Genomic DNA, 253848 nt, shown 5'->3' with positions numbered 1-253848 from the left:
TCTTCTTTAGAAATAGATTAGTTTCCTCAGGAGTCTATTATCATCTTTCAAACTCAATCCTCCTCTGCCTTCATAGGCCTGGATGGGTGCTGATAGCTCCTGCAGCCACTGGTGAGGAAGAATCCAATTGCTTCTATCTGCTACCTGACTGCGTTCTGCTGGTGTGTTGCTGGCAGGTTGTCTGTGCAGAAAAAAGGAAAATGATTTGTTTCACATATGCCATGCATGTCTGGTCAGTGGCTGAGAGAGAAAAGTACTCACTGGCACAGTAGATTGGTTCTTTGGCTCACTGGTGCTGGGGAAGTACTTGTAGAGCTAAAAATTTGATTCTGTAGAATCTAAAATGTTACTCTTTATAGCCAAATTTCAATATTCATATGCAGTATATATACATACATACCACAGAAATAAATAATCAAAGCATTAAAGCTGCTACTGTAAATAGATCATATTGTAAAAATTAGACACTGAGACACTGAGACTAACCCTTTTTTTCCTTTACAAGTTCAAGTGTACAGAAAGAGTTCTACCCCCTCATACTGTAATAGAAGTAAAAAATTGTAGTGATGTAAAGATTATTGCCAAGATGATGTGGTATTAATTTATTAAATAATATTGCGATTAATTTATACTTAGAAATGTTTGTATGACCAGTGACCATTTAGTATCCTGCTCATCTTATTGTGGAACTGAGCATTGCAAAGTGCAAATTAAGTTTTATCTTCAACTTCACTTTAAATTCTTGACTTTTTTTTTTTCTTTTTTTTTTTTTTAATCATCTGCAGCTTTTTATTTTCCAGGCAAAGGTACAGTCTCCTCCGGTACTCTGTTTGATCAGATAAGATCATATTTTAAAAGCCTGCGACCTTCCTCACACTGCAGTTGTCCTAAAGCATGCATAGTAATTGTTGTCATTAGTCATTTTCACAGTTAAAATACCAGGTTAGACTTTTATCATGATATAGTCAAGGCTGTTTGAGCGTCTAAACCACTTGAGTAGCTCGGAGCTTTTTCAACTACATCTCAAGGTTTAGAAATGATAACTTTAAGACTAATAACACTCATCATTTCTTACTGTCTTTTCAATTTAATGGCTTGTATATGGGGCTTTTGTCGAGTCACAACTGCCGCCCTAAACCAATTATATCACAAGGTCAGAGTCATTGTCATTTGAACAACTGTATTATTAAAGAATAGTGTTCGGCCTCTAACTAGATAACAGGCAGCACTGCAGCAGGCACAGAGACAAAGGTGCCTTGAGGTTAAATATAGATGTCCAGTTATACAGTTCTCCTGTACTTAAAGGAAAAGGTTCAGTTTGATGTCTTTTGTGATTATTGTAGTTACATATTGAGACAGTTGAGACAGAGGAGGGAGCAAAAGGACCGGATGCTGATGCCAGTGTCAAAGAAACTGCACCCTCATCCAGACAGGTGTCATCCTGCAGGCACTGTCAGAACCTTTTTTTTTTCTTTTCTTTTTTTTAAACAATGATCTTTAAAGGAAAACTGCTTTTATTACAACTTGGGTTGTCTGTTGAATCTGTTTTAAAATTGTACTCACTGAAGTAATTGCTGAGATCGTGGGACACAATGGAATTATTAAAAAAATAGGTCCAATAGACACAAGCAGTCAAACGATCAGACAGGTTTCAAACAAACCACCAGGATAATATCAAAATTATAATATCACGATCCAAATTGTCCATCACAGACACTGATCACAGTAAACAGACTAAGTTCCAGGTTCAACTTTGACCTAACCTACTTGCTGGAGTTGAACACATGAACTGTTCGCCTTTCTAATGCTTATTAGCAAAGTTAGTCTGCTTCTGTTTTTGTTTGACCTGTTTTGTTTTTTTTTGCCAATTTCACTGAGATCTCAGCAGTTATATAAATGACTATCATAACTGATAGAAGCAAACTATGAAAAAAAACACTGTTTTCCTTTAACTACAACAAATGTTTGTATTAGTTCATTCTTGAGGCTCTGCTTATTGTAGTCATACAAGTCTATGAAGTAACTCAGCTTGTAGCCTTTTTTCCAGCAGTGTCCTGAGGCTTTGGGGAGTTGTCCATCCTTTTTGTCTTGCTTGCTTCTGGTTAAGCTTACAGTAGCTTCAAGTGGCAAGCAGAGCAGACTAACCGTCCTTTTATTGGATAGCACCCACTTGGCTGGCCTGCTGGGACATGTAATCCAGGGTTTCATGTTTTCTTGTGGCTTTAAAATAATTTCTGCCCCAGTATAAATCACTGCTTTTCCTCAGAAACTGCAAGTTCTCGCTATAACTTAAATTTGATTTTAAAGCACAAAACTTCGGTGAATTAATCCGAAAATGATGTAAATATCTTTTTCTGCCAGTTCTTCAATATATATTAGATGACGTTAATACTTTTTTAAAGAAAAATAAAGCTTTTACAACAGTTCTTGATAATGTTTAGCCAGTTTTTTGTTTTTAGTTCTGACTTGAGGTAGTGAATGTGTGCATGGAAGAACGTGGTATGGAAGAAGAGTCTGACACATGAAGCCATTTTGGTCAGGATTTTGTCCACCTGTTGTTCTGGTGGTTTGAACAGCACCATCTGAGAGCCGCTCACTCTGCCGCACTGTGCCTTCATCTCATCACCTTGTGTCCATGATCTCACCCTTTGTTCAGTCATGCCCACAGGTGAGAGTTGGAACAAGGACTGAGTGTTAAATTGAGATCTTTGATTTGCAGCCCAGCTCTGTCTTCACCGTGAATTTTCAGCCAGTGCCTGTGTCTTGAAGTTGGTCTGATGATCCTTTATATAGGTGAATAAGACTGCAACATACTTCCTTCACTCTGGGTAGCTGCACTGCTCTCAGCTGGCCTGAGGTCTGCCATTTAGAGCTCAGACTCTTCTAGCTCTACCTTCTTTCCATAAGATGTAATTGTCAAACACGCTTTATCTACCACTCCAAGTGAGGAGATGTTTTCATGGAAACTTTATGTAGTCACTGCCTCATTACTGTAGAGATGCTGCCTGAATGATTTCAGTAACTACATGTTTGTCATCTACATGTTTCTAAACAGCCCACTAGTCACCACAGAAGGCCAGCATGCAGTGCAAGAAGTCAGGTGTTACACGTGCATGAATGTCAATTTTGGCTCTGGCTGGAAAATGTTTGCTTTCTCAGAATAGTACATACAATATGAACAGTGCACAAACCACACATATTGTTTGTGCAGTATTTAATTTACTAAAAGCATCTAAAAGCTATTTTTTAAAGGCCAACTAATTACGCACCGGATAATATCATGTGACATGTTGAAATATTTTTCAAGGGATTGAAGTCAAACTACATCAACAAATCAAAAATGATTGATGATTTAATGTTTCATTTTGGATAGGCATTCAAAGTGCAGCTAGTCTTTGTAGAAACTCTTTGCCTTTGGCATTTTTCATTGGTGGTAATTGGGAGTTGAGAAACCTGGACTGCAATAGGACAGCGAATACTTCCCACATAGAGACCAAGAAATGGTTTTATTAATGAATTCCTGCATTTTAAAAGAAGTGAAGACCAGTGTTTTGAATAGATTTCATTGCAATATTTTTTCTGTGCCTTAGTGAGTCCAATTACGATACACTTTGGTGTCTTCAGAATTACTCAGAGGTAAAGCCTCAGATGTGAACCGTTGTCTTTGGAGTCTTTTATCTCTGCATACTGAAGAAGGGCTCCTGGGACCTTCTAAGGAGAATAGTGCTGAGCACTGCTTAAACGTATACAGAGATTAATTTCATATTCCCATCAAGGTTTCTGTTTCACTCAAAATTATTACTGTGACCTTGACAATGGCTAACATTTAGCCTCAGCTGAGGCAGGAACTTTAATCATCACGGTGCAGACGCAGACAAGGCTTTGTATCATTCTAAAAGTCTAAAACTCCTGAGCGCAGGACATGCCTTTGAATGAGTCACAGAGATAAATTGTTGTGAAATATAAGTGATGTATAAGACATATTGCTACTGTAGCATTGCATTTTCTGAACTAGTTGTACTGGTCTGACATCTAAATGGAGTTAACAGCAAATTTTTATAAATTTAGACTGATTTAATGTGCTTTATCTTTTTTTTCCCCTTTGGCTTCCCACATTTTCCCACTCCCCATCCAGTCTGTAGGTCTGTTGGTCCAGACTGAAATACTGTATCTCAATAACTATTAGATGGATTGCCATAAAATTTGGTACAGACATTCATGGTCCCCAGATGATGTATCTTACTGACTTAAGTGATCCCCTGACTTTTCCTTTAGTGCCTCCGTTACATTAATATTTGTGGTTTTGAGTGAAATATCTTGACAGTGTTAGTGAGCTCTTAACTTTCCACCTAGAGTCATTGTCAGATAAAAACAGTATTTGTCTCGTACTGGTTTATGACAAAACCTGCAAAACTAATGGCATTCCCCTCTTCCTCAGCTCAGTTGTTTATTTTACAATGTCTCAAAAGCATTAACAGCAAGTATATTTACATGAATTTCATGTGTTTCATTGCTTTTTTTCCAGCATAACTTGTTGTGTTTCCTAATTTTTTAAAGGAGGATGTGCTTCACAGAAGTGCAGGTTTGAACCCCAATCATTGCTCTGTTTTAGGAAAGTTCATCCCAGTGTTTAGCTTAGTCACAGGTCTTAGGTCGGTGTAACATTAGTTAAATCCCTTCTACTCAAACCTAACACACACCATGCTTAGGCAAACACATATACAAATACAATTACTGTTACAAACTGAAGTAGGGAACAGTAGTACTGTTGCCAGCAGGTGGAGTTCAGGTCAAGTGCTGCTGTTGACCCGTACAGTGTAAAAATACAGACACATTATGGATAATCACAGGTGTATTTTACTGAACATTCACTGCTTGGATCTAACAGCAAGGTTAAGAACCTGCATTTATTCATGACAGAGCTGTATCATTTCTATTATTCATTTATTTCATTTTTCATTTTCAGACAGAAAGAGAACAGTCAGAGTTAACGTGCACCAATCTCAGCCACCCTGCTGTCCCATATTCTTGATGTGTGTTTCCAGACATTAATGGTAAGCTGAAGGCATGGCCCAGTGACACACACACACACACCTCTCCCACCTCCTAGAGACAGCAGTCTTCTCCCTTGTTGTCTGTGTTTCTGAGAATGGGGTAAACAGTACCATCAGTGTAGTGTTTTCTTGCTGTCTACCTAACCACTGCTTCCAGATTATCAGACAGGACCACAGCACAGGTTTCACAATAAATCCTTTGATCCCTTTCCTGGCTTTCCTCTTCACTCATCTTCTTTCTTCATCTTTCTGACACTCCTCCTCACTCTTTTGCAACTTACTCTCCCACTAAGGTAAAGTTTAGCCTCAGAATTCAATATTTTACTATTTCAGAAATAATTATTAATCTTTCCTCCTCACACACGTAAATGAAACCCTTAAAGAGGTGCACATTATCAAAATATGGAAATAATTATTTAAAAAAAAGCTAAAATAAATAATATATATTCCTGTGCCTTATTTTCATATCAGATAAATTCATCTTTACTGACATGGTATCAGTCATATGTGTCTGCGACCTGAAATTTAAAATTGCTGGGATGTGAGCCATGAGCACTGGGTTTATTCTCCGTGAGCCTGAGAACTGGGATCAGGTGTGAAGGTAAGTGACCATAACAAAGCTTGAAATATGTGTGCAGCCTAACATTTATGAAAATGTTATTTGATGTACTGCTGTGGTGTCAATTGAACCTGATGTGTGGTAGAAAAAAAAATCTAGGGCAGCTAAAGAGGAGCTGTGAAACACCAGCAGATGACATAAAAAGGCAAAATTGAAGAGTAAAAAAAATATATTAAATTAATATTAGATATCACATGGTGACAAGACTGGTAACACTCTGGAAACACTACAAATAGAACTGAATAGCACAATATATCAGTTTGAGATTTTTCATTGAACTAAATAAATATTTACCATCCAATGCAAATGTAAAAAAACAAATATTTTCACCTTTTATTGTTTTCAGAGCCGCAAGGTTGTGACAAATCAGCATTAGAAATGAGCTGATTCTTTCCGGATGTGCTTGGAGAGGAGAATGTTATCTTTATCGTCTTCCTCTTCATGTCTGCTCTTGTAAGATCAGTTGGTATTTGGCAGTATTGCAGAGTGTGTGCCACACAACTGAGGGCTAATTTGGCACACAGTGAGATAGGAAGACATACTATCACTAATCTTTAAAATGTGCAGTAAAGGCTAGCTGGTTTCGGAGGGAGGAAAAAATTTAATTAATCTTCCCCTTGTTTACACTTTACAGTTGAAAACACAAAATTAGTTAATTAATATAATTGATATATTAAAAACAATACACATGACTGCATTTACTAGGTGTTTCTGTACTGCTTTGTAATTGAGAATTATAATCTTACATTTTTATCCATTCAGCAGCTTCAGCATTACCATCATCACTTTCAATGATGTTTTTCGGAGAAGAGTTCCCTTTTATTTACTGACCTACTTATCGCAGCTCACATAGCTGCCATTACTTGGACCATCCCCATGGCCACTGACCCATTTGCCAGACAAGCCAACCTTCAAAATTTTAAATTTTCAGCTCACATAAGTCATGCTTAAATCTCCTCCCTAATATTTCTCCTCTGCTGCACATCATCACCTAATTTCCCCCTCTTGCAGTTCCCACACATTTTCTTTTCCCATAGTTCTCTGGTGCAAGGTGGGTGTCCTGCTTAAACATTAGTTCCTGACTGAGGTCTGACACATCCTCTCTCTGCATCCAGGGTGGACGTACTGCCAGTTCCATTTACGACACAAGCTGCTGCATTATTCATGCTTCTTAATTAGGCAGTGAAGCAGCAGCTTATACGAATGAGACACTTACTAGATCAGGGTTTTGGATGCCACTTTGAACACGACTTTGCCACAGCACACAAAAGCAAGCATGATAAGAAATGGCATTGTGACAGAGGTTGGGGAGGATGTAGTATTTTTAGCTACAAGTAATGATATTATTATGATAATTTTAAGAAAGGTACAAACGAGTACAGAGTGCTCATGAAACATCAATGCACACAGTGAAGCTCACACAGAAGATCAGGGACATTATACAGGGCATTAAATACGCACAAAACACCTGAAGACAAACAGAGTACATTATCTGTCTCAATGTTTGCTCTTCATGCTGCCAAATCAGGAAATTGAAATGGTTTAAAACAAGAACGCATAATTTGTTTTTGTAACAGCAGAATGTAGGTTTTTCTGTTTGAAATTATACTGTTGATATATTTTTGTTTTTTATTTTTATCATGGACTACTGCCTGAGAAGACTCAAATCCAAAAGAGGAAACGGCAGCAAACACATCCAGTCTTGGATGTTTTTTTTTTTGTTTGTTTGGTTTTTTTCCCATCACAAACTTTACGTTTTACTGATCTGGATAAAACTTGGATAGAAATATACATATCAGCAGATAAACTTTTCATAAAATGCCTAATATTTTTTTTGCCGAATAATCGAATAATCAGTCATTTCCGCTCTGAATGTAATATTGTCATGTCATGTCATCATCTGCCGTTTGTCTGGGGCTGGGCCCAGGTCGTGGGGGCGACTGCCGCCCAGTCAACAATGCACCAAAGTCCTATGACACCTCCCATGGGTGGGCCCATGGGAGGTGCTGAGCATGAGCATGTCACTGTGTTCTCTTTTGTATGCTGATCAGTTTCTCCCTCTTCATCTGGTCTGCTTTCCATTGAACTACATGAAAAATACACAACTACATGAAAAATACACGTTTCCTATTCCCAGTAGTTGATATCATGTACATCAATCTGTTCTGAATAACATGATCAACATGACTGTAAAGTTTGATCCATATTGGATGAAGTATGTGGGAGATACAGGCACAAATACATCCATTTCCTGTGTATTGGCGAAGGGTCAATTTCATGGCGGCGCCACGACCAGACCATGTAACCCAGACCAAAGCTTTTCACAACGTTTAGTCATGAAGGCCTTAAGAGCTAACAGAGCAATTTTCAGCATGATCAGATCATTCTCTTAGGACAAGTTTGTTAAAGTACAAGCTGTGCGAAATGCAGAATGGCAGCATTTTTAAAAAATGGCGGACTTCCTGAACATCGTAGAACTTTCCTCCAAGAAACTTTTTTTCTTGTATGGATGTGATGAATTTCTGTACTGAATTTCAAGTCCATGGGTCTTACTTGGAATATTTTCACACTCTAGGGGGCGCTACAGAGTCGTTTGGCCACGCTCGGTCGCACGGAAAGTGTCAAACAAGAACTTTCATCGGGGGAAAATTTTGGGCAAAGTTTGGTAAGTTTTTGAGCACGTCTAGGGGGTCAAATTAGCCGACAAAGTAGTGGGAGAAAAATAAAAGAGGAGAGTAATAATAATCCCTTCAGTTGCAATAGGGCTTCACACGAATTTTTGGCATCAAAATATGCCAAAAAAAGTCATATTTTAGTAAGACCTCAAAATGTCATAAAAAATGTCATACGGCCGTAAGGCATCAAAATATGCCAAAAAAAAGTCATATTTTAGTAAGACCTCAAAATGTCATAAAAAACTTAATAGTATAGTAAGGCTTCAAAATATGCCAAAAAAAGTCATATTTTAGTAGGACCTCAAAATGTCACAAAAAACGTCATACGGCCGTAAGGCATCAAAATGTCATAAAAAATGGCATACGGCCATAAGGCATCAAAATATGCCAAAGAAAGTCATATTTTAGTAAGACCTCAAAATGTCATAAAAAACGTCATAGTATAGCAAGGCTTCAAAATATGCCAAAAAAAGTCATATTTTAGTAAGACCTCGAAATGTCATAAAAAACTTAATAGTATAGTAAGGCTTCAAAATATGCCAAAAAAAGTCATATTTTAGTAGGACCTCAAAATGTCACAAAAAATGTCATACGGCCGTAAGGCATCAAAATGTCATAAAAAACGTCATAGTATAGTAAGGCTTCAAAATATGCCAAAAAAAGTCATATTTTAGTAAGACCTCAAAATGTCATAAAAAATGGCATACGGCCGTAAGGCTTCAAAATATGCCAAAAAAAGTCATATTTTAGTAAGACCTCAAAATGTCATAAAAAACGTCATAGTATAGCAAGGCTTCAAAATATGCCAAAAAAAGTCATATTTTAGTAAGACCTCAAAATGTCATAAAAAACATCATAGTATAGTAAGGCATCAAAATATGCCAAAAAAAGTCATATTTTAGTAAGACCTCAAAATGTATTAAAAAATGTCATACGGCCGTAAGGCTTCAAAATATGCCAAAAAAAATATGCGAATATCGTGCTTGGGCCGTAATTAATAGCAGATGAGAATGGATGTTTTTCCATTTAAGCTTTGGTATAATCAGTTATGGAAGTCTGTGTTTTAACATTATTTCTTTATTCATGAACATCTCCAACAAAAGGTTAAACACTGGCTGCAAATGTTGTATTCTCAGAGCCAACAAATCCAAGCTGCTTTGGGAGCTAAGCCTTTTTAGTTTTCTCTTGTCATTTGAAAAAAGGACAGCATGTTGAACCTGTTGCCACTGGAGCCATATGTCTCTGACCTGGCAGTATGCATGAGTACGGATCAGCATGGTGACAGGCGTAACATCCACTGCATGGGCTCAGTAGATTCTCTTTCTCAAGTTAAGTGGTGGGTCAAAAAGGATAAAACCATTCTCTTTCTGTTCTCTGATGCATGCTAATACGTAGTCTGTCAGTACTGAGGTGGCAAGGCCCTCAGGGAGGGTTTTGCACTGAACTATTTCTTGTCTGTAGAAAGATCAGGGAGGGTAATCTCTGTCTCTGCTATCCAGGACTTTTCTGCTGTGTAATTCTGTCTTCATCCTAAATCCGGAGAGAGAAAGACAGCAGAGAAAGACAGAGGGAGAATCTATTTGAAAAGCTCTTATGTACGAAACATGAAAGAAAAAAGATGCATGTTTGCACAAGTGACATGATTGCAAAGAGCATTGGGTACTGACGAGGGGATACTTTTTCACTGCCGACCAAGGTCATATCAATATCACAGGAACCAGGTGGGTGTGCTGGTGTATTGAACCTGCCATGTTGGTTTTGAGGTGAAGCAGAAGCACACAGAGAGAGGGTGGAGAATATGTAGCATCTGGTCTTACTTGTTGAAGCATTAAGTACTTTTTTTCCTCACAAAAGGCAACTTTTTAATGAAGCCTCTCCAAAAAAAATATGATTCTTCAGATTCACTTTGAAACTTATTTATGTCTTATTATATAGCACTGGGTTAAATCAATTTAATTGCTCAATTCTTGTGGGAGTGAAAATTGAAAACCAAGGTTTAATTTCATAGGTCTCTATTTTCAGGGGATTTTTCACTGTCTCTAAAGCCCTCACACTATTACTTGTCACGTAAAAAGCAATTACAATCAGTGCCTGGATGAAATGTGTCATCAGAGAATCCATTAACAATGTCCTCAGACCTTAATATTTACAGTCATCACCCTACTTTCAGAGGCAACACTGAGTTTTATGAGTTGTGAAGGGCAATTAAAAGGCACTGGTCTCATTGTCAGATCTGTTGTGTTAGGAAGTCTATTTGAGGCAATTATGGCTTCACAAAGGTATTTATTGTAGTGCTGTTGTATTACATTCAGTTATACATGTGTTCCTGTTGTGTCCAAGCCTTGCATTTGACACTTTGAAAAGCTCTTTTTCTCATTCATTACAGTTATTTAATTACAGTCACAGAGGTTTAACTAGTGCTACTGTAATTGTGTGGGCACAATAAAAAAAGGTCTTTAAAAATTAGTGAAAGGAAAACAACTTTAGATTGTAGCTAATTGGTTTCTCATCTAAGAAGAAATTAAATTCAATATGCTCAGCCTAATAAAGTAAACTCTGTCTTAAAGGAATAGGTCTTCATTTTGGGAGACACATTTTGAGAGTTGAATAAAAATATTAACGCTCTCCTGTCTGCATGCCAAATATGAAGGTACAGTCAGTGGCCAATTGGCTTAGTTTAACAGAAATACTGCAAACAATGAGCTTGGCTCTGTCAGAGCATAAATATCTACCATCTAGCTTCTCAAAAGGTTGTATGGCAACCTCATGGTGATGACAAGACTCGAGGAAATTTCTCTGTTTCATGTTTTTTTTTTTCTTAAGGGGGGCGGGGGTATAGTGAATATCCTATAACAGACAGCTCAAATTTATTTACACAAGTAAAAGCTAACATTAACTACTCAGCATGTCCAGATGTTTGACTGGTACCGTATGTTTTATCTTGTTTTTCGTGCTGTGAGTGCTAAAATTCTGTGAATAAGTGCTGCAGTGCTATAATGACTTTGCTAATCTTGCTCTAAGTAGACCAGGTCTACAACTTTACACCCGCAAATCCTGAGTAACACCAGACGAATTAATAAAATTAGACAAATGACAATTACAAAATTGTCATTAAGCACAATAACAATTGTGTTTACCTTCTTCGTGTATTTGGTCCTCCAACATTGTTCTTCTTCTTCTGCCATCTACAGTATACAGTCATTCAGTATAATAGGTCTGGCCAGGGGCAGGCTGGCCATCAGGAGGTTCGGGAGGTTTCCCGAAAGGCCAGTCTGCTCCCGGCCAGTGGTCGGAATGTTTTTTTTTACCCTATAAAATGCAGTATTAGTGTACCGCAGCAGCGTGTCCTCGCAGCCGCAGGTGGCGAAGAGTGGAACGTAACCAAGGCAAGAGTTGTAGGTTTCAGCAGTGAGGATCACTTCCACTTTCACGTTTCTTGGCTGCCGCTGGGGGCTGGCTCCAGAAGTGAGCAATTATCCATTTACCCCCATGACAAAATAGCCGACATTATAGCCTAAAAAAACATATAATTTACATGCTGTTACATTTCTGTGTTTTTGGGATCTATTGATCAGGGGCAGACTGTTTATTTTAGTAAGACCTCAAAATGTCACGAAACACTTCATAGTATACTAAAGCATAAAAATATACCAAAAAAAGTCATTTTTCAGAACGGCCTCAAAATGTCATAAAAATGGTCATAGTATAGTAAGGCGTCAAAATCGGCCAAAAAAAGTCAAATTTTTTTTTGGCCTCAAAATGTCATAAAAATGGTCATAGTATAGTAAGGCGTCAAAATCGGCCAAAAAAAGTCAAAATTTTTTTTGACCTTAAAATGTCATAAAAAACGTCATAGTATAGTATGGCATTTTTTTCGGGCAAAAAAAGTCAAAAAATTTTTTCGACCTCAAAATGTCGTTAGAAACGTCATAGTATAGTAAGGCGTCAAAATCGGACAAATAAATTCAAAATTTTTTTCGACCTCAAAATATCTTAAAAAACGTCATAGTATAGTAAGGCGTCAAAATCGGCCAAAAAAAGTCAAAATTTTTTTCGACCTCAAAATTTCATAAAAAACGTCATAGTATAGTATGGCGTTTTTTTTCGGGCAAAAAAAGTCAAAAATTTTTTCGACCTCAAAATGTCATAAAAAACGTCATAGTATAGTATGGCGTTTTTTTCGGGCAAAAAAAGTCAAAATTTTTTTCGACCTCAAAATGTCATAAAAAACGTCATAGTATAGTATGGCGTTTTTTTCGGGCAAAAAAAGTCAAAAAATTTTTCGACCTCAAAATGTCATAAAAAACGTCATAGTATAGTATGGCTTTTTTTCGGGGAAAAAAAGTCAAAATTTTTTTCGACCTCAAAATGTCATAAAAAACGTCATAGTATAATAAGGCGTCAAGATCGGCCAAAAAAAGTCAAAATTTTTTTCGACCTCAAAATTTCATAAAAAACGTCATAGTATAGTATGGCGTTTTTTTCGGGCAAAAAAAGTCAAAAAATTTTTCGACCTCAAAATGTCATAAAAAACGTCATAGTATAGTATGGCGTTTTTTTCGGGCAAAAAAAGTCAAAATTTTTTCGACCTCAAAATGTCATAAAAAACGTCATAGTATAGTATGGCGTTTTTTTCGGGCAAAAAAAGTCAAAAAATTTTTCGACCTCAAAATGTCATAAAAAACGTCATAGTATAGTATGGCGTTTTTTTCGGGCAAAAAAAGTCAAAAAATTTTTCGACCTCAAAATGTCATAAAAAACGTCATAGTATAGTATGGCGTTTTTTTCGGGCAAAAAAAGTCAAAAAATTTTTCGACCTCAAAATGTCATAAAAAACGTCATAGTATAGTATGGCTTTTTTTCGGGCAAAAAAAGTCAAATTTTTTTCGACCTCAAAATGTCATAAAAAACGTCATAGTATAATAAGGCATCAAGATCGGCCAAAAAAAGTCAAAATTTTTTTCGACCTCAAAATGTCATAAAAAACGTCATAGTATAGTATGGCTTTTTTTCGGGCAAAAAAAGTCAAATTTTTTTCGACCTCAAAATGTCATAAAAAACGTCATAGTATAATAAGGCGTCAAGATCGGCCAAAAAAAGTCAAAATTTTTTTCGACCTCAAAATTTCATAAAAAACGTCATAGTATAGTATGGCGTTTTTTTTGGGCAAAAAATGGCAAAAATTTTTTCGACCTCAAAATGTCATAAAAAACGTCATAGTATAGTGTGGCGTTTTTTTCCGGCAAAAAAAGTCAAAATTTTTTTCGACCTCAAAATGTCATAAAGAACGTCATAGTATAATAAGGCGTCAAAATCGGCCAAAAAAAGTTAAAATTTTTTTCGACCTCAAAATGTCATAAAAAACGTCATAGTATAGTATGGCGTTTTTTTCGGGCAAAAAAAGTCAACATTTTTTTCGACCTCAAAATTTCATAAAAAACGTCATAGTATAGTATGGCGTTTTTTTCGGGCAAAAAAAGTCAAAATTTTTTTCGACCTCAAAATGTCATAAAAAACGTCATAGTATAGTATGGCGTTTTTTTCGGGCAAAAAAAGTCAAAATTTTTTCGACCTCAAAATGTCATAAAAAACGTCATAGTATAGTATGGCGTTTTTTTCGGGCAAAAAAAGTCAAAAAATTTTTCGACCTCAAAATGTCATAAAAAACGTCATAGTATAGTATGGCGTTTTTTTCGGGCAAAAAAAGTCAAAATTTTTTTCGACCTCAAAATGTCATAAAAAACGTCATAGTATAATAAGGCGTCAAGATCGGCCAAAAAAAGTCAAAATTTTTTTCGACCTCAAAATGTCATAAAAAACGTCATAGTAAAATAATGCGTCAAAATCGGCCAAAAAAAGTCAAAATTTTTTTCCACCTCAAAATTTCATAAAAAACGTCATAGTATAGTATGGCGTTTTTTTCGGGCAAAAAAAGTCAAAAAATTTTTCGACCTCAAAATGTCATAAAAAACGTCATAGTATAGTATGGTGTTTTTTTCCGGCAAAAAAAGTCAAAAAATTTTTCGACCTCAAAATGTCATAAAAAACGTCATAGTATAGTATGGCGTTTTTTTCGGGCAAAAAAAGTCAAAATTTTTTCGACCTCAAAATGTCATAAAAAACGTCATAGTATAGTATGGCGTTTTTTTCGGGCAAAAAAAGTCAAAAAATTTTTCGACCTCAAAATGTCATAAAAAACGTCATAGTATAGTATGGCGTTTTTTTCGGGCAAAAAAAGTCAAAAAATTTTTCGACCTCAAAATGTCATAAAAAACGTCATAGTATAGTATGGCGTTTTTTTCGGGCAAAAAAAGTCAAAAAATTTTTCGACCTCAAAATGTCATAAAAAACGTCATAGTATAGTATGGCTTTTTTTCGGGCAAAAAAAGTCAAATTTTTTTCGACCTCAAAATGTCATAAAAAACGTCATAGTATAATAAGGCATCAAGATCGGCCAAAAAAAGTCAAAATTTTTTTCGACCTCAAAATGTCATAAAAAACGTCATAGTATAGTATGGCTTTTTTTCGGGCAAAAAAAGTCAAATTTTTTTCGACCTCAAAATGTCATAAAAAACGTCATAGTATAATAAGGCGTCAAGATCGGCCAAAAAAAGTCAAAATTTTTTTCGACCTCAAAATTTCATAAAAAACGTCATAGTATAGTATGGCGTTTTTTTTGGGCAAAAAATGGCAAAAATTTTTTCGACCTCAAAATGTCATAAAAAACGTCATAGTATAGTGTGGCGTTTTTTTCCGGCAAAAAAAGTCAAAATTTTTTTCGACCTCAAAATGTCATAAAGAACGTCATAGTATAATAAGGCGTCAAAATCGGCCAAAAAAAGTTAAAATTTTTTTCGACCTCAAAATGTCATAAAAAACGTCATAGTATAGTATGGCGTTTTTTTCGGGCAAAAAAAGTCAACATTTTTTTCGACCTCAAAATTTCATAAAAAACGTCATAGTATAGTATGGCGTTTTTTTCGGGCAAAAAAAGTCAAAATTTTTTTCGACCTCAAAATGTCATAAAAAACGTCATAGTATAGTATGGCGTTTTTTTCGGGCAAAAAAAGTCAAAATTTTTTCGACCTCAAAATGTCATAAAAAACGTCATAGTATAGTATGGCGTTTTTTTCGGGCAAAAAAAGTCAAAAAATTTTTCGACCTCAAAATGTCATAAAAAACGTCATAGTATAGTATGGCTTTTTTTTCGGGCAAAAAAAGTCAAAATTTTTTTCGACCTCAAAATGTCATAAAAAACGTCATAGTATAATAAGGCGTCAAGATCGGCCAAAAAAAGTCAAAATTTTTTTCGACCTCAAAATGTCATAAAAAACGTCATAGTAAAATAATGCGTCAAAATCGGCCAAAAAAAGTCAAAATTTTTTTCCACCTCAAAATTTCATAAAAAACGTCATAGTATAGTATGGCGTTTTTTTCGGGCAAAAAAAGTCAAAAAATTTTTCGACCTCAAAATGTCATAAAAAACGTCATAGTATAGTATGGTGTTTTTTTCCGGCAAAAAAAGTCAAAATTTTTTTCGACCTCAAAATGTCATAAAAAACATCATAGTATAGTATGGCGTTTTTTTCGGGCAAAAAAAGTCAAAAATTTTTTCGACCTCAAAATGTCATAAAAAACGTCATAGTATAGTAAGGCGTCAAAATCGACCAAAAAAAGTCAAAATTTTTTTCCACCTCAAAATTTCATAAAAAACGTCATAGTGTAGTATGGTGTTTTTTTCGGGCAAAAAAAGTCAAAAAATTTTTCGACCTCAAAATGTCATAAAAAACGTCATAGTATAGTATGGCTTTTTTTCGGGCAAAAAAAGTCAAAATTTTTTTCGACCTCAAAATGTCATAAAAAACGTCATAGTATAATAAGGCGTCAAGATCGGCCAAAAAAAGTCAAAATTTTTTTCGACCTCAAAATTTCATAAAAAACGTCATAGTGTAGTATGGCGTTTTTTTCGGGCAAAAAAAGTCAAAAATTTTTTCGACCTCAAAATGTCATAAAAAACGTCATAGTATAGTATGGCGTTTTTTTCGGGCAAAAAAAGTCAAAAAATTTTTCGACCTCAAAATGTCATAAAAAACGTCATAGTATAGTATGGCTTTTTTTCGGGCAAAAAAAGTCAAAATTTTTTTCGACCTCAAAATTTCATAAAAAACGTCATAGTATAGTATGGCGTTTTTTTCGGGCAAAAAATGGCAAAATTTTTTTCGACCTCAAAATGTCATAAAAAACGTCATAGTATAGTATGACGTTTTTTTCCGGCAAAAAAAGTCAAAATTTTTTTCAACCTCAAAATGTCATAAAGAACGTCATAGTATAATAAGGCGTTAAAATCGGCCAAAAAAAGTTAAAATTTTTTTCGACCTCAAAATTTCATAAAAAACGTCATAGTGTAGTATGGCGTTTTTTTCGGGCAAAAAAAGTCAAAAATTTTTTCGACCTCAAAATGTCATAAAAAACGTCATAGTATAGTATGGCGTTTTTTTCGGGCAAAAAAAGTCAAAAAATTTTTCGACCTCAAAATGTCATAAAAAACGTCATAGTATAGTATGGCTTTTTTTCGGGCAAAAAAAGTCAAAATTTTTTTCGACCTCAAAATTTCATAAAAAACGTCATAGTATAGTATGGCGTTTTTTTGGGGCAAAAAATGGCAAAAGTTTTTTCGACCTCAAAATGTCATAAAAAACGTCATAGTATAGTATGACGTTTTTTTCCGGCAAAAAAAGTCAAAATTTTTTTCAACCTCAAAATGTCATAAAGAACGTCATAGTATAATAAGGCGTTAAAATCGGCCAAAAAAAGTTAAAATTTTTTTCGACCTCAAAATGTCATAAAAAACGTCATAGTATAGTATGGCGTTTTTTTCGGGCAAAAATAGTCAAAATTTTTTTCGACCTCAAAATTTCATAAAAAACGTCATAGTATAGTATGGCGTTTTTTTCGGGCAAAAAAAGTCAAAAAAATTTTCGACCTCAAAATGTCATAAAAAACGTCATAGTATAGTATGGCTTTTTTTCGGGCAAAAAAAGTCAAAATTTTTTTTGACCTCAAAATGTCATAAAAAACGTCATAGTATAATAAGGCGTCAAGATCGGCCAAAAAAAGTCAAAATTTTTTTCGACCTCAAAATTTCATAAAAAACGTCATAGTATAGTAAGGCGTCAAAATCGGCCAAAAAAAGTCAAAATTTTTTTCGACCTCAAAATTTCATAAAAAACGTCATAGTATAGTATGGCGTTTTTTTTCGGGCAAAAAAAGTCAAAAATTTTTTCGACCTCAAAATGTCATAAAAAACGTCATAGTATAGTATGGCGTTTTTTTCGGGCAAAAAAAGTCAAAATTTTTTTCGACCTCAAAATTTCATAAAAAACGTCATAGTATAGTATGGCGTTTTTTTCGGGCAAAAAAAGTCAAAATTTTTTTCGACCTCAAAATGTCATAAAAAACGTCATAGTATAGTATGGCGTTTTTTTCCGGCAAAAAAAGTCAAAATTTTTTTCGACCTCAAAATGTCATAAAAAACGTCATAGTATAGTATGGCGTTTTTTTCGGGCAAAAAAAGTCAAACTTTTTTTCGACCTCAAAATGTCATAAAAAACGTCAAAGTATAATAAGGCGTCAAAATCGGCCAAAAAAAGTCAAAATTTTTTTCGACCTCAAAATTTCATAAAAAACGTCATAGTATAGTATGGCGTTTTTTTCCGGCAAAAAAAGTCAAAATTTTTTTCGACCTCAAAATGTCATAAAAAACGTCATAGTATAATAAGGCATCAAGATCGGCCAAAAAAAGTCAAAATTTTTTTCGACCTCAAAATTTCATAAAAAACGTCATAGTATAGTATGGCGTTTTTTTCCGGCAAAAAAAGTCAAAAATTTTTTCGACCTCAAAATGTCATAAAAAACGTCATAGTATAGTATGCCGTTTTTTTCGGGCAAAAAAAGTCAAAATTTTTTTCGACCTCAAAATGTCATAAAAAACGTCATAGTATAGTATGGCTTTTTTTCGGGCAAAAAAAGTCAAAAAAATTTTTGACCTCAAAATGTCATAAAAAACATCATAGTATAGTATGGCTTTTTTTCAGGCAAAAAAAGTCAAAATTTTTTTCGACCTCAAAATGTCATAAAAAACGTCATAGTATAATAAGGCGTCAAGATCGGCCAAAAAAAGTCAAAATTTTTTTCGACCTCAAAATGTCATAAAAAACGTCATAGTATAGTATGGCGTTTTTTTCGGGTAAAAAAAGTCAAAAAAATTTTCGACCTCAAAATGTCATAAAAAACGTCATAGTAAAATAATGCGTCAAAATCGGCCAAAAAAAGTCAAAATTTTTTTCCACCTCAAAATTTCATAAAAAACGTCATAGTATAGTATGGCGTTTTTTCCCGGCAAAAAAAGTCAAAATTTTTTTCGACCTCAAAATGTCATAAAAAACGTCATAGTATAATAAGGCATCAAGATCGGCCAAAAAAAGTCAAAATTTTTTTCGACCTCAAAATTTCATAAAAAACGTCATAGTATAGTATGGCGTTTTTTTCCGGCAAAAAAAGTCAAAAATTTTTTCGACCTCAAAATGTCATAAAAAACGTCATAGTATAGTATGCCGTTTTTTTCGGGCAAAAAAAGTCAAAATTTTTTTCGACCTCAAAATGTCATAAAAAACGTCATAGTATAGTATGGCTTTTTTTCGGGCAAAAAAAGTCAAAAAAATTTTTGACCTCAAAATGTCATAAAAAACATCATAGTATAGTATGGCTTTTTTTCAGGCAAAAAAAGTCAAAATTTTTTTCGACCTCAAAATGTCATAAAAAACGTCATAGTATAATAAGGCGTCAAGATCGGCCAAAAAAAGTCAAAATTTTTTTCGACCTCAAAATGTCATAAAAAACGTCATAGTATAGTATGGCGTTTTTTTCAGGTAAAAAAAGTCAAAAAAATTTTCGACCTCAAAATGTCATAAAAAACGTCATAGTAAAATAATGCGTCAAAATCGGCCAAAAAAAGTCAAAATTTTTTTCCACCTCAAAATTTCATAAAAAACGTCATAGTATAGTATGGCGTTTTTTCCCGGCAAAAAAAGTCAAAATTTTTTTCGACCTCAAAATGTCATAAAAAACATCATAGTATAGTATGGCGTTTTTTTCACGCAAAAAAAGTCAAAATTTTTTTCGACCTCAAATTTTCATAAAAAACGTCATAGTATAGTATGCCGTTTTTTTCAGGCAAAAAAAGTCAACATTTTTTTCGACCTCAAAATGTCATAAAAAACGTCATAGTATAGTATGGCGTTTTTTTCGGGTAAAAAAAGTCAAAAAAATTTTCGACCTCAAAATGTCATAAAAAACGTCATAGTAAAATAATGCGTCAAAATCGGCCAAAAAAAGTCAAAATTTTTTTCCACCTCAAAATGTCATAAAAAACGTCATAGTATAGTACGGCTTTTTTTCGGGCAAAAAAAGTCAAATTTTTTTTCGACCTCAAAATGTCATAAAAAACGTCATAGTAAAATAATGCGTCAAAATTGGCCAAAAAAGTCAACATTTTTTTCGACCTCAAAATTTCATAAAAAACGTCATAGTATAGTATGGCTTTTTTTCGGGCAAAAAAAGTCAAAATTTTTTTCAACCTCAAAATGTCATAAAAAACGTCACAGTATAGTAAGGCGTCAAAATCGGCCAAAAAAAGTCAAACATTGTTTCGACCTCAAAATGTCATAAAAAACGTCATAGTATAGTAAGGCGTCAAAATCGGCCAAAAAAGTCAAAATTTTTTTCGACCTCAAAATGTCATAAAAAACGTCATAGTATAGTAAGGCGTCAAAATCGACCAAAAAAAGTCAAAAATTTTTTCGACCTCAAAATGTCATAAAAAACGTCATAGTATAGTATGGCGTCTTTTTCGGGCAAAAAAAGTCAAAATTTTTTTCAACCTCAAAATGTCATAAAAAACGTCATAGTATAGTATGGCGTCTTTTTCGGGCAAAAAAAGTCAAAAATTTTTTCGACCTCAAAATGTCATAAAAAACGTCATAGTATGGTATGGCGTCTATTTCGGGCAAAAAAAGTCAAAATTTTTTTCGACCTCAAAATTTCATAAAAAACGTCATAGATAGTAAGGCGTCAAAATCGGACAAAAAAAGTCAACATTTTTTTCAACCTCAAAATGTCATAAAAAACGTCATAGTATAGTATGGCGTTTTTTTTCCGGCAAAAAAAGTCAAAATTTTTTTCAACCTCAAAATGTCATAAAAAACGTCATAGTATAGTATGGCGTTTTTTTCTGGCAAAAAAAGTCAAAAATTTTTTCGACCTCAAAATGTCATAAAAAACGTCATAGTATAGTATGGAGTTTTTTTCGGGAAAAAAAAGTCAAAAATTTTTTCAACCTCAAAATGTCATAAAAAACGTCATAGTATAGTAAGGCGTCAAAATCGGCCAAAAAAAGTCAAAATTTTTTTCGACCTCAAAATGTCATAAAAAACGTCATAGTATAGTAAGGCGTCAAAATCGGCCAAGAAAAGTCAACATTTTTTTCGACCTCAAAATTTCATAAAAAACATCATAGTATAGTATGGCGTTTTTTTCGGGCAAAAAAAGTCAAAATTTTTTTCGACCTCAAAATTTCATAAAAAACGTCATAGTATAGTATGGCTTTTTTTCGGGCAAAAAAAGTCAAAATTTTTTCGACCTCAAAATGTCATAAAAAACGTCATAGTATAGTAAGGCGTCAAAATCGGCCAAAAAAAGTCAAACATTGTTTCGACCTCAAAATGTCATAAAAAACGTCATAGTATAGTAAGGCGTCAAAATCGGCCAAAAAAAGTCAAAATTTTTTTCGACCTCAAAATGTCATAAAAAACGTCATAGTATAGTAAGGCGTCAAAATCGACCAAAAAAAGTCAAAAATTTTTTCGACCTCAAAATGTCATAAAAAACGTCATAGTATAGTATGGCGTCTTTTTCGGGCAAAAAAGTCAAAATTTTTTTCGACCTCAAAATGTCATAAAAAACGTCATAGTATAGTAAGGCGTCAAAATCGGCCGAAAAAAGTCAAAAATTTTTTCGACCTCAAAATGTCATAAAAAACGTCATAGTATAATAATGCGTCAAAATTGGCCAAAAAAAGTCACAATTTTTTTCGACCTCAAAATTTCATAAAAAACGTCATAGTATAGTACGGCTTTTTTTCGGGCAAAAAAAGTCAAATTTTTTTCGACCTCAAAATGTCATAAAAAACGTCATAGTATAGTATGGCTTTTTTTCGGGCAAAAAAAGTCAAAAATTTTTTCGACCTCAAAATGTCATGAAAAACGTCATAGTATAATAAGGCATCAAGATCGGCCAAAAAAAGTCAAAATTTTTTTCGACCTCAAAATTTCATAAAAAACGTCATAGTGTAGTATGGCGTTTTTTTCGGGCAAAAAAAGTCAAAAAATTTTTCGACCTCAAAATGTCATAAAAAACATCATAGTGTAGTATGCTGTTTTTTTCGGGCAAAAAAAGTCAAAAAATTTTTCGACCTCAAAATGTCATAAAAAACGTCATAGTATAGTACGGCTTTTTTTCGGGCAAAAAAAGTCAAATTTTTTTTCGACCTCAAAATGTCATAAAAAACGTCATAGTAAAATAATGCGTCAAAATCGGCCAAAAAAAGTCAAAATTTTTTTCGACCTCAAAATTTCATAAAAAACGTCATAGTATAGTATGGCGTTTTTTTCGGGCAAAAAAAGTCAAAAATTTTTTCGACCTCAAAATGTCATAAAAAACGTCATAGTATAGTAAGGCGTCAAAATCGGCCGAAAAAAGTCAAAATTTTTTTCGACCTCAAAATGTCATAAAAAACTTCATAGTATAGTAAGGCGTCAAAATCGACCAAAAAAGTCAACATTTTTTTCGACCTCAAAATTTCATAAAAAACGTCATAGTATAGTATGCCGTTTTTTTTGGCAAAAAAAGTCAAAAATTTTTTCGACCTCAAAATGTCATAAAAAATGTCATAGTATAGTAAGGCGTCAAAATCGGCCAAAAAAAGTCAAAAATTTTTTCGACCTCAAAATGTCATAAAAAACGTCATAGTATAGTAAGGCGTCAAAATCGGCCAAAAAAAGTCAAAAATTTTTTCGACCTCAAAATGTCATAAAAAACGTCATAGTATAGTAAGGCGTCAAAATCGGCCGAAAAAAGTCTAAATTTTTTTCGACCTCAAAATGTCATAAAAAACGTCATAGTATAGTAAGGCGTCAAAATCGGCCAAAAAAGTCAACATTTTTTTCGACCTCAAAATTTCATAAAAAACATCATAGTATAGTATGGCGTTTTTTTCAGGCAAAAAAAGTCAAAAGATTTTTCGACCTCAAAATGTCATAAAAAACGTCATAGTATAGTATGGCGTTTTTTTCAGCCAAAAAAAGTCAAAAATTTTTTCGACCTCAAAATGTCATAAAAAACGTCATAGTATAGTATGGCGTTTTTTTCAGCCAAAAAAAGTCAAAAATTTTTTCGACCTCAAAATGTCATAAAAAACGTCATAGTATAGTAAGGCGTCAAAATCGGCCAAAAAAAGTCAAAAATTTTTTCGACCTCAAAATGTCATAAAAAACATCATAGTATAGTAAGGCGTCAAAATCGGCCAAAAAAAGTCAACATTTTTTTCGACCTCAAAATTTCATAAAAAACATCATAGTATAGTATGGCGTTTTTTTCAGGCAAAAAAAGTCAAAAGATTTTTCGACCTCAAAATGTCATAAAAAACGTCATATAGTATGGCGTTTTTTTCAGCCAAAAAAAGTCAAAATATTTTTCGACCTCAAAATTTCATAAAAAACGTCATAGTATAGTATGGCGTTTTTTTCCGGCAAAAAAAGTCAAAAATGTTTTCGACCTCAAAATGTCATAAAAAACGTCATAGTATAGTATGGCGTTTTTTTCAGGCAAAAAAAGTCAAAAAATTTTTCGACCTCAAAATGTCATAAAAAACGTCATAGTATAGTATGGCGCTTTTTTTCCGGAAAAAAAAGTCAAAAATTTTTTCGACCTCAAAATGTCATAAAAAACGTCATAGTATAGTATGGCGTTTTTTTCGGATAAAAGAAGTCAAAAATTTTTTCGACCTCAAAATGTCATAAAAAACGTCATAGTATAGTATGGCTTTTTTTCGGGCAAAAAAAGTCAAAATTTTTTCGACCTCAAAATGTCATAAAAAACGTCATAGTATAGTAAGGCGTCAAAATCGGCCAAAAAAAGTCAAACATTGTTTCGACCTCAAAATGTCATAAAAAACGTCATAGTATAGTAAGGCGTCAAAATCGGCCAAAAAAGTCAAAATTTTTTTCGACCTCAAAATGTCATAAAAAACGTCATAGTATAGTAAGGCGTCAAAATCGACCAAAAAAAGTCAAAAATTTTTTCGACCTCAAAATGTCATAAAAAACGTCATAGTATAGTATGGCGTCTTTTTCGGGCAAAAAAAGTCAAAATTTTTTTCAACCTCAAAATGTCATAAAAAACGTCATAGTATAGTATGGCGTCTTTTTCGGGCAAAAAAAGTCAAAAATTTTTTCGACCTCAAAATGTCATAAAAAACGTCATAGTATAGTATGGCGTCTATTTCGGGCAAAAAAAGTCAAAATTTTTTTCGACCTCAAAATTTCATAAAAAACGTCATAGATAGTAAGGCGTCAAAATCGGACAAAAAAAGTCAACATTTTTTTCAACCTCAAAATGTCATAAAAAACGTCATAGTATAGTATGGCGTTTTTTTTCCGGCAAAAAAAGTCAAAATTTTTTTCAACCTCAAAATGTCATAAAAAACGTCATAGTATAGTATGGCGTTTTTTTCTGGCAAAAAAAGTCAAAAATTTTTTCGACCTCAAAATGTCATAAAAAACGTCGTAGTATAGTATGGCGTTTTTTTCGGGAAAAAAAAGTCAAAAATTTTTTCAACCTCAAAATGTCATAAAAAACGTCATAGTATAGTAAGGCGTCAAAATCGGCCAAAAAAAGTCAAAATTTTTTTCGACCTCAAAATGTCATAAAAAACGTCATAGTATAGTAAGGCGTCAAAATCGGCCAAAAAAAGTCAACATTTTTTTCGACCTCAAAATTTCATAAAAAACATCATAGTATAGTATGGCGTTTTTTTCGGGCAAAAAAAGTCAAAATTTTTTTCGACCTCAAAATTTCATAAAAAACGTCATAGTATAGTATGGCTTTTTTTCGGGCAAAAAAAGTCAAAATTTTTTCGACCTCAAAATGTCATAAAAAACGTCATAGTATAGTAAGGCGTCAAAATCGGCCAAAAAAAGTCAAACATTGTTTCGACCTCAAAATGTCATAAAAAACGTCATAGTATAGTAAGGCGTCAAAATCGGCCAAAAAAAGTCAAAATTTTTTTCGACCTCAAAATGTCATAAAAAACGTCATAGTATAGTAAGGCGTCAAAATCGACCAAAAAAAGTCAAAAATTTTTTCGACCTCAAAATGTCATAAAAAACGTCATAGTATAGTATGGCGTCTTTTTCGGGCAAAAAAGTCAAAATTTTTTTCGACCTCAAAATGTCATAAAAAACGTCATAATATAGTATGGCGTCTTTTTCGGGCAAAAAAAGTCAAAAATTTTTTCGACCTCAAAATGTCATAAAAAACGTCATAGTATAGTATGGCGTCTATTTCGGGCAAAAAAAGTCAAAATTTTTTTCGACCTCAAAATTTCATAAAAAACGTCATAGATAGTAAGGCGTCAAAATCGGACAAAAAAAGTCAACATTTTTTTCAACCTCAAAATGTCATAAAAAACGTCATAGTATAGTATGGCGTTTTTTTTCCGGCAAAAAAAGTCAAAATTTTTTTCAACCTCAAAATGTCATAAAAAACGTCATAGTATAGTATGGCGTTTTTTTCTGGCAAAAAAAGTCAAAAATTTTTTCGACCTCAAAATGTCATAAAAAACGTCATAGTATAGTATGGCGTTTTTTTCGGGAAAAAAAAGTCAAAAATTTTTTCAACCTCAAAATGTCATAAAAAACGTCATAGTATAGTAAGGCGTCAAAATCGGCCAAAAAAAGTCAAAATTTTTTTCGACCTCAAAATGTCATAAAAAACGTCATAGTATAGTATGGCGTCTTTTTCGGGCAAAAAAAGTCAAAATTTTTTTCGACCTCAAAATTTCATAAAAAACATCATAGTATAGTATGGCGTTTTTTTCGGGCAAAAAAAGTCAAAAATTTTTTCGACCTCAAAATGTCATAAAAAACGTCATAGTATAGTATGGCGTTTTTTTTTCCGGCAAAAAAAGTCAAAATTTTTTTCGACCTCAAAATGTCATAAAAAACGTCATAGTATAGTATGGCGGTTTTTTCCAGCAAAAAAAGTCAACAATTTTTTCGACCTCAAAATTTCATAAAAAACGTCATAGTATAGTATGGCATTTTTTTCGGGCAAAAAAAGTCAAAAATTTTTTCGACCTCAAAATGTCATAAAAAACGTCATAGTATAGTAAGGCGTCAAAATCGGCCAAAAAAAGTCAACATTTTTTTCGACCTCAAAATGTCATAAAAAACGTCATAGTATAGTAAGGCGTCAAAATCGGCCAAAAAAAGTCAAAATTTTTTTCGACCTCAAAATGTCATAAAAAACGTCATAGTATAGTAAGGCGTCAAAATCGACCAAAAAAAGTCAAAAAATTTTTTGACCTCAAAATGTCATAAAAAACGTCATAGTATAGTATGGCGTCTTTTTCGGGCAAAAAAAGTCAAAATTTTTTTCGACCTCAAAATGTCATAAAAAACGTCATAGTATAGTATGGCGTTTTTTTCGGGCAAAAAAAGTCAAAAATTTTTTTGACCTCAAAATGTCATAAAAAACGTCATAGTATAATAAGGCGTCAAGATCGGCCAAAAAAAGTCAAAAATTTTTTCGACCTCAAAATGTCTTTAAAAACGTCATAGTATAGTATGACGTTTTTTTCGGGCAAAAAAAGTCAAAAATTTTTTCGACCTCAAAATGTCATAAAAAACGTCATAGTATAGTATGGCGTTTTTTTTCCGGCAAAAAAAGTCAAAATTTTTTTCAACCTCAAAACGTCATAGTATAGTATGGCGTTTTTTTCGGGAAAAAAAAGTCAAAAATTTTTTCGACCTCAAAATGTCATAAAAAACGTCATAGTATAGTAAGGCGTCAAAATCGGACAAAAAAAGTCAAAATTTTTTTCGACCTCAAAATGTCATAAAAAACGTCATAATATAGTATGGCGTCTTTTTCGGGCAAAAAAAGTCAAAATTTTTTTCGACCTCAAAATGTCATAAAAAACGTCATAGTATAGTATGGCGTTTTTTTCTGGCAAAAAAAGTCAAAAATTTTTTCGACCTCAAAATGTCATAAAAAACGTCATAGTATAGTATGGCGTTTTTTTCGGGAAAAAAAAGTCAAAAATTTTTTCAACCTCAAAATGTCATAAAAAACGTCATAGTATAGTAAGGCGTCAAAATCGGCCAAAAAAAGTCAAAATTTTTTTCGACCTCAAAATGTCATAAAAAACGTCATAGTATAGTAAGGCGTCAAAATCGGCCAAGAAAAGTCAACATTTTTTTCGACCTCAAAATTTCATAAAAAACATCATAGTATAGTATGGCGTTTTTTTCGGGCAAAAAAAGTCAAAATTTTTTTCGACCTCAAAATTTCATAAAAAACGTCATAGTATAGTATGGCTTTTTTTCGGGCAAAAAAAGTCAAAATTTTTTCGACCTCAAAATGTCATAAAAAACGTCATAGTATAGTAAGGCGTCAAAATCGGCCAAAAAAAGTCAAACATTGTTTCGACCTCAAAATGTCATAAAAAACGTCATAGTATAGTAAGGCGTCAAAATCGGCCAAAAAAAGTCAAAATTTTTTTCGACCTCAAAATGTCATAAAAAACGTCATAGTATAGTAAGGCGTCAAAATCGACCAAAAAAAGTCAAAAATTTTTTCGACCTCAAAATGTCATAAAAAACGTCATAGTATAGTATGGCGTCTTTTACGGGCAAAAAAGTCAAAATTTTTTTCGACCTCAAAATGTCATAAAAAACGTCATAGTATAATAAGGCATCAAGATCGGCCAAAAAAAGTCAAAATTTTTTTCGACCTCAAAATTTCATAAAAAACGTCATAGTATAGTATGGCGTTTTTTTCGGGCAAAAAAAGTCAAAAAATTTTTCGACCTCAAAATGTCATAAAAAACATCATAGTGTAGTATGCTGTTTTTTTCGGGCAAAAAAAGTCAAAAAATTTTTCGACCTCAAAATGTCATAAAAAACGTCATAGTATAGTACGGCTTTTTTTCGGGCAAAAAAAGTCAAATTTTTTTTCGACCTCAAAATGTCATAAAAAACGTCATAGTAAAATAATGCGTCAAAATCGGCCAAAAAAAGTCAAAATTTTTTTCGACCTCAAAATTTCATAAAAAACGTCATAGTATAGTATGGCGTTTTTTTCGGGCAAAAAAAGTCAAAAATTTTTTCGACCTCAAAATGTCATAAAAAACGTCATAGTATAGTAAGGCGTCAAAATCGGCCGAAAAAAGTCAAAATTTTTTTCGACCTCAAAATGTCATAAAAAACTTCATAGTATAGTAAGGCGTCAAAATCGACCAAAAAAGTCAACATTTTTTTCGACCTCAAAATTTCATAAAAAACGTCATAGTATAGTATGCCGTTTTTTTTGGGAAAAAAAAGTCAAAAATTTTTTCGACCTCAAAATGTCATAAAAAATGTCATAGTATAGTAAGGCGTCAAAATCGGCCAAAAAAAGTCAAAAATTTTTTCGACCTCAAAATGTCATAAAAAACGTCATAGTATAGTAAGGCGTCAAAATCGGCCAAAAAAAGTCAAAAATTTTTTCGACCTCAAAATGTCATAAAAAACGTCATAGTATAGTAAGGCGTCAAAATCGGCCGAAAAAAGTCTACATTTTTTTCGACCTCAAAATGTCATAAAAAACGTCATAGTATAGTAAGGCGTCAAAATCGGCCAAAAAAGTCAACATTTTTTTCGACCTCAAAATTTCATAAAAAACATCATAGTATAGTATGGCGTTTTTTTCAGGCAAAAAAAGTCAAAAGATTTTTCGACCTCAAAATGTCATAAAAAACGTCATAGTATAGTATGGCGTTTTTTTCGGGAAAAAAAAGTCAAAAATTTTTTCAACCTCAAAATGTCATAAAAAACGTCATAGTATAGTAAGGCGTCAAAATCGGCCAAAAAAAGTCAAAATTTTTTTCGACCTCAAAATGTCATAAAAAACGTCATAGTATAGTAAGGCGTCAAAATCGGCCAAGAAAAGTCAACATTTTTTTCGACCTCAAAATTTCATAAAAAACATCATAGTATAGTATGGCGTTTTTTTCGGGCAAAAAAAGTCAAAATTTTTTTCGACCTCAAAATTTCATAAAAAACGTCATAGTATAGTATGGCTTTTTTTCGGGCAAAAAAAGTCAAAATTTTTTCGACCTCAAAATGTCATAAAAAACGTCATAGTATAGTAAGGCGTCAAAATCGGCCAAAAAAAGTCAAACATTGTTTCGACCTCAAAATGTCATAAAAAACGTCATAGTATAGTAAGGCGTCAAAATCGGCCAAAAAAAGTCAAAAATTTTTTCGACCTCAAAATGTCATAAAAAACGTCATAGTATAGTATGGCGTCTTTTACGGGCAAAAAAGTCAAAATTTTTTTCGACCTCAAAATGTCATAAAAAACGTCATAGTATAATAAGGCATCAAGATCGGCCAAAAAAAGTCAAAATTTTTTTCGACCTCAAAATTTCATAAAAAACGTCATAGTATAGTATGGCGTTTTTTTCGGGCAAAAAAAGTCAAAAAATTTTTCGACCTCAAAATGTCATAAAAAACATCATAGTGTAGTATGCTGTTTTTTTCGGGCAAAAAAAGTCAAAAAATTTTTCGACCTCAAAATGTCATAAAAAACGTCATAGTATAGTACGGCTTTTTTTCGGGCAAAAAAAGTCAAATTTTTTTTCGACCTCAAAATGTCATAAAAAACGTCATAGTAAAATAATGCGTCAAAATCGGCCAAAAAAAGTCAAAATTTTTTTCGACCTCAAAATTTCATAAAAAACGTCATAGTATAGTATGGCGTTTTTTTCGGGCAAAAAAAGTCAAAAATTTTTTCGACCTCAAAATGTCATAAAAAACGTCATAGTATAGTAAGGCGTCAAAATCGGCCGAAAAAAGTCAAAATTTTTTTCGACCTCAAAATGTCATAAAAAACTTCATAGTATAGTAAGGCGTCAAAATCGACCAAAAAAGTCAACATTTTTTTCGACCTCAAAATTTCATAAAAAACGTCATAGTATAGTATGCCGTTTTTTTTGGGAAAAAAAAGTCAAAAATTTTTTCGACCTCAAAATGTCATAAAAAATGTCATAGTATAGTAAGGCGTCAAAATCGGCCAAAAAAAGTCAAAAATTTTTTCGACCTCAAAATGTCATAAAAAACGTCATAGTATAGTAAGGCGTCAAAATCGGCCAAAAAAAGTCAAAAATTTTTTCGACCTCAAAATGTCATAAAAAACGTCATAGTATAGTAAGGCGTCAAAATCGGCCGAAAAAAGTCTACATTTTTTTCGACCTCAAAATGTCATAAAAAACGTCATAGTATAGTATGGCGTTTTTTTCAGCCAAAAAAAGTCAAAAATTTTTTCGACCTCAAAATGTCATAAAAAACGTCATAGTATAGTATGGCGTTTTTTTCAGCCAAAAAAAGTCAAAAATTTTTTCGACCTCAAAATTTCATAAAAAACGTCATAGTATAGTAAGGCGTCAAAATCGGCCAAAAAAAGTCAAAAATTTTTTCGACCTCAAAATGTCATAAAAAACATCATAGTATAGTAAGGCGTCAAAATCGGCCAAAAAAAGTCAACATTTTTTTCGACCTCAAAATTTCATAAAAAACATCATAGTATAGTATGGCGTTTTTTTCAGGCAAAAAAAGTCAAAAGATTTTTCGACCTCAAAATGTCATAAAAAACGTCATATAGTATGGCGTTTTTTTCAGCCAAAAAAAGTCAAAATATTTTTCGACCTCAAAATTTCATAAAAAACGTCATAGTATAGTATGGCGTTTTTTTCGGGCAAAAAAAGTCAAAAATGTTTTCGACCTCAAAATGTCATAAAAAACGTCATAGTATAGTATGGCGTTTTTTTCAGGCAAAAAAAGTCAAAAAATTTTTCGACCTCAAAATGTCATAAAAAACGTCATAGTATAGTATGGCGCTTTTTTTCCGGAAAAAAAAGTCAAAAATTTTTTCGACCTCAAAATGTCATAAAAAACGTCATAGTATAGTATGGCGTTTTTTTCGGATAAAAGAAGTCAAAAATTTTTTCGACCTCAAAATGTCATAAAAAACGTCATAGTATAGTATGGCTTTTTTTCGGGCAAAAAAAGTCAAAATTTTTTCGACCTCAAAATGTCATAAAAAACGTCATAGTATAGTAAGGCGTCAAAATCGGCCAAAAAAAGTCAAACATTGTTTCGACCTCAAAATGTCATAAAAAACGTCATAGTATAGTAAGGCGTCAAAATCGGCCAAAAAAGTCAAAATTTTTTTCGACCTCAAAATGTCATAAAAAACGTCATAGTATAGTAAGGCGTCAAAATCGACCAAAAAAAGTCAAAAATTTTTTCGACCTCAAAATGTCATAAAAAACGTCATAGTATAGTATGGCGTCTTTTTCGGGCAAAAAAAGTCAAAATTTTTTTCAACCTCAAAATGTCATAAAAAACGTCATAGTATAGTATGGCGTCTTTTTCGGGCAAAAAAAGTCAAAAATTTTTTCGACCTCAAAATGTCATAAAAAACGTCATAGTATAGTATGGCGTCTATTTCGGGCAAAAAAAGTCAAAATTTTTTTCGACCTCAAAATTTCATAAAAAACGTCATAGATAGTAAGGCGTCAAAATCGGACAAAAAAAGTCAACATTTTTTTCAACCTCAAAATGTCATAAAAAACGTCATAGTATAGTATGGCGTTTTTTTTCCGGCAAAAAAAGTCAAAATTTTTTTCAACCTCAAAATGTCATAAAAAACGTCATAGTATAGTATGGCGTTTTTTTCTGGCAAAAAAAGTCAAAAATTTTTTCGACCTCAAAATGTCATAAAAAACGTCATAGTATAGTATGGCGTTTTTTTCGGGAAAAAAAAGTCAAAAATTTTTTCAACCTCAAAATGTCATAAAAAACGTCATAGTATAGTAAGGCGTCAAAATCGGCCAAAAAAAGTCAAAATTTTTTTCGACCTCAAAATGTCATAAAAAACGTCATAGTATAGTAAGGCGTCAAAATCGGCCAAAAAAAGTCAACATTTTTTTCGACCTCAAAATTTCATAAAAAACATCATAGTATAGTATGGCGTTTTTTTCGGGCAAAAAAAGTCAAAATTTTTTTCGACCTCAAAATTTCATAAAAAACGTCATAGTATAGTATGGCTTTTTTTCGGGCAAAAAAAGTCAAAATTTTTTCGACCTCAAAATGTCATAAAAAACGTCATAGTATAGTAAGGCGTCAAAATCGGCCAAAAAAAGTCAAACATTGTTTCGACCTCAAAATGTCATAAAAAACGTCATAGTATAGTAAGGCGTCAAAATCGGCCAAAAAAAGTCAAAATTTTTTTCGACCTCAAAATGTCATAAAAAACGTCATAGTATAGTAAGGCGTCAAAATCGACCAAAAAAAGTCAAAAATTTTTTCGACCTCAAAATGTCATAAAAAACGTCATAGATAGTAAGGCGTCAAAATCGGACAAAAAAAGTCAACATTTTTTTCAACCTCAAAATGTCATAAAAAACGTCATAGTATAGTATGGCGTTTTTTTTTCCGGCAAAAAAAGTCAAAATTTTTTTCAACCTCAAAATGTCATAAAAAACGTCATAGTATAGTATGGCGTTTTTTTCGGGAAAAAAAAGTCAAAAATTTTTTCAACCTCAAAATGTCATAAAAAACGTCATAGTATAGTAAGGCGTCAAAATCGGCCAAAAAAAGTCAAAATTTTTTTCGACCTCAAAATGTCATAAAAAACATCATAGTATAGTATGGCGTCTTTTTCGGGCAAAAAAAGTCAAAATTTTTTTCGACCTCAAAATTTCATAAAAAACATCATAGTATAGTATGGCGTTTTTTTCGGGCAAAAAAAGTCAAAAAATTTTTCGACCTCAAAATGTCATAAAAAACGTCATAGTATAGTATGGCGTTTTTTTTCCGGCAAAAAAAGTCAAAATTTTTTTCGACCTCAAAATGTCATAAAAAACGTCATAGTATAGTATGGCGGTTTTTTCCAGCAAAAAAAGTCAACAATTTTTTCGACCTCAAAATTTCATAAAAAACGTCATAGTATAGTATGGCGTTTTTTTCGGGCAAAAAAAGTCAAAAATTTTTTCGACCTCAAAATGTCATAAAAAACGTCATAGTATAGTAAGGCGTCAAAATCGGCCAAAAAAAGTCAACATTTTTTTCGACCTCAAAATGTCATAAAAAACGTCATAGTATAGTAAGGCGTCAAAATCGGCCAAAAAAAGTCAAAATTTTTTTCGACCTCAAAATGTCATAAAAAACATCATAGTATAGTAAGGCGTCAAAATCGACCAAAAAAAGTCAAAAAATTTTTTGACCTCAAAATGTCATAAAAAACGTCATAGTATAGTATGGCGTCTTTTTCGGGCAAAAAAAGTCAAAATTTTTTTCGACCTCAAAATGTCATAAAAAACGTCATAGTATAGTATGGCGTTTTTTTCGGGCAAAAAAAGTCAAAAATTTTTTTGACCTCAAAATGTCATAAAAAACGTCATAGTATAATAAGGCGTCAAGATCGGCCAAAAAAAGTCAAAATTTTTTTCGACCTCAAAATTTCATAAAAAACGTCATAGTATAGTATGCCGTTTTTTTTGGCAAAAAAAGTCAAAATTTTTTTCGACCTCAAAATGTCATAAAAAACGTCATAGTATAGTATGGCTTTTTTTCGGCCAAAAAAAGTCAAAATTTTTTTCGACCTCAAAATGTCATAAAAAACGTCATAGTATAGTATGGCGTTTTTTTCGGGCAAAAAAAGTCAAAAAATTTTTCGACCTCAAAATGTCATAAAAAATGTCATAGTATAGTATGGCGTTTTTTTTCCGGCAAAAAAAGTCAAAATTTTTTTCGACCTCAAAATGTCATAAAAAACGTCATAGTATAGTAAGGCGTCAAAATCGGCCAAAAAAAGTCAAAATTTTTTTCGACCTCAAAATGTCATAAAAAACGTCATAGTATAGTATGGCGTCTTTTTCGGGCAAAAAAAGTCAAATTTTTTTTCGACCTCAAAATGTCATAAAAAACGTCATAGTATAGTATGGCGTCTTTTTCGGGCAAAAAAAGTCAAAAATTTTTTCGACCTCAAAATGTCATAAAAAACGTCATAGTATAGTATGGCGTTTTTTTCGGGCAAAAAAAGTCAAAATTTTTTTCAACCTCAAAATTTCATAAAAAACGTCATAGTATAGTATGCCGTTTTTTTTGGCAAAAAAAGTCAAAATTTTTTTCGACCTCAAAATGTCATAAAAAACGTCATAGTATAGTATGGCTTTTTTTCGGGCAAAAAAAGTCAAAATTTTTTTCAACCTCAAAATGTCATAAAAAACGTCATAGTATAGTATGGCGTTTTTTTCGGGAAAAAAAAGTCAAAAATTTTTTCGACCTCAAAATGTCATAAAAAACGTCATAGTATAGTAAGGCGTCAAAATCGGACAAAAAAAGTCAAAATTTTTTTCGACCTCAAAATGTCATAAAAAACGTCATAGTATAGTATGGCGTCTTTTTCGGGCAAAAAAAGTCAAAATTTTTTTCGACCTCAAAATGTCATAAAAAACGTCATAGTATAGTATGGCGTTTTTTTCGGGCAAAAAAAGTCAAAATTTTTTTCGACCTCAAAATGTCATAAAAAACGTCATAGTATAGTAAGGCGTTTTTTTCGGGCAAAAAAAGTCAAAATATTTTCGACCTCAAAATGTCATAAAAAACGTCATAGTATAGTATGGCGTTTTTTTCGGGAAAAAAAAGTCAAAAATTTTTTCAACCTCAAAATGTCATAAAAAACGTCATAGTATAGTAAGGCGTCAAAATCGGACAAAAAAAGTCAAAAATTTTTTCGACCTCAAAATGTCATAAAAAACGTCATAGTATAGTAAGGCGTCAAAATCGGCCAAAAAAAGTCAAAATTTTTTTCGACCTCAAAATGTCATAAAAAACGTCATAGTATAGTATGGCGTCTTTTTCGGGCAAAAAAAGTCAAATTTTTTTTCGACCTCAAAATGTCATAAAAAACGTCATAGTATAGTATGGCGTCTTTTTCGGGCAAAAAAAGTCAAAAATTTTTTCGACCTCAAAATGTCATAAAAAACGTCATAGTATAGTATGGCGTCAAAATCGACCAAAAAAAGTCAAAAATTTTTTCGACCTCAAAATTTCATAAAAAACGTCATAGTATAGTAAGGCGTCAAAATCGGACAAAAAAAGTCAACATTTTTTTCAACCTCAAAATGTCATAAAAAACGTCATAGTATAGTAAGGCGTCAAAATCGGCCAAAAAAAGTCAACATTTTTTTCGACCTCAAAATTTCATAAAAAACATCATAGTATAGTATGGCGTTTTTTTCGGGCAAAAAAAGTCAAAAATTTTTTCGACCTCAAAATGTCTTTAAAAACGTCATAGTATAGTATGACGTTTTTTTCGGGCAAAAAAAGTCAAAAATTTTTTCGACCTCAAAATGTCATAAAAAACGTCATAGTATAGTATGGCGTTTTTTTTCCGGCAAAAAAAGTCAAAATTTTTTTCAACCTCAAAATGTCATAAAAAACGTCATAGTATAGTATGGCGTTTTTTTCGGGAAAAAAAAGTCAAAAATTTTTTCGACCTCAAAATGTCATAAAAAACGTCATAGTATAGTATGGCGTTTTTTTCGGGCAAAAAAAGTCAAAATTTTTTTCGACCTCAAAATGTCATAAAAAACGTCATAGTATAGTAAAAATCGACCAAAAAAAGTCAAAAATTTTTTCGACCTCAAAATGTCATAAAAAACGTCATAGTATAGTATGGCGTCTTTTTCGGGCAAAAAAAGTCAAAATTTTTTTCGACCTCAAAATGTCATAAAAAACGTCATAGTATAGTATGGCGTTTTTTTCGGGCAAAAAAAGTCAAAAATTTTTTCGACCTCAAAATGTCATAAAAAACGTCATAGTATAGTATGGCGTTTTTTTCGGGAAAAAAAAGTCAAAAATTTTTTCAACCTCAAAATGTCATAAAAAACGTCATAGTATAGTAAGGCGTCAAAATCGGGCAAAAAAAGTCAACATTTTTTTCGACCTCAAAATTTCATAAAAAACATCATAGTATAGTATGGCGTTTTTTTCGGGCAAAAAAAGTCAAAATTTTTTTCGACCTCAAAATGTCATAAAAAACGTCATAGTATAGTAAGGCGTCAAAATCGGCCAAAAAATGTCAAAATTTTTTTCGACCTCAAAATGTCATAAAAAACGTCATAGTATAGTATGGCGTTTTTTTCAGCCAAAAAAAGTCAAAAATTTTTTCGACCTCAAAATGTCATAAAAAACGTCATAGTATAGTATGGCGTTTTTTTCCGGCAAAAAAAGTCAAAATTTTTTTCGACCTCAAAATGTCATAAAAAACGTCATAGTATAGTAAGGCGTCAAAATCGGCCAAAAAAGTCAAAATTTTTTTCGACCTCAAAATGTCATAAAAAACGTCATAGTATAGTAAGGCGTCAAAATCGACCAAAAAAAGTCAAAAATTTTTTCGACCTCAAAATGTCATAAAAAACGTCATAGTATAGTATGGCGTCTTTTTCGGGAAAAAAAAGTCAAAATTTTTTTCAACCTCAAAATGTCATAAAAAACGTCATAGTATAGTATGGCGTCTTTTTCGGGCAAAAAAAGTCAAAAATTTTTTCGACCTCAAAATGTCATAAAAAACGTCATAGTATAGTATGGCGTCTATTTCGGGCAAAAAAAGTCAAAATTTTTTTCGACCTCAAAATTTCATAAAAAACGTCATAGATAGTAAGGCGTCAAAATCGGACAAAAAAAGTCAACATTTTTTTCAACCTCAAAATGTCATAAAAAACGTCATAGTATAGTATGGCGTTTTTTTTTCCGGCAAAAAAAGTCAAAATTTTTTTCAACCTCAAAATGTCATAAAAAACGTCATAGTATAGTATGGCGTTTTTTTCTGGCAAAAAAAGTCAAAAATTTTTTCGACCTCAAAATGTCATAAAAAATGTCATAGTATAGTATGGCGTTTTTTTCGGGAAAAAAAAGTCAAAAATTTTTTCAACCTCAAAATGTCATAAAAAACGTCATAGTATAGTAAGGCGTCAAAATCGGCCAAAAAAAGTCAAAATTTTTTTCGACCTCAAAATGTCATAAAAAACGTCATAGTATAGTAAGGCGTCAAAATCGGCCAAAAAAAGTCAACATTTTTTTCGACCTCAAAATTTCATAAAAAACATCATAGTATAGTATGGCGTTTTTTTCGGGCAAAAAAAGTCAAAATTTTTTTCGACCTCAAAATTTCATAAAAAACGTCATAGTATAGTATGGCTTTTTTTCGGGCAAAAAAAGTCAAAATTTTTTCGACCTCAAAATGTCATAAAAAATGTCATAGTATAGTAAGGCGTCAAAATCGGCCAAAAAAAGTCAAACATTGTTTCGACCTCAAAATGTCATAAAAAACGTCATAGTATAGTAAGGCGTCAAAATCGGCCAAAAAAAGTCAAAATTTTTTTCGACCTCAAAATGTCATAAAAAACGTCATAGTATAGTAAGGCGTCAAAATCGACCAAAAAAAGTCAAAAATTTTTTCGACCTCAAAATGTCATAAAAAACGTCATAGTATAGTATGGCGTCTTTTTCGGGCAAAAAAGTCAAAATTTTTTTCGACCTCAAAATGTCATAAAAAACGTCATAGTATAGTATGGCGTCTATTTCGGGCAAAAAAAGTCAAAATTTTTTTCGACCTCAAAATTTCATAAAAAACGTCATAGATAGTAAGGCGTCAAAATCGGACAAAAAAAGTCAACATTTTTTTCAACCTCAAAATGTCATAAAAAACGTCATAGTATAGTAAGGCGTCAAAATCGGCCAAAAAAAGTCAACATTTTTTTCGACCTCAAAATTTCATAAAAAACATCATAGTATAGTATGGCGTTTTTTTCGGGCAAAAAAAGTCAAAAATTTTTTCGACCTCAAAATGTCTTTAAAAACGTCATAGTATAGTATGCCGTTTTTTTTGGCAAAAAAAGTCAAAATTTTTTTCGACCTCAAAATGTCATAAAAAACGTCATAGTATAGTAAGGCGTCAAAATCGACCAAAAAAAGTCAAAAAATTTTTTGACCTCAAAATGTCATAAAAAACGTCATAGTATAGTATGGCGTCTTTTTCGGGCAAAAAAAGTCAAAATTTTTTTCGACCTCAAAATGTCATAAAAAACGTCATAGTATAGTATGGCGTTTTTTTCGGGCAAAAAAAGTCAAAAATTTTTTTGACCTCAAAATGTCATAAAAAACGTCATAGTATAATAAGGCGTCAAGATCGGCCAAAAAAAGTCAAAATTTTTTTCGACCTCAAAATTTCATAAAAAACGTCATAGTATAGTATGCCGTTTTTTTTGGCAAAAAAAGTCAAAATTTTTTTCGACCTCAAAATGTCATAAAAAACGTCATAGTATAGTATGGCTTTTTTTCGGCCAAAAAAAGTCAAAATTTTTTTCGACCTCAAAATGTCATAAAAAACGTCATAGTATAGTATGGCGTTTTTTTCGGGCAAAAAAAGTCAAAAAATTTTTCGACCTCAAAATGTCATAAAAAATGTCATAGTATAGTATGGCGTTTTTTTTTCCGGCAAAAAAAGTCAAAATTTTTTTCGACCTCAAAATGTCATAAAAAACGTCATAGTATAGTAAGGCGTCAAAATCGGCCAAAAAAAGTCAAAATTTTTTTCGACCTCAAAATGTCATAAAAAACGTCATAGTATAGTATGGCGTCTTTTTCGGGCAAAAAAAGTCAAATTTTTTTTCGACCTCAAAATGTCATAAAAAACGTCATAGTATAGTATGGCGTCTTTTTCGGGCAAAAAAAGTCAAAAATTTTTTCGACCTCAAAATGTCATAAAAAACGTCATAGTATAGTATGGCGTTTTTTTCGGGCAAAAAAAGTCAAAATTTTTTTCAACCTCAAAATTTCATAAAAAACGTCATAGTATAGTATGCCGTTTTTTTTGGCAAAAAAAGTCAAAATTTTTTTCGACCTCAAAATGTCATAAAAAACGTCATAGTATAGTATGGCTTTTTTTCGGGCAAAAAAAGTCAAAATTTTTTTCAACCTCAAAATGTCATAAAAAACGTCATAGTATAGTATGGCGTTTTTTTCGGGAAAAAAAAGTCAAAAATTTTTTCGACCTCAAAATGTCATAAAAAACGTCATAGTATAGTATGGCGTCTTTTTCGGGCAAAAAAAGTCAAAATTTTTTTCGACCTCAAAATGTCATAAAAAACGTCATAGTATAGTATGGCGTTTTTTTCGGGCAAAAAAAGTCAAAATTTTTTTCGACCTCAAAATGTCATAAAAAACGTCATAGTATAGTATGGCGTTTTTTTCGGGCAAAAAAAGTCAAAATATTTTCGACCTCAAAATGTCATAAAAAACGTCATAGTATAGTATGGCGTTTTTTTCGGGAAAAAAAAGTCAAAAATTTTTTCAACCTCAAAATGTCATAAAAAACGTCATAGTATAGTAAGGCGTCAAAATCGGACAAAAAAAGTCAAAAATTTTTTCGACCTCAAAATGTCATAAAAAACGTCATAGTATAGTATGGCGTTTTTTTCGGAGAAAAAAAGTCAAAATATTTTTCGACCTCAAAATTTCATAAAAAACGTCATAGTATAGTATGCCGTTTTTTTCAGCCAAAAAAAGTCAACATTTTTTTCGACCTCAAAATTTCATAAAAAACATCATAGTATAGTATGGCGTTTTTTTCGGGCAAAAAAAGTCAAAAATTTTTTCGACCTCAAAATGTCATTTAAAACGTCATAGTATAGTATGGCGTTTTTTTCGGGCAAAAAAAGTCAAAATTTTTTTCGACCTCAAAATGTCTTTAAAAACGTCATAGTATAGTATGACGTTTTTTTCGGGCAAAAAAAGTCAAAATTTTTTTCGACCTCAAAATTTCATAAAAAACATCATAGTATAGTATGGCGTTTTTTTCGGGCAAAAAAAGTCAAAAATTTTTTCGACCTCAAAATGTCATTTAAAACGTCATAGTATAGTATGGCGTTTTTTTCGGGCAAAAAAAGTCAAAATTTTTTTCGACCTCAAAATGTCATAAAAAACGTCATAGTATAGTAAAAATCGACCAAAAAAAGTCAAAAAAATTTTCGACCTCAAAATGTCATAAAAAACGTCATAGTATAGTATGGCGTTTTTTTCGGGCAAAAAAAGTCAAAAATTTTTTCGACCTCAAAATGTCATAAAAAACGTCATAGTATAGTATGGCGTTTTTTTCGGGAAAAAAAAGTCAAAAATTTTTTCAACCTCAAAATGTCATAAAAAACGTCATAGTATAGTAAGGCGTCAAAATCGGACAAAAAAAGTCAACATTTTTTTCGACCTCAAAATTTCATAAAAAACATCATAGTATAGTATGGCGTTTTTTTCGGGCAAAAAAAGTCAAAAATTTTTTCGACCTCAAAATGTCATTTAAAACGTCATAGTATAGTATGGCGTTTTTTTCGGGCAAAAAAAGTCAAAATTTTTTTCGACCTCAAAATGTCTTTAAAAACGTCATAGTATAGTATGACGTTTTTTTCGGGCAAAAAAAGTCAACATTTTTTTCGACCTCAAAATGTCATAAAAAACGTCATAGTATAGTATGGCGTTTTTTTCGGGCAAAAAAAGTCAAAATTTTTTTCGACCTCAAAATGTCATAAAAAACGTCATAGTATAGTAAGGCGTCAAAATCGGCCAAAAAATGTCAAAATTTTTTTCGACCTCAAAATGTCATAAAAAACGTCATAGTATAGTATGGCGTTTTTTTCAGCCAAAAAAAGTCAAAAATTTTTTCGACCTCAAAATGTCATAAAAAACGTCATAGTATAGTATGGCGTTTTTTTCTGGCAAAAAAAGTCAAAATTTTTTTCGACCTCAAAATGTCATAAAAAACGTCATAGTATAGTAAGGCGTCAAAATCGGCCAAAAAATGTCAAAATTTTTTTCGACCTCAAAATGTCATAAAAAACGTCATAGTATACTAAGGCGTCAAAATCGACCAAAAAAAGTCAAAATTTTTTTTGACCTCAAAATGTCATAAAAAAAGTCATAGTATAGTATGGCGTTTTTTTCGGGCAAAAAAAGTCAACATTTTTTTCGACCTCAAAATGTCATAAAAAACGTCATAGTATAGTATGGCGTCTTTTTCGGACAAAAAAAGTCAAAATTTTTTTCGACCTCAAAATGTCATAAAAACGTCATAGTATAGTATGGCGTTTTTTTCGGGCAAAAAAAGTCAAAATTTTTTTCGACCTCAAAATGTCATAAAAAATGTCATAGTATAGTAAGGTGTCAAAATCGGCCAAAAAAAGTCAAAAATTTTTTCGAGCTCAAAATGTCATAAAAAACGTCATAGTATAGTAAGGCATCAAAATCGGCCAAAAAAAGTCAAAATTTTTTTCGACCTTAAAATGTCATAAAAAACGCCATAGTATAGTAAGGCGTCAAAATCGGCCAAAAAAAGTCAAAATTTTTTTCGACCTCAAAATGTCATAAAAAACGTCATAGTATAGTAAGGTCTCAAAATCGGCCAGAAAAAGTCATTTTTCAGAACGGCCTCAAAATGTCATAAAAATGGTCATAGTATAGTAAGGCGTCAAAATCGGCCAAAAAAGTCATACTTTTTTTTTACCTCAAAATGTCATAAAAATGGTCATAGTATAGTAAGGCGTCAAAATTGGTCAAAAAAAGTCATACTTTTTTTGGCCTCAAAATGTCATAATAATGTCACACACACTTAATTGCTTTTGTTTGAGCAAAACCACATGCAAGCAATACACAAAGCATGTTGTTTTCCATGTTTTCATGCTACCAAATAAAGCAGAAATTGAACAGAATTTTGCCACTTTTTTCCTCTGTTCTCCGCGTGCACACACAGACACACATACACACTAGTTTTAATTTTTAAATAAACATAGTGTTTGAGTATGCATAGTATGTGTGAGCATATGTAGCTTACTTTTGTACATTCTACTTATTGTATATCATGTATATCATTAAATTGTTTTTATATTGCAAATAAAGTATTCATGTTAAAATCACAGTTCCACTTACATCCGTTGTGCGATCGGGTAAAAGGCCTCTCCAAACCAAGCTCCCGGACTGAATTTCAACCCCAGCCCACCCCTGGGTCTGGCTCTCTCCATCCTTGCTTTTTTTTTTTTTCTTAAAAATCACAAATTTCACATCTGGGGAACCCAAGACAAAGTTAGCATGAAAAAAGGCATATGTGGTGTGAGACTGTGAGATCTGTTTCAGTTCACAGTCTCAGACAAAATGGACAGCTGGTTAAGAATAAGCAACATAATAACATCTGAAAAAAATATGAAGCCAGTGTTCTGTGTGGCTGCTGTCATTTTAACTGTCTGGGGAGCCCTCAGATTTTATGTAGAATCACCTTGGGAAGGCTCCAAATCACCTGTGATGCCTAGTGGTAACATTATGTCCAGCGTTCCTTAGCAGCCATTTGTTGAAGGAGCAACAGAAAATACTAATCACTAAAATTAATAGAATTCTAAAACTGTCCAGTTGTGCGATAGTTACTCAGATATCCTCAATGCAAAGATAAAGTGTGTAACAAATGGTTTCACTTAATTAAAAAAAAATACTATGCCAGCAGACAGTGCAGCTGCTGTTATAGGACTCATACTGTACGGTATTTCTCCAGCCCTACAGTGAAGCAGAATTAATTCCTTTTACAGTCACAGAGCTTTTGCCAAAAGCAATCCAAAATCATCAAGTGGATCCAACAGAAGAACTCAGCTCTGTCTTTGAAATCCATAAAGTTTTTGTATTTCGTTTGGAGTTTGGCCCTTTCACATTGCTTTATCCATAATTGAAGCACATAAATAATTGTACTGACAGAAAGAGAGATTACAATGAATAATTCTGGTTCAGATGTGAAGCGGTTTCGTGTTGTCCCCATTGATGTTGTCATGTGAAAATGAATAAATGGATGTTTGGGGGAACTGCTAAGATGTACTGAATAAGGCAATGCAGTAAGCTTTTTTTTGTCTGTCTTTTCTGTCTGCCAGATGTTTTGCTGCCTCCCCTGACAAAACATGATGCCAAGACAATTTTGACGACTCAGAGATTACAGGTAGCAGTTAACACATTAATTTCAACTGTGTCCAACAGAGCTTGACATTACCTGTTTCTTGCCTGTGTCTCTTTCACTTGATCTTTTGGTGGAAGAGGATATCTTCATTTTTTTGTGCACTGAACATGTGGATTTCATCAGATTTGTAGAATACAGGTTCTGTAATCTGCTGATAATATTGTAACATACATGTTAAAGGAAAATATAATGATGGAAAAATCGATGCTAGAAATGTAATTAGCTACAAGTGTGAGTGTTGACAACAAGATTTATATTTTTGGACAGTATATTTGAATATATCATGAAATTCTAAGAATAAAGGGATCAAAGTAACCCAAATGTAGCAATACATTAAGGTGAGTATATGACAGAATACATTATTTTTGTCAGTGATGACACACACATGCAGTATATTATTAGTTTTCATTCAGTTTGAATGTCATACTCCCAGTGCCACATTAAGTCTGAGGATATATCACCAATGATGTTTTTTTTGCCACATTTTTAAAGTTCAAAGTAATTTGTGAGAGAATATCATTCTGTCTGGAATAGGTGAGAACAAAAGACAGAAAGACAAGACGTAAAAACAAAAAGAGTTTTTTTTAGGGTTGATTTGAGCTTGTTAGTTTTCATGCAGTGATCTATTAAAAAAAAAAAAAAAAGAATTCATTTCATAAGCAGTGGTCTGTCATTTAGCTCTGCCTCTCATCACACTCTCCAAAACGCATTAGCATTTGAAACAGGACCTTCACTGTGATCTGCTGATTTAATGGAGAAAGTGAGTTTGAAATTTGGCGTCTTACATTATTTCTTATTTTGCATAATCTTTTATGTTGGGTAATATTTTCACACAAATCTCACACAGTTCTCAGCCAGTTTAAGTACTTGATCAGTAAATTTGAATAAACATGAAAATATGGTAATCTGGCCATTATTAAAATTCATATATCTTAAACAGAAATAATATTGACTGTTTTAATTCCCTGTTCCCCATAACATAAAAAGGTAAACTAAAATGACTTTTCTTTTTTCCTGAATATTTGAATACAATAGCTGGAAAATGAAATTCTTCAGAGGGTTTGATAAAATGTGATAAAACATTTGAAGCTTGTGTTTCCAAAACACAACCTTCTGACCAATTAGACCAGTGATTCTAGAGAAAGAAGTGAACTAGACAAAGACTTGACTTGCTGCTGAGTGATTATGAATGTCAAACATGCAATGAACTCTTATTAGACTTATTTTAGGGCCACTTTACATGACCTTGAAAACAGACATTGTGACATGTCACACTAGGAAAAGTGAAAGTGTAAATAATAAAATGAACAATGGCTGCATTCCATTTAGCTCCTTCAGTTTCAGGGTCCTGGTATTGTTCATGCTGGCTCACTGTCACACTGTCATAGCTGCTTGCTGGGGCACTTTAATAGAACAGAACCATCGTTAATGTTATTAGTAACACCTGTGCTTTTCTTACTGTGACAAGTCAAAATGTCTGCTACAAGTTTATTCAGACATAAATTTGAAAGATCTCTATCTACAAACTTTGTAGCTTGGGGCAGAGTTCTTAGCTTTAAGCAAACAGATAAATGTCAGTTCAGCAACTGACATTTATCACAGAGATGGCATGTCTGGGAAAAAGTATATGAAGTTTAACTTTGGAGTAATGTAATCTGTGTAAAACTTTGAACTGAACTAGGTGTTTGTGAACACACACAAACACACATCTATATATATTTAAAGCTATGTTTCCATACATCAATTTGTCATCTTCATATTCTTTCTCAGGCCCTCTTTAAAGATTTGTAAAAATAAGAGATCTGAACAGTGTTATTTTTCTTGGTTCCTTAACAATGAAAAAACATTTTCTCAGTTTTCTCAGGACAGCAAACAAAATGGAGACACAATAGAGAAAACTTCAGTAAGCAAGTTATTTTCTAATAAAATGTTTATTACCTTTGTATTATTTTCTGTATACAAGAATGTGTAACAAAAGCCAAATAAGCAATCCATTTTAGTCTTTTAAAAAATGGTAAGGCATGTCTGCTTGTATAACCATCAACTTCAGTTCCCCCCCCAAACACTTTAAACTGCGTGCACTGACAGCTCCAAAAATCTTAATGTGCTCCTTAGTTATCTGATTTTGCAAATCACAACAGTACCACACTCACAGCATATGTTCTAGCAAAAGTGCAGCAAACGATTAACATCAAAATGGAGAAGACCTTGCATAACACATTTTGTTCTAAACATTCTGTAAAAAACCTCTGCCAGCCGCAAAACTCTTTTTTTTTCATAGTTTTTCAAATGCCAGAGAATGAATGAGACATAAAAAGAAGGCTCACAGACAAATTAAGTTAAGCACTGAAGCATCTCAGACAGTGAACTGCATGTTTGACCAGGGTAACATAGCTTGTTAGGAGAGAGAGGAATACACAAGGCAGTGGGATATGGCAAACGTACCTCTTGTTGTAATGAGAGAAGACTGTTGTTTGTAACGATACAAGCTCTTTGGAAAAATTGGACCTTCTTTTGAAATGGTCTTTTCTTAATTCACTTTCTTTACTGTTTTTCAGGAATATCAGTGAAGACCTGCCTCATCCTCGCTCATCCAAAACTCTTGCTGCAATCACAGATCTCGTAGAGACCTTTGTGTGCCTGCAGATGCTTACTAAGTTTTCACACTTTCACAAATGTAGTCATTAAGCTTCACTGAGGAGGCAGCAGTAACAAAGCTTAAACAATGCCTGTATCTGAAGCCACACGGCTAACTTCCTGCCTTATTATCGAACACACTCTGTGCTGACTGTTCTGCCTCACTTCCGACCCTGACTCAGAAATATCTGCCTCTGCAATGTTTTTTAATACTTGAAAACTGAATTTATATGGCTGTTTGACTTCAGCGATATATAACCCACTTACTTGAACTTCTAATCGACTCATTTCACTTCCTGCTGGATACTGTATACTTATTTCATTTACCAATTATAGAATCACCAAAGCACATAGATCATCTGAATGCAACTCTGTTACTGCACAACTGAGTCTAGTTTTGAGAAACAATATGACACTGCACTTAACATCAAAACAAAAGTGCTGACAAAACACCTATTTGCGTTTAATTCTAAAAGTCAGAACATTCTGTATCAAGTGAGAAATGTAAACGTCTGAAGCTAAAGAGAAGAATTATCAGTCAGAGCTTCATGAGCTTCAATGGCCCCATGTAAAAGACAATGATTTTTACATGAAACCTCCTCCGTTGCAATTATCTGCTATACAGGACTACTCCTGGGTGGGTAAATCCTAAGGAAAACTGCTGATGAACAGCAGCCCTGACAGATAGTTACTTTAATAATAATTTATTCAATATTCAGCACATTATAAATTGTTACTGCTGGATGTCCATCCTAATAGTCTAACTACCTCTCCCATCTGTCTCATCTGTCTGACTCACTGAAAGAGTGGACCAGTTTGGGTGGTGGGCTCTCTGTGCTCATATAAAGCTACCATGATTACGGCAGATTGCATATGAGCAGTCCAAAATATCCAAGACAAAAGTGCGATAGAGTGTAACTCATGTAACTACCACATAAACAGCTGAGTAAACACTATTTTAGATATTGAGAGGTGGGTAAACCAGTTTTTATGTATGTTTAGTTTCCACTGCACCCCTGATTCTGTCATACAGGCACTGACCTAGAAAAGGCTCAACAGGCTTCCTCAGTCACCCCTGCAGTTTGTGCTGAAATTTGCACATACTTTTTTGGCCAATCAGAATGCATTCACCAACCCACATCTTAAAAATGTTCATTGCATTCTAATATAGCATCCACTTTCCAACAGTGAAAGAAACAGCAACAGGAATGATGAGATAAATTCGATGATGGCTTCCTCTTTCCCCGTGCTCCAGTATCACTGTGGTGATCCCATGTATGCATGGTTCAGGGCCTGCACCACTCCATCTATTCTTTTTAGCTCTTTCCTGCCCTCGACTAATGACACTGACCTAGAGGTGGAAAGAGAGGAGGTCTCCCAGTCTTCCACTGGTGACCCTTTCTTTGTGGATTATATTCTTGGTGGTCATCACTAAACGCTGCTGTCTGGCTTTAACGATGAGTATGTGTTTTCTTTGTTCCTTCCTAAGGTCTTCTTGGCTTTTTCCTCGCTACCGTGTGTTGTTTGGATGATTTCTTTATCATTTTATTACTGCTGACCTGGTGTCTGTAGTCCTCCTCACCAGCAACAGAGCGGCAGCTCTGATGCTCACTGATATTTTGATAGTGATGTTTGTCAGGTTTTGTTTCTACTAGCCCTTCTCTAGTCAAGTTTTCATCCAAACACAGTGCAAATTTTAACTTAATTTCCACACAATCAAAAGCAAAAGAAAATGCAAATTACTTCACGTTTCCACCTGCAACATTAGAAGCACAATGAGATAATGAAATTAAAAGAGTGACAGTGGAAAACGATCTAGAAAATGTTAATGAAATATAGCATCATCATCTTAGATTTAGTCTGCTGCCTTTTTCTTCTATACACCAACTTTTCACCTCTGCTAGTGTTTTTTGTGGTTTTCCAACATTTCCACTTATGTTTTTTATGTGCTTGTTTTTCATATTCAAATTGAACATACGCCAAAAAAACAGGTGGATGGAACCAACTCGTCTGTCTGTCCCTGCACTGTTTTACTAACTGGACAGTTTGATGTTGGTCCATGTTATATGGTTCCGTTGCACTCCGCAATTAAGGTTTACCCATCAGTGATTTAATTTTATCATGCTGGTTTGGTGGGAGGCTGCTGTTCAGTCACCTTCTCCTTAAGCGGTTTCCACAGGGAGTGAGGTGACAGAAGTCAGTTGTTCTGCAGTGGGATTCCTGTGGTGCTTGGGGTCTCTGGTGTGAGCCATATGCGCCCACTGAAAGAGAGATTTCCCTTGTGATGCTGTCTGTGAAGACAACCCTGATGCAGCCACAAACTTTGGTAATGCAGATATAAGTTAACGCTAGTTGTTTGCTTATTTGAGGAGACTACAGAAGCACCATAGTTCACCTGTACCTGTCATTTGTGCCATCAGATATTTTTTCAGGTATTGGAGAGAGGGTGCTTTTTTTTATATGCCAGTGACAGAGAGAGCGGAAAGTTGTGTCCTATGCTAAGATTCTCACATCAGCTGGTAATTTGTTATTTCAATGGGCTGTGGTTAAGGTCCCTGTTGACACAAGAGATTTGCTTATTGGCTATGTGAAAGTATTTCAGGAGCATTTCAGGTCCTTATGAGCTGATAGGTTTGGATGCTCCACACACACTCCAGCATGGGGGTGGCTGCCTCAAAGGCCCTCTTTCATGTAACAGTGAACATTTGCCCCTTTGGTTTGTTTCAGCAGTATGCCTGCAACATTTCTGGAACCTGCCTTTTCTGTGTGACCAAAGGTCATTGCCATTGTGTTGTGTTGGTGGAGTGCAAACTATTGGCTTTGCTCCCTAAGCCTCTAGAGCCTGTTAGAGGTCAAAACCTGTAGGAGATAAAATGAAGGTTATGAATAGCAAGACTAGTTCGAAGAGCACAGTCGGAGCCCTCTAACCTTGGCACCCTGCTTCTTTTCCAGTTGCTCATTTTGTCCCGTAAGAACACATGACCACTTATACAACCTGTAGCCTGTAGGGTCTGTTCTCACTGGCCAAACAAGAACATGCAAATTTCAGTATGGTGCTTGACAAGGTGCGAGTAGAGAAAACCTGCAGAGCCTGTCAGAGGGCTGAAAGTGACCTCACAGGACCAGGGTTACCTCCCATAAATGGAATAAAAACAAGGAATGAAAAACTTAGAAAATAAATCATAATCTTAAATAATTAAAGCAGGACAGCCAAGAAAATGAATGAAAATTTCATTAGCATATACTTTATATTACTAATATACTCTGAGTCCTCTGAGAAATAAAAGGGAATTGTTTAGGTGCATCTTAAATACCCAAGCAGAAGAGTGGTCAGGTAACTGAACATTGTTAGCAGGCATTTGTAGCATAATGGCTTACTGTTGTTGCTAAAACTTTTTTTTTTCATTTTACGGAGATAAAATAACTCGTAAAAACAAATAATAATACATTTATAAAAATGTAGCTATTAACTAAACCAGTAAGATTACATTACAGTACATTCTAGCGAAATACATACTGTAACTGTTTTTAAGTACAATACACTTAGTTAAATGATCTGAAAATATAGATCTTCTTTCTCTATGGGGTGAATGTTTCCTGTAGCTTTATAAACTTATGAAGCCAACAAAAATAATCTGTGCAAAGTAGTTCTCTTAGTGCAGCACATTAGCACTTTCTTAGAGATAATCAAATGTGCGACTATAAAGTGGCTATAAGAACTGCTGCTTCCTGAAGCTGCACTGATATGACCAAACGGGAAACCAGGTGAACTGCTAGCACTGTACGATCCTGTACCTACCAATCCAAAACTGTGTAGCCTGCGTAAAAAAACAAAAAAACAAAAACAAAACAAAAACAAAAAATGTTTTTGTCAGTTAACATCATTTCCACGCATGCACACAGTAAGACTTTCTCTTTTTGTCTGAGGGGGAGAAGACTAATAGGATAAAACGGGTGTCTCATTTTCACAACTTCATCATACAAAGAAAAAGAAAAATTGATTCCCCTTTATCTGAAAAATCATTGACAGAGCCATCTCAAGATGGTGTCACTTTCTAAAAGAGAAGCATGTTTTCAAAATCCACTTTAGAATAACGAGAAAACACCACATTTTCTTTTTTTCAGAGATGTGAAAGCTGGTTCAGTGATGGCACCGAGCATTCTTTGGGGGACGAGCAGGATGCAGCACTGCACTCACTTCCTACCATACAGTAAGCCATTCTCGACAGGTTTCCAGGAGGTTCTACATGTCCAGTGAGGGAACAGCAGTAGAACTTGCTGTTAAACATACTGTATGTAACAGTATAAAAGTCAGTGATCCGGCCGCACTCATGTATTATCTCCATTGAGTCTGCATTGCCCAAAGTGGGAGTGTGAGGGCAGCCATCACCAGCAGTAGGGAGGGTCCACGGGAAAGTGACTTGCCTGCGGCTGCTGCTGCAGCGCGTTCATCACTCCTGTCAGCTCCAATTACAGGAGCCTCTGTTCCAACAAAAACAAACTCTGTTGTGCAGCCGTCTGTGCAGCCGCTGCCACTGCCAGAACTACTGCCCTCATCACCTGCAGCAAAAAAAATCACATAAATTAAAATTTACATAAAAATATTGTTTGGTCTATGGCAATGGAGGGGTAAGAACATAGAATCAGGCCCTGGCCTCTCCAAAGTGGTGCAGCAAAGGTTACCCATTCATTCTGGTGATACAGGTGATGGTAGAATTTGGTAACTCACTCTGCTGATTTGAAGCTTTTTATTAAGTTCAATTCAAAGATTCACAGTCACTGACTATCTAAATACATTTAAGTGCATACATGAGAAAGAGATCACATCCCCTTGATAACGTTGTTAGGTTTGGTGCTGATTCCAACTGTCTTCAGTTCAGTAGTAGGTTTAGTCTGTTGCTGGTTCAGCCTGTTCGATTCAGTTTTGTACAAATCTAGGTCAAACACTGTTTGTAAGGTTAATAACTCATCAGCAAACAATTTGCAACAGAGTAATCACATCATTATTGTTTCTGTGGCTTTTGTGTTCTTTTAATAAACTTTTAACAAGGAAGGAGGCAGCAATCTTTTCTCTGTGCAGGAGTCAGAGTAAGATTGCTGTCTACCTTTGTCCAGGGTATAGTGCAGACCTAAAAACAGAGAGGGAAATAATGTTTTATGATGGTCCAAAACCTTGTAGTGAAATCTTCACTCTCTTTTGAAAGGTATGTTGAGAAACTATGCTGAGAGTACAGACTTTCTGGATTGTACATGCACCAAGCATCTCCCTAGTCGCACAGCTACTGTACTTAGTGAACAACTGTTGCTGGTGAGCTAACTGCTGACACGCTTGCCAGCTGAGAACATGCAAACACCAGTCAGAACTATAGCTCTAATAACACTAGTTTTTTGTCAGTTAGCAAGCAAGCTACCTTAGTCACTAATGGGATAATAAGTCTTTTCTGGAGAAGTTTATAAATCGACAGAGAAAGATAGCAGTGTTTTCAAAAGGCTCATCTACCATCTAACAAGGATGTTCCGCTAACAGAGAGCATGACTGTGTGAACCTGCAGCAATCCTATGCACCAATTTCAGTAGCTTCAGCACTGAGTATCTGATGTTTAACCACTCCTAACAGGAAAACAAATGTGACAGCAACTAACATGGAGCTGAGGTACAAAATTTAGTGGCAGTAGTCATGCAGCCACACACTTTATTTGTTGCTCAGAGAGTCTCCCATCTTGTCAGCTCAAGAGGATCCAGAAACCCAGACAGGAAGAATGGTTTCTGTCATAGCATCATTTGAGATGTACATCATTGTTTGTCACCATACCTACAGCTATTTATTCTCCTAATAATGTCAGTCTTGCCTCAGTGCAACACTGATGCATTCTGTGAAGCTGCATGATGAGTTACTACATGAATGACACCTGAGATCTTATTTTGGTAGTAGCAGTTTATATTTCTGCTGCTTAAATATTCTTCTTTCTTGTGTGTGTGGTCCAAAACAAACACAGAAATCAACAGAGAACCTTTTCTCTTTGTCCTTTATATTTACTATCATCTTTTCTCTCCCCAAGGTTCCAAAGACCAGAGAAACTGGAGAACTTACTGGAGTCCTGGAAATAGATGTCATTTCCATTGTAGGCGTTCTTTAGCTTGTTGGTCATGACACGAAGAGCCATGATCTGCTGCCGAATCAGTGTGTCAGGTCTGGTGATATCCACATCCACCTCTGGGTTGTTTACTTGATTGGTTAAGCCCTCCTTCACCACCTCAGGGAAATATCTGGAAAGATCACAGACCAAAAACCTTAACTTAACTCCTGGTTGACAAAGCTGTGGTATCTTCTGTTTCAAGGATATGTTCACATGTTTACCAGTATGTCTTTAAACAGTACTCACATACCCATATAAATGTTGAGATAGTGGCTGTAATTTTTTCTCTATACTGGCCATAAAGAGATCCTTTTTAGATAGTGGACAAAATTTACAGGTGTCAATCTGTGAAAAAATGTATTGTTAAGTTCATCCAAAGCTAATATGTTGAAGCTGATGTGAGACTTCAACAGTCTAGCCAAATCAAATGGGAACCTGTCATACTACTAAAGTATTCCATAGTTTAAATGAGAACATGAAAAAAAATGTTTTTTTTTTTCAAGTCTGTATATGATTTCTCTATAGCTTACCTTTCAATAACTGTGAAATAAAAGTAGTGCAGTCTCTTATGTGCTACAGAACCTTTAAATTAAGCTATCAAGTGACACTGAATCAGAGGCAATCTACTGTATGGAGGCTGACAGAGCTAAACATATTGCAAACAGGAAAAAGAAGCAAATGAAGAAACATTTTCATTAGTCTGACAACACACACTGCATTTTTGACAAAAATACCTGCAAATTAATAAAACATGTTTTTTATGCTGCATATCAGGGAAAAACTGGTGAATATGTCCCTCCATTTGCTTGTGTTTTATCTATTTGTAGTGTTTCTTTTAAAAAGCAGCATTTATGTTGTCGAAGTAGTGAAGAAGTTCCCTTCATTTATTTGTGTGGTGTCTACTTGGATTTGTTATCTTAAATTGCTGTGTGTTGAGATCTCTCTGCCAAACCAAAGCAATCTAATCAAATTACAAACTTTACAGAGCTGATACAGTTGTTGTTATTTGACAGTGCAGTTGCAGTGTCAGCCATTGTGTCCACCTCATGCAGCCATTGTGTCCACCTCATTCAAGTGTGTTTGACCAGGATTTGCATCCCTGCTTTCTCCACAGCACCACACATAGATAATCTCTTAAAAATGTGGAACATGTGAGAATATCTCATCATCTTCTGTGACAAGCTGACAACTCAAAAATAGACCAACTGAAATTATACAGAATTATAAGTGCTAATCTTTCTAATGACGGCTGCTTAAATCTGACAAAACAGGTGTGTAATCAGGCTTAATAGTCTATTTCATGTTTGGAATATTTAATTACTGTTGTAATTGCTGTCTTGTTTATATTTATACACTTGCGTATGTGTGTTATGTCACTATTTAACCATTAAGCATGTATTTAATTCACTTAGTTTTATACAAAACAAAGTGTGCATAGTTTGTGTTTAAGTAACAGGAGAATCCAGAGATTTTACAACCCACTCTTACCAGGGTCTGACTGTTACTGACGTTTTATTATCTCTGGGCAATCAATTTACCTACCAGATTTAGAGTGATGCTTAAAAATGGTACTGGCACAAAAAAGAGAATTAACATGTCTTTTATTGCACCATCTGGTGATTTTGTTACTTGGAGAGGACCAAAGTGATGGGGTGATATATTTTCTTGGCCAGCATCTCTGGTTTACTGTCAGAGAAAACAACTTACTGTCCAATCTACTGTACGGCTCGGCGATACTCTACACGCTGCAGTGGTGATAAGAGGTGCTGGAAACTCCACAGTCCTCTGGGTATTAGAGCCTCAGGGCTTATATAGAAGTTCTCCATATAAGCACTAACCATTGTACTTACAGAGAGAGTGTTAATCTGGGAACACAGCGCGGTTATTTTAATCCCTGGCAGGCAAAATGTGATAACTGTAGAGCAGGGTGACTTTGCTGTGGTAATAAAGAGTTGCAGAAGTCCTCACCTGCCCTTAGTGTGGCTGTTCCAGCACTGCTCCTCATCAGACTCTGTGAGCTTGCCCCTGGCACAGATGTCATCCGGCAGCTTGGACCAGAACCTCCTGGACTCCTTCAGCTTCTCTTTGATGTCAATCACCTGCCATAGGCCAAAACAGAGGACAGAAATATATTGAGCATTTTGCATTTTAATGGCCGAGAAGTGAATCGACTGTCAAGGTACACACAACAAACGTAATTCTCAGAAAGGATATTAAATTGATTCCAAAAAATGTAATATATAGACTGGAAAAATACAATCAATGAAAAAAAATTGAGACAGTTTTAATATTGGTTATAATTAGAAAGAAAGAAATATGCTAGTTTACATTAAAAAAGGAAAAATCTCTGTGATACATGCTCTAGAAACTTTAAAAAAGATAAAACAAACATGACTAAAAGAGATTCCAATTGTTACATCTCTAAAAAGGAGTGTGATACAATGTGATTTCAAACACTCATGTGGCAACAACAGTTTGAGCAGTTGCACAACCCCTTCTGTGCATGTATTCCATCAGGAGGGGTGGACTGGTGGAGTTCTTTTTCTTTCCATTTTGCTTCTTGTCCACTTCCACCCATATTGTGTTCATCTCTAATTCATACAAGACAGACTTTGGCTTTCGAAATTGATAGTTGGCAGAAGCGGTCACCCCCGACTGACTCCATCTGGACTCAGCAAGAAGTTTGACCGGGTGACTAGCAAACAGGCGGAAAAAAATAAGGAATGGAGGTTTGAGTGAGACTGTCTACCTCCCTCCTCTTGGTCCATCTCTCTCTCTCTCTCTCTCTCTCTCTCCAAACCGGGAAAACTAGTTTTGTTGTATACATGTTAAAACATAGTCAGTAACAAATGAAATGCATAATTAAAAATTAACTTGAAGTCACCTGTCAATAAGTACAGGCACTTATATGCATTCCCAAGTGAATTTCACACAGCAGCGACATGAGTCAATCGCACCAGCAAAACACTGGATAAAAGGGTAAAATTTTCATTTTGGTAAAAGCTTCCACATTCACCTTGGATAACATACACTATACAGCATGGATACCAATTCACCTAGAAGGCTGTCAGATAATGTTCATGATTTTTAAACTTAAAGGAATAGTTTAACATTTTGGAAATTTTGCTTATTTTCTTCCTCTCTTGCTAAGAGTTAGTTAGAAATTCAATACTATTATCCTAGCTTTTTACATGTGAAGCTAAAGAAAGAAACCAGTTATTTTTGCATTAAGACTGGTACTGGCAGATTTCTTTTTTTTTATCTTAGAACAGAGTCAAGCTAGCTGTTCCCCCTTCTTTCTTTGTGCTAGGATAAGCGAACTGGCTGTAGCTACAGGTTTACTGTGTAGACGTAAGAGCATAAGATCTTCTTGTCTACCAAGAAAGTATTTCCTAAAATGTTGGAGAAAAAAAATCTGCCAAGCCAAAGCAATTTTTGCTTTCTCTTTCTTAGATAAACTCAGCATGGAAGATTAGTACAGCTACACTAAAAAGTTTACAGAGAGTGAGAATAAGAACACAGGTGATCTTATGCTTAAAGGATCATAACAAATAGATCCAGAGATATTATATCTTGCATCGATGAAACAGAATTAAGCCACAAACTAAGCCCTGTATTAGACAGGTGGTGTACTCATTGTGAGAATGTGTGTGTTGAAATATATTTTGGCACAAAAGAACATTGTTTATGGGTCATGACCTTCTCTGTGAAATTCTATTGCTTTCAACGGCGTCGCAATTTTTTCTGTAAATTGTTTTGGAATGGAACCAATTTCAGCTGCTGAATTCTTCAAGGCTCTGAAAAGCATAGACTGCAAAATATCTGTCTCATACAATTTATACCCATATATTTCAAAAACAACATCTGATTGAATGCAAAGCCCAACGCCTCTATTCTTAATCTTTGTAATATTTCAGCTGAGTTGCCAAAGTACACAAATATGTACGTATTTTAGTTTAACTTCAGAGGTTAAGCCCTATGATATTTATACTGATTGCTCCATTTGGAAGCTACCTGCCTTGGCTAAAGTTTTTGAGCCACACTGTTGAAGCTAAGTTTTTTTTATGGGGTGCATTCAAAATTTAGATCTAGGCACAGTTCTGTGGTAGTCACTCAGCTGCAACAAAATGAAATCTCCAGAAATATCAAGCAAACACACAATTACACTTGTCTCATTCCTCCTTATTGCAACCCAGTTAATTAACTAGCAAAAAGTCACTGTCATGAATTACCCCAGGCCTCTATTGGTTGAAAGGATTTTTCTTGATGTACACAAGAGAAAATGTAGCTGACACTGTATCTGTATGATTTTCGAACCTGCCTTTGTGGCTATGTTTTTTTTTTTTTTTTTTTTTTTAAATAAGTACTTTCGTCAATAACATTATGAAGTATAAAAAAGATCTCAGACTGCTGCAGAGTTTTGCATCAGACTGCAACAAATTCTCACAGTCGACTTGACATCTACGAATAGATGTGTTTAACGCCTGCTCCACCTTTCTACTTTATAACACACAGCCAGGTACCTTTCCAGCAGTGATTTAGTCTGTCACATTAATAAGCTATTTACACATTCTCCTGCTATGTTTTGTTTGTATATTTTGCAAGATGTACTGCGCATTTCAAACAGTATGGGGATTAACAAATGTAATCATCTACACACCCTGTTAGCAATCAGGTTTAATATATTTTTCACCTGGTTAATGTTCTGGACATAGCTTTACACATGCAACCTATTAACAGATTTGCACATTTTGTCTACGCTGAAAATCAAGTGAGGCTTCTTCGAGATAACGGTGTTCCCCAAGGTTGCATTTAAGCACCTGTTTTATAAATCATTTTCATCAGTAATTTGGAATAGAATATCTAGAGCGAGGGTCACTCAAATGTATTGAAAAGACATACTTAGTTGTGCTGTTAGAGTATGTCTATTTTAATTGTGACATTTAGTTGATTGCAGCTGACCCCTCTGATTTCACACAGAGGAAAACAAAAGCAGTCTCTCATTTCTGACTGAAATCCGTGATTTTATCCACTGAAAAGGTGGATGTTGCTAATAAAATTTTTGCAGCTGTGGTTAGCTAGCTTGCTAATTTGTGACCAGGGTCAGAACACAACCCAGTAGCCTAAACCCTATCCTACCTGCCAGTCATCCTGGACTCTGAATCATGTGACAAACTGCTTCTGAAACTGTTTCACTGGATTTACATATTTTATTGGATTCATCCATCTGTACCCATTTCTTGGATTTAGTTTATTGGACTTCTTATCCTGGATTTGCTACATTAGTAATGTATCCGTTATAATCCTATAGTAGAATTATAATCCCATTGCTGTACGTTGTATTTTTTCTCACAGTTTCAACTTTATGTTCATATTTTGCATTTGCCAGTTTTCCCATCTACAGCTCCCAATGAGACACTTTAAATTTCTCTTTCAAAGGTTTTTTTTTTTCCTTATTTCCTAAGGTGGATTTTTTTTTATCCTGCTTTAATAGCAATGTTATGCTGGGTTGGGAACTGTTGTGAGCCTGGAAAGCAGATTGTCGATGTGATATTGGGCTAAACAAACAAACTTGACTACAAATATATTGAGGTTATTCTATCTTTAATGGATTAAAACCATACAGTATGTAGCTCCAAGTCATCTTTAGCTCTACTGGAACTGTCTACTGTAAAGCCATTGCCACTCGTGGACAACCTGCTCTCCCTCCTGAGCCACAGCCACTCAGTTAAAGTTCACCCTCCAGTTAAATCTGAAGCCCTCGTTACTCATTTAAAGTGCATGTGGACACCAGTAATGGCCAAAAAAAGAACACACATTTATAAGAGGACAAGCAAACACACATGTACACACACATATACACAACCCTCATCATGTCCTAGTTGCACTGGGGATTTTGGAGAGTGCATACAGTGAAGCCTCGGGTCTTAACAGGACATGAAAGGGCTTGTACCAACAGGATGCCACTGCAGGAGACTGCCCTCACATTTGATGTGGTAATCCTGTCATGGAGACACCAAAGCTGGTTAGGTTTAACACATGCTGGTGTAGCTTTGATTCATGATGGCCCACAGCACCCTGGCACTGACAACAAAATATGGGTCAGATCAGAACATGGTTGGTTATTTTACTTGAACTTTAAAATTTAACCACAGTAATATGAAATTGATGGTTCATTCTGACAACCGAGTGTGTGCAAGGAGGAATGTTTCAGGTGAACTGGAGGCAGGAAGGACAGATAACTCATATATAAACATGTAAGTAAATAAATCCATTTATGAATCATTTGGGAATCAATACTTGTCTACATGAAAGTACAATGCAGTGTCTTCCATCTGTATAACATATGTATGGTCCACATATACAATGTCAAGAGTTCAGAATGAGCATAGCCCATTCTACTACACAACTATAGCGGTAAACACTTGTTCATAAATAAATGCAAACACACTCATAAACACACGTAAGCACACACACGCACTGTGCTAAGGATGAAATTGTGAAGACAAAAATCTAACCATGAGTCTTTACATGAGCGCCCAAGGCAGTGTAGCTGACTCCAGTTCGAACAGTTACTGCTTTCACCACATCTCTGCTGCTGCAGCCGCAGGATTAGCTGCAGCTGAACCTTCAGTGTCTCTCATCGTCTCACTGCTAGCCCAGAGTGCATTGCCGTACTGCTTTACAGAAACCTCTAAATAACTGATAGTATCAAGTACAGGTTCACCGGTAGAAGACACTGAGAACAGTGATAGTTTTTTCTCAGTTGGACACATTATATATCTGTTTATTTTCAGATGTAACATTATATATTGCAATAATTGCATAAAGTGACAGCCTTCTATTCTCAAAATAAATAATCAACGCCAAAGCTAAAAACGATAAATTTACGTAAACTCTCAGGTCTCTACAGTTATGAGAAGTAAATGAGATGATGTTTGAACTACAACAAAGATGACAGAACAACCAGAGTGACATTTATGAGGCTGTGTCATCTGCTACAATGACTAATGACTAATCTGCAAAATAGATTTGATGTAAAAGGCTTACTGTTTTTACAGGCAATGTATTTATGGCAGGACTGCAACGTGTGTTGCGGAATCTTATACAGTGTTGTTTGTTGTCAGATTTGGTGGCTACCCAGCCAACATTATCCAAACACAATTTTTACACTCACAAATAACAAGCAAGTTTATTGCAAGATAAGGTAATTTATCTAAAAAGCTAGCTGCAGATTTTATGATTAGCCACCGGGCAAAAGTTTCCATGCCTACACTCACCTTTCAAGTCTAGAAAGTTTAGAGCACTGTTCGTCACTGTGCTGTATGTTGTTGCTCTACAAAGCAGCATAGAGAGGAGGGAGGATAATACTGACCTGTAATTCTTTCAGCCCACATGTGAGTGAGTGTTGTATTCAGATAATCTTAAAAATTCTGAGGATATCCTTTAAGAGTTTTCACTGGTAACAGTTTTCTGTTGAAGATATTTACTGAAAATGTGATTTGAGTGTTGATGCACCCATCTGAGCTAAAACTAAACTCAAAATCTCCTCAAAACCTGCAGGTTCAATAGCCAAACAAACAAACAAACAAACAAACAAACAACCAAATAACACAACAAAAACAAAAAAAAAACAACCCCCTCCTGCAGACTGCAGTTCTAATCTGTACCCTCCTTTCCTTTGTGTACTATCTGAATTTAAGATTTTATTCAAACAAATCTTTATCCCAAGCTGCCTCCTCCTGGGTTTGGTGAGTCTTGGAAGTGGTGTCAAGCGGTTGTTTATTTATCAGAGCATGTAGGGCACCCTCCAGCAATGCATGTTAATGTAGGTCCAGTCATTTTAATTAGGACTTTCACAGGTCATATCCACCTGCTTCATTTCTAACTAACAGCCACACAGTTGACTCTACATAACACTGATTGAACCTTATTAAACATGGAGACCGTTTTGCAAATTGGAAAGAACTGACTTTCCTAAATCCGGCTTCTCATTATAATCTCTTTTTTGATTGTTTAGTTAAGCTTTTGTCTTGGCATATCACAAGCGTTAACATATGAATGCTGATCAGTGCTATAACTATGTTCTCATGCATTCTGTCTTTCTTCAAACTGCTTTGTTGTCACTGTGAAGAGATGTCTACAGAGAGGAGCTAGAGCTCACTGAAGCAAGGATTAAACATTGTGATTGGCCCCTGCTTACGTCTCTGTTAACAGTAATTCTCTGCCCAAGAACACACATGGACCATTAACAAAGCCTATCTTAATCGATTTCACAAAAACGATGTGATCCACGATGACTCACTATGTTTGAGAGGAAAGCATTAATCGCAAAACCACAGCATGCACCAGCAGCTTGTCAGTCCTGTCAAATGACTCATACAACAAGTGCTCTCGGGAAGAATAAAAAATAATAAAAAAATTATAAAAAAAAAGAAAATGGCAACATTTCTTAAAACAAGCAAAAATAAAAACAGCAGATGGCCAAGTGGTGAAATAAAAACATTTACATTTTCGGTGAAACAAAAAACTAAAAACTACCTTTACTCCAAAGTCTATGGGCCCTAAAAGATAAAGCCCAGTGCCCTCTGATCTAAGTCTAGGCAGTGGAACAGAACAGGCCTTTCAAGATAATCTCCAGGTGTGTTCAGGCTCAGGTTGATTTAAAAGCCCAGAATGGTTTAAATACTAACAACAGAATTAAAATCAATACAGATTTTGAGAGGAAGCCAGCGTCAAAAGGCCAAAATGAAGATAATATATTATTTGTTTTTTTTTTTTCAAGAGAAAGAGAACACCGGGACATTTTTATCTGAGAAGGAATATGGATTTTATCTACTGGGATATAATGTTTCTATTCGTGGAATCACTGATAATCAGAGCTGATGGCCATTATGAGGTAGATGCTTTGGTGCTAACCACAGTGCTCAGGGGCTAAGTTTTCTAACTGGCTCATGCTATGACATGTCATAGACCGTCAAAGCGCATAGCTCCAGAGTGCAACCAAAAGACCTGTGTCTGTATGTATGTGTAGTGTTATTTTTATTTTTTTTACTCTGCCACTGATTGGCTCTGACCCTGATAGTGTTCTTTGCTGAATGTGGGTGTGGGTGTGGGTGTGTGTCTGTGTGTGTTGGGGGGGGGGGGGGGCACGTAAGATGAGAGACATCCCAACCTCAAAACACACCAGTAATTCAAAATGAGGAGAGCTACTGATTGTTGCTGTGGTGCCCGTTACACCTGTCCCTGGCTCCTGAAAGGCCCAGCCCAGAACCCAGACTCAAGTCAGACCCAGAGCCTACAACAACTACAAAATGGCCAAAATATATGCCTTTCACATAGAATGGCTTGTCCAATATCCTTGGCTCAGATATCCAACATTATGCATTGCATTTATTGCATAGCTGGGGACAGTGCTTTTGCTGTTAGAGCATCAACGTTCCAAACTGAAATGTTAAAAAAAGCACAATGTCTCCAAGAAAAACGTCCTGGGCAGTGACAGATGTGTGGCTGGGAAAGCAGCTCCACTCCCCACAGCGTTTCAGCACCAAGCAGCAGGAAACCGAAGCAGTGAGGAGTCAGAAATTATAACACCGTTTATAACACAAAATTTTGGGTGCACCTAAATGAAAATGTTAGGCACAGTGGTGCAACCAATGTTTAAAATTAAGTCAGAGTTCCTGACACAGTCAGATATCTAAGCACTCAGGAGTCTGCAACTCTCATCATTACATTGAGAATATTAAATATGTTTTGCAGTTAGATTTTCAGAGGTGAAGGCGAAGGAGAGGAGAGTCCAGCCCTAATGCTGTAATGTTGTGGAAGGACCAAGAGTGTCCAAGAGCTTCAATATTGGCTCTTTTTGTTTCACACAGATGAGATCAGTTATCACTACCAGATGTCGAGTTGTGCGGAGGAATGACTGACATGGGAAATAAAAATCTCCAGCCAATGAGTTCTTTTAAGGAGGCTGGGTTTCTGGCAGGATAAGAAGGTATCAGAGGAACAGTTACACAGTCTTCTTCAACTGCTGCCTCAATTTTTAATGCCACATCAAACCAAAGTGATGTAGCATTATAGGTGGTATAAGACAGTATTATTTTAACTGATGCCCATCCAAGGATTGAGATGAAATTTGTCTCCATTAAATGTATAAGCATTTCAGTGGCTGTTAAGTCAAGGTAGGCAGTGGCCATTTTCACAAGACAAGTTCAAGACAGCTTAACTCTCAAAACAGGCAAACAGGTTAATGCAATACTTTACTCCTTTTCCTGATCATGTCTACAGCTAATTACAAAATTAGTGGAGGTTCTGTAATCATAATAATAATGTCCCACACATCTGTTAATTCCAGCAGCAGGCAGTAGGTATAGTTAGTATGCAATTCACAAACTGTCCCCATGACAACAGCTTTGCCCAATAACCTTTATGATTTTTACAGCACAGTGTGTGTCTATGGGTGCGTGAGTTTACTTGTTATCCCTGTAATTGTATTACCAATATAGTCATAAACGGATTTGCACATAATACACCGTATTTTCTGTAGAACCTGGCCATAGGATCCTTAGACGCAGATCTTCACACATGCCGCTTCAGTGGTAGTACGGAAATAAAAAAAGTGATGAACCCATATCTTTGGAAAACAGGGGATCATCAGGGGATCTAATCATCACAGTCATTTTAGATGGGTATTTTTTACAAACTACAAATACAAAGACTCACTTGTCCATTCTCCAAATCTAGGACAAATCTAGGTGAGAGTTTATTTCAAATTTGCAATTTAGTGCTGGCCTGTGCCTGATCCAGCGTGTAAAAGGTCAGCAGTTATCAGCTGTAATCAGGCCTATGCACATGAATAGATTAGAAACATAAAACCCTCTAAAATGTGAGCAGAGAAAGACAGAAGAATAGAGCTGCCAGTATGGAAGAACTCCCACATCCATTTAGAGACACCAATAAGAGCCTGAGCACCTGCCTGTCAGACCTTTTAAAGGAAAATAGTGCCCTTTTACATAACCAACTGCATCTGTCAGCCTTGTCATTATCTCTCCTGTTCTGGCTGAACAGACAGTTCAGTTCAAACCCATATCCTCTTCAATTTCTCATCAATATCAATGAATATGTACACATACACAGCACCAGGGAACTACTGAGAGGATTTCTGATTTGAAATGTTCCTATTCACCTTTGCTCCTTTCCTTCAATTGCATAAACCTGTCCTGTCCTGTAAATAATATAATATAAATACACTGTGAAACATTACAAATTTTATGTTGTAAAACTGTAGGCGACTAAAATAGAACTCTTTTCAGTAATGTTGAAGAAGTAGTTTATTATTGATTAAATATAAAACCAATGACTCAGTATCTAAAAATAAAGTTTATACAGTCATAAACTTTACACCGCAAAGGAAAAAATCAATTCGAACAACATGTTGCTCCCATAAAGTATCATATTTTTTCCTTAAAACAGTTAAGTGATGCTGTGAGTGGGCTGAAGTGTTCACACTTGTTTCCAGTGAAGTTTTACTGAAGAATTTTCTGGCAACAAATGTAATGAGACAGACCTCTCATTTAATAACACAACAATATAACCTGATTCCAAAAATCCTGAGCTGGTTACTTTACATTGGAAACAAAAAATGTGTGAAAATATACCAATGCACTGGCAAACTTTTCATTTATTTTTATGAGTTGGACAGATTTTAAACATTTTAAATTGTCACATGGATTTTTTTTTGTGAAAGGCATTACATTTAATTCATTGTGATTCTTTGTGTGAAATTCATGCATGGATGAGATAAATTTGCACAGTGTTTGCAATGTTTTTTTAAATGTCCTGACAAAATATTTTACATTTTCCTGTATGCTAATATCAGCTAGAAGCTAAATCTTTGAGATGCCTGCTTCTATATTCCACTATATTTTGTTCTTGCTTAAAAATAAGCAATTAGTTAGCAATAGTTTGTTTATCTGAATGGATCTGTATTTGATCTATTTACCCCTTATGATGCAAAAACCATGCAATGAAAAAGCTGTTTGGAAAGTTTGGAAAAAAAGCACCTGCCCCTTTAAGCATCTGCTCGTTTAGAAGTCTTTGCACAGGCTCAAAGGATGTTGGTGGTGAGGGACTCCAAATCTGTAAATCATTTATTATTCAGGCAGAAAATCAAAGATGGATAACATAAGGGTCAACACTGTGATAACAACTTGATTAGGTCCCAGGATGAAATACACCCAAACGAAATACTCAGCATCATTTCTAGCACTTCATTACCAACACTCACCGTTTTAATGAATTACACACACACACACACACACACACACACACACACACACACACACACACACACACACACACACACACACACTTACCCTACAACCAATATTTATAACACTTTTATGAGGTCATTCCACTGTTGAGACAAAAAAACTTGTTCTGTTGTTCAGGGTATCTCTTCACTGATCCAATAGAAAACAACAGCTATAATTTACACGCAGAATGACAACATATCAGAAACAAATCTGACAAAGAGAAAATTGAACTTGGATCACCACACTTGTGAGAATATACTGCTTGTATATATATCTTCTTGATGAATGTGATTAAAAGTGAGAGCAATGTGCAAATCTTCCAAAAACAAACATGGTTGTTCTTCATTATATCTCCACAGAAGATGCTAGCGAAACCAAATACTCCTTTATCTTGGTCTGAAAGATTATTGCTACTTTCTTGTTGGGCAGAACTGATTTCATGTTAATATAAAACAGTAAAATTGGACCTTAAATGATAGGGATACTGAATAGTTTTAGTGCAGCACATCCATGTTAAACAAACCATGACCTGACTAATGTAAGCACAGATGGAAGTTTCATACACAGCTGGTTTTGTGTCCCATCCCAAGGGTAAACACACCATTTGGGGGGAAAAAAAACCTTTACAAACAGATGCTTCTCTGTAAGGTAGCATTACTAAAGCAGCTTTATAAATAAATTGGTTATAGTTTTGATAAATACAGCAAAGCATCAAAATTAATGCATGCACTAACATCTGGACACAGAAGTGATACAAAAATTAAAAACCTTAGAATTATTCAGCAGTGTTCAGCATAGGACACTGGAATCTATCCAAAAGTATACACCAATACTGAACCCTAAAGCCTTACATGCTAAAAAAAAAAAAAAAAAAAAATCTGTTCCACTCTTCTATAATTCATGGAATAAATGAGTTGAAATTATTTGAATGCTGGTTTCCCTTTGATTTTTCATTGAACTCTGGAGTCAGTAGTCGAATATGAGTTTTTGTGTTAGGCCATAAAATGACAGGTGAAATGTCCAGTGCATGGAACAAATTCAAATCCCTTCATCAGCACAAGAGTAATAAGACAGAATGGAAATGAAATGAATAATTTACCATGGATATGGCATGAGTATTGATTGACCTTGGGCTATTTATCAGCACAAAAACAACAGAAGTGAGCATAATTTGTTCATCTGGATTTCTTCTTTACTCTAGTGCCCAGCCCAACCATCACAGAGTGACACCACATGAGAAACAAGAATCCAGAATCCATACAGAATCCAAATGCACAACAGTGAGACAGAGTAGACCCATGCCATAAAAAGGCCATGAACCTGTTCTAGCATCAGTTTTGAAGCGGTCTGAGCACATTCAACAAAGTAAGCTTCAGTTATCTTGGCCCAAAACTTTATGGACCAAAACAGAAACATCACATAAATGGAGCAGATACTGTAGCACTGCTGGAGAGAATGGCTGTATTCACCAATCTTAACCAAAAATTAAAGTTAGCTAACCTTGATAAATATGCAAGGATAGACTGCAGGATCACTAAAAGTCCCCCAGTTTTTAGGTTACAGGGATACCAGCAGGAACTACTTAATGGTATCATGGATTGAACCAGTCTCTCTCTCTGCACTGGGAGATTTAAATAAAGCGTGGCTGAGGCATATTTTGAAAAAGCAGGAAATCTCCAAAGGGAAGCAGCACAAAATGGTCAGTTCCTTGTTATGCTCATTGCGGCTGGGTTTGCTTACTTTAGACACAATGGCCCAGCATTTTGTGATTTAGTGCTTTGAATAATGCGCTGAATAGGATTTCCTTGGACATACTGTGGTTTATTTCAGCTTGCCTGCCAAGCCATATAGATGAGTTTCGCTCACAAGGCTCTGCTGTGTCAAAGCAAGGTAAACACCTTCTACCTCCAGGCAGATGTACTAACCACACTGTGTCATGGGAAACGGTAGAAGGCTAAACAACCTGGTGATGAGCAGTGAGGCAGATTCCAGGGCATGCTGAGGCTTCCTGGCAGGGACTACTGAAAACCTGATCAGAGCGTAAAGCAGCCAGACTTGGTGGACCAGTTTGGGCCCCAAATTTAACTGGGAAATTACACAAAAACTTAAGATAATGTGATGCTCAGACTGTGTACAGGAGTCTGTAAGAATTGGTGTGAGTCAGGTAGAGTTGAACTTTCTTGAATTATTGTGGGGATTAAGTGAATGAATTATCTATGACAGAAGGTGTGTCCTTGTGTATCTCATGGACATAGCTGCAGGTTCAGTTTTTCTTTGAGGTCACTAGTTATGAATAATCTCAACAGGTTTATTGTTCATCATTAAATTTATGTGGAAACACAAAATCAGTTCATTCAAAGTGTAAACTACAGCAACCTGCTAACACCAACAGTTGAAATAGCCCCTGTTGCATTATCACATCTAGGTAGTGAGTTATGTTAAACAGTGTTGCACAGGTAGATGCACACTTCACAAGTTCAGGCTTATTTGTCTCAGATTTCTGAAATATGATGCAAAGGTCTAATGTTTGAGATGTTAAGGTGTGAAAGGTTGACATCACTGATACTCATAACACTTGAGAGGGTGAAACTGGATATCTGATAGAAAGTTTTTCTGGACCATCTCAGTCAGAAGCCTTTGAACAGTTTAGTTTGTCAATGTAAAATCATACAGCACTCTTGTAGTGTAGGATTTGTTCCCAAAAGAGTAAGCAGCAAAAGCCCAGAAGAACTTGCAAAGAAACCAGGCAGACAAGCTTGAAACTACCAAACAACAAAACATCACCATGGTTTTGTAATTTACAAACACATTTCACTGCAGTGTGAACCCATATCCCAAAGCAGCTGTCCACAGACTGAAAAGAATATTTAATCTGGAAAGTACAGACATTTTTAGGCAATAGCGTTCAAAAGAGGAGACTATGAAGCCAAAGAGGCACGACATAAAAGTCTAACTTCACAAGATGTAAAAGAGCAAACTACCACAAATTAACAGTGAGAAAATAAAACAGGTGGGGGAAGGTATGAATGTCATGATGAGGAAAGTGATGAAGCTGCCTTTAAACACTGAGGAGTTACAAGGTGGACACATCGATCTGTTGTGTCTGTCCAGGTATTAATCCTAATTCATTTTCAGAGACAGGACTCTGTTGAGCGAGCAAGGCTGATTACACATCAGTCTCTGTCAGATTCCCATCTCTTTTGACAGCCAAAATTACCTCTGGATGGACAGACTCATCGCCCTCTATTAAGCCATGGAGGTGAATATTGAGACAGTTCACACCATCCCACAGTGATATGCATCAAATGAAGATTTAGAACAGATCATAGGTTTTCCAGCTCAACTATTAATTGAACATACACTGGACATTGCATGAATAAATCCTGAACAGCAGGTTCACGCCCTTCCGTCGCCACCAAAACAACACTGTAAAACCAACTCGTTCACAGGAAATTCCTGTCTGGTTTCTGACAGTATGGTTGTGTGGTTGCTTCCCTTACATACACAGTACTACAGCAATGAAGCTGAACTGGGTCACAACATCAATCTCTGGCTCTAACTTCTCTCAGTCCAAAGCCAGGAACTTCACACTTCCATCTGAAACCATTGGGGACGTCTTGATCTATAATAATAATAATAGTCAAAGTACACCCACAGCAGTTACTGTGCAGACAAAAATAGTATATAGAGCATGAAAAAATAGTTGAAATTGATTGATTTAGTGGAAGGTATAGTGATACAAACTGTAACAACATAGCCTGTCTTAACCACAGGTATCATACAAGTTCTCTACTCGCACAGCCTGTACTCCTGTACTCATCCATTGTCCAGCAGCCATGGTCATTTTATTTAAAAATGTAGTCAAGTTCTGACACCACTAAGTATCTTTGTCAGCTCAATGTAGTATAGAGTTTAGAAACCTCAACAGCACTTACATGCTGTGGTTGCTACTGCTGCTAAAACATTAGCTCAGCATGCCCAGTATACTGAATTAGCATGCCAGTGCCATTACCATTGGTCTGGTCTTAACATTGGTTCTTTTTTTGCCTGCTGATCTGCACAGAAATTGAAGCCATTAAAGAGAAAAAAAAAACTGTAGAGAACAGATTTGCAGTACATGCCAGAATTTCATTAGAGCTGTAACTGGATCCATTTTATAGCATGACTCATGGATTTAACAAATTTGGCTGTGTTACCATTGGTCATAATTGGCAATTGTGTCTGCAAGTGCACTGGGCGGAGTGATTTCTCAGTGACTGATTACTCTGGCAGGAAGAAACTTTCATATGGGAATAGTGATTTCTGCTCTAATTCAGAATCTGAAGGATGCTCATCCCTGCATTTCTGTTCATACATTCAAATTCAATGTTTCCTTAAATCTCAACAAAAACCTTTAGTCCTCTCAGTACAGTGAGGCTAACAAATGCACACTAAAGTATACATATGTGGTGCCTATCAACAGCGGATTACTGTGATTGATTGAAGAAATAAAGCACACTTTTTCCTTCCTGAGAAAAATGGTTGTTGCCAGATCGTTTCCTGGCCCTGGCACTCTGCTAAAACAACGTGAAATGGAGCGTGGAGAAAGGCCTGGCCACTGCTAATGACTGATTTACTTTCTTTCCAACTGCATCCCCATTTCAACTGTGCTCAACAACAAACAACCCATTAGAGAGGCTCAAAATATTTAGAAATTGGTCAAATAAATCAATAATGGAATCCCCTGGGGACATCCATCACATTTTTTTTCTGCAAGCATTTGTGTGATAGAGAAAATGACAGTAACATCCTGTCAGCCATGTTAGTTTAAGCTAACAGAGAACAAAGTCAGTTCTGTCAGAATTGTGTCATGAGACATCTGCTCATCACTAGCACAATAAATGAAGAGCACAATTGTTGTTGTACCCCAAGATATGGACTTCTTCTCATCTCTCCCAGAATATAAATGTGACTGCTGAACACATGGTGGAGAATATGCTCAAATACTATACTGTATACTCAACATTGTTCGTTGTTGGTGCCAGCAACTTATTACGACCCAGTTATGTTTTATTGGCGACATGTAGCAGTTGTGTGACACAGGATCAGTCTTTTGAGCAAAAGCCCCAAAATGACATGTTTACATTTGTGACAAAGCCCTCCAGTGGCTGTGGTAATTATTAAGGGAGCAAAGGAGGAAGTCAGGTCATATTGTTACAGAGTAACAAAGTCCTCCTCTTTGGGAGGAGGTCAGGGTAGATGTATAGGCCAACAAAACTTTTGTGGTATTTCTGTTTTGGGTGATAGAAAATTGTAACTCAGCACTGTCTGAGAAAATGGATAACACTGGCCTTTGTGCAGTCATCCGCTACCTCGGTCTCAAGGGCTTATCAACCAAGGAGGTCCTTTGCCGGATTTGACCTCATTTGGCACCCTCATACTAGTACGTCTTCCCCAAGATGAAGAAGGACCTCAGTGTTTGCTATTTTGACAGTGATGATAACGTTACTGCTGCTGTGGACCACTTTCTTGAGGTCCAAGAGGGCAACTTCTACAAAGAAGGGATCCATGTGCTCCATGACTGCTGGAATAAGTGTGAAAATGTAGGAGGGGACAGTGCTGAAAAATAAATGTGATAGATTTTCTAAAACTGACCCCTTCTACCTTAGGTAACAAACTTCAATCCCTCATACTTCAGGAGGCACTTCTATTGGTTGTATAAGAGGATAGTGACAAGTATATGCTTAACATCTTACTTTATAGTGTTAGCATGTAAGAGCATAAAAATGCTCTTACATAGGTCAGCTACAGGACTCTTTACAATAAACCCACCAAGACAGACCTCATTCAGCTTTAACTGGTTAAGCAGTGAGCTGGAAAAGGAAGTGGATTTAACAGTATGTAAACACTTATCTAATTCAGTTCTGATCTGAGATGCAGATGACAGACTGCTGATACATCAGCACAAATCATCCGAAAACAGAACAAGACTCAGGCATGCTACAGATGGATTTAAGAGGAAAACACTGTTGATTGAATGTATAAAGAGTAATGATGACTTGGAGCTTTACAGTCATTCATAAGCCTCAATGCCCAGTGGTAATCTCAGTCATATTTACCAGACCTTGGTCATTTTTTATCTAAGCCTCAAGCCATTCAATGCTTGTTATCAAACTATCTGATCTGAGACAAATCCCACTACTGAACTGCACCTTTTGACCTTTTCTTCTCTCACAGACTGTGTGTGGAAGTGGGCCCCAGTCACTGATTATGCAATTATCTGCTGCCTTAGTGAATCACACCCTAATCATATGCATGAGTGTGAGAGTAAATTGAACAAAAGACACAGATTTTGCTCTGTAATTTTGCATGCATAAATCTCGGCTTCTTTGTTCAAAGTTTAAAGAACCAAATAAGTATTATTATTACACCATATGCATGTAGTACAGTCACAGTAGGAGCACCCTACTGTACCAAGCATTTCACTACATGTGTCCATAAAAGTGTACATGTATACAACTGTGTATGTATGTAATAAATAAATATGCTGAACAGACAGTGATCATCTTGTTACTTATTCTGATAGGTTGTAAACAGTGTTTTGCAATTTGTGTTATTATAGTATTAAACAATTTATGCTGCAGTTATGCCAAAAGTGACTGCTGATGGCTGCAGAAGACTGAATCATAATTAAATTTCCAGACATTGTCAAGATGTCATCAAAAATGATAAAAAGATGATTAAAATTGTCAGAAACTCCGATCAACGAAATCCTTCATTTTCTCAGTTTGAATAATTGTCAGTGGATAGGTTGAGAGAATTTGTGTTAGCCTTCTTACAAATGTGGAAGGAATCCAAAACATTCAAACACATCAAGACAGCATGCTCTGGCCACAGCTGGTGCACAAAATAATCTTAGCAAGAACTGGGAAAAAGGCAAGGAAACACACTGTGTTTTTTGTCAACACAGGGTCAACACGCTAACATATACCACTCACACCTATGGGCAAATTATTGAAAGTCTTCAGTTAAAATGAGCTAATGAGCTACATGTCTTTGAATGGTGGGAAAAAAAACTGAAGGAAACCCAAAGAGAAACTACAAAATTCAAACAGGAGGAACAATGGCAGAGGCTTAAACTCACAACCTTCTTGTTTTAAGGCAAACAGTTCCAACCACTGAACCATCACGCTGTCAATCTAATTTTTTTTTTTTTTAGATAAAATAAGAAACTGAAAAAGTTATAAATATCGACCCCAGCGGCTTATAGTTCAGTTGGAGGCCAGAGAGAAATCCAGATAATTCAGCCAAAGTAAATAAACAGCAATGCCACAAACAAGCAATCAATATCAACTCTGAATAATGTAAAGAAGTGAAGCTTTATGGGCAGGTTGATTAAAACACCACAAGACAGATGACATGATGAAAGTAAGAGGAGGCATGGAAGGCTTACACTGTGTTGCATTGTCCTCCAGACAACCCTCTGGGAGAAGCAGAGAAATGAAGAAGAAAGAGATTTAATTGGACATCGGAGAAATAGCGAGACTGAGAGAGAACAGGAGCAAAAGAATGTCGTTAGTAGTTAGTGAAGCAAAAAGTTAAATGATAAATGATGCTGCTGAAATATTCCATCCACCAGCTTCATCTCACTGTAAGATTTCGAACTTCAAACCACTTTATTCACAATGAATTCTGTAATGTGAAATCGGTTTAAAATCTGCTGCTTTCAAATTTGATCAATGCAAAGATCAGGACCTGCATACAAACAGTAGCGTTACAGGGAGAATTAGTTTGGAGTGCTCTAATAACAGTCATTATTTTAGTCAATGCAGTAAACTCAGCTTGGCAAAATATAAATAATCACTTAATACTTTTCTGTCTATCACAGATATATTTCAGTGTGAACCTAACCTCCTTCATAAATTTACACAAGGGAATGCAGATGCAGAATAAGAAGAGCGAGATGTGATCAAGTAAGAAATCGTACCCTGTGCGACCCAACTCACTTTTCTTAGAAAAATTTTTCTCATCTTTTACGAGAAGTTGCCCCTAGAGCATGTAAAGATGAATTATTAGAGATACTCAAACCTGTGGAGTTTCTCTTTTGCCTCATAGTAATTTTTTCCTTTCGCATCCTTTTTGATGTGTATGTTATGAAGCAAAGAGGAAGGTTTGGTTTGATTTTTCAAACAAGGCCTGTATGTAAAGACATGTTGAATTCAAGAATAGCATTTTAAAGGATCTGGCTTTGCATTACACTGAATGTGTTTATTTCTTACAATTACAGCCAGAATTTTGGGAGTACAGACTACTTATAACGACAGACACGGTATACTCTGCAGCCTTTAATCTACTTCTCTGCTCCTGCATATTTTCCATTTTAATCCTGTCAAACAACTTATACAGCAGAGGATTATCCACTGTACCTTTTATTTAAAAGGACAAGATTTTATTTATTAAATGGATTTCCCAATTGTCCAAGGATTACATAAAGACGCATTTGTTAAATGTATTGGCCAATGGACAAATTGACAACATAAAGAAAAATATGTCCATACTGTTGCCATTCCACTGAAATGTCTTTCAGTGTAATCTATTCAAAACATTAATGTCCTCCAACATAACATATTCATTAAAGGGAAATACTCTATAAAGACAACACTGTGTATTTTTATTAGGAATAATTAACAGTGCAAACTGTAACACTACATGTCATGGTGTATGTAACTCACTATCCCTGCTTATTCACAGACGTTTGCTTTCATTTCCAATCCTTCTTTTAACAAACTCAAACCTATAATAAAAACTACTTCTACCACTACTACTACTACTACCACTACTACTACTAATAATAATAATAATAATAATATTAACAATAATAATTGAGCACAACTGGAGACATCACAGCAGCATGCATTTTAAAGCAAAGGGGGGAAAGTTGAAGGCTCGAGGGGCCTGGTATAACCTCTTGTCAATTTGAGGGCTCCTGTATTGCTCTGTGCTGGAGCCTGACTTATACAACGTGTTTCAGTGACATGGGGTGGCGCAATACCTCTTTTTATAGCCACAATTAATGTCTTAGGATTTTTCATCATCCTCAGGTTCAGTGGGTGAATGCTGAATTAGTTTTACACTCTTCAAGACAGTCTCTCAACAAAATACAAGTTGTGGAACAGATCATTTTCTAAGAATACACTCTGTTCTAATGGTTTCCAAGTAATAATACACACTACATCCCAAATAATATGTTTGAGGAGGTTTTATGTTTTTTAACTCTGGGTACTGCAGTGGTGGAAGACACACAACACCTGAGCTCTATATGGACTACATAAGCTTGGATTTACCATGACATTTTTCCTGGAATCTTTGAGGGCCTCATTTTTTTTCTGGCCTTTGGACTTGAGCCCTGGTAAGTCGACCTTAAGCTCAGCATGCAGCCACCAGGTCGGCCTCCACCAATCATATTAAAAAAATTCTCAGTGCACTTCTCTATAGAATATCAGCTGAGTTGTTGTAAGCATGGAGTAAGAAAGGAAGAATGTTCAGCATAATGTGCTGGTAGAATTCAGACAAATAATAATCACGCATTGGCTGCTTCAGCCTTAATTTTTCTTTAAAGTGAAAGCCCACTAATTAGAGAGTTATATTAGGAATGCACTGGTTGTCTTATACAAATACTTTTCTATTTTAAAATATGATTTTAAATATGATTACTATTTCAGTATTTACCATTAAACACTATAACAGCAAATGAAAACGGCCTCTAAGGTTTGAATAAAATTATTGTTTTTTATTTTATTTAACCTTTTATTTGCATATTTTTCCATCACAGTTAACAATATTGGTCCTCTGATCTTGTCTTATCTCTGTACGTACCAGTCTATCCAGGCTTGTTCCAGCGGCTGTGGTTGGTCTCTCCTCAGGGGTGTAGGGTCTGAAGCGAGCATTGAACACATCTGAGATGCCACGTGCAGACCTGCCTATTCCTGATGGCTTCGGTTGGCCACACCCTTGAAAGACCTAAAATGAAAAGAGGAAGATACAATTACCACTGTGAGGGGTGACACAAGGAAAGAGTGAAAGAAGATGAAAACTGGTCACTATAGTAATAGTGTTTAGCAATTACGCTGTTTTGAAGAAACTGTCCAGTTCTGCAACACAATCACAATAAATATTACTGTTATGAGATGTGAGCTTCTCATTGCAGTCCTCAGTAGTTAGAGACCAGGTTATCAGCAGTCCAAAGCTGCATGAATTCTGCACTGAGCCAGGGTTCAGTCTTTTCTTTGCAGAATACACATCCATTTTGATCACCCAAAGGCTGTAGTTTGCCTACACCACTGACATTTCCCTTGAAATGCCTCTGTCAATTTGCTCACAGCACCATTTGTGGTCTTCAAGATAGAAAACTATATAGAGCCAGTGTGGAACCAATGCTCTCTATCACTGCCCAAGTCTCCTTCTACAAGAAGTGTCACATTGGTGACAAAAAAGAAAAAAAACGAATTAACCCTTGGAATGTTGTTTTGCTCTCTTGAAAGCCATTGTTACAATTTGACATAGGACCTTCAAAATGAAATGCATTTGACCGACATTTCAGGATTTTGGCACAAACTACAACTAATTTAGCACAAAAATATAATATAACTGAGCTTTTAGTTTGTGTATAAAAGTAACTGTGTATGAAACAAATGAATGTATTTGTTTTTAATGTGGCCACTAAGGTATTTTCTCACATTTTCCCCATATAATTCTGAACTGCATTCATGACAACTTTTGCTAAGAAAATAGAAATATAGAATTTCGTTTAGTTTATTTAGTATTAGACTGCTCAGTGATTCTCAGAAAATAACTGCACATCAGAGAACATTGTATTCTCAGAAAAACACAGAATTTTACAAAGAGAGTTATTAAACTTTCCTGAAATACAAACGAGAGTTTTGTTGTTATAGTGAGACAAAATTAGAAACGCAGATCTATTATTATTTGAACCTTACATTAATCACTGTGTAGTTCACAGAGGTTCATTGTGAGAATAGATTGTTTTCAGATGGCTTGGTCTCTACAGGCTCTTAGGGCCCAAACAACAGACCTCCAAACAGCATAGCTCATTAGCATTCCTCTCTGGCCTGTATGCTGGCCCCTGGCTCAGTATGTGATGGAGCACTCTAATGTGCTACATGGCTGTCATGACAAGAGGCTGTCTTTTCTCTAATATTTATCACTTCTTCACCACAATTACAATTCCACTATCCCGTACATCACACAAGCCAACCGATTTTCAACAGGTCCTTGCCGCAGGAATGAAAGAACAATGGCCTGACACATTCTGCGAAGCATGGTGACCGAGGAAGGTCTACATATGGTTAAAATGGGAATGTGACGCCCAAGATTGTAATCTCAGAGCAATCTGTCAGCCAAGCACAACCTTGGTGCATCAAATGCATAGACAACGGGTAAAGTTGTAAATTGTAGTCCTCTAGATATGGAAAAGAATGTGACATCTAATTCACAGTGACCTTTGTAACCACGGCATGAAGATAGGCCAGAATACACCAAAGGATCAGAATTAAACAGCTGAACTGAAAAACCTGCCTTTTGACAAGAAAAACTTTTCTGTCTGATGATATTGTGAATGTACTGCTTCAAATTTAAAATTATTCCAAGGAGTCATTAGTAATTTGAAGTCTAAAGAGGCTAAAGAGGAAATTAGGTTACTTCCCCTGCATGTTAACAGCCTCCTAAAAACACCTTTATACAGTATTACATGGTGGACAAATCCTGTGTCAGGCTTCAAGACAATGAATGAATATTATAGGGAAACAAGTGGAGCATATTGTTCCATACTTTGTGACAGATACATTCATGCAAGACTTCCTCTTTGTATTGATAAAAAAATATTAGTGTGATGTGTGGTATTATGTTTCTCTCAAAACCATTGCTTCTGTAAATTAGTAGTATATAAACATGATTTTTAGGAGACACGGTTGTGTATTGAAGCCTGTCACGATGTTCTACGAGTAGATGGATACAAAAGTTGTTGGAATAGTTCTTGTTTTCCATATAAAGATATATATAACTTTTAGAAACAAACTGCATCAAAGCAAAGTGAAGTGAAAATAGCCAGTTCAGGATACAGTACCTTCGCTGACACTTGCATGCTGTTGTCCTGCATGGTCATGATAGCCTCAGAGATCTTGATGTCAATTGGCTCTATAACTGCTTCAATGTTGAAGGGTCCCTCCAGTCTGTCTGCCACCAGTAACATAGCATCTGTCATAACACAGAGGACAGATGTCAAAGCAGAGATATTACACACATGCACACAGAAATTTTACTACACAGACACAGACAATATGTTTGCATAATCTTTGGGCATTAACATTACCCATTGCAAAACCCTCAGGGTGCTGGGATCTATAGTGTGTCTCTCACCTAAGTCCATCCATAAAAGAATTCAAAGAATGTCATTGTCTCCAAATGTGTTCACTGCCAATAATTACAAACACAAAAGGAACCTGCCAGTACGTTCATCTAAACACAGAAACCCAAACACGCAAACATACACAGTGTAAGAACGAGATCGGGAAATAGAGGAACTGCTTGTAAGAGCAAGTAGAAATTAAATTTCTGTGTTGTTTACAAATAGCTTATTCATAAAACAAATCATTGCTTTGCATATGCTACTCGCTCCAGATAAGAGAATGATAAGACTTTTGATTTATTCATATACTTGCATTAGTATTTCTAAATTGTGAAAGTATATCAATAAATTCATAAATTAACGTCAACATCTCCTGCAAGTAATCACTTTTTAATTACATCTCAGACACCTATTTATTTCTGTCAAACATGAATTTTATAAGACACCTAAGTAGCTTTACCATTATGCATGACTTAAAAACATCTGATGCCAAGTGATGAAATCAGGCACATACTCTATTGTATTTGTCGTCTGTTTATTTACCAAATACCCAAACTTCTCACATCACATCTAATCATGTCTTTAGAAAACAGCAACAATTTTCTTCTCTGTACTTAATAAACAGGTACAATTAACAACAGTCAGAAAAAAAACCCCAAAACACAGGGACCATGACCTTATTAATCTGGATGAGTCTCAGCGTGAATCGATACCTAAAACAGATTACCCACCCAACTGCCACTTTTCATTTTCATTAAAACAATGTGATATTAATATGTTCATACAGAGGGACGGTAGTATTGATCGTGTCAGACTGTGAGAAGTCAGCGGTGAAAATAATGTGTTTGACATTTTCATTATACTCTATCCTGTCTCTTAAAAAAGTAATTAAAAGTCCACCATGTCTTGTTTGAGGGGTTAGCACTGGTTAAGTGGGAGGGCATCAAGAAGGTGATATCAAGAAGACTTCTGTCTCTATGCACTGGCATTTGGGGATGTGAGCCAATCAAGAAAAGCCAATTGCTTACATTGGGGGGGGCTGCTCCCTAGAAACACCATTACACATCCAATGAGTCTTTAGCTATAGTATAAAGGCAGTGTCATTAGATTAGAAGTCAGAAGTGATCATAACTACAGTTTTGATGTGGAGTGATCGTTTGCCTCTAGTGCAGTTCTTAGGCTTACTCTCATTTAAAAAAAGGCTAAATAAATTAAAACAGCTGGGCTCTGTAGTTTATAGAAAATGTTACTCAACCTCAGCTGCAGATTTGTTGTAATAAGTGTTTACAGCTACAGGGCAACTAAAACAATGGATGTCTATGGCACAGAGGCTACACAGGCAATACCTGTAAACAGGATCAATTCATTGTTGGGTTGGGTCTTTTGGAGGACTTCACTGACAGCATAAAAACTGTAATAAAACATCACCAGCTAAATTATCCATTGTCGTCTTATTACTGTTAAAGTTTTATTGTTTCAGCACACACACACACACACACACACACACACACACACACACACACACACACACACACACACACACACACACACACACACACTTCAACTTCAAAACATCACCAGTGAGCTGGGAGAAAATGTGGCAGCATGACTGAGCACTTCAACAAAATCAGGGCATGAAGTCCTCATACATAACTGACAAAACAGGCCATTTGTCAGTGCTTTCCATAGCCACATGACTCCTGAGTGTTTTCTGATCTGCCACCCTGTGGTGCTGGTGTGATTATTTTTAGGCAACTAGATGGCGACTACTTGGTTATGGCTGGAAGACTGCTATAGTGGTTAAAGGAAACCAATACTGACTGACTGTTGGTAAGGGATGGAACATGAACCTTTATCTTAACTGTCAAAGATGCACACTTTGCACTGCAGTGACTGCTGTACACAACTTTTACTGAGCCTGTTTCACAGTAATATTGTGTATTGTAGCCTTGTGTGGAAACTTTAAATTGGTCAGTATGAAAAAACAAGAGCCTTGTAAAATTGACAAATAAGATCATTGGGGTAAGCGAGGTATAGTTCTCACAATTACAGTGTAACAAGCCGGCACTGAGGAAAGCCAATACCATTCAAGACTGTCCTGACCATTGCCTTGCAGAATGAGTTTGAGTTCCTGCCCTCAGGCCGGCATTTCAGAATGCCCATCATGAGACCTAAGGAACATAAAGTCTCCCTCCTCTCAGTGGCTATTGACAGGGCAGGATATTAAGCTTACCCGCTTGACTGAAAGGAGTGATTTAGAGGACAAGCGAGTGCAGAAGAGAGAGCACTAGCCTGGGCAAGGAGAGGTGAATTAAAAGCATGAAAGATTAATACGCAAACATGGTATTGCCAATTAACATTGAATTAAGTTGTAATAATGTCCAGGGGCCCTGTTTTAGCCTGGCAGAATTGTGAAACAGATAAACTGTATATTTAAATATTTATATGCAGTACTTATTAAGTGAACATACAATGAACACAGACACCGTAGCCATCAAAATTGGATTTTTGTTTGTTGACAAGATTTTAGAAGAGAGTTCATAACAGATTTCAGAACAAATTGTTGGAGAGAACAAACTCTTATGTTAAAAGTAAAGTTCACTTTACTTTTGTAACTCAGTGTGTATCTTTGACATCTACCAAACCTGAGTGCTCTTAAATCGTGCATTGTTTACACCCATTTTTGCTTGCTGTCTCCTTCTTCATCTTTTACAGATGCATTGTCCTGACTATTCCCCTTCCTGTGTTACTGCTGCCAAATTTGAAACCAAATTTATTTATTTTTATTTCACACATATATTTATTTTTCTGCTAACCCAATCACTTTGTACCAACTCATCAAAAAAAATTTCCAGGAATCTTGCAGTTGACACTTAAAGCATTTGAACAGACTCAAGTATAATTTTAGAAAAAAATCCTTATTTTATCTGAACCATGTAACATGATTAAACCAACATCAGCATCAGCATTTCAATTCATAATCAGTGAATTGAAATTTGCCCAGGCCCTACCCCACCTCAAAATCTGGCAGTCTGTTAACATCATTTTCTAATGTACTGTATTATTTTTCCATATTTGGCCTTCTTCCATATAAACATGTCCATGTTTTAGGTTATATATGTTTTAAGCCAGACCTGTGCTGTTACAGTGTGCTGAGTGAATAGACTCCCCTCTTCTGTCTGCTAGTGGCTGTGCCTTTGAAGAGCACTCCTGTTTGTTTACTCTGGAGCCTCAAATTGGGCGTGATGCTTGGTTAGATTTCCATCAGGAGCTGGCTGGAGGTCATTGCAGGGGGCCAACCTGAGTCCTGTGAAGTCTTCAGTTGCCTATGTTTAGCGGAGCACTGCTCTAATGCTACAGCAGAATAAGCCTCACTGATAAAATTCAGTGAGAGTAGAGGGGAAATTGACTGCATTTCTGTTATTCATTCCATAAAGGACTCAAAGACCTAAATGATATCCTCAGCTGAGTTCTGGCAACCTATTTTTCATATAGCTTAATGAATATTTGATGGATTGTGAGTATGAGTCAACCATATGAACTGCTGCAAGAATGGGCTACTTCTACATGCTTAAATAACTTCTGAAATTACGTCACATACAGGAACACTTTTTAAAAATTATGGGCTGTTGATGAACAACATCTTAAAGTTTAATCTGTTCTAACTATAAATCATTAGAGGGTGGAAAGAAAATGACATATTACAGTGCACAGGCTATGCTGTTTCAACCGTGCACCAGATTTAACTCTGTGCTACCACCTTTTCTAGTTATTTCTAGAATCTAGTTATCTGGTATCTAGTTGAATCCACACTAAATAATGACAAACTTCTTGTGACTTTTTGATAGTTGTCCAAAGTTAACTTGAGCTAACTTTCAGAAGAGACCAGGGTCAAGACTTTATTCAAAAGGATTCAAGTAACAATTTCAAGTATTTCATTTTCAGGCTTGCAGACAATAAAGGCAGTGTTTGTGTTTGTTTCTGACTTTTATCTATTCAGATGTGACTCAGGGGAAGCTTGTATATCCGTCTGTTTACTGACCACCAGGTCTGGATTATCAGCAAACATTTCAATAGAGTTTAAAAATATGTGATTTACATAAAGATGTTTTTGGTACTTGCAGCAGTGCCCACTGGTTGACTTCAAAATGCCTTTCAATACAGGGGTTCTATTGGTATACACACACAGAGGATGGTATTTTTATATTTATTTATTTTTATTTCCACTTTTTCTTTCTTTCTTGCAGATTTTCTAAATAATAAGCTTGTCAGATTTACATGTTGATGCTATCAACATTACTCTTAACTATGACTACTGCTCTTTTAACTAGGACCACTAACCTGGCTTGTTTTTCTGTTTCTTTCTTTAGCTGACATTAACAGTGACTGATATATATTTGTTTTGGCATCAGTTTCAAGTAATGATGATATTACTTATTTTCCTTGTATACTGACAAATGAAACTGACAAAACGAATTGTTCAACCATTCATCTATCCATCTATCCACTGACAGACACGGTGGGTTGTATTGACACGATTGTTTACAACTGGCTGCATGGTACAAACTTTAAAAAAAAAATGTTTTTTTGTCTTTTGGCCTCAGGTTATTTTCTAATAGAATCCCCCCGCCCCCTCACCCACAGGGATTTGGAGAGAATCCAACATACTACATATACAACATATACTGCAGAGTCCCTTGGGAGACACAGCAGTTATTCATGTGTGAATCTGTGAAAAATCAACAACTTATATGTGAAGATTCTGAGAAACAATTACAGGGTATTTCTAATTATCAAGAGAATTTTTTTTTTTAAATTTCATGACTGTTTTATGAGTTTCTGTTTCCCGTGTTATGTCAAATTAACTGCTTTTACTTTTGGTCATTGCACAGTCAATACAATTTTGATGTGGTCAGTGGCGCTGGAGTGTTCAATAAATACACCCGCTGCCAGATCAATTTCTGTCATATAATACCAGATTCATCCCGAGCAGGTACCTATAAAATCCATTATAATATATGTGCTCTCTGGTTCGTTGCCCGTTGCAGAGAAACTACATAGATTAAAATACTGACAAGAATAACACTGATAAAAAGTGAGTCTATGACCTATTTCACTTCATTTACATTACATCTACATAATGTTACTGATATGCACTGATCCAGGTACACTGCTGATTCCCTTGAAATATGATTTTGTAAACAAAGCATAAGCTAGACTGGCCCAGGTGACATGAAACATAAGAAAAAAAATCTGACTTGGCTCTGCATGACTACTCTGAAGACAATGGGAGGACCAGAGTGTCAAGTCTTACGTAAATTCAGAGTATAAACATGGCCCAGTAAGACTCAGAGAGTGTCCAGAATCATCTAGTGTGACCCAGTCTTAAGGATTTAAAGGCATCATTCTTCCAGTTATGGGAAATGATAACTCCTATGTCCCTTATGGTTAGTTAATCTTTTCAATGAGAAAAGGGCTAGAGAACTGACCAAGATACTGAATTGTTTATTTTCAAGGTGAATTAAAGCAGTAATTCTCTTATTATCAAATATATTTTGAAATAATTTAAACTTGCCCTGGCTATATGTGAGCAAAATCAACGGTACATTATTGCAGTAACTGTACTTCCAGTGTTGATGTGGATTAATGAGGGTGGGGTAATTCTGTTGTATTGGAAATGGTGAACATAACGCAAAGAGTGCTGTGCCCACAAATACAAGTCTGCCCAATGATTCAGAGTTGCAGTGATGAAAATGGAAAGAATAACTTTCACCATCTGCCAGTGCAAACTGGAGAAAATGTCTGCATGCAAACACTATGAATCCAACAATAGAAGTTGATGACACCCTGCATAAATTGCCAGTGACAACTGATTACTCCATTGCCAATGGTGGTGCTTCTCCACATGCTAGAAATTGCACTCATCGTGACAAATGTTTTATGGAATCAGTGTATGAATTGGATAATTTTCTCTAAACTCTTCATACAATTGGCTATGATAAACTGTACATACACTATGTTCAAAAGTTTTAGAACGCCTCCATTTTCCAGCATTTCACATAATTCAATGTGTCCAAGGAATCATGGAATTCTTTTGTTGAACTAAATTCATACACCAAGCAGCTGAGAACACTGTTATTTCTACAATGAAAATCAAAAATTGCTCAGAAACTTGCACTTGAAGGTTGGTTTACTTTCACCTTTGGTCCAGTTTTTCCCAGACCAACTCCATGTAGTGTAAGTCAGGAGACTGTACTGGTCTTACATTATGTGAAGCCACCACATAGTTCCTTTCTTCTAATGTTTTGGGTCATTATCTTGCTGTAGGGTGAACCACACACCAACCAGTCTTTCTTCCTTTGTTACTTGCCTTTTTCTCACCATTCTGATGGCAATCTGCAGAACTACTTCCTGTTCTACAATACTGTTCTAGTAATGAATCAAAGGGTGTAGTAACACAGTTTGTTCCAACACTGCTTTTGTACAGACAGAGGGTTTGGAAGTAACCAAAAAAAGCTGGGGACCTATAGGAATAATTTGGATTAACTTTCAAGCTGTTAGTTAACCAGTTTCTTAATGCCTAAAAGAAGCCTGATTTCTATAAAATGTATATCATTTTTTGATTCTTGGGGACCTGACTTTATATTATTTATTTATTTATTTTCACATTGTGCAATGTCATGGAGACACTGGAATCTGTGCATAGAAGCAGAAAAAAAATTTAAACTGAAAGGAAATTCTTTATTACCTTATATTTTACTTGTAATTGTGACAGCACAAAAATAATAAAGAGCAGGTTTATGAGATAACACTTTTGACATTTTACTGTACCAAAATTGACAAAATCCCTTAGAAGGTCATTTTTTTCTCTTGTCTAACAAGTGTTTTGTGCACACAAACCACACTGTTGTTCTGGATGACAAAATAAACATGAAGGAACAAAAACAACTCTGCAACTGCTTCATCGATCTGGAGAGTAGCTCCATGTCAGCAAGACATCACTGCGTCACTGCACATGCATCAGGGACACAGTTGCTTGTTTACATGCTCGCAAGTTTGACAAGCTGCGAGAAAAACGACACTGGCTTTGTTCAATGAGCAAATGTGTCACTTAAATACAACAGTATGGCTCTCTGATCTGTTGTCTGTTTCCGCTGTCGCTTTTCCATTTATTTTTTGACTAGCACAGCATTTAATTGTTAATCATGGAATGCCTCTTGGAGATGATGCCACTTCAGAATACAGTATGAACTCTGAAACAGGAAAGAAAAATCCTGATGATACTGGTGAAACAGAAACATGAAAATGATAGTAGCAGGAAGTATTAATATTTAAATTTTTCAAAATTCTGTGTGCATTTATTATTTTGTTTTGTTGTATTTTGTTTTTGTTTTTGGCTTTGACAAAGAAGAAGAATGGGAAAAAGAATAAAAAAAAACAAGCAAAAAAACACAATATATTTGGTTCTGCTGCATCAATTTTTGATCTACTTTTTGATACAGTCCATCCTATGTTCAACAATGTTATAGAAGTGGAAAAATTCGTGGAGTACTCCTTTAACAATAATTACAGCAAGAATTGGGAGACCTGTAGATGGTTTTTAAAACAATCCATGTCCTAAAAGTGCCCTACAGAGACTAACTGGGGTAAAGCCGTGGATTAATTTTTGTCCCAACAGACCTCTGAGCTCTCTGACCTTTCTTTGAAGGGCTCAGTCTCAGCAGATGAAAATACAGACATGCAATAAAAGATTATAAACACATTATGTCTCTGCAAATGTGTCCTACAGTACAGTGATGCATTTGCGTTTTAGTTTAAGCACCAGATTATAAAATGACATGCACATGTTTCATATTGTTTATAAATGAAATAGACAGAAAGGGAATGAAGTAAGAAAACTCCAGCTTGTTCCCATCAAGTACTGCCCCACCAGGTTTGATATAGTATCAGTATCATTCACAAGACACAACTTGCATTCTTCACCTGTGTTAAATGTACTTTTTAAACACATCCACAGTAATGCTCGTGTTCATGCTGAAGAAGTTCACTGTTTGAGTGAAAAGTGTGAAACAAACTTCAACCTTCAGTCTTAGTTTAAACACTGCTGTCCAAACACAAAGACTGCCAAAACTATTTGTCTAAACAACGTCAGAGTCAGTTTCCTGTAACAGCTCTTTCCAGTTTGCAGCTGCAAGAGGTGAATCAATTGCAAAAGACTCACTAATTTGCCAACATATCTGTCTTTGGGGAGTCTCCACAGGCATTCTCTCAGGCACTTACAGCTGGACTGAAGCTCAATAACAGCACTAACAAATACTTCTTGATAGGACTTTTTTCAGTTTTATTGGCTTTAGGCCACGTCTGATTTACTTTAGTTCATCCTAAGTCTCCAATACCATGTCTGTTATTTCTCACATATGAACTCTCAGGTCTTTTTACATTAACATTTTTCTTTACTGCTACAGTTGCAAGACAGTAATGTCACTGCTGCCTAACTCTTTATTTTCATGTACTGCCATTCAGCTCTTTGTTTTATTATTTACATTTTACACAACTTTGGAAAATGTTTACCAGTAAGGTTAATGGAATAGTTCGACATTTGGGGGAAAAGGCTTATTTGCAACATGATGAATATACAACATGATAGTAACTATATTTACATTTAGTTACTATCATGTTGTAGCTTTGTTCCTTGTGGGTGACGATGTGGAAGAGGGAGAGTAACCGGCAGCAGCAGAAGAGGAGGCAGAGGTCTAAGCGCAGCTGGTTTCAGTAGCCTGTCCTGTGCATGAGCACAAACTCCCCCTGTTGCCAGTTGGGGCCTGTCTGAACAATTGCCGTCCAGTTGCCATGACCCTGATAGTGAATGAAGTGGTACATCACAGCCAGCCTCCCCACATCACAGGATCTATTCCAATTTTTCTACCACCCCAACTGATCTACGGAGAATGCCACCCCCACCCCCCCCCCCCCCCCCCCACTCAGCAACACTCCCCCCTAACATTCTCACAACCTTTTACAGAGGTTCAGTGGAGAGTGTGCTGACATACTGCATCACCACTTGGTATTCGAGGTGCAATAACAGTTATACTAAATCCCTGCAGAGGGTTGTCAGGGGAGCTGAGAAGATCATCATAGTCACCCTGCCTTCTATTCAGAAGCTTCACCACAACAGATGCCTACTAAGTTTCCCTCTGGGGATCAATAAAGTATTATCTTATCTTATCCTCACAAGGCACTGAGCATTGTAAGGGACCTCTCACACCCACCTCACAAACTCTTCAATCCTCTGCCATCAGGCAGGAGGTTCCATAGTAGGAGATCAAGAACCACAAGCCTTGTTAAACAGCTTCCTCCCACAGGCTATCAGGCTGCTTAATAGCCAATCCATCTCACTGTGACTAGCTGTAGCATAACTTCATAAAAAGACTCTTAACTCGCATATTTTATTTTGGATACCTGTCCTGAGCACTTTATTTCATTTTTATACAGTCTTCAATATATCTGGGATACTCATAATTATTCCCTATCTATTTATTTTATTATTGTTTTAACTGTTTTATAGTTTTGCACCTTGGTCCCCCAAAATGAAAATAAAGATGATTTGATTTGATTCAGTGTGCATATGTGTGGAGGCAATAAAATTACTAAATAAAACATAGCTGGTCATCAGCTGTGGGAACTCATAGTATTGCAAAAAGGATATGTTGCTCATATTTAAAGTGTAGCTGCGTAAGCATTCCTGCCACATATACAGAAAAGAAGCATACTGCCGATTCTGCACAGCCAGTAGCAATTAGAAAGAAAAGATACTGGTTCTTGATGATGCTGAGGATATGGAGATCACTTCCACTAGGCTAAGTGAGTCATCCAGCCTTCAGCACTGTGACAGGCAGAAATGCACTAGCTAGCTTGTTTGTTCCTGTCATGTCTGTTACTGAGACCATTGTGCTTCATACTCAGTCAGTTTGAGTGCCTGTGTGTCTGTGTATGTGTGTTTGTGTTTGCTAAGTGTCTCAGGTTTAACTCAAAGATGCAGTATTTATATGTCATACTTGAGGAAGTATGACATTTAAATCCTCTGAATAACTCTTCAATTAAAAAATGTGGCTGTTGAGTGACACTGTAGGATTTTTACAGTATGAAAGGTAAAGGATTTACACATCGTGAAGGCTACACAGTGCTGCAAAGCAGGCTGCGAGCTTAGTTTCAGCCAAGCAATCTATATCATTTAAAGTTAAGCTCTGGCAGGGTGTTCATCTTCATAATCTCCACAGAAAGTCCTTCTTGGAGGACAGAAAAAATATTGGCTTGAATTCTCATGAACTGGTGGGTTGTGGGGAGGTCCGGTTACACTGGGACACAATCCATGCAATTAAAAAGAAATGAGCAAATAAAATCAATGAGGATTGCTTACACTGTGGTGTCAAAGGACTCAACAGAGGACAACTCAAGCCTATATCACAATTAGGAGAAATAATGTGTATGCAATGCAATAAGGGAATAGCCTACAATGGATTTGCAAATCTCCTGTCATTTAAATGGTCAACATCCTGAAAATGGGTTTCATTTGTGTTTTTATGAAGAATTGTAAAATAAAAACTGTGAAAATATGAAGTTGCTTACAATTGCCATTCCTTTAGCTTCCTCATACCAATATGGGCCCCCAAACAATATAACCAAGTTAGTTAATGATATGTAATGATTGGAATTCACTTATTACTGTACATAGTAATCTAAGTAGTGGTCTCACAACACCCCATGCTCATTGCTTTAACATATGGAGAAATCCCAGCCTGCCGTGCATAGTTACAGTTGTTTAGGAAGGGGTTTATCAATCACCCATCCATTAGCTTATTTCACTTATCCTTTTCAGGGTCAAGTGGAGACTGGAGCCAATCCAAGCTGACACTGGGCTAGAGGTGGGGTAAACCCTGGAGAGGTCGCCAGTCGATCACAGGCATGACATATAGAAACAAACAACTGTTCACGCTCACATTCACACCTACAGGCAATTTCAGTGTGAATGTGACCTGCATGTGTTTGGACCGTGGGAGAAGCCAGAGTACCCGGAGGAAGCCAACGCAAGCACGGGAAGAACATGCACACTCCACAAAGAAAGACAGTCTGTCATTGGTGACAGTGGTTAACACCACTAACAACAGTCAATTAAACTCTGCCATTAATTTTGGCCATGTATGACTGAAATAATCATGTTACACTGATGTTACTTGCCACTCAAAAATGGCCTTGATCATGGCATAAGCCTGAAAAACAGCAGTGTATGAATTACAGTACAAGTCCTCTCTCTCTCTCTCTCTCTCTCTCTCTCTCTCTCTCCTTCTTTCTCTCAGAGGGTATTTTAACAAGGTGCTGACAAGAAAAATGATAATGATGTGTCTGTCATGACGCAGAGCTGGGTAAATTTGTCATGATGGCAGGTGACTGATGGTGTGGTATCATCCATTGGCCAAACCATGAATTCCTTCCCTGAACATCTGAACACACACATACACACACTTAAAAGTCAGGATGCCAAAAAATCACTCAGCACAGGTATGAGAAGGTAAATCACATCCTTTCTCAGGTTTATGCTCATTGTTCACTGACAGTCTGTCTTCCATTCACTGCCTGGAAGGCATGAAGTCATTACAGTAACCTTTACAAACTGTAAACTACTGTACTGTGACTGTAACTTTGAAATGTACGGCATGGACGCTGTGACCATTCTTCTTTTTCCTCTGCATAGTGATATGTAGGTTACATCAAAGTATTCACCAAGGTCATTATTGTCTCAATGTTACACAGATTTCAGGAATAAACACAGCAGTAGCACATTTGTTCTACTCTCCCCTCTAATGCCTGGAAAAGCTGCAGTGTGATACTGACATCTTAATATCCAAACTGCTTGTGTTTGTATTAAAATCACCAGTGGCTATTAATTTGTTGGACTGCCTAGAATTTACTTTCATTCTCAAGCTTGTTCTGGATTTGTTTGGTGATACACTGAGTCTCATAAATTCTTCTGGCTCTCTGTTGTTAAGGCTCAATGTTAAGTGACATTTTAATGGCTCTGTGCAGCATTTAGAGTTCTTGAAAAAAAGGCCTTCACTGGTTTACAACTGAAATCATGTTCTGTTGTTAATGTTTTTGTAACAACAGAACCTGAGGATGCTTATTATTTCATCCTCTGCTGTTATTCATTAATTGTCAATTGTCAACTATGTAATATGGAAAGGGACATCTATTCTTATCTAGTATTAACAAGGCAAAAAAAAAGAAAAAAAAAAACAAGTACTTAGGATGAGATGAGACAAAAAATATGCAGTATGGAGCACATTATAGAAATACACAATCCTTAAATGTTTTGTTAAATTGTTCATTCTGTATAATCACTCAAACAGTGATTATGCAGAAAGTTTGAACTTAATACCTTTTGTGGTATTTCTATTTTGGGTCATTGAAAATTGCAACTCAGCGCTGTCTGAGAAAATGGACAACATTGGCCTTCATGCAGTCATCCCCCAATTCGGTCTCAAGGGCTTATCACCTAAGGAGGTCCTTGGCCTGATTTGACCTGATTTGGCTCCCTCAGACTACTGCCTCTTCCTCAGGATGAAGAAGGAACTCACTGGTCGCCATTGTGACAGTGATGATGATGTCATCGCTGCTGTGGACGACTTTCTGTGGGACCAAGATTCCAACTTCTACGAAGAAGGGATCCATGTGCTCATCAGCTGCTGGACTAAACAAATGTGTTAAGTTTCTAAAATTGACTCCTTCTACCTTAGGTCACAAACTTATCAAACACCCCTCGTATATGAATGCGCACAGTACGGAATATTGTTGATTAAAGATCTTGTTCTATTTTGGAAGGGGATTCCAACAATGATATCAGTGTATTATTATGTGTGTTTACTTCATAGATTTACTTTATGCACAGATAAAGGGATCTGTTACAATAAGACCACCAAGACATATAGTGCATTTTGTGTCAGCATTACTAAAATAAATAATAAATTTAAAGAAACCCTGTAGACCTTCTCAGCTGTTGCAACAAGAGTTCCCTGTTTCATATTTTCAGCAGAGGCAAGAGAATGTGTCTTTTGCTGCATTTCATCAGAAGATGTTTCCTGTGACAAAATGACAGGTAAGTCCTGATCATCATTTTCCCAACAAAAAAGAATATCAGCATGCGACTTTCATGTGTTGAAAGAGCAAGTGAGAGAGAGATAATAAGGCATGTTCCATTTATTGTTCTACACTCGCCAAAAATTATTGTCTACAGACACGTCAGCGGAGGCAGCTGATGTGTTTTAGGAAAGAGGGAACACGCAAAAATCATTCTATATATTTTTAAGAGGAAGCAGGAAAACAACACTAAGTTCATACAGTGCTATAGTTGTGCTCCAGTTATTGAAACTGGCTTCTCTGGTAGTCCCAAAAGATGTTTGCAGTTTCCTGTAGTACTATAAAGCCATAGCCATAACTTGTTTATTTAGACTCTGTATGTATGTTATGCTTCTACTTTGTCTAAGAGACATAGCTTGATAGCATGATGATGATAATGACTGATTTTAGGAAAAGTCCTTCTGTGAAGCCATTTCATTACTTACAAATTACAAGATATTATTTGTAACTATATTTCTCAGGTCGACCGTTTTACTGTATTGAGCTGAAAATGAGCCAAGGGCTTAATACACAAACACACGCACGCGCACCCGTGCACACACACACACACACACACACACACAGACGGCCTGGAAGGGCTTCAAGACTAAATCTATCAGAAAGGCTTACCTCATCGGACACATTGTGTCACTGCCAATCTTTATCTGGCAATTCAACTCTAAGTGAAGAAAAATGTTTATGTTTTCCCTGTGTCCATTTTCTGTTTTCAGAACTGTAAACACTGCTCACATGCAGAGTATTAAATAAGAAATGTTTTTCACAGCAGCCATTTTGGCTCATAATAGCAGGGGAAACACAGGTGTAACTAATAACATTAATGATATCTTTTTCAGCATGTCAGTGAACCAGAATGAACAGTGGCAGGGCTCTGGAACCAGCTCACCTGACTTGAATGCAGCCAGCATTAATGTTATTAATTACACCTGAACCTTTTTCCACACCGTGAAAATGCTAAATGCTTTCTAAATAACCATAGATGTGTATATACAGCACCTTGTAACAGAATGGAGCTCTGGTATTTTTATGTTAGCCTGTTACTTTAGGAGGGTGTTGTATTAGAAGAAGTAATATTGCTATGCTAGTGACTATCTCCAAATCAGAGTTAGTCCATTTTAACTAACTACTTATTTTGCAGAAATGGACAGACTAATTTGTCAACAGACCAGCAAATACAGTGTCAGATTTTTATGGTGGAAGATACTGAGCTCAGTGTCAGTCAGGTTTAACCCTATATACCATCACTTCCACCGGTTTGTGAGCATGCGACAAAAAACAGTGTGAATGAATCACATTATTCACAAGAAATGTTTGGAAATCTACTGCATTTTAATTACCAGTAATAAAGAGACAATGTTTTGTTTTCATTGATTTACTACACTTTACCTAAATATAACAATACACAATTTAGCCTCGTAAACCTTGTGCCTTCTGCTTTGTGTTGTTCTTTTCAAAGATTTATATCTAGAAACAGATGTCGCACTACCCTTTTCAACTTTGATTTGTTCCAATAATGTAAGAATGAGGTAAGCAACTAAGTACATTAAGGAGGAGAAGAAAAATCATTATCTGGTTTTAGTTTTCACTTCTTATGGAACACAGCCGACTTGGAATTCTTTTCTTCTTTTTCTGCATGCTTTCAATAAAAGGAAGGAGCAATTTTTTTTATTTATTACATAAATGTCCCTGATTGAGCTGGATTTTAGAAAGATTATGGACCATTTTCAGACCTCATCGCTCTTTTCTCTCTTGCTGTGGAAGTTTAAAACTAAATAAAAAGCCTTGAGTCTCCTTTCTCCTGCTGTCATACCAATCAATGCTGTCAATAATGACATTTAAACATGGACAAAGTCCACAGGTAAATGTCACTGAGGGTTCTTAAAAAAATTGAAGGTTGTGTCTCTAATCTAACCTTCTCTAATAAATGATTATTTGAAGGGATGACAATGACAGACCATGTACAGGCTCAATCCATAAATTTCTATAATGCAAAGATGTGCTCCAGTGGTGAGAACTGACCTGTGATACATTTATAAGTTGTCTCTGAAAGGCAAATCAATATTTCTTTCGAGCTGCATAGTAAGCAAATCGAAGTTCTTTAGCAAGAGATAATGAATACAAAATGTCACTAGACATCAAAAAATGAGTCTTTCATGTGAAAATAAACATCCCTTGGGTTCTACATTTCTAATTATAATACCCTCAATAACACTGTCTTTACAAAACAAAAAAAAGAAAAGAAAACAAATGCACAAAAACTGTTTCAAAATTAAAAATCCACTTTTCCTACACCTCAAGGGTGTTTTTGTCTAACCAGATTCATCATTCTGTTGCAACAACAGCTTTTCCCATTACTGTCAAGCACAGCGTCCCTTTGCGGCAATAGATTTGCCTCTTCACAACCAAACAAGACACTAACTTTTTAACACATGTCATAAAGCTGTGAGACATTTCATTCAGTGCATGGGGGCCTGTGTTGATCTGAGACTTCAGACGTGCCATCGGAGGGAACAAGCGGTACGTCATCTGATGGTTTCTCGAACGACAGGCCTGTCACAAAACAGCCAAAAGCTTAGAAGTGCAGTTCACTTGACACACAGTCTTCAGGGATGTCTTTAAAAAAAAAAAAAAAAGAAACAAAAAAAAAAGAAAAACCGTCGCCCCATTTCTGTTAGTGTGGGTGGGAGGATGGGATTGGGGTACATAACAAATAAACCGTTGGCCTACAAAAGATCCAGAGGGAACACTCTATGTGCCTTCTTGGTATCCATTTAACGGGAGGGCTTACAGCAGCCAGCTACTTACGGTCTAACTGAAGTGCTATATTACTCACCGAGCTCAGCTGGAAACACTATAGAAAATGTGTTTGCCTAGGATCTGCTCTCCTTTATCAATCCCAAACAGCAGGGACCAAAGCTTTAAGCACTATGCCAGGGTTCCAGCAATAGCAAACAACATTTCAGACAGGAAAAAAAAGGAATGGTTGCACAAATAAGATTTCAGTTTTGTCTCTGTAAATCCTTTAAAGCTGAATCTAACACAGCACATCCTACTGAATTCCCACAGAGACTATTCAAAGACACTGCCTTGGAAAAGTAACATGCAGACTTCGAAGTACAAGCTCAAGTGTGCACACAGACAGACAGTCAGACAGACAGACACACAGACACACACACACCCCTACAAAAATTTCAAAGAAAAAATGAGAAATAGGAGCAAGAGTGTTCGATTTGAATCAAATCTTTTTTTTTCTTACCGATGAAGAGGTTCCATTCAGGATCTAGGTCTGCCTGGTTCGCAAGACAGCCCCTCATAACATTGTGACAGTAGTTGTGACAGGGTTTCAGCCCCGGCATGCCACGACAGTATGGGCAGTAGAGCATCCTGGTCAAGGCTCTGACACATGCTGGAACTACATTCACCTATGAAGCAAAGAAACATTCTTCAGTGTCAAATCTTTTCAAGCTCATTAAACCTTTGTATTTTTTTATGGAATGCTGTGTGGTTCCTGAAATGGAGAGAGAAGTTTTGATAAAAAACAGACTGATGTTGCACACCACAAGTGATATTTTCATATTTTCACAAACATCCACCCCCCCAATTGAAATTTCAGAGGGAAAACATCTCTACACTACATCACATCGTCTAACGCTTGACATGTGAAAACCCATCAGACACAACTGCATGAAAAGACAAGGTTTACAACTCTGTCCATCTCGATTCCCTCTGAAGGCTGTGCCTTTTGTCGTTGGGCCATGTCATTGTACCAGCTTGAGTGAAAGCGACAGGATTCTCACTTCTGCTTCCCTTCAGAGGTGGGGATGCAGAACGAAGAGTACATCTGATAATTGGCCTGTCAGCCTCTGTATTCATGCTTGACTTTAGATTTTGTCCAGCCCACACTCTTGAGACTCCAGGCGTGTGTGTCAGTGTGTGTGTGTCCTGGGAAGGTTGGCAGAATGGTCAGCAGTGGTCATAAGAAGGACCAGCCAATGGAAGACCATTTTCAACCAATCTACCCATCACAGAAAAAATATCTGAAGTGGTGTTTAAAAAAAAAAAAAGTCTAAATCTAGAGCAATCAGAGCTAAATCATCAGAGAAAAACAATGATTGATTTGTTTTTTCTAACACTGTGGTCTAGTCAAGTCAGCTTTAATCGTGTAGCCCAAAATTACATATTTGCCTTAAAGGGGTTGACAATCTGTACAGCATCCATAGCCTTCTACCCTTCACTCCTCGCCCCTCCAAAAAAACAAAAATAAAAAACCCCACAAAGAAACCTTGAGAAGAGAAACAGGAGGAATCTATTTTCCAGGACGAACTGACATGCAATAAAAGCATGGTTGATGAAATCTTTTACTTTTTCTTTGATTTTAATTTCCGATTTCTTCTTATTTCTCTGAGAAGTGGTATGAAATATTTATAACTGGCTTTTTTGCCTGAGAGATACTTAATGCTGTTGGTATTCAGAAAAAAAAGAAACATGTAGAGACAGCACAAAGCTCAATGATATAAATGCTGGGAAAGCTAAAGTAGGAGGAAACTGAAAAGAGAAACAAAAAGAGAACCAACATCACTGCACTTTTTTAGCTCCATGGCAACATCTGAGGCTGTGCAATGACACTACATCCAGCTTCAGTCTGCTTTTAACATTGCAGGTTGTCTTTGATTTTACTGGCACAATGACCAGACCACCTGTGCGTGCATATGTGAGAGTGTGTGTGTGTGTGTGTGTGTGTGTGTGTGTGAGAGAGAGAGAGAGAAAGAGAGAAAAAAAAAGATGAGACAGATAAATAAGGGAGAGGAAGCTAAAGGGAGACAGAGAGGGGGAAGACGGAAATGTACGCTATTAGTGCATTTGCTTCCACTGCTGCTTGGCAGCCGGCAACAAGGATCAAATGAACCATCTCTGACATTTGCAATCTGCCACTGACATCACGCGATGTCTTGTAAGAGGGCCATTAAACTAGGCTGCTAGCTGTCAATTCCATCGCTGCGCGTCATCTTCTGGTATGTGTTCTTGTAAATTGTTTACATCACTCTGGGAGTGTGGTTAACATATGGGAATTTTTCACAAACAAGGTTCATTTGATTGGACACATTTCACAGTTGACATGCATGGAAACCATGTACGTGTCAGGTTACTGTGGCATTATGTTGGACACAGGTGGGAAAAAAAAAGGATATTTTGTAGTGTACAGTATTTGTCATCAATTATAACTTCTCCTGGGAAGACACTGTTTATATTAAATTATATTATTGATTCATGCAATTATAGTTGCTGACAGAAACATTAATAAACACTAACATCTGTTTATATCTTCTTTCTAGTGTGTTAGAAAACATTTCTTAAATGTTTATATGCTGCTAATGAATGCTACACACCTTGACTTAAAGTATTGCCAATATATGTATTTATAAATGATTTTTATATTTATTTTTGCACTATTATTTATTTCTGCACTTTTAATCTTAGTATTAATTAAGCCTGCTTTCAGCCTGATGGACCCTTCACTGTCATTAGATATTCTGTAGTACACTAACAAGCATTTAATTTCTACATTTTCTCATTGACAAGCAGTGCTGGAGTGAATGCAAAAAAAGAAAGAAAATGAAGAGCAAACAGAGAAAGAACAGGCTGTAGACGTTGTCAATGACGCAGGGAAACAAACACCAAGGAAACAGAGAGACAGATACAGATGAAACAGACGGAGAGAGAAAACCGGACAAGACACTAGCAGACAAACAGAGGGAACAGGCAGGTGCTATCGCCACATTTGGACTGAGAAACAGAACCAAATACATGCCAATCACAGGGTTTGCTTTGGAAGGAACAGCCGCATATTCCCCAAAGATTTTTTTTCTTGCATTTACAAAAGTCTGAGATCACTATATCTGTAATGTTTTGTTCGTAGATGACTTACAGAGCTCATATAGTACTTCACAATCTCCAGAGTCAGCCCACATGGAGCTATAACCTTTAGATCTCAGCCTAGCAGTCTAGTCACTCTTTGTCTTCACTTTCTGCATTGAAAAAATCTGTATCACACATATAAATTTGTAAGTCGCATCTGACTGCTACGTGCAATTCATCAGTTTACTGTAACTGAGACAGGGATGAGACAGTTTTTAGATTACACTTCCACTTTCTCCCACATCCATGCATCTCCAGCAACCTCTCTCCCTCATCAATGACTCAAACCCCACAGATTAAATATAACATTTTCCTATCAAGCTATTTGAATCATTTCATTTCACCAGCTAATTTGCATATAAATATATTTGTAAAGTGACAGAGGAAAGAGAGCGAGAGAGCTTGTCCCTTTTGTTTTCTCTGTTGGCTCAGGCCAGTCTAGTCACTATACCTAGGCAAAGACATTAAATCCAGTTTAAACTACAATCATAAAACAAAAACTAGTTGACAGGATGACTTTGGAATATACTCGCTTAATAAATTCACTGTTGCACTGCTATGGTATAAATGATGGCAGCATTACAGAGGATTCTTATGAAAATAAATTATACTGTATCATGTACTCAACATCAGCAAAACATGGCAAATATCACTCTGCACAATTTTATACCATCATACTTTTTCTTCCAACTTGTACAATAAAGTACAGTATTTATTCATCAGAATATTAAATAATTTTTTAAAAATTCTGGGATTAATCTGCTTCTGTCAATTCAATTAAACATGGCCCAGTTTCTAGACAGCCTATTTAAGAGACATGAAGAAAACACTGGGAGAATTTTCTTAACTATAGACCTGATCCAACTACCCTCTTTAGATCCAGTGTGGCTTTTTAGCGGCAACCAAAGAAATATATTTCATACTGCAAATAGGAAAAGTGATTTAAGCTGCCCTTGAGCTTTGTGAGCCTTTGGAAAATTTGCAATAAAATGGTGTCTCCTAACACAATTATCTTACAGGGATTTTTACATCATTGCAGTGACTGTGCCCAGCAGTTGCCGGTTGCCCTAGATGAAGGGTAATCTGATAATCTTGTTAGCACTTATTTACAGTTGAGTGGATGGAATATTTCACAGCAGGCAGAGGGTGGGACTGGGGAACGAGATGCCACAGATCCAGATTAAAACACTAACCTACTCATCTGATGTTTAAGAGCCACGCTGCATGGAGAGCATGTGTTTGTGTGTGGGTCCACATGTGAATTTTGCAGCCATGGAGGAAGAATTCAGACCCTCTATTTAAGTAAAAGTAGCAATACTGCAATATAAAAATACTCCATTACAAGGAGAAGTCCAGTGTTGAAAAATGTCTTTTATGTAAAAGTACTTAAGTATCATAACTTAAAGTGTCAAAAGTGAAAGCACTAATAAGGCAGAAAAATTAACTACAGTATATTATATTGGATTTTTTTATTATTACATTTAATTATTATTATTGTTATCAGTGTGTAAGAAGCTTTTTACTGCTATAGTTGGTGGAGGTGGACCTAATTTAAAAAATTTTTTTTTTTGGTGATTTCAGCCTGTATTGATAGGACAATGTAGAGACAGAGACATGCAGCAAAGGGCCTGGGCTGGATTCAAACCCGGGCCACTGCGGTATGGGCTTTAATGGTACGCGCTCCACCAGGTGAGCCAGGTGACAATATTGAAAGTGCAATATTTTCCTCTGCAGTGTAATGGTGCAAAAGTATAAAACAGGATGAAAACGAAAATAACCAAATTAATCACAAGTACCTCAGATCTGTACTTCAAGTGGCAAAGGGGCCATTCCGCATAATAATACTAATACTGCTACCAACAATAGCAGAATTTTTTTCTTTTGTTTATATAGCACTTTTGAAAACACAGTTCCAAAACGTGTTACAATTTAAACAGAACACATTTAAAAACCAAAGAGAATAAAATAAACTAAGTACCAATAAAATCTAATCACTTTATAAAACACAATTAGAATAAAATGAACTGAAATGCTGTGAAGTTAAATCATTGAAAAGCAATTTCCAACAAGTGGGTTTTTAACAGTGATTTAAAAGATGAGGCAGAGTTTGCTGCCCTGATCTCCTCAGGCAAGTCATTCCAAATTCTCAGAGCCCTGACTGCAAAGGCTCTATCCACTTTGTATCCCCTTTGTTTATCAATCCAGACCTTGGAACAACCATACTGACTATTTTCACATTTGACACATACGTAAACTTACTGTAATGCTAAACTTGCTGTAATCATGCTGTACTGATGTACTTTTAGTGAAGTAAAATTTTGAATGTCAGACTTTTATTTGTAATGAAGTATTTTCTTCAAGAAACGAGAGTGGGATAAGGCATAAAAAGTGGCCTACTCATTAGACTACTGGTGTGAGCATTAACTTCATTGTGGATTAAAAATTAAGATTATAAGTGCAATAAACCTGAGCAATAATAAAGCAAGCCATTTCTAAATCCCATAAAGGCCACAGTCAGGAGCCATTACACTCACCTTTCAGTACCAGCAAGAAGGCATATCCAAGATAACTAAATCATTATAATAAAAAGACAAGGCTCACTATTATAGTGAGCGATAACTCTAAAAGATGCTCTCAGAAGGCATCACCTTGTCTATCAGACAGGGTGTTGTCATGCACATATGGCGTGAACTCCCTTTAGGGGTAACTGACAAGAGCACAGACGATGGAAATTGCTTTGTGCCACCAAGTAATGAAGTTGTGAGAAATGACAATGACTTTGCAAGTTACCAAGGCCAATCAAGGGGAACACTTGTGGGACAGTGACGCTGTCGCCAAAAAATTGTCTCAATAGTTCTGTCATAATTATTGTGACAGGTTGCATTGCTTTGCACTGATTGGACATGGATGTAAAACTGCATTGCTGCCCCAGTGTCCCCACTCAATTCCACAGCCATTAGTGTCAATGGCAATATGAGTGATCTGTCACTGTGTAAATCAGACTACCATCTGCTACCAAGAGAAACGTGCCTGGTTGCAAAACTTCACTTAAGGTCTACTTTCCTCCAAAAACTACAGCAGTTAGGGATGTTGCAACAAAAATCTGAAATTCTTACGTTAGAGAAAATTACTAGTATAAAAGACTTAGGACATATTTTCCAGGAAAACCCAAATGCTTGTAGCAAGTTTACTATGGTTCACTTAACGTCCACTGGTGTCATTAATATCAAGGGTTTTCTGAGTGATACATACAGTACCTTTAAATGGTTTAAATTTCTGAGGAGCAAAAACAGATTAAGTGTCCTAAGTGAACAGTTAACTACTTGTAGCATTAAGAAAAATAAATCAAGAGTCAACATATATCAAATATTTTGTGCCACTGTTGAATGGTTATTCTCTTACTAGACTTCTCCAAGTCACACTGACTTTAATGAGTTCATGAAAGCATATAATTTGGCAAACATTAGATGATAAAACACTTTAATCATGCTTCTGCACATCCAGGCAACAAAAGGGGGTTCGGGAACATGGGAACAATTTTTGTGATGAACGAGCTCTATTGTAATGCCTTAAAAAATTGTCCTCTCCAGAAAAGTATTGCTTTCCTTTAACCATGAAGGTGATCTGACCATTTAGTTGCCTAAACATAGCCACATCTTAATCACAAGGGTGCCAGAGCAGAAAATGCTCATAGAGGTCCTCGTGAAAGGTGCTGACAAATGCCCTATTTTGTTGTTTGAGTGTGTACATTTGTTGGACTCTGACACCATTGTTCAATTCCAAATATATATATGGTCTATAAATGTTTAAAGTACTTTACTATGTCATGTGTACCTAAAAAAAAGCACCGTATTCTCTGGTTTAAATTATGAATTGTTGATTGAGTAGTGTGAACCAGGTTATATTTCAAAAGTAAATACAACAGACAGCTCTTCAGATATTTGGAAAACAGCAGTATCTGTTCATCCAGCTAAACAGCATTTGAGTGTTTCTTGGCAACACACAGTTTGCTAGAACAGCATCTCAAAGATCCACACAAATAGATGGAGATTCACAAATATATCTGTAGTTGTAAATCACAAAGATGCCAATTCACAAACACATTTAGAGACTAAGAGTGTTTAAAATAAACAGTCTGGTAAACTTGAGATGAATATTAATCCTTTAGTACAGCCACAGACAGAGCCTCACATAAGGCATCGTGAGTGTATGCACGAAAGTTGTCATTGATAATAAAACACGGTCTATAGGACTTTGTACTTTGGCTAATCACGTCTCCTTTCCATGCTACTCTGTGAACTTCAGAGTCTCCCTCCACTCAGCATGTTATATGTAAGATGGAGCCAAAGACAATTCCATAGAGGCTGCACTAAAATCAGCTGCTGTCAAATCAATGAATGTCTGAGACTGACAGAATAATCCACATGTGAGCAGCTGTGCCTCCATGAAACAACACCGTGGTACTTGGCAGGCCCCTGCGACCCACACAAGTCAGCTCAAGTGTCTGTCTTTGGTGGTGCACGAGATCGCCCGTTGATCTACCCTGACATATACCATGTTATGTGGCATGTCTGGAGCAGCAGTTGGGACTGTTTCTTTAATTTACCAAGACAAGTGCAAACACATTAAAAGCCAAGCCCACGCTGCTCAGTGACTAGGGACAGTGTACCATGAGCCATTCACCATCTCTAGTGGGAACAAAAGCTGCATACACTATATTGTTATCCATCTGCTGTGCTGCCTCCTGGATTAAAGTGCAGCACTAACCCTGTGTCCATCTGACTCTGAAGGTCTGCAGCCCAGCCTGAATGTCAGTGGCAAACAGGTTTATTGTGGCTGCCAAGAAACCTCTGGACAAATGTCACAACATCGGAGCTGACAACCTTCTCTAAGTGCTTGTTAAATAAAAATGTGGTGCCATCCACTTTAAATCAAGGTGCAAAAAAGTAGTCAGAGGATATGATCTGGGTTGGTACAGTCAGATGACATGACATATTTGCTGTAGTTCTTTGATAAGACAGATGGGTAAAGGTTTTTTATTAAAAATTTGATGGGTATTTTCCTCTTAGTTTGTTAATTTTCCATCCTTTCCAGTCCTTTCATATTTCATTCTCTGTCCTCCCACTCAGTATCAGGCTGACTGAGTCTGTATCTTTTTTCAGTATAAAATGGAGAGGAGCATATACTGTAGAAAGGAGTATACAGTATATTTCTTTATTATCCTTTCATATCATGTCCTTGTATTTCAGACCACATGCTGTCTCTCATTTTTTCCAACATTCTGCAGTTCACCACAGATCAAAATCTTTTAATTAAAAGGGACATCTTTGGTGCAGCACATTTCCCGATGACGTGCCAACCTTTTTGAGCCAGTTGCCATCTGCTGTCACAGCACTGTAGCTGAGGCCTTATCCCCAGCAAGCTGTGTGAGCTGTGAGCCAGCAAGAGAGAAGGAGACAGTCAGAGAGAGAGGAAGAGAGAGAGACAAGTTTGTCCAGTGCATCTGTAGAAGTGGACCTCGGCTGAGAAACATGGATGGACCATACTCTGACATGGAAGAGGTCACTTAATCTGCCCTGAGCAGCATTTGCCGTTAAATTGTTCTAACCCCCATGTGGTTGTGAAACATACCCATCACAAATACAGATACTGAACTACACATGAGTCTTCTAGATAACACGAAGGATACAATAATACATTCTTACTTCCTTGATTGAATAGATGCATTTTGTCTGTCTCTCTTCAGCTAGAAGTGGTGTCTCTTAAATAAGTAATTGCAGCTCTAAAATAAATTTCCTAAGAATCCAGTGGAACAAAAAATCTTGTTAATGTCCTTGACTCTACTTATATGTCATTTAATATTATTCAAAACACATCTGAAATGCTTAGTGAATCCAGTTTTGGTTTTGTTTGTTGCTGTGAGATCCCTATTTCAACAGCGCAAAAAAGGTGAATCCAAACATTCAGTGACAGTGGTGGTGTATCGTGGCATACTTTCTTTCATTTAAGTGCAGTGTCTTATGAAAAACAGGTAGCTACAGTGGCCGAGAAAGGCCACGCAAATGCAAACGTAGCAAAACAAACTCAAAAGCCACAACACAAATACAAAAGCCGCAACACAAATACAAAAGCCTCACAACGGAAGTAAGTCACAATGGAAATTGTTACCTTCTGTATACGAAGTGGAAGAGGAGGAGAAGTGAAACCTTCTTCAGATACTTATACTTAAGCTAACTTAAGTACACAACACAAATATTAAAATATGAAGGTAATTATTAGGATTGTTCATTTGTGACAATCACATAATGACAGCAATAATTGTAAGTTTCTGAAGAAGGTCTCAATTACTTCTCCTCCTCTTCCACCTCGTAGAAGTGTTGCAGCTTTTGTATTTGTGTTGCGACGTTTGCATTTGCGTGGCCTTTCTCGGCCACTGTAGTTAGTGTACTCAAAAAAGTCAGTACACATACAAAAAAAAAGCTTGTTTATTGATGGACGCTATTGTCCCACAATGCACTGCATAAATGAAACAGAGGAGCTGCTCAAAGCTGCAATAAAATTAATAGGTTTGGCAGCACACAAGTCATCTATACATGTTTCCATCACTTTACTCCCATTTACTTTTGATAAATTCAAAGTACTGGCTCAGAATGGCACATTTGTCTGAGCTTGTACTGTTGAGTATTGAAAGCACTTAACTGTTCTGCCTTGACAGCAAGTGGGCTACACTGATAGTGACTGCATAAAGTAGAAAAGTAAAAAGACACCCAGGAAAAAACTATGGAAACCACATGGAACTGATGCTGGTATTTCTCACATGTCAGCAAAGGCTCAGTAATCTGGCAGAGCATTAATCTAAGGTAAATGTTGTGTAAAGATTAGAAACTGCCTAAGAGCTTAATGTTAAATTATCTGACAGTTCGTGGTAGGAAATGAGTGTATAATGAGATCAACATGACAGTATAAGCCATCAGGAAAAACAAATCCCTCAGCACAAAATACCCTACTTCCTTCCATCATCATGACTAAATATGCACCATGGACTAGGCCAGCTTCCCATGAGCATGCAGAGCGAGTGGTAAGTGCTCTAAATGCCTGAACTTTAAACCCCATGAAAAGGTCCAAATCCCTGCAATCTTCTCTGAGCAGGTCTTACTGTGGTTGGACTGTGTTTTAAGTACCCCCAGGATAAAACTCTTAATGGTCATCATAAACTGTAATCCAGAGAGATTCTACTCTTAATCCAGGATCGACGTCCAGGAAACTGTTCAGTGCAAGTCGAGTCCAATCCCATTTTATAGGGTGATATCTCTCCTGTTCTGACTTTGCTGCATACAGAACTGTCTGTTAGCAGTAATTATGCATGGCTCATCATTGTCAGTGTGTCATCTTGTGTTAAAGAAACATGGAAAATTAAGCACACTGACGTTGGAAAGCATACATATTGTCACTTTACTCTTTAATTGTCACTTTATTCTTTTATATTCTTTTATACACTTAGTAATTTTAACTCTTTTATTTTCATTTCTTTTTATATTCTGTGAATATTTGTATTTTGGATAATTTATGTGTCCACCCCGCTGTGAGCCAAGGTACCGAAATTTCGTTTAATATGTACACCGACGGTGTGTTTGTTGAATGACAATAAAAACAAGTCTAAGTCTATATAAATAGGCACATTTTGTCATTTTAAAAGCTCAGGTTTTATGAATTTCATGATTGATTTTGATTGGATTTTGAATTACAGCCTTAATGGTGGCTAGTTAGAACAACTCAACATGGGCCAATGCAACAATTCACATATAAACTGCACTAAAAACCTGTGGCAGAGACAAGATGATATATTCTGCGAATTTTTATGTCTTTCACTGATCAGTGGGTATTTTCTCATTTTAACTCCCCCATAAACATTTTTTTTTTTTTATTATTGATTAATTTACTGATTATTTTCTCAATAATTGGATTAATTCCTTGGTTGGTAAAATGTCAGAATTTCAAAATTTCCCAAAGATATTTACTTTGAAATGATTTAAAACAGAAAAGCAGGAAAAGCAGCAAACAACCTGAGGCCAGAGAAAGATTTGGGTTTTTGCTTGAAAACTGCTTTAAAAGTTAAAATTTTATCAAAATAGTGGCAAATTAATTTTCTATTGATCAAATAACTGTTTAACACACTGTTGCAGCTATACATTGAAGACATGCATTCTGCACAATGAGTAAATTTACTTTTGACATAAGTACAGGATATAAGGTAAAGTATGCATTATTCCACTCTCTTGGCAGATGGTTTATGGAACAACACTTTACAGGAAGGTGTGTTTGTCACTGCAGTCCAGCTATGAGATGTGTTTGACCACCATTTGCTCGTGATTGATCAGCTAAAATAACAGAAACTGCTGAATGACCAGACAAAGCAAAACACTGATTTCTGAAGCTATAGAAATTGCAACAATAACACCACATAAGTGTAGCATTCTACCATAAAGCACATCAATTCTTGTCACTTATGGATATGAAATTGAACAGAAAGTGCCTTCTACATTGTGCTGTGCTTACACCTAAAAAGTAAAAAATTTGGCTTTTACTCCAAGACTGTGTTGTAAGGAGATGCAAGTGGCTTTTTGTCGCTGAAAGCAGCAAGTACCGGGGGTGATTCTTAGGTCAAGGTGATTTGTCATGTCAAGCAACTTTTCACCTCGAGTTCTGTGGTCGTTCACCAGCCTGACAGCCTTCAGCAATGCCACAGTTTCCTGGCTCCACTTCATAATTGATGAGGAAGCAGGGAATATGGGATTTGATCCAGAGTGACGGTGCCTTTTAAGCCTTGGACAGATGTATGGAGGCGCTCATTTTAACTCTTCGTCTGAAAAGGCTGTGCCACTGAGGACTGGTGGAAAGCTAGCTCAGTGGCAAGTTAAAAGATAATAATAAACAATTTAAGATGACTGACTCTTCAGAGATGATATATGGCAGCAGGGGTAAAGTGGGGATAATATAGCACTGTAATATGGTGCATACTATCATGATGCGAATTCCCACAATCCCCCTTAATTATGTGAGTACAGTTGGTACAGGAGGAGGATGAAAATAAATCAAACTGATAGTTCAGTTTCAGACTCGATAGTAATAACAGTTGGCAGTGGTTTAGCACTGGTCTAATGCAGAGGAATCATTAAATTAGATTATGAAGTTGAATGTAGTCTTTTCATGTATGTAATGATAATATGGATAGTTAAGTTTGGTTGTTACTGACTTTAACCACACGCATTATCATACACTAATTACATAACATACATATGAAAAAAAAGTTTTTCTAAAAACATTCAATATTTTCTAAAAACATTCAATATTTAAATCCAGTAGCCTTACGAATCTAAACTAAATTGATTAATCAAGACAATAATCTGATTTTCAGATTAATTAATAATGAAAATGATCACTATTTATAGCCCCAGCTGACCGCTGAAGCGTCTTTTTGAAGCGTGTTTTTTTATCTGTGGTCATATGCCTAAGTTCTTATATAACATAATGCATTTAGTTAAGTTCACAATCTACCCAGTTCTATGATCTGTCTCTGTCTCTGTGAGGCCACTGCTTATCAGAGGGAGTCGGTTAAGCCTCCAACATAAGAATGATTAAAATTCTTTCTCAAAATGAGCACATCTCATTTATTTTTTCTCCTCTCACTCATGCTCCTTTTTTCTTTCTTCTTTCCTCTTCAGACAATATGTGTCCCCTATTGAACTAAGGGGGGCAGCGAGTTTCAAGCTAAAAAGCAGATAAAAAGGAATCAGATTGTGGCCAAACTCTGAAGACAACTGATGTCTGAACTTGTGAAAAACTACAGTTTTGTATTATTTCAGTCTAATTGCAGGTGAAGGATACTGATTTTGGTAGGGTCATCAACTTGCCCAACAGAAACTGTCATTATGATTTATCGGTAATTGAATGAAATTGGTAGAGAAATAAGCACTGCAAAATACCTAACTACAGTTTTCTATTTTCAAAGACAAATCCATGACTATAAAAGATCTACATGTTTTTAAAAAGTGCTTAAGAAAGAATGGAGCAAGGAGTATTTTCTTTCATGCCATTCTATCATATTTATTCCCTGTTCATAAATAATAGCTGAAATAGTAATAATAGGTTTTCAACTGTGTTCTGTAAACTCCTAACAATATAACAACAGACTCAAATGTTTTAAATGTTGATGATGGATTTAACTGAGGGAAGAAACCGACTCTGTGTTAAAGCTAAATGAAAATTAAATGCTGAAATTTGAATGTAAACAACTCTTGCTACTAGTTTTATCATTTGTGACAGTTTTTGCATCTGTTTTGTAAAGCAGTTCTGAGCAGTGTTCCACCAACAGCAAACAGCTTTGGTTATATAATTTTTCCAGTTTTAGTTCTGTGTTTAACATGAAATCAGAAAACATTTCCACTAAGCCTTTAAAAACACATTTTAATCTCCTGTGTTTGATAATGCTCTAAAAACATATTTATTTTTCAGAAACTAATCGACCAATTTCTCAATCCAATCCACAAACAACGACGACAGAAAAGAAAAACAACATTGTTCATATTGTCAAATGAACTGTCAGTGTGGAAAATGTCACTAATTTTCCTGATACATATTGCTGAAAATTTTTAAAAATGAGAACAGCAAAGAGGGGCTGCAAACAAAACCACATCAGAAATCTCGGGAGGAATGAGCTTTAATCTTTCCTCTTTGGCAAAGCTTTGCTCTCTGCGGGTGATTGGTGAGCACACAGTGCACTGCGCACTCCACCAGTTGTATGAAAAAACGCATCACACTGGCCACCACACTAGGAGATGAAGTGCATAAAAAAAATTAAAAATCTTCATATGGATCAGCTTTTTTTCTGAGCTTTTAATAAGTAAATCAGATGCAATCTAATTCTGAAAGAGTGTGTTGTCCACAGAAGAGGTTGCAAAGTATTCAGAATGTATTGGCACTGGGTGCATACTCTGAGTACAGTGTGTACAGCAAAAAACAGAATAGATATGAATGACTGAATATTTTCTTGAACCCATGTTTCTCTTGTGTGTTAGTAACATCCAGCAGAACAATCCCACAGTATCGACTCAAATAATTCATGGCTTCATGAAAACTACCCAGTGTCACAGAAGAGACATTCATTTGCAGTCAGTTAAAATCTTACAGGATATTTGAGATCCTTGCTAGTTTTATCATTAAGCAAAATACAACAGCGCTCAGCTGCACAGGCTCACTTAAGAGCCAAGCAGCACAACAAGAGCCAAAACAGCTATGAGAAGAAAATTAAACTCACCTTGGCTACCCTGTTGGCAACCTCCCGACCCACCATTAGTCCCTGGACAAACGTCCGTGCAGCAATGAAGGCCCTGGTGACCTGGGCCTTGAGTTTCCTGGGCACATCCCCAAAGGGCTTTAGCTGATCTGTGTATTTACTGACACACTCCAGGTAGTCGTCAGTGAAGTGGTACTGGGAGTTGAGCAACTGGAACATGCGCTCTAGCAGCCTGGACCAGAAGTCATTCAGCATTTCTTCCAGGTTGACGTTGCCCCCTGTGTAGTAGCGCTTTAGCTCAGTGAACAGGTCCTGGAACACCTCTGAGTTCTGCATATACAGCTTCCCGTATGTCCGTGTGAACATACTGTTGAGAGACTTCTCAGAATTGTCCAGCAGCTCCAAGAAAAACTCTAGATGGATGGATGGTTTGGGGAGAGGAGGGAGGGACAGAGAGGACATGCAGCCTTGGTCATTATGCAGACATTTACGGCGTCTGATGTCTTTTCCAACACAATTAACTAGACATAAGACTTCAAAATCACAAGAACCAGAGGTTAATCTGCTCTGAGTACTGTTGTTGTATACACTTTAATTTAATGTCTTATTTTATGCACATACAGGAGCAATGTATGGCAGCCAACAATAGGTACTTGATTATGTGAAGAAAGTCAGTCCAAAGCATTAATAATTTAAAAGCAGAAATAATGGGCCACAAGGACCATGAATGATTAATGTAAGGGTTCTGATTGCATACTGAAACAAAATATTCATAAGTTTTAGACACAGACACTAGTATACATTATCATCCTGAGCACCCACCATTATTCTCAGACGCATTAGTTTCTCACTGAAACAATTTATTTGTCCACAGAGGCAGCTGGCCTGTGAGCCTATAATTGGATATTGTGTTACAGTATATTGAAAGAAGCTTCATTCACTTTGAATTATCTGAAGAGTACATTAAACATAAGGTAGAAAATTTCACCATGGGACAAGGACGTCTGTTCCATTTCTATTATTATATTTGCCATTGATTCAGTGCACACACCTTACACTGTGCGACACTGTCATTCACTTAATAGTAACAAATGTCTTTTAACATCCCTTGAAGCTGAGCTGAAATCTGAATTGTTCTCACATTTCAGGACAAATAAACTATAATGACTCAGCAATTATTATGCAGAATATTTCTGTTTTTGTTTATTTTCAAAAGAAGATGAACCCCATCTTAAAATTCTCATTGTGGTTAAGAGTCTAAGCTTCAAGCCTCTGGGTGGGCTTTTTCCCATGGTAATAGTTGACAGACATTTGAGCGCTGGATTACTAGGAAATGTGCTGCCAACTTCTTTGGTGCTGTATCACTGACTGTGTGGAACATCAGACTATTTAGCTTAAAAACTATGTTACAAGTCATTTCTTCCCCTTTATGAACGAGCCCACTTAGTGTTGGTTATGTACCGTTAGCCTTTTAAGACGTGTGTTCATTTACAATTTTCAACATTTTTTGGGGGGTGGAGTTCATTCTGTGAAGTTCCACTAATTAGCAGGCTAAACTAATGACTTTATACTATTGGAAGCTAGCCTAGCCTAGTTTGCTAACATTTACAACTATTCCTACTGGATGTTATTTTCCATTCATGTTGGGTCGGTCCCAGTACCCACACTCGTGGTATTTGCAATTTGTGAAGTGCCTACTTGTGTGACAGTGTCCAAGAGTCCGTTAAGCCCACAAGCATGTGGGAGTTTACTGAGACACGGTTGATTAATAAGGACATCCCGTCACTCATCCAGATACAAATGCTGTACATGGCTGAATCAAGTTTAGATGATTTGTTGGGAAACCATACAGTAATACAGTGACAGTCAGATGACAATGAAAACATAATCAGGAGCTTAGAGGAGTAATGCAATTAATAGAACAATTAAATCGAGCTATCCAGAAGCACCTACGCCTACTGTAAATAAAACAGACATGCTACTATAAATGGTTTCTGTCTTATAAAATTAAGGATAAAACGTTTTTCTCAAAATCTTTGAGCTTTTAAGATTTACGTTGACAGATATATTATTCTTATCACTCCTATCAAAAACAACAGATAGTTAATATTACATGACAACCAGCTGTGGAGATTCGGCCATAACTTTGTAATGTTTGGTCATGAATAATAATCCAACATGTCAAAAACTTTTTTTACACCTTGATTAATATCAGTTCTGAAATCAGCTTAGAAATTAATTACTGCCGGTGACTAGATTGGTGTGGGAACAGCATACATTTCACCACAGGGTATCAACGTGGTATTAGGAAAAAAGAACATTAGGCACGTTAGGTTAAGTGTTTGCTTACTTCCTGCTGTCACATGAATGCACACTCAAGGCTGCATGTGACAGACCTGTTATTTCAACACCTGCTCACCGATCAGCTGCTCCAGCACACACTGGGTTGTGTTTGTTCTGTCTAACTAGCGTTAACAGTCTTTCTTGTCTACAGATGTGGTGATGGCAAATAGCCAGATTCTGAAGACTCACAGCAACAAGTAGTCCTGTGAGTTCAGAAGTCCATACATTGTCTGTGGGAACCCAAAATTCACCCATCCTGGAGAACACTAAGGTGTGGGTTGCTAACACTACAAATAAATGAAACATGAATTTCTTCTTTTTTGTTGTTGCCACCAGTCAAAAGATACATCATGGGTAAAAATGCTAATTTCTTAGCAAAAAATGAAATTTAACTTTAGTTCAACTTTAATTAAGAGCTGTTTTGCATTGTGTATTACTTCAAACATAGACATCAAAATGCACAAGTGCAACAATATAATTCAAATTTAACATCCACTGCAATTATATTATTGCTTCTTTGTCATCTGCCCAAGATGCTTTCTTCCATGTGTGCACCTGATCTCTTGAGCATTAACTCAGCCAACAAAGAGAAAATCAGAGAGGAAAAAAGCAGCATTAGCTAGGGAGTCTCACTGAAGCCTAGCTAATAGGATCCCATGTTCCTGAGTGCACAGACGTAAATGTTGGGAAGATCATAACACACCTCTCCATGCACAAATGTCAAATATTCCTCCACCCTTCTTTGTAAACAAACACGCTGCAGACATTTCACGTGCCATGGTTTCTAATAAAACATTCGGGGGCTCTTCCCCTGGTTGAGTATTCTAGCTGGATGACATTTCTTTGCATTGTTAATGATAGCAGTCACACCCTTACATGGTGGGCATGTCTTGTTCTAATAATACTTTTCCCTGCTGTGATAATATGACTAAACCATAAGGCACAATGAATCAGTTCACATGTAGCCTATTTGGTATAGCAGCTCTGTACTGTGTGCAACCAAGAAAAACAACTATCTAAAAAATGTCAAATTCAAAACTTGAAACATAAAAATGCAAACAGTAGGATCTCAGATCATAAGAATTTTAAGATTAACATTTTAAGACGTTTTTTTCATATTTTATTTGGATTCAGTTGGAGTTGAGGTAATTTAAAAGGCTAAATCTTTTGGGCTACTGAAGTACATTTAGAATACGGTGCAAGATGCCAGTTATAAGAAGAAAATAAAGTAGTTAAATTATTTTCCATTTTATTTTAACATCCTTTCATCCTCTCACACTGCAGTTGGGTCAGAGAGTCAACTTTGAATAGTTTGACATCGCTGGAAATCCTGGACCCTAGCAGGATAATCCACTGTTCTGCAAATTGTGCAAGAGAGTGCCTGAGAAACTTACTGTATTATAGTATATCTGCATATCCTCTGGCACTATATGCTAATGTTACCAGAGGTTTGCTTGCCCACCACTTCTAAGATTGTTGGGAGTTAGACTGTGCTCTGGGATTCCTGCTTTGTATTCCTCACCTTTCTTGCAAGTTGTTTAGCCAAACCTCTTTTCTCTCTATTGAAATTGCACAGCATGTCCACACCTAAAAAATGTAGGAGACCAATCCCAGGTTGCTCATTCTAGTTTCTTTGCAGCTGAATGACCTGCCATTACACCAACATTTGTTTAAATATTAAGTGCCTGTAGGGTCTTTTTCATTCCCTTTTTTTCAATTAGACCTGAATTCAGGACACGTAAGCCCCTGTGTATTGTGCATGCAGTATTGTATCTGTGTTGGCATTTAAAGTGCTCTCAAGATGGGTAATATATATGGCAATATAGGCAAGAGTGTAAACAACATAATTTATATTAGAAATATGTAAAATTACTTATATTTAAATTTAAAAAAACATTCCTGAACATTTGGCAAGGGCTGAGACAGATTTGTTCTCTTCTACACTTTGTTCCAAAAGTTTTATTTGAGAACACAAATCATGTTCTTTTTGTTGGCCACGTCATTTTTTGTGTTACTTGACACTGCAGTATCCTAAGAAGGCTTTGTCCACACAGCAGTACTTTAGCAGATGAAGTAAACAAGCCCAAAGAAATTCAGTAATCCATCTAAATCATCGTCACATGACAAGCTTTCCCATTTCAAAATTCCAATTCCAAAAAACACTGAAAATAATACACTTACAGTCCTTTGTGGAGCACTGAAAATAAACAGATGTATATATTTTTTACTAAGGCACATATTCCCACTGAAAAGATGAAATTTCCCCTCTGTAAGTCTGTCAAATAGGTTAAAAAAAAGAATGGAACAATTTCCCATGTCTGCGAATGAAAAACGATGAAGTCCATTACAATTATTCCCATGAAAGAAATTAACTACTAAAGCAAGACAGACTGGGATTGTGCTGAAAAGAGAAAATTCTGAAGTCACAAAATGAATTAAGTTTTACACAGGCTAATGGAGTTCCAAGCAATGACACAAGTGGTCATTATGACCACATCACACACTATTTTGTTCAGCAGTGTGAAGTTAAGTGAAGATACTGTACTGATTACCTCTAATAGATAGTAATTAGATGATATAACCAGACAAAATAACTTGCCTGGACAACATGAATGGCTTTGATAATGTTTTACTTGCAGGTATAAACAAGTGCTGACTGACACCAGAGAACGTCATTTGGGGTTTCTATGATTATACTGCATCCATACAGCATCAAGATAGACCTCTGCAACAGTGTCTGAGCTGACACGTTTCTTTGGAGAATGTCTTCCTTAGCCCTACCACTTCTGCGGACAAGTCTAAGTTTATACCAAGGACAAATAAGTTGAAGCAACTGACCAGTGTTTTATAATCCAAACCCAAGAGTTCTTGAACTAATGAGCACGTACCACCCTTGTCTTGCATAACTGTTGGGTTTTTTTGTGATTTCAAGGCCTGTTACCTGGAAAACAGAGTGTACTGCAGGTTTCAGATAGCAGCTATAGCTTGCCAACTGATGAAGAGTGAATTGCTCTCTGCTGGCCAAAAATACATATTTGGCCAGGGAATTATCATTGAGAGTTATTGACCTTGGATAACTTTCAGCTATCGAGCTTTTAGGGTCTTAATACTTGGAAACATAGCAATACATGGATGTATGCTTACTGACACAATTCATTACAAATCATCCCACATCCAAAGCTCTTGTGTAATGAAGGTTATACAAATCCAAATAAGTTGGAAAAGACTATATGTATGTTGCAAGAAAATGGAAAAAAAAACAAGCCAACAAACTTTGGAGGACTTCAGTTTCAGAACTAAACTTAAAATTTCTCAAAAGTTTCACTGACTCCTTAATGAGCTATATTTTACATTTTTTTTTACAGTATCAACAAACTCATCTTTAAGTGCCAAAAAATAAATCTGTGCATTAAAAAAGTAATCTTTCACCAAACTATTGTGTTTTTTGGCATAAATTAAATTAAATTAAATTAAATTAAATTAAATTAAATTATTTGAAAGGCTAAAGTTTTTCTCTTTTGTTCACTTCAATTTGTAGAGGTAAGAGAGGGAAGGCTTGCATTTGTGAATCCGGCAGCTGCAATTAGAGTTTTCTTAAAATCAATATATATATATATATATATATATATATATATATATATATAAACTTTTCTTTTTGTTGCGCTGATTAATTTTTACATATATTATGTAACAGTATTTTCAAATTCAGTAAAGTGTTAAAAAGGGTTAGCTGCATATAAATGTATAAACATCCCTTATGGTCATTATTTTTTAATCATTTTACCACCCTTAGGTTTTTTCCTGGCATAAAGCACAACAAATAAAAAGCTCAAAAATCAATACAAAAACTGTGGTAAAGAGAACTACATTAGTGACAGTCATAATTGAGGTTAGACTTTGTAATTTTCACACTGCATACGAAATATACAATGTCTTATTACCCTTGAAGTGTGAAGAATCAATTTTCTCTTAGAGCAGCACAAAGTGCTCCTTTGATATCTGGCCTAATTACTGTAAATAATTATTATGATTAATAAAGGTGACCTTTCTGTTGTACTGATAATAACACTTTATCCACATAAAAGTCACCCATTCATTTTACTTCACAATATTTGAAGATTTAGTTTCTCATTTTTTATACTGTCTCAAACAATGGAATCCCTGATTCTTATTATGATTAATTAAGACCAAATTTCAATTAATGGTCCAACAGTATTGAATGACCAGAGGGTAGCATTGTACAAAGCTTGGATATCATTACATTTTATATATTTTACCTTGGTAATGTAATGTATTCCGAATTTGAACAGAGTCAGAGAGAGACAGCACTGTCTGTCTAAGGGCTAGAGGATGTTCAGTAATTTCCCTTTCCCTATATACAAAAGAAAGAACAGTGATCATAAAATGAATAACGCTCAGATTAATATTTATGTTTGCCCACATAATTCTGAATCTGGTTCATAAATACCACTTCAGCTGTAAGTTAACAATGCTGCTCTCACCACTGGACTACTTGGGGACTTTGGGAAAAGTTGTTTTCAAATTGCAATAACTGCTGAGTTAACACTGGTTTCCTGTGGTGATTCTCTCAATCCACTATACACACACACACACACACACATAGCAGAGTAGCATTGAAATACTTATTTTCCCTTCTCAGCTCCACATAGCTGGTCAATCATGGCGCAACATGGGTGTGAATGTCAGATTATCATGTTTTGTCAGAAAGGTATGCGGCGAAGGGGTTTCTGAAGCTATTTAATGATCAGTCACTTTAGTCTCGTTTAATTAAATTATTTAAACATTGCTATTATCTAATGTTGAAAAATAATTTACTCTGCACTCTCTCTTTATACAACATCTCATCAGATTTAATCAGCAACACTGATACTGAGAACTTACTGGTCACCTTCAAGGCTGGACTAGCGCCTGACCACATCTCTGACCTTGTCAGCCCCTATGATCGAGATCCTCTTACAGACATAGTTAGTGTGCCATATTCCAGGTGTAAGACAAAGGTGTCACATTTCATGCACTGTTATGTTCAATGTGTTACTGTACCTGAGCTGAACATGAGCAGTGTTAAAGCTATTTTAAGCTTGGTCAATTTGACATCCTCTAAAATACTGTATTTTAAATATGGTTTGTTTAACTTATAGTATTTGCTTGTCCTTTCTGTGTAGGGGGAGAGAGCACTATAGTGGTAGTGGCACCTGTCATTGAGATAACACAGCATGTCATGCGACTGTATTGCAGATGGAGAAATTGGTCATCTACAAAAAGCTCTTTCCCTTTGATTGAAAGGGACTGACACCAACACCTGATGTTTACCTTTTGTGTTTGATGTCTGAGACCCACACACAACCCCATATGGACAAGGGTGTGTATAGCATGTGTGCAACATAGCTATTTCACATTATGCCTCAGATGTTCAGATCGTAATGTTTTTTCATCCTGTCCTTATCTATATCACCTTTGCTCTGGCGAACCCATCAATCATTTTTTCTTTTTCTTCTGTGTCTCTGCATTTGTGATGAAATCGCAATGGAAGCTAAAAGACAAAGATATACTGTGCACCATGTGGAACAAAAAAGAAACAATTTAAATTAACCATTAATCTTTAATAATGTATTTATTATACCGTTAAATATCAAACAACAGCTTTTCTATTTTTTTCATTTTTTTAAATAGTGAGCTCTGCACTAATTTTGTATTTCATAGTGACTCCAATGATGGCATCCATATACAACATGTTTAAAGCAGGTGTGTTTTATTATGTGTTTCCTTCATCGATAACCTCCAGTACATGTCAGCACTATGTGCACTGTGCACATATGGTGAGCAATCAAAACCCCCATAATTTCCATCTCATTGTTATTTACATTTTAAAGCCAGCACTTCTCTACATCATAACAGTACATTTGAAATGACTGCATGGTTTGTTTTGTTTAGTTCTCTCCAATATTCATTACCTGCACAGGATACAACAGAAGATACAACAGAAAGTGTGTGTGTGTGTGTGTGTGTGTGTGTGTGTGTGTGTGTGTGTGTGTGTGTGTGTGTGGGTGTGTGTGTGTGTGTGTGTGTGTGTGTGTGTGTGTGTCTTCAGCCAATTATGATAATATTGTTTTCTAATCTATTTGTTACCCTGCGAACAGACTGCAAGAGTGGACAAACAATCCTTAAACATGTTTTGGTTCTGTGTTTCTCCTCTATTTGTGGATAATTAGTTCGGCATTAGGGGCAAATCAAAAAATGATCAACATTACCAATACTGTATATGAGACAATAAGTGATCTGTTTTAATGTTATCCAGGCAAAGACTGCATGAGAACTTTTGGTTCTGACATTTTCTCCCTCATCGGACACGACCTGTCTATGATGATTTGCACTGAAGAATATGTGTTTGTCGGACTGGACAGTAAATGGTGTTACGGTATTTGGAATTTCTGAAAAAAACTCAAATTACAAATTCCTCTAGGGTTACATTCTCTGGTGGTTTTATGGGATTAAAAACTATTAAAACACAAGTAAAAAACAACAGCAGTATTGCTAAAAGGAAAAAAAGCCTCATAATGTAAAATGACTTTTAAATGGGAAGAATTGCTGCAAGACAGTACAAAACAAAATGATTATAAATATTTCCTACTTCACTGCATACACTTTACTCCTAACTGCACATTACAAATTGTAATTTTCCGACGCACGAACTGTACTCTCTAAACTAAAACCACAGTGTCAGAATATTCCATTCATATCACTGTGTTTGCTTATAATTTTCTGAACACGAGAACACCCCGACTAAACACTTGTGTCTGATTCATTAAACATTCAGAAACATCTGTTTTCAATCACATCCATGTTGATGTTGATGAATCCCAATTATTCATTAACGGAAACCATGATAATAAGACCTTAATTATCATGAATTAACATATCCTAATGACACCGGATGAGAAATGTCATATTAGTCAGTGGAGAGGAGTGGATTTATAATAAAGGACCATCATGGCGCTGATGAAACTAACAAATAAGAGCTTCCACAAATTTAAGGCAACAGAATTTAAGACAGCAGTAGGTGCCTAATGTTCAACTAGTTTGAGCAGCTGCAGAGGCACACAGAGCTGAAATGAAACCGGATCTTCCGATCTCTAAAGGTAGAGATTTCAACTAGAAAGTTGAAAAAAATGACTTGTCAAGCTGTCACTTGTAGTTTCTTCATGTGGGTTCTTTTTTTTTCTGTGCTCACAAAGTCAATGTTGTTAACCTTTGTTAAAATCCCAAAAGCTTACATTTCTTATGGAAACAACTGTAGCAGATGGAAATTTGTCTAAGAATATGGACAGTAAATAATCCACAAGATCTTGCTTCAGTTTTTCATGACCGATGACAGAAATGCTAAATGAGAGATTGCACTGAGTTACTGGAGCTAGTGGAACAGGAGATAACCTGGACATAATGTCACGTCACGACTGCCTCACAAAAGAACAACCTGTGACAGGAGATCACAGAGGTGGTAAATTCACACTATATCCTCTCAAACCAAGCAAAAAGTTATCTTGACTTTCGAATAAAGTGTAAAACACCAATGCAGAGTTAAAGGCCACAGGAGAAGAGACCAGTGTGCTCTCAAAAGCTGATACCGGGCATGTTTCAGTCTTTGGCCTTGCTCCAGGTAGGAACAGTGACCGTTTACCGGCTGATGGACTCGAGGGAGCAAACCAGGTCACACTGTTTGATGAGAGGAAGGAAGGTGAGTTTTCCCATACCCTCTAAACCCAGATCTCTTGGAACTTCAGTTTTTAATATTTAAAAAGTCCCAAATTACAGATTAAGTGCAGAACTGCAACGGTATGTACGATACCGTAAATTCTTACTTTTTTCAAATACTTTGTACTAATTTTAGAAAAAAAGTAGGCATAAGACACTGTTTTCTGTGCAATGTCAAATTTCAATAAAGTGCTACATATTCTGTTAAATTAATATGCATTTTACATATGCTCTCAGTTAGGTGCAAGTTACAATCAGACATCTCAATTTTACTGGACCACATTAGAAGCTGATGACTACATGGCACTAACATGGACATTTTAGCTCATTTCTCCCTGTAATGTCTGCTTGCATTTGAAACTAGCTGCCCAAGGTAAACGCATAGGAATGGGAGCATATTTTAACATCCACCTCACAAGGTCAGCAGTAACCAGAGTTGTTTAATTCATGTGTTATTACATTAAAGTAAAAAAGACTTTTCATTATAGCAGCACAGCAGTACCAGTCACAGATTTTCCCAAATCGTTCATACTGTGATGGCAATCCCTTTGGTAAATTTTATTTTATTAGGCAATTGTGGTAAACACGTAAACGAGAATGAATGTTTTACAACAACAATGAATCTATTTGTGTATCAATGTGATTAAGTCCGTTGATTTTAGATTTTATTAAATTTAGTGAATTAGCCACAAACAGATAATCCCACCTTTTTAACTGATCTAAAAACAGTTTCTAAACAGAGTTAGGGTTAGGGAAAGAAAATTTACTGCATCACTCTGGCCAGTGTTAATACCACATATCTGTTTAGAAATCTGATGAATTTTTTCTTTTTGTTTTGTTTTAATTTATATTAAGAGTACTGATGGTACTGTTAGATCACTGATGGGCCACAATGTGTGTTACTCTGATTATAATAGAGATGTTTAATCATGTTTGTTTTCAAGTTGCAAAATGTTATTCCACAAATATCTATTATGATTAAAACTTTTACTACATCAACCCACGCATCACTTGCAACCTCCACCTACAGATGACCACAGATGAAAATTAGCATTTTGCTAGATGTATTGTGCATTTTCTCTGTTCAATAAACAATAACATCACAAATTCTCTGGATGGTGTGATATAAAAATAACAATACACAGTCACTTATGATTTTATGCATATCCCTATCTCTAATAAGAACTGGTAAATCTTTTCTCACATTGTGACCTCCAGTGCAATATAGATGGACTGAAGCTCACTGTTACACTGCATGTATGTCAGGCTGCAATGAATTACCTAATCTTCCATAAGCATTACCAATATAATATCCCAAAAATAATTCACTCTTGAGAATTGAGATGCTTTTATTTGGAAAAATAAATTATTCCGGCAGGGCATGACCAGATTTAAACCTTGTGCACTTGAATTATCTCTCTAAACACACTTTTTACTTTATCCAGGCACTGCCTTTATTGGCATTTCACAACTATTAAAGTTAAAGGATAAAAAGATACTCAACCCTGACACTTGAATGCTATCCCAATTTGCTTTCCTGCTGCTTCAATATTTCTTTCTCAGGCTGCACAGGGAGTTTAGAATTAATTGTTTGCAATGAAAAATAGACATACATGGAGAAGATATTGATTAAATGGTAGGTCAGTCCATGCATGATTGTTCATCAATCATAATCAAATTCAGTTTAAGCTATGAGTGAGAGTAAACAGATGAGTGAATACATGAATACCAAAGGCCCCGATCCCCAGGCAATATCACTCCACTTTGATGACAATGCATTTTCAACTGATGACATTGTGTGCAATGATACTGCACGGAGCTGGTGACCAGGTGGTAAAATCCATTCTCCACACATGCATGATGCATATCACACTGGAGCTGACAGCATCAATACAAGGTTGTAATTAAAGCCCTCCGTTGTAGGATATAGAGGAACGGGAGGCAAGTTTCTCACAGCCCATCAATCACACAGTGGCAGCTCATTTAAAACATCTTTAAAATTAAAGTTGCACCAGCCTCCGCCTTTTACAAAGAGCAATTGTTTTCTGACAGCTAAGTGAATCTCTGCTGAAATCTCTGGGAGAAAGGTTGAGTGTAAAGGACTTTTATGCAGAGAGCTGACAGACTGAATTGAAAAGGAGCCTGTTCTCTGTTCTCAAAGAAATAACGTTGGCTGTACTTGATGCTCTCTGATAGCAGCAGAGAGGGGGGTCACATATTTGCCTTGGATAATGGGCTTTTAGACATAATGGCACATAGCCAGCTAGCCAAAACACAGAAATTTCGCAATTCAGCATCTGTTGTATTAAAAGATGCTTGATGGTGTCCAAACATACCATCTGGCTGTGTAAATAAAGGATGAGTGGATATCGATGCCAGTTTCTTCTGTAGACTTGTAATTTGTTTGAGAGATAATTTGTGTCCAATAAATTGTAATGAAGGAAAGTTATCACATGCTCATTATTGACAAATGCGTCAGTAAAAATGAATAAAGAAGAAAATATTTTTAATTGAGGTGAACAAAAGCACCATTACCTGCTACTGTGACTCAGGGTATGTATGGTTGTGACATTACTGCAATCATACATCATGTAGTAAAACAAAAACAAAAAAATAAATAAAAGGGCAGAATCCATAGGTTTGAACTCACAGGTTCAAGGTTGTGGTATTAAAAGGTTCTGAAGAATGAATTCAATGCAAAACAAGTTGTGCTACATTAGGTAAGTAATCTCGTCTGCTTTAAAAAATTCAGGACTAACAATTCATTATTCCTCTTTGAAGATGCTCTTTAAACATTAAATTGGTTCATATATTCCCAAGAGCAGCACACATAAAGACTCACACTCTGGTATAATCACTGTAGAGCCACACACACACACAATGTCATTTCTCACATGAAGAACTGCAGTCATTACAGCCTGATGCCTTGTACTGTGAATTTATATCACACCATGCGACTGTAACACCCGCATAGTGGAGGAAGAAATACTGTATGTCTCAGTGACAGAACAAATCACTGAAATGCATTTATAAGACGCTGTTTGCATTATTGTGTCTCTATGCTGTTGTGGGAGATGCAGAGAAGCCATATGATAAAAATAACTGGTACTGTATGTTAAACAAGCTTCCCGCAGGTAAGCAGGCAATGATTGGTAATTCCAGTGACATTACCAACACACATGCAGGATTTGCTCAGCTGTATATCCTGCTCCTTGCTGAGGTTTACTGAATTTAAGACCTATTTCTAAACAAGTCAAATATTCAAGACTAGTCACACAAAGCACTACTGATAAATTCTCCTTTGATAGACTCCATCTGGGGTTAATTACCATTTCATAATAGCTATAATTATAGGGATGAACGCCATACTCAGTCAGCAGCATTGGTCATCAGCACAATAAATGTGCCTGGTGGACTGGTGGTGGTCCGATCCAATTGACATGGTTTAGATTTGATTAGTTACAATTCTATTTTTGCTTATTGACTTCAGTTTTTTTGACATTACAGATTCATTTTCTTTATTTGAGAAAAAACTGATCATGGGGTATATTGTGATTTTTGAGCTTGATCTATGTTTTGCTAATATTAGCTGACTCTGTAGTGGTGTGATGACAACTAGGGACAAACAATAGACAACACTGGAATTTTACAGTATACCATAGCGTAGTAGATCTTTTGTTCTTTTGACAACCTTTCTTCTTAACATGGAATGATTTTTACTCAGTTGTAACATTTTGATGTTGCACCTGTTTTTTTTAGATGGAAGTCAGTGGTGCACATTTACATAAATACTGTACTTAAGAGTTGCTTATCTGTGCACTTTGAGTATTTCTAATTTATGTTGCTGTATACTTTTATTCCACTACATTTCAGAAGGAAATAGATATTTATTTAGAAAATATAATTATAATGATTTGCAAATCATTTTTTATTTTTGTTATAGATTTTAAAAACCTGTGATAAGAATATAAAATGCATATTGTTACGCAGTAAAATGAACCACCCAACAGTATATAAAAGGAATAAAATTTGTTTTATTGCCACAGGCTACAACATTAAAATGCCAACTACATGTAACTGCATCAATAATAATAATAATAATAATCCAATATATTATAACGTAACACTGACAGAGCCCATTCTGGCTTCCTAGGGAGCACTTTTATTTATTTATTTTTTTTAACGAAAGAGTTTGAATGCAAGACTTTTACTTGTAAAGGAGTATTTTATACAGCAATATAGGCATTTTTGCTTACCGACTGTCAGAACTTCACCTTCAACTGAATCAAAAACCTTTTAAATTAGGAACTGCTTCTAATTCAGAACCAGTGCTCTGCACCCAAATCTATGGTGTGATGCTGGCACCAGCATAAAAAGCAGCAGGCAGCATGATAAAAGAACGGCTAAATCATTTAAAGAGAGCAGTGATTTGTGATTGCCTCCAGTGTGGATAAGACAAGGCAATGATAGTTTAAGACTTGCTGAATGATGGCATGAACCAGGAGGGAGTTGCCTTTTAAATAAAGGATGGTGGTAAATTATGAGAGGACTGAAGGCAAAAGGCATGGCTCAGGCATAATAATGAAATAAGAAGGAGAGGACAGAGAAGGAACTAGTCTTCCTGACTGATCTTTCATTAAGCTCCAATGAATGCTGACAATCTTCTCTCCTACTCATTACCACCATCACATGCAGTAGTTATCCAGTGCTACCAAATACGGCCAAAACAATATTTATTATTGTTTGTGTGTGAGGCAAGATGACATATTAACCCTTACATAGCCAGCTAGCTTGATGTGAAATCTTATCCTGAATACGTTTTTAATGAGGAACTCTTGTCAGTTAGATTAAACTTTGTAACTTCTAATGCTGCCATCGTGTTTTAATGACTTGTGTTTCCTCCTTTGCACTGTGTGACTGCAGCATCGCTGAAGCTCTGGTAATAAACTGTCTACTCAAATCGAACTGCCAGGACGTCAACGTTGTCTGACAACCTCATCAAAGAGGATACCAGTAAACCAACAAGCAGTAAAAATATTGCCCAGAAAATGAGCATTATTAACAAGCACGCACAGAGAAGAACCAACACACAGAATGATGATTGTAAGTGGTCTGGATGGCTGTGACCAGGCTAGCCTACATAGTTTGCTAGTTTGGATCTTTTTTCTCTGATCTGTGTCAAAAGCAACAAGTCTCAGCTCTTTTAGCCACATTTATCACACCTGCCACCCATCAGCAGCCTGTGTGACAATGGTGGAAGCAGAAGAGTGTGTTTTATGGACCCTTCATTTTAAACCACAGGAGATGTACTGTTTCTCGACCCCAGAACATTAAGTCCAGGTGGTAGTGTCATGGGTTTCTGTCCTCACTTGCACTGAAAAGATCAAATAATACTATATTATTTAGCGTCTTTATTAAAATGCTTTAAAATTTCAGGTTTCTAAGTAAGCGTTTTACTAAAACCCTATATAAAAAAACTAATTTCAGCATGCTGTTCTGCCACCAATATTGTTAATGTTTGTTTTAGGCAACAAAACTACTTTGTTAAGATTAGGGAAACATCAGCTTCATGAGAAAAGGAAGCCAATGTTGGTTGTCAGACCAACCTTCCATCCTGACCTCCTTACCATCTGTTAGGCAAATGTAAATTTATCATTTCGAGTGTTGTTTTTCTTGTGAGGACAGTCTCTTCTTTTCTTCTTTGGTGATCCAGTGTCTAACAAACTAAAACTTTGTTTGTGCACATGTGTTGGTGCATACCTTTACACAGGGAAAAAAGATGACAGGAATTTCATCTTCAGAAGTTAAAATGGAATATTGCTTGCCCTTGGAGGCAAATTTAAGGTGCCGTATGTTTGCGTCTTGCAACTCTGAGACAAGGACACTGGTTTTCTCTTGGGAGAATCCAGTCTTCACTCTACTCTCCATTGTAAAACTGATGGCACCATGTAAGAGAGAGTTCTGCTTTTATAGAGTTCCTCTCTTTTTATACAGGAAAGAGAGGAACTGATCTGATACACTGATGCTAGACCTTAACACACCCACTGATAATGTATTCCTCCTAACCCCAACCCACTCCCACCTGCACTGCAGGTGAGATGAGTGCCTTTGTTCTCAAAAATAACAACCATAATCACCCTGTCTTGTGTCACTGTTTGTCATTCACTGTGCTTCGCATTATGTGCACCTGATTTATCACAAAAGACAAGGCCGTACCAGCTGTTTCACAACACTCACTCTTAAAAATAAATGGACATTTGAAGACAAAGTGAGGTATTTCAATCAAATCTACATGGGACATACAAATACTAATCAAGCATTCAACACAACCCACCTTTAAAGAGGTATATGAAGACTTTTATATTATGAAAAGTAGGTCTACTGTCTCCATGCACTGTATTTCTTAACTGTGTCAATATATACAGTAACTATGTTAATTGCTCTTTCCACAGTTCAATATTTCCTATTCTACACTGCGAATATAGTCAGTTCTCTCAAATAAATATAAGGTGCATGGGGAATTAACTTTGTTGCCTGAGATACAGACTCTATATAAAGCCTTTGGGGATAATTTTCCTTCAGAACCACCTACAGTATCTACCAAGATTGAACTTTGAGGCGTTCCTGTCATTATCTGAAAGCACTAAAATAATTGTCCTTGAGGAAATTAATTACCTTTGTGCACTGTTGCACTGTGTGTGGAAAGTGATTCAGAGTTAATGAAAGCTGAAGTACTGTCATCTCCTCCGCTGTCCCTCATTTTTCAGGCTAATAAAGTCAGCTGAATTGGGTGGGTCACTTGGGAACATAGCATGTTTGTGCACATGAGAATTTAACAGAGTCTTTCTTTTGTGTATTTTCTTTAGGAAACTTAAAAAACAATAACAAAGGAACCATAAAGATAATTCTGCTACAGCAATCCTGTAAAATTGGAGTATAAAATCATCTCAGTCATGCACACATTTTGCTTCATATTTGCAAAACAAGCAGCAGCCTCCACCCCAATGAAAATTAGTAATGTGAGGAGATTAATCAGTGACGGCTAATTGCATTACATTTCAAAGATGAAGATAAGATTGTGAAGAATGTGACAATTCATACTGTTATCAGAGGTAACTGTCAAAGCAATTAAAAAATTCTACCATTATTGTATCCCAAAGCTTTTGTTGAACTCTGAGATTCAGTGTCAGCATATAAACATCTGAGGAAAGTTTAGGCCAGTTTGATGATGGAATTAGGAGGGGATGGTTTCTGCCTGATAAGCTTCAGTCCCTTCAAACTGCTACATAACTGCACCAGCTCCCATTAACACAATAAAGAACGCACCCTCACATAATCGCACGTCCATCACTGAAACAGTTAAGCACATCAGGATACTTCAGATACAAAAAGAGGTGAAAAGAATGGGATGCTATTTTTAACAGCACTCTAAATTGCCCAACCAAATTGGACTACTTGAAGAAATTTTACCCAACTTGGGAGAAAACAGGCTTATAGACACTGTCCTTTTTGCCTTCATAATGTACTGAGTGACTGGACTGCACCCATACTCACTGCAGTCTGATCCTCTTATTTGTTGTGAATAGGGCCCAGCAGCCTGGGGCTCAAGAATGGTGGGGTGAAATCCTCCACTTTCAATGACTGTTCTGTGTCTGGCATCTGAGGGGAAATGGAGGTGAGGTATAGCCAAGGTGGCTGCAGGCAAGGAACGACTGCCAGGCATAAACTAATTAGCATGGACTGTGTTGAATGGGAGAACATTAGTGGAGTTGAAGTTAGTAGCAGCTACAGTAGCAAGTTAGAAACTAGCAGGGTAGGAGTTTTTATAAAGAGTTGTGTTTGGCAGAAAATGTGGCCACTGTCTGTGAACAGGAGCCTGATTTCCACTGTGAATGGGAGGGATATACTGTATGTCTGCAATTTCCAAAATGCCATGTTTGTCCCAGAATATTTTTACAGTTTCAGTCTGGTTTACTCTCTCAAATCGCTCTAAATTGATATCTCTGTCCCACCACCATATCCAGGTGAGAGACAAAATGTTGATACACTCATCGGAACTGGCTTCACTTACTACCATGCTGTCACAGTAATAAGCTATTTGGCAGCAGCAAGGGATTGGCAAGTTTTTTTGCCCTGGGTTTTGCCTCACGGGCAACATAGATGTTGCCCCGTATTATTGCTGGAGGCTGTGGCGGCCACATATCATTAATGTAATCAGAGAGCTGTGCTGCCAGTGACCCCTGCTGCCCCAGTTTTCCCCAGTGGCAAACCACAGTACTGCATCAAAAAAATCCCACTGCCCAAAAGGCATTTTCTCTTTAGCCTACCTTTGGAGACATCTTTAAAACTGTTGACAGGACATCTAGAAAAGGTCAGTTATTATTCAATGTATTACAAAAAAACTTTCCTGCACTAATGTGTATGTGCAGTGGGCTGCATAAACCTGTTTTATTTACAGGAAATATTATCATAAAACTAGCAAGAACTGCACATAAACCAAAGATAAGGCAGTAAAGCACAATGCTATTTGCAATAAAGATGCAAGCACATTATTTATTATCAGGTCTCAAAAGGAGACATGATTTTAAGCAAGGTTAGTGCATTAATAATGCCGCAATTCACACTTATTTTTTGTAATACATTATTATGAAAAGCACACTGAAAAATTTCATCATAATTTCATTAATGCTATTTGCTAGATTTTTTATTTTTTTATTAACTTTTATTGTAATCGTACATAAATACAGAAATATCATCCTTTAATGGCATTCTTTTTCTGTCCTGACCCCCAGTCTCCACCACCCCCACCCCTCATACTAGCATCCTTGTATTTAGACCATCATTGCCCTGAGCAGGTCATGAAATTGAGTGCAGAAAATGAAGCAGAAGCCCATTTGGTGAATGACAGTGGGCAGCATAATCCCATGTATGAACATTTAATTAAACAGTCATTTCAGCATCTCTCAGTCAGTTGCCTAGCTGCAAGAACTCAGCTTCCTTAAGTCACACCTCTGATATTGTGTATTAGTTAATAAGACATAAAACATAACCTGTTGGAGAACTCATAAAGAATGAAATGATTTGCATTTTAACTTGTGTTACCAATGTTTTCTAGAAATGTGCATGGATATCTATAGTTTATCTTTCCTCACTGTGTTCCATTATGTAATTCAAATTCCATAAATTAATTTCAAATAACTTGCTTTCTGTTGCATAAAAGTGCAATGTATTTTAAAGTCCAGGTTTTATTTCAAAACAGATCTTGATCAACATTCTCACACAGACTGTGCTGCATTTTCACCCATATTAAAGCCACAGTGCTGGCACAAACTTTGATGTGATGAAAGAATCCAAAAGGCCAAATCATGTCTAAGTGGCATTTTGATGACATTTCTTTGGCCTGTTTAACCTTTGGTGAGCTTCATTTTTCTTTTGCATTACATCTTATCCATGCAGACCAATTTCTCATTCTCTACACCACCAAATACTATTTTTATGACTTCTCACAAATCTCTCTGTAGAAGCCTGAACCAGGAATGCATCACAAATGCATCAATAAAGCTGCAAAGCAGAGAAAAGTAGAATGTGGATTCATTTGAAATGTTGATTTAGGGACGGAAATAAAAGGGAGAGTGGACTGTTTTGAAACTGTATGCATGTTGGTATCACACACGATGGAAGTAAGCAAAGGATCTTTATTTTCTCTGCTTATACAAGTGTACAGGCTGTAAACATGATGATGATAAGCCTGCTAACTCCATGGAGGTAAGAGGGATAAGCCTTCTGGCAAAGAGCACTGTTGGTTTGGTTCAGATCAAGCATTGTTAGCCAGCTCTCTAAGGTTCATCGCTGTCTGTTCTGGACATTTAAGTATGCATTATTTTTTGCTTTGGGGTAAGGGGAAATGTTTTTAGTAGCTAAAAGACAAATGCGGTGATGTCTGGCGAGTGGTAGGTTTGATGAGATTGATGTGTGTATGTGTGTACAAGAACCTGAGAGCAGCACTTTTGAGAAGCTGAGTCATTGTCACCGGCCAAGTAAGAAGTGCTGATTTCAAGAGTTAAGGTAAATAACTACTGCAAAAGCCTTAAGTATAGAATGTGAGGGCAGTTTCTACTTGTGGTGAAGCTCTTGGAGTGGCGAGATCATCCTGTCAGTCAGTTGGTCCATCTCTTTGGTCCACACTGAAGTATCTCAACAACCTTTGGATGGATTACTATGAAATTCTGTACAGACATTCATGGTAATTAGGGGAAGAATCTGGATAACTTTTGTGATCTCTGGGTTTTTTAAAGAACATCCACAAGTATGTATGGGCACAAATGTTTGTACAGATATTTGAGATACAGACATAGTTTAAAGATGGTGTATCTTAATGACTTCAGTGATGTCCTGACTTTTCATTAGTTGCTGCTGTGGTCAGTTTTACAGCAAAACCAGAAAAAAAAATCCATCCACCTATGGGATGAATTGTCGTGGATCACTTTAGTGATCCCTTAACTTTTAATTAAGATAAAAAATTGTATTTGGCTAATACCACAAAATGCCTGAAAACTAATCACATTCTAATCAGCCTCAGCTGCAATTTGTGTTTTAGAAAGCTAACATACTTAACTAAGATGGTGGACATGGTGAGCATTATACCTGCTAAACACTGTCATTGTGAGAATTTTAGTATGCTGACATTAGCATTTAGCTGTGCCTAAGCACAGCCTCACAGAGCTGTCTTGTAAACAAGCTGTCTTGTTTATGCGGAATCAAGATTAAAATGACCTTAAAAAAAAACTTTCTATTTTTATCATTATTTGAAAAAGTGAAAATCTCTGGCTCAGATCTAACAACACACACATCAAATACTTTCCCTGCCTACACTGTAGCGAACTATAAACCTTACCACTTAGCACATGAGACGCCGCATAAAACATGAAACTTTTCATTATCGTCTGCCTCAGTGAATGCCTGCTCCAGCGGGGACTCTGTCTCCCTCCGCGAGGTACAGAGCCTTTTCTTGGCTCAAGCAAATGCTACAAACCATTCACAGCAGCTAGTTGGCTTGTTTTCATAGTTAATGAGGCTTGAAGAGTTTCAGGAATGAGAAAAGTAGAGCACATTCTCACACCTTACTTTTGAAGCGAGAAATGGACAATATTCTGCTTCTGCAGAAGGCCATACTTTGCCTCAGATTTAATGAGACACTGTGCATTTTTTGGGGGTATTGAAATAAATGCTATAAGGCAGAAACATGAAGCCAAGAGAAATTTAAGATCTAGATTTAATATTAATAAAGGGTGCTCCCCACCTCTTGCTCAGTGCATGCTGAAATAGTCTCCAGTCTGCAGAACCCTCAACAACAAAAGCTGATACAGAAAATGAACTGAGATGGATAGAAAAGTAAAATAACCAGACACAGTAGGATGGTGACGTATCCCCATTTTCCACTTTGTGAATTTGTTCTATTCTTTTAAAAAGCCATTAGCATTTACTGATTGCTTCAGTTCATGCTTTCAGCTGTACACATAGTCCACATTCTTATGTAAAGAACACTGCTGAAGTACTAGCCATAATGTACACAACATATAGTCTAGCACAACAGAAGAAAGTGGACACAAAAACACTCACAACATTCAATGAATTTCAGTACAACAATGTTGAATATTTGTACTGAAACTGTGCCGAACAGGTGCTGATTCATTTCTGTGTCTGCTGTTATTGAACTGCATTATTTAGAAAGGTGTTCTTGCTATTATCTTGTTCATGGTGGACAAAACAGTAACTATAACGGTAAACAGTGACCCCAGTAACCTATCACAGCAAGCTACTTTCTCCAGACCATTATTCAACCCTACACTTCTTCTTTTCCTACTCGGTCAGCAGTCGACAGATTCTCTCTCCATTTCCCGACACAGGTTGAAACTCTGTCTCTTTAAACTGCACCCTGCCTCCTGACCTCTACCCAATCTCCCACAAGGACCAGGGCTCATATCCAACCACTGCTTGTTTCTCTTATGTTACTTGTCTTGTTCACTGTGCACTGATTTGGCTACTTGCCCTGTTAATGCTTGAATAATGCCCTCCTTGTTGCAGTTACACCCAGTGCCTACACTGCACAAAAGCAACAAAAAATTAAAACAAACAAAACAAAACAAAGAACAGAAGATAATGCTGGCATACTGTACGACAAAGCTCACATACTTAAAGGTACAAAAGACAGGATCAAGAGAAAGTTTGTTAAAGCCTGTGACAGAGTTAAAATCACTAAGAGGAGTGTGTGTTTCCAGAGACACACATGCCACATAAGGAGAGGCCCAGGCTCAGAGAGAAACCAAAAGAGAAATATTCAGAGGATGATGGACTGACACACCTACAGTGTTATGGGTTATGATCTTATGTTCCTCTGGTGAATACATAGAGGAATCTATGTACTGAGTGACATCCCAGAGCTGAGAGCAAGTTGTCAGTGTCAAGAAATAACACAAAACTGGTTGTTTGCAAGTAAAAACCTGGAATTATTGGTACTTCATCAAGAAACAGACGCATACAGCAGCCACAAGTCAGCAGATGCATCAACTTGTCAATCAAGTTATAAATGTGGTAATTAAAGACTTTAAAATTAAAATTTTGTTTCAGATTTCATTTTAGTAGAAAGTTTAGGTAATGTTATGTTTCTTTTTTGATTTGTTTTTTATATTGATCCCATTTGTTCATAATATAATCTTACCACTCCTAAATTTACAGACATCCAGGTGTCATCCCTCAAAATATAACTACGTAAATTCCCACAAGAGCCACTGAAATATTGAGGATGTTACAAGACTTCCAACTTCCAAGACAACAAAGCCCTGCCAGTGTCTTCCACCCAGTGACTAGAGAATACTGTCTACCAGTGTTTGAAGAGTAATCTTACCGGCTTGTTAGACTTCAGTCTGTGTTAGCATTACAAGCAATGCTATTATTGCACAACTTCAACTGTAATTATATAATATTACAAGATGATTTGATTACAGTGATGGTTATGCTTTTGCAAATGGAACATTCAAAATATGCAGAAGAACTATATGTAAACTGGAATTGTTAAATATGATATTTCTTAATCTGCCTGTTCATTTAAACTAGTTTACTCTCCTGCAACGATGTCACATCTCCGGGCTTTTTTCTAACCGTCAGTGCTGATTTAAGACTGAAGCCATAATTTAGTGTGTATGTGTTGAGTTTACTCACATGAAACAAAGTAGCATAAAGACATAAACGTCCATTATTAATACTACTCACAACAATACATGATAAAACTCTTAAGTCATGACGCAAAGTGTTGGCTTTACTGTCTGAAAATGTGCTGGTTGTGAGCCTCACTAATTTTCAGTAAAGATGGAAATACTTCATCTTAGAAATGAAAATAAATTTGTTTTAAATTGAACTACTGTTAGACAAGGGGCAAATGTCTCTATAATTTATTTATTTAATGACACTACAGGGGGCACAAGGAAAAAGTGAGCGTGAAAGATTCACAAAGTCTGTGCAACAAGGCTCAGTTCTACCATACTGATGCCATCAGATTCAGTACATTAAAGATCCCAGATAAAAAGTACTGTTGAGTTGTGCCCATCACTAAGTAACCCCTAGACCGTTCTGCTACATTGATTTTGACATTTTTTGTTTAAACTATCCATTGTGAATTCGACAATATTAATGGAGAGCAATACTAAATCAGTGGAATACTGTTTTAAGATTAAAGGACAACTTTGGGCCATTATATCGCTGCCAGACTCCACTGACAAAAATAGTAGCTTTACCTCACAGAACACAGGAAATTCAGGTCAACCACTGTCTCAATCTGTTAATTTGTGTTATTGTGTGACTTTCAATGTTGGAAGAAGTATTCAGATCCTTTACTTAAGTAAAAGACTAACCAATCAAAGCAGCGACAGACCAATAACTTCCATGTTCTGTGAAGTAAAATTATCCCGAAGTTATCCTTTAATAAGTCAAATACTAGGTTTCATTAAAATGTAATAATTTCTTCTGAAGTCAGCAGAGGCACTCCTTAGTTCAGATGAGACACGGCATCTTCATCGTAAAATACTCCATGAGACCCTGGTATGTCTCATACAACACTTTATAAAATTCTGCAGTATCTTTTTTCTAATGAAGAACACAGTAATGTAATTAATGCTATGTAATAATTAAATACCATACTATGACACCTCGCCAGGAGTGTTGCCAAGAGCAAAATGTATTGGTCTTGCAATCCAATGACACTTAACCATTCTCCTAGGAAAGCAGTGATGCAATTAATTCTGAGTTGTACAATATAAAGTAGTTACCAACTTAACCACTTTCAGTTTGGCTCCAAACCAAAACTTAGCGGCCAAGCTCCAGTTCCTCCTCGCTGTTCACTTAATTATATTGACAAAAGCCACCTTTGCTGAGGGCATCTCCGTGTCTTCCAAGATCTGACAGTTCAGTGTTGAGAGGTACTGGGCAAGTCAATTAGCAAGGCTAAGAAAATCAAAGTGATTTCCTCCCATGGATGATATTCACACCTGTTGAATAGCAAGGAGCAAATTGGCTGCACACACCATTACATTACTGTGACCCCATGGATAAGCAGCTTTGTCTCAACCTGGCTGTTGGAGTGCCTCTCCCCATGAAAGCCTCCATGCAGAGCTTTGTCAGACTAATCCATCCTCCACAGTGTTTCCTGTGTCTGTGTTTGGAGATTGAAGTTCTTTTTTTGTTGTTCTTTTTTTTGTTATTGTTATTGTGTCATTCCTATGTGAAGATTAGTTTTTGCCTAGGGAGGAGAAGGACTACAGCCATGGTCTGACACTGCACAGCTGTGGTTACTCGTTCACTCACTCAGGGATGTTAGGTGGATGTTTTATGAGAATATTGCAGCTTCAACCTGCTTTACATTTTTTCTATATAATATGACTGACTACAATTCTTCCAAGGCATTTAGGGCAACCATATTTTTTTTTTGTTTAAAACTGGTTAATAACATCAAAGAAAAGAATCTTGTCTTGAAAAATTGAATGTCTTTTATCTAAGGCTAATCAGTGTAAATTATTGTTTTGATTTGCAAAAAAAAACAAACAAAAAAAACATTGAGGGCTACAAAAAGAGATATTTTTTTAGCTTTATTTCTCAGCTGTACCATTTTGCTGTACTGAGCTTGAAATGAGCCACAAGCTTTACATGCACAGTCACACACATGTACACACAGATTTGGTACTTGTCATCCTGTACCAACAAAAATTACTTTATGTCCCTAGAAAATGTCTTAACCTATAACTACATTATTTTCTAACACTACGTACAGGGATTTTAGCTTTTCCTCACAATAATTACCTTGTACAATAACTAACTTCTAAAAATATATGGTTGCCAAATCACAGTTTGATCTACATTTGAAGTGTTAACCCATAAGCACTTGATTAAGCACACAAATAAAGCCAAATTTCAACCCTTCTTTTATTTCAACTTAATCCATTTTCTTTCAACATCAGTTTTAATAGACATGCCCTGCATTATTTTCACTATTTTAGTTGAGGAAGTCGAAACCATTCTAACAAGGTCCAGCTGAATTGTAAATTCTTCACCTGCTGTAGTTACACAAAACAGGACATGCCAAGAACAATTTGCTCATGTGAGATATGCATGTATTTCAAAACTTGGATGCACCAAGACTGTGCAGCTCTGCATCCACAAGGTCACACATACATTATGCCCCACAATGGCTCACAATCGAATCACTTTCCTATTGTTTCATAAAAATGTAAAAATGTTCCTATAGACGGTGTACACTCTCTCTCTCTCTCTCTCTCTCTCTCTCTCTCTCTCTCTCTCTCTCTCTCTCTATATATATATATATATATATATATATATATATATATATATATATATATATATATATATCTCTCTCAGCTGGAGCTATATATCTCCCTTATATATAGGAGATTCTTTGACCAATACCATAACCTGGTTTTAAAATCCACATATTCATTACAAGGAACAACTATGCAGAATCCACTGTAAAATTCATAACAAATCTAACAGACTGATAATACACTAGCAGAATAGATAATGCAGCAAAAAACACTTCAAGCAGAGAAAAGAGCAGTTTAATCAGCAATGCAAGAACAATCACTGCCTTTCCTTTTAGCACTCTTGATGTCAAATCTCTCCTGCTGCATTTTATATGTAAGGCATAACATGCCAATTGCTCACTGTCACATCTCAAGTGAATGCTAAACTACGAATTATGCCAACCTCACGGTCACCACATTCAGTCAATTTTAAATGATGCATGGGAATCAAAAGGAGATGGAACAGTGGGGATCCATGAGGGAAGCATATCAGCACCTTTGCAGGAGGGGGGTAACATTTTTCATCTGTTTCAATAGGCGGCTCGATCTCAGCTGTAGCCTGGGCAAACTCAATATCCCAAGGATAGGATTTTTTTGTAAGTGAGTTTCCACAGTGTATGTGTTTCAATATCTGACACAAAGTTTAAATTTAATAAATATATTGAAAAGAAAAATCACATTGCACCAAGCCCATAGATTCCCTCCTCATTTTTGCTACAGCTGCTTGTGAAAAGGTATGCCTCTTATAGCCTCTCCTTGAAGCTCACCACTGGGACAGAGTTAACAGTGTCCAGGCCATACAGAGCCATCCATCCTGAAGTACAAAAGTGACATCAGGCTGCAGCCTGTGCCAGAGGATGAAGGCTGCCACCAACTCTCAGCTAAAGCACTGCTGGACAGACCCCATTCCCTCAGTCCTCTGAGAATTACAGCCTTCCTGACATTCACTTAGGATAACATAGGGACACCAAAACAGAGGTTATTTATTTATGAACACTTCCAGGAACTGCGCGTCCACATGGTTTTAGATTTCATTAGAAATGGACATGCAACTGTCACAGAGGTTTCAGCTTCACGACTGGACTGTTGGGGTTAGATCAGTGCATGCCCTGTCCTCAGCAGTGTCCTGCCCTGGTTGTAATTTAGTGTCATCTCCTGTGTAATGAAGGTCTTGCACCATCAGATGGCTACCAAGTCCTGTGGTGTCCTTTGTGTCCCCAACATTTGTTTTTATGTCCTGTATAATGTGTCCTGTACTAGGTGGTCTATGGTTCAGTGTCATGGTTTCTTCCATTTTGTTCCCCATTAAAAGTTTTTTTTTGCCATAATATAAATTGGGGATCTAAGGATAGCAGCTGCAACATCAAACTTCATTTGACATGTATGTTTTCAGGAAAAAAATCTGTTCTTTTTACACTAAAAAAAAGAAAGCAGGTTTATAAAAAATTGTAGCGCAGTCTGTGGGGTAGCTTTAAAGTAAAATAATATTTGCAATCTGATGTGACAAAAATTTTCAACACTGGACAGTTTAAAACCTGTAACCTGTATTTTATGTAACATTCTGCAAGACGATCGCCTGTGATACATGATGAATTGAGAAGAGGAAAACACCTTGCCAGAATAATTATTTAAAAACTAGAAAACACGTTGACAACAAGACACTGATAATTATTAAGTAAGACATAATAATTATGTGTAACTTTACTGTTGCTATTTCAGCCTGTACGTACAACAAAGCACAACATGACATGTCTGTCCATCCTGGAAGAGAGATGTGTTGCTCTTCCTGAGGTTTCTTCTTTTTTTCTATCTACCAGTATTTTGAGTTTTTCCTCATCCAAACTGAGAGTCTAAGGGTATAGAGTGACACATGCTATATAGATTGTTAAGCCCTTTGAGGCAAGTTTGTGACTTTGAGCTACATAAATAAAACTGATTTGACTTGACTAGACATGCCACAGAGGAAAATTACTCATTACTTTGGTGCTGCCCTGACATTTCATCTGGGAACACCAGTCAGTGCAAAATGTCCGTTTGTACACATGACATAGTCTTATGGGAAGTGTGCCATGAAATGTTTTGACCACATTCCCAGACGACAAACATTTTTCATTGTAGACACACCATCAACTTGTCATCAAAGTGTATTGAGGTTCCCCTGAGATTAAAACCTTTTGACGATGATGACCCCTTTCTTTCCCTTTCTTCATTACAAACTTTACATTTCTTAGCTCTGTTAACCGGACTAGACTAATTTACATGGTAATGACTAAGGGCAGCTCGATGAGCTTTACATTTGTATCCATGTTTGTCTTAAGAGCACTATTACTTTATACAAAGAGATTTTCTACATTGCTGTTTAATAAGTGCCAGGGCCCCACAGCACTTAATGAACAGTTACAAATAACTGCCTGTAATTTAGCAGGTTTACCTCTGCCAAAACAGTGTTACTGGCCGTAGCAGCCAAACTTTCAACCAGTGTAGATGGGGCCAAAACTCATCAGAATCTTGTGCTGTGTATCAAGGGTAACCTCCTTATTCAATTTATTCATAGTATAAATTAATAATGTTGGCTATTATATTATGCACAAAGGATAATGGGAATTACAAATCAGTCCACAAACTCAACTACTCCGTCTGAAACAGTGAAGCCTGCGCATGGTGTAATTAAATGTGTTAAACCCATCATTCAAGTTTGCGGAGGCAAAACAGACATAATTTGTTAGACTGACGATATTACGGATGATCTGTCAAAATTTTAAGCGGACAAATTTTTTACTTTCTTAAAAGGATTACAATACTCATTACGACAAAACTGGTTATTATAATTCTAGTTCACAACTTCAGAGCTGAACTGGGATGAATATAGTGTAATGAGGACCTCTGAGATCCTGTTTTGATGTAACTATTTGATGTCAGCTATGAATTGTGGGCATTTTTCAAATTTTTACTTGGTAAGTACTTCAGTGAATGTCAAACATGAATAATAAATGTAAAGACTCTGAGTTTGTGATGTCTGGAGAAAGTTAGTAGATTACCAGACCTTTTATGTATCCATATAAGAACAGAGCTGGCTCTGGAACTACTGACTTTTAATTCAATATTTTTGAAGTCAGAACTATTTATTATGTTGTGTTTATTCCCTGTCAGCCAGTTGAAACTATAGGCTTGAATCTGACAAGCCTCAGGAAGAAAAACTGTCTTGCTGTTAGCATTCGCATTAAATAAATCTAGATTGTCACATTCCTTAAAGAAAATCCAATAGCACTGAGGCAACAGCATCATAGTCTCTCTCTCTGAAGCAGAATGAAAGGTTTTCTTTAGCAGAGAAACACAAAGAGATGCTATGAAGAAGAAAAGGAACAATCCATCATTGTGCAGTGTGACTCAATCTTTTGTAACCAAACTTCCAAGCTTAGAACATAGTGGGAAATGAGCAAAACATATTTTCCTGGTCAGTCTAACACAAAAGCGATCAATTCTTTGACGTTATTGGTAAAATATCTTGTTTGAAGGCTATGGAATATTAACACATAGGTGCACAGTTACAAGACTGTCCCTGTAAAAAACAAGCCAGTAGGTCGTCTTTGTCAGAAGCACATTACAACCCAGGGTTGCATTGTTTTTTTTTTTTTTTTTTTTTTTTTTTTGTTTATTAGGCGACATCTAGCAGCAGTAATAATTATGACAGGAACACAGGAGGAAGTCAGGCGACGTAGTAGTGACAAAGTTTGAGTTAGGAGCAGGTTGTGGTGGATGGATGGGTTGACAAAATACAGAACTGAAGATGAAGTTTCTGTACACCTGCTGCCGTAGCAGAGGGTGGGGACAAACAACCTATATGATTGTGTAGGACTCATCATACTTTACGGTTACAGTTAGATTTAGGCCCTCTGAAAACAATGGTTTTGTTTTATGAATGGTTATAAAATAATGTCTCGTCATCTCTTACAGATGCCCAGTTTAAGGTAGAGCTCTCTAGATCTCATAATTAGAAGCTTTACTCTATTTTACATTATTTGACTATGATGCAATTTATTTTAAAACTTATTTGAAGGGCTCTTTGCTTAGGGTAAACATGCTTTGTATTGCCTTGTCCAATGCAATCCAATCAGCAGAGCTCACAAAGCTGAAGCTGCAAGAGTTGGCTGATTGTATATGAAAGATCAAAAGCATTCAATGATTCACCAACTACATAAAAAATTAAAAGGCAGGCTACAATTATTCTGTTTTTTTTTTCTTTATGAGGAGAAAATGTGTTTAAATTGAGGGCAAATTAATGTCCATTAGTCCATCAGACATTACTGTTGAGATGAGTTACAACATGTTGGTTCTTAGATCCTCATCTTTCCCTCCATTGTTTCTAATGGGGTTCACGCTGAAGTGCACTGTTGACTGTGACTCATTAATCTCTGATTTCGCATCAAAGCTTTGTTTTTTCCTGCTTCTGTTTAAAAGAGGCCACAGTATCATGCACAGGATCAGTGTGTTGATGGTAAAGAGTGAAATATTTTAGGTCCCATTTACTGCTATTTCATGCATAAAACGTACTTGGTGCTTATTCGTCAAATTCTTGACTTAGTCTCCTGTGGTGCACAAACAACTTCAATGCACTAAACAATTAACGTAAAAACTATCCAAATATAATTTAAGAATGAGCCCTGAAAAAAGCTGTGTCTTTATTTGACAGAGGAAAGATGGATTATTTTATTTTCCTTTAAAACCTAATAAGACAACATTTCCCATTTTTGAGGCACTTCACCTTGAAATAAAATGTTACAGATGAGGAATGAAACTGTGAAATGCTGTAACTCGGGTAGTGTTTTTGCCCTGTGTGGTTGCCGGCTTACACAGTCCACTAGGAGCTTGTGAATTTGTAGAGACCACAGATTAGAGAGAATGGGGTGTTGTGTTCGAGTCAGTCTTGGTTTAAGTCGGGTGTGAATAAGGGATTGTTGAAGTGAATGAGGGGCACTGCAGCTCTCAACGTCGAGCAGAGAAGCTCTACTGGGGCAGGATCAAAGAACTCAGTCAACCATGGCTGCTGCTCAATCCAGACTTTAGTCAACCAACCATACACACTAATCTCTTGCTGAGGTCTCGTGAGAGGACAGAAAGGCATCAACCAAACTGAATCTAATGAGCATCTACCATACAACAAGATCAAATGACAAATAGAAAGGCTAATACTGGAGATATAAGTGAGTGAAACTCCACTCCAATTCTGTCTATTAACCTCTTAAACTCCCACAGAGCTACTGGTTCAAAAAAGACTAAAGACACTGCTGAATTGCACTGGTTTATAAAATGCTGAACAAGACATTTCAAATGATGTAAAACAAGGGCATATTTTGTTATTTCACTCAATGTAAGTTTAAATATTGTATGTTTGAACAAAGTAAGGTTGAAAATGATTTAAACCTTAATATGTCATGAAGTGGAGAACTTTTCTTTCTGCACCTTAAAACTATTTAAGGGGAAATGTAAGCTGAAAGTATTATTTCAGAGGGTTAAGTTAGTATTTCAGATAATTCACACAAATTAAACTTTAAATGAACTTTATCATATGAATAGATAACCTCCATGAATGGGAGCCATTTGGAATTTACTTGCATATTACAAAATGCCAATAATACATATTTAAACACATGCCACAATTTTAGTTTTCCAAGTACATAAACTTGTTATGTCCCTGTGATACTAGAATTTAAAACTGAATCATTATGGAGCAATAACAGTTAATTTAAATGTTAGCACCACTATGACCCAGATTTGTCATTATTAGTCAAGCAAATCTGGGAATGCAACATGGGTGAAATCTGACATGCAAATTCTTGTTATTGACCAAAAGCAAACTGTCTTGACAGTGCTGACCTCTGAAGGAATGGGGAGCTGGAAAGTCCAAAACAAAAGAAGCTATCAGAGCTTGCAGTATTAGCTTTGTTCCACCATCTACTTTCATAAAGCCCAGCTCCTGCCAGAAAATAAACTGGCTTAATTCAGTGCCCAGTTAGTGATTAACCTACAGTAGCAAGCGAGTTACCCTGGGGAGCTCCTTTGAATGATGAGCGTTAGAATGTTTTCTGTTGGCTAGTGTGTTAGACGTTTGTTCGCCAACTACAGCACTTTGCTAACTAAGCCTGGTCCCTGGTCTAGCATCAACAATTTCACAAGCTTTGTTGTTCCACTTTTGAGTTTGACCAGGCCTTTCAAATGTTTTCTTTTCCCCTGGTCACAACTAACTATGAATAAACATGGCAGCATCACAAATGAATCCAGATCTCTTTTTCTGCATCATAAAACCACTTTAATTTTATAGTCAGCATTTCCAAGTAAGTAAACCGTTCATGGGGGCAACTGATTCAACATATAATACTACTGTTGAGATTGATAAGACTGACTGATTTTTTTATTTATTTATTCATTTTATTTTTGTTAATTATGTCTAAAATGTCAATTCCACTATCATTGTGACATTTGAAATGTAAGATACAAGGAAATCAAAGAGATTCAACAAATAAATCAAAAGACAGCATCAGTGGCCACAGATCACCCTGCATAGTGGTTTCAATCTCAAATCACTTGACTGAGCATGAGACACCTTTTATTATGGTTCATACACTGCAATTAATCTTTAACAGATGCAACTCTCTCTCTCTCTCTCTCTCTCTCTCTCTCTCTCTCTACCAGAGGACACTAATGCTTTCAGAGACTAACAAAAAAAAAATACAGTTGGAAGTGTAACCATACTGAGCCAAAGAAATCCAGAGTTGCAAAGTTGGTTGTGAGTTTCTTTCCCCATACTGTGAATCAGTAGGACTGGAATATGACCGGACTCCAAGTCTCTCTGGGAGAATGGAAGACGCACTCAGAGATGGGATGGGGGTGGGGGAGAAGATTCCTCAGCCAGATGATTGGACATTCAGAACACCCAAACCTTAATTCTAGTGTGCAACAGTCATTTATGGCTTCAGGATTGCTCAATAATGCATCAAAACCCACAGGCCTCCAGGGGAAGCAGTCAGTAATCAAAAAGTAAGTTAAGGTTTTCATAATAGGGCCCTATAAATAACTGGGGACAGAAATGAGGGCATGTAAAATTGATGAGGGATGATTCAAACCCCACGAGGTGGAAGGAACTTAACGCAAGGAGAAGGGATGTGATGTTGAGTGGCCTTAGTGATATAGGCATGTGTAGAAGATGGAATTGCATAAGTGATTTGTGTTGCCAGTGTTACAATATAACTGTACAGATATATAGACATTGTTCTGGAAGCATCATCTGTGAAATGGTGCTATTAATGCAGAATTACACTCTAGCCTTTAAAGTGTTTTACTGTACATTTCAAACAATCTGGCAACGCTTGTATAACCTATGGCTATCAATTAAAAGTTTTACTGAGAAAGGGCTGAACCTTTTCTATGCTGTAATTATTGGTTCTTTCTACTATTACATTGGTTTCTCAGAAAAGCTTTAAAACTTGGTGTTTCTTGAGTTTCTTGTACATCTCAAGGTCACATCTTTATTATTTTTTCATGGACTCAATACCAGGATCTAAGGTTCATAAAGTCTAAACATTTTCAAAAATTCTCTGGTATCGGTATGGTAACAAAGCTTGTGAATCACACTTTCAACAGAAATTAGAAAATGAATAGTTGCCTAAAATGCAGCGCTAGAAAAGATTGGGATTTAATTGCCTTTATCTTAGCAGCTACGATCCATTAAAAAAAAAAACACCCAGATCAGCCCCAACACTGATCCTTAGGACTGGATTTCTATTGACCTTTCAATCCACAACAGTGAGACCAAAGAATGGTCATGTTGATCTACATATCTCTAATTTAATACATCAGGCAATATAAAGGTATTTTAAAACTGCTTCTGACGTGTGTAGATCATAATTCACTTTATAAGTCATTCATGAAAGTCAAAACTGTTTGTGCTGTTTGTGATTCAGATTGGTAATTCTCACAAGCATGGAAATGTAGGTACTGTATTTCCATGGGATAGGATACATAGTATTATCTAGATTCAGCCTTTCGGACTATGTTTAAAAATTATGCTGATAAACTAATCCTGCCAATTAAAACAAGAACAATTGGATCCCTGCTCTACCGTAGTTCCAGGGACAGGCAGGTATTGTTCTCAGCTCACTGCCAACCTGACAGATGAACCATTTAATACACTGCAGTGACAAATTTGAAAGAAACTGTTTCTGATTATTTTTGGCCAGGGGAAACATCTATATCTCTCATTCCAGCTACCCTCCAGCGCACTGTTTTCGGTTTGTATGACACTTGATATCACATAAAAAGGGGGGAAAAAAAGGTTTTTAAACATGTGGTTTGCCAAGGAACATAGAAAATGTCCTTATTCAAGATTCATTAGTGTCTCTTTTTTGTACTGAAAAGCCTGCATTCCGTCTCCCACCTGCACACAGATATTACTTGTGCAGAACCACAGAAGTCTGAGCAAAAAGGCTTATAAATTTTTCAGTTACTGTACACAGGGTCACAGCTGCAATCCACTGATCTTTTTTTAAACAGCATGTACCACAAATTTGGTATTTACTGTCAAAGAAAACGATTTGTTGATCAAAACCAGACACTTTGAAGCTACTCATTGAAGTTGATATGAACCTGACAAGAGTTCTTGTTTACATATAAAATAGAATTTTAAACTAGGCAACTGATTTTCTATGAGGAGACAGCCATAGGCAATACACTGACAGTATATGTGGCATGAAGACACTAAAGCACCTTGATCTCCTACTGTGTACCACGTGAGATCTCCTGACAGTGATGCAGTGCACTGACTTTAGCTTTACAGACCGTCAGATTCGTATTCAGGCATAGAGAATGACACTAACATTTTTCACCACAATGCCACATTAGCGCCGTCTTGTTCTGTCAGAAAGTGACTAAATTCACGGAGGTTCCTTAAGGACACCAAGCACAAAGTACCAACACACCGAGTGTTGTCCATCAGTCAATTAGAAAAGCATATTGTGTGTTTTTGTGTGTGTGGAAGAGCATAAATAATTGCTACTTAGTCTTGTGGATAAAGAAAACTACTGAATTGAAGAAGAATAATCAAAACCAATCTGCCCATATCTTATTAATGACAGTCATAGCAATAATTAATCACAGCATCAGTAGTCTGTGTTTACAAGTTTGACAGCGCTTGTCTACAGTACATTCACTTGGTGGTGGTGTCTGACATAGCAGTTCACATGTATCACAATCTCTGCATGTTAAGTAGATAAAACAAACCCATCTACTGTAGCTTACCATCAAACTTTTTATGCCTCGAGACAAATGTCGTCCTCATATTGTGGCTGCTCTCCTCGACCAAGTTCTCGAACTCCAGTTTGCTCTGCTGGTTGAGTTTGTCCTCCATCTCGGACGTGCAGCAGGTGTATCCCTGAGGACAGACACGCAGGTGCTCACCTGAGGGAGACAGAGACACAGAGAGCCGTTTTTACACACAGCTGCCACAGGATTTGGTTTTTCAAAAGGCTGAGCCGAGTCTTTGATCAAAACTCTCCTGTGATTTTTGGGACTCTTCATCACTGAAGCTATCAAAGAGGGACAGAGCGTAACAAATGGAGAAGGATAATATTTGTCAGTAACCTGCTATCATGTGAAACAGAGAGAGGCTTTGATACAGTACAGCAGTGCATACACCCCATGCAGGATTTCTTTTATATCACAGTCCAAAGCACTGCAACAACAGCAACAAAGCTACATAAGTATGACATACATCAAATAGACCAGTTTATAGAAAGTGCTAAGGCCATGCCAAGTAGTAGACAGAATAATATCCTTAAATCTGAATTTATTATTGTTACTTTTCTGTTTGTTGTGGTAACTTCGGATCTGCACAACGAGCTGTAAACAAAACACTGACTTATTATCACCTTTTAAGTAAATGTGTCGGCAAATAAAAGCTTATCGACACATGCACCAGGCACCAGCGAACATTAGTTTCCATTTGGAGTCGTGTTTCTCTCCACCTGATGAGTACAAGTCCAATTTTCACTCTCCTTTTAGTTCTTTTTTCACTTGTATAATAACAGCAATTTCAGTTTAAAGATTTATTTCACTGAGAAAATGTTGTTTTTTGCCTTGTGCTAGTTGCATCTGACCATGCAGATAGTTGTGATTTTGATTTTAAATTCCAGCTGCCACCCAGTACAAATGAATTCAGCAGTAACAGCATCACTTTTTGGACACAATGTCCCAGTTAATCTGGACAATCCACAAACCCTTGCCTTGCTTACCTCAATAGAACAGTAGTTAGCAGTCAGTATTATCTCCACTAACCAGAACACAGTTTCTGGAACAGGCAAGCTGCTGCTGATTTTTTTTTATGTAATTTTTTTGCACACTGCAAATGAAATTCCATCTAATGTACCAGAGTAAGGGCAGAAAGATCTGTGGTGGAGATCTCAAAACCTCAGCATAAATAAAACCAATATTATCTGCATGGACAGGTACCAGCAGCAGTGAGTGGAGAAATACTCATTAATCAGATAAATAGTCCCTTTAAGCAACTGAAAAATTATCAGTATGTTATCCTGACAATGTGATGTTTTACAGATCCTTGGACTCTTGACTCTCTGTGCAGGGTGTGTTGCTGAAGACTCTAGTCAAAGGAAAAAAGAAAACAAAAAAAGTGTGAAATGTTTCTGGTGTGAAGTGTTTATGTTTGGAGAGAAGGTGAGTTGAGTGTTTCAAAATCTCTTTGAATATTTCTGAAATGTCGCTACAAGTTGAACGGTTGAGAACAAATAAAATTGACTAGACTTAGAGGAGTCTGCATTATTTATAAACAGAAGTACTGGATCTGGGGAAGGGTATTAAATTATTTGTCAAATTTGGAGAATTTACCAGAGTAAAGAAGACATTATTTAGAAACCGAGAAAAAGCAATGTTGGCTCCATCATTGGGGGAGGGGTTACTCTCACATCTGTGGATTATTCTCTGTGTGTAAAAAGTGTAAGTGTGTAAAAGGCATGAATCACATAAAGGAACAGGGAAAAAAGATTCTGAAGCCTGATGAAATGAAAATTTTACTCTACAGTCATAATGCACAGCACTATCTGACAGAAACCAGGTTTAACCCATCATGCATTTCACACAACCTCTATCTCAGAGCACGGCGATGGCAGCATTAACAGGCAGGTGTACAGGGACTGAGAGACATGAGATTAGGGCGAACACAGATCTGAGCCAGATACATACAGATTTCTGCAGCAAACCTATTGAGAGTACTGAAGACCTTTGGTTGAGACAAGTACGTCCAGACACCAGGATAGCTTTTAGACAACAGTGAAAGGGTCTGTGAATGACCCAACCTACGCATGTAAAGATTTAAATCAAAGAGAGAATCTGATTTGTGACTTGCACTGTGCAACCTCACAGACAACACCCACACAACCTGACCAAGCTTGACTAAAACTGCAAGGATGCATGAGATAAACTGTCTAAATCCAGAGGTGCCATGTTTAAATAAATACAGGTTGTTGTTTTTTTGTGGTATTTTGTGCTAGTATTAAAAAGGATTTTTAAATATATAAATGATCAGATCAATAATAATAAAAGGATACACCCACCAGTACACAAAATTGTTTTTAAGTATTCCTTTTCATGTAAACTTTAACATCATTGATGTCTGATTGTAAACACAACAAAGCAGCATACAAACCCGCACTAACTGGTTTTGTGGTTAACTTTCAGTGATTAATTCTTTTACCAAACAATAACTGAATTCACCAATAAAGGAATATTTAAAGCTTAGAAAATTACCAAAATATATGCATCAGAAAACTGCACTGTCAATTGACTATTAATAACTGCCAGAGATATAAGAAAATGAAAGTGAGAAAGCTTGAAATGAATCAAAGTCAGAAAACCCTATTGGCAAAAATATAATAAGACATGTTTTCCTTCTAGTGATGAGATTAAAAATACTTTGCATTACAGGGGCCATTTTACTGCTATTTCTGATAAAAGGCACTTCATTGTAAAGCTGAGCAGCAGTAGCTTATGAGAAGGACTTGAGGGCTTCAACATGAATTAGCTGTCAGTGAGAAGATGAGATCCATAAACAAAAAACAAACAAGCAAACAAAGATTAAAACAAAAGACTGAGACCGAAGTTGCTGTAAAATAATTGAAAGTACACTGCTCATAATGTGCACTTTTAACTGTTCCTGGGCAGCAACATCTGCGGAACCAGTAAAGTAGTTGCATAAGAAGGCAGAAGTCGTGCAAATTCTTTGGGAAATAATTACAAGTTGTCAACTTGTTTCGGATACGTACAAGTATAGCAGTTTTAGATGTGCCCAATTTTTGCATACTTGCTGTATTATCTCTCCTCTCCTGTTCTATGTCTACGTCTGAGAGCATCAGACATCATTATCAGAGCTTAAAAAAAAAAAAGTCTGGCCAGCAGTAGCATGAAAGATTTGAGTTTTGTGAGGCTTTTTTTTTTTTTCAGTTCTACCTATTAACATTTGAGAAAGGGAAAGATTAAATGGCTGTTGCTGTACTAGTGGGGGATAGGTGCAGAATAGTGGGACTTTTTTTGGATGGATCCTACTACACTACACAGCAGGCACACTGGTGTTCTGTATGCATATACAGTAAGCTATAGATGAGGGAGCTGTGCATGGATAATGAAACAAGGAGGATGCAGTATGTACGTGCTGGCACTCTCAAATGTGCTTAATCCTTAATCAGTCCTTAGAGAGGCACCAAGCTACAGTAATGAGGTGCACCATCAACAGTTCAACACAAGCCCATTGTCTCCAGAGTAATGTTCAAGCCTCCTGGCCACAGAGACCAAACTCTCTAAAACAACAAAATAAGCTGAAATGCAGCAGTTGATTTCTATTTGGAGATTCTTTAAGGCTCTTTTGTTTCTCTACTAAACAACAATGTTGTAATCTTTTAGCAATGCAACAGTATTCCTCAACTGTCACACACTATTTCGACAGTGTGGAGACGCAACACTTTGTGGAAATCTTTATTCTAAGCTGTGATCAGTGTAACGCATGCCTGCAGAGAAAACCATACTGTGCAGGGCACAGAGTTTGAGGCAAGTGTAGCATACTGATACAGTTTCAATAACTTATTTTTTCAACATTAAATTTCCAGGTTTTCTTTACCGAAAACTCTGCTGTTTATTTTTTTCAGTCAGTGTTCCTGTCAGTGTTTGTCTTGTATCAGTTTTGCTTACATGTGAGCTCCTATTCACTGAGACAGAGTATCATCAAAGTATCAGTCTCATTCTGTTTTTGGAGGAAGATGTTTACATTGATTATTAAGGCTGATTTGGGGTCAGTTTTTACTGGCATGCATCAGCTGGTTGGCAAATATCACCACAAGAGAACATTTCATTTCAGCCTTGTGGACCATGTTTCCCAAGATCTAAAATTGCAATATTTGAAACAATGCCCAAGCAAGACTTTGGCACACGGGTAAATGGTTTATTGTCATAATGATGGATAACGTAAGAAAAAAAGACATTTTCTCGCTGCTTTAGGAATCCCTGCAACTCTGAACTAAGTCAAAAGTTTCTGTCGATGCAATAAATTGACTTAACTTGTCACAGTAGGTAGAATACCACTGTTTGCCGCTAAAGGTTGGCAAAAAAAGAAAAAAAAATCAATAAAAGGCACAAGTGTCAAAAGTGTCCTTAAGTGTGAATGACAGCTGAAAGGACACCCTGGTGCTTTTAGCTTTCATAGGTTGTGCACCACTCTTTTCATCTTTCAGTTTTGTTTTTTTATAAACATAATTTGGCATACCCAACTACTTTCACCATTTTGAAAACTGTTACATAAATCATACTTTGTGAGCAGCAGGCAGCTCTGTGAGCTGCATGTTACTGATGTGACTTTATATTAGTCATGAGTGATTCTTTCTTTGCTTTTCTGACTTGTCTATTCTTCTGGCTGCTTTCCATAAAATAAATACCGAAAATAAACAGCAGAATATAAATAACAGTAATCCCAAAATAATACAAAACTATTTGACATTTTTTTTTACACAAAACTTTCCCCCACATTTTAACGCTGTCTTTATTCGCTGTGAGCTCAGTTTCACAAGAACAAAACAAACATAAATGCCTACCTTAGTGAACTTTGGGACTAATCGTCCCCAAATCTAAATTAGATTTTGGTTCACTAGACCATATCTGTTTGGTTCTAGTTGGTTGCTTTGCACCCAAGATGGAATTTGAAACCAAGCTGTCAATACACTGCACGCTTCCGAGATCACAGTTGTGTTCAGACTCTGTAGGGCTGACTTCAGCTTGTAAGACTCAATACCAACAGTGCCAAAAAAAATGGAGACATGGGGGTGGACACAATATAAAGCCACAAATGTCTGTTTAGGTAGAAAGCGCATGTCCTATTACTAGTGAAAATACATTTACAAAGATGAATGAAATCAAATGTGAGAGCATTTATGATTAGTCAACAGCGTAAACAATTGTCATATTTTAAACAATTAAAAAGTCCAAATTAAATACGAAATAAATGGAATCAATGCACCTGCATTTTAACAAGACCCAATTCATACTTTCTCAAAGCAGAATATGTGATTTTATATGGTACAGTTGCATTTTAACTCTATATCCTATATCCCCTAGATGGAGCACTTGTTGAAAATTGTAAAAAAAAAAAAAAAAAAAAAACGTGAAGGATGCACAAGGATTCACACTAAAATACTCTCCTTCCTATTTAAGATTATTCAATTTGCAGTAATTCACATCCAAACAATCCACCTGAACAAGCCTTGCTGGCACTGTAAGCTTACATAAACAGGAGAATCAGTAATGAATTGCAACAAAGTGGAGCTGTTAGCAAGTGAAGCAATAAGGTGGGGAAACCCAGCTTATTGAAGAGGGGGCAAGTGGGTAAGTTGAGAGCAGTCCCAGAGCACGTCTATGGCATCTGTTAAAATGGCCTGCCAAATCAGCACTGCAGACGAATCTTTAACTGAAACTGAAATTTTTGCATATTTATTAAAAGCCTATTAAAAGTGGGTCTACACTTATGAGTTATACCCACTGTGGTAATGTGGTCTTGTCTGACAGATTATATTTTTGACAAAACAATATACGAAGGATGAAAGGGAGAGTGTAACGTTTGATTTGAGTGGGCCGCAGAGAAACACGTACCGTATGTAAGCCCTGGGTGACAACACTGACAGAAGCACTAATATACTAAAAAAGACACGTGTGTCACATCAGGCTTTTTTATACCCAGAGAAGCCTGCTTCCATTTAGATGTAAAACAACACAGCTGCATCTTAAGCTTTGGGTCTGGCACATCCACCCACATTCATGATTCATTACACTCATAACCTGATCACACATTCATGGATCAGCACACGCAAAGACAGGCAAGCATCCACACATACATAATAAATTATTTACTCACAGCTTTATGACTTATGAGCAAATAGTTATGTAATCGCTGTTAACAAAAAAAAGAAAAAAAATCACAGATAGAGGCCTTCTCTGTTTTTTTTTTTTGACCCAGTCCAGCTTGTTAATGTACCACTCTGTCCTTGCAGCTGCCTCGAGCACAGATGTCAGAAGACGCTGCTGCACATCTTGCAGAATGAGCTGATCAGAGATTTAAATGTATGTAATTACAGAAGGCGAGATAATTAAGGACAAATGCTAATCTTCTTTGGGGATTTTACAGTGAAATGTTCTGGCATAAGCTCAAATGTTTCCCAATCAAAAGGAAGTGAGGCATAAGATATATTGTTTGGCTTACAAATGCAATCACATATCAGTTGTTTTGTTCAGTTTCTATGATGCACAGATGTGTTTGGCTCCTCTGGATCACTATCTTCCTTAGCTGCAAAACACGATTGAAGCGTAGCATTGTAATTAGGTGAAATTGCTGACTACAGTTTCAGAGAATGCTCACATAGGCCGGCTCGATGCTGATAAATGGCTGGAGGAAAGTTGGTGAGACAATGCCCATCTGACACAAGCAATAAGCCGCACAGACACACAAAATTCAAAGTTACATTAAAATGATTACGTGTAATGTGTATGTTTAACAAACGAGACGTTCTGGTCTTCTACATTACATAGTCAGGAATATAGGTCATTTGGAGGAAGTGGATGAACCTGGAGGTAAGATCATGTGGAGATTAAAGAAGGACTAACATCATATGGTATGCTTTATTCCACAGATGCCTTGTATTTGGCCTCAGTACCCTTTGGCTTTGCATCCCTTGATGTTAAAAAAGCATGTACTGTACGGATGTTTGAGGTTTCATCAAGCCTACGCTACAATCATGTCTAAAAGGAAGGCTTAACGGATGGCACAATTCTTATCCTTCCTTTCTAATAGTCATTCATTAAAATTGGCAGCAGAAGCTACAGTTTGTTAGGAAGCTATGTGATGTTAAAGCTCAACAATTGAAGCAGATACCCCCAATGATATGCAACAGATTTGCAGTTTAGAAGTGCCTCAGATGCACTAAAGCACTGCTACTGAGGTTCTCTGACTGTATTTTTTCCCATTGTATATTCTTTTGCTTTCCTGATTCTTAATGAGCAAGACAAAGAAACCATTTCCCACAGCAACTAGATTATTCTTCACAGTACAATAGTGGCCATTGTCGGAAAATCATTTTGTCTTTTTTTTTTTTGCAAATTTTGCTGACATTTTAAATTATGTGGTACCCAAGTAATTTCAGAATATTTAGACAGAAAACTACTTTCCTCTGTACACATAGATATTTCCAAAGTCTGCAACAATGGCTTAACCATCTATAACCTCAGCTTAAACAGAAGTGCTTCGTTTGTGGGGCCTGAGGACTTCATGCACCAAGGCTGCAGTCAGGGACGGTTTAGGTTAAAAATGGCCTTATCAGTGATCATCACCAGAATCGACAACATCAGACTTCTGTGCAAAAATCAGTTATGTACTGGCTCACAAAACTGCCAAAAGGACCGAGCCATTTTCTGACGGGGAATTTATTACAGAATGCCTGGTGGTCCAGAGAAGACAGAGTCTTTTCGACATCTGTCCCTCTTGAAGTAAACAGTTAAAAGGCCAGTTGGGGACATTGTGGGAAATCTGGAGTTACAGCTGAAATCCAAGGCAATTTCAACTTCTTCTTCCTGGATAAGAGCTGTGATGTGCGTGACACTGCCCAAAAGCTACGATTACAGTGGGTTACAGCTGAAGGTGTTACAACTGAAGGGTGTCATTACTTAAATGGGAAAAATGTTGGTCTTCTGAAGAGGATGTGGAATAAAGTGACTAAGGTTAACCCAAAACATACACTTTTTTTTGTTTATTTGGTAATGTACTATTCATCAAGAGGTGCTATGCAAGTCGGTGCTGAAAATAAACCATGTGGTTGATCTTGTTACAAAAGTTGCAAACTTCATTAGGGCAAGAGCATTAAATCATAGGTAATTTGTTGCGCTGCTGGAGAAGCATGAGACTGAACAAGCTGATCTGGGCTACCACACAGCTGTCACGTGGCTCGGCCTGGAGAAAGTGCTTCAAAGAGTGTGGGACCTGAAATCAGAGATTCAGGAGTTTTGTCAGATGAAAAGAAAGAACATCCCTGAACTAACCGGTGCAGGCTGGTTGGCTGATTTGGCATTTGTTGTTGATATAACTGACGAACTGAATTCAAAATTGCAAGGAGATGGTCTCTTTTCCCATGCAATACTTGGCCCAGTTAAGGCCTTCATGAAGAACCGCTTCTCTCTAGACAAGCGGAGAACAACACACTTACACACTTTCCCACACTGAAAGAAGACTTCATCTGCTGATCAACTCAACAGATATGCAGCCATGTTGAAGGCTCTGCATGGTTAGTTTTCCAGGCGATTTGAAGACATCAAAGCAATGGAACCTGAAATGCTCACAATCTTCTCTCCTCTTCCATGTGATGTGAAAAGTGCCCCCAGTGCTGTACAACTTGAACTCATAGACTTGCAGTCTGATGCACTGCTGGCACAGCACTTCAAATCAGAGCCATTACTGACATTTTACTCATCTCTCAAAGAGGAGAACTTCCCACACATGCAGAGTCTAGCTCTGAGCATGCTGCTTCTCTGGATCAACATACATATGTGAACAGACATTCTCAGTAATGAAATCCAACAAGTCAAGATACAGATCAGATCCTTTTTCAGTGATGATCATCTATTTGCTGTGCTGTGCATAGCAACACCAGGAATTACACCTGACTTTGACTCACTAGTTCGAGCCCATCAGAGACTTGATTCCGCCCACTGAGTAAGTTGGCAAAACTACCCATGGATTGTAATATGTATCACAGAGATATTACTGCTATAGTCTAAAAGACTGTCATAATGACTGAATATTGGTAACAGTTCTAAGTGCACAGTATGTTTTCTGTAATCTAACGTGGTGATGAAATTAAGAGGTCGCAGCATGACAAAATTAGTTTGGCCCCCAGTAACAATTTGAGTTTCTCATATGGCTGCACAGGAAAAATAGCCGCCCACCCCTGATGTAGACAGACTGAGGGGGTGGGTGGTGAGTCCATAATGGAGAATTTAAAGTTCAGAAAAGTACTTGAAACAGACTTTTTTAAAATGTGTGTTTTTTTGTTTTTTTTTTGTTTTTTGTTTTTTTGCTTTACTGAGAAAAAATTGTTCTGTCAAAGAAAAATCTCATGCATTATAATGTATTGTAAAGTAGCTAGGGTTGGGAGGACTGAATGGCATGTTTACCAAACGTTTGCCAAAATGCTGAATTGTGTTGCTACTTCTATTATAGGGAGAAAGAAAGCAGAGGCAACAAATAACAAAAACGGGGAGACACTGAAAAAAAAAAAGTTATTTCAAGGACTCGAAATGCTCAATTACAACATACACTTTTAAATCTTCACGTACAGTAGATAATGGACATTTGAACACATGGTCATGTGATCCTAATGTGTTTACTAAATAACGGTTCTGCTTGGTCATTTGTGTACAGGTGGGTCTGTATATCTGTTGTTGTGGGATCTCAACAGTCACAGAGCACTGAATCAAACTCCCGATTGGACTCAGTCACTTTGCCAACTCATGATAAGGCTTCAAAGGAAAAGCAGAGGATAAGGCTTCAAAGATGGGGTTTAGGAGGTCCTGAGGCTTCCTCTTCAACATGGTATATCGGGTTAAGTGAAGATTTAATGCAGTAATCAAAATCAAAAATAAAGGGTGTAAATCCATCTCCCTCACCCCACTTCTTCATTGTGACAGTTTAAGCTTTTCTTTGAGAGTTGAAAAATGTTATGTTTTATTAACCTATTTTGTACCGTATGTTAGCCTATACAATATGTATATGGTTTCATTCAAGAGAATAACAACCATCATCAGGTCACAGGTGAAATAGTGCAGGAGTCCCTGGTGGTGAGACAGCTGTGGACTACACTACAGAAGATTAAAACCGCAATCTTTCTTTCTAAAACGTGATTTTAGAAAGAAAATACCATTGACAGTGCACAAGATGAATGATTTTCCAAAAGAAAAAAAATCTATTAAATGTTGATGAAATGCAGGCACTTACTTATTGCTAAAAATGTTCACAAATATTCATAGGGCCAATCTGGGATTGTGAGAGGAAGAAGACAAGCTGCCCTTACTCTGGTGGTACTTGTAAATTGAAATCTGTCCAACAGATCAGCTTAAACCAGTTATACAGTGAAAACCTAGTCATCAAATTCCATTAAAATAAAGTCTGTAATCTACAAACCTTAAACTACTACACTGAAACTTGAACTAAACTGAGAAAAATGGAAAGCAACAACCACGAGCCTCTGCTCTGTGAAAGCAATTTTTCTTTCATAAATCTCCATTAAATCCTCATGTTTTGATCGCATCCTGAGTGGCATGCTGACAGAAGACCAACCACGAACCAATATAAACTGAGCGATCTGCCTGCACAGAGCCTATGGTGAACTGACAACTCATATATCTCTTGCTAGGTCACTACTAAGTTTCCTAACTGAAATTCCACTTTTACACTATCACTCGTTTCATTTTCTTTTAATGAAATGATGCATATTTTCAAATTACAGCGAGATTATTGCACTGTAATTATTTCAATTAGTTACTCCAAACAGCACTTTCATATCCAGATTATGGAGGTTGGACAGAGGAGGTGCATCAATGTCATTTTGTCTTGAAGCCTGAGTCCCAAAACATCTATGCTTCCTGTGTCAGTGTAAATCTGTTCATGTTTATTGTGCCAGTGCAGTAATGGCACTAGAGCTGAGAGCACAACACGTTCACCAGCTGTTGGATTCTTTAATAGATATGCACCTAAAGATATACGTAAACAGAATTCCTAATAACTTATAAATCAGCATAATCAATAAATGGTATAGTTAATAATAAGTTTCCAATAACAGCACCATCGCTCCCATCAAGAACTGACTTAAAAATGCCCATCAACTACAGATGCTTTGGTGATTTTTTTTTTTTTTTTTTTCAATTTTATCACCATAACTATAAACATATGTTGCAGGGAAAAGTGAAAGCTCCAGAATATGTGAGGGAGGCTGTGGGAAAAGAGTGGGTTCTATGCCCATTGAGGGTCTGATGCCAGACAGTGTGATTAACTCCCAAAAGGATTCATTAGTCTACCTGGCCAAAGGGCAAACTGCATATGGGCCATGCCATCTGGTATATCCCTTGACCACTCTTGCCAGCGTTTATAAAGTGAGGACATTCTTGCCAGAGCCTGCTGCCAAACAAGCCAACAGATCATGAAGTCAAGAGAGAAAAATGTATTATTCACCCATGCTGAAAATTCATAAAAAGGTGTAGCGATGCAGTAAATTAAATTAATTTCTGCACATTGTGGCAGCATCTATTGTACTCTGAGCCAGAGAGTTTTACTCCAAGTTTCTTCCCCTGAAAACAATTTACTAAAAAGAGCCTAAAAGAGCAAAGTATAGTGTATACAGTAGGTATTATGCAAGTAACCTACATTTAGATTGAAATCGGGATTTGTTTTTATCTGGTTCCAGGATGTCTAAGACTGCTGCCTGTTAGTGGGGTTTTCACACCACAGCAGAGAGCCAAGTTCAATAACAGGGAAGCACCATCTTGAATGAATCACATTTATTATCATTGATTTACCACCAGATTCCAGCTCCAGTCTTATTCTGAGCTGCCTCTGGAATATTGCCTCCTCTCTGCTCTTATAGTCCTGCTGCCACAGAGCACCAGTGTGCATAGACTCATTGCCTTCAAATGAGGGCAGAGGTCTGTAGGAACAGTTCCGTGCTCTTGACATTTCTATTCAACAGCTGGGTTCACTTGACACAGGTCTCCTACAATACCCATCATTCAATTTATTTTCAACTTGGTTTCCCAGTTTTTAGCATTGATTCGGTTCAAAATCCATCGCATGATTTTGCTCATTTTGTTAGTTCAGTCAGGAGATAACAGAAGCTGTAAAAATTCCCCCGTTATTCTACTTCAGAGGTGTCCAAACTGTTCGACAAAGGGCCGTGTGGTTGCAGGTTTTTGTTCCAACCAATCAAGAGCACACAGTTTGACCAATCAACTGTCTGAAGACTGAGATCAGTTGGTTAAATGAGTCAAGTCAGGTGTGCTGCTGCTTGGTTGGAACAAGAACCTGCAGCCACACGGCCCTTTGTCGAACAGTTTGGACACCTCTGTTCTACTTGTAATCACTATTGTGAATTTCACATCCCATAATTTCATGGCCATAGCACTTTATACCCTGATAGCTGTTGTTTTAATATCTCTGGGTGTGTTGCTGTCATGGGCAAAAATGCGCAATGAGCAGAACTTTAAGTAAATACTGTATTTTAGTACAGTTTTATTAATCAATGTGATGACATACATTGATCTAATTAATTGGATTAGGCAAAAATAGACATTCCTGTCTGCTTATTTTAATCACCTAAAATTTCTGTTGATTTTTTAGAAAACGTATAAATGTATATGATTACATATAAACATTCGTAAAATAAAATGACATATATAATGAGAGACTTTTAAAATAATGTTTAATGAGTTAAACAGTGATGTTTTTTTTTTTTTTTTGTGCCACTGCTGTGTTTTTCTTACATTATCTTTACTAATTAAGGGAATACATTTCATGATACCAGTAAGATACTATTTATATCATGTATTTGGTTAGATTCAAGTTTCACAGAAGCCTGACATGATTCTCTTATTATCACAGTCATCAGTATTTATGTAAATTAATTTGTATTCATTGTATTAAATCATTGTTGAGGCAGGTAAAAGTTGCTTTTTGGGTTTGCTCTCTGTGAACTATAGGTCATTTAAACCATTGAAAAAATGAGTACAATTAGCTGGCGACAAAAACTTAGCTTATCTAGCCAGGTGAGGAGGGAAAATGTCGATGTCAAATTTCTCTAAATGACAGTCCCTGACAGTGCTGGTCTTTGTCTTTTTACTTTTTCTTCTTTTTCCCCCTCTCTACTCTCTTTGGACTAAATGGTTCAGTCAAGTTCAGCACATTGGACAGTAAAAGCTAAAAGGCTGGCTGAGACTCAGCTCCCTGTGAAAGGTTGACACCTCTATCTGTGAGATCTATTGACTCAGGTATGGCTAAGGCACCTCACACATCTGGGCCATGACTGTCCTTTCTTTATTCGGGCTGTGGCATATTTAAAGGGCCCTTTATTCAGCTGACACGACCTAGATTAGAGGGCAAAAGGGAGCTCAATCACACCCACAAATAGAATTAAAGCTTGTTGAATGATGAAGAGTGCATGAAGACTCTCTTATGTTATATGCAAGGGAAAAATAGCTTTGAGAAAAATAAGGTAAAATCAGCAGGTACTGCTGTCAGCTTAATGCTGAACATGATATGTTCTGCTTAAAGGTTAACTTTTAAAATCAGCATAATGAAGGATTCCTGCAATCAAAGGCTTTCTGAATGTAATGGGACATCTTCTGCCTCTAAAGACATCTAAGCTGTATTCAAAATGCAAAACAAAACTAGGCTATCAACTGTCAGATGATTCTCTGGGTACTTTTCCCTGCTTATTATAAAGTACGTCATATCTTTTATCACTTCTTACAATCCGTTCTACTCAAAAAATATGGTTCAGATGATAAATGCTGACCATTACAAAGTGATGCTTAACCTCACAAAAATAGCTGCATGTTGCTCATTTAGAAATGACCAGAGGTAATGTTGTTGATCAAAGCATGGCACTCGCAGAAACTAGATTTTAGCATATTCATTGATGAACCTCAAGAAATGCGTTTGAAGAACGTGTAGCTTTGTGGGTAAAATATAAACTTTCAATAAAAGCAGTGCAGAGCAGTGCTTTGTATATAGTTAGAAAACAGTTACCAGGATGTTCCCAGCAACCTCTGAAAACTGTCGTGAAATTGCCACCAGGTTTCAAGAGCAGCGTGATTGACCTGCCTATATTTTAGAGTTGAAACAATATATTTTCTAACCACATAAATTAATCAGCAACTAGTTTGATAATCAGTTAACTGATCTGGTCATTTCCAAAGCAAAGGTTCCAAACATTTGGAAGTTCTCAAATATGAAGGTTATACTGCCTTTGTCATAGCTGTTTGCAAACGTAATATGTATTTAAAGATTTCACCTTGCGTTCTAGGAGATCATAAACAACATTTTCACTACTACAACTACTTAGTGCCACTTTATGTCGATAATGAATAAATGAATAAAAAAATAAATTAAAATAAAATCATGGAAATAATCACCTGAGCTTGACATGAATAAGGATTCTAGAGAACACTGTTGCCTGATTCAAATCACAACTGGCACGTCTGTAACACTGAGTCAAAACCAGAACAGCCTTCTATAGCCTATTAAACCTGAGAACATGATAACGATAACTGCTTTTTATGATGAAACAACTCATGAAATAATGACTGCTTAAGAGTTTTTACAAGCAAGTTTGCACATGCTTTCTAAGGTGTTATTACAAGTCAAGAGAAATCCACAAACTGGAAGCAAACCCAATTACTGTGTTAAATCACATCTGTCTGCATGTTGAAGTGGGAAAAATGCATCAAGCTCGATTGATCTTACTGCTGCTCTGCCATCTGGATCTCCTCTCCATCACCCAAATCACCCACTTTCAACTATTTCCACTGGGGCATGAGACCCAAATTGAATATGTCCAAACAAGATGACACAGATAATTCCCACAATCGCTCCAACCATATGTTACCAAAATTTAAAGATGGCTAAAAGATTTTATAACTTTCAAATAACTTCTAGAGTTGGACAATTGCGTGACAGTGATGGATAGATAAATATATGGTTCACTAAATGCTGTGAATTAAAATCAGACGCTTCTTCAAGTTCATAATTTTATGGCACGCTTGCCAACCTTATATACACTCTGCCCTCCTTTTTAGCCTGCTGAACAGCCTGCACGCTTGAAACATGACAGCGGTGCAGGTGTTCATAAACACACTTTGCATATATGAGACAATGTGTTCACTTTTTTGTTTACAATTATCAACTCCTGCTTCCATCAACACTGACAGAACGGCAGATAACATAATAAGAGGAGGGATTATTTTAAGTGTTAATCGCATTTACATTACGTTCAGTGTATCTTTAATTCAAGAGGTATTTTCAGTGTGCCTACATACTGTATTGTTACAGAGGGTACACAATACAGGTGATTTTGTTTGGGTTGGAATCCCATAGGGCAAAAATAGTTGTTTTTCTACCTTTTTTTTCTATTTTCCTTCCAAACATCTTTTGCTGAATTTTCCCCAAAGATGATAAGTGCTGGAGGCATTCCATTTTGCACAATGACAAAATTGCACCAGCCAGGGTCTGTGCTGAAAAACCAGTTGGGCTAAATGAGAAGCTATTACCGAGTTGAAAATATGAAAAGGCAATATCTCACATTGTAGGCAATGGGCATGAACCTTAGACCTTTGACAATTCAAAGATGTGAGAAAAGGAAATCTTATTCTATATCATGGGAATTCCACAGTATTGACATGCACAATGAATAAAAAGTTGATATTTTAAGCTACTAGTCTCTTTATTAAAGTTACACATATCTGAAGAGGTAGGAGACGTGCAGGCAGTCACTCAGGCAAGTCTTCTGTCTTTTTCACATCAAAATAAAAGTAATTTCTAGGAGCGGACTGTTACAGTGACTCCAATATGACATGAATGTGGCATTCACTGTTATGTGTTGAGTTAAACAACATTGTTGGCAATATTGTTAAACAAAACAATGGTTGCTGAATTTAAATAAACACAAACTGTTAAACAGACCAAATCTATAATGAATGCAGAATGCAGAATGCATCCTAAATACACAGTATATCCCAAAAAGTTCTTTTGAGCCATGTTTTTCGAGTCTAAATTACATCCAAAGCAGTGAATATCAAGTTTTCCATTAATTGTAGTCAGGCACCTTCAAATGTGCTTTGAAATCTGATCAGCACAAGACCTGCTGCACTCCTCACCTCTGATGTACAGGTTGGAGCGCTCGTGTTGAGCTTTTTATAAACCACAGTCTTCCTCCCACCAAACACCTCAGTTCTGCACCTTGAATAACTTTAACTCCATTTCTTATGCATTAATGCTTTAATGAGCACCTCTGTTGTTCCTTGACTGTGCACCTTATATGTGAAACCAATATGCATGCTGCCAGGTTGGAGACTCTTGTGGTAAATGCCAAAGGTAAGCCATCGTACAAGTCGAGCATTTGAGTGGAGCTTATGGCCACTAGCTTCAGTCATGCATGCAGTCTATTAAAGCAGACCTACAATATACTGTATAGCTTCATGCCTCTGTTATGGGTAAAGTCTGTGACCAATTGTCCAAACAGAATTTACACCAGAGTCTGGGGTGAACCCTGTGTGAGGAAATAAGAACATAATAGCATATGAATTTCCAAATCACCCATGGGAAGAGGCCTTACACACAGCCTCATAAGGTGTTTCTGAATTATAGGAATTGATGGCTGGTTAAAGCTTATTTTCTATCCTCTCTTTAGCCTGAACATTTTTTTATTTTACTTATATTTTTAAAGCATAAGCATCAAAGTCATATCAAACTGTCAAATTTGGGGGGGGGCATCTATATTTTGTGAATACCCAGCCAGCTGGACTGAAGCACATGTCCTAAAAAAAAAAAAAGAAAAAGTTCAATTCATGATTATTTTACTATACTATGAAATCTGTTGTTACTCCTTCCTGAGGTATTTAATCAATAACTTAACATGCTTTTCCTCAATTAGAGCTTAATAATAAGTAAATGAGGTATTAGAAACATATATTGAATAAAAATGAAAACATTTTTAAAATAACTGTGTTGCACAAGCCATTTGAGAAACAAAAAAATTAACACACAAATCTTTTTCACTGATGCTTTTTCAAGTTTCATATGTACCGGGTCCAAACCGTACTGCTTCCAGGGACTCAGCTTTAATATGCTCACAGCCAGGCGCCCCGATAGCTCACCTGGCAGTGAACATACCACATATTAAAGCTGAGTCCTGCCTGCAGTGGCCCGGATTCAAATCCAGCCTGGGCTCTTCACTGTATGTTATCCACCTGCTCTGCCCTGCCTTTCCTGTCCTTCTCTACCATCTCTATCAAATAAAGCAGAAACACCAAAAAAATAGTCTTTAAAAAAAGAGAAAAAGAAAGCCTGACACTGACAAAGCTGCCACCTTCTAGCACACACTTAGCTTTCGGAAGCATGTACAACCTTAAACAGTAATCAGATACTTGGTTTAAAAATTGTCTCTAAATCATTTCCTATTTTTTCTGGAAAAATATTACACAATCAGCACAGATGTGATAGCAAGAAAAGTAAAACACTCACTGTTTCCATAGGTTATCAGCTTTATGTACCCTGGAATATAATATTTTTGAAGGATAATGAAGTGTAAAGTGTTTTACTCTCACTCAGTACCATCACATCCTGTTAACGAGCCCTGCAGTCGTGTGGCCACTGAAAACCACTCAAGCTGTGCCTGCATCACAGGCTGAGATCATGCGAATGTCCGGCAGCTGAAAACACCCGCACTGAGGGAACCAGTGCCCCGGGATTCACAATTTCTGTCATTCCAACTGTGCACATATGTTCTTCATCAGTCAAATATTTGATGGTGATTAATCATTAACATCTCTAAAATGAAAAATTCAAAAACAGATCTTCGAAATGTTTGGTAAACACTATTGTTTGAACGCATTTTGCCTCAATTTTTTAGCGTATCTTATCACATTTGCTCAATATTACAGGCAGGGTGGGGAGAGGAAGAAACATACGGTGAGGTTAAAGCCTTGCACTCATGCTCTGGATTCACCATGCTAACTGGTGCATGACTCAGTCCTAAACACAACAGCTGGTGGTCTGAAAAGCCCGAGGTAGAGCCCCAGGGTGTGAGATGACCAGCCCACTCATTTACCGGCAGCTTACACAGGGGACAGGAAACAGCGGGGTTCTGGGAGCAGGAGATGAGGCTGGCTCCTTTTCAGATGCAAGCTCCCTCCAGGAGCCAAAGAACAAGGATGTGCCAAGAAGCATCACAATGGCAGATGTTTTGTTTGACAAATCAAGAAATTCAAGTGTCCAAAAGATCTAAACACTGGATGTAGGCCCGTTAACCTATTAATCTCTATAAGCCGCAAACTGCTTGCACCTCCTTTCCAACAGGCTTTGAATTAATGAAACTGAAACTATGAAGGCTGGAGATATTTTATCTCAAGCCTCATCAACATTCTCAAAGCGACAAGACTTCAAACTGGTCCTCTCCTGACATTAAGGTTATATGAGCTTGTCACATTTGTCATGACGGCAGGACTCCCTGGAGAGGCACTATGTGGCCCCATTCAGATCAGTGCTGTGAGCCTAGTGAGCCTAGTGAGCCTAGATTTCTTTTACTGCAAGACTGCTCTACACTCTCATCAGCCACAAGGACAGGTGATTTAAATGAACTGTTGGTTCACCCCCGCTGTACTTCTTTAGTTCCAGTTGAATTCTGATGTCGTTCTGTGGCGCTGCGGAAGTCACACGTCCAACATGCTTCATTAGCGGCCAATTTTATAAAAAAAAAAAAAATACAATATGCGGCACCATCATACATGCAAAGTACATCCAGTTATACAGAAATATTATAAGCCACTGTAACAAAATTGTGCACACATTTTTTAAGCAAACTGAACTTTCAGCAGTAGCTAAAGAAAGCATGTGTAATAGCTTTTAATGTCTCCTTTCAAAAAACTCTTTTGCAGGAATTATCCATCACAACATCCATTAACATCAGTATAATTTTGGCTCTCACAGATCACTGAGTGAAAGGAACACTCTGCCTAAACCGGAGTAAAAAGGAAATGAGGCAACACAGGGTGAAAGAACATAGGGCAGACCTCTGACACATGCCGGAGTGTCATTATATCCCCCAAGGCATTTCCCTGCAAAGCCTATTATTTAATGTTATAATTAAGGCCCAGAAATGTGACCCGAGGTTAAGATCAGCCCTCTACATTTTTGCATTAACATAAAAATAATAACGATCTCCAATTAGTCTCTCCACCTCAAAGCTGCAAACGAGATCACACTAAACTGGGTCATGAACTCATGTAATCAGTATAAATTTCCTAATTTATAGCTGGAACAACATACTTTCTTTGTGTGTCTTGTCCTCGGCAACAAATACTGCTCTTTGAAAATACAATTTAACACACATTTTTAGGTTTGTTGCAAGGCTGGCACTGTGGTTTCCTAATCTCTTGTTACTCGGTGAGTTATCGTCATCTGTTCGCTTGAGAGATGCATTCATGCAGCTGGAACTCTGTTGTTAAGCCTACTACAGTGCTGCTGACATGAAATGACCAAACCTGAAAACTACTGTCGTTTCCTGATTCCACAATTCAGCTAAACGTTGCAATATGCTGCCACACAATATTAGGGTGAAGCATCTTTCCTGCTGTCCTGTTTGCAAATGCTATGGCTAACGTGCATATGACTTACAGCTCATTTATAAGAAATGAGAGAAGTGGGAGCAACTCACAACTTTACACAGGCAGCTTACTGCGAGCACAAAGCCTTTCTTTTCTGTCACTGAATCTCCTGAACTGAACCTGCGCTGAACCTTGCAAAAGATAGCACAAAAGCACCTGAACCAAAAATCTCTCTATCTAGGCACCGAGAATGTTATATACATACTGAATTCCAATTAAAATCCTCATTACAGTTATGAAAATACTCCAGTAACGCTGTACACTGCGCAAAAGTTGTGTAAATAATTATCCACTTCTTATTCCCTTTCACAGTATACATCATTAACACAAGCTTTAGACCCTTTTCATATCTGCAGTCCATGTATTCAAATCTAGAGCCCCAGTCACATACAGAACTGTAAAACGGTGTGTAAAGTGGTAACCAGATTTCTATCTGGCAGTCAAGAACAATGAAGCACAAGTCTCCACTCAGCCATTCCTTGATTTCACTTTCTAGGTGATGTGCTTCCCAGATTAGAGCAAGTGTGACATTGCCTCATACGTCAGGTCGTGGAGTACAAGGCAACGTCACAGATTTTTCTTTGGTCTGGAGGACAGAATTAATTGATTTTCTTTGGAAAAAGAACTGTTGTTGCAATGAAACTATATATGTGTGTGTATGTGTGTGTGTGTGAAAATTTTACTTAAAAGGTTGATCTATGCTAAAGGACATACTGCAGTATATTTTTAAACAACACATCCCATGAAAATACCCCAATTAAAAATGAACTGATGCCAGTAACAAATATTGTCTGTGTAACCAAAGCCTTGGCTTACTCCTCTGTGCCATAGACATCTTTTAAAAAGGCATCAATGTGAATTCTTCTTATGCCTGAGAGCTAGTCACATCCTGAGGAATTCAGAAAATATTGAGAGAGAAACTAACACATAGTTGGTTTTGGTCTTTGCATGGGATTTGTTGAAAATGGTAAAATGATACAATATCAAGTCTTATTCTTTACTACTTTTTGTAGACACTCCACCATGACCTTAAAGAAAGTTTTTCAATCCTCGCCTTTTTTTTTTTTTTTTTTTTAATTCAAACTGCTTCAATGGTTCAGTAACAAAGACATCACTATATTTAGAGTCTTGAATGATGTTCACAGGCCGTAAAGTTAGCCACTGATGTACTGCTGTGGCTTTGCTTGTACTAAAAGATGTCTGCATGTTGGAGCACCTGCACTATTGATTTTGATACATCAAAATCCCCCCCCCGCGGTTTCACTACAGTGAAACCATCACAGCGGCCTTTCAGGGGTAGAAACTGTCTGTGTTTCTTCAGCACAACAACAGTGTCATCATGAAGTCTGTAACGCCAATTTCACCATTGTTGTCTGCATTTGCTGACAGCATCTGATGTTTCCATGACAATTTTGGCACACAATGTTTATCTGTGCTTAATGCTTGTTTACTTCCAAGTCTCTGAGGGGCAGCTTATTTAGCAAATCACCTCAGCCATGTGTACTTGTCTGTGTCTGAAAAACAAAAATAAAAAGTCCCAAGTGTGAAATTTATTTGCATCCTTGACACCTCGATATGATATACCCATGTGGGCATTCCTCCAGCACAGTGTGGCTCGCTTCTCTCTGAGCCTTATCATTGGTGTCAGGCTTGGGACTTCTATTCAGAGACTAGCCTCCAGAGGCAAAAAGGAGCTGTGGGCAAAAAGAAAGACCATAAACACAACAGAACGCCTTGGTTTTCCACCATATATAATGAATAATGTCAGGAAAACTGCAAACACCCATTTGGCTAGAGGGTGAAAATAGAAGAAGTGATTAGTGTTGTTTGTGAAGTAAACAGTATGTTTTATATGGCTTCAGGTTTATCCTAAGGGTCTCCACTACACAGACATAAGTAGGAAGGCTGCCCTATAACACTGACTACCCACCCACTATCCCCCCATGTCAACAATTAAGTGACAGGGTGACCCCCCACCTCCCTCAACAACATAACATTCCCACGCCACCCTCATCCACAGACAGAGAAATACAAGGGTGGAACGCTTTTCCCAGTGGACAAATACCACATGTGAATTTTCCTTCTGTTACCTCCTGTGGCAGTCTTTCTTTCACTAATGTATTAATGAGAGAGGCTAAGTTGAATGCTACTTTCTTCTTTCTAGAAACAAACATAAAGGGCGGCATGTAGCAATGCTTCTGTGCAACACAAACAGTGAGTCAGATCGCTAATCCCCCAAGTTCAGATGGATTACATCCTACCTGACTCCCTCCTCGTATCCCAGAGCTCCTCTCTCACCTCACATGGTCATGATTTCAACACGTGGTTAGTCAAGGATGCGCTCCATGCTGATATGCTCTCTTTTACTGAGAAAATTTGTTTATTTTTCCTGATTATTTTTCCTGTAGTCTCTCTTTACTCTCCAAGCTAATCCCTAAACATATAATCACATCCATCCTTTAACTTCTTGCTGTTATTTTCTAGTCCCTCTCGAGGCTTGAGAGGGTAGAGATCCTTAATCCCCCCTCCATTACTGATTTAGGCCAGCAGTTGATTGAAAACTGGAAAAAGTGCTATAGCAGTCTCCTACGCTAGCCGGAGGCTTTTCACACTACTCAGAAAACACCATACATGGTGCTGAGGAAAGCTTCCAGGAATCTTGCAGACCATATGCATTTCAGGCATGGGTGCCTGCTGAGGGCTGACACATTCTTCAGGTCAGGACAACTGTCAGACATTCTCATTCACCAAATCTGACAAAAGGTGGAAAATTATCACTGGAAGATTGACAGTCACACTCATTTGGATGTTCCATGCACACAATCTGTCTCGGCAAATGAAAAACAAATCACTTTAGTCATTTTCTACAACAATAGAGATGCAAAGGAAAAGAAAGACCCAGAAAGTGAGGCTAAACTGCTACAAACACACATCCACACACACACACACACGCAGCCTAATCTCCCTCACATCTCATTAACTGTTCTCTCTGAAGATGTATACAGGCTGGCAAGAGACTTATTTCCAATTTGGCAGCACCAAGAGCATCTTAATGGGCTTTGGAAAAAAATGCCCCACAGAATTTTTATATGGATATTTCCTGGGCTAGGCTTTTTAGAGTGGTATTCCCACACTTTCACTAAAGGTCTCATGTCATTCCATTATTTAGTGATTAGGCATCTGGCTGCGAACGCATCTAAAATTATCTTCAAATTTATTTTGCATAGCTGCCCAACATGATAACTAAATTAAAAATAGATCAGATCGAAGAAATGTGACGCCAAACAATGAACTATGATTGGAATGTCTCCATTTTTTTGTGCCTCGTGTCATTTAAAATTCCTGACAGAAATAATGAGACACCATGATGGTACAGTAAACTGATGAATAGCTTCAAATCTGAAATGCTGATTCTTGCAATGGAATCTTAAGGAAACAATACATTTATCAAATGTTTTTACACCTTCAATTTTGAATACATTTGTATAATTTCCTTGAATCGTTAACAATTTTAAAAAATGAAATCTGAAGTCCTAAAACATGCATCTGATGTGGAACAATGTGGGTCTTAAAGAATATATATAAATACAAAGATTTTGTTGTTTACAGTTCTGATAAACTGTGTCTTATGCAGCCTCAAAAGAATCTTACACTTAGATGTTAATCAGTGTTGTAAGATGGTTTGTTCTAAGGGCTACAGTGATGTGTGGAAAAAGCTCTAATGTTGACAGTAATTGTGCTGCATACTGAAGGTTCACAAGGGTCCTAACATTCATTCAAGTACAAACGGCAAAGATCTCTGATATCTGAGTTGTGTTTAAGGGAACTGGGGAACTGCACGCATCCCACAACCTGCAAGGAGCCAAGTACAGATCACAGCGATAAACATAGAGAGTCGTAGCATCAGGAATCCACATGAGGAAAAATGATGCTGTATTGAATAACAGATAATAACTATTCTGTTAAGTGAAATCAAATAATATTCTTTAAAGTTGCTACAGATGAACCCCAAAGGTAATTGTTATGCTTGAGAAAGGAAATATAAGACTCGGGCACTGCATTAATAGAAACTGCAGCACATCAAGTGATTTTGTTTCAAAGCCGTAGCAAAGAGCCGAGTCCACCCATGAGAATCCCAACTGCTCTGTGTAAGTAGATGTTGATATTAACAGCAAAGCCTTGGAGCAGGAGCTCCATGGCAGGGCCTGACTGAAGCATTCAGGAGCAGTTGTGTATGAACAAAGGGATGACAATCAAGCAGCATTGTGTGCGTGACACTATAACTAACGTCTGACACATGCACACAGGGGTGATCCTCACAAGCAAGCTGAATTGTTGGCTGACTGCTGCATAAACACACCAGGCAGGCAACAGTACATTGACAACACGGACACGAAAGCGGAGGAATCACAAGCTCAGCCTGGTCGAGTTTAATGAAGCTGTCCACCAGCCACTTTTAGACATTTTTCAGATTTACTCCACATACAGTAGAGTATTTCAGCTCAACCTCTCTATCCTACCCACCTGCTCTTTGCAAAGGATCCTGGCACTCTTCCAAGAGACCTCTTACTGTATGAAAACTAATCTAAAGCCAGTAAGATTTTCCTCACTGACCTCCACCTCCCACCACTCCTGTACTGTAAGCAAGCTGGGGCACTTAAGAGTCCTTAGGCAAAAAGATAAAGTAGCACTCTTTAATCAATGAAGTGGGTAGTATGGTTGACCTCTACCCAAGTCCACTAACTCCGCCAATTACCTTATGTCTGCATCAGAGCCAAACACCTATTTGAATCCCAGAATAAAACTATGTATGATAACAATTTCCCAAGCACACCAGAAGTGTCATACTGCTGAGCATGCATTGCATCTCTTCATGGCAAAACCACACACGTAAATCTGACTGTCTCGGAGGCTCATAGGGAGATTGTACACCAAATGTTTCTGCTTTCCGCCCGCATAACATTTGTAATTGTGAAGGGAAGGGTTACTACTACTATGGCAAGCACAGACACAATAACTTCCCACAACAACTTTACAGATTTAGATAAAAAGATAGCAAAAGCCACAAAGAAATGACTTATCCTCCTGGTGTAATCCTTGAAACATCAGTTTGGGGTTTCCGCTCTGATGGTTTACCAGGTTCTTTATGTTCTGGATAGGTTTTATGACTCTAGAGCCCATGAGGCCCATTCAGACACTGCTGTAATACTTCAGTAATGGATGGCCTGCAGAATTTAGATAGCAGCTGCGTAAATGTGCTTATGCAAAATGATCTGACAAAAATGGGAGGAATTTCTATTCAGAATTCCACCAACAAACACATGTAAATAAAAAGGTTTATTTTTTTCTTATTTTTAAATTTGATTGATACAAATTGCATTAGCTTGATTAATTAAAGTGCAGATTCTATAATTATCCTCCTGTATTTTAATATGCAAAACCTAACATCTGGATAAGCATATCTGTGTTTGTCACCTCTTAAATAATGTAGCTCAGCTTGTCAGTGACAGAGTTGTCAAGGTAATTAGCTAATGCAAATGGAAGCTCACAACCTGAGGTAGCCACCTCTACAGATGTATTAAACCTGTGTGTTTTGTATCTAGAGGCATAGCAGTAGCATGACACAGCAAATGGTGGAGGGATGAGCGCTAACACTGCTCATACAGCTTACCACACGTTTGTATTAGCATAGCTAATTAGGCATAATTGAGTGCTTTCTACAATCCCATCTCCTGAGGCCTATATCTAACCTCTGTTGTATTTATGCAAAGGTTATTTGGAGACAACAAAATCCAATTACACATAGTGTATGGGCTGTACATGAATTGTAATTAGGGTCTGATCACAGCCCCAAAAACATCTTGATCTGTAATGTGGCCAACAGATCGGTCTTTAACTTGCTGGAACTCAAAGTAGATGATGACTGTTACAAGAGGTGGTATAATAAACACAGAAAACTCAACATAATCAAATAAAAGTATGTCCAAGTACTTCCAAATAATTTCTAAAACATTATCTGACATGCTCTGAATCCTTGCTGTGGTAAGTGGAACCTGTCCAGTACTCCAGGGAGGTAGAAACCAAGAAGCACTCTGTGGTCAAATACTGGACTACATGATTTACGCTCCTTTAAGACCTGTCAAACAAAATAAAAAAACACCTGCAAGTCCAAGATTCTATCTCAGAATACCCAAAGATAATCAAATAATACTGAGTAAATAATCCAAATATAAACCAGATGTCAAAAAGTGTGAAATGAACCATGTTCACATTTCAGCACCAAATATTTTGTGCAAATTCCTGTCTGACTGAATCAGCAGGCTCTAAGTTACAATTCTTTCCACAGAAGAATTCATACAATTGACTAACAATAAAAAAAGAAATACTTAGGACTATCTTACATCTTTGGATTCACTGTACAAAGCTGCGTTCAATCACAAACCATCACTTTGCAGCACTGATGCCAAAGAGGAAAGGGGGGGCAACACCAGAAGTCACCTTGCATGTCTAACTCCCTGTCATATCAGAGACAAATAATGAAGTAAAAATAATAAAGCAGTAGCATTGGATCACTGCTTTTAAATGTGTATCCTCTAAGTGTTGTAGAAAAAGGACTAATTATTCTAACCACAGTGTCTGATGTTTTTATTTGAGTAGTCCGCTGAAGACTACTCAAATAGAGACTGAAGACGTCTTTTGAACTGTTGATAAATTGAATGTGTGTTTCTACTGGAGCAGAATCAGTACAGACAAAGCTTTGCTTTTTTGCTTTTCTCAGACTTCACTACAGCTCCTGATGCAGACTTCTGTATTTTCTGAAGATATAAGCCATCTTATTTTGTCATTATTTGAAGTATCTGAATGGTCAAAAGGGGCACTAACAATCAAATTTTGACTAAATTTGAGTTCTAACTATATGAAATTGGAATGAGGTGTATTTGTAATACGTGGAATCCCTCACACACAGTCAACAAACACTTACACACGCACATTAAATCAGTAACAAAACTATCAAATTCGCATCTAGCCAAAACCATGTTAAAACCAAATAAGGCGGCTCTATGATCATTATTGCCCGACACTGCCAATTACCAATACAGTATCTCTATTTTGTCTGTAAGAGGCAATAGAGGGATTAACTTCAGGCCTCTCTGCTTCCCCTCTTCCCTCTCATGAAGCAGACTATGTTTACTGACTAATCTCCTTTCCTGCTTTGACCACAAATGTGATTACCACCACACAAGAGATAATAAAACCATATCTCTGCTGTACCAAAGACCATGAATTAAAACCTAAGCTGTAGCCTTGAGGAATATCGAAAAGAGAGAGAGAGAGAGAAAAAGAAAAAAAAACACAGCAAAAGGAGTATTTCGTGCTGAGTGCATACAGCCCCCTACTGGTAAACAGTATTCTCTATTAAGCCAAATACAACACAACAAGCTCCATGATCTTCTGTTGAATATGAGCAACAGGTATGCAGCCAATTTCAAAACCTATCCTCTGGTTCCACTGTTACAAAGTCAGTCTTTCACTACCTCTACTTAAGCAACACTATTTATGAAGGATATCAAATTTGGTAGACTGCCATTAAATTACATACTGAGGTGTCACATGTGATACTTGGAGCTGTTCGGTCTGGTGTTAAATGGGTTAACCATTTATCAATTTCTAACCTGCGGGGGAAGTCACCTCTTTGAAGAGAGCCTCACTTCTCTTTGGGGGAAAGAAATGGCAAAAACAGGTAAAAGGTAACAAGTGTGTTTGGCCTGTTTTAGTGTGAAAAAGATTTACATGCTGTTGATAAAGTAGATTTGGTCACTAAAATGCAAAATCTAAAACAACTGAAACAAATACATTAACTACATGGAACTGATTGGCTGTGTGTTTTTCACTGATAATCAAAAACGACTGTTGGCATTCTGGGTATGGCATTCTGGGTATTAAATCCAGTGTTTGGTGTCAAATTCATACAAGGTAATGAATTAAGAGGTAGCTTGCTGTGATTCATCATTAAGCAGTGTGGAAATGGAGGGGATTATAATGACCTTTACACAGCCAAAAGAAAAAAAGAAAAAAAAAGCTCAACGAACATACAAGGTGCATATAGTTTGAATTCAGGCAAAGGCTTTGACAAAGTATATCTTATGAAACGTGGCATGTTGAAGGGGGAAAAAAAAGCAGAGCCACACTTTTCATAATGCCCAGGCTGATTCCGTTTGGATCCTCAAATAAAACAAGGTGACGGGATGTTAGTTACACGGGGAGAATTAAATGCTCAAAGGTTTTGAGGAAGATCACATAGTTCAGGCTGTGTGTGGCGATCACCACCGTCAAATTGTTTAATCTGAGAGGGGAAACGAGGCATGGCACGTGGTGAGAGGGGCGAAACGCAGTGATGATATGTCAATTTCGCCTACCTGATATTTCCTGATGTGGTACATTGACGAGGCTGAACCCTTTCGCGTTATAAGCTTGTCTAACCTCGCTACAGCTCCGCGCTTTGCTTTCACCACCAGATGACAGGGACAGCAACGACAGAGTACATAAGGCGACTTGCAGTCTCCACATCGCATACATCAGTGAAATCCTTGATAATGTTTCACGGGGAAATACGAGCTCCGTCACAATAAAAGAAATCCAGGGGGGAGGGCTAATTGAAAGATTTCTCCACTGAGCGCGATGTCAGATGTTCATTAAAACAAACACAAAAACAAAAGAAAAAAATCACTCCTCACTTTAAATACTGGTATACGTCCACCTCATCGCAAAAAAACCTTCGTATCTTCCCCTCAAAAAGAAAAGAGGAACCCGCTGAGTCCGATTGCTCCCGGCTTTTAACGAATCCGTTTGAAGCAGACAGTTGCTACCTGGTGCTCTCTGTGCCAACAACTTCTCCCGCACACACAGAAGCGCTGCGTTCGTGTCAGTGAGAGGAAAGCGAAATGCAGCGGAGAGACAAGCTGCACAGCGAGCAGAACGCACAAGGGCAGGGCAAAACACGGAGTGGAGTGGCTGCGACTTCAGCAGCTCGCATCCAGGGGCGCGTACTGTCCTCCGCCTTTATGCATCCTTGGTAATGCGCACCAGTGGCACATTAGTGTGTAGACACGCGTTGGAAGCGCGGGGACTTGGAGGTCGTGTCAGCGGAGCAAAATGACACACGGACCGAACGCGTAAGGTTATCTCCCCTGGATTTTAATCAATCCGTGTTTAGTCCACAAACTCACAGACGCCCCGCTGACCGTTCAGAGTCTTTTTACGATTTTAACCTATGAAAGTGTTTTAAATATGTAAATGGCTGTCAGATGACCCAGGGCAGTATATATTATCTTAGCAGATGTCAACGTTTTTTTTTTCTACTCAGAGGCCCTTTGGCACAAAAAACACATAGAACTGTGCTATTTCACCTTTTTTTTTTTTTAACTTAATACCTACATTTCTTTTCATCAGTGCACATTCGATAAGACAGAGGGGTTTTTAGGTCTTATATTTATGAATATGATTTACCTATCTTATCTATCTAATGCATACCCACAGTATGGCAGTACAGAACTGACTGCTCCCGCTGTAACATCAGAGTGTCGTTATTTGAATGCATTTCTCTTAACATGAGACAACTGTTAGAAAAAGAAGGAAAAGTTTTCTTGTTATAATGAAGAAAATCAAACAAGAAAAGTATCTCGTTATACTGTGAGAGAGTTTCTCTTGAGAGCATAAAAGTAGACTGCATCTCATAATATCCCATGCAATCCCGCAGTGTGTTTGTGTGGTTTTGGGAGCTACAGCTGGCTTGTTAAAATCAACTTTAAAAAGAAACTGTAAAAGTGCAATTAGCTACAATTCAGAGCTGTGAAATGTAAAGAGGAAATCAGAAAAGCAGTGTTGCCGGTGCAAAACTAAAGACGTGGATAAGCGTGAAAATTTAACGGAAATTATCACATCCTAATTCCTTTAGGGCTAATATAGTATGAATATTGCTCTTGCTGAGCAAAATGGAGTTCTCATCAGTTCAGTTTGTGGACACTAGTGAATGATGATGTTTACTCTGCAGCTCTATTTGAGAAAGCATTTGACAGAGTAATTCTCATTTAAATCTCATTTGAAATATTTTCAAATTTGCCTTTAACAGAAAGTGTAAGAGATGTGGACAGAAAGAAAGAGAGAAAAAGAGGGTGTGACATGCAACAAATGCCTTGGTCTGAACTGGAGGATGTTGAAATTACATGGTTAGTGTCTTGGACCCCTAAGTCCCCTGGAGATCACAGTATCTCACTTTGGACATAAAATTTTGTATATTGGAGAAAGTTCAAACCTTCCTTGTTATTTTGATATTGCTCATGTTGAAGGAATGTAACTTTTAATGTCAGATTTCAAGTCAGATCTATCAATTCTTAAGAAGTCAAACCCTACAGATGCAACACCCAGGAAGTTCAGGTAAACAGAGCACCCACAAAATGTTGTCTTCTTCACCTAAAGTGTGTGAATTCAATTTATATGACCTCAGTTTCACACAATCCGTTGATCCAAATTATTTAGGACTGAGTCCTTTGCTCACTCCTGGCAGAATGAGTCAACTGCTCAATAAAATAATTTACAAAAATAAATCATGCAAATAGCTCAGGTCAGTCAATCAATATCAAAATAATCAGTAATATAATCCAGAGAAAGCCTTCTTCCCACTAATTAAATAGCTTTGTTTGATTATTGGCAGCACTTTCACAAAGGTACGGTGCCATTGATCTCCAGTCCAATGAAACTGACCTGCATGCTCCCAAAAAAGCCAGTGATGTCACAGTCCCTGATATGGGTAATGAATAAATATGGATCAGATGAATGACAATCTGTAAACAGTGTATGCGATGCTTTGGCTTGTAGTCTGATAGTGTGATATTGGGCAAAATAAGGAGATGCAAGATTGCCAGAATAATGATCTCTCCATTTCCAAACATAGTCAACTGTTTTTTCTGCTGACTGTGCAAACTTGCAGGGTAAAGGTGAACAAAGAGGTCAGGAGAGCAAGCCAAAACAGACACAAACACATGCATGGATTTGTCAGTTGTACAGACATTCATTTAAGTGAATGGAAGACAAAGAAAATATGTGCAGGACAGATGCATAACATGACTGTACCTTTAGCACTCAGTTCAGTTACAGTGAAGTCAGCAGCAGGGAATGAACAGCCTGGGCGTCTGGCTGTGTGGGAGGACTGAGATTCTCAATAGAGGGATGGGCTGGGCCTCCTCCTACAGGTGTATGTGTGTCATCTTGCTTTGAATCTCCATGGGTCAGCTAGAATAACCGGTCCTGGGTAAATTAATGCCTAAAACTGAACACAGCTGTTGCCTAAAGCACCAGATTGCCTCTGTTAAAAGATAAGCCTAATGCTTTGTTAGAAAAACAATTTTGGCGAGTCATTATGGAAAATCAGCTCCTTAAAAACAACAAAATACTCAAAAACTTGAGTGCTGAAGTTCAGTCTTTAAAATGTATTTTGAAACTACTATTTCTGATATAAAGAACTTTCGCACTCAGTGTTAAGGTAATGAGGTGTGGGGTAATGTACCAGTAATCTGGCTTGCCAGACATCAATAAATTCAGAGGTGGAGCAGAAGTCTTTGAGCATATTTTGGAGAGAAAGCCATTGTCCAAACTAAGTCAGATACCAAAATGGACACTTATGATAAAGAGGTTTCTTGGCAGTTGTGTAATATGATGATGATTTAGTGAGGATGCACTGAATGCATCACCACTGTCGCTCCAGCCTTGTTTCCTAGAAATTCTGTTTACATACAACTAATTTGCAACAGCAAATACATTTTAGAGGAAACATTAATTGTGACTGGATTACACCTAATCATAGGCAATGCTGTGGATGCAAACCACAGTCTTTGAAGGAAGGAAGACTATGAGACATCACCATATCTATAATACCAAACAATAAATCTACGAAATATCAGTTAGATTTCTTCCAGACTCTGAAAATTACAAATGCCAGTGGAAGATAAGCGCAGCTGTCAGGTCAGAGTTGTGTTTCTTATGTGAAAATAATAATCTTTGGGCCAGTGTTGAGGATTTAGGTACAGAGAATTTAGAGCTGTTATATAATACAGTTTATGCACATTCCCATAATCTGCTGCCATATTTTTGTCACTGTCTTTAATTGATTTTAATTGTGATTTTACAATAACTTTTCCTGTAAAATACAGTATGAAGTTGTAATTTCTATCTGTTTCTCCTGCTGCTGCTGCTCTGCCTCTCTCCCTGTGTTGCTGTTACTTTCTTGTGGCTGAATGTTTTACATCTTACTACTCCTGCAGTTTTTAGTTTGAGCTGTCCTTGAGAGTTCATGCGGTGCTGTTGGTGGCAGTGTTGGCACCACTTGGTTGTTTTTCAATTAACATAGCAGAACCTGTTATTTATAAGTGTTTGAAATATTTTTCTAAGTTTATTGAATCAAAAATAAATTCAGTTGAAATCTACATGGCGTTTTTAATGGGAGCTGTTTATATAAAATTTGCACTTGGTATACTACTCCAAAAAAAAAAAAAAAAAGGACTATATAACAAATAGATTTTTATTATAAAATCAAAATTAAATAAAAATATACAGGACATACAGAGCAAGCTAAATCTTAGGGCAAATCACATGTAAAAATCACCTCTGTTTGGAAAATGACACGAGATATAGTCCAAGAACAGAGGATGGGTGTGGGCCTGAATCAGACAGGGGATATTAGTTCTCATATCTAGACATTATCTTGGTGCTGCTGAGGAAGACAGACTCAGTCGTTTATGTGATCTAAATGAAATGGAAAATGAAATTAATCTAGCTTCATATTATTCTTTTTATACAAGGTCTTTGTTTAACAAGATTAAGAGGGAAATCAGTTTTTGTCTATAGGGAAGAGTAGCGGCGACTGAAAATGAAACACTTGGCCATTATTTAGAGATGGCTCAGGAACTTATTTTTCTCTTTTGAACAACAGTGACTAAATTCATTTTTCTATTTTCTCAATTTGGGAAGTTACTGTCTATATTGTTTAACTTTCCTCTTTGTTAAATAGTTTTCATGTAACTAACATTGACTAATTAATTGTTTTAATGAAATACGACAGAATGAATTAAGAATAAGAAATTGTAAATTGACAGTTTTCCCTAACAATTCAATAAAACAGCACATGTCATGTTACAACAATATATAAATTCAGGTGAAAAAAAAATCAAGAATAAAGTGTAAAGAAAACCTTTTTCTACAATGCACACATTCACAACCCCAACCTCTTTTTACAAAAAGTGATGCTCGGGCTTTGTGGGTTGTAAACAATTAGCTCTCATTCTGGCAAAATGGTATCATTAAAAGGTAACTGGGCACTGAGGGTTTTTAACTACCAACTGTTTCCATGAGCTGTGTGTCACAGTCATTGCAGCTGCAACAGCTAATCATGTTGACAAGCGGTCCAAGTCAGCGGGCCAAACTACAGTAACTAACTTCCAGCTGACCTCACAGTAGACCTCTGGTCTATATCAAACTGCTTCAGTTTCAGTTTTGAAGGAGTTGGAGTATTTAGGTCTCTCATTTACATGATCAACAAGTCACCAAAATCCAGTATAATAACAGTAAGTGTTTATATATGTTTGTTTGTTTTTTTTAATCAGTAGCCCAAATTACCCCACATTGATTTTCTTTCATCGCATCCAAAGTGTCTCTCTATTTTTGGGCTCTATTCAGTTGTCTAGTTTATTCTATTTAGGGAGGCAAGGCCAGTCAGGCATGGAGGGCCAAGATTAAATGTGTTTTCCCCATTCACCACTGGTTTCATGTGGACAGCACTGTAGTAGCTCTGCTCAGCTAATAAGCCCTTGCTAATGAGGCCTGGAGATGATGTGAAGGTGATCCTGGTAGTGGATCGATAGCTCACCACAAGGAGTCAGCACAGGGTTCATCGTGACTCATACTCAGTGCACCACAGGGAAAACTAAGCTTTCACTTTCCAGGCCTGCTGTTTCACAAAACAGTGTTAATTGTCAGACGTTTGATTTCATCTCTTCATGGATATTAATGTCCCAAAGTTTTATCTTAACTACAACAGACTGAACAAGAGATAGACCTAAAGATAGATCAACTAGTCGATCAAAATCAATAGACCGAGGATCTACACACAAGCCACCAAGAAGACAAACAGCTGACTGACGCCATCACCTTATACTGTAGATGGATGGATGAACAAGTGGATGGATAAGGACATCCCATGGATGGATCTCCATGGATCTCACAGGACAAGAACCATTTTAATCATGTCCTTGAAACAATTAAAAGCCAGAGATTAAAGGAGGAAGAATAAAGAGGAACACAACTGTTATTATTTTCCCTCCTTTAAGATAGTCTGTGGCCAGTTCTTACTTAACTGTTAGCTTACTTGTGAAACACCCAGGTTGAATTAAAATAAAAAGCACATCTCACTGTGTTTAAGGAAACAAGCAGCACACTTGTATACCAGTGTTTGCTATAATGGTGCTTATAATTAAGTTTTACTTTACAGTTTTAAGTCATTGCATGGTTTAAACAGTGTGCCGTGCAATGTCGTAGCCTGTGTGTGAGATAAACTGTAAGCAGATGAAGAATAAGGTCACTTTGTACACATTAGCACAGCAAGCAAGGAGATGAATAATTAATCATATATTTATAATTCATGGATGTTTAAGACAAATATGTGCAATTACTGTAAAGAGGTAAAACTCTTTTCTCAGATAGAAGACCCTGGCTTTTTGATGTCTGTACTGAAAGCAAAAACATCCAAGCAAATAAAGCAAGGGAGAGCTGAGAATACACATAGGAGAGGTTAAAAATTTGTAGTGTCACTTATATGTTCATGTGTGGGTGATTGTGCATTTTTGCACTTCTGTGTCATAACCATGAAGAAAATTGTGTGTTAGGACAAAAATAACCATCTATTTTAACCAAGAACATGTCATGGTAGCAGCAGACTGAACAGCGTAGCGTCCTTTTCAGCGTAGCGCCCTTTTCCCCTGCCATGTCCTCGAGCTTCTCCTAGGTAATATCACCATTCCCAGATCCTGAAATCCCAGATATAATATACCTCTGGTGTGTCCCAGGGCCTCCTTCCTGTTCAATATGCCTGGAATTATCTTCACATGGAGGAGACACTGAGACATCCAAATCATGTGCCCAAATCATCTTAACAGACTCTTTTGAAACCGATTGAGCAGCAGCTCAGGCTCTTCATAATGAAACCAAACACCCTGCCAAAAGAATCTTATCTTTCCAGCCATTAACCAAAGTTAAAAAGGCACACTGACAGAAAACCACAGAAAAAACAGGTTTGTAAACCTTTACATTCATTTAATGGGCCTAGCATTTTTTTTTTTTTCAATTTATTCAAAAATAGCATTTACAATGTTGCTTCAGCCAGGGTACATGGGGTGATAAGTTTGTGACCTAAGGTAGAAGGAGATGATTATGTTACTTGTATGTGAAGTTCAACTCCTTGAGTGATTATGCAGAGAGTTTAATAATATTCGCAGTATTCCTGTTTTGGGTAATTGAAAATTGCTTAGCACTATCCAAGAAAATGGACAATATCAGCCTGCCAACTTGGTCTCAAGGGCTTATCACCCAAGGAGGGCCTCCTTGGCCTGATTTAACCTGGTTTAGTGCCCTCAGACTACTACCTCTTCCCCAAGATGAAGAAGGAGCTCAGTGGTCGCCATTTTGACAATGATGATTGACATCCTCGCTGCTGTGGACCACTTTCTGGAGGTCTAAGAGGCCGACTTCTACAAAGAAGGGATCTGTATGCTGCACAACCTCAGGACTAAGTATGTAAATGCAGGAGGGGTCTATGTTGAAAAATAAAATGTGCTTTAAAATTGACTCGTTCTGCCTTAGCCCACAAACTTATCAATCACCCCTTTTTATTTGACTTCATTTTATGCCCTAATCCAATTTGTTTTATGGATGTGGGCTTTCACATTGCGAATTTAAATTTCTGACACTGTCAGAATATTACATTTAAATAGGCTTGTCCAATTAAACAGTTAATATGAATTTTATATATGTTAGCAATAACTGTACCAAAGCAGTGCAGACTCGAGGAGTGATCTAAAGAGAATCAAATATATTCCAAGAAGTCTGCTCTAGCTAATGACTTCAGATGTGAAGACACACAATCAATAAACTGCACGCTGGCTCAAATGTTAAATCACAGTATGCCCAGTCCTTAATCATTTTCACACATCATGGAAAAGGTCGTGTCAGAGCAGCATCAATCCATTGTTGACAGGCATTATTTATATTAAACAAGCAGACCTGTATCACCTATTATTTCTACAAATTTCTTAGTTTTCAGATTAGGCCTTGGCCAAGAGTACCAGACCAATAAATTTCACCACAATCAATATTGTCTGGAGCATCAGAAAATTAAAGTATTCACGAAACACTAGCCAATAAGACTGTTCTCCAACACAAAGTGTTTTTTTTTCCCTGCATAAATGCTGTATTTACATTGGTATTCAAATTGAATGTGCCAGGTTAACATGCCGTGATGTAAGTTCAAGTTTGTTTCCTCTGATTCTTAACAGAACACTTCTCTGATATCCATTTAAGTCTTGGTAATTTATTCAAATTATTGCAGCGTGAGCCATTTTTATGTGTCATACATAATTCAAAATAGTTTCAGGTGGTTGTTTTCCTGGGATGAAAACTGTTTTGAGCTAATTAATGATGTCCTAAGGCTTAGTAATTAGGGATCTGAATCTTATTGTAAATAGGGTCTGACAACTTAACAGGGAATGTGGCTCAGGATGAAAAGTAATCATCATAACATCAAAATTAGTTTCTTATGAGCTAATGATCTGTTGTCCAAGATTTTACACAGGAACCGTTGATCACAGGTGGAGCAAGTTTTACACTGCACTGTTCCTCCATGGCAGTAAAACAAGTTATAAGAGCCGTCAGAAACTCCAGGAGGATAAACTGGGCTTCTTGAGCACTTTTAGGGCTGACTAACTCTAAAAGGCTCACTACTTACACTACAACAATAAGATTACAAATGACCATAATGCAACACTTTGTGAAGGACACAGATGATCAGATTATTGGATATCTGATGTTGTGAATAATACATAATTGTCTAGTACTTGAATGGAAGTCATTGTGTTCAAACCCCGACTTTCTCAATGTAATATTCAGAAAAAAATCTTGTCTGATACTGATACAGTATCAGTTTTCTGGTAGTATTGTAGGAAAGGGATCCAGTTTTTTGGAGACTCCTAGAGAGTCAAGATATCTTGGTCTCTGCTACATAATACTTCACATAATATAATACATACAAAATAATATATATATTTTTTTACAATTTTTTTAGATTTTCTTCCACAAGTTGCACAAACTTTTTTGAAGAACAATAGTATATGACTGGATAGCCCTTTGAAGAGGAACTCCACACTATTTATTTTTTTTTCTTTCACATAAAATCATAGATCTTGTTGGCATACTATGTGAATACAAATGATTTTTGCAACAATACACATTGTGTGTGGCAAAATTAGGTTCTGCATAGCTGCTTAGATTTGATAATTCAGTTCAGCCACAAAAGCCTAACCATTACATAACAGGCAAAAGTCTAAGGTATGTTTTGATTGACCCCCCACCGACTGTAGCAGCTGGCATGCCAAGTATAAATAGCAGAACATTGGCTGACTGAACCCCCAGGTTGTGCTCCTCACACATCTGCTGGAAGTGTTAGCAAGCTTGATAAGCACCAACAGAGGCACGTCAACATCAACAAACAAGATTTATTCCTTTTCTGTGGCAGTAAACATAACACACGGCCTCTACTTAATGTGATATTTGGGGGTGACAAACCTTAAGTGGCTGCCTCATGAGATGTCAGTAGAGATGTGATTGGATCATTAATGGCAGATCCAAGGGTAGCTGAACGAGCCCATAGATGATCCTACCATAGTTCCGTTTTATCGTTAGAGGACCTCCAGCAGCCACAGTAATTATAATAAGCCCAAAGGAGAAAGTCAGGTGACGTAGTATAAAGAGCGACAAAGTCCGCCTTTTGTTTGCCATGTGAAACCGTGAGATATGTCTTGTTTCTTTTATTCATTCCAAAACCTTGAACATGTGTTTATTATTATGATAGTGAAAGTCCAACATGCCTGCTTATGGTAAGCGCCTATGGGTGGTATCAAGTGCAAGAGACAAACGCCCTATATGGTAGTTCAGGCTGGAAGATTTGTTTGATGAATAATCATTCTGGGTCCTAATTCACTCTATAGCATTTCACTATGTTTCAACTATGGCATATTGAAATGATTGTACATTTTGGAGGTTTTTTTGGACCCACCCCCACATCAAAATGTTCACAAGACAAGAGATGTTCAGGCATACAACCAGGGCTATCCCAGACAGAAGGGCATTTCTGAATCCATAATACAGGACCTCATCATTCCATGCAGCCTGCCTGTCTTTGATTGACAAGCCTTGCTTCAAGATTTCATGTCAGTGGTAGAAGAGAGATACTGCCCTGCACCACAACCAGACATCTAAGTGAGCTACTAGCAGAAAAAGAAAACCTTCACAGATTGTTTCCCTTTAGCTACAACTGAGAGTGAAGATGGTAAAGATGGCCCCAAAAACAGACTAGTGGGAGGGAAATAAGTGAGGATTACCAGAATGATGTGCAATCCACACAGAGCAGCTGCTGGCAACAGTGTCTACGGTGTTTTGCACATCCATTGCAGTTTGTTGACTGAAGGATGTAAAAATTCTGAACAGTGCAATGGCAAACGCAACAAAATTCTGCAGTTTACTTTACTTCCACTTGTGGGCTGAAGGAAGCAGAGTATTTGAGGCAGAGTATGGAGCCAATCACATCATCCCCTCTGCTGCATCAACACGATGGAACACCCTTCCTTGTCGAGGCAATCACTGACCTGGTTCCCCAAAGCCTAAATACTCTCCTGGAAGCTCAAGGACATAAAGGCCTGTGCTTATCAGCCAGAGAATGGTGTCAGCTGAAAGAGATTGTGGAAAATTTGGCCCCATTTCTTCAAACAACACACCTAACACAAGGGGCGAAAGAAAGTGCAGGATTTCTGGAAAAGGCATGCAAAGGTCTTCCCAAGGCTCTATCTTGTGGCTATAAGAGTGTTTATAATGCGCCCTCACTGAGCCAGGCTTAGTGCAACAACACTGTCAAGCTTGATCTTTTTGAAATGCAACCATTCTGTTGCACTAAACTTTTCTAAGTCCTCAGCCACTGGGGGGCGTCAAATTCAGAGTTTTTTTCCTTGTTCCACACAAAATGCTAATGCAACATGCACAAATGTAGTTCAGCTACGTCAGCAGAATCATTAAGAGAGACGTCAGCAATCTAAGTTAACAAAATGAAGTGGATTTTATTTACCCTGGCAGACCTGTGTAGGTTTGTTGTCTGTGTTTTTTCCCGGACACAAATCTACATGAAACTACCAGAAAGTATCCCACTGGCATGGCTTAGCAAGGAAACACCATCCAGAGAAACAGTGAAGTTGCTCTGAACTGTCCTGAATGTGTTCTTTAACAATCACTGCTTTATTCGAAGAAGTCCATTCGGCTGTATTGTTCTGCTCCAGTACCGTAAATAAAAAGTCAGTTTTGGCCTGATGCATAGCAATAATTTCAAATTTGTGCACCACTTTCAAGGGCTGCCAAAGCTGATTGATGCAATAACTTTACCAAACACTTGATTACAGTCTTGATATGGTAAAAGTTTGTAATTTTGTCTTCACAGAGACGAGTCTTTATAGCTTAGGCCCACAGCTTGTGCTGTGGATAAAAAGTGGTGACCTGGCTTTTAGTGCAGTCAAGTGTAGTAAAGTCAAAGCAAAAACAACTACATGCTAAACGTGTGGGAAAAGCAAAGGTGAATACTAGAACTGCTATGTTATTGCAGATTGCATGTGAAGTTGTCAGCACAGACAATTTACTTGCTTCTCAAACGCCTAATATGAGTTTTATAGATGCCTGCTACCTCTGGATAGATGCTGTTTCAAAGACGACAGCTCATCAAGATGAGTGACAAGTGTTGGGGTAGGAATTTAACCAACTGAGGTGGAGACGTGCAGGACTAACAACACATTTCGTGCCTCAAGGCAAAAAGTAGCATTCTGTAGATTTCAATCTCAGATAGCAGTGCTTTTATCTTGATCCAGGGGTTTGGGTGTGCAATTAAAAAGAAACAACAACAAAAAACAACAACAAAAAAAAAAAAAGATCTTATTCAGTTGTGACAGTTTTCTCATTTTCACAAAATCAGTCAAGTCAGCAAATTAATCACACACACACACACACACACACAGACACAAATTTGTAGCCTGCTTCTATCTTTGTGAGGACACTTACTGGCAGAAAAAGAAAGTGAGGACCGGTCAGAATGTCCCCACATTCCCAAAATATAACTGGTCCTAACAAAGATAGAAGTGCAAGAACACACATGCATACACACAGGGTAGCACTCGACAGGACCCCTACATAAGACTGTGACCTTTACCTCTAAAGTACAGCATTAAAATTCATAGGCTATGCAACAGAGTCTCTACTGTTTATTTTTGTGACACAAAGACAGTGGCCTATTTGTCTCACGATTTAGACACCTTGTTTCATAGCTGATTACTGGTCATAAACACAGTATTCCTAAAAAGAATTTGTTAATCTTACATTGGGCAAGAATATTAAGTGGCTATAATCAATATTCAGACCAGTCTCGACAGATTAGTCTGTATTGTTTTTACCTTGCCAGTGTGTGTGTGTCATCATGGCAGACGTGATCCTGGAGACACCTTCTGTAGCGGAAACCACCAAAGAGGTGGTTTTGAGTACTTTGGCAGGTGTTTATATGTCTGTCTGCTTGTGGACGGAGAAAGTACCACAACTGTGCAAGATGCAGTCACAAAAGTTTATAGTGTAGCATGAAAAAAGTACTACATATAATTGTATTTTATCATTCTAGTTTCATTTTATAGCATAAGTAGTTCAACTGCAGCAATTTGTGGTATTAGCCATCGATTTTTAGCTGTGTATGTACAAACAACACATAAACTTGAATTAAGCCATTTTTTTTCCTGTTAACCTATCACAGATTAATGAATCTGCAATTAAATGGCAGGTTTTATGGACTCACCTAGGGTATATTCTTATGCAGTGTAAATGTACATAATTGCTACAGAGCATAACTGTAGTTATTCATCATAAAATGATTTTCTGTCTGTACATTTATTTATGTGTTTTAATAATGGATAAAGGAAATGTGTGGTGAGTGAGGTTGAGGTATGGTCCTATGTGCCAAATCTTTAAGCTGCGGATTACACACTTTGGGCTTTATTGAGGTCATGAGTTAAGTCAGTGAAGACTACTAAAGCTAATTTTTTTTTTGTGCACAACCGACACTGTCCTGGAGTTGCAGGACAAGATGCATGACAGCCTGCAAGATTTAATTCACATTCATCACTTCAAGACTTGAGGTGGTGAATATGATGACTCTTTTTTACGTCCATGAGACTCCACTCATTAATGACACGCTTGGGGGTGACACTGATCAAAGTTACAATCTCAGAATTAGATGATAGCTTGGTAAACTGCAAGATCTCCATGGAAATGAATGAATGAGGTGTGGAAGTGTCTTTTGGGACACTCTGCATAACCAGGTTTGAAGGTGCCTGAGGGTGGTGAAACTTCTCTTAGAAGAAGCCACATGGTGGGCAAAAGCTTGCTCTTGTTAAATTCTACATATTTTCGAATAGAACTCTAGTGTGAGGATACAGTTTGGGAAGGTGTGAGGCAACCTCTGGTAATATCTTGCTTGAGGAATCCTGTCTTTTTAATACATCTCCCAACACTGATGTACTTGGTCTATACAAGATTCTTTGTAACATGGGAAGAAGGTGTCAGATTCAGTTGATGCTTTGGCATTGGTTTGTCTCCTGGAATGCCTCAACTCCCACTCCACCCCAGTCAAATCTCCTGGGTATTTTAGAATGAACCAAATCCACACCTTCATCTCTATACCGCTTTCCATCTCACTTTACCTGTTTACTTGTTTGTCTGTGCTTACCGCCTTACCTGCTTTTTTCTATCAATTTTCTATCTTTCCTGCGTGGCACACAATTTCACTTGGTACAGTTTACAACATCTTTCACATTTTTGTCTACATTTATGTAAACAGATCTGATTTTGTGTGTTGTAAGTCCCGAGGTAAACACTACCACTAAAGCTAGAATCATGGCTCTCAGCCTGTCAGTTGGTCAGTCCACCACTTTGGTCCAGACTGAAATATCTCACCCATTGGTCTGTTGGTCAGTCCCTCCAGAGGATGCAGTGGCGGTTCTACATTGAATTACTCCCTGGGCGAGACTAATGCTGTAGTCATTTTTTTTCAGTACAGTAAATGAAATACTGACAATGACAACTGTGAAATGTTACACCTGTCATTATCATGACAGGTTCAGCTCTTTTTTTTTTAACTTTACCTTATCTTTTCTTCTTCCAGTGAGACTTCGTTGTCCTTTCCCTTCAGTCTTTTAGGCGCTGTCACCCTGTCCCTCATGCTTCTAGGAAGAAAATTCTTGGGAGCATCTTCCTTAGAATTTTCATCTTTTCTGTCATGTTTGTGTCCCTGTCCTTTAAGACTTTCCTGTCTCTTAGGCTTGCTATTTATTGAAATAAATAACTTTCTTCCTTCCTCTTAACATTGTCTTGGCTCTCACCTGAAACTTCAAGACATAAATATTTAAAATATCACAGTTTTACTGCTGAGCATATACCTCCTAATTCTGGTAACAGGGCCTAAAGGGCTGGCGCCTCTGGTTCAACCTCCATCTTAAGAGCAACACTTCATAGAATATCATGCTGCATCTGCCTTTGGTTCAGAGAGAGAAGAGTCACTATTTGCAGGACCACGAGAGGTGGCTTGTCAGTAAAACATAAGCATAAGGCTGCAAATAATGATTACTCTCATTGCCTATTAATCTGTGGATTATTTTCATGTTTGATTCATCAATTGTTTGATCAATAAGATGTCAGCAAATACCAATCCAGAGTTTCTGTTGCTTGTTTTGTCCAACCAACAGTCCATCTGTTTCTTCCTGTTCTTCATTTAACAAAGAAGGTCTCTTTGAGATTGAAATTTCTTTTTTCAAGAGTGTCCTGGCTATGACAGACTGCAATACCAGTGAGTCACAGACAAAGAACCTACTGTAGATAACACAAAAATATACCACTAACCAGTCATCAACATCATCAACATTGATTATGCAAAATGCTTTGCATCTGTAAGTCACTGAGGCTTGCATTTCCCATTGCACACATTTACAACCTTAACGCTTCTCAAAAAGAAAGATGATGATGATATTACCAAGAGAGAAAGGTCAAAAAAAAAACATGAATCCATGATTAACACATGAAAACCAATCATAAACCCAAGATTTTGTCATCTCCTCTTCAGTTCTCTTCAGTCCCTGGCCCTTCTCCAGTTCTTTTTTTAGTCTCACCTGAAAGTGTTCATTCCTGTATCTCCTTTCCTATGACAAGGTTGGCCTTTCCTACTCTGTGAAGCTTAGAAAGAAAAAAATTCATGCATCAGATCAGCTCCAGAACGCAAGAGATTTCACTGACCTTTACAGACACAACAGGGGAAGTCTTGAACTTCAAATGCATCATTTTGAGCTCTTAAAGATACTGAGGCAGTTAAGAATTGTTTGCCAGTAGAACTGATTCAGTGACATGAGATGGAAATATACTGTAGCCTAACATGGTAACAACTAGTATAACAAATGACAAATGGAGGGTTTTTTTTTTTGTTTTTTATCCTGAATGTCAGCTGAATTTCTAAATTCCTTGATCATAAATAGAAAACATCCTCTCTTTCAATGCAGACATGACCTCAAAATGTTACTTTGTTAGCTAAAAAGCAAAAATAATGCTGCTCTGTAAAATATTAGACAGTTGGTTGTAAAGTCTGTTTGGGCCCAAACAGACTTTCACTACAATTACAGAACAATTAATCTCCTAAAGCAACAGAACCAAATTTGTGGCAAAAAAAAAGGCTTCACGACATGCTGTGCAATGCTGTTTGAATACCCCGACCTTTCGCAGTGAAGCACACAAGTGAGGTAATTGAGTTATCCTTGTTTGCAGGGTGTGATTGCCTACTTTGGAGGTGTAATAGCAAAAGTGTAACAAGGAGCATAATAAATTGCTTGCTCTGAGGGAATTCTAGTTAAAGCAGTATTATTACAGGTCAACAGTGAAGTTTAGTTTTCAGGGAATCTGCACTGGGTAATGAAAGGCAACTTCTGCTGAAGAAGCTAAGCTTAAGGACAAGATTATGCCATGGCTGTTAATGCTGAGGTTGCTGCTGTAAGCAATTAAAATAACCCAAAAAAGGACAGATTAAAGTTTTATAGCATTGCAAGAAAAATTCCATAGAGTTATTATGAGTATGACAAAATTCCAAAAAGCTGATCTACTTAACAACACTTAAGAGATTAAAAAAATAAATGAATACACAATGTATATGTTTCAATTTCTAAGTTAAAATGCTGTAAAAAAAAACAAAAACAAAAAAAAAACAGAAATTACATAAAACCTACACCACTGCTTCAAAACATCCCAGTGGTCCACTGAGAAATGTAAACACGATGGAAAACTGAGGAAGTGGATTAAATGTGTCCGGGCTCTGCCAAGACAATTATTTTCCTCACCAGTAAAGATATCACAGGAATACTTTCCAAAAAAACGAATGGTATAAAATAAGACAAAGCTTCCTCCCAAGAGGGGCTGTATTACTCAGGATTGTGTTACAGGGCCCTAACAGAGGACGTCAGGCTCATAAATCTACAGGCCCATCAACAGGAAACATCATTCACTGGCCAGCTAATCCAATTTCTTTGGTGCTTAATGTTTTGTATGTCACCACAGTTATCAGTGGACTCCATCTAGTCTACTTTGGGTGAAGACACAAATCAACAGACAGTGCTGCCAACAGAGATAAATTATTATAATGCTTTCACTTCTGTGGTAAACAGGTTAAGGTTTGAGCTTTTTTTTTATTTTATTTTTTTTAAACTGGTTTCACAAAAGTGAAAACACTGCTTACACAAAGAAGCAAATCACTGTTGCTCGTAAATTGCAGATAAATTTGCAGGTCACATATGCTCTTTACATGCTATATGCATACATAGGTCACAGGTACGGTATCTAAAACATGTCAAAATGCAGATTCTATTTGCATATTGTAAATTTGGTCCACAGATGGCACTAATGTTAAGTACACAATATCTCCTAAGGTGATGCAAGCTAATTTCAAAATCTGCAAGCAAGCCAGTGTTTATTCAATTTATAGCATCCTCTCCACAGAGAAAACCTATATCACCCCCATTTTGCTCATTTCACTACAGCTATAAGTCAGAGTAGTTTCATTTGGGGAATACAGAGCCATCTCCTGACACCCACCTAGAAGAGAACTAACTCTGTATATCTAAAGTTATGCTATGTACATAGAGGTAGTTATCATCTATAAATAAAAATAAAAAGTACTAATACAACTAGCTGTATAGTGTTTCACTTAAAATCTGCATGCTCATGACTACAGATAAATCTGTTATGAATCCACAAAGTATATTCACCTGTAGAATACAGCCGAGGGGACGAGAAAGTGAAGCAGAGAGAGAGAGACTAGTATTTATTGGAAAACCTGTGCAGCAATCTCCTCCTTAATATCTGAAACCGTGACTGGGTATAAATTAGGATAGTTACTTTAGCTGGAGAGGAGGCAGGGAGCAAACCTAATATTTTAAGAACTAATTCTCCTTTACTCCTTAGAGACAGCCTGACAAAGAGACTTCATAAAAACTCACAACAGCAGTGATCCAAACATTGGCTTTTTTTCTTCTGGATTTCTGTGTCAATACTTGTAACACACTTCGCCTTAATATCAGCCAAATAACAGATCTGTTATTTGGCTGATATTAAGGGGCTCTCATTGGGCAATAGTGTTATGACTGTGGATCAGTTAATACTCAAGCATTTCTGGTGAAATCCAAGAAGAAACCGTGTAGCGCCAATGGAAGACTGTGATGAAACTGTAATAAATGCCGTCATTTCATGACTTGAAGAGAGTGAATAATGACAGAATATCTTATTTGGGGATGAACTGTTCCTTTCAACACAATCTCTCTCATAGAGCTGTACAATGACTTGACTAATAAAAACATTAAAAACCACCTGTCAGGCTGATGTGCCAGTAGACAGTAATATCAGCTCCTGTGCAGATCTTTTTTCAAGGCACAGTATTTGTACAAGACACATTCATTTTGAATTTTATATAATATACATGGTTACAAAGACATGTTGGTGATTCATTTGCATTGAAAAAAAATACTTCATCAAGTAAACATCTTGCTTCATAAATATGGAAAGGTGTGTAACCATATGTTTAAATATGCATGCTTACCCAGATTTGTATGTGTACACTCCTTTGGCCATTTATTAGGTACATCTAGCTAAACCTAATGCAGTCTAATACAATAATGCTACAGTAAATTCTATCAGAACAAACGTTCTAATGTTCAGTTTTTGTTGAAAGTGCTCTAGAGTGGTGCTGATTCAACTGTATGACCATTTTGGAGGACAGTTTGTGGTGCAGTTGAGCTGTTATTGCGTTCCACTGACAGGTGTTTCTATAATTTTGTCCAAACCCGTTTATATCAATGAGGGTAGGCTGAACAACAGAAACACCGTATCATTATTGTTAGTACTATTTTACCATTGTATATAGTTTGTCTTGTTCTTACAATATATAATAATTATATTTTTATATATAATATATACTATAATTATTAACATTTGCTCAGTTAATGTTACAAACATACAGACATAGTCAGTGACCCCTCCCCCCCTTTTTTGGTTCTGAAACCATACTTTAACCATACTTTACCAGTTCACATCTGTTTTTGCACACAGAAAAAATATATATACAAAAGCATTTACATACTAGGATAATGAGTTTGACATTACCACACCATCAGACACACACTGCAAAAGTGGATATGGTATTTGACAATAGAAGTGTAATTAATGGAGTTGGCTCCAACCACCTAGATTCCCTGAACTCTGTGCCTTCAGTTAATCCTGCTGCTTCCACATGAAGTCTCTTCTCCACCTGATGTTGAGCGAGTGATTCCTGCTGTTGTCATAAATAACACTCAGCTCTCCTGGATGACATCCAAGCCAACTTCATATCAGCAATAGTTCCAGAAACCTCCCGCCTTGGCAAACAGCTGGGCTCGATTCATCATTTTCTATGACTCGTTTTCCCCTTCCTGCTTTTTTCCTGCCTCCCCCCATTAGCCTCTGTCGCACCATTCTTTTAGTTCAAAGATTATCAATCAAAAAAAATCTTGCACCAATACAAAGTCACTCTGATTTGTTTGTTATCATGCTATTCCTTATGATATTTTCTATATGTAGTTTATCTTAAGTTTTTAAAACGTTAATCATTTCATAATCAAACATTATTATAAAATCACCTCACTAGTATCAGTCATTCAGTGTGTGAATTTAAGCAAATCTGTGCTTTTCATTAGAAATTAAAAGATATCCTTTAATGCATCCCTGCTGGAGTCCAGAATCACCATAAATTCATCATTTTCAAAATTCAGTATGAGAGACATTTAGCTTGCGGGAAAGAATCATGACAAAAATGCTGTGTCATTATTTTCAACACTACATCCATTTTATAATGAGTTTTGTCTCCCATTTCATTCTAATATTGTGCCTAATTGTCTTGTTTAGACTAAACAACTGTTTAGGAATTTTGTTGAAGAGCCAAAGTTTTTCACTTCAGCAACAAATTATCTGACTTTGTTGGACGGAGTTGCCCTTTAAGAAAAGAAACACATTTAAGACCTTCAGAAGCATCTATGTTCTTGAAACTTATGGAAAGCAATTATTGCGTTGTCTTTATGAATCACACATTGAAGACAGAAATATTGGATTTCACTGATTGATTATGGTGAAGGAAGCTTAAATGCTTGAGTGCTTTCTTTCAGACTCCTTTGAAAGAAGTTAGGATGCTTTCATTGCAAATGGACTGGTATAAAGACTCACATATTGATTAAAATAATGAAAGATGTTGCACATACTTAAAGGTTGAATGTGGCACCCACAGGTTGTCCTTATAAAGCACTGTATCTCTTGAAGCCTTTTTGGTCTGCATTTTGTGACACTTTGGAAAAGCTTTTTGTTTTTTTGACTTTACAGAAGGTAACTGCATGACTTCTCAAACATGAGATTAAAATTTGATTTCACTCGGTACTAAATCTAGTTTGTTTCTCTCATCACAGGATTTACACTCTGCCACAGACAATGCAATGCATTTCAGATGCAAAAGACAAATACCGGAATATGCTTTACATTAAAATTATTCCGGTGTCAAATTGTTCCGTGTCAAATAATCGATTGTTCAGCAAAGAAATGGCTAATAATGGAAAATAGAGTAAACCCTGGTCATTGATGTACAAAGCATCACCAGGTTTGTCCAGAGTCCAGATCTGTTCCCAAAGCTTCAGCAGGTGTTCTGCTCATCGACAGTTTTCCTCCAGAGAGAAGGTCTGTATGTATGAGCCACCGCTGAAGGATCAGAGTGTGGCCTGAAATTAACTGGATATTGATTTAGTGCAGAGTAGTCCCCAAGACAGCTATTTGAAGGTACAGAATACAGATAGTCTGGCAGCCCATTGCTCTGAATTCACACCAGTCACTGGTTTAGAGTGTCTTCATTTGGTAACAGAGCCTGAGTTTCCATCCAGTTAAGACGCCACCTACAACACAACACTGACAGAGAAGCCACTAACACTGTACTGTCAACCTGTTTACTAATTTGCAACAACAGATACATTCTGAAAGAAACTAATGCAAATCCAATTTTTAGCTCGTGGCTAAAGATGCCCAGCAAAATTTTCTTTTTAAGCATACAAAATTTTGTTTACATTCACAATTCGCATTACAATCTCTCAAACACATGTTCTGTGAATTTCCTTTCCCATAAAACATTTGCAAAACTGTTTTTTAATATCTTGAAACCGGAATGGTCTTCTTCTTTTTTGCCTTTCCTTGCACATTTCTTAGGGGACGCACTATGGTATAGAGGAGGAATGTGTATTGCATCTCAAGCAAACACGGGGCATGCGTGTGCATCCTTGTGTATATATGCAAGATAAAAACAAAATGGGGACCCACTCATCAAAATATTGCTCCAAAGCGCTACTAGCGGTGAAAAACTCCATAGGGTAGCATTGAGGTGATGAACAGGACATTTATTATAAACACTGAATAAGTCGAAGCTGATTTGAAGCACATTTACTTTTTCATTATATAACCAAAACCACCATCTTTTCATAGCCTCAGGACGCAAATGCTGATCTCTGATGTCAAAGCCCTGTGCTTTGTACTCCCACCATCCACCCTGACCACCTCCCTACAACTTAAAATGGGATTATGTTTCTTTGGGTTGCATGTAGGCAAACGTGCATGGTGAACGCTCATATACGTTCATGTGGCTGTTTCTTGTTGTATGTAGTTGTATGTTGAACGTATTATTTTATGTAGTGAGTTTGTTTTCATCTCCTTTTCAAAACTACCTCCTGACACTACTTTCATCCTTGGTGCACGTTTGAAAAGACATTTACATGTATCTTTGGAAAAATGGACTTCCAGCTTTATGTGCAGTTCAAGAACACAGCACCTAATTTTCTAGAAAAACATTCCCAGTGAACCTAATTCTGGCAGCTACATTATATTTCTCTCAATGAATAAATTTGGGAAAACACATAATTTCTACAAGATAAGGCTGGTAACATATTTGGTGAATTATCTATGTAGATATAAGGGTTTATAATACACATGCGCCCTTTTTGATTCTTGTGTTGAATCCAACAACTGAGAAACCATGCATTGTGTAATACTACTACAATGTAACATGCATATCAAAACTGTCTCTAAAAACTAGTAATTGGGTTGCTGCTGAGCGGGATATCATGGATGAGTTGTGCAGTGACAGCAGCCATTAAGTTGTGTACAGAGAGCACTAGGCTGGCTGTAGGCCTCCAGGGAGATATGTCAGAGCCTTTTAGTGGAAGAGGAGAAGAGTGATGGAGCACCCCACCCTCATGTATCTCCCACTCGATGAGCAGCCAGACCACTTAAAGAATGCCGATGATTGGCAGCTCAAAATCTACAAACTGCTCATTGTGCTGCTAAAATGTATGAATAATACATGCCAGGCAAAGAATATGTTGCAGTGTCTTAAAATGAACCCATGTATCAATAGCATCTGTATACACCTTTGAGGTTAATAAATATTCTGTCGCTGCTGCTTTTATAGTGATTTTTTTATGGATCTGTGGTTTGTCTTTGTGTGTTCGGCCACTTTTGTTTGTGGCTGTTGTAATTAAGTGGCAGTTTGTGCAGCTAAACTTATATATTGAGAACTTAATATTGAGGAAAGAAAGTATTCTATACTGTACAAAAATAATGTACCCAAAATAAAAAGGTTACACTTCCTCAGCCCTTTTGATTACAGTCATAACCCTGGTCTCAATCAATCAAGCAATTGCAATCAAAAATAGTTTAGTATTTGGACTTTTTCCTCAATGACGATGTGTATTGTACTAAAGATTGGGTGCATTTTGTTCACTGGAACCTTGTGATGAAAGTGTTGTGGACATTTTAGCATCTGGACATGTGGCTTCTCTCAGAAACAACTGAAAAGGTAAGGAGTGACTTTTCTGTTACGTGTGCCAACGCACGCTGAAATGAAAAACAGTTGTTGCAGTGGTAAGTGAATCCTAAATTGCATTGCTCAAATAGAGCAAGGAGCTCTCAAACAATGTATAATTTGTCAAGGTTGTGTGAAGATCAAGTCCGGTACAGACCAAAACACACCTAGCCCTTCCAAGGCCAAAGCAAACCACGGGTGGAACAGTGTATTTTAACACATTAAAGGAACCAGTGGTGATGCCAAGAATTCAATTATGAATGTGGAATAAAAAATTATGAAGTATAAAAAACTGTGCATTATGTTTAAAGTTATTTTAAGCAACAAGTGGGCTTTATCAGTGTGGGGAAAAAAGGCTGAAAAAAAAAACCCCCTCCTTGTCTAAATGCAGATACAACCATTGTGTTTCAGCTTAAATACATACACCAAGTGGCAGCAACCCAGACTGTAGGTTTTTGATTTGGCTTACACTCAGTGTGAGTCATATTTGTATCACCCACAAGATGTGACTGCAACACACTCAAATGACATTTTCATCGCTGCAAATCAACCTAATTGTACCCTCTCGCTCTCTCGTGATGACAGGAGGTTCAGCTCACTGTAAATTTTTATTACCTCGTTCATTGTGGCATTTCCTTGCACATTTGTAGAATACCATATTATATTTAATTTAAACAGATAAAGGTGGGAAGAGAGAAAAAATAAATACAAATGGCATTGCCTCCATATATGTTGTGCCTGACAAGCTATTTGAATGCAAACCAGCAGCACAGCACACACAGGTGATTAGTATGCCAGTAATATCCATACTCTTAAGGTCATTAGAACAGATAAACACATGCAGCACATTTGCAGAATCCTTAATGCCAAATTGTCTGCTTCCTCTCAGGGCATAGACAGCTGTGAAATGTTCCTCAACAGGCCCAAGTCTCATAATATTTCCATTTAAATGCCAGGACAAAGACTACCAAACTGCAGTGTTATTCAGAAAAGAGGAGCAGGCTTTAGGCTGACAAGATTAGCTTCTTTATCCTCTGCCTCCTACTTCACTCTCTGTGTCATGGTGTCTAAATAAGCCTTTCCTAAGGCCTTTTCGAGACATGCTAAACTGTGGATTCTGCCCAGCATCCTGAGGCGACATCAGAACCAATCACCCACCAATTGCGTGATATCAAACAAGTTTAACCATTTTGAATCATTGCTGCAGAGTGCGAATTATCTGAATGCCATCTCCTACTTAACAGGTTACAACTTAATGAGAGCCTGATTGATGCGCGTCATGTATTTCTCAAATTGCTTGTGTTCATTGCACCCATATGTTGATGTAACATTATGTGTGGTGGTGGTGCTAGGGAAGCTGGAATAGGTTGTGGTTAATGGTGCTTGGCATAAATATGAATGCAATAACCTTTCGAGACGCCACATGAATTCATGTAAGACGTAATCTGCCCCCAACATGAAAAATATGCATAGATCACAATGAAACATAAAAAATGTGCTAATCCTCTTTTAAATAGCATAAATAAAATCCTGTCTCTCAATCATACTACAGTGCCACATGTTGTATCTGTTTCCTTTATACATTTATCTTAATCTATTTTCACAATGAAAAGCAACGCTTTTTAAGAGTAGTTTTTGATGCTAAGAGCAGCCATTAACCTGCAGCGCATTTTCTTGCAAATCTGCCTCTATTTAATTGTTGAGAATAGCAAGTAACAGGATTCATGAGGGTACAGGAATCACATGCGATGGTCAACAGCCAAAAATTTAATATCAAATGGTACGTGTCTTGAACTGAACAGTTGTACAGTGTACAAATACCGTAGCCTTCAACATTTGCCTCCAGCTTTGTTCCAGACCTCATCTCAGATCTCAGATTCTTTTCAGCAGCTGCATGAATGAGATCAAAACAGCCACAAGTCGACTTTAAGAAATAACAATTCTTAAATCAACGTATTTCTTTGACATTGCTTTCCACTTTGCTAAATAAAAGGCACTTCCTCCTACTTCCTGCATTGGCTTTGAACACTGGCATTGGACATAAATTGCCTTCTAGACAATTGCCCATTATGAAGCCTTGGTTCTCTCTGTGTAAAATTTGCATATCCTCCCATTTACATGTGATTCCTTTGAGTATTCCAATTTAATTCCCACAGCCCAAACTGAGCAGGTGAGGTGATTGGGTGACTATAAATTGCTCCTCCATGTGAAGATAAGTGTTTCTGTAATTTCTTTTGTGTGTATGTATGTATGTATGTGTGTGTGTTTGTCAAACTTGCAACCGATAAGCTGACCTGGGTGTTTTTTTTTTTTCCTGGCTTTCACTCAGCGCATGCTGAGATAATCTTTCAGCAGGGTTGACTCAGGGATATTCAGTTATGTGACATTTAGCTCAAACTGACCACCTTTAAGTGGATAAGTAAGGCTGTGTAGAGTCCAGCTAAAAAGGCAATCAGATTAGAATTAAATGCTGCTGAATTAACAATGTTTCAAAAGTGCTTATGATGCTAATGCTACCTTTTTTTCATATACAGGTCATTATGGTTTTAGTTTAACAAATAATTTCCTTTTCAATTTCCTTTTTCCCCACTTATTTTTTCTGATTAGAAGTCAGATGTGTGGAGGGCTGGCTGGGTTATGACAAAAGTTTGGCATGATTGCTCAACTGCAGAAAAGACCACATGAACACTACAGCAAAATCTGGAAAGCTTGAGTAGGAAGATGTGTTTTATATTTGGTGGCATGACTCACATGGCTTGTCACAGTAATATATTCACAACTCATAGTACAAAAATCACCGGACATATTAATAGCTGCCTTTATAGCGGAGTCAACTGCACATCAGCTCCACTGACCTACCTATAGTACGTGTTGACCTCTATCTAGGGTACCAGCAATCACAAATATTTGGCTTTCAAGAAAGGTAAGAAATTTTCTGTTTACTGGAGGTGGAAGGCACAGTCAGTGTTCATTTCCTTAATCCCCTCACTGTTCCAACCATTACATTGTAAGACCACTCAATAATGTGGTCTGACCTCGAGTCACACTCAAGCACACAGTCAGATTAGCAGGGGGAGGCCCAACAACCCAACACTGCTGGAGACTGCTCTCGGTCATGTTCCTTTGGTATCAAGTGACTATGTTCACAGTATAGGTGAAGGGAGCACTACTAAAAAAGCCTGTACAGCGAGCAGTGTAGAGCAGTTTGTTCCCTGTTTGTTTTGTATTTGCATCATCTCAGATTAATCTCCCTCCCAAGTCTTGTGTCTAACAGTGATTTCTGTTTGTCAGACAAGGGACAAGTGACAAAGTCCACGTCTGGGTGGAGCTTGGGGTAGATGGATGGAGAAAAAAAAACACTGGACTTAAACATTGGAGATTGCTGTTTGTTTCTCACAGTGAACCAACAGTCAATGTTGTTGTTGTTGTTTTTTTTTTTAAAAGAATGACCATAATTGTTTCCTAGACAAAAGCATGTGTTTATTATTGTGACCGTGATAAGGGAGGTCCCCTAGCTTTAAAGTCACTGATCTTCCCCTTAATCAAGTTGTTTTGGTGCCTAAACATATCTAAACCTGAACCACTGCATTGTATATGTGATTAAGACAAACAATTAGGGATTTTTGGGATGGACACGCAGCCTGTTTTGTTGTTTAATAGGGAGAACTTGTTGGCTGTATGGTTGAGACTGTACATAGCGTAATAGCATTTCATACTTTCTTTTTACTTTCTGACCATTTCAAGCTCTCTCAGTAAAGTCCAAGGATGAAGTCATAGTTCAGTCTTCTTATCTCCTAAATGAATCTATGTTTAGTGCTGATTACTGTAGAGGTGGTGATGACATTTTACATCTGGCTTACTTCACCACAGTGTCAGCAGTTTAATTAGTAATGCTGCATTTGACATTGGAGGTCATGAATTTGCATGACAGAGTCTGACAAGCATTGGTTCCTTTAACCCTTTTAGCTTTCAACTCTAAAATCTGTCAACACACAGTGCTCCAGAAGCTCTTAGTCCCAGACCTGCCATTCTAATCCTCTGCCTCGGCGAATATCAACACAAATTGGTTTCTAGTCACCCACACATCCATGAACCTGGCTGTTGAAAAGGTGACAATAATTATTCGACACTTGTAATGTTGGGGTCAAAAAGGCCATTACAAGAGGGAAAAATATCTGCCAATGACTAATAACAAAAGACTATAATTGAATTCTATAACATACTGTGATGTACGACAACCAAAATGACACATTGTAAAAGTACATTTTCAGATAACTGGTAATTATCATGTCATATGCGTCTTCATTTTAGTATCCCAGATATAGTATTTCAGAACACATGGGCAAGTTTTTTTTATTTTTTTGTAATAACAACACAACTTTTACTTTCTGTTTTGGTCTTTTTCTTTCAGTGAAAAACACTGTTTGATCTAAGTATTTGAAAATTCTTTGAAAAACAGTTTTCTCTTTGTCATGCAGACAGTAAGTAAACACTGAACTTTTTGAAAACACAACAAAGTAAACCAAACATTTCTAAATACACTACAAATCATAAACTTTGACCTTCACTTAAAGGACACTTATCAGGTTAACCATTATAAATTACAAGGAAAGCAGAGCACGTGCAGCAACAACGTGAAATGTGCTAAAAGTCTTAAAAGTATGTACGTAAAAGTATGGTCTAAGACAGATCTACCCATCATATGGAAGAATAAAATGCTGTGTAGAGGTCTAAAGTTCACAAGTAATTTCCCATCCCAGTTCCTTTGCATGAAATGATTCACAGTGCACCATGTTAAGGCACATCTGTTTATAAAGGATAGGTATACTGTAAACTTTCACTCAAGCCTCTTATGCTTACATAACTTTTGCCATGCGCACATCTGCATCTGAATTTTTTTAGGGATAAAAAAATATTGAAGTGAACACAACTTAAAAGAGGATATCAAATATTGATTCCACTCCACATGAGAGCCTTGATTCTGGAGAGGATAGACCACAGGCATCAGATCTTAATCAAGTGTCAGGAGAGATGCAGAGATGCCATCTGGTGGTCCAATTTCAGCCAAGCTGTTAAGAGAAATGTGTTCTCTCTGCAAGAAGCACAGACCCTGCGAGCTCTGTGAGCCTGTCATCACAGAACCATAGGCTGTGCTCCCTTGGTAAAAGCTGGCAAGCTGCCTTGGTGACTGAAAAACTTGTCTGGAGTTCAAGTCGCATCAGTTTCAAAAGTTTTCTAGTTTGTTTACCATGCAAATGATGTGGTGGCTCGTAGTCCATGAGACAGCCTCCCCCCTGAGTGGGAAATCAGCAAGTAATTGTTTTAGCGTTTGAAAACGAAATGTTTTCTAGTTCTTGATCACGTACATGTGTCTGCGCCCTTCACTTTCACAAGCCTGTCAGCCTTGAAGCAAAAAACACTTTTCCTACTGAAGTTGACACAACCCATTGGGATGTCATGGGCATCCCTCCATCATTTCTGTTTTTAGCAAAAGAGAATATGAAACAACATGGGGTGGTATAATCACTTTCTGTCAGGCTACAACAGTCTAGCCATTACCCTGAAATTTTCTCATTTGGAGCAGTGAAAGAAAAAAACTGTTGACAAAGGACTGCAGAAGAAAGTAGATTGTCCCAGTATTGTGACAGAAGAGGAAGCACTGTCCTGGCATGGGAACTGACTCTGCACTGAATGAGACACTAAAAAAGTACACTGACATGATGGAGACATCAGCAGACACAATTTGGATGAAGGTTGTCAAGGTCTGTTTCAGTATTTCAGTACACAAATTTAAAATGGTTAATTTTCAATACCATTAGCATCATAAAAAAAATATAGGTTATAAAAGAAAGCTCTTACTCTGTGTCTTTCTATCTCGTTATACTACAAACATGACAAAAAAAAACAAAACTTTATAAGCTCTGTATCTCACTATAGCTCCTTGTCACGCCGTATTTACCAAGCCATGTCTACTTTTAAGTGACCCAGTCAGATCTGAAGGATTTGACTGAAATCCCTCTCATATCCTGCTCACAAATTCCATTTCACCTGGAAATATACCAAGTTACAGGAGCTCAAAACGCTCAAACTGCCATTTTGCTGTAACTTCAAGCAATGTTTTAATCGTGCAAACTTCTGCACAGTACAGTACAAACTGAGAATTAATTAAAAAAAACTACACACATAAAGTTTATGCACATAAAAAAATTTAACAGACATCTGATACACCTTGTTACAGGGAACACTGCTGCGTGACGTGTAAATAGCGCATCTTAGCATCGTGTGTGTTCCTAACATAATTCTGGGTTAGCAACGGTTAGCTATCGGCTGACAGCTTGCCCTCCCAAGGGCAGATGCAGTTTGTTCTCAGGGATGCTCAAGTTGATGAACAGAATTATGCTCCACAGATTCCTCACAAATTGCACGCTCTTCCATTGTAATTTTCTTGAAAAGTGTGACCTGAGCACACCAGGTTGCTGTCCTGGGGTGGCAGGCTGCTGTTTTGCTGATGAGTTACTTTACAGTGTTCACACTGAGCAATTGCCCTCAGTTTGCCTCTGTTTTGGGAGCTCTCTGCTCAGCTCTCACATGCCGAGCATCTGTGAATGAGAGGTTTGGGCTCACGTCCAGGATGTGCTCTGTTGCAGACGGAGAAGAAACCCTACATTCAGACTGCATGTATTATCTCATAAAAATGAATAGCAAAGGGTTTTTAAGCTTTATTGCCGAACTGAGCAGTTATTGAGCATGAATGCTGTTTTTGAATATCCCCAACACGCCTACACACAGCATTATATGTTTGGCTGGTTTTATACTGCTTCTCAATGTTTATTATTTGATCATTTGTACACTTTGTTAGTGAGTGTACTTTGGGAAGAATTTGGCATAAACATGTGTAAACACTCCAAATAAGACTAGGTTTACTAGGTTGTCTTGCAATAATATAAAGTGTATGTACTGATTGCTTTAAATAGGAATTAATACTCTTAGAATTGTGTATTGTGGCTATGTATAGATTACTTTATATATTCTATACATATAGCAAATAATTTTGCCACTCCAGCAGAAGAAAAAAAGAGAAATGAACAAAAAGAAAATCACTACCTAAAACCACTGCCACCCTGTATGGAAAGGGGTAAATCAGGCTGACAAAAACTTGTGAACATTATGATTATGCTGCCAAACTGTCAAAGATCACTGAACACAGAAAGAGTCATGGTGCTTACGCCAAGGCTTTTGACTATACTCAACCACAAATGTTCATTAAACTAAGAAAAGCAGTTGCAAAAAGAAAAGAAAAAAAATCAGGAATGTGTGTCAAAGTGTAAGGATCTACTTAGAACCACCAATCTCTGAAGAATTCTTACTGGTTCTTAGGGGGGTCTTTTATAGAAAAAAAAAAAAAGCCTGTATAATTTCCTAGTGTGACAACTTTGTGAAGAGAGAAGAACCTCAGAGAGAACTGCACTCATGTATGACTTTCACTGCTGAACAATAATTACTCAGTAATTCAAGAACAATGGCTGGTATCGAGGGACATGCATTCATAGATTTATCTTTTAAAAGAATTGATTTATCAATGTTGCATACCCCCATTTTAAAATACCTACCTACACATAGAAATGGTTCATGTTGGAACCCGAAAACACTGGATTTTTATAATGATTAACCAGTCAGTTAGTTCTAAGAGGAACAACTTATGACAGGTGCTGGATTAACCTCTCTCTAAAGGTGTGTTCAGGAAGCTAACTGTATCTTTCCAATGACTTTGTATGCAGCTGTGCTGCCACTAAAATTTGCCATGCATTCTCTCGTAACACAACATTTAGGTGTTCCCAGTCTCATCTCTGGGTTCAGTTGCACCTAAAATTGCTCACCTATGCAGGCAAATCAAGGTCCCTGTATGGCTCTGGTTGCTTTTCTATTTCCTTCAGAGCAAAACCACCATGATGATATATGTAGTGTTTCAGAATACCCACACATATTGTTTTTTATGTCCATGTTGTTTTCTAAGTTCACTAATTGACACCATGCTGATACAATGACGATGGCTGATACACCTCTCGTGACCTATTTCCCTGTCAGCCTATCCTTTATTTTGATAGAGCAAATTTAAACTCGTTTTTAGATAATTTAACATATACGCTGTATAATGGAGTATAAACAACATATTACTAGTACTACTTTGCGATTTCTCCCATAAGGCCTCCTAGTGTTTTAACAGAGTCAGTGGCATTGTGTTAATTAAAAATTCCATCTGCTTAGGAGACTCTGTGTCTTCTCTGTGATGGAAAACAGCCTTTCTGTAATATCCTCTGTGTAATCTCACAATGGAAACCGAGACTGAACTCAATTAATTTAACTCATGAACTGCTGTCACTAGTGTGATGAGCTATAACAATTTAATGTGTTTCTTTTCCTCAATAACATTACTGGGAGTATATTTCTGTTTGAAAGATGAATCTACTGTGGCTAAAATACTACTTCTTATATGCAAGGGTTAAAGTGGGCTGGAATGATCCGGAACAGCATTCCAGCACCTTAGATTAATAAGTAAATAAATCTGAGTTTCTCTATCTAAGTTTTTACCAGCCCTGTCTATGTGCCTGTCATTAGGGGTGCACATGAGGACCATTCCCCCCAGTTTGGTTGTTGAAGGCTTGCTATGTTTACCAGCCAGTTGCTAACATTGTCTGCCCTGCGGTGTTGGGCAGGTAACATACAGTGGGTTTATCAGAGCTTTATTCTGAAAAGAACTTCTTGGCAGAACAGGTCATAAAAAAAAAAATAAAAGAGGCCAAAAGGCTCCATAGAATTACAGGGTCACAGCAGGGTTGTTGTTATTTAATCATTCAAAGATATATTTTTGGCATCAGAAAATGGTTTGAGTTTGAGGGCTCAGAAAGAATGATTTAACTAACATAGTTAATGCTTAACTATATTACATTAGAGAAAGACAAAACTGTAATAATAAACCTTTAAAATATAAATTTTACAAGGGCACAAACAAAGTCAGCCGCCTATTAATGATGCTGGCAAAAGCAGTAATGATTCTGAATGTGCAGGAACAACCAGCAAGAAGACTGAACATCTTGTTTATGAGTTTCACACAACATCACACAACATATGAACTTGTAACACTGACAAAATAGCTTATAATGAACCTGAACAGTAGCGATATCAACAAAAAAATCAGTTGGAAAAACCAGCAAGGAGACTGTCTGAACATTAACATGTTAGTTGTGGGTAATGTTAGGCTACTTACAAATTTAAAATTACAGGCCATGTTGGAGGTCAGGGAACAATAGGCAAATGTCTGCCTCAAGAGTCTGCATGTCATCTTCTTGGGGTCATCCTTAACCCTGTTGAAATGATTCCACACTTTGGGTTTCCTGCCTCACATATGTAATTACTGTCTAATAACTGCAGGGATCAGCCGTTTAAACGATGCCTGTCCATGACAGACTGAGTGACTGAGTATGTCCACTTCTTGTGGAGTTTTTTTTTTTTTTTTTTTTTTTGTGCGACCAACCAACCAATCAAAACTTGCTCAGCTAAGGGTCTACTGCACATACAGTACATATATTTGATACACTGGCAATGTCTGCTATTTTAAAATACTGATGGAGGGAGGTTTTTAAAAAAAATTTGCAATTTACAATAAAATTTGCACCTATTCAGGAAGCCATTCAGTGCCTTTCATGTTTCTGGTCTGACCCGCGCCCTAAATCTGGTATATATATTTAATCTGATCTGTGTGTGTGTGTGTGTGTGTGTGTGTGTGTGTGTGTGTGTGTGTGTGTGTGTGTTTTATCTGTTCCTGCTTTTTTGTCATCAAAACAAATGTATTTCCTTTCATGGGGAAATAAAGTCTCGATTTGAGTTGCATTCCAAAAATCTGTGGGAAAAATGCAACTGTCACATAATTTGGTGCAATGTGTGGATAAATATTCATGAGGGTTTTCTTTAATCGATGTGAATTTCTCTCATGCTGAAAAGGTGAGAGTGTGAAAACTGACACCAAATAATAATAATATTGCTACAGCTTCAGCAACAGCCGATTTGGTAACGCATAAAGTAATAATAAAGTCACTTTTCACATCTACTTCACCTTTTTTCAAGTCATCAAAAAATTAAATGTCATATTCTCAAACTTTTCGATAGATAGACAGATAGACAGATAGATAGATGTAGATAGATAGATGACTAACTTCTTTGTTCTGAGATTCCCCTCAAGTGTTTCCATATGAAGGCCAATGTGCAGTGTGCTTTGTGCCTCTTGAGCAAAGAGAGAGGTCAAGTATGGATGATAAATGGTGAGTAAGCCAGAGGAGTGAGAGCGGCAGTACAGAGAAATGTACCATATTGACCCAGTAGAAGTGGGAATGTGCCATGAAATGAGTTTCTGAGCTTGGCGATGTTTAATTTAATGCAAAGCAAGCAGGATGCCAAAGCTCATTTCTAATTTTTTTTTTTTCATGAATGACACTGAAATGGACTCTTTCCATGATGGGAAGCATACTGATCAACCTGATCTGTACCTGTGCATATGTATTTGATAGTAGAATAACTGTTCAGAGCTTCTTAAAAGGGGACACAATATATATTGTCAAATCAACACTCCTGACAGTAAAAGAAGAATTAAGGCAACAGTGCATGATCTGCAAAGCATAGTCCTTTTTCTATTACCTGACTACCACAGCAATATTATACAAGGTATGTTTTACTAGCTGGCTATGATCCGGACCCCGACATCATTGCGATCATTTCAGATGACTGCATCATGATAGTATCTAGCAGCTTGTTTGGTAGCTGTCAGGCAGATAGTGAATATTACTCTGAATCTCACAGGTTTTTTTTTCTTTCTTTCTTTCTTTTTTTTTTACCTTTAAGCACATCAGATCATTGTTTTAAGTTTATCACCTTGACAACACTAAATCAGGACCTCTGAAATTCAGGGCTATGCCACATCTTGTCACATCATTCTGTAAAGCTTAAATTAGATCAAGCACATACAGTGCAGGGAAGTCAGGGGCAATGTAAAGTCACTACCTAGTATGCATGAAATATCTAGTTTACCAAGAAGTGGGCTTTTCTCTGACTGGTTAGAAAAAAAACCTGGCAAGACCTAAATAAGAAGCAAATGCATTATTTTATCTCTTTCACATATTTGTGATCTGATGCTCGGTACACTCTTGATAAAATACTAGAAAGACTATAGAGGTGTTCTGAGTGGGTCCCCGTGTTTCACGTGTTGTGTATCTCTGTATGCATATGAGGACACACACGTGATGGAAAAGATGTTGACCTATGCACCATCACATAGAGTGGTAGAAATTCAGGTGATTTGGACACCTAGTGATGACCAGCAAGGCCCCTGGGTGTCCAACCTGAGCTATTCTAGACCCAGAGATACACTGAGAAAGCACTGGATGGTTGGAGGACCTACAGACCCACAACATGACCATCATTAAGGCAAGCCACCAGGTGACAGGGAGGAAGCTTCATCGCCCTGCAAAGCCCAACCAGGAAGAAGCAAAAGGATCAAGTGAAGGAAAAGGGAGTACAAGAAAACTCCTCAGGGCCCCTTTAACAAAGGCATGGAGTTCAAGTTGTAAAATTACTATAAATGAAATCACAGTCACAATACTGACCAGAAAAATGACTCTGATATTTTCCCTCCATTTAACACTGAAAAAGTGACACGTCCAAGCCAGGACGTAGTCATCACATTCATGGACTGTTTGCCAGTGCTGTCAGTCGCAGACATTATTCAGCACACCATCACCAGTGTTTCAAAAACAGAACACTGCTCAGTGTTAGGCTGCTAATGGAGTGTTAGACATAGACGTGTTAAACAAAGAACAAGGAATCCTAACATGGTGGACAATTTATTCCATGAGAGCTACTCACTGAGAGCATATGCAGAGAAATCTCTCCCACCATGTGTGGCCATAATGCACATATTCGCAGATCTCAGTATAAGGGTGGCTGAGTCCATGAGAAAACGGCTGCTTATTTAATCACTTTTTATCAGGTGCAAGGACTAACATTTTGACACCATATACAATGTCATAATGAGTCATGACAAACAGAGAGTAGATCATAGAAATTCTCATTAACAAATCACCTCATGTGAAGTACAAAAGTTCAGGTAACCTCCCTAACCCATATGGGACAACTAAATTAGGCCCAGGAGGGCATTAGGGGACTCTGCTTGACATCACTCCATTCGGCATAGTGTGCTGTAAAAATATAAATTCACTGAGATCTACACTGACTTGTCCTGCTCTGCAAGCACCAGTCCCAAGACTAAAAAGTAAGACACTGTGCTTATGCTAAGGTGTTAAGGTGTGCTGTGCTTCTCACACCTTAATTAAGCATGCACATTAGTCTGTCTGGCTGGGCCTGACCTATGACACAAAAATAATAATTAAAACATTTAAAACTTCTTTTTCTTTAAAACTACAATCTTTTAAAGATTGTAGAAATGACTTTCATGGTATGGCAGAAATTCTCCCATAAATTAAATCAACTGTCTAAGGGATTTAGACAGAGCTGTGAGCAAACATATATATCCTAATGTGTATGCAGCTCACAGAAGCATGATAAGGTTCCCTTAATTAAAAAACTGAGACAATGTGGAACTACACTTTTCCTGGTGTTGGCCATCAATGTAACCTGGGCAGGACTGGGGAAGGCTGGTAAGTGATCTGGTAAGAGTAAGCCCTGGAATTTTTGAAGTTGATACTGATGTTAATATTTTAAAGTCTACAATACAACATTTTGCCCTATATTCACACCTACAACAGAATTTTGGGGGGGATTACATTTGGTAATTAAATGATCTGAACTAAGCAGAAAATGTTACAATGAAAATTCATCAATACTGTCTGGTTTTTAAATGATCTCAAATATATCTCTAGCATTTCTGTACTGCAACTTGTAATTTGTTGTTACTTTTTGCCTGACTACTGATGTATCAGTATATCTGAGGGAAGCTAGTATTGGCCAATATATTGGCCTAGTAGATATTTTTCTTTTCTAGATGGGGAGAGGCTTCTACTAAATATATGTGAGGTCAGAGTTTACAAAAATCCTCAGAGCCTTAAGACTGATATTTAGCTGTCAAAGGACACTAATATTTAGTCTGCAAGCTGCAAATTAAAAACTGTTGAAAAACAGGAACAACTCACCATTCATCTACCACAATCCCTGAATGAAAGATGAAGGCGGCAACATCCTACAACCATTATACTATGTCATGAAAATTTGACATACAGAGGTACAGTATATACTCCAAAGTGATGTTACCATCCTGCCAAGTAACAGGATTCACTTGATTGTAAGAGGAAATCACAATGGAGAACACTGAGGATGTAAAAATGAAGTGTTACCCATGACAGCTACTCCTTTGGTGGAGATTATAAGAACAAATGCATTCCTTCAAATAGTGATAGTTCATGAAATGTTTCTTTCTTTCTTTTTTTTTTTTAGAGCAGAAGGGTAGTTCTTCTCTGATGATGCATGTCCATCTGCATTTGAAAATAGCACAGAGCATTGCTCTACACAGAAACTGAGCATTATACATTTATGTATCATATCTCTCCAGCAATTATCTGTGTTTTTATGTGGAAAACATGGTTTTGCAGAGCAATGTGTTTTCCCTTGATCTATGTTTTGCAAAATTTACACTACTAATACAAGCTTGCAGATCAGGCCTTCCTGTCTGTTTTCCATATCAAATATGCAAGCTGTGATTGTATGTCATGCACCACCAGTATGCAACTCTCCTGCTGCAGATACACAGTACATCAACACACACACTTGAGGCTAAGCACTAGAGGACAATCATATGCTACAAGTGGATATCATAAGAGCAGCTATTGCATTAGAATTAAAGATTTATGTCATCTGCATTTAGCAGGTATGTTAAATATCAGCATTTTTGCAACTTACAAAATACATCAATTAGTTCCAAATCAGTAATCAGTTATTTGAGACACGGTCGAACATAAAAACATAAAAACAGCTAGTTTTACACTTATGTACAGTATGTGGTCTCTCCTCATTATTAACAATGACAATATGCATGTGTACAGTTTGAATCCGCATTACACATAGAGTTGTACTTTACGAGAAATAAATCAGTTATCTTATCACATTACTTCCTTTTTCGTTTATTTTTCCATTATAAGAGCAAGACAGAGATGTGTATGATTGCTTGGCCTTGGCCAAGTTATGCACTCTGCTGAGTGCCATTATAGTTCATTTTCATTCTTCAGTCTGACATTGTGTTCATGCTCACATTTTCTGTTTGGGAGAGGGTGTTATTGTGCCCTAGCCAATCAGTAGCGAGTGATGCATCCGTCACACCAACATCATTTTACAGTTGACACAGAAGTCTGCAAAGAATCTGTGCAGCTGCCTGACTGCGTCCATCTCGTCTACGCTTGTCGGCTTTTTCTTGGCAATTTTTCTGTCACCATTTTTCTGGCCCTGGCAAGGGAACATGACATGTTTATTCTTTATCACATCTACAAAGCTGTGATTGGCTCAGATGTCTCCCCAAAAACTAGCTGTCAACAAGCAGACCCACAGTATTTGACTCACAGAAAAAAAAAAAAGCGATGTGGGTAGTAATTCAGAGGTCTGAAACCAAGATATTGAAATGATGATCTATTGTGCATTATTAGAGGAAGACAAGCCCAGATATTCACACTCACAACAAATCTTTACAATGTCTGAAATCAAAAGATGGATAATTCAGTGGCTAATCCATCCAGTTTCAAATCAGCAGACTTTTCACTCAATCAAAAAAAAAAAAAAAAAAGATATGTGGTGTCATGCACCAGGTCTCAGTGTCAACAGACAATTTTTGCTCTCAGGCTGAGATGCAGCTACAGGTGAAAACAGTTACCTCCTAGATCTTCAAATATAGGCGACTACAAGCAGAGAAGCACATTTTTAATGCAGAAAAAATGCATGCAATTTTCTCATCCTGTATGTCCATAGTGAGAGTAAACGTTACTGAAGGTGGCACTGTGATGAATGAGGAGGTCATGAAAAAGGGCCGGCAGAGGCCACACATTATGACCGGGTCGATTGGTTCATCGCAAGCGTGAAATTGCTGTCACAGATCAATGGCTAACTAATCTGGAAAAGGGACGGATTCAAATCACAGGGTCTCTAATCAATGATGATTAATTTTCAGCAACACTCACATTTCCCGAATAAGACACCTGATTATGTGCAACTGGATAATTACCGGTTTCCATTTGAGACGATAAGCAGGTGGATGAAAGGCTTACAGGTCCCTGTAGTTACCAATGAAGACATCCTCAACATGATCTATCAGTGAAGTTAAATATATATCAAAGGTATATGACATTACAAATTGTTCATTGACCTTTGTACCACAACAACATAGCCTTTAAACCTGAGGACACATGATGAATTCACTGATCAGTCAAAGGTTTAGAATGAAGGATTTGATATGTTTCTGCGACGGTTACAGTTCACCTGGAGGATCTGTAATGAAAAATGCTAATGGAAAGCCATACAGGACATATTGAGCTGTTGATAATTGCTGCTCTCTATCATGGCTATTGACAAGTGAAGAGCGTTTAGTGGGTAAACTAGAAGTCTCTCTGTGGATTTAGGTCTTTTCATAAATTATTGTGTCACCTTCTGAACTTGCACCTTCTTGGAATAACCCAAATTGGAATTTGGGGCGCGGATTATGTGCCTGTTGTTTTTCAAATATAAATATTCTAAATATTTTCACAGATCTATTAATGCACTTACAGTCAAAAGTCTGTGAAAATGGTAGTGGATGTGTGTGTGTGTGTTTGTGTGAGATTTTATTCATATTCTTGGGGTTATGAGGGAAAGTCTAGCATTATAGATAGCGGCACAGTTAATTATTTTCACACACTCATTAAAGTAGTGTATAAAATTTTAATCAAACTCAAGAAATCTCACTCAGACTAACAAACTCAGACAGTGATCAGGAAGGAGTCCTAGAAGAGTCTTAAGCCCTGCATTAATAATTTTTTTTTCTGCCAATTAGTGGCAGTGGAAACCTTAGGAAACCTTCGAAAGTTGTATCGAACGGGTTAGCAAATAGTTGCTTATTTACACATCTAGCAGTTACAGTGCAAATTCATTTGGAGTTGAGTTTCTGGCCGTCCAACTGTTCCCAACTCCTGAGAAAAATATCCAGCTCGTTGGCTGCTAAGTGCTCCGCCACAATGACTGACTAGTCAACTTTTGTGTGTTTATAAGAGCTTTATCGCTAACAGCTGCCTGGAGGGTCAAGAAAATGAAGTTTTGTGACTGTATCCTCCACAGCTGTGATGCTATCACAGTGACAAAATCTGTCCACAGAGAAACAGACAGACATATGAACACTTGCCAAATTACTCAAAACCACCTTTGTAGTAGTTCCTGTGACAGTAAGTGTGTCTGGGGACCACACTTTGAAATAATGACACGCACCCATAGAGCCACAAGGTGAAAACAATCCCGGCCACACTGTTGTAGATGGCAAAAATGGGGCAGCACAATGTCACTGCTATTTAAAATTCAGTGTACCGTTCTTGCTGTTCAGTGGCAACGATGCTGAACACGAACTGGTATTAAGCAGAGCTGATCAGGCATAACGTGAAACTGTGTACTGTGTGTATGTAAAAGCAAAAGTATTCAAGTTGCCAAACATCCTATCAAAGAAGAAACATCCTAGACGAAAACACTGATGTAATGAAGTGCTCTCTGGGGCATCCCCCCATTTGAAAACCCTCATCAGCTAAATGGCCGTCCTCACCTGTCCATGTAATGCTATTTCTCAACAAATGTGATTAAAGTCGCTCAATCTCTACTTCCATCTGACATCTAAGAAGGAGTGAATCAGTTTATTGTTGACCTTAAGGTGCCCATCCCAGGTTTACAATCTGTGCTTGTGTCAGTCAGTTAGTTTGAGCGTGAGTGTGTGTTTGTCACCTCTACACCCTGATGCTTTTTGAGGACTGCTGATACTGTTGTAGCATCAAATCCTCCTGTCCTGGCTGTTAAGCTTTTGTAGGAGGTTACAGGGTTCAGGGTGTGGTATGGGAGATGTCTGACTCCCAGCAGTGGGAGATCACATTACCAACATATGGCATCCCTCTTTTATGGTATTTGGACACCATTATCCTGAAATGCATATTTCATTAGCCTGCAAGAGTTGATGAAAGGGATTTTAGGAGCTTTTTAAATAACATCTGAATCAATATCAACTGTAAACAGCCATAAATGAACCACAGCCCCCTCCAAAAATAAATCAAACATTTTGTATTTGACATGAGAGAGGCTTAGAAATGGTCATTAGTGATATTAGCGAATACATTCTGGCAACTGATCAAAGGTGCATCACAAAATACTGCTGCTATACTTTTCTACTTTTCTGAAAACCATTCTGCATATTTTTGTCAGTTCTACTTTATGTCAGTTGAAATCATGTTTAATGATTTAATGGTACGTATGCTCACTCCATTTAATAATCCTCAAGATACCAAAGCAGGCTGGTGAGCAAATGGAACAAATGGTTTCAGTCTATTATCAAGACTGTAGCAAACAAGTTCTGAAAAACTGACATTCCCTGCCCAACACAAAGTCGGGACAAGATGGTCAATATGGTGGAGGGTAGCTAAAGGTAGGGTCTAGGTAGGGCCAAGGTAGCTAAAGACTGAGTACTAAATACATGGAGGCGACCAAACCAGAGCTAAGAGTTCAGAGAATACTGTGCTCACTCAATGTGTATTCACACATTAAGTGCTCACTAATGCTGCTCCATGGCCTGGATGTGGATTTCAGTCATTGTAGCTTTTTAAAGCAGTAATAAGTGTGTATCTGTTTTCTTTTGCATCTACCCACTCCAATCAACCAGAGAAATCAATTATTGCAGTTTTAATTTACATATATAATTGGTTTGTTATGTATTTCTATTACACAAGAACAATTAAGCTTCTGATCTTAACTAATTTGATTTGGTAACTTTTTTTTTTAATATGTGAAAGGCAGGTCATAGGGAGAGAGTCACTTTTTTACAGCAGGAATAAATGCTTCAGCTAATTGTAAATAAATTGTAATGTAAAGACTGCCAGTATAGGTCACTGTTTCAATAATGAGTACAATAAACCAGCTAAACTGTTAGCTTTTTTTTTGTAGTACTTGAGCTCTAAAGGCCCTGCAAACCCATAGTCCATCCAAGCGTGTCCACTTTGTTGCCTAATTAGACTCCTTCTCAGGACCATTTGGGTGTGTACAGACTGGGCTTCACTGACATCTCTCTGACTCTCCTATGTGTTTTGCTGCACCCGTTAAACCTTCTGTTTGTTTGGTGACATCATTTAATTCCAGCTAATCAGCCAGAATAAGTGGAATAAGTGGATTTACAGGGTCTTTAAGGTGACTGAGTTATGCAGCTTTCAGCTCAGCCGCTTGAATTTCACCTTTCACAAAGAACACATGGCGTTTGCATAATTTGAATGGGAGGGTTAAACCTAACTGTTAATCAGTGTCTGTTATTTTTGAGACAACAGTTACTGATGTTGACAGGAATAAGGGCGCTGGGAACCAGAAAGTATGCACTGTTCATCTGCTAATGATGTAAGGATTCTTTGTGTAGGGGAGATTTAAGTGCATCTGACACAAGGCTGATTATAAATGGTCACAACAATTCACGGAATGACATGTAATTGACCTTTTCATGGTTTATTAATGCTGATGTATTCTGTGGTGCACAGGCTACAGCTCATTTAGCCTGCCTCTGAAATATGGACGCAGGACAGTGTATAAGCAGGGGAAATAAACACATAATATTCATCATGACAACGCATTGCATGAATTTGTGCAACATTTCATTCAATTTGGTAAATGTGGTTAGCGTCAGCACATCTGTCATTCACTTTGTCATTACATCTCTGATAACAGGTTCAAGGATAGGTTCACACAAAGGAAATGTTAGCAGTTTAGTAGTTAGCATCTTTTTCAACACAATAAAGGATTAAAGAGCTCAGTCATTACCAGCCTCTCATGGACTTTTATTGGACACTTGAGGCAACCTTGTGTGATTACAAATCACAGACAGTTTCAAATTTGTCCTTCTGCTGCAAATGGGCGGCATGGGAAGGTTTAAAAATTATTTTTGATTTTTGGCAACAAAGGAGATTTCTATGAAGAGCTTTCTCACTGAAGACATTCTGACATGCAGCAGGAAAAGCGCAAATGTAATTAGTTAGATAAAAACAGCGGCATTCAATTCATTTTGCCATTTTCTAGGCTTTGTGCAGGTGGCCTATTCACATGACCTGCAGGGACACTTAATATTTTTAGTTACACATGCTTTGATTGCTAAGATACATCAAAATGTCTACTGTGAAAAAGGGACTATTGGCTTTATGTTGTGAAAAGGTCATGAGAAAGTCATCACATAGGAGCCTTTCAAGAAAGAGTCCTAAAGTGGTCTGAATTGAGCTGTGCCAAAGATCATCTGTTCTTGGTTTTCACAAACACACAGATAGATACATGCTCAGCACAGAAAGACACAAAGAAACAAACCCGACCACAAAAAAAAAAAAAAAACCTGGAATGTATAATTAGTTGGGTTCAACAAATGCAACCTAATCTATACTTTTTCTAATCTAGTGAGTTTTTCCAAGTTGAGACATATTAAGGACATGACCAAAGGTATCTTGGCTCCTGGTCATCGAGCAGCACTACTGACAGATACATGTGTTTATAAGAGAAATGATGTCTATATACACAGCAAACCTGTAATGTTTGTGCAGTAGACATCTGACATGTTACTGAGTGTGTATTCAATAAATTTCATATGATGCGTGTGTTCTTATTCAGAACTTAAATCCAGTGATATTATATGGACTGCAAAGCTAGCTCACTGCAATATTCAGTCTCTCAAGCTCTCAGTATGAATGACAGAGGGTTCACCATATGATACTCATGATAAGGCAGAAAGGATGCTCTACTAGTGTTGCATTCTCTACTGTAATGATCACATACGATGCTGGGTGGAGGTGTGTTGAGCAGAAGAGCTCCCTCAGATATCATTAGCTGCTGTGCTGTGATGAAGAAGCAGGAATCAGATCATGTAATCCCCTCATGAGACACTATTAATTAATAAGGGCTTTGCTAAAGAGGCCCTCCTCCACTTAGGCTCTCTGTGCTTTCTTGCAGGAAATCGATTTGTGTCTCTCCTGCTGCCAATGTGTCTGGCGGACATCTTTTACAGTACAACCCTCACGCCATGAGCAGTCTGTGTGTCTGCTGCTGAACCACGCCGAGCCAGATGACACCTTCAAAGCCAGGGATCAGATTTCCTGCATGGTCTCTGATTCCTGCTGGACTTGCAAAGCATTGTATGGGATACTGGTTGGAGTAATGGCCTCTTGACTTTCCATTCAAGTTAGAGTTTTGACAGACTAATAGGTATTGAGGTATAAAATGTTATAGAAATATATTTTACAAAGAATAAAGTACATCAAGGTGAGGACAGGTGACAAAGAGGTCATCCAGGCTCTGAGGTATAGCAGAAGAAGAAGAGCAGAAGGTTATTTATTATCACAGCAACAATTTTAAACCCTTGCATCATGACACCAGCACAATAAGCTTCTCTCTCTCAGGCAAAGCCCAATTCTTCCAGGACACAACACTCACCTTAATAAGTGAAACCTAGTCACTACTGGAAAATTCAGCTTTTGTTAGTAACAAAAACTGTGTTCACCAAACATCACCTCTGGAAAATAAAACCTATTCAGGAAAACGTGACATCTTAACTGTTGCAAGTAGACAGTCTCACTGAGCAATTCAATGCAATCATTTCCTTCAGCAGATCAAACCAGGTGAAGCTGAACTATTAATAATTGATGCACCAGTGCAACAAATGAATCATTAGAGCTTTTGGTGACACACATCAACAAGACTTCAGAGAATTGTCACATATTTTCATTTTCCCAGCAATGTACAGAGGATCAACAAATGCATTTCAACAACACACTGGAGCAGTTTGACTAATCTGTGTCACTTGCGCACCCTGCAGAGACATGTATCAATACAGTGCTGCGCGCATTGTGTTTCACCTTTTCAATCTACTGAATTGAATTTCATTGGAGATCAACTAAAGAGTGACACAAACTCAGCTCTCATTTCTTGTTTTAAAAGACCACAGTGAGTGTCTCTCAGAGCAAAAACATTAAAAAACATACAAAGGCTGAAATGACATTCTGTTCGCCTGTAGGTCTACAGTGAGCCTCGAAGGCATGATGATAAAGGAGGATCTGAGAACTAAGAGCTCAATACTGTGTATTCAAAGCTAAATAATTAGCTGGGATGGTACTGAAGTACACTATAAAGGCGTTTTAAATGCTTTTATTTAATGACATGGACATTAGCGTCAGTTCAACACATAAAAAGTTGAACTGACTAGTTGGAGGTTCATGCATTACCAATATATAACTGTAACACACACACAGTCCTGTGCTATTTTGCTTGAGATACACGCAGACATGTTGATTCCACTACTAGTACCAATGTACTGTGCCTGTAACATCTTCAGTAGCGTCCCCCAATAAAAAAAATGTGTTTATGATGTGTTATTCTCTATGTATCTGTCAGGTTGTGGCAGTCTTTGGAAATCGATTCGTGTCAACATGGTCTCTTTTGATGATAACGAACAAATAGTGAACAGGAGCACATACAGCTGGGGACTAGAGCAGCAGTGGCTTTAGTTTTTTATGTGGCTGAAGTCTCTCTGGTGGACAGTTTTTAATGGACGTCCTGCTAACACTGGCTCGACTTCATTGATTTCATCTGACTGTTAAATGGATTGATTTTGTCTCCCACTGAACGCATTGATCTTTAAGATGCTGGTGTCTTACTGTACTTTAAAGAAACAAACACATCTGTGGAACTTAATTGAGACTGCTGTTAGGGAAAACGTAGCATTTAAGTCTGTCCATAAAAGTGCCATCATTAAAACATTTGAGTTACTGACACAAACAGTTAACTTTTACAAATTAAGTAAACTATAAATAGAAACTATATAACTATAACATAAATAAATAAATACAAATAAAATTTAAAAAGTTGCATACATTGCCATATTGGTAATTAGACCATTTTTTATAGCATGGTCCCTGTTCAGATTTAACAAGCGCGAGTTTTGTCTCTTCTGGCCAACAATATGGTCCTCTGTTGCACGTTGAGCCTCTGTAAAAGGGCAAATCTTTGAATAATAATCCTAAACCCTGACAAGTGGAAGCTATCTAATGTGCTATCAGTGTCAGTTGTTCTGAAATATTGTAGAATACAGAACAAATCACAAAATGGGAGCATAGCTGAATATTAAGTGAAAAAAAGAACAGGGCCAAGGTATCTTCAGAGAAAACGGGATTTCCAAAAGTGACTATTACAATCAGTTATTTCCAGTCATCATTTTAATGATTTATAATGCAGGGAAACAGCACAAGAGTACAGCTTGTGAAGGCTGAACATCAGTTTACAATGTGTTTGAATGGTGAAAGGTTGGTTGTCTTCTTGGTCAACTGAAACAGGTGCCTGTCTGTCTGTCTGTCTGTCTGTCTGTCTGTCTGTCTGTCTGTCTGTCTGTCTGTCTGTCTGCCTGTCTGTCTGTCTGTCTGTCTGTCTGTCTGTCTGTCTGTCTGTCTGTCTGTCTGTCTGTCTGTCTGTCTGTCTGTTTGTCTGTCTGTTTGTCTGCCTGCCTGCCTGCCTGCCTGCCTGTCTTCCCAGGTGGTGTCCCAGATGCCACTGATCCTATTTTAATTAAAAAAAAAAAAAAAGGACTTGAATGGATGTCTCATCTTTGTAGTCTTGTTCCAACCTTTTAGAAATCACACTGATTTGTCTTAATCCAGCCGCTGTAACTCAAAGGTCAAATTTAAAACTTTAGAACTTTTAAAACTCTAACATCAGTTTAGTTAAATCTTTGAGGAATAATGAATTTGGCTGGCTGTCTCTCTTTAAAACTGCCTTCAGTGGTCTGAATGTGCCATAACACTTACGTCAGTGGCACAATTTTTGTGAAAGCTGGAGTAAATGTCTCCTAGGACTGACTGGCCTTATATTTCTGGGCCAATCATTCTGAGTTTACCAATTTCAGTCCTTGTGAAATTGCATTATAGCATTATTGCCCTGATGTTTCAGTCAAGTATGTGGTTTCACTAATAGGTGAAAGAGTTAAAACTTTATGTATATCCTTTGAAGTCCCCTACTTCAACCTACAGTATGATATAATGAACACAATATACTGCAAGGTCAAATTACAGCTGCAAAACACTAATACCACATTTGCTTTTACACTGTAATCCATATGAAATATGGACCTTTTTAAATGGCTGCATTTATTTAACATCGTTATACTAATGAACATGTGCATTCAAGCTACATTAGATGAAACCTTAATGACACTCATGGGTATGTTCGGTTTTTCAGGGCTTTTTTTTTGTATCATTCCACAGCATCTCCTCAGTGAATAATTACCATTTTGATGTTAGATGTCCCATTAAGAATCTTTTATTTTTAATAGTGCTGTGATATACACCAAAGCTCAGAGGGGTTCAAGTCAACCTTGAAAGAAAATAGCAGCACTTCAAGTTTAAGAAAAGGCTTTTCTTCAAAACATTTAATCTTGTACATTCAAATATCAGATATGCTATGAGGGGCAATGTGAATGTAAGAGATAGCTATATCTGTGGAATGAAGTAATCTAAATGCATTTCTGCTCTGACACAGCACACTTTGAGTGGGGCCTTCATTTGGTTTATAGAAATGTTGCAGTTGCCAGAATGATCAATAACCCCATTAACACAACCAAAGGAAAACACACTCTCCATCTACCTTTAGGGGACTCTTCTAAAGGGGCTAGTCTGGGAATTTAAATGGATAAATGTGCCCACTTTAATGAGTGTGTGCCTGTGCATGTGAGCATGTATGGCTTTGTGTATAAAAGTATTAACAGCTAAATGAAACAATTCAACCACATGTTGTACATACTGCAGTTATGACAGATGAACATTTGTCCTAAACATTAAAGAAAAATGTTTTGTTTTGAATTTCACAGACCAGTTCACTTGGTGGAAAGTGGCACAGCAGCAGCCCTTTGTGAGATAATTTGTTCTTGTAAAATTTCCAAACCTATCATAACCTCATTAGCTTTATTATAAGCCCCTGTGCTATTTTTCACAACACCATGTTGTGGTTCAGGAAGAAGTCATACAGAATAAAATTTACTGAAGAGGGACACAGAAAACCAAACAAAGGACCCTAAGAAAAAAGACAGTAATTTCACACTATCACACTAAACATTAACTTTTACTTCTACATGAACACCTGTAATTATCTTGTTAAATTCTGATTTTAAAACAAATTCCATCATATCTCAATTTTCAATACTAAAGCTAATTCTTACAATGATGAAGTACTTTTCAAAGACACCTATAGAAGTTTGGAGTGCCTACAAGACTACAAGTCTACAGCCATGCTAGCAGCTCTGTGAAACTGTTCTCAGGCACAGTGATAATTTAAGCTTACTAACATGGTCAAAATTACAATGCAAATATGATGGTACTTAGAGTGTTTGGTACACATAGAGATCAATGGAATGTCATTAATTTTGTAGTAAGTAGTAACTGATAATAAACCAATGTACTGGACAAATTAAAAATTTTACCCCATGATGGTTCTAGATGAAAAATCAGCAAATCAAAAGGCTTTAGAATTAATCCTGTAGGAACCTGGACTAGCTTCACTGTAGCAGATCCAAATAGCTGCATTTCACTAAAAAAAAAACAAAAACATTTCAATCTCATGGTGGTGCCAAAGGAAAAGCCAGGGGGTGATTAAAGTCAATGGGATTCATCCTGCGGGGACCATGAATATTTCATGGCAATCCATCCAAAAACTGTGGGGAAATTAGCATCTGGACCAATGTGGTGGACAGATCCACAGTACCACCCTTAGAGCCACGCCACCAGCATGGTAAGATGTTTATTCATAAGGATCCCTTAAATTTAATTCTTTTAAGAACCATGACTAAGCCATGCCCCGAGCAGAAGATTTTACAGTTAAAAATAGAGTGGTAAAGTGATTTCTTGTTAATTACTGACCAGCATTTACACTGATACCAATATAAACTGCAAAGAGCTAATATTAGTTTCATAGAGTGATATATGCAAGCAACCGAAACACATCACCTTCGGTTCTGAAACATTATGATGGGCATTATTCACTTTTTCTGACATATTACAATCTAAACAATCAATTAATTTTAAAGAATTTGGTTAAAACATAACCAGAGGTTGCAGCTATACAGTTCAGGTACACAACTAGGAGATAATGTCTGTATAAACACTGAAAATATCCCAAACAGGAAGCTCGCCGAACCCAGTTGAACATAAGAGATATCGAGATGCGTGGCAGGACATACTAATGGATCCCACCCAGATTGACATTTTAAAGGAACAGACCTGTTGGGCCACAACTGATTAATAACAGGCCTGCCTCCATCAATAGAGATGCTTATTAAAATATGAATTTCAAATGAATCCGTCCTCAGAGCATCGTCCGCCAGCGTCCAGCTGTAATATGTTGTCACTAAAGCTTTTAAACACCGGTATCTCTTTGGCTAGAATAAGAAGGAGTAAAAACACCATGACTGGGAATAAGAGTCAAAGATATGGCATGGCAGAAAAAGAGATCTGTCCTTTTCCAAATGGCTATAATGGATTTGTTACCCTTCTGATTTACATTTAAATGAAAACCTTTTATCTGCTGGTCTACCTACTAATGAGCAAACTCTGCTTTGACAGATGTGAATCCTCTTCCCATCATGAACGGAGTGAACCAACAGCATAATATTGTGCAGCATTTATGAAATATTTTTAAAATTACTTAAAAAATAGCCCCTGACAAATTGCATGTTTACACTTTTACTTGTTGTATTATATTATCTCCCTTTTAAACATCCTTGAAAAAGGCTGGAGGTCAAGAAGAGACTGGGGGCAGAAATAACAGTGGATTTGAAAACACGGAATTTTAGCTGAAGGTGCACTTTTCTGATCTACTGTGTATGCTGGAACCCTGTCTCCTTCATATGCATCTAATTCAAACCGGCAAATACAGTCTGAGGACATGTACTGTGACTGCATGTTATTGTAATGCAGGAAGCGTGACTTCTTTTTACCACAGAGGTGACACAGGCCAGGCAGTTAGGCATACAAAGACTTTGTCATACTTCAAATCAACCTCTACATTTTAATTGTGAACAACATTTTATGGATCTGTTAAAGATTGTGTTGCCATGCCATTGAGTGAAAAAAGTAATCCTTGGCAGCTGTATATTTCTTTAAAAAACCCTAATTTGCAAACGTAAATTAACTATAATAACTGTAAATGAAAGGAATTTTTATTAGACGTGTGTGTGTGTGTGTGTTTTGCATGTAAGTTACTAATGTGTGTTTACCTTATATCTCATACTTTTATGTTGGTTTCAGACTTCAAAGACATGGAGTTCTGAGTTCTTTGTGAGAGTACCTCATCGTCACTGGGCTACTTCTCAAAAACAGCACGGGTAGCTAATACCGCACGAGCTGCTGGGTTTGACATTAATAAAACAAAAAGAATCCAATCTTTTTTTGTCTTTTTTAATCTCAGATGTGCTCTGTTTATGATTAAGCAGAATACAGTAGACTGATATCCGTTAAAACTATTTGATCATGGAAAATCTGCTGCAATATTCCTATACTATTCTATGACTGGCCATAGCTGACTGATAATAATGTATGTTACTGCTTGTACATTGTTTTCAATCTTTCTCAAGTGACTTTTCAATTAAAACACACATGGAACTAATGCTATTATCATTAAGAAAGTCCCACTTGATTTCCATGGTATTCTTTAAAGAGAGGAGATATCAACTGATGAGTGTAACAGCCCTGTAATGGACAGCCAAATTTGCATTATCAAAGTGTTTTCCTTCCATTTAGAGCAGGTAAAAGAGTCTTAGATAAGTACTGAAGCACAGTAATACAAAGATAAACGGCAGCACAGTGCATCCTGACTGTAGTGGTTGTTTACCTGCCCAGCAAACTATTAAACACTTTTGATATTGCTAATTAATTTACATAAGCATATTGAAAATGTTCTTCTCTCTGCTTTTAAATTTTCTCAATCCGTGTCATTGCAGATGCAAGTAATGAAATCAAGCAATCAAAGAGTGCGGCAGAAAATATTCAGTCTTATAACTGTAATATCAATACTATTCAAGTTAAAAGTTAAAAAATAAATAAATAAAGACAAAGGCATTTGACCAAGATACTGTCCCATGATGACAGTTTTATGTGGTACAGGCAAGCAAGCTTTCTGTATTTATAAATACAGAAACATGTTAAACAAGAGGCTCTTGAATTGCCTTATGTCCTGCCATGATCTCCTGGACAAATATTATTTTCACAGCAGTAGTAGTTTGTCATCATAATGAGAGATACAACTTCTAGGAAATCAGTGCTCCCGCATTAATATGGACATAAATGCAAAACGGTACTCGAACATCTCATTAGATCATCTACTCCTGCAGAGGCACAGATTCCAGCATGACGCACAATGTCCTGCATACGATGTCCTATAGCGACTGTACTCTCAAATCTCAAAGATTTAACTAATATAACTATTTTGTATTCTATCATTTGTTCAGTGTTGAACCTCAGCTACTGGAAATCATTTGTTGACATGTAAATGTTTACGGGTCATCGTGGAATAAAATTATTATCCTTGTCAGTGTCATTCAAAGAAAAATTAAGTGAAATAACCCTATGCTGCCCAATATCAGCAAGATACAGCATGGAATTTAGAAATTTCAGAAACTGTCTAACTCCACATCAGCAGGTAACAAAGTCAAACAGGGACAGACAGAAAGTATTTCGCCTAATAGTTTGCACTGTATCTGTCTCTGCATTTTGTTACTGCTACTTGCTCAAGGATGATCAATGAACTCTTGACAAAACTACTGTTACAGTGAACAATAGATTTTTATTTTTTTTTTATGTGAGCTACTACTCAACTAGCCTCAGGTCAGTACTTTGCCACTTCAACACCATTTCATGATATATTGCATCCATGCCTCTGTATGTGTTTATGTTTGTGGGGGTGTGTGTGTGTGAGAGAGAAAACCAGTGAAGACATGCTATTTCCATAGTTTCTCAAACAAGCAACCATCTGGCAAAGACATTTTAGTCATAACTCTGGCAATCAAAAACATTTGTGCATGTTTCTTACCTCTAGGTGCTTGTCAGTTACAGCTGTTTTTGAAGTGTGATGTTTTTCCCCCCTTTGACATATTACAGTATTGTCATAGCTGAACTTTTCAAAGAAGGTGTGGAACTATTTTCAATTTTCACTTCCTGTAACAACATTTCAACTGTCACTCGGAGAACAGATTACAATAGTACCAAAAAAGCAACACTCAAACTGAAATAGTCACAGAATAACAGATGTTATGGGGGAAAAAAACAGAATTTCTTTAAAGCCATAAGGAACTGTGGTAAAACTGATTACCATGACAAAAACCTGGTACACAAGCTGAAGTAATGAAGCTTCATTTTCACATTAACTCAAGAAATCAATCAAAACTTGTGATGCTAATAGGAAATAATGACTTAGCGGATGGACCCCATTGAAGCAGAAAATAATATTACACTGCGGTAAGTTCAAGGAAGGTGCTCCACCAAATTCTGAAATGTGTGGGTGGATGAACAGAAATGAATTACATTAGCAAACTTGTACCATACTTAATTTTTTTTTAATCTGAGGAAAAATCATAACAGCAAAAGAGGTCACAGTAGAAACATAAGTGCCTTTCTTTACTGCTCATTACAGAAAACAGCTAGATACTAAAGTTTAAATTGGTTCATGTTAATAAATTGTCTAACAGCTTTCATAAACTACACCGGCGCCTCCTTCACTCATTCATCAAACCCCATCCTACCTTACAAAGACATACAGCACATAATACTGTCCTAGGACTAGTTAGACACTGTTTCATACATATTCACTTTTACAAATACATACAGTGTGAATCTATTATAAGGGAGTGTATGCATCATTGCCACCACCGACTGGGTTGCATGCTGAAGTGTTCCACCACTGCCACACCTTTGCTTGTCATTTAGCCAAAGGGGTTTGTACCAGGGACATGGAGTGTGACTTCCAATTAGTTTTCAGGAGATTTATTCATGGAACTGTTAAAAATGTGTTAAAGAATGTCAGCGGAGTAATGGATTTTAAATGACTGCCACACTGCAATGCTACATATAGTATAATATGAGCTCTGATGAGTTTTGTATGACCCCTAATGTAAATGGTGAGCTAAGCTTCATTTGGCTTATGTTTTTGCTTTTAATGAAACAAAACAACACACAATGTATTTACTGATACTTTGTTTTTAACCTTTTTTTTATAGTGCTTATTGTCATACTGCAAAATATCTAAATCTCATCTGTCACGCACCAGTGTACAATTCCATACAGCTACTCTTAATCACGTGTAGAATATACAGTTAGACCCCATTTAAATAAATAGATACATCAATCAAAAATAATCTAAGGTGCAGCAAACTGTTCCATAGGGCATTACTGTTTTAGGCGTGTGTGTGCATGTATGTGAGTATGTGCCAGCTATACATACAGAGAAACAGTGTTTACTCAGGCAACTGTGTGGGAAAGGAGGTTCTTATGGTGCAGATACTGGCAAAGGAGTGCATTGAGGTTGAGGTTATTCAAGAATTCAGTAGCTACACTGGCTGGTAAATATCTACTGGAAAAGTAAAGAGCCTTTATTATTTACACAAACAGTGAGGACCAGCCCAGGTTGATAAGTATGTAAAAAGTTGGCACAAAATTTTGAATATTTCTCTTTTTTTTTTTTTGGGATGCTCACTATATTGTTTGTACTTTTATTACTGATGAACCAAGTATTCAGAGTATTTCTTTAAGTAAAAGTAGCAATACTGCAGTTTAAAGTTAAGGGCCTGAAGTATTACAACCAATAACAATCACAAAATCTATAAACAGTCTTTAACAATGAATTATATCTGATAAACTCATCATAAGCTTTGTTTGTAAAGTAACTGCTAAATAAAGGTCTCAAATAAATGTAGTGCAGTATAAACTACAATATGTACCACATGTTGTGTATAAAGTTGTACGAAATGGAAATGCTCAAGTACAAGTACATTAAATTTGCACATAAGTACAGCACTTGAGTAAATGCACTTAATAACATTGTACCAGTGACTGATAATGTGAGACATTCCAACATCAACGTTGTTTTGAAACAACTTTAAGCAATGTTGTGAACATTGCCGTGATATTAACACAGATCCAAAGAACCTGCTGCATAATCAACACCTTATTCTGCAGCTCACTGCAGCTTTCAGACACTTTTATCTTTCATCTCAGACATGCTTCCTTAAGTCTAAGCCATGCTCAATTAGAGCATACACATGCCATTGTATCTTGATTTCAACGTCTGAATGCGTGGAATTACTGTACATGTATTCAATCCACTCATATCCATTCACATACATTTTCATGAATACATTTTCACATTCTCTGTTTTGCATCCAAACATGCAACCATTTGACTACAGGGCTGTAATTCTGACTGACGCTGAGGGCAGCTTCAGCGGTGAGTGATTTCTTCGCGCACATAAACATACAGCAGTGATCATTTGTAGCATGACCCTGGCCGTGACAAAGCAGGATCAGTGTTGATAATATATCCTGGCACATGAACATGAGCAGAAAGACACCAGATGCTTTCACAGCTTCCCCATGCAGTGGTAAAAACTGCATTGCTAACGTAATTCTCCTAAATTTGTAAATTTCCAACCTAGACATAAATTCCATGAACTGTGTAAATGCACTAACACTGAATCACAGAAATGAGAGCGAACACTATATGCCAGAGAATGCTAAATATTTATAGTAATAGGGAACCCCATTAATAGATTGTGGTTTGAGATTACAGCATTCGAAACATAATATCAAGGAATATGAAACTGCAGAGCCCCAGAGAAGAAGCAGCAGAGAATGCAGTCTTCACACTGCAGACTAACAGTAAGAGGGGGCTGAATAGAAACTAATTTAAGATCAGGTCAGAGTATAAACAGCACACTAGGGGGAAAGTTTGGTGAAAGAATGTCCGCAGCAGAAGTCAGGGTGAATGTATTGTGGCATACAAGGTTGGTTCAATGTCCACAGAATGAGAGCAGTTATTTACAAACATTTTTTTCTTATGTGACTCCATACCTCACGACAAAGAAAACTACATGACTGGGCTAAATCCCCTCATAAAAATAGGAAATGCCTCAATTCAGTTGGTGTGTTTATATACATATACATATACATATACATATACAGAGAGAGAGTCTACTTTAAAATAGCCCTCTGATGTGAGCCATTGATGCAATCAAAACCAACCTAATGATGACTTTCACCTGCCATCCCTGGGAAGCTTCATGTAAAATGTATGTCTCACTGGTGATCAACAAACTTCATACTAACTTTATCCTAGTGTTTGACTGACAGTACTTGCATTTCTCTGCGTATGAGGATAATTATTCCTCACGCATCCCGAGTTGATTGTGACTGACTGAACCATTTGCCTCCAATTCTTGCCCAACTGGAAGAATGGAAGTTTTCTATTTTCACCAGACATTGCAATGAACCGGTTTGGTTACCTTGAAGCAAATTAGAATTTTATTGATCAATCACTGTCACCTGCTGAGCTGAGTTCTGGTGGTCTGTAGTCTCTTAAGATCAATTCATTTATTGGGTATGAGCCTAAACAACTGCCTCACTCATTAAACACACAGGCCTTACTGTGAGACTGTGTCTCTGATGTTTTTCCCTCAGGTTTCATGTAATATTTCATAAAAGTGAAGTAAGTTTTGGGCGTTAAGGACAAGTACATCAAGTAAGTCAGCTCATCTCTGTGTAAAACCTTGTCTGAGCCTAAATAATTAAGAACACATGGTAAAGAAAAATGAGAATAATTACATAAATAAAGGTCTGAGTTATTAAACATTTTCTTAGTGCTACAGGTCTTTAAGATAAGCCTAAATGACTTCATCGTTCAAGCTAATTTCTACTCTTATTTTATGAAGTTTATGGAGCTGAGAAACTGACTGACTTGCCTCTCCATTCCATAAACTTTGTGGACAGCAAATTTCTCAGAATTGTATTCTTAAAATTAGTTTATATTTAAGGAGCGTTATCAATAACAAGCCACTAAACATACCCTAATACACAGAACATCATTTAGCGCTGTCAGTCATTTTACACCATTAATTACATTTAGAGCTGTGCAATGTATCACATGTAAAACAGATGTCTGCGTTTACTCAAACTGTCTTAGAGGAAAATTAAATAATGGATGTTACAATTAAAGAAAAATTTCAGAAAGTTTCTGCACTGAACAAAAATGATCTATTTCTCAGTAGAAAAACTGCACCATACAGCTCTCGTGACACATTATCCACAGTGCATAGGGCTGGGTACTGTTCAAAAATTTTTGATACCAGTACCAGTACCTTGATTTTGGCATTTTGTGGTTCAATTTCATCTGTTTCAACACTTTAGTTTTATGTTTCAGCACCTTGGCTTTTTTTTTTTTACATGCAAACAAAATCTAACATTGCATGGGGATCCCAGTTTATGTCACCGCACCTATTACAGTGAAGTTAAATTTAGTAAACAACCGTGCACAAGTTGGCCAAATTTCTATGTTTGCTAACTGCTACCTGCCAAAATATCTGTCAGTGCCGTTGTCAGTCATCTCTGATGAGGGGGAAGAAATAGACATTTTTATCTCTACTATGGAATGCACACTGAGGTCAAACTCAACACACACACGTCAGCCCCATTGCTGGGTGTTAAGCAATCGTTTTCCTGCATGCTTCTACAACATGTTCATGCAATGTTATGTTAAACAACCAATCACCCGTATTATTAGATCTTGGTACAAGCATGCTGCATACTTATTAGCTCACTGTTGCTGATCAGATTTTCTCCTTAGGGATCCAAATTTGCTACCAAAATGACAACACATTTTTCGATACTTCATAGTATCTAGACAATTCGGTTGGTGCCACACAAGTACTGTATTTCCGTACCTAGCCGTAACAGTGCAAAACAAGCACATATCGGGTTATGGTAATGTAACATGTAAAGTTTTCTGCTGCAGTAATTGTTCTGAAAGTGTGTAAGCTCACTGTGGCATTCTGTTGACATTGTTGAGTCTGAGAGGGCTTCTTACTGGGCTTGAGGGGCAGACACTGTGCCAGCAGCAGAAACCTGGGACCTGTATTGTGGCAGACGTGATGGAGAGCCACATTTAGCCAAGCTTTGTTCGAGTGTGCATCTGTTTGTGTGTGTGAGTGTATGTGTGTGATCAGAGGTAGAAATAGAGATAGAGAGAGAGAGAGAGAGAGAGAGAGAGAGAGAGAGAGAGAGAGAGAGTGCGAGAACAAGTGTGAGAGAGAGCTCAGAGGAATACTCACTCATTATGGAGGTGTGGAGGGGTGAGGGTGTGACAGGGATGAATATATCATTGCCTGCCCTTTGGTCAGCAGTCATCAGAAGTATAACAGATGGAACTGATGAACTGTTTCCATAGAGTTTGGGCACTTCTACAAGCTGTGGTGTCCAATTATCCTTCATCATGTGCTCACAGGAATGCACAATACTATGTAGCAACAAAGATAAAATCAAAAACTGAGTGAGCAGATTGTCTTCACTAGGATTTCATCACTCCCGAAAAGAGGAACTGAGTACCACCGCAATACCTTAGCTAGACCTTGAGGGGAGCTACAGAGAATTCATTCAATATTCATTCATCAGTCTTGTCAGATATGTGTGTGCTAGCAGTGGAACCATCTGTCAGTTTAAAAAGTGAATAATTCATAATAAAATTCCTGGCAATCCAGCCAGGAATTCACACCATGTAAAGAGACGTGTAATTGCAAATGACCAATCAGGAGCTTTACACCAATTAGAGTGAAGTCAAATTTATTGAGCACATTTAAGAACAATATGTGCTGATCAAAGAGCTTTAGAGAGATATTTAAATAAAAATGAAAAAATCAAAACAGATATAAATATATTAATATCTGTAACAAATAAAATAAATGAATAAATTCTCAACACATCTGCATTTAATTAACATAATAGTTTTTTTAAAGTGATTAAATTAAGATACTTCAAAGCATGTGTGTATGTATACTCAGTGTCTTCCAAGACAAATATTCCGCCATTCCTCAAAACACTCAAGGCTTTGCCAGTCAGACGCGTACATGTATTCTCATAAGGCACAAGCTCTCAATAACCTTGACAACTGATGCATTTTGCCTCAGGCTACGTGGGAATTACTAAGTAGTTAAATATATTCATTTTTCTTAATAAGGATGACATACGTAAACCTTCCCATTACACATGTGAGACTGGTGGTCTTCCATGGGATTGCACATTTTCCAGAGCAAACTCTGATCTATTAATCATCATTATTTTAATGAGGTGCACAGTAGCCTGTGTGCAAGGAGGAGAAGATGAGGGAAATAAACACTAAGACGCTGGATCTTACAATGTGAAACTGTGCTGTACATCACTGTTCCATCTGTGTGAGATTTTTGTTTTTTACTAGTAGTTGATAAGGTATTGCTGTGCACTTGATTTGTTCAGGTTTTCCAAAACATTAAAGGAGTTGCCGTTAAGTACTGTGTGGTTTACTACAGTCTCATGTAACCGTGCCCATAATACCAACAACAAACAAAAATAATAACAACGATAATAACGATAATGATAATATTCAAGAAAAAGGAGTTGGGTAAATATCCAAATTCAGACACTGACATGAAAAAATGCATTGTTGTATCTCTGTTAGACACCAGAGACCTTTAGGCTACAGAAAAACTTTGATTAGAGTTAGGGAAAGATTGTGGCTTTGGTTAAATATTTAGAGAGTCAATATTTCCTGAACTATTTCTATTTTTAACTGAGATGCTCATCTTTCCCTAACCTTAACTATGTGCTTTGAGATGCCTTAGCATAACCGTAAACACATTTATCAAGCTGTAGTTGACAGAAGTGGATAGGGAAAACAACTGAAATTTGTTTACAGTGAATGTTTTGCTGATACAATCAGTCTGAAAATTTTGCCACTGTGCAGAATCCTTTCAAAACATATTTCCCCTTGCAACTACATAATACAATAACATGCGTTTTCGAAGACAGGTTTGAAAGATTTGAAAGGTGTTTTAAAAATCAACTGTTATTTGATAAAAGTCAAAGGAACGAGTCTGTGTAAATAAAAACCTATAATGAAAAAAGATAAACAACTGCTCCCAAGGTTAGTTTTGCCAAGAAACATGACCCTAAAATTCTGATGTATGCACCATTAACCACAAGCAACAGCTAAGGTAGAAATGAAAAAATACAGCTCACATTTTAAATTACTTTGGTATTTTGGGTCAATTTTGGAAAAATCCAATGACTCCAATCCGACTCCAACAACAAGGAATTTTGAATTTTCTACAGCTATGATTCAGATCTCTCACTGGCTTCTCGCAGTACGTAATAAGGAGTTTAGATGAACAGCCTGGTGAACACACCTGTGCTCAAGCTGGGCTGCCCTTGTAGCTCCCCATTAATAAAGTGACATTCAGCCTCACATACTGGTGAATTTAGACTGTTGGGACCGGCTCTAAACACTTTATATGGCCAATATAAGACACCAGTTCTTGCTGTGGCATCCTCATTTCCAGCATCGATGTCCCTTTAAGGAGAAAGACTTCAAGCACAACATTGATTTTTGCAGAAAATTTAACCTGATACATGTCTTTATCTTGTCTATCTTTTATTTTACATAAAGATAAGATACCCAGTACTTACACTTCTCATGTTTCTCGTGTATAAATGTATTGATTTTTTTTCGGCAACACAAAATACACAAAGAATAACGATCAATTAGGCTGATGGAGGAATATTGATCATATACTAAGCTTTTCCACTGTCTTGTGCAGTAGCTTCTGACACCAAACCTTCTAAATGGAGACACCACACCACTGCTTGCTGCCCTTTTTTTTGCCATATGACTAAGCCAAACATTCCATAATGAGATTACAACCACCTAACCTCCCTGTCAAACTCAAGGGTCAGCAAGGCATGTTCTTAATTTGCTGATACATTACAGAAACCTCTGGCCTCATTAGTCTGTCTCTTGGCAGTCAACAAACCTCACCTCCCAACTAACAATGCATATTTGACAGATGGGGTGTAGCTGTCATCAAAGATTCACAATGAGGCATTTTAAAGATGCAGTAGCTCTGCAGCTGACTGCCAGACCCACAAATCCAAACGCTGCTGCACTGAAAAGATGTTCCTAAACATAGAGACTGATATTGACTTTCTCTCCTTCTACAGCCAAGGCCAAACAGTCCAGTCCACCTGAGGACACATGAGTGTGTTGCTGATGTTTTCACTTTGACAGTGATTATGATCAATGGCAATTCATTTACCTCAGACAGATACTGCATATCACATAGTTCAGCGGCTCCTGCTTTCACTCACAACACGTTTCACTTACAATGCTAAAGCCTGAATGGATTTGTTAAAATATGTTGAAATATGATGCTGAAATCAACTAAAATCAAATATATAACTAAAAAACTACCACAAAACATTGTGTTCACCATACAGTATCATCACTCCTCTGAGAATTGCAACCTTAACGTGGAGGGGTTTGTGTGTCCCAGTGTTCCTGAAAAATGTGTGTTTTGGGAACAGCAGCCCCTGGCAGGGCCTCCCAAGGCGAACTGGTCTCAGGGGAGGGGCCAGATGCTGTGTAAGCCAGGTGGCTTGGTGTAGGAGGTGGAGCAGCTAGATATAGATATAGTTGGCCTCATCTCCACTCACAGCACTGACCCTTGAACCAAACTGCAGGAGAGGGGCTGGATTCTGTCCTTTTCCAGAGTTGCTCACGGCGTGAGGCACCAGCAGGAGGGTGTGGGTATACTCACGAGTCCCCAGCTGAGTACCGCTGTGTTGGAGTTATCCCAGGAGAATGAGAGGGTCGCCTCTATGTGACAGCAAATTGCTAAAAGGAAGACCTGACTGCTGTTTGTTTTTATGCATCAAGCTGCAGCGTGGAGTTTTCGGACTTCATGGAGTCTCCGGGTAGGTTTCTCGAAAGGGCACCACCTGGGGACTCCAGAGTCCTCTTGAGGGATTTCAACACTCATGTGTGCGATGATGGAGAAACCTGGAGTGGTGTGACTGGGAGGAACAGTCTGTCTGATCTGAATGCAGGCAGTGCTTTGTTATTTGACTTCTGTGCTCATCATGGATTGTGCATTATAACATCATGTTCTAGCACAGGGTGGTTCATCAGTGTACTTGGTACCAGAACACCTAAGGCCTAAGAGCACTGATAGCTTTTGCAAACCACATGTCTTTGACACTTGGGTAGAAAAAGGAGCAGAGCCCTCAGCTGATCTCCACCTGGTGGTGAGTTGGATCTGACGGTGAAGGAGGCTGCGGGACAGACCTGATAAACCAAAACGTGTAGAGAGGGTGAGCTGGGAACACCCAACTGAGGCCAATGTCTGCAACATCTTCCACTCCCTCTCTCATCTAATGTCTTGGTGTCTGCCATGTCCCATTGATTACCTCTCATTAGTTATGAACCACTTTGCTATAGAGAGAAGTTTTTAGCCTCTAGAAACAAGACACAAAAAAAATCACAAAAGTGTCCTTGCATGAGGCACGTTGTGTTTTCTGGTTTACTTTTACTGAACAAAATAAATCATTCCAATGTTAAAAGGATGGCAGGTAAATCAATCTGTTTCCAAACAAAACAAATATAAAAGTGATGTGATGCAACTTCCATGTGTTGCTGTGAATCTTCCAAAAGGGGGAGGAGGGGGTTATTTATTGTTCTGCCAAGACTGTTAACTAAAAACATGTCAGTTGAGGTAGTTAATATGAATGTGTTTAGACTTTTGGGAAAGAGGAAACATTCCAAGAGTCTTTCTACAAGATGAACACCAACATTATTGATGTGCCAAGCACTGACTATTGACAGCTTGCTTTAATTGTTTCAGTGTTGGTCATAGCAGTACTTTGTTGTATTCTGCCATATGGCCAGAACATTATTATTTTCACAATTGTGGTTAAATTCTAGACAGCTACGATGTTTAAAACTCTCTTCAAGGAGGGTGAAGGTCGCTGAGAGAGAGCAGTAAATAATAGTGAGATATGGTATCGCCTGTTGATTATGGATTGAGCTGTAATTAATTTTAGTGATTTGTAGTTACACTGAAATGTAATTACAATGGGCAACTGTGTAAGAATATTATTCTCTATCTTTACGTACAGGGGCACAAGGAGTAGTAAGTAAAAACGAGGGCTAAATAATTAATGTGCCATCAGGCTTATGGGAGTTCTGACCACAGCAGTGTCCTGCCAGGAAAGCTAATAGAAAGCCTAAAGCACTCTAACATCACCATATTCTTGACACAGCACCTGTAGCAACCACATAAAATTACCTTCAATCGAAGCTTATTAAACAGGCTCCTCTGAACAATTCCAAAACAGAAGGATGGATTTGTTCATCTGTCCGTCCAGCAAGCCAGTCTACTGATTTCCATCCAGTGATGGCAAAGCTGGCTGTACGTGCACACACAACTGGTCTCCTCCCCAGAGACACTTGACCAATCAGTGATACAGTTTATGATGTCACCACCATGACCATGTACTATGAATGCACATGAGCAATGACTACATATATGGCTTCCTGGGCTCATGCCCATCAGCCAACAGTCACTTTCTCACTCTGTAGAATAGGATGGGTCATTACCACTTCACAGCTGTGCCATCCATCTTCAGTTTAAAAGTGCAGATAGCATTAAGTCAGTGACTATCTTCTCTCCAGATGTTTCCTTACAGTAACGTCAACCATTACTGAGACTTTGAGACTTGTCATTTCAACAGAAATTATTTATGAAGTCTTTCTTAACTGATACATCCATGAAAATAGGTTTCCCAGGATAATTAAATGTCCCCAACTCATTTCTGCAACTGTCAGAACAACTGAAGCTACAACTTTATAGTGTACATCTTCCACAGCAATATAATAAGCAATAAATCAAATAAAAACCTTTTGGCGTTTTTTATTACTGCATTAGTCTGAATGGATGATATTTATGCTATAAAAACAACACACACCGACCTGCTGGGCTATTTCACACTGAAAGCAGTAGCGCAACTCTATTCTTATAACAGAGGGCTTTTTGTTAATCAGAAGTTTCTGCATTAGTGTAGGCAAATCATCACAAACAGAAAAGAGATGGGCTGACAACATTTTGAACATTTGATTTAAAAAAAAGAAATGTAGGACAACTGCAAAATTTGGGGCATCCAATACAATAATAACTGTCAAAGTCAAGCACTGATCAAACTGAGTCTCATCATTGTTGCAATCAGTGGTGGGAACTGCTGGCCCACTTTAGAGGAACTTCAATGAAATTATAAATTTAAATGAGCAACACCAGGTAAGTGGCAACATCTGAGTAACTGTGCCAGGCGGCAAATGGTCAGTCTGTGTGAATGCAGTCTATGCATGTGACGCTAAAGGTAAGGTCTGGCTGAATGCGAAGAAAATCTTACCTTGCTTTATTCTACTTTATACAAACACATTCTATAGGACGCCTGGAACTCTTTTGCAGTCTGTGTTTATGCAAATATGCATCTGTTGGCATCCACTTGTGTCTCTGTGTTGACTTTATATGCAATTCTGCTGTCTTTAAAATAAAAATGTGACATACCTGGTAAGGAACTTTTGCTATTTAGATGCAAATAGAACTGAAGTAGCAATAAAATAACAGTCAACAAACAGAACAAAGCAGAAGATGTGGGGGGAAAAAAGGTCCCAAACTTGAAATTGGAAAATTGTGTGTATGACAGAGAGAGCGAGAGAGAGAAAACAGAGAAAGTGTCAGAAAATGTGAGAATGTTTTCATTACTCAGAGAAAACCTCAAGCAATTTGTCTTATTAGACAGGCCTGGATTTAAACTTGTTGAAAGAACATTGCCAGTGACTGTCTCACAGGGATTACTTATATGGGGACGTGTTGACTGAAGGCTTGTTTAGTTTTCTACAGTGTTTCTTACTGCTTTGGCGCCATCATTAATGTTTCAACATAAGCCTATCTGTCATTGTGATACAAGATTTTTTTTTTTTTGTTACTGTCTTCAGAGCCATGTGTTCTCCTTTATGAGTTGTGACACTGTGCCCATTAAAATGAATTTCATTCCATCAAGATATTTATTTAAAATACAGAAAGTGTTATTCATTTAATCAGTATGAGAATGTGCTAATTCACAGTCACCACACTGTCTACACACTAAATGCAATGTATTTTTGATTCTGCCATACATTAGTGGTTTTAACTTCTTAACATTGTGTTCTTACTGTGAATTCTGCCATTATTTGGCCTGTGCTTATCTTAACTGTAGAAAGATTAAGGCTTTTATTTGTGAGTCACTATCAGATACATTCCTTTTCTTCTATGTTCTTCTATTTTACAAGTACATCTGCTTGTATTTTTTTTAGTTTTTTTGTACGTTTTCCTTCTGTTTGTTTGCTTTGAATACACTGGCTGCTCAATCACACACCTTTAAAAACACCAGTACTGCACAGAGTTGTCAGCAAGTGAACCAGAGGGTGCACCAAATAAACAGCAGCTAGCAGTTTCTAAATTGCTGCTGTTTGAGTTCAAAACAGCATTCCAGATACAGTATTTTGTTCATGCTGCGGTTGAAGAGAGGCTGTCATAATCCTGCCAAAAGGTTCTTGCTACCACTTACTGATATAGTGGTCATTTTACAAGACAGTATATGACATTTCACTGAATATTATAGCTAACTGTCAAAGGAAAGCTGCAGGTCAGGCTTTGCCTTATTTCAGAGGTGTTCAGCTGTCAAACATAGTTACACTGGTTCACTAATTTCCATTTAGGACTATATTATATCATGTCAAGTGTGCACTGTGCACCTGTATTTTAAGGCGAAAAATATACAAAAAGGAGTTCACAAAAGTATCAGATCAGACTCAGGACTCAGCTCATGATCAGGGGCAGTTAAACATATCGGTATGCACATCACACCACGCATTTTAGATGGGAGATATATCTGACTGTTTTAAGGGCAGGGGTTAGGTGGGGTGGGATATTATCTCCATAGCTGTTAAACTCGGATGACTTTTCTCAGCAGTTTTAAATGGCTATAAAGCATACAATTTTTAGTCACTTCAAATTTCAAAATTATTTTTAATTATTGAATATGTTCTCCCAATATGGTGCTGCCTTCAGCACCAGATTTAGTGAGAAACCTAATGATAGTAAGATGGAGAGAGACACAATTTTACACATTACTAATATGGATGATATCAATGGGTAATAAATCTGTATACAATTTTATATCTGCTGAACAATGCAATTCATACAGTACTGCCTGAGCACTTGATATACTAGTAAGTGGTTCCTTTCTGTTTTAAAGTTTAATGTTTATATACTTGTGGCAACACTGTGAATACACTAAAATTAAAATATAAATACATAACACACTAGTAATTTGGCGACAAACAAAGTTTAAGAAGTGCACAAAACACATTAAAAATATGTTATTATATTTAGCCATAGCTTAAGTACAGTTTTAGAACATTCTAAGTAAACCTTGTTTTCAACATAATTCAAGGTAGAAAACTTTTGAATTTGGGTATCTTGAAGCACAGCTTGTATCCTAGAGATTCACAATGCACACATTATCATTGAATAACAGTTAAACTTTTTAAAGAGGTTTTTCTTTTTGCCTGTTATAGTAAAAACAGACCAGCAGTCCTTTGCCTGCTGTAAGCTAGTTTATAGCCGGCCAGGATAGTCGCCAGCCAGATGGGCTGGTCTGTAGCCAGTTTGGCTGGTTTCTTCTCAGACAGCTTGGCCATTAGCTGGGCAGTGCCACTACCAGTGGCAGCCCAAAGCTTCTGTCTGCAGTATTTCCTCAGCAGTGTATACATAAAAGTCTGTTCTATCTGTGACAAGCTGCAAAACATGAAGTACTCTGTAAAGGTAGTTTTTTAACTGACAAAAATGTCATTATCAACTCAGATAGAGACCGAACTGTATGCGCCCTAGAGCACAGGCAGGAAAACAAAACTCCCTTCAGTCAAACTCGCCTTTGGTTCTTATGCTATCCATTGTCACGACATTGTATCAGTGGATGTTGACGTTAAAACTCGGATGCTACAGATGCATACAGCTGGCTGCTGTATTGTTTTGAATTTCCTGTGCATTCAAATATATATATATGAATATTTTCTGAAATGCCATCATGTTAGTTCTCAAATGTTTTGCTACAATATCAACTTCATTCTTTTCCTCCCAAGAGAAGATCTGAAATTACTTCACGCTTTGCAAATGCTGGATTATATGAAATAATAAATCATCCCCACTAGGATGTCGTAGTTTCAAGAGAATTTAAAAGATAATCCAATTTTGTACGCTGTCAGGCCATAAAAAGTCCAAGTTATCACCACGTCACACAAACACAGTGGGATCATTCCCTGTACATATTTAATAAGTAATGGACTGAGAAGAAATCTACTGATTAAAAAAACATAGCTGCATTGTAACTGTAACAGATTTTTTATTTCGCTTGCACTAAAAAAAAACACTACTCTGTGACTGAGTTTTGAGGGATTCTTAAGGTCAATGTCTGAACCCTTAAGCCTAACATTTACTTTGTTTACCTTTACTTTTTCTAAATCCAAACAGAGGTCTTGGGTAAATAACTTACAAATTGCTAAGTCTCTTCTTCTGTAGCACTTATCCTTGCAACTGTCACAGTCTAGTCTGTCGTGTCTTTGATGTTACAAAAAAAACATAGAATATTATGTGTCCTCTCACCTCACGAGGAGCATGAGTGGGAACACAGGGATCTGTTCCGTAAATATCAGTACCAAACAACTGTTTATCCACGGGAAACAAGCAATTTATCCAGTACATAGTGCTGTACTTTCTTTTAAAAATGCAATGTTTTGGTTGCACATTAGGCTTTTTAGCTAACAAGGACAGTCTGGGTGGTCTAATCCTATAGACTAAATCCATTTGCTACAGGCATATCATGCTCAGAGACAAGGCTTTGAGGGAATTCTGCTGTTGTTTGAGTTAAGCAAGCAGTATCAATGCTACATTTATTCTGAGGGTTACCTGCATCACAGTGTGCACCTTTGAACACATGAAAGGAGGCCCTTAAACCCTCTTAAGCCCTCTTTACTTTAACCCGCTCAGGCTCTTATAATTTTTTTTTTACTCTCTACTCACGCTGCTGTCATCAAACAGTAGAATTCACACATTTAGTAAAAGAGAACAGTCAAAATAATATTTTAGATGTTCTCTTATAAAATTTTTAGCCCTTTATAACTCTGTAGAGAACTAGATTCATAATTTCCTGACTCCCAGCACTGTATATAGAAAAATATTTACTTGTATAGCAAATTAATTTGTGTAATGAGTCCATACTTTGTGTCACAGAGCTTAGAAAATTACAATTACATGATAGTCTCTTATTTTCAAACAACACTGTAAGGGGGCATTAATTAAGTAATTATGAATAGTTATTTAATGATGCTAATACTGGCACTGGATTTTTAAGGCTGATACTGATATCAATATCTAGAATTTGGAAATTTGCTGAGACAATAGAATTTCATCAGACGATGGTGATATTGACATGCTGCCATAACGGCTTTATGAAAATATTGAATTTACAGGATTTATGCATTAGTGTTCATCATCAAAGTACATTCATTTTCAGGTATTTCATTTACTGGATTAACTAGTATCTCTTTATTTGAGCTGATTTCTACACTGATCTTTCAAAAACTTTACAACACCATTATATATTGTTATAATGCTAAAGATTACATAACTGGTTTGATACTATATTCTTATCATCCAGCCCTAATTCTACTGTTTGAAAGTGGAACTGATCTAATATTCATTGTTTACATGTGGATGAATGTTAATGTGTATAAGTAAAGTGTTCCTAACTAATGCCATTCCTCTATTTTAAGAGGCTGAACATTCGTTCTAGCAAGTAAAAATAGATACCACCATATAATGATATAGAATCTTTTTTTTTTTTTTTAGCGCTGATTCAGGCTCATGTCTAGCCTTGCACTTTTGAAGCTTGACCTATATCAAGTGAACTGATTACTCACTGGCACCTAGGTCAAACAACAAGTCTATATAAAGCCGTGTCTCCCCAGGATTTTTGATTATAATGGGGCATGTAGCCCCGAGGGGGTCTGGTTCTCACCGGTCCCTCACAGCAATAGATAGATGAACACATTCAGCTCCACGGGAAATCTCTGATTCTTTATGTGACCTGCATGTCATTAGACTGGGCACCTCATTTTCCTGTTGTATACAGAGGAAGTTTCAGCCAATATGCTTTATTCATCAATTAGTTCTAATCTTTCAGTGTCAATATAAACAGATATATTGATGTGGAACTGTAAATGTCTGAAGAATATACAAAATATTGTGACAAAATTTGACCAGTCCCTGTACATCTCAATATTGATCCAGGGAAGACGCTGACTGAAGGGTTGGATAATGTTCAATCAGAATTAGTTTATAAGACAAGTTGTCTAGACATGTCGGTGTCTATACATATTACCAACATAGGTAGGGGGGATACATTAAGTTTAGGTTTAAGTTTATACTTTATTAATCCCTCAAGCTGGGGAAATTACTCTCTGCATTTTACCCACATCAAGTGAACGAAACACACACACCAAGCATGCACATGCACTAGAGACGCTGTGGCAGGGGGCTTCCCTAGGAGGAGCCCGGGGAGCTGGGGTAGATTGGTGCCTTGCTCAGGGGCACCACGGCCATGGTCACAGAGGGGACGATAAGGACACACTTTTTTTTCTCACCATCCAACAAATACTTGTGAAGAAGCATATCAGCATACCAGCAGCTTAAACCTGTAAAAACCCATTAACAAACTAACAACCTTTTAATCCTAGTTCTATGAGCACTACTGGAGCCTTTGGTCAGGACTCTGTTGAGGAGAAGGCAATCTCCTCAACAGAGTCCAGAAAGTCTTTAAGCCAAGATCAGAATACAGGAATTTAGGGCTGATTTATCCCTGATTCACCTCTCCTGACAATTGAAGGAGAAATCTGCTCTGGGACCATGGTTGGTCCCTATGTTTGGCCGGGATTATCTGGTAATGTGAGGGATTTATAGATTCAGTCTTAAACTTCACGAACTGCTTGCATACTCATTGGGGCCAGATAATAACACAATAGATATTTAGGAGCTGGATGATAACAATGGATGATTGTGTCAGTACTTTTACAATATCACCAATGGTTTATTTTCATCATACCAGCACAATTCTACATTGCAACAGTGGACATTATCTCTTTTGAACATTAGTGTTACAAGCTAACATTAGTCCCAGTGCTTGAGGTTAATGTTAGTTAATCTCAAGGGTTATTACTTTTGACAGATATTAAAATTGACAGTAAAAATCTCACCTCCAGTTCATGGTGAAGAATAGGCAAACCACATAGACCGTGTCTTCCTATCCATTTTCTCATCTCACCCAATCTTAGTGAGTCTGGGTGTGCCTGAGGATCTCCTACAGGTAGTCACTACGGAGTATTTACAGAAGTCCATTCATTGCTGGACAAATGGGCAATGGATTGATTGAAACAATTTTTTAGTACACACAGGATTAAACTAATTACAGAATTGTGGAAATTTAAAACCACTGATTAACTCAACTCACCATGTGTAAAAAAAAAAAAAAAGGCTTTATTTTACAAGCTCTCTCATTGTAAACATCCTTTATTACAAAGAAGATGGAATAAGCCCAGACTGAGTGATTCGACTCAATCGGACACACCATCTCTTGGTAACTGCCCTTCTGACAAGACATAACAGAATACTGAGATAACACCTTAAACCTTAACTGCCACAAAGGATTCATGTCTCAACCAGTAAATTCCTCCCTGCTGTGATGGATCACGCTAGCCCAGATAGCCCAGACAGATTCTAACTCTAGATTTTTCTATTACAAGTCAAGCACTTGGGGGCATGTGAAAAAAATGAGTTCTACCTCTTCACCTTTAGTCACCGTTTTATTTTCAATTATAACTTGAGGCAGACTGAATACCATGCTTCATATTAGATGTCATCATACACTGTAAAGTTAGTGTTTTTTCCTGTTTACTTCTGAATCAAAACCTGTGCCACAAGTTTGCTACTTTCATTTCAGCACATTCCGTTCCTACATTGGATTGCCCTTTGTGCTACAGCATCAATATTCTTGCTAATTAAGATTTAGGTCTGTGTTGTCCCCTGTTGAGTCTTTTGTCACCACAGTGTAAGTGATCTGCATTGATTTTATTTTCTCATTTCTTTTTAATTGCATGGATTGTGTCCCAGTGAAACTTAACCTCCCTGCAATCGCCCAGTTCATGGGAGTTCTTCCAGTACTTTCCTTCATACGGTGAGATTTTTAAACATCAAACAATACATTTGGGCTTAACAGTTCTTTTTTAACACTTGCAGTATCCAAATGAAAGCACAAATACATGCACACACAAATACAAAGTTGCTTATTGAAACCTTGCAACCACAGATGTGATGTGAACCATCCTGCATCAGTGACAGAGATCCAACATTGCATTTCCATCTGAACCTAAGGCTGAATAAGCAACTGCTCTCCTATTCTCCTATAGTGCTATTTTTATTTGCAAAGAATTACAATACTAAAATATGTTATATCATATTATCATATCGTTAAGGTCCCATGAAAGATTTTCAAAGCTTACATATAAAAATAAAGGATGTGGATGTCAGGCACAGCTGGTGAATGGTCAAAAAACATTTGAGGGCATACTCTGCTACTGTATTTGATTTTCAAAATCACTGGGGATATTTTTAATATTTACATGGAGAAATCAAAAAGAAGAGCAGACGGACTTTGGCTGGCTTTATCCGGCGATCCTCCTTTACAAAATACTTGGGCTGGCCTCATTGAAATGAATGAGCGGCCATAGTAAAGTGTTTCAAAATTGAAGAACACATGTAATTGCAAGAGCAGAATCGTCCATTTACACATGAAACTACAGGCTCCAAAATAGTGTTGAATGAACACTTCTCTGACAGTGTCACCAAAAGATAAACACAGGTGTACTTATTTTTGTGCTTTTTCAGTGCACGCTTTAAACCACATACTGAAAAAGAACATGTGCTTTGAGAGGTATTTGTGCAGCACGAGGTGGCCTGTAAACTGTTTTCCTTGTTCTATTTACATATTGTTTGACTACCAAAAAACAAAAGAATTCACATGGTCATTCAAGTCATGTTTAACCCCTAAATCACTTTCAGATTTATAGGTTTATGTAAGTCATAGTCAGGGCTTGGTACATAAATGAGGGCTCACACACTGGCTTAGGACCTGGCTCATGCTTAACTTTATGTTTCTATGAAAAAATAAATAAGTGAATCCTGGTTCTGAAAGTCATGCTTTGTTGTACCACAACCTTATTTTGCGTCCCTGGAGTATGCATCATGTCACCAGCTACATTAGACAAAGGTAAAAGTAAGGATAGGTGAGAGATGAAAAAGGAAATGAGGGAAATGAACATTTAGGGTTGCTGTAGGCTTTGAAACAGCTGGCAGTGGGATAAGCGGTGGAGACCACTCCACATCTTCCACAGATGTAGCCCCCACCAACAGAGCTGGAGAAACATATTAGGCCAGGTTAGAGACAAGTAGGGATGGGGAAATTAAATGACTTAATAAGTTTATGGCTTTATTACCAGGACAGATGCACATCCCCTGCTAGGAAGGAGGCAAGTGCATGTCTGTTTTCTGTATTGTGCTTGTATTTTTAAAGTACCTAGTACCTTTTAAAGATTATAATAAGAACACAGTGCTTGGTTACTTTGCAAAATGACTTAAAAGGTCAATGACAGGGTTTGTGGATTGCTGAAGTGTTCCCAGTAATGTCCCCTGTGCAGAAAATTTTAATAGTTCTCTAAGTTGCTGAAATTTCAGATTCAGTTTTCAGTGTTTTCCGTCTCAGACTCTGGTTTAAACTGTATAACTACTTAGAATATATGCAGTAAGCGCAACACATGCAACTAAGGTTGAACCTGGCATGCTGTGGCAGCATGCCGTGACACACAGGGGGTGCAGCTGTTGCTGGCCATTTCTTGTGTGGCCAGAGTGTAGACAAATTATTAAACAAAATTCAGACTGCAGTCTCAAACTTCCAGGCTGAGGTCCGTTTTTAGTAAACAGCCTAAAAACATTACTGCATTTGAGACAGTGAAATCTTACTGAGGGTCAAATTAAGGCATTGAATACTGATAATAATGCTGATATTGTAATTGTGAGCAATATGAAGGTAGAAAATGTGGCTGCTTTACATGACTATTAAGAAAAAGAAATAACTACTCAATGCATGTTTTGAGAGTCAGAGAAAAAGTGTGACATTTAACACACTCTTTACATGACACAGTAACATGGACTGTTAAAAAAAAGCACTAACAACAATCTGTGTTGTGGTTTAGGTCAGACGGCTTACTATAACAAAAGGTGAGACAAACCCCTTCTGCACTTGGCGTCATATAAGATGAAGCTCGTTCCAGCTGATACAATCCTCTTTTACACTTTGTGTCACATAATAAGATGAAGCCCGTTCCAGCTGAATCTTAGGTAATTCTTTGTTTTTCCATCTGTTTCAATGGAAGTAGTGAATGCATCAGTCCTCAGAGAGTGAGCTCTTCAGCTGAGCCCTGTTCATTACCCTGCTACTGTGCAGGGAGCTGTCTGGTAAATGGCTTTATAATGGCTCTTTGCTTCCACTGTGATCCCCCAGCCCATTTCTCTGAATTCTGATGCTTCATGATGCAAAGAACCATATGACTCAAAACTACCACTACTCAACCAGTAACACTGAACTTTCAATCCTCACCTCAAACCTTTCGCTTTTGCAGCCCTGTTCAAAGGCTCCTATTCTGCCCAGCCAGAACTATCTGAATATTCATGTATCATTTGTTGCGTTTTGTATTAGAATTTCTTGTACGTAAAGCCAGTTTTTATTCTGCAAAAGTCACCTTACTTTGGCAACTCAGTATTAGTACTGATCAATTTGTCTTTGTTTCATTTCATTTTTCTCTCTCTCCCTCCCTCTCTCTCTCTCACACACACACAGTTCTGACTACAGCAGCATCGTTCTACCCCCATCTACCGCCAACCCTCGCCCATTTCCCCCACAGGCGAGCTGCTGACCCCTGATTCACCTGATTTAATGTAAATAATCTATGCTCAGTCAGGTGGTTACTGCTAGCTGTTAATTACACTTTTCATTAGTGCCTTGCATGAGAAATATATGGTACACTTAGTAATTACGAAGAGTTCAGAATGATGGATCCTGAGCACTTGAAATGCTCAGATAAAATAAACAGGCAGCTCAGTATGTCTTGGCTTCAACAGACATATTGCTCTGTGACGATAAAGATCGTAACTTAAGAACATCAAACTGAGGCAATGTATATGTCAGTGTTCACAACAACTATGGCTGAATGTATTCAAATTAGTTATTTTGTCCTCATAGCTATTTATGCTGTAGATTTTAATCACTTTTTATGTTGTGAAAAATCTCACAGCTCTTTAGAAACACAGATTGATGTGGCAAGTCAAAATATTTCTCTATTTTCCTTCCTCATGCACTTGCAACTAACAGAGCTGTGAGTATTTTTAAAAGAAATCGCTTAAATATTAATTGTTGCTCTTTAAAGAAATACTTTTATAGTGAATGTGAATTTAGGACCAGCAAGAACTTCAAACTTCCCAACCACAGTAAGCTGTTTTTAAAGTTTGGAAGACTTTGAAGTAAGAGATGGGATGGTGCTGCAGGCTGAATTCCTGATCGACTTGTTATCATTCAGAGGCTATTGTATAGTGCCTAATGCTGTCTCACACTGGCTTGCAATTTATGTTTGCTCAAAGCTGAAGTAGAGATGCTTTTCCTCAAAGTACTGCATCTATTTATGAAAATATAAAAAGATAAATTTAAATAGAATACTTTTATGTCACTGCCTAAAGCATCTACCTTTTCCTGAGAACTTTCATCTTCAGGATTACCTGGCCCATTCATATTTACTGCTTCTCCAACTACTTGTTTTCTTACAATTTAGAAAACTGCTGACAGGTCAGTGCATTTAAACATTTCCATTATCATTATTTACATATATAACAACCCCAATATGATATCAATCACAGTGGGTGAAAGGTATCCCATCATAAATCTAGGCCTTCACCGCATATGTTGCTCTGTCATTAATTTGTGATTCATATCATTTTTCAATTCCAGAGCCTCTCACAACATGTGTACACTATAACAAGACAAAGTGTCTACAGCCACGCTAGATGTGAGTCTGCACCTAGGCACAGCAATGCTTTGAGCTAAATAGATATGCATATATGTCCTCTATAATATCTGATTTACATATTCACTCTATTGGGGCTTTTTTCATACTCTCAGTACTGTTATTAACTTTTCTCAATTTTCATGATTTGAGAAGAAGTGAGAACATTGTGCCTTATCTATATCCTGACCGACATACACAAAAACACACCACAGGTAGGTTTTTTTTTAGTTTTGCTTATACTGTGTACCTGTGTGTCTTATTACACACTAGACTAAAACAAATTCTGTGAAAGAAAATTTCAAATATAGATGCAGCCAAAGCCAATATCAACCATTCTGCTATAGCTTCAACTTTCCTTTTACTGTAATAAAGTCGGATCATGGTATTTTATATCCCAAAGCCATAAGAGAGCCCATTTGAAAGGCCTTGATTTATTCTACTGCTGTTTTCTGTCTTTTCCAGACAATCAATAGACACTATCAGGTAAACAGAAATTACTGGCATATGTCTAAACTGAATTATAAAGGTTTTGTAGCTCATTGATTTGAGACACATGGCATTTTGAATAATGTTGCTGAGGATATCAAAACATTTATTTTTCTTTCTTAAACCAGTAGTGTCTTGTAAAATACTCTGTAACAGTACATACAATTCTATTTTACCTTGATATGAATACAGGCTCCATCTACCTGCTCACAATGCAAAACATGCACAACATAATCACAGTTACAAAAAAATGCACTTTATGTTTAACATTAATATTTGTGATTAAAACCACAATCACATGGGCTCTGCCTTACATGATTTCCTCTTTGCAATTAAGAATGCAGAAGGCTACCAATGCTAAATCGGTGCTGCCTTGTTAGCCAATGTAAACTGCCATGTGAGCGTGTTTTAGGGCACATGATATGAACACACAAACCTCTGCTCTGTGAGCCATCTAAACCAGCATTGAGTGTGCTTTGGAACTGGGGGAGAGAGAGATGCAACAACAGTGAAAACAGTGAAATGTCTTGACAACTATGAGATAGATGAGTTGTTATGAAATTCGGCATTTATATTCCCAGGGATGAATTGTTGAATTGGTGAACCTTTACATTTATTTATGTAATATATTCTCTCTCTTTCTCTCTCTTCACACACACACACACACACAAATGCACATATATATATATATATATATATAAATGTGTTGCTATTTATCACTACAGAAATTCAACCTAATCTTACAACTACAGTCACGAGATTAGTTCAACTAAAGTGGTATTATTTTGTACTTTATATACATGCAAAAAAAACACAACCCGTTCCTCACTTAAGGATGTACTGCCTGAGAAGCAGCAGTATAGTCCCCTTTGCATAATGGAACTGGCAAGTTATTGATGCACTATTTTTACTTTTAAGTACACATTCAATATTCTGGTTGCACTGTACAATTTCCGTTACTTGGTAAGCTGCATGGATTTATTCCTGCCTCATTTTTGGACTTGCTGTGCAAGCTCATAGGCATCATTGGCTTTAATGAAATAGGGGCCTGAGTTCTTTGTGTAGGCTGTGGAAAAAAATTTCCAATTTATAAAGATTCCACACTGATGCATAGTTCCTTGTAATGTAGTCAGACAAGAGAGTACAGAGAGAGAGAGAGAGAGAGAGAGAGAGAGAGAGAGAGAGAGAGAGAGAGAGAGAGAGAGAGAGAGAGAGAGAAATGATAGCAGAAGATAACTCAGATTAAAACCTGTACAGCTTTGGCCTCGGTCGAAGGTAAAGACACGTAAACACTGTTTACCCACACCTCAAAATCTGAAACGGCGCTTGCTCACACATATCACCCCCAGAGCATTTATGCATAGTTTACAGGGGTTAGTATGCTCTCTTGCACCCTTTCTTGTATAAACTCTCGGTTTGCTTGTTTTTATTTTCTTTTCTTTTTTTTTCCACTGGATCACGGTATTCTCAGTGAGCACAGAGCAGCCACCCACTCATGTAAGGTGGAAATAAAAACAAAACCTCCTCTGCACTTAAGCCAACAACAAGCCATGCAGGACACTTAATTGTTGGTTTGAAATTTGGACTATTTCATTGCACACAGAGTTCTGCACTGACTTAACAGGAACCGGCTTTGTGTCAAAACAGCTGATGCATGTTAATGTAGTCTGAAAAATATTTTTCTTGCTTGCTTTTCAAACTGAAGATCATCTAAATTTCTGTTTCTCTGTCATGGTCACAGTTTGTTATTTTTGATTGGCGGCCAAAAGGCATTTAGTGAATGTACGGTTAGTTAGCAAATTGTAGAGCCATGGCGGTTTAGTGGTAATTAAATCCCCTAGACCAACAACAAATCATTTTACCAGAACTACCTGTCCAGGGACGTTCTGTCTAGGACCAGAAAATGATCCTCCCACACAGTCATGATATCAAATGTATTTACCTAAGTTCAAATGTATTTTCTGACATTTGTAGAGTAGGTCACAGTGGTACAGAGCAAAATAGGAGCAGGTCTTCTCCATCTCACAAATAGCAATAAGTATATTTTGGGGGTAATTAACAGAATAATGAGCAAGCTTTGCCCATCATGTGCCACATCTGAGTAACCATGCAGCATGCAGAATCCACTACCATGATAAGGCTTTGCCTACTGGGACGAGTTCAGCACAAGATTGACCAATACAGAGGATAGATATAAACATATCCCATCGAACTGTACGCATATGGGTGGTGTTTATTCTAATGACTTGGAAAACAACCTGTTCCCACAGTTGTTTGATAAGTCATAAATGGCATGAATAACCTTTTTCATGCCACGTTCACTGGAGGTTTAACATCTAAACCGTGTAATCAAACCTAAAACATGCAGTAATAAAACAGTAAAGGGTTCTGTTGGTGAGGGCCTGTTGTTTCCAGTAAATTTAGATAGGTATAGAGATCTAGATAGATATCAGGTTTAGATACACAGATTGATATTGATTTAGATAATGTATAATGTACAAATGCAGAACAGTACTAGTAATATAGTTAAAATATAATAGTTAAAAATACATTGATTTTGGATATGGTCATGGACATCTATCATGACAAAACCATGTAGCTGGAACAAAAAAAAAAAACCCTAAAGATTTACCATAACTAAACTCTGCTGCCCCCTCCATCTGTCGGACAGAGACAAAGGTGCTGACGCATCTTAATGCCTCCTCTGCTCTCCTTCTCAGGTCCATCATTATCATATTGAATTTGCATCAACTCTTCGCTGTCCCAGAGCAGGAGCAGCACCTTTCTTACCATTCCACACATGTTCTCACACAAGCAAAACCTCGCATTAATCGCTGGCTACTAACTTCAGTGGTGTCATTACTTCTCTGCTTTTGGAGGTGGACTTCATGCTATCCCCATGAACTTTACATGTTGTACATATTGGACACCCGCCATGAACGGTGAGATTTATAAATATTAATAAATGAAATAATTAAAGCTTCTGTATGTAGAATTGTGTATGTGATTACTGCTTTAACAGCTTTGATGTTTTAACCTCTCTGTTATACAGCAGGTCCTGTTCACCATGTATCCACCTGTCCTGTTTGTAGGCTGTGGCTACTGTTAAATGATACAATTGGCAAAGATTTACTATAGTGCATGTATACAGCAGTAATAGTGAATACTGTTACCAGACTGTTTTTAAATATTGCACACTATTTTCACTGTATTTCCAAGTAAAAAATAAAACGAGTAACTGAAAGGAAGAAATAGGAGGATCTCTAAAGCTTTTTTTTCCAGTCTCTGTCAGGTTTAGTCACGTACCTGAATGATAGATAGTCAACCCGCATTAATTTTGGATTTGGGCTGTTGAGGCTATTATAGTTAGTATCTTTAATTAATTTATTATTCTTTTACTTTGACCATGTTCACTCTTGTCCTTAATTGTTCCCTTGTCATTAATTGAAATTTGCAGACAGGGAGGCTTACAAGCTAACTATTTAAACATAAGGGGTTTTCATAACGGACCATATTGTACCTGTTACTCTGACACAGATGCAGAATGAAACACTTGATTTGTGACAAATCTTGACAAATCAAATTTCAATCAGATCTGATGTACTTGTTACACACTACAAATAACTGATTTAACACATATACCAAAGTCTACAGAGGAACTACAAACAGTATAACCAGGGAATCATGGTGGCACAGACCTGAAAGTTAACATGCCCATTCAGATGGTGGTTTAAAGGGAATTTTAACAGTAGGAGACACTATAGGAGTAGGAGAGACTATTGGTTTGGCATCAACTAACAGGGAAATGCATTTGGTATAAGAATGCTTATTTTCTTACATTTTATTTTTTTTTCTCCTTTATACACGGGTAAAGGAAAAACAGCAGAAATTACCACAAATCACCCAAATCACAGCCATGGAGACTGATTTGGTTAAGACTGGTAAAAAAACAGAAGCACACTCCTAGACACAATTATCAAACCCCACAAAAAATAATAATAATCAACTCCAGAATAATGCAAACAAAAAAACTACAAGGAAGACAAACTATAAACAACACAAACTAATTTATCCATCCATCAATAACTCAAGTTATATTAAAGTAACATGAAATCTAACCGTGAGCAACAACAGCTATCCACAACACTGAACAAAATAAACAAACCATGCCAAAATGTTGCAATACACATGCATAGCATAGACACCACAACACCAAGAAATCACCACAGCATGATTACAGCACAATAATCCAATGCATGACGTTAAATTAAAAAAGAAAAAAAAGACTTACTTTTTGCTATAACTCCCATGCAGATATTGGCCAGGTGGATCCAGGATTATCCCACAACTTCTCCAATGTCTCCATAAGGCTTGACTGTAAAAGCAAACAATTCGTCCAACAGTAGCAGTTCTTGTCCCTCAGGAAGAGTTTTCCATATTTTGTCTTCAGCCAGACCAAAGATAGTCTTCAGTTTACTCGTCAACATCTGGCGGGCACTGATGGAGAAAACTGTAATATCCTCTTTGTTTTTATTCTTTGAGCGTTGGTTGTGGTAACATAGTTTTATAGTGTTCGTAGCAGCATGCCAACATGGTCGTTCTGCTTTCGGCCAGCAACAGGTGACGCTGTCGTTCTGCTGCTTTTGCCCTGGTTCCCTTTTTCCTTGCTTGTTGCGTTTCTATTGCCATTTTGACTCCCAAGTTCTTCTTGTTCGTCGAGGGGCAATTTATAACTTCTAACATCCTATTTCAAAGGTAAAGGCGGGCAGTCAGCCAATGCATGCAGGTGAATGATTCACCTTAACGCCAGGTACACGCACAGATAAATCACAGTCAATAGCAATATTTAAGATGGCGCGTATTTTTCTTCCTTGCTCGTCGACTTACCTACGGCTCTGCTGCTCACTAATGCCGACCTAAGGGTTGGAGGCCACACTGCACCGCAAGTTTATACTGTATGTTCATAATACAATTCTGATCTGTGCCACATCTGAGCAAAAAAAAAATTAAAAAAAAAATACAACAAATAAAAAAGAAAGAAACGCACTGGATGACTTGCAGGGGACCTCATCAGAAACTAAGAATAAATAATGAATATTATAATAAAAAACTTCAGTTGACAAAATAAAATAAAGATAAACACAAATAATAAAACAGAAACACACAAAAGACTCTGGTTCTGGTTATTATTGCTAAAATAACACAAAAATTATAGTAGGAGCTGGTAATTTCTCTGTGGTGCAATTCTTACAAGCTCAAAACCCAAGCCCGTTTTCTTCGCAAGGTCTCACAAGGAATATGACTCCCAAAACAAATGTGTGTCATTCCCGTGGTCAAGGGCGACTAAATAGCTGATTTAAATGTGTGATGTTACCAGAGGGGATTTGGCTGTTCAAGAGGCAGTACAGTACATTTTCTCATTGTGGACAGACATCATAAAAGCAATAGAAAGTCTAATTTGCTCTAAAACAATAAACAAATAGTTCTGAGGCTATTAGTGTACACTCCCATAAGACCAGTTGACAACTTGGAATCCATAGTTTCAGTTGATGCTGACTGCGGTCTGCTTGTAGTTTGTATTTTCTTAATTGTTTGCACAGAAATTTTGTCTGAGAAGTTATATATCCAGTCTACCCAGTAATAATTCTGGTGCTATGAATATCAATCAGTAGCTCTAATAGGCCCTTGGACAGCAATGTACAGCAGCCTCTTCATGAAGGTATATGTGCTGATTAGACTCAGCTGCAGTTTATAATATTTGGATGCATTAGCTCAGAATACTGTTCCCCACATATTAAAAGACGCTGCTGCAAAACAACTTTAAAGGCAAACAGAGAGACAAAACAAGATCAATTCAGCATTTCCCCCAAGTCTAATGCCCATGTTGCCCCCTCTCTTTGGTTCTTTTGCGTTGCGGCACAGCTCAGGCTCAGAAGTTACATTAAAATGCAGTGATAATTGAAGGATCTCCCAGGTGACTGGCATTGCAGAGGAAGCACTCTCTGTGTTATCCCAGCCCACATCCTGTTGTGATAATGTTTCAGACCTTGGCGGGGACAACACACACCAGGCACTAGGGAGAAGAGGGCAGTGGAGGTGAAGAAGCTTAACTCTAAGCCTGAACTGTAAGGCTGTAGCTAATGGAGCAATTAAAACCTAATGAAAATGAATTTTCTCTTTCAAATTAAACAATGGTTAATTTACAGGGGATTCTTCTGCTCTGTCTCTAACATACCGTATCTTTTGCTTTCTTTTGTAGATTCTGTTCATGGTTTAGTCCACTTTACAAAGAGAAGTAGAAGTGCATACCAACACTGGTTGTGTCTTTGCTCAAAGACCCAGAAAGGTGAAAATTGTAGCCTTTGACCTGACGTGTCGATGTGAAAATTATTATTATTATTATAAAATATATTATCTGTGGAAGGAGAACAGCAGGATGGCAGTTTTTAAAAGCCACAGTGTATGGCTTCAGTTTTCACCTTTTTCAGTCCACTTCATATCAGACACATTTATATTTACTCGTAGTAATAGTCAGTTATAATCATATCTTCTCTCTCTTTTTTTTTAAAATCATCTAACTGGATGATTTAAAAAAAAGAGGATAACAGCTGATGGCTCTCTGGATCCTTCGGCAAGTAAGAGTGCACATACTTGTATTCTGTACATAACCCTCTTAATTAGTGTACACAAATAAGAATAAATGAATGGACAAGTACATGAATATGCTAATTCTTTGTTTGAGTATGCATGTTTATCTGGATAAAACATGTAAACAATGTCCATAGCTACTTCTGTAGTGTAAGGGGAGACTTTTGCCTCTCCATCTGTCTTTTATGCAGTTCACAGAGGAGTACGGTAGGCAAACCCTCCAGCTAATGATCTCAAATTTGAGTACCATGACCCTAATGATTCGCTAATGCAGTCTCTGCACTAAGTATAATGTTACTACAGTAGCTCTCACTCATTGTGTAAAATAGCTCATATAATACAGTACAGAAAGTACTTTGACTATGCAGACAGACATATCAGGTTGATGACACCAGTATGCAGTGAGGGGGGTTGGAGAGAGGCTGAAGCTAATAGTGCAGTATATATGGCATAACTCTTGAAGTGGGACTGTGAAATACAGTTAATGCACACATTGTTCATATGTAGAAGATGTCCTTGAAAAAGCCTAAAGAAAAAACAAGAATAAACAGTTGAAGCTCTCATCAGCTAGCTCCGCTCATCTATTATACCAGTACTATGTTTTGTAGTGTACTTTCCACAGCTCAGGGACATATACATACAGTTTTACACAATACTAAATTAACAAATGTTTATGAATAACTGCATATTGTTAACAGCACAATTTATATATGAGGCAATGGAAATGTGCTGTAGTCCTTCCTAAATTCTGCTTACAGATCTTCACATTAACGTCACATTTAGGCCCAAGTATTCTTAAAAACACTTTGTCTGTGAGTGCAGTTAAAATATGCAAATAAACATCTCTGTGTGAAAATAGTCTAAATATATCTTTCATACTGTTAAGTGTTTTAGTCTAAATTATTTTGTTTTCAATTCAAATTCCATCTAGAAAATAATGGAAAGCAGATTAGCTGCTGATGTTGTTGCTGTTGATAACAGTAGTGATAGTGGATGTAATTAAAAACTGAGTATTCGCAGCAGCTTCACATCACTGTTCTCACACTGGACTGGACGCAGAGGAACAGAAAAGGGAAAATGTGGGAAACAACTGCTTGATTGTTGTCTTTGAGCTGTTCTCTCTCCACCATCCCCAGTCTCCTAACCCAGCACCGAGCCTTCAACCCCCCCACCCCCAAAAAGGAGCATTATCATGCAGAGTTACAGCAACACCTACTGGTAGTCATAAATGAATGCAATAGATAATTTCTTCAGCTCAGATAAGGTGATGTATTCATAGGAAAACTTGCCACAAACAAAATGAAATGAATTTCATCTCTGTACTGTTATATTTTCTGTGACATCCCATTTTTTTGCCATTCATGTTCATTCAAAGATAAGATAATGCAAACTTTGATGGCTGCAAGAAAAGTAAAGACAGACATGGCATGCATAGTAAATGTGCATAGTAGATGCAACGTAGAAAGAAAAGAAAATTAATAAAATTTAATTTTTGCTAATAATTACAGACCAGCTGTGTACATGAGTGACATACATACACACACACACACACACACATATATATAATCTTAACTCTGCATAATATTTTGTAACTTGTAACCCTATTTAATACCAATTTATGTAAATCAAGTATCAATATCAAAGAACAATCCTGGACCCTACTGTACAGCATATGACCATATCTGCCTGACTAAAATGCATGCATATTACTAGGCACTGTAATTCTGCACTGTCTATCTATCTATCTATCTATCTATCTATCTATCTATCTATCTATCTATCTATCTATCTATCTATCTATCTATCTATCTATCTACCATCCTACCTACCTACCTACCTACCTACTTACCTACCTACCTACTAAAGAGATACTCTATTATGTTCAGAATTTGAATGAATCATCACAGGACTGGTGATATTGTTTCCATCTTCTTAGTTTGGCTTTTCATACTTAGGCTGATACTGACTAATCTCATTCCTCATCTAATCAGACTTTCAGCATGTGCAACAAACCCTCATTCCTGTAATAAAAATGATGAACATCAATCTGTTTTCTCAAGTGAGCCACTCATCAGTTTCAAGATCAATTAGCATCACATGTGCACGGATGGTGGACTACTGTTTCCATCAGTATGGAAGAGCATGTCAGTGACACAGAAGAAGGAGCTGTGGTCATGATCTCACACACAAAGTGAACATATCAGGGCTCTAACAACCTAAGATAATTCTAGCAATTATCAAGTACCACAAAAGATAAACAGAACCTTTTGCACTCTAATTCTACAATAAATTATCCGGTGTGCAGAAATGGAACAAGGGAATTAATCTGCAAATCTTCTTTCTATCACAGTCTACTGCTTCTAAGTGTAAACTTGTTTTTCTTTAAGTGAACAGAGAAATCTTAGATCTGTGGATGTGTCCTTGAATGTATTTTAAAGATATTTTGTACACAGTGCAAGTACCTAAAGTACCTCAATAACTACTTTCAAGAGTGAACAAGAGGATTTATATATATATATATATATATATATATATATATATATATATATATATATATATATATATATATATATATATATATATATATATATATATATATATATATACCTGGTTTAGCTAATAAGTAGAAGGTCTGTGAAGATTATTGATCCACATAATGTTCTTTGCGCTCTTAATGGGCATCTTATTAAATTTTCTACTGTGTCCCACACCTCATTTTACTTTGAAATTCTGTGATTCCGTCATTGCTCTTTTTCCCCATATAGCACACCTCCTTGGGCACTGGGCAGGAAATTGGATTGGACTAAGCACGTGCTCTTATACAAGACGAGGTCTACCTACCAGATTCTCATTATGCTTTTCTTTCAAATGTGTAAAAAGTACAAAAGAAAAACAATTTTCTATTCATAGACATATGCAGCTCATGTGTGAAAATGAAATCGTCACAGGTCATCCTTCATCACTTCAGTATAAAAGGCAAGAGAGTGAAGAGACCTGCCCTCGAAACACGCTGTCATATTTTGCATATGTTATCAGGCTGCTGCTATCTTCACACGGGAAGAAAAGAAATGAAGAAAAGACAGAGGCAGATTGCTTTACATATCTGTATCTTGAGCTCATACAAACACTTTATTTTACACATTTGCAATTTTAATGTCCATCAACCTCTGAAATTAATAGGTTACAAGATGCTTTTTACATCTCACATGCCATAATAGTAGCCGTCAGATCAGACAAGACATCTGAACAAACCAAAGCAGAGGAGCTGAAGTGTAACAGCAGTGGGCTAGGAGCCTTCTGTCATTTAGAAAAAGGCACAAAAACTGGTCATGTGTAGACTGGACTGTAGCTACGACTGAGACACATAGGTCATGACGATTTCAGTATTTTAGACACAATTTATAAAAATTAACTACTTTAAGTCCAAGTAAGTGAGTAACTGAATAAATAAACAGATTAAGGGTTCAACATTTCTCCACCAGATTTTTTTTTTTTTTTACAGAATATTTGATTGC

At 37.0% G+C, this 253848-nt stretch overlaps 1 protein-coding gene across 1 annotated transcript; it reads right to left on the bottom strand.

Annotated features, from left to right (window-relative positions):
• Window positions 1–49751: 49751 nt before the first annotated feature.
• Window positions 49752–170287, bottom strand: gpc6a (glypican 6a). Its single transcript, XM_041036320.1, has 9 exons — window positions 170128–170287; window positions 141989–142147; window positions 106740–107131; window positions 92766–92931; window positions 76040–76170; window positions 73774–73917; window positions 53573–53703; window positions 51559–51734; window positions 49752–50027 (listed from the first exon to the last, which is right to left on the bottom strand). The coding sequence occupies exons 1-9, from the start codon at window positions 170285–170287 to the stop codon at window positions 49804–49806; spliced, it is 1683 nt and encodes a 560-aa protein (XP_040892254.1). The 3' UTR covers window positions 49752–49803.
• Window positions 170288–253848: the final 83561 nt, after the last annotated feature.

This window comes from Toxotes jaculatrix, chromosome 1, assembly GCF_017976425.1.
Source record: "Toxotes jaculatrix isolate fToxJac2 chromosome 1, fToxJac2.pri, whole genome shotgun sequence".
Lineage (NCBI taxonomy): Eukaryota > Metazoa > Chordata > Actinopteri > Toxotidae > Toxotes > Toxotes jaculatrix.
This window is presented reverse-complemented; position numbering and strand designations above follow the sequence as displayed.

Bases quoted from the DNA above. Each gene is read 5' to 3' on its own strand.
- gpc6a (XM_041036320.1), bottom strand. From the start codon at position 170,287: ATGTATGCGATGTGGAGACTGCAAGTCGCCTTATGTACTCTGTCGTTG. The intron at 73,918-76,039 runs GTACTGTATCCT...TTTTCATTTTAG, and splicing joins GCATGCAAGTGTCAGCGAAG to GTCTTTCAAGGGTGTGGCCA. The intron at 53,704-73,773 runs GTACGTACAGAG...GGCCTATGGCAG, and splicing joins GAACAAGCCTGGATAGACTG to GTGATTGACATCAAAGAGAA.